The sequence below is a fragment of the Lissotriton helveticus genome, chromosome 11 (assembly GCF_964261635.1).
Source record: "Lissotriton helveticus chromosome 11, aLisHel1.1, whole genome shotgun sequence".
In the NCBI taxonomy this organism is placed as follows: Eukaryota; Metazoa; Chordata; class Amphibia; order Caudata; family Salamandridae; genus Lissotriton; species Lissotriton helveticus.
The window spans coordinates 1,084,186,667-1,084,475,024 of NC_136072.1; the positions used below are offsets into that span (position 1 = coordinate 1,084,186,667).

General features: G+C 45.5%; 1 protein-coding gene across 10 annotated transcripts; it reads right to left on the reverse strand.

Annotated features, from left to right (window-relative positions):
• Positions 1–13,130: 13,130 nt before the first annotated feature.
• On the reverse strand, positions 13,131–187,264 carry MSI1 (musashi RNA binding protein 1). 10 transcript variants are annotated; one of them, XM_078667678.1, is made up of 16 exons: positions 187,088–187,156; positions 182,585–182,655; positions 172,266–172,306; positions 170,826–170,907; positions 170,631–170,715; positions 118,415–118,456; positions 84,446–84,538; positions 57,652–57,700; positions 56,112–56,194; positions 54,166–54,283; positions 25,459–25,539; positions 24,958–25,014; positions 21,469–21,570; positions 21,121–21,272; positions 19,666–19,730; positions 13,131–16,433 (listed from the first exon to the last, which is right to left on the reverse strand). In XM_078667678.1, the coding sequence occupies exons 3-15, from the start codon at positions 172,300–172,302 to the stop codon at positions 19,689–19,691; spliced, it is 1,023 nt and encodes a 340-aa protein (XP_078523804.1). In that variant the 5' UTR covers positions 172,303–172,306; positions 182,585–182,655; positions 187,088–187,156; the 3' UTR covers positions 13,131–16,433; positions 19,666–19,688. The 10 variants fall into 10 exon arrangements, with proteins under 10 accessions (XP_078523804.1, XP_078523801.1, XP_078523800.1 ...); XM_078667675.1 differs by lacking the exon at positions 182,585–182,655 and having other exon boundaries at positions 21,514–21,570; positions 187,088–187,238; XM_078667674.1 differs by lacking the exon at positions 182,585–182,655 and having other exon boundaries at positions 187,088–187,238.
• Positions 187,265–288,358: the final 101,094 nt, after the last annotated feature.

A 288,358-nucleotide genomic window follows, 5' to 3' on the forward strand; every position in this document is an offset into this window, starting at 1 on the left:
GTGTGCGCTTGCAATAGTGTGTGTGTGAGTGCAATGATGTGTGTGTGTGTGTTGGACAATAGTGTGTGTGTGTGTCCCGTGAGAGTGCGTGTGTACATGTGAGGAATCATGCATGTGTAAAACAGCGCTAAAGGCTGCGTGAAATTATTGTATGTATGTGATGGAGCGCTCATGTGTGTGCTGGAGGCGTTGTGTGTCTTTAGCCGCTTTAGCGGCAGGAAACTGCCGCTAAAGCGGCGATAATGGGCTTGATAATATGCCCTTGTGAATTCCCATAGCAACCCAGGTTAACACCAGAACCAAGCACTTGCGCACAAAGCGGTCATTTCACTGTTTAAACAACTTTTAAAGACATCTTGCAGAGACGCACTAGCACTTTGTGCAGAGTTTGTGATTTGATGTAAGCAGTTCTATTTGCCTGCGTGAAATTTGTATGTGTGCATGAAATGGTGTGTGTGCGTGAAATGGTGTGTGTGTGTGTGTGTGTGTGTGTGTGCGTGCAATAGCATGTGGTGCGTCCAATGGTGTGTGTGTGCATGAAATGGTGTGTGTGTTGGACTCGGTGTGTCAGGTGAGGGTGCTTGTGTTCATGTGATGAATCATGCACATGTAAAAGAGCGCTCAAGGCTGCGTGAAATCATTGTATGTGATGGAGCGCTCGTGTGCGTGTGTGTGTGCTGGAGGCGTTGTGTGTCTGCCCCCGCCCCATGGAGCATGTGGTCAGGCTACTGTCTGAGGATCCGCGTCACATGCTTTAAACAAGCATTTGCAATGCAATAGGTCTTGCATTTATGCAAGTTTGAGCTGTTTACATTGCAAATAACAATGCCTTATATTTTTGTTTGTAAAACATAAATAGAAGGCATTGTCATTTACAATGTCAATAGCTTGAACTTGCGTAAATGCGAGACCTATTGCATTGCAAATGCTTGTTTATATATGGCCTGGGGATGCATTGACTGACATAAGGATCACGCCTTGGCTTGTGTGTCCAACCCAAACACCACAGACATTTCCTATGCAGATCCATCAACGGCATCAGTTAGAGACAGGTCGAGCAGGTCTTCAAGACCAATCATTTTGGAGGGGACACTCTGAGTAAAGCACTGACAACAAATGTACGTTTCATGTCCCATACAACGCCTCTTCTCAAAGCCGAAGAGGACATCACTGGGCACAACCCAACACTGGTGACGAACAACAGCTTCAAAATGTCTGGATCCAATCTGATGCCTAGTACTGCAGTTCACCTAAGAAATATGTAGGAATGAATATCCATTAGAAGAATGTTTTGGGGCTGAGTTTACTCATGAAGTTCTTAAACAAATCTGAGCATTACAATAGTAAAAATGGCTGTGTGCAAGGTGTTTCAAGAAAGGGTGAATACGTAGTACCTCACATGCATAGTCCTTATGAAAACTCCATGAAAGGCAAGAGATGTACTATCAATTCCCCCAACACAGACCCGATCACAGTCAAATAAAGAGGTAAAAGCTACTAAAAGCAGTGGCGTCACTAGGGGGGTGCGGGGGGTGCGGACCGCACCGGGTGTCACCAATAAATGGGGTGACACCAATCTGTGCTCTGCAGCTCTGCAGCCTCGCCTCTGCTCTGCTTTACAATCAGAGGAAAGGAACCCCGAGGCACGAGGAGGCGATACAAACAGTTACATCCAGGAGCACAGTCAGACAGGTGAACAATGGAAGGGAACTGGAGCACGTGATTGCACGCCCCTTCTCGAGCCGGGAGCTTTAGCAGGGCCTCACAGAGAAGTTATACAGCCTAGCGCTCAAAAGTGAACTCTGCTAGAGCTATGATGGACGGCGTTGACAACTCAGATATGCCAGTGATGTTTCAGGTATTACGGAATTACACTTGTTGGCACATAGAATAAGAAATTATACCTTGTACCATTAGGCACCCTTTGCCAAGGTGTATGCAAAGAGCAAATCGAATCTGTTTTGCATGCGTTCTGATAATAGTCAAGGTGCACAAGTTATTTTGTACCGGTGCCTGTTTTTGCAAAAAATGAAAACGGAGGAAACAGAGTATGAAATTAATGCACATCAAGTGCATTACTTGTGTGAAGTTCGTAGAGCTACCTGGTTCATATTTTTTGGCAATTTCAAGAAATTAAACAAAATGATGTTGCAAAAACGTAGGTCTGTCTTTCAGATTTGAAGACTGGAAAGTTTAAGTGCTTCCTTTCTGGTTAAACACTGCCAAAATCATGCTCCATTAGCTTGCTCAATTTAACTATTCGAGGATTTCTTTAGTTCTGGGCAGAGTTTGTATGATTCCCTAGCATGGAGAAGACAATGAAAATAGTGCAAAATGCATTTGTTCCAACTCTGAAGAGTCCTCTTCTGAGCAGTGTGTGCAGGGGCGCTGACTGTCATGCCTTCCTTGGAGAGGACATTGGGACAGAAAGGATGCTTAGAGCCTTCGCCCATCCTAGGCAGCGGCGTAGCTGGGGGGGAGGGGAGGGGGGGACAGTGGGGGCGGTCACCGTCATCCCCACTATTTTGGGGGAGGCGGCGGCACAGTGCACACATTACGTGCAATTATTAGTGCACTGTGCAAACGCACCTGCTGTTTGTGTTCTGCCCGCAGGAAGGGCAGTGCTTTGAAACTCAGGACTTTTTTGCAATGGCTATTTACCGGTTTTTTTTTTTTCGTTTTCCGTGGGGCACTATGGGCCCTAGTGCAAGCGGGAGGAAATGTGAACACCACCTCCGTGTGCGAGAGCAAAAAATAGTGACAATTGACTTGAGATTGGGCACTTTACACCCCAGAGCCCTGGAGCCACTGCACCTGCTGTACTAAGAACAGCTACGTACCTATTTGCTTTGTCAGTCTTGAGGTACTGTATTAGGAGCTTTCTCAACATTTTAACGTGGCAGTTCGTTTCGCCCAGAGTGTGCCGTGTTGTCAAGCCAGACAGTGTAATCATATTGTCAAGTGTGTTGCTGCCGAGTTGTTCAGTGCAGTGTTTTACAGTCTAGTCTCATGCCTGCCTGTGCAGTGTGGTGCTGTTTTTCTTGACTAGTGCCACATAACATGTGGAGAAGTGTGGCTCAATGGTTAGAGCGGCAGACCCTAATGCAGAGGTCTAGCCCAGGACCAGGGTTCAATTCCCCGCCTCGGCGGGTCTTGGGCTCAAAAATTCCACGGACCTGATAATTCTTGCCTCGGTGCCTATTCCAATCATGGAGTCCCACTCTGCAACTCTGGGCAATGGCTTGCTTAATCTCCACAACAGCCCCCACAACGCTAAGGATGCCTAGCCTCCACCTTGGGGGTGCCCAGGAGTGGACACCTCACAGGGAAAGCCAGGATGGGTTCCACAGTGGTATTCGTACAAGCGCCTTGAGACCCTTGCGGGTGAGTAGTGCGCTATACAAGTATCAATTACATTAACATGGGGTGCAGTGTAGGTTATGGTTTAGTGAGGGTTCTTGAGGCCTACTGTGGGTCCTTATTACTTAGTATTTGACCACACTGTTTAGTCTGGTGCCATATTGACCAGTGTTGACCCATCGGGGTATCCAGAGTGGTGCCATTTTGTCTAGTGTGGTGTCATGTTGCTAAGCTGGTGACATATCATCCATTGCTGGGTCATTGCGGTTTGTGTGGTGACGTTTTGTCTATTGTGGTGTCCTTCTCTCTAGTATGATGCTGTGCTGTTCATTGTGATGCCATGTTAAACAAAGTTGTGCCATGTTGTTTAATATGGTGCCATCACGTTTTCCACTGTGGCTTCATACTTTCTAGAGTAATGTCAATGTTGTGTTGTGCATTGTGGCTCCATGTTTTAAGTTATCCAAAGCAATGCTATAATGTGAATCTCTGGTATTGACCTTGGTGGTATGCTGCCATGTTGTCTAGTGTTGTGTTGTGTTGTCCTGTAGTCCCGTTATTTGCCAACTGTGTCCACTGGCGGACTCAGAGCGGAGGAGGTCCATGCGGTAAGTCGTGAGGGGGTGACACCATGTGTTACCCGCACCGGGTGCCACCAACCCTAGTGACGCCACTGACTAAAAGTATATTACAAATTAAGCACGGTAGGGGGAAATCCTACCAAGTGTATAAGTATTTGGAAAAGGAGTACATCAGAGCTACAGAGTTCACAGAGTTAATTAACTGGGTTAATTAAGGTACCGGAACAGAAATTACCAAGGAAGGGTACTGTGAGTCAAAGGAGGAGCCATGTTTCTTTCTCTGGTATATTTTTCTTGTGGGGGAAAAACGGAAAGATTTGAATCCACTAATTCACTTACGCAGCTTTATTGGCTGGAAACTGAAAGACATTTTTAAAATAAAGAGTTGAACATCAGAACCATCACCAGGGAAAGGAATTTAGTAATGAAACTGGATTTGCAGTTAGTATACCTGATAGTAGCAAAATGTAGTCAGGTTCAGAATTTTCTGAAAATCATGGTGAAAGACATCAAATGACGTCCAGTCTGCTTGTCAGCACCAAAGCACTTCACAAAGATGATGAAAGCCACGGTGACTTGGTTGCTTACAAGGGAGTCGGGATATTTGTTTTCTTAGACGCTGTTAACTATGAACTGGAATTGTTGATTGAGTAGACACTTTTTACTAGTCAACTGCAAGGGTTTCTAAATTTGTTTTGAAGGTGGGGTGGAGTATGGTTGGGTGTGTTTGTATGCGTGTGTGTTTTTTTCTCATTGACTGTTCAGTCCTTCTGAGTTATCTATCAGATCAGATCTGTCCTACCCAGGTACCCTCTCTGACCCTTCTCACTCTCCATTTCTATGGGAAGAAAAGGAGGACTGGTAGGTGGTTGCTGAGTGGAGTGAACCCTTAGTTCAGCCCTCTCAACTCCCTCTTCTGCATCATTCTAAACCATTTTCTTTGTTGGAGGTTATCAAGCCCTCGCTTCTTCTAACCCTCTCATTCCAGTCCAATCTTCTGATCCTCGGTATGTCTTACCAATTGCACAGTAAGCAACCCCAATTACAGTAGTGGAAGAGATCACATTTCAGCTGTGGAAATCAACTCGACTCTTCCCTGCTTGTTCATCTTGCTATTTACTCCAGAGCCCAAATGTAATAAAAGTACACACAAATGTACCATCTGTTATTTTATTTTTTTTAAATCCCAACCACAGTAAAAGCACCCCAAAGACACATTACAGAGGTTTTCAAGTATGGCCACTTAAAACATTAATTTATGAATCATCATAAAAGGATGAAACATCTGGGTGGAGAAAGGTCTTCGTTACTCTGGTAATATTGACCGTCGTTGACGGTGGCGTTAACGGTGTTGTCGTCGCTGGTGTTACCGTCGACGAGGTCGGCGATGGTGTCATTGGTTGGCTCGTTGACGACAGGGTAGCCGATGGAATGCTTGTCGACAGCACTAGTCGACTGCACCTTCTTTATCGACAAAGTCTTAGTCAACGATGATATTCTCGTCGACAGTATGGGTCCTGAAACAGCCGTTGTAATTTCTACCGTCGAAGGTGCTGACGACGTGACTGTGGTACCGGTCGTCATCGACGGTCCAGGAGTTGTCAACGTCAACGAAGATTTCTGTCTTTTTTGCTTGTAGAGTCTGTGGATGAGGCTCTAAGACGTACCTTCTCCTTTGTCACAGTAGAGGTGGGAATGGATGTTGTAGGCTCTGAGGAGACTTTATGATGCTTCTCCTTTCTATGGCCTTTGTTCTGAGAGGGTTTGAGGTTTTTTCTGCCCTTGCCAGCAGTATCATCTTGAGACCTGGATCTTTCGTGCAGTCTGGAAGATCCATCACTGTCCTCTTCAGAATGCTTTGTTTGCTTGGTGAATTGGAGCTACAAAAGCAGCCTCCCCTCCTTATCCCTCAGAGGTTTAGAAGAAAAGGTCCAACAGATCTTGCATTGCCTTACCTCATGAGAAGGGTGGAGGCAGTAAATACACTCTTTATGTGGATCATCCACATGGTCTCTCTTCCAGCTACAGGTCTTACATGGGCAGAAGAGCCCTTTTTTATCTGACATGTTGAAAATATCAATCTTAATGGAAAATTCCAGAAAGAGACTCAGTAGAACTCAGAGTCTCCCTTCACACATGAAGTGCAGTGAAAATCTGAGGGAAATTGCCTCTGCTAGGAGAGTTCTTGAGGGTGCTAGCAGCTGATTGGATGCATTCAACATGTAGTCCTTTTTAGGTCTCGCGACCTATCGATGCGCGCATGCGCATCGAGCGGAGCGAGAATTCAAGTAGCGAAAATCATCATGAAACCACCAGCTTTTTGCTGGCGTTTTCATGAAGTTCACGTGAACCACGTGTTCAAACATGAACGCGCATCAGCCTCCCTCCATTTGCCGCACAGCACATCAAAGGGCTTCGCCCAGCGTGCGCTCTGCGGCTTCTCCTCCCCTAATTACGCCGCACACAGCCTTCCTTGCATTTCTCCTCCCCCTCCCCAGCCAGCTTCCCCCAGGCCGTGTTCCCTCATCCCTCGCACCCCCTCCTCCTTCAGCTTTTTATCAAACAGGTTTTCTCAAGCTTTGGAAAAATAAACAGCATGCCGGTATGGTAAAGAGATCAGCCCCCTTTATATACAACATCTTTAACATTTGCTCTGCTTTCTGTGCGTGTGATTAAATGTAGCATTCTGAAAGGCCCGAGTTCTGAGAGCGACATAAATCCTTGTCTCGCAGCTGCTGCTGGACTCGGGAAACATGTGCATTTTCTTTTCAAGCAGCGGCCATCAGACCCTCCCAGCGGGCCGGCGCTGGAGAGCACCTGCATCTCTTCATTTACTACCAATAACAGTCTCAGCCGCGCAGTCACAAAAATAGCAGCTCCCTTCAGCTGGACGGACATTTTGCCTGTATGGTAAAGAGATCAGCCCCCTGCCCAAACTGCTCAGTCTCGCAATCGCAATCGCTCTCTAGCGCCACCCTCACCGTCAGTCAGAAAAACATTCGGGATTTACAGGTACTCTACCCACTAGTATATGTAGTACTTTATACTTACTACCATTCCTATGTGATTTTATAGTTTACCCGTTTGTATCTCTTCCTTGAGTTACTCTACAACTAGTACATTTGCACACAAAAATTCTGTTTGTATCTCTTTCTTAAGTGACTTTACAACTTGGACATTTGCAGTTTTTTGTTTACATCTCTTCTTGAGTGACTTTACAACTTGTACATTTGACATTTTTTCTGTTTGTATCTTTTATTGTAACTGATGTAATCCAAAGTCCTTATAACGCAACTGGTTCTTTTGTAAAGCGTTCTGACACCTTCGGGCAATGTTCGCGCTATATAAAATATCATTAAATAAAAACAAGCATTGGCATTGCCAATAGGTCTCGCTTGTGGGACCTTATAAGTATTTAGTTTTGCAGCACAATATCCTTGTTGCATAATCGGATATTGTGCTGCAAAACTAAATACTTATAAGGTCCCACAAGCGAGACCTATTGGCAATGCCAATGCTTGTTTAAAAAGGACATAGATAGGCTACGTTAGACATGGCTCAGACCATTATAGCCTATGGCATTATTTAAATACAGCTTGATTATGTTGCCGTTGGAACGTACATCTCGACGACGGGGAATAATTCAGGCATGTGAACTATGAAAGTTACCCCAATACTGGATAATGTGTTGTAGTATTGTTTCTTTTAGAAACACAGCCTAATGCTAGTGTTTTGTTGTTTTGCTCTAGTAATTGCTGAAAGTGATTGTGGCCTCTGAAGCAAGCAATATTTTTCGGTCGCCCGAGGAGCGTGTTTAGTGACGAGGGGCGAGCGTGTCGTGCTCCGTCCTAGCCTCAGCTTCTCCTCTGAGAGAAGTGGCTGTATTGTATTTCTTGACCTTTGTAGTTCCACTGATCTGGCGTGGTTAGCGTATGCCACAGGCAATACAATTAGTGAAAGAAATCTGCAGGCCCGCACATGCACCTGCTTTACGTGGAGGGGCTGCGCCTGGTGCAGCAATCTAATCACCTCAGACAGAGATTGTTTCCTAACGTTATTTCGGATAAATAAACTGCAACAATTGTTCCAGAGAAATTACCAGGTGAAACACGCACGCGCAAAAAACATGCAAGGGGTGCCAAAGTAAACAGTAGACATTGAGGCTTGCCTAGGCCAACTTTACCCATGTCAAGATGTCAGTCATAGAGGTAGAGTTAAACATGAGCAATAAATAGAACACGCATTTGCAATGCAATAGGTCTCGCATTACTGAAAGTTTGAGCAATTGGCGTTGCATTATTGTTTGATAAGCCAATAGGTCAAACTTTCAGTAATGTGAGACCTATTGCATTACAAATGCTTGTTAAGTCTGGTGTTAGTCAAGACTTTGGACTTTACATTTGCAATATGGTTTATTTCAGTCAGCCTTCTTCTTCTATGTGGCTGTTATTGTGTCATTGACATTTTTTTTTCACCCACTACAGCACACAGCATTGGGCATGGATCCGCCCACTTAATGCTTTTTTGTAGATTGATGAGGGCCTGGTAAATTACCAACAATACAGCTCTGCAAAAACCATAATAACATAAAGCACAAGTTACTTACCTTCGGTAATGATATATCTGTAAGAAACATTAGTTAGTGTTAGATTCCTCATCTTAGAATATCCCCAGGTGTCAGACTGGATCCGGAAAGTTCTCGTCAGCAGTACCCCTGCACGCCGGAAGGCGTCATCTGCGGCTCCGCGTCCGTCGTCGTGATCGCCAGGATGACATCATCGGAGTACTTAGACGCCACCCTTGCGCGCTGACATCAGTTCTGCACATAGCTTTCCGTGCCAGGAACGCAGAGCCATGCAAGAAACCGGCACTGGTGCCATGAAACTAGGGCCCTCAAAGGGAGATAACTTAACCCTAGATATCGGTTCGCAGAACGGGGAGGATGGGTGGAAGTTGCAAGTGATCCCCTGACATGCAGTGGTACTGCGGTGGCATGGCTGGAGGGGTCGCCTTGAAGGGAAGGGAGTAGCCCCTTCGGACGATTTGCAGGACCCACCTGTCCGAAGTGATGGTGGAGTAGGTGATGGCGAACCCTGCCTCCCACTGGCGTTGAATAGGCCTGAAACCTCGGACTAGGAGGGCTTTGAGGCAGATGCTGCAGGAGCAGATGTGGACTGACCCGGCCTCTGTCCCTCTGCGACGCCACGGCGGCCACCACATCCGCGACCGCGTTGAGGTTGGTTCTGCGACCTGTGACTGGACAAAAATGTTTGGGGTCGCCCCTTCCTTGGCCACGAAAGGGACGAAAAGCAGAAGTCTGCTGGTGCTGGTCCGACAGGCCCAAGCACTTGGCCGTAGCCCTGGAGTCCTTGAAACGCTCAAGCGCACTGTCCGCTTTGTCGGCAAACAGCCGACGGCCATCAAAGGGCATGCCCATGAGTGTGTTCTAGACATCCCCCGAAAAATTGGCGGACCTCAGCAAGGCGTGACGAGGGATCGCCACCATCGTGGAAATCGCTCTGCCTAGTGAGTCCGTGGTATCAAGTCCACATCGGATGGAATACTGTGCTGCGTCCCGCCCCTCAGCAAGAGCCTGGGCGAGCCGTGTCTGAGCCTCCTCCGGAAACTGGGGCAGCACGTCCGCCACCGTATCCCACAGAGAGTGGGTGTAACGGCCCAAAAGGCATGCTGTATTAATGGACTGCAATCCTAAGCTGACCGAGGAGAGCAGTTTCTTCCCAAACTGATCAAGCCTTTTGGATTCCCGATCTGGGGGAGAGGTCTGGAACGCGGTCTGGGACAGACTCTCGGGGTGGGGTGGGTGGACAGAAAGCAGGGGTCGCCCAGAGCCGGGCGGTGGCATCGGGCCACGTTCCTATCCACAGTGGGCACTGTGGAGGGCTTGGACCAAATGCCCATCAGAACATCAGTGAGGGCCTCATTGAACGGAAGCATAGGCTTCGAAGAGCTTACTGGTGGTTGAAGCACCTCAGTGAGGAGGTTAGTCCTCACGGCCGCCGCAGGGAGCTCAAGTGACAAGGCCTTGGCCACCCTGCGCAACAACACAGCATAAGTAGCCCCCTCCTCCGTAGCCACGGAAGGAAGAGAGAGAAAACCAGTGTCAGGTGATGTGTCAAGACCGCTGGCATCCCCCAGCTCATATGCCCAGTCCTGAGTTATCTGGCACTGTTGTGCCAGAGGGTCCTCAGACCCCTACCAGTCCTCCCCTTCATCCGTGTCCTGATAAACAGGCAGAAATGACAGAGCCGGGCCATAGGCGAAGTGCTCACCCATCGACGCCGGAGACGACGCCGGACCCGGACTAAAACCAGGGACGGGGTCGTCTGAGGACGGCACCAGGGGTGGCACCTTGGGGGTCGGCACCAGCGGAGGAGTCGTAAGGTCAACTGGCGTCGACTGGGATCCAGGCCTGGATCCCAGGGGGTCCTACGGCGCCGGGGCAGAAGGCACGCTAAGACCCCCAATCGGGCCCAAAGGCGCACCGGCGGGCCTCAGCGGGGGAAAGAGTCATCATGGCCACGAGGAAGTCTCGAATCTCGCCCAGAGTCACATTAAGTCCTGGGACCGGAGGGTGTGGAGCTGGATGAGACTCCTGCGGCTCCGGCGGAGCCACGCAGGTGGTGCCACCCGAACCCTCGGCCGAGTCGCGTGACCGGCGAGGGGAGTCAGAAGAGTGATGTCACTTCTTCGACTTCTTTTTGCCATGCCTCGACTTACCTGACTGCGAGGACTTGGAACCCGACGAGCGGTGATGTCTGCGGCTCCGCGACCGGTCCCCCGTCTTCCTCCTCGACCGGGACCTCGAGAGGCGCGAAGCCAACTGCCGGAGCACGAGAAGCTTACGGGACCGCTCCTGCCTACCTTTCGAAGTTAAGGCCCGACAGTCGGGGCACGACTTGTCGTTGTGGTCTGCCCCTAAAGAACAAGTTACTTACCTTCGGTAACGCTTTTTCTGGTGGATACAGTATCTGCCTGTTGATTCCTCACCTTGTGAATATCCCCCTGCGTCAGCAACATTCGGAAATTCTTTTTGTAGCTTCGCGCCCACGTGGACGACGTCACAGAAGCACGGCATCGCACGCGGCTCCACTGACGTCACCGACTCCATAATTTGCCCATGTCGGCGTGATGACATCAGTTCCCTTTTTTCCGCATCATCGACGCGAACGGTTTTCGAGGGATCCTCTGTAGCTTTAAAGTAACTTTGTTACTGTTTGCTGGTTTCAGTGTCTTCTTCTTTCGTTGTCTCCTGTCAAGATGTCCTCGAAGAAGACCGGATTCAACCCGTGTGGTGAATGCGGGAAAATTATGTCGATCACGGACCCGCATGAAGATTGTGTATGGTGCCTGAGCTCGGACCATGATGTCCAAGGGTGTCCGTCCTGTAAAAAGATGAATCCCAAGGCCTTTCGTGAAAGAGAGGCGAAGCTCTTGGTTGCTAAAATGAAAGGTAAAAAGGACAGGAAGAGCTCGAGGTCACGGTCGAGGTCTCGTTCGAGGTCGCTTTCGAAGTCGTCATCGGGGCATGCTTCCAGATCGGCAAGAAAGAAGCACAAGAAGAGGAAGCATGGATCTCGACATCATTCTGGAAAAGATTCGGATTCGAAGCCGTAGTCACCGAGTAGAAGGCATCGTAAAGATGATATATCTCCTTCACCAGAGGCTCTGAATCCGGAAGATGAGGCTTCGCCCATGGAGTCGCCGGAGCATTCACTGGCGCCGGTGTTGAATCCCTCCCCGGCGCCGTCTCGAACACCAACTCGAGAGGAGGAAGAGGCTCCCTTGCCTGAGGGTTCGACGACTCCGGCACACCAACCCCAGGAAGAGGTTGACAAAACTCCGGTGCCTCCTCGAGAGCAGCCTGTGGGTCTGACGCAGGAGGATATTCACAAGGTGAGGAATCCACTGGCAGATGTATCCATCAGAACAGTAGAGACACCGGCGGTGGGGGTCGGTAACCGACATCAGTCGGTGACAGGCGTCACACAGGTTGAAACCGTGCATCCCTACTGGCACCAGGAGTCGAAGTCGACTCGAAAAACGATAGTCAAAATACCAAAAAGTTAGTAAAAAAATGACTAGGGTATGTACTCTTCCCGGATCTTCGCTTGCTGGCGCAGAAAAAAGAAGAATTGACGTCAGCGTGCGAGGGCGGTATCTAAGTACTCTGACGATGTCATCCCGGCGATCACGACTCTGACGACAGATGCAGAGCCGCAGACGACGCCTACCAACACGCAGGAGTACTACTGACGAGAACTTTCCGGATACTGTCTGATGCCTGGGGATATTCTAAGGTGAGGAATCTAACACTAACGTGTTTCTTTCTGATACAAACATTGACATAGTCAAAGAGCTGACAGCCCATTCTACACGTACCGGTTTCATCAATGCTTGTCTTTTTCTTAATGTCAACCTCCCTAGAGTATTTTGAACCTGCATCCTTCGAAGGTGTCTACTTATCCTTCAAGATGGTAGACTTCAATGGCTCGAGTCCTGCTTTGTGGTTTGGATTATCCTTTAATGTTGATTGCCACTTGCTTCCCTTTCGATTCAGAGTATCTCCTGACGTTTAGGTGTTCCCTATTAGTGTCTTTATCCTTTGACCTGGCAGACAGGAGTTTATCAGCTCAATTGGCAATTTGTTCACCTCAAGGATTTTTGTGTTTACACTATTTTCTTTATTGGTTGAGGGTGTCAACTTCAAAAGCTTTATAGTGGTCTTGGATGATTTTTCCATTGGTCCAGTAAATTTGTAGTCCTTTGCCTTTGGCTGAGAATCAGAAACTACTTCTGGACCTCTACTGAAAAGAAGAATATTTTTTGGAAGTTGGAATAAAATAGCAGTTTCACTGAGCCTCATTTAAGTCCAGAATATGCTCCTCCACTGAATGGAGACCCATTTCTTGCATGGTCTGAGAATGCATGGTCTATTGTCTACTCAATCGTGTTTCTACCGAGCTTGCCTTCTTTTCCCAATACGCTATGAGTAATTATCCCTGTATATTAAAGTTTTATGCTTAAAAAGACAACATGCAAAACATTCCTTTGCATGAGAAAAATCTCCATCCATACAACATTCATTAACATCTGATGCCAAGATTTGCAGCTACAGCTCAGAGACAGATACCACATAGCGATGATTTAAAAGTTAGACTGAAGACAAACACGTTTTTAAATAATTTATTAGGAATTCAAAACTGAAATCTTGAAAAAGGGGTTACAGGTCTATAGAGGAGAAACGGTGCTTCGTAATAACTTACTGGCTTAAAAACAGATCTTGTGTTTTTTAAAAACAACCAGTCCCTCCCGCACCCCCATTAAAACTGCAGCAAAAGCTTGCAGGTGGCAGCCTGAAGGAAGACACCCAGTAACCTGGGATCAGGCCCACAACATGGACCTAGGCAAGGGCAAGACAGTCTTCCTAGCCAGCCTGGAAGTATAAAAAATACAATAAAATTCAGCGTTTTTAATAGGAAAATATTTTTTAAAAAACACAGATTCGTGCCTCAGTAAAAAGGATTATTGCTTTGCAATTCTGTAACTCTGTCCCAGAATTTACTCTCCAAAAGTGTTCACGGGTAACATCTGCCAATGTAACGGCCAGTGCGCTGGTTACACGGTAACATACAAAATCAAAGCTTTGAGGGCTTCCTTCCGGGACCTGCTTCTAAAGGACATTCTTTTGCAGCCAAGGAAAGGATGTGGAAAAATGGGTTAGTGTAATAACAGTACCTTGGTTCTTTGTGTAAGAAAAACAGCCTCTTTCATACGGATGCTGAAAGTTCCTAGTTTGCTCTTTGGTTCAATTAAAAACCAATTTCAGACCCCAGATGTCCCAGTCACACACAGACCAGGGGAATGAGGGTCCCCAGAAACATTCCAGGTGGCACAGGAAGCAGGGGCCAGAAAGACAGGAGGCAGAGAATGGCAAACTTAGGGACTGGATGCAGCAACCTTAAATCACACAAACAGGGAGCAGGTGCCCTTCAACCACACACAAACAGGCAGTAAATATCATACACAGAAGAAGTAAGAACCCGTCCAAGACCTACAGTGACAGAGCTGGAATGCGGCATAGATACAAAGATCTGTCAGGAGAGCCCAGCATCTGCCCAACCAAGAAAATATGAGAGCAGCTGGAAAGTTGTAATGATCACACCCACAACTTTCCTAAAGGAGATACAGCACACTTAGGTTCAGAACAAAGGAGCAGTACTGCCTAACCGATTAAAGTCGGGGACCTCTGCCTAGTGATTCCAGTAGGATCACAAGTTTAAGACTTCCAAAGTGTGTACCATTAATGCCTCTACAGGCAAATCACTTTGACATTTTGATAGCATGGAAGACTTTCCATTCTTGAGAATTTGATCCAACTCAAGTCCTGGGAAGGCAAAGACTTGAGAGGAATTATATGATCACAGTGAGAACAAAAAATGCAGCATAGGGGAGCTTATAGGTAAGAGTGCTTTCTACATGTTGTTCTCCCCTCCGCAAGACAAAGAAAACATTAATGTAACCTTTGCAGTAAAATATCCAATCAACAGTAGAAAGATATATACATTACACTGTGAGGATGCTGAGAAAAGTGTTTGTCAAAACAAGCTGGGGTGTTTCCAGATTCCAAATGCTCTTTCTTCACCCTCTCACACATCCAGCTATCATTTTGGCGACAATCGCCAACCATACACAGCTATTCTGAAGGATATATATGAACAAAGGGCGAGAGTTTCCTCAACAGTAGCCCATGAAATGTAGTGGATGAGATGAAAAATAAACTGTAGCACAGCGAAGACAACATTTTAAACACAACCTGACACTGCGAAATATCGGACAACTGGACACCCTATATGTGTTGGAGGTTATAAATTGGACAAAAACACAAGTCAGACCTGTCAGGGGCCACAGTAACATCGTTCCAACAAGAAAGGTATAAAGTCATACTGGCCAAAGCCTTTCTATAAGAGTCAGACACTTCTATGAGCTAATCCATTTCAAGGAGTGTCAAGAGGATTGAAATAAAAGACATACTAGTATTGAAAGCCCAATGAGAGCTTGACAACAGCCCCTTATAAACACATTTAAAGGCCATCTTGTAATAAGAAGATTGCAATTCAAAGCTGCAAAGGGAACTTCACAGGGAATCCTTCATAAAACCGCAAGTCCCCCTTTGAAGAAGAAGGAAATCATATAGCTTTACATGGTTTAACAATCATAACAATTATACAATTACTACATTGTTTTAGAGATTTGCTAGATTTTAAAATATTCATAATTTTTCTTAGTTAAATAATTGCAAACTACACTATTTCTTTACTGTTTCCAAGTGACACATCCATTTGCAGTGAATTGTATATGCCACCTTCCCAAGATGGCCACTATTAACGTGCATCTGAGGAAGTAAAGAGCTGTAACATTCTAGTCTTTCTTCTACCTCTACTGTCACTGACATCTGTTCAGACCATAGCCTGTCTGGGAGAATTATGGGAATCTATATAGGCCGCAGCCAGTCTGGGAATATCACAGACAACTTTTCAAGCAGCAGCCTCTGTGGAATGATAGCTGACATCTTGACAGACCAATGCATGCCAGGAAGTGTCACAGACATCTTTTTGCAGCCAGCAGTAACAGTTCAGAATTCAATATTTACATATTATACACAGAAAAAAACACAAAACAAATAAAAAAAATATTTGTGACCCAATACGTGTCTCATATAGCAAAATATACATTTTTGTTCCGTGGGTCTGTCCATTCCTTCTGTCTCTTGACGTTTCACAGATTTAAAAGGTGACATTTGCATGAGGCAGCCAGAGAAAATGTCCACACATTTATCGCAGCATTGCCACGTCCTCAGGTCTCCTCTGCCAGTAGTGCCAAGCAGACAATGCAGTCCAAACAATTAAAAACAAATGCAATATCAAATAAAAACATCCCTTAGTAAACTAGCTAAATCACAATCACAAAATGAATTCCCAAATGTTCCTACTGCACTCTGCAAAGAGCACCACATAATATGGGAGTAACAAAAAAATGTAAAAAAAAAAATGAACTACTTGCTATTAAAATAAATACACCAAGGATTTCTGAAGTGTAAACTTCTGTGGTTAGTAAAAGCGAGATGATGTGCTTCATGGAAAGGAAGGGGCGATGGGTGGTGGGGATTAAAGAAATGTGTAATGACAGATGATCTCCATGGGATTGAAAAGGACAGTTTGGATGTAAGCCAATTAGCTTTGTGCAGGACAAGAGGACGAAGAGGAGATGGAAAAACAGGAGAGGTAAGGCGCAGATCCGCTCTGGGCTAGGGGAATGGATACGGACAGGTCAGGAGTGAGTTGTTGCTCTCCTGAGGAAGAGAGGGGTCCAGCTGGAGCTTGGCGGCCGGCAGTGTATTCAGAATGCCAAAATCTGAGCAGGTTCCCGGCTTCTCTTGAATGCTCCTGCTACATTTCCTCCATCACTGGGACTCTAGAGTGTAAGAGCAAGACAAAAGCATTGATATTTTACTGTTTCTACAAGTCCACTTGGGCTCTTGTTCCATTACACAAATTTCATGAATGGATTCTCCATACCCTCCCATTCACATCTTCCGAAACTACACGCTCCATCCATTCTTAAACCAGCCCACACACACTAATTTCTACTGAACCTTTATCTTCTACATTAAGTTCCAATCAGTTTGTCTTTATCTAACAAAATCATTGTGCTTATTTGAAGCCTTGCTTCATGCTCTGGTCTCCAATAAGAAAATGTTACTACCTGTAATCCTAGTTCATGGGCATTCTTTCTGACTCCATAAAAATAGAACATCTATGCACATGTGTGATCACTGATACACGTTTACAAAATATTTTAAATGTTAAAATGAATTAAAATAAAAAGCCTAGTAAGAGGCAACATTTCCTCTTTTTCTTTTCTATTAAGCCTGTAATCCAAATCAACCAAAGAATGTTTTGCTGAAAATACCAGCATTTGCATTTTTTTTTTGAACAGAGAAAATGGAGACTCTAAGGGCCAGATGCATCAAGCTAAAAACCGGTCGCAAAGGGGCAGATTCTCAGAATCTGCCCCTTTGCGACCGGTATTATCGCATTTGGGATGCATCATCCCAAATGTAAAAATCGCAAATAGAGAATTCGCTTAATTGCGATTGTTTGCATTTAAGGAATCTCAAATTGAGATTCCTTAAATGCAATGCATTAAAGTGTCAAAAATAGCGAATTCGCTAATAGGGCACGCAAATTACCATGAAGTACAACTTCATGGTAATTTGCAAAAACTTTGAAAAATGCACTTTTGGGCATATTTCAAAGTTTCATGTTGCGCACACACATGCCCTAAGGGCATGTGTGTGCGCAACATATGTGCACCGATCTAAATCAGGGGTGCAACAGGGTGTCCTTTGGACACCCCTGCACCCTTGAACTCGCAATCTCAATTTGCGAATCGCTAATTGCGAATCGCAAATTGAGATTGTCTTCCCATTCATTCCTATGGGCCTCTAGGCCCATAGGAATAAATGGAGAGGTATTCATTAATTGCGACTCGTAATTTGCGAGTCGCAATTAAGGAATTCTAAGGAATCGCTATTTTTGTAGTGATTGCTTGATGCATTCCATTTTGCTATTCCTTATTAGCGATTCCTTATTTTTCGCTAATAAGGAATCGCAAAATGGATGCTTGATGCATCTGGCCCTAAATATACTGTAAAACCTTTGCCTGTGTTACAGATAACTAAATGAGAGGGTTGACAAGTATAAAATGTTACTGGCTTATAGTAGGAAAGGAATGTTGATGATGCACAGTTGAGTGGCACTGGTAACTATAGTAAGACTAGCATCTATGCCGGGACCTCTGTCACTGCACTGTGCTTTTGTTGGCTTTTCATTGGCTTTTGATATTAACACACTCTCTTGACTCTGTAAGTAAATTTACAGGCAGGGATGTGTTGTCGTCCTAATAATGTTTGTTGAATTGAACAGCGAGCCGCATTCTAAAGACAAAGAAAAACTCCATATTGAAGGGGTAGATTACATACAAAATGCCTTGATTCTGAGTGTCTTAACTTTAAATGTCTTAACAATGAACAGAACAGAAATACCAAACATTGGAGGGAAGTTCAGGGTTCAGGCCTGGTCACATGCAGAGCAGACGAGGAAGAGGCTTGCCCCCTCATTCTCCTAGAGCTAGTGGATACAGAATGGCACTTTTCCTACTTCATTTTGGTTGGTCTTAAAAGGAAAACTCCACCAATGTCCCCTATCTTCCTATATGGCATCTCCAGACAAAACCCACACATCTTTTGAGTGAGAATCCATAAAGGAAATGACACATGTCCAGCTTGTCCTTAAACAAGAAGGGCAACTGTTAAACAATATTGGCATGGCAAATTAGGAATCTAGCTGAAGGGAAGTAACCCATTAAAGAAAAAAGGCAACTGTTCCACAAACAAATAGATCTGTAGCAAGCAGTTAGTAAATAACTAAGGACAAACATTTCTGTGAACTAAGGACAAAAATTTCTGTAAATTATTTTTCATTCAAAAACAATCTTTGGAAAAGTGCTGTGTTCAGGAACCTTTAATACAGACTTACAATTACTATATCCAGCAACAAGAAGCATCGTAACTGTCTGCCTTTCAGACAGTCTCTTCCCGCCAAGAACCTGCACTCCCTGCCTTCTGCTAGTAAAAAGGTGTTACCCTGTATTCAGTCTCTTTAATAGAGTAACTAGTCTTCTGTTAGCTCTACCCTCTACTTCTTTCTACTCACTCCACTCCATTAACTCTACCATCTCTCCATTTATCCATGCACATTAGGGGATTTCTGTGGTTGACAAAAGTCTGCCCCCAGTATTATCTTGTGTACTTCACTGACTTTAACCGATCCTCAGTCTTCCAATAACACTCTATTTTATCACGTTATGGGCTAGATGTAGGTAATTGTAAATTACCGATTCGAAAATACCGAATTTTACAGATTCGGTATTTTCGAATTGGTAATTGCTATGTAGATAAAAAAATCGGTAACGGTAATTACCAAATCGGTATTTACCGACTCGGTAATTGCCATTCATTCCTATGGGTTTGGAGGCCCATAGGAATGAATGTCAATTACAGATTCGGTAAAATAAGGAAAGAGTCAAGGGTGGCAGGGTGTCACTTTGACACCCTGTTGCACCCCTGATTAGTGCTTTTGTGCACATGTGGCACAAATACATGCCCTAAGGGCATGTATGTCTGCCACATGGCACAGTTGAAAATGCATTGATTTACCTTTTCTAAGGTATTCCTTATTTACCACCAACTAATAGTTGGTGGTAAATAACGAATCCTTAAAGCACATGAGCACTGTTTAAAGTGCTTCCTACATGTCATTTACCGATTCGGTAAATACCGAAATTGGTAAATGATGCTTCAGTAAATACCGATTCGGTATTTACCGATTCGGTATTTACCGAATCTTTAAATTGGCCCCCTACATAACAAAAGCCTATTACCGGTCGGTAACGGCCGATTTCGGCCGTTACCGACCGGTAATGGCCTTCCTACATTTGGCCCCAAATCTTTAACTCTCTAAACCACCCTTTGTTTATTAACTTTTTATCTTACCTCCTACACTCGTAAACCAAAAAATTGTAACTACCCATCATGGCAACTCCTTTCAACCTTCACTTCCATTGAAGATAGACTAGTCCTTACCTTCTACCTCTATGACTCCAGCTTCAGTGGTAACCATTAGTGAAAGCTGTTGCAATGAGCGGAGCCTGTAACAGGAATTGAAAATATCTCATTTAGCAGTCACCCAAGAGATGTGTACAGAGCTAGCGAAGTTGAAACATTGTTTTGCAATGGATAGACAGAGGTTAAGATTCTCTTTATATGCTTCTTAAGAAACAAGCACAGCGTTGACAAAAGAAGGAAGAGAAAGAAAGACATCACAAGGCTTCTGAGTAGGTGATGGCCACAACATTAACTACAGCTAAAATAATAGGGAGGACAGGAGGTCACAGTGCAACGAAGATAATGCAGCACCTTTTAATTTGGAAGGGAATTAACTTTGTTACTGTTGCAAGGGAATTGATGTGCTGTGTCCCAACGTGCTTGAGTTTTATACAAGACAGGAGATAGCTGCAAAGACCATTTCTACCTATTGTACTGAACTAAATCCATGCATTTTCCCAAGTCCATCCAACCTTGAATACTTTCCTGTCCTTCCATCCATGGCTCCCCTTATATCCAATATTCCCTTTAAATGGCCTTTCAACTCACACAGTGCCACTGTGTGTCACATATATCGGCTCACTTCCAGGGGCGTAGCTTGGTCAGAAAGATTGGGCGGGAGGGCGGGCGGGGGGGGGGGGGGGTGTAGGCATCAGATTTTTCGACCATCACGCTGACATATAATGTTAAAATACATTGTATGACAAGCAGGGTGCATGAGTGGGGCATCAGAGGCAGTGGAAAGGGAAAGGAATATGGATTAATAGGAGCATTAAATGAGAGCATCACAATATTTTGTAAAATAAACATTTTTAGGACTTTCAAAACAGAGATGAGTGAGTGTTTGTGTGTGCTTTTGTCAGTGAATGCATGCAAAAATCCCAGGTGAAATCCGACAGACACCTCACCATATGCGACTGAAGGCACCTGTACCCAACTATTCACCTGAAAATACATTTATTAGGGGAAGTATAACGCCCCAAACACTCCGCCTGATGCTACGCCCTTGCTCCCTTCACACGGTCATCCGGTGAGGAGCCGAAATTATATGGTGACAGGGAATACAAGTCTGAAACCACTACAAAGAATGGATTTCCAGCACTTTCGAGGACTGAACTGCACTGTTCAATAAGGGGTCCAGGACATTAGCACTAGCCTCAGCAAGCTCAAAAGTGCCTCTTAGATATTTGTCGGCACAAAGATGTGCCCCCTACAAAGGCTACCACCTCACACAGTAAATTAGAAATTTGAGTTGCCAGGTTTACTTTAATTAATAAAGAAACATTCTCCCTTCTACTTATTGCACATATTCATTCGTCCAGGGTCACCCAGTCCTCTCAGTCCTATCAATGGCTTCTCTCTTCTTTAATTCGGTCTGTCAACATGACTCCGCCCAAAGACTAAAGCAGTGCATAAAGGTGACCAGAAACTCACCCCTAGACTGTGGCCAAACCCAGCATTCGGGGCAGGGCTGGCAGCACTGATATAACTGCTTATAGCGGACTCTTGACTGGCTCCATAAAGTTCTGCCATTGACCCTGGGCTGCTTGTCCCGAGGAATCCACCAGCACGCGTTGGACCAGTGCCTAAGCAAGAAAGCAAAAAAAAGACGCTTAGCCACAGCAGACAGAGCTTCAAATAAAAGAGATGACAGAGACCATGAAGAAATATGCTACAAAAAGCAGAGAACAAATATGCTACAAACCATCCCACCTGCATCAAGACACACAAATATAAAAAAAAAATGAGCAAGGGGTTAAAGGGGCCCTCAAACAAACTCACGCTGCCACTGCTGCTCAGTCTGTCCTGTAAGGAACGAGCCATTACCTCTGACAACTGCTGCCGCTGCAGCGGCCATGGGTCCATAGGCCGTTAGCGGAATTGCTGAAATAGAAGACAGACAAGATTTGGTCATCAACAGAAATGTATGCCTCCAATTAATAAGTTTTAACTTTTGGTTCTCAGATACACACTGACTTTCTGTAACAACACTTATCTCTGATCAAACATTTTCAGTGAGGAGCCATTTAATGACATGCCCTCCATCTGCCTACTATGGCTGTTACAGGTATATGAACTGCAACTGGGAGGAAAGTTCACGCAAAACAGATCACAGTTCGATTCAGAATGCATTCAAAGAGAGGTTGTACATTTGTGTAAGAACATGGCATTGTTCTGGATAAACACATAAAACATCTGCAATCACCTGAGCCCACAAAGCATGTGCTCAAATAAGAAGGCTCTGTTTTCATCAGTTAAGCCTCTTTAAATCAATCGGGATACAGTATCAGACTAGGTTTAACACCACACAATTGGTTCCTACGCCACTGTTCAACCTTTTAAACAAGATCTTGTGCAAGCTGGGATGAAATATTCAGCCAGTTTTGTAAGGTGGACAGGAGGGTTACCACAGTAAAGAAATATTGGGGGATGAGGGTTATAATGGTAGATCACAACACAGGCCTGTAGGCAGTGGAATGAGGGACACTAGCATCCACAATAGGAGTACGAACCTGGGAGGGAGTGAAATTCGAGTTCAGGGCACTGAAAACTATGAGCGGTGCAGACAGTGAAGGAAGCGGCATGGTGGCTGGGTTCATAAGGTGCAAGAACTGAGTTCAACTCAACGATTCACTGCGGCCAGCAGAGGCCAGCAGTCCAGCTTGTTTAACAGACAGAGCCGTAAAGGCTTCCTGCAGACCACCACAAGGACGGGGAGTATAGGTCGTCTGGCAACCTCAGCAATAGAACTGGACATCATACGCATTTTCACTCTCATTATTATCCAACTTTCCTCATTAACTCATTCAGCGCTGAGAATGTCATTGAATATACAGGAATCTGCATTGCTTTCATTTTAACCAGACAAGTCTTCAACCAGAATCTATTGTGCTTCCTCTTTGAGGTTTTGCCTCACTGTTTGTTCACTTGCATGAGTTTGCGAAGCCTGGAATGGTTGCCATGATACTTTCATCAAGTAATGGGTATTCTTCTCGAAAGCTGGAGAACTGATTTTATGTTGTCTTCCTCGTATATTTGATGCCACATATATGCATACGCTAGTTATCTTAAAATGTAGTCTTTTAAAGACTTGTTAATGGAGAGTTATATTGGAGAAGATGAACTAATATTAAGTTTTAAATGTCATTGTTGAGGAAAATGACAACGTGAGAAATGAAACAGAGTGTGTGTCTTATAATTTGTGTCTTAATCAGTGTACTTATATAGAAATGTCATGAATATTCCGGTCAGTGTATAACTAGGTTTTCCCTTTGTGGTATTGCTTTGTGGGTGTCCTAAATCCTTGTGCAGTCTTTGCAATTTTTAAGATGGACTCAATATTGGCCCTATCGCCCTATCGCCCTTTCCCCCTATGATATAAATACGGTCACCAGGATGTCAAAAGAGAAGTTCACTAGTGAGACGGTAACAGATACAATACACCTGCACCATTGGGCAGACCTTCCAGAATATTGCAGCATACTATTGCAAATTATGCTACTTTTTCACAGCCCCCTTTCTCACTGTCCTGCTATAGGTATGCAGACTTTTAGGTTGTGATTTAAGTTTAACATATTAACCATTTGCCAGCAAACACCTTTTGAGCAGGAGATTGTTGCATCTGTATGTGAATACAAACATTCCTTAGCAGTGTTTGAATTATCAGAAGGCTATCCCTACATTTTAAATGACTACAAATGATTCAATGTGACTGATCAATATACAATACTCTAAATTGACCACAGTTTTATCAACTCTCACACGATACATGGGCTAATCAGCCTTTGCCTTGCAAAAGCAAGTGACATAGCTATGTTAACCAGTTAAATGGACCGGTGAATGTAACAAGCCAAATGGAACTGTGAACGCAACCTTTCAGCGAATCTACTACAAGGAAAATCACAGGGCATAGGACTGCCATGGGCACTGAGCTTATGCGAGATTTATTAGTGGACCACACTACAATATTTTTAGTAAACCTTTTGTCTTTTTTGGAATGACAACTTTAATGGTGGTTGATTTGCAGTGCGCCTCACTGACCGAATTTTATAGTGTGGACATTCACCACCATGTTCACCACATAGTACATGCAGTGGCGGCTCCTCCGCTAAGGCAGAGAAGCGTCGCTCAACTGCTCACAGAGCAGTGGTTAAAAAAACTAAAATGATAATAACTGATGTTATTATAATTTTAGTTTTCCTTTCCTGATGCACGGTCGGACGGGACTGCAGAGCAGGGAAGGAGTGGTTTGCCCACTCCAAAGTGCGCAGTGACGTTTTTGACAGCCCCTCTCGGACCGCCTAAACTGCCATGCGCACTTTTACAGCCTGGGTGCAGAACATGCCTCAGGCTCCCAGTCCCTACCTCAGAGTTGATCCACGGCGCTCAGACCAATCATAGCGCTGCATTACAACGCTGTAATTGACTAGAGAAGTCAGGAAGCTGGGTGCTACCTGATTCTGCTTACACGAGGGAGAGGCGGCGGTGAGCGGACCGAGAGGCGGCTGCCAGCCGGCCTGAAGGTAAGTGTTTTTCTTTTTAGGGGGGGGTTCCATTTATTACCCCCCATCCCTTAGTAAATAGCGTCCGTCACTGCATACATGGTGTTCAATGTGGCTGAAACTCTTTAATTCATCTAAATCCCGTTTTAATTGATATATTTAGCTAGCTACTTAGTTAGCTAAATACATTGTTTAATAAGAAAGCATTTTGAATACATTAAATACTTTTAGCCACACTAAGGGCCGTGTGTGGTGTGATGGACATTGAGGTGAATGCACATCCTATAAAACTCGCTCTGCTTGCAAGGACAGGGACTGAATGTCACTAGGAATTCTGAGAACCTTTACTAGCAGGATGAATTTTAGCAGGGAGGTGAGTGCATACTACTGTGAAACTAAGTGACGCTGCAAAGTATGATCAGCCAGCTTGAATCGGGGGCCACTGAATGGAAGGTGCTCTGCCACAGGAAGCCTAGTCTACATGACTGGATTGGCTGTGAGTGATCCAAACTGTCTGCATGCATGGAATCTGTAGGTGAAGGAGCAGTCATGGGTTCATGTGAAAGACTAGACAGAACGAGAACATTTCATGCAGCCAAGTTTAACAGCCCCCTTGCTTCTGCCCAGAGTGGCTGCTAGACAAGAATGGAGGCAGAATAGCAGGGAGGGTTAGACTCTGAGGACCTGGGCCCAGGTACCCTGAAAGTAAATACCCCCCTGCCAGTCTCTCCTTCCTACGCGCAAGTGTTAGGAAATCAACCAGACTGACCTGTAAGCTCGGGGAGGATGGGCCCGCTGGTGAGTGGGCCCCGTTCTACGCGGAATTCTAAAATGAAATGTAAAACAACTTAGGAACTTTTCATAAATACTCTTGGGGAGTCTGTGGCAGCAAGGGCCGCAGCAGTTACATGAATGGTGCCACCTACACTGGACCCCGTTCCATCCCATTTCCCCTCGCCCACCGAAGCCCCACTGCGCATCAATGACATCCAGCATCCCCTACCCACATGCACGTACATGAATGGATTTCCTGTTGTGCATGTGATGTACAATTGGTGCAACATGGAATACGTCTTCCCACTTCCTGCTCTTCAACCCACCCACAGTACACATCCTACATATTGCCCATTGCATCATGCAGGTTCTTTTCCCAGAACCATAGACCCCAATGTTAATCCCACGTAAATGCAGGTATGACAATGCGTAAGCAAAACGTTTTGTTTTTGTGATAGGGGCATGACTGGTAAAGAGAGATTCAAATGTCCCTTACCTGGAAACTGATAGGTGTAGCCTGGGGCTAGGCCAGCATAGCTGCGACTGGCGTATGTGGCAGCCTGAAATCCTGGGTAACCTGTCAAAAGGAAGAAAAAAACATTTGAAAATAATGCATCTTAACGCATACAAACTAGCACAGAGGAGCAGCCTATTACCTTTGAACCTACGCTGAATGTGTCAGTGCTAATTTGGCTAACTCATTCCATGGCGCTGCAGACACTTTTCCCATTCCTAGGCTTTCATTTGACACTGTGCATTCTGGGAACTTCGAATCATAATTTGTTACCATTGAACTAATTATTATAACTCACGGATAGTTAAAAACCCAGCACTGGATTAAGTGTCCACGATGACATGGAATGAGGTGGCGATTACAGCCAGGGCTGTCAGCCTGCAAGCAAAGAGCAACTCTTCCTTTCTCCATTCTACTCGGATACAGACAAAGCTCCATCTTTTGATGCAACATGAACATTCCTACATCAGTGTAACTTTGGAGATTCTTCAAGGTACCTATTTACTTGAGTTAGACAATATTCAGATAATATGCTGTGTGCTAAAGGCACCCGGACTAGAATGTCCTTCGTGGTAAGTGCAAACAGAAGGGCCGAGGGGAAACGCACAGATGTGTTTCTTCACAGCTATGCAGACACAGCTATAATGCTATAATGCAGGTCTACTGCAATACGAATGTACAAAGAGTTTAATGAAGCTGCACAAATCTAGATCTTGTACTGGTCTAAAGACACATTTAAAAAATGTAAAAATATTGATACCACAACAAGAAAGTGTGCTTTAAAAGAACGCGATGTGCCATACTTGAACATAACGAAAATGAAGTGTCGAACCATACGACACTTGTCCTTGTTGGCACTCCAGTGGGAGACAATGTCTCGTAAGTAGTCAACTAGTGCATTATTTCAGAATAAGCAACAACAAAGATTCAACTGGAAATTTATTTGATTCGTCTCAAATTTTAAGTTGTTGGAGCATAATCCATTCAAGAAGTACTTCCATTAATATAGATTTCAGTTCATCCGATTGCAATAAATGTGTCCCTAAGCATTTCGGGACTTGTGCCCTTCATCAGGGAGCTTTGTAGCAATCGGAGAGTCACAACGTAACGAGGTGCTTGTAGCCGCAACCAGGCTCAGGTTGATTGAACATACCTTAGGAAGACCCAATGAATACGTTACTTACCTTCGGTAACGATATATCTGTAAGAAACATTAGCTATTTATCGATTCATTACCTTAGAATTACCCCCAGGTGTCAGACTGGATTCGGAAAGTTTTTACGTCAGCATTACCTCTGCACATCAGAAGGTGGCATCAGTCGGCTCCGCGTTCGTCGTTGGCGTCGTGTCGCCGGGATGATGTCGCTGCAGCTACTTAGACCCCGCCCTCACGCGCGGATGTCAGTTTTATACACAACTTTCCGCGCCAGAAATACAGAGCCATGCAAGACACTGACCACTGATGCACAAAACTAGGGCCCTGAAAGGATTACCTTAACCCTAGAAATCAGTTCGCAGAACGGGGAGGATGGGTGGGGTGGTAAGGAATCTATAACTAACTAATGTTTTTTACAGATATATCGTTACCGAAGGTAAGTAACTTGTTCATCTGAAAGAAACACGTTCGTTATAGATTCCTTACCTTAGAATAGATACCCCAGCAATACCAACCCCGGAGATGAGTCTGCGAACCAAGTTCACACCAGAAAGTCCTGGAGAACAGAAAGGCCAACGAAGCCTTCTCTCCGTACTGGACTGTCCAGGCAGAAGTGCTTGGTGAATGTGTGCAGCGATGCCCACGTAGCCGTCTGACAGAAGTCATTTAGAGGAACGCCTCGTCCCAGACCAGTAGTGGCTGCCATCGCCCTGGTGGAATGGGAGCGCAGCCCCACTGGAGGATCCTTCTTTGCAAGAGAATAGCGTGTTTTGATACACAAGACGATCCATCGAGAGATAGTCTGTTTGTGTATGGCCCGACCTTTCTTGGCGTCCCACGTACCCAACAAAGAGCTGGTCATCCACACAGAACTGTTTGGTGCGATCCAGATAAAAGGGAACCGCCCGTTTTGGACCCAGATGGTGGAGCTTCTCTTCCTCTTTCGAGGGATGCAGAGGCGGAAAGAGGGTGGGCAAAGTGATGGTCTGCCCGATGTGAAAGGCAGTGACAACCTTGGGCAAGAAGGATGGATGAGTCCTGAGGACAACTTTGTCCAGATGCTCAGAAGAAAGCGCCTTGAGCTCACTCACACGTCTGGCAGAGGCGATGGCCACCAGGAATGCAGTTTTAAGAGTTAAATGTCTCAAAGGAAAGTTGTGAAGCGGCTCAAAGGGAGCTCACATCAGATAAGTTAAAACCAGATTCAAGTCCCACTGTGGCATAACGAAGGGAATAGGAGGAAAGAGATGAGTTATGCCTTTCAAGAAACGATTAATAACTGGGGACTTGAAAAGGGAAGGCTGATCTGGAAGTCGAGGGAAGGCAGAGAGATAGCCCTTGATAGTGCCCAGACCAGAGCCCTGCTGGGCCAAAGAAAGAAAGAACAAGAGAACCTCATAAAGAGGGGCAGAGAGAGATCCACAGCCTTTGCTGTGCACCATGTCACAAATTTGTGCCACCGACAGGTGTATACCGTCTTAGTGGAGGGACGCCTGGCTGCCAGAATTACCTCACAGACGTCGGGAGGCAAGTCAAATGACGTCAACTGCCGCCGCTCAATCTCCACGCAAGGAGGTGGAGGCCGGACAGGTTTAGGTGGAGGACCATCCCCTATTGCTGCGACAGAAGATCCTCCTGCAGAGGCAGACGGGTCGGAGGATCGACAGCCATGTTGAGCAGCTCGGGATACCAGACTCTTCGTGCCCAATCCGGAGCCACTTGAGGACTTGGGCCCGGTCGTGCCTGATCTTCTTCAGCACTCTGGGCAGATGTGATATAGGCAGAAAGGCATACAACAGACCACAACTCCACTCGTGACGAAAAGCGTCGCCTAGCGAGTCCCACCTTGAAAATTCCAACGCGCAGAATTGCTGACATTGCGTGTTCTCTTCGGTGGCAAATAGATCTAACCAAGGCTCTCCCCACTGTCGAAAGAGACCTTGGGCCATCTCCGAGTGAAGACGCCATTCGTGATCCATCATGCACCTGAGGCTGAGTTCGTCGGCCCTGGCGTTCAGTGAACCTGCCAGGTGTTGAACCACCAGCGATATGCCCTGATGTTCTAGCCATATCCAGAGGAGGATGGTATCTTGACATAGGGTCCATGACCCCACCCCACCCTGTTTGTTGCAGTACCACATGGCGGTGGTGTTGTCTGTGAACACCTGCACTACTCTTCCCCGGACAGAGGGAAGGAATGCCGTGAGTGCAAGATGGATCGCCCAGAGCTCCAGAAGGTTGATGTGCAGCTCGGACTCTGCCGGAGACCAGAGGCCTCTGATCTCCGCCTCTCCCATGTGGCCGTCCCATCCTAGAAAGGATGCATCCGTCACCAATGTGTGGTCTGGTTGGGAAGGGAGAGGGATCTGCCGTTGACCCAATCCTGGTTAATGAGCCACCACTGCAATTGTCGAGCAGTGCCCTCCGAGATCTGAACGCAGTCGGACAGAATCTCCTGATGCTGCGCCCACTGGAACTTCAGGTCCCACTGCGGAGCCCGCATATGCCATCTGGCATGATCTACCATCAGAATTCAGAAGGGCATGAGGCCCAGCAGCCTCAGGGTCATTCTGACCGAAACCAGAGGCTGAAAGATCAGAATCATAGCCCGAATATCCCGGACTCGCTGTTCGGGAGGATAGACCCGAAACCGTTTTATTTTATTTCTTAGAGTTTTATATAGCGCGAACTTGACCCAAATCGGGTATCAGAGCGCTTTACATAGAACCAGTTGCATTACATGAAGACACATTCATTTTTGTTAGGCACAGGGAGATTAAGTGATTTGCCCAGAATCACAGGATGTTCAGCGTAATTGCCGAGACTCAAACCCAGTTCCCCAGATTCGAGGTTGACCGCCCTAGCCATTAGGCCACCTCCTCTCCCCACGTTGTGTCCAGACTGCTCCGATGAAGAGGAGCTTCTGAGAGAGAGTCAGGTGCAACTTCGGCACATTGATTGAGAACCCCAGCGAATGCAGGAGGTCTGCCCTAGTCTGGAGGTGAGAGACGACTGCTTGAGGCAAGCCCACCTTCAACAACCAGTCTTCAAGATAGGGGAAGACTGAAACCCCTGATCTGCGCAGATGAGCTGCGACCACCGCCATCACTTTCGTGAATACTCAAGGGGCGCTGGTAAGGCCAAAGGGTGAGCACGGTAAACTGAAAATGCTCATGCCTACCGTGAACCGCAGGTAATGCCGGTGGAAATAAGCTTACTGCAAGTCCAACACCACCATCCAGTCTTGCGGGTCAAGGGCAGACAAGACCTGAGCAAGCGTCAACATCTTGAACTTCTCCTACCGGAGGAAGCGGTTGACGTTGTTGAGATCCAAGATAGGAAGCAGGCCCTAGTCCTTCTTGGGAACCAGAAAGTAGTTGGAATAACAACTACAACCTACTTCTGGGACAGGAGAGCGTTTGATGGCTCTCTTGGCCAAGAGAGCGGTACCTTCCTGCTGGAGAAGGGCCAGGTGATCCTCCGACATGCGGTTGTATTGCGGTGGCATGGCCGGAGAGGGTAGCCTTGAAGGGGAAGGAGTAGCCCCGTCGGACTATCTGCAAAACCCACCTGTCCTACGTGATGGTGCACCAGTGGGAGAGGTGATGGCGAATCCTGCCACCCACTGGCGTTTGATGGGCCTGAAATGTTGGACTAGGAAGGCTTAGAGGCTGCTGCAGAGGGGTGGTTGGTGGACTGGCCCGCCCGCTGCCCCACAGAACCATGACAGTTGTTCCCACGTCCCCGGCCGCACGAAGGTTGGGTAACTTGCTGCAGCTAGTGGCTCTGGGCGGGATGTAGCAGGGTACTCCTTCCGTAGCCACGAAAGGGGTAAAAAGCAGACTGCGCGGGCAGCTGGAGAGGCCCAAGGACTTGGCCGTAGCTCGTGAGTTTGAAACGCTCTAAAGCGCTGTCTGCTTTGTCGCCGAAATGGCGACAGCCATCAAAGGACATGTCCATGAGGGTATTCTGGACATCCCCAGAAAAGCCAGTGGATCTCATCCAGGCGTAGCATCTAAGAGCTACCGTGGCTACGGAGGAGGGAGCTTCGTACGCAGTGGTGTTGCGTAGGGCAGCCGAGGCTCTCAACCTCGAACTCCCTACCTTGGCAGTCAGGACTAACTTCCTGACAGAGGTGCTTCAGCCGGCGGCGAGCTCTTCAGAACCTCTGCTTCCATTCAACGAGGCCCTTACGGACGTCCTTTTGGGCACCTGATCCATGCCCAACACGGGGTCTCCCGTGGATTGGATGATTGCCCGACGCCACCTCCCTGCAACTCCACTTTCCTTTCCCAACACCCCACCCCTGAGCGCTTGGTGGTCCAAGCCTCTACTTCCAAAAGCGCATTGCCTACTGCTCCACTGGAAAGGGAATCCAGGGCGCTGGATCATCTTGGACAGAAGATTTTCTCTTCCGCCAACTTGGGACTGCAGTCGTTAAACACTGCATGTCTGTTGGGCATCTATCCCCACTCTGTGTGGGGCTCGGTTGTGCAGGTGCTGCCTCAGTGTCCGGAAGCGGCCCGGACAGTGCTCTCCCAGGCTGTTGCCGCCGGGAGGGATGCGGGCAAGTTTGCCATCCATTGTGGACTGGATACTGCCGACCTTCTGGGTAGAACGAGTTCTATGTCAGTAGTAGGAGGAGACAACATGCCAAGATCAGAGGAGGTGTCCACACCAATGGCATCCACCAGTTCCTCTCGCCAGTCCTGCTCAGATTCCATCTGATCAGTTAAAGGGTCTCCTGACCCCTCCCAGTCTTCCTCCTCATCCTCTGGGTGCCAATCTGGCGGAAAAGGGACCCCAGGAGTGAACAGGGGCACAAAAACCCTTCTCGGCGCTGGATCCGGCGTCGGGCGACGCCAGTCCGGCTCTGGGTCCACATCGGGATGGAGTCCGGGGTCAACGCCAGCCAGGGGGCCGACCGGCGTGTAATACAGTAATGGTGCCGGAGGATGCGTCGCTGGTGGAGGTGTAATGAGGTCAACCGGCGCTGATCCGGATCCAGTCCTGGATCCAAGAGCGGCATGGGCGCTGGAGCCATCTGCAGAGAAGGCCTAAGCCCCCCAACCGGTTCCGCGGGGCCCAAAGGCGCGCATGCAGGTCCGAGCCGCCCAAAGATAGCATGCATCGCCTCGTAGAACATACAAAGCTGACCAGGAGAAGCTCTGGGTCCCAGGAAGGGAGGGAAACGTGAAGTCGACTCTTCGGGCTCCGCACGCGGAGCCGCTGGAGGGGCACCACCAGCATCCCTACTCGGGTCGCCCAACCGACGAGGAGAAGTCAAAGAGCGATGATGCTTCTTCGACTTCTTATGCTTCGACTTATCTGACCTCAAGTGCGAAGACTTCGATAACTTGGACGAATGGTGGTGGTGGCTCCGTGACAGGTCCCTCGACCTCCCTCGCGACCGTGACCTCAAACGGCGCAGAGCCGACTGTCGGTGCTAAAGCAGCGTTCGAGACAGCTCCTGCAAAGTCTTCGGCGCCATCGACCAGCAGTCGGAGCACACCTTGGGGTCGTGGTTGCGCTCCAGGCAAAAAGGCACACGCGGTGCGGATCCGTCACCGACATCAGTAGTTTACAGGAACCATATTCCTTGAAGCCGGGCATCCCTCGCGCACCAGGAGTCGATGGACTCAAAAAAGAAGTCAACAAATTTCGAGAAAAAGTCAGTCAAAAAGTGACTGGAGGTACCCCTCTTCCCGGATCTGCGCTGGCTGGCGTCGAAAAAGACAGAACTGACATCATCACGCGAGGGTGGCGTCTAAGTAGCTGCCGCGACGTCATCCAGACGACACGACGCCAACGACGAACGCGGAGCCGACCGACGCAACATTCCGACGCGCAGAGGTACTGCTGACGAAAAAACTTGTTGGATCCAGTTGGACGCCTGGGGGTAATTCTAACGAAAGAAATCTATAACTAACGTGATTCTTTCAGATAGTAGGTACACCATCAGGTATATAATTCTCTTTTACAACCAGCTTTATATAAACTAGCTGAACTGTTTAAATGAATCACTGACGGTGAGATAGGTGGAAATATCTCAATAGCAGCAAAAGACAACAAGTCTTGGACCTGTCATTAAAAAACAAAAGGTTTCCACTTTTATTTCAGCATGATTATATAAAACGTGTTACCTGTGTTGGTGCCCAGGAACTCACAGGGTACTACAGCCTCACTCTATGTTTGTTATGTTATGTTATGTTAATTGAATTTTTTGAGCGCACAGCTGCCCCAGCAAAGGGGCGTCCCGGCGCTATATCTGAAAGAGGTAACATAACCAACAACGCAGAAGGGTAGGGGGTAATTAATAAGATAAAGGAAAAAGGAAAGTCTTAACGGCTTTCCTGAATGAAAAAAGGTCTTCTAAAGAGCGGATGTATAGGGGGAGTGCGTTCCACAATTTGGAGGCCAAAACCGCAAACGATCGGCCACCCAGTCTACATTTTTGGAACCGAGGAACAGATGCCAGATTTTGGCCGGCAGAACGGAGGCTGTGCAAAGGGGTGTATGGGGTCAAGAGGTGCTGGAGAATGGTGGGAGTGTCAGTTTTAAGAATTTTAAACGCAAAACAGAGGGTTTTAAACTCTATGCGTCTAATTACAGGCAGCCAATGCAGTTTGAATATAGCACTACGGGCTGAGCAAAAGCGCGGCAAGCCCACTAGGGCCCTAGCTGCCGCATTCTGAACCCGTTGGAGTCGTAGGACTTCCGCCTGGTTGGCACCCACAAACAGTGAGCTCGCGTAATCGAGCCTCGATAATACGCTAGCTTGTATCACCATCTGGCGGGTGGAGGCATCGAAAAATTTGAGGACAGGCCTCAAACCGCGCAGAATGCCAAAGCACGTGGATGCCACCTTCTTAGTATGGAACAAGAAGGTCAATTTAGAATCCAACCAGACGCCGAGATTTTTTAGTTCTGAAACAGGTGTTGGAGGAGGTCCCAACTCAGTAGGCCACCAGCTAGCACCCCACAGATCAGGATGTTTCCCCAAAACCATCACCTCAGTTTTGAGGGCATTAAGTTGTAAACAGTTGGCGGTAAGCCAGCTAGCAACAGCCCTCAAACCATCCGCGAAGTTCGATGCCCGTTGGTCAGAGCCCCCATTAAGAGCCACCGCCAACTGGGTATCATCGGCGTATGATACCATAGTGAGACCCCAGCTCTTCGCCACCTCCGCCAAAGGTTGAACGTAGAGGTTGAAGAGCATGGGGCTCAACGCCGAACCCTGCGGGACTCCTTGGGCGATGGCATGAGGTTTAGATCTGAATGGTGGCACTACAACCTGAAAGGATCGTTCCGAAAGGAACGACTGAAGCCAATCCAGCGCCCTGCCAGAAATACCTGCCTCACCAAGCCTACGTATGAGAATGGCATGAGAAACAGTGTCAAAGGCGGCACTGAGGTCCAAAAGGACCAGTGCCGCCGTTTGACCTGCATCTAGCACAGAGCGGAGGTGTTCAACCATATACAGGAGTGCCGTCTCTGTGCTATGTCCAGATCTAAAACCATTCTGTGTAGGATCAAGTAGGTGTGCAGAGGCCAGATGTTTTGTTAAGATGTTATTCACATGGGCCTCTGTGATCTTTGCCACCCAAGGGAGGAGGGAGATAGGTCGATAGCTCTCCGGCTTCAATGGATCCAGTCCAGGTTTTTTTATAATGGGCATAACACAGGCCGCCTTCCAGCTAGGTGGAACTGAACCGGTGGTAAGGGATAGCTCCATCAGATGGCGAATAGGAGGAAGGCAGAAGGGCGCTGAATCCAAAAACTGATCCGGTCTCAAAGGGTCGTCTGGTGAGCCAGACTTGACCTTGGCCGCTAGGAGATTAAACTCCTGTTCCGATGGTATGGGAAAAGAGGCCAAGCACTGGGAAGTACGCAGTGACAAGATCGTACTATCGGGGTCAGCTTTGGGAAAAGAACGGTATATAGCATTTATTTTTTCCACAAAGAAGCTGGCTAACGACTCACAGTGGGCAAGGGAACAGATCTCCGTAGTCGGAAGTCTGTTCGCTGTGAGCTCCTTCAAGACTTTAAAAATCAGTTTGGATGGATTGGAACTTGCCTGAAACTCCTGTGCATAGTAATCAGCACGGGCCCGGCAAACAGCTCTATGGTATGCCTTTACCTTAGCTAAGTAGCATACTTTCAAATCTTTACCATAGTTCTTTCTCCATGCTCTTTCGGCTTGGCGACAGGTGGCTTTAATACACCCGAGTGCCTCCGAGTACCAGGGATTGGGCTGAGAGCATCGGTTCCTACTCCATCTGGCTGGGATTAATACATCGAGGGCTTGGACAATCCAAGCACAGAAGATGTTATATCCAGTTGCAATGTCATCCGAATGGGCCAGAGGTGTAGTGATCAGGAGACAATGGAAATCCTCCAATTTGAGCTTTTTCCAGGGTCGCCTAAAAGATGATTTATCGGGCTTCCCAATGGAACATGTCATCGTTGTTATAACAAGCTCAATAAGATAATGATCACTCCATCCCATGGGTCGAGGGGGTGAGACCACTGCCAGTTGAAGGTTAGTAAAGACCGGGTCAAAAGTGTGACCACCCTCATGAGTCGGATGACGGACCAGTTGGGGTAGCTGTACTGCTTCAAGATCGTCCAGCAGACCTCTAATCGCTGGTATGTCCATGGCATCAAAGTGTATATTGAGATCGCCAATGATGGTAATGTTGGAGGAGAACAGAGAGAGAGAACTTACCAGCTCAGGAAGAGCTTTCCTGAAGGCACTGTCATCCCCCGGAGGGCGGTATATCAGAAGACCTGACAGTGTTTGGTGCTGGCTGATACTGATAGAAAAATAAGCACACTCTGCACCGGTCAGGTCCATGGGTTTCCAGGTACAGGTGAAGCAAGATTTGAAAGCCACAGCAATGCCTCCACCTCTCCCCTTACGGTTTAATGTATGGATTACGTAACCCGAGGGGAGGGCCAGATTAATAATAGCCGAGTCCTCATCGTCAAGCCAGGTCTCCGTCATGAAAAAGACATCAGGGCCTTCTAAAGAGATAAGTTCGTAAATATCTCGATGATGTTTCGACAGAGATCTGACATTATGGTGCCAGAGTTTAATGGCATTGGGAGGAGGAGATTCCTTCTTACGACATAACAATATCTGGCTAGGAGCTCTCGTTGGTGTCGGTAGTTCCCACCAGCCGCAAGGGCAAGTATGGGGCCCGCATAAGGGATGCTGAGCCGAGTGCGGACAAGAGGGCAAAGTACTTCTAATCGAGCGAAGAGCCTGACTAGAGTACTGATGGACCATACTTACACCACGATGATGTCCTGCCACGCCCTGCGCGTCCTTGGCGCGGACGGGTGCAGACGGGCAGGACTCTGGCAAGACTCCGGCAAGCGACGGCGTCCAGCTGTGCGTTCCCGCTGCGCGGGAAAGAGCGACTTTAAATAGGCGGAGAAATGGAGGGTGGAGCGCAGGGACGCTCCAAGATGGCGCCCGCCGAAAAAACCAGCGTCCCAATCCAAGATGGCGCCGAATATCGATCCCCAGAGCCACCCACAGAACCCGGATCCACCAAAACGGTGGTGTGCTTTCCAATTTTAAATGCAGGTAAGAGGGGGGGGGAGAAGCCCTACCAGTACACTATTAAAACTGAGCAAAATGAGAACAAGCATTTACAATGCAATGGTCTCGGCATTATTAAAGGTAGAGATATTGGCATTGCTCATGACTTTTTTTTTTTAATCCTAAATAAATGGCATTGTCATTTACAATGCCAATAGCTTAATCGCTTGCAAATGCATAACCTAGGGAAAGGAGATTGAAGAGAAAAGAGGGAAGGCCAGGAAAGAGTGGAAAGACCGAGGAGGGAGAAAGAGCGAGAGAGACAGACAGAAAAAGAAAGAAAGCGTCAGCCATACGGATTCAACATGACTTAAGGTTTTGTCAGCATCTTGCCCACTGGAAAGCAGCCTCACTTCAGCCTTCTTTAAAACTGCAAAAAGCTAGAAGTGGTTTTCAGAGGCTGGAATGTCGGGGACTCTCTTTTTCAATGGAGTGACACACACTAGATGAAGTCTCACCCCGGGCCCGATCCTGCCCATGTGAGGGCCAGGGTACAACGTGCAGGCTGTCATGAAACATCTACTTTTACTACAAGTTGGCAGTTAAAGTTCGTATAAACTCAACAGGGACACTTGACACCTCGATCTATTCTCTCAAGGCACAGGATCCATTACAATGTGACCTCAAGCCCCCTAACCAGGAAGACAGGCCGCCTGGAAGGCGACTGGTAAGATAGCTAAGTGGGATAATGCATGTACAGCGGATAGCTGTCTGTAACCTTAATGTCAGGTTTTCGAATTCTGGTGGGGCCACGCAGACTTTCATGCATATAAGGTCGATTAAATTACTATGTCCAATACAGCCATCTTAACCAAGTGCCTACATACAATTCGGTTTATATAATGTGCTATGTATTGTAATTAATGTGCTATGTATTGTAATTACCTTAGAACTAGGCACAAGCACTTCACTCCATTATAGGTTTTTGTTTGCAAGTGGCTTACAGTTTAGGACTACAAGTTCCAGAATTCAATGGAGGTGGACGAGATACTGACACCTGAGACAGCAGACATCAACAATGCTATGTCTATGTATAGGTACACAAATATATGGCTAGCGTGGTAGAGAAAATAATATGAGACTTTTTCCTGAATGAATGTGTTACTGTGGATACTTCCTGCACTGAAGGCCTTGCTCCTCCATGTATGGTTTACTTTCACTGACCCCACTCCGATCCCTTATCTCACGCGCTATCGAGTCCGGTGAGATCCACGCAGCCCGTCCGGAGGGATGAGGCGATCAGGGGATGGAAGGTGAGCTGCAGGCGGCTGGCGAAACAACAGGGGGAGAAGAGACGAGGGGGAGAAGAGGGAGGAGACGGTGGAAGGAGAGGCGCAGGGAGGTAGAGACAGAGGAACAGAGACGAGGACGCCGAAACAGAGATGTAACTAGGCACAAGCACTTCACTCCCTCCCAGGATCCAGAGGCTGCAGTCACAATATATGGACGGCTTTCAAAACAAAATTAATATCCCAAAGACGTGAGGCTGTCTCCAACGAAAAACAAAAGCCGATACTCAGAGCCCAAAAACTGGGAATGCGAACCAAACAGACCTTGATCCAGCAGAAGAGAGAATAATAACAAGAAAAACAGAAGACGGAAAGAATCCACGGACGGAATACACGGAGGCCGCCCCGGAAGTCAGGCACGGTCGCCTGTGACGGGGGCGGGGCCACGTCCAGACCGGAAGAGGAGGCAGGCGGAGTCGATGCGTCTCGCGGCCCGGGGCTCCTGTGAGCGGTGTGGAGACCCGGGGCCGCGCTAGCAGGAGGTTGGGCGCCGCGTGCTGAGAGAAGAGTCCCCGACATTGCCCAGGTAAGTTTCAAAAGGCTGGGGGGGCTTGGTGCACTTGTGTGTGTGTGTGTGCGTGTATGCTCGTGTGTGTATGCGACGGCGACGGTGACGGCGGGGGAGGGGGGGCCTCGGTGCACTTGTGTGTGTGCGCGCGTATGTGTCAGGGGGGGTGTGTCTCTGTATGTATGTATGTATGTATGTGCGTGCGTGCATGAGTGCTTGTGTGTGTATGCGCATGCGTGTGTGGTGCTTGCGCTTCCCAGGAGACAGCGCCTGGCCACAGCGCGCGTTCCCGTTTCAAATCGGCTCCAGGGATGCGCGCGCCCCAAACTGTCTCCTGGGGAGCACACTCCCTAACATAAGATCTCGGCGGAGACGCGCTTCCGCGCGTCTTTTAGCCGAGACCTAAAAAACGAGCCTGTGATAAAATCACTGAGGAAATTAAAATAGTAGCTTACAAACCGCAGCGCGCCTAATTACACACAGGAGATGGGAGATGTGGAGTGGGAAGTTTTTGCTCAGCTTGGCATGTTTACTTTATAAGCTATAGGTAAGCTTCATGAGTAAGAATGAGGGGAGTTTGAATATCTCTAGCTAGTAAAGTGTGGACGACAGCCTCTGAAAAGAAAGTGCACGTTGTTACTTGGATGCAGTTGGGGTTCTATACTGTGGGGCAGATACTAGTCAAAGTGCATTAAAAAACAAATAGGACCTGTTTTCTTTTACTACGGCATAGACATTGCCAGGACAGGGTGAGAGGCAGACCTCGTGCTTCAATACATCCACTGAACACACTGAAGCTAGGGCTCAAGTATCCAGACTGAGCAATGGGACTTATGAACGATGATTCCCAATAAGAGCAGATTTGTGCAGAAGGGCTGGTTCACCGTGCAACAATTTCCATGCAACTTCATGCAATAGTGAGGGTTGGGAAAAAACAGTCGGTGGGGCTATGGCAGATTGGCCTGCCTAAGGTGTAGGTCCTGCGTTTATGTCTTGAGATGCCTAATGGACCGGGAACTAGGACACCACAAGCCCCATGGAATCATGGTTTGCCATCAATATGCCATTGTACGATACAAGGTTTTTATGCATCTATATACGAGTATGTTTGCAGCCCTAGCACTCGATGTTGGCAGCTTTCCCCTTTTGTGCCATGTAATGCAGCAACAAACTATGGCAGCAATCATTATATAAGAGCTCTGATATAGCCTCTCCGATTATGCGAGGCTCATGATAAAACCGTCCAGAACCTTACTTCTGGTGAAGGTGTCTGAGTGGATGGATCTGTCCTTTCTTAAACTGAATGGTGCCAAGACAGAAATTATGGCACTTGGCCACACTGCCCCCTTGAATTTAGATCTCATGTGGCCTAGCTGTCTTGGCCCTCCTCCTGCACCTAAGAAACAAATTAAGAGTTTGGGTATTTGGTTTGACGCAAACCTTAATTTTACAGTTCAAGCACGTAAAGTTGCCGCTAACTGTAATGGTTTGCTTAGATCAATAAGGAAGATTCTGCCTCTTCTGCCGTTTGAAGTTGGCGCCTGCTGGTCCAAGCCCTTATTCTATCGCGGCTGGACTATGCGAATGCAGTCTACTTGGGTGTGCCACAAGGAACGACTAAGATCTTACAGACTGTTCAGAATTGCGCGGCACGTCTTGAAATGAATGTTCCTAAACGTAACTCAGCTAAGTTAGCGATTCGCCAGTTGCATTGGCTTCCTGTTCAGGAAAGAATCTGTTTTATGGCTATGTGCATTGTCCATAAGTCCATTACTGGTAATGGCCCCCTTCTGATTCAGCCCATGGGCAATTATATTGCACCACTCGGGCACTTAGATCTAACAACAAACAACTTTTGCTAGTCCCTAGGATTAAACGGTCGCGGATGGGACGTCGACGGTTCGCTTACAACGCGGCAAAATCTTGGAACCAGCTTCCGGACCATATTCGTGTGGAACATAACTACCTCCGGTTCAGGATGTTTCAATGAACAGTGGTGAATGTTAAGGTGTCACAGGAAGCGCTGGGATGCCCTTGGGTAGCCATGCGCTATATAAGTGCGTATTCATTAATTCATACCATAGTAGGATTTGAATACTAGCCATTCCCTTATGTTGCCACGTTTTCACAAATCTACATACTGGGGCTGAAGGTAGTGGTAAGCAATAGTTCCAGGGTTGGAATACCCTTTGGAGTCTGTGCAAACCTAATAACTTGCATGTTTTAAGGATTTTCACCAACTCTTCTCCAATCCTTCCCCATACTGAGAAAGGTTGGAACTTTACTCCTGACAATGGCATATGTGACATTTCTTCCAGGGTTGGGAAAAGTTTTTGGAGAGAAAGGGAATTGCAAACACTCAGATTTTTGCATGAGCAAATTTCTACACGTACATGTTTGCTCATGCTAAAATGCAGTTCACAAAAACTTCTTGGCCTACTTATGTACATATTTGTGAATTCACTAAATTGGTTTGTCTGCACTTAATGCAAGGACATATACTGTAGGTGCACTTTTGAGACTTTCTTTAATAATTGGGCTCCTAATAAGGTCTGGAGTTAATCATGACCTTTTGTGTTTATTAAAATTCTATTGGATGGCTTCACTGCTCTTTCACAAGGAGCGTATCGGCACACAAAGTAGTTTTGTTCAGTGCCAGGAATTACTGCAGCATGTGTGCTTTTTGAGGCCAAAAACATTTTTAGCTTTTGCCAATGTTTGTTATAATGGTGAGGGCCCAGTAGCACCCACACCAATAAGGTTTTACAAAAACCATTCCAAAACAAGTCACACATTGACAAAAACCAAAACGCTGACCATCAATTTCAAACCTACTGGCTTTGCCAATGCTTGTTTATTTTTATGTTGCCCACAATCTTATTGAAACTGGTTACACTGATTTTCCCTTATGAATATCTTTGGGAAATGCTGCCATACATCTACATATTTTACTAAATGATGTGGCAAAGAAATGGTACATAAAACTTTACAGTATTAGCCAATGTTTTTTTCCTAACATTTTTTGTGAACATTTTATTTTGAAAGCAAAGACTCCTCAAGCTTGCTTTCAGGCTTCTCAAAATATTTGCATCTAATCAGAGAGCATTCTGGGAGCATTATACATAGCCTCATATTGCTAAACTTTGATAAAGTGTGAACACATTTTTATACTGGAACCACTGTCAGTAGTGCAGTCCAAGCTTACAACATTTACTTAGAGCGCTAACCCTAATAATAAAGGCTTTGCATTAATGAAATATAAATACAAGTTTTTACAGCATTGACACAAATATTACCTTAACTGAAGACAATGCTCTTTGCTGATCCATAATGTGTTACTGTAAACTGCCAGCCAAAGAGTAAGTGCTCTAGGGGGTTGGGCCTACTTGTCCCAAGGACAAAATACAGATTAAAACTTGTTGCCCTTGACCCCAAACAATATGTCCTGGACCTCGGGCTATAGGAATTCCACATCCATGCCAGTTTTGGTCCTTCCATCTTTCTCACCGCAGGTAAATGTATCAATAAGTGAGAGGTAGCAAGCAGGATGGCCTGCATTCACTGCTATCTTCTGAAAAAACACCAACACTGAGACAGGTAATAGACTCATACCAGCTAGTAACTGGAGCAATATTTCAAACACTCAGTGGGCACAGACAGCGGAGCGAACTGCTGCTCAGCTGACCAATCCTCAAGCATAGAATAAACCAGACCAATCCCACACTTGTGAAGCTGCACAGCTGGGCCTTATGTGCCACCAACAACACAGCAAAGTAATAAGCATCACAGGTGGATGACCCCTCACCTTGTGCAGACACTAGAGCAATCCTCCACGTGTCAGGCAACTGAGTTATTCCTCACTTTCCAGGGCACAGAGCCATATTCTGATCAGCTGAATATTCTCTTCAATAGTACAGACCGCAGAGCTACCTCTTTTGTCACAGACTACTGAGGTAACCACCAGTTGAATCAACGGAGCTATCCTTCACTTGTCAACGGCACTGAGCCATACTTTGATCAGCTGGATATGTTCTTCCCTAGTGCAGGCAGCAGAGCTATCCCTCGCTTGTCAGACAGCAGGGTCGACCGTCACCTGCCTATGTGAGCAGAGCTTGACAAGGTTGCATACCTGTTTCTCTATGTCATCTATCTGTAGATCCATCATTTGCATCCACCCATTTACACGAGGGGCATCTCTTACTAAGAGTCTCGAGAGAGGAGAATTTCGAGACTGGAAGCTTTTGGGGAAAGGAAACCTAAGTGGGGAACACGTTGGTGGCCTAGGAAAACAAGAGAACAGAGAAACACAGGTACAGGGGACAAGTGGATAGAAGCTAACACGGTGACCTTGGTTAATGAAATAACAAACAACAAAGAACAAAAGGGGCCTGGGACTGAGAGAGGATGAGACCCTTAAAATAAGAGATAATATTGATATCATTAACACAGCTTTGGTGGAGGACTGCAAAGCACCCACTACATAGCCTGCCTTAGGGACAACTCATGGTATAATTCACAAAACGGGTTACACCCACCAGAATTTAAACACTTTCCCTCCAAACCACATAACCCGCTCTTCCACAGGGCTTGGGAAGGCTGAATGTCCCATCGGGTCACAAGGAGACTTTCCAATTGGGTTAACCCTGAGATGGACACATTAGACCCCTCACAAAACACTAATGTAATATCCTGGCAATCAGAGAGGAGAAACATACTAGGTTAAAGCTTCACCTCAGAAAGCAATTATTAACTGTTTAACAAGAGTTTGGGGCATGAAGACAGAGCTTCACAAGCGTAGCACACTTGCGCTGTCTAATGATAGGCAGGAAAAGTGCCTCTTATTTAATGTAAAATGTTTTTATTACCAGCGACATCCTATGATACAGGCCTGCGCTTCACCACGCCCCACAGCCTGAGCTCCATAAACACCATCACCATCTCAGAAACGCACCCCGACAATGGCTACTTGTACTAAAAAGATCGGCAAACCACCCTAAAAAATCCCTATGTCTATTGTGGGCACTGCTCTACAACTTACCCTGTCACTCCCTTTTTCTCTAATTTAACCGCATCGTCAAGCTCTTATCATTTCCAGATAGACCCGCAACACTACCCCTTACTCCTTCATCTTCTTCACAGCTATTAATGGATTCAAAATGGCCACAGCCATTCCAAACCAGCTATGTGTACCTCCACCTCTATTCCTCCCTTTGCTCCTTCATAAGAGATATTACCTCTGCTGCTACTCTCCTGCCTTCCACATCGTGTGCATTTCATAACATTTACATGCTACTTGAGTTGCTTTAAAACCCAATAAAAATTATTAAACTAAAAAAGGCAAAACTGTTTGGAGACAAATCTCCTAGATTAAGTCTAAAGGCCAAGTTTGTCGGACATGTACTCCATCATAAACATCACGGATCTCCAGTATTCTTATTGTATGTGCCATAGGATATAATGCACTCGTGTAACCCATCAGTTAAACTCTAAATTAGGCACTAAAATCTGTCACGGTGTTTAGTTTAAAAATATAGATCAGTGGTTCTTAACTTTATGACTTCTGTGGACCTCCACTTAATGGTTAAGTAAATTTGGGGACCCCCACTGAATCATTAATGGAACCTGGGGACCCCCACTGAGTCATTAAAGGAAGCCTGAGCTTAAACAATTTCAATGATTTGAACTTTTAACAATACACAAAATACAGGAAAAAGCATTCATGAGAAAAAAGGGCATGTGATGAAATATTTCATTTAATTACCAAATATTAAAAAAATCTAAAATTAATTTTTAATGGGAAGGTTGGGGCTTTTCTAAATGAACACAAGCCACTTATCATCCATTCTATATTTTGTTTGATGTGTTTGCACTGATCACACAAATCAATCGAGGACACCAACTTAATTTCTAGCCTAATTTCAAATTCCTTCTAATTTACTGAACATTTTAAAATGCTCGATTTTATGTATTGCTTCTTTATTTATATACACTTTATTAATGTGTTAATTATATTTTTTATTTACTAAGCAGTTGTGGACCTCTTGATTAGACGTAGCAGACTGCAGGGGTCCCAGAACTACAGGTAAAGAACCACTGGTGTAGATTATTCCCTAAAACAACTTGATTTCTCATACAGTGGTCGCAAGGTTTTCTGGGTGGATACAGTGTGTGGCTCAGTAACTTCCTGTGCTTATGTTACTGCAACTCAGGCTATAGGTCAGAAGAAGTTCAAAAGGGTGTAGAGGGCAGCGCGTCACCCCTCATCCTCGTCCCAATACTTATAAATGAAATGTTATCCCATGAGCACAGCCATTAACAAGCAGATAAAATGAACAATAGGCAGAACCTCACCACACGAGAAGCCTTGTATGAGGCCTGCCACCTTTTCAACGTGCTGTTTTCCTTTTGATTTCCTCTGGAATCTTACTCTAGTTTTGGGACCAGGTTGAACGTTCCGTTTGGACCTTCAGGAAACATAGCTGTGGAATGGTGTAACACCTTTCAAGTAACATCAGCCAGGTGACAGAGGGAGGTTGGGGCTCTTGAGATTCCTCTCCGAGGGGCACTGAAGTCCTGCTCTGCTTAACATAAGTGAGTGGATGAGTTCTGCTTGTGAGAGTTCAGAGGTACCTTTTCCCTTTGCTGCTTGGAGCCTGTGGACAGCAGGTAAAGAGGAGCACATGACAGGTTTATGGAAGGCTGCTATCTGGGCCTCCCCTTGTGCCTGTGCTACACACAGCTGGATGTGCCTTCTGCTTCCTTTGGGGTGCTGTTCTTGGCATGGTTTATTCTGCTGATGATTAAGCACGTCTGGTGTTGGTGGTCTGTACTGAATTTTGTTTACTGAACAGTTTTAAACGCTGTTTGCAATACACTGTCAGTGTTTGACGCCTAAGTGGGGACCTAGGCACCTACTCTCTACCTGCTACACTCGCCATTCTTGAAGACGGTGGCGAGAAGAGTGGAGTATTGGAGATACCTGGATTACTCAATCTTGTTACTATGTCTAAGCATACGAGGTAAAGCCCCATCTCTGAAGATGGGGATGGGTAAGAGTTGGACTCTTGATTGTTAGCAGGAGTTACCTATGGCAAAGTAAGACACAAAAATGTCGCTATATTTTTCATGTCTGTCACTATTTAAAAGGTCTCTGGATTAGCATCTTGTTAGTCAGAAGAAATTTACGGAAAATGCACAAAATCAACCTCCTTATCTGGGTCATGAGCCAACAAGGTTACAATAGATTAGGAATCTCTGCTGTGGCATACATTTGACACGTGGGGAAGGTTCCATCATTTTTGCTATGCTGCCCTCTCGTGGCCAAGTTCTGAAGAACAAGGATTCTGAACTTCAATTAGGATGCTCGTTTTCGTGAAACATAAACTAGATTATTTTTTTGTCTCTTTACTGTGCTCTAAGGCATTGTAAACTGAAGCGGCGCCATCAGTCTGTAGTTCCCACGGCCAATGACGTAAATGGAGTAGTGGTACTCAGTGGCACATGGCCTTGCAGGAGAAAGCAATGCAGGAGTCAGAGCACCTGCTGGGGTGGTCAATGCCTGTTGTACAGAAAAAACAGAAGGTGCCTCTATGGCAGTGATTCTAGCAGCATGGGTGCAGGAGATTCTGGAAGTCATAAACAGGAGGTCTCGTGTAATTCTAAAACAAAACTGCCCTCTCTTTCTAGAGCTAGGAGCCTAGTCTCTAGGTCTAGTCTTTTGGTCACCCTAACTAAAAGGAGATCCTCCTCAGTGAGGTTGCCCTCACTGTTGGATATTGAGTTGGCTCTACCTCTGTAGGGGCTAGCCCCTCTTGGGTGTGGAGAGTAGGACACAAAGTTCCCTTCCTCCCTACATAGTTGAGAAGGTTGGTCTAAGACTTAATCATCCTCACTACTTTCCCCATTTCCCTGAAGGTCTTCACTTTTTTCTGTGTGTTGGTCCCGCCAGGAACTCCTGGAGTTGTACCCTGGTAGAGTTGGACACAGTTCTTATTTGTTTAGCTTTACAGAGAAGCCTGAACTCTCTAACCTGAAGGTTGGGTTCAGCGGTGAGGTTGAGCTCCTCAGCCATATTCCCTAGATTGCTCATTATTTTTTCGAAAGTGGGGTTCTTTTTAGAAGACCTACACTAACAATTCTAGATGCTTCCCCCTAACTTCAGTTTTTTTTTAATGCTTCAGGAACTTAACACAAGGACCTAACCAAACTTTTAGAAATTTGGAAAAAATAGTAAATTCAAAAAATGTGTTGTACTAAAGATAATTTTTGGATTCTTGTCATGTAATCAGAGGTTGATTAAATTAGTCCAATAAATGCAAGGCTAAACATCCCACTGTTGTACTAACAGCCCTCTTTGTGGTAGTGTGGGTGAGCAGTTAGCTTATCCAGGGAGTGTGTTAAGTATTTATTGTATTGACTCAATGAGGTTGACGGCACACACTCAGAGACAGAATCCAGACCAATTAGGTAAGTATAAAAAAGGTATACTTATATTTTATTTTTAGAACCAAGCAGGACTTGGCACCAGTAAGTAAAATAAACTTTCAAATGCAAGACTGTTCGAGGAAATGCCTTTGCTTTGAAATTGCAATTATTACAGGTTTGCACATGCTTTAGAAACAGTTTAAATTACACAGTAATTACTTTTCATTGCTCTTGGATTACTGTGAGTACTGGCGGTAGTATGCCTAGATACCTTTTATTAAGGCATTCTAAGGTGTGGTAAGTACGTCTTTTTATATTTTGCAACTGAGTTCTCTTTTCTTCATACATCAACAGTTCAACAGCTTAGACATTTTTAGGCCCAAAGGGCCAGATGTATCAAGAATTGCTATTGCGATTCTATAATAGAGATTTTTACCGATTCGTGATTATGGAATTGCAAAATGCAATGTATGTAGGTTTTGCAATAATAATTGCGATTCCTACATATTCCTTAATTGTGAATTGGCAATTGCGATTCGCAATTAAGGAATACCTTCCCATTCATTCCTATGGGTCTAGTGGCCCATAGGAATGAATCGGAAGACATTCGCAATTTGAGAGTACCAAATAGGTGATGGGGGGCCAAAAGGCCACCCTGTTGCACCCCCTAAAACAAGTGTGCACATTTATTTATTCAAAGTTTTATATAGCGCGAACAAGATCTTTACAGATATCAGAGTGCTTCACAGAGACAGGGGTAGGGGCAACAGAACTGAACAGAAATAATGGGAGCAGTATAATAGTCACTAACATAATAGGATAACAGTAATGTACAGAAAACATATCGATATACAATCAGGTAACAAGTAATATAAGACGGCGCAAGTCATTGATCCCGCTACAGTAGAGTTCAGGTAAACTTTGGATGTATGGATGGCTTATACCAATTTCTTAGGATAGAGAGAACACGGGGTGGGGGCATCGGGAGGGTGATTCAACAAACTAAAGTGTATCATATATTGGTCGGTAGTAGGAGAGTAGCATAGTAGTGTCACAATCAAGTAAGAATATAGTGCCAAGAGACAATCAGGTGATCAATAATACAAAGCGATGCAGAGTCTCTGATCCAACACCTATAAAGTTCAGGAGATCTTGGCCAGAAGGATGGTTTTCACCTCTTTCTTGAAGAATGCAGTGGAGGAGATAAGCCTGGTTTCAGGAGGGAGTGCATTCCAGATCCTGGGTGCCTTTCCTGAGAAGGAGCACTTGTAAGTTTTTTCCTTCCGGCATCTACGAGGTTTCAGGAGTAGATTTTCTGTACTTCTATTGTATCTCGAACCTCCTGATATAGACAACTTTTGAGCGAGGTAGTTGGGTGCCTTGTGGTGCACGGCCGAGTGTGTCATAACGGCAATTTTTAGCTGTATTCTGGCTTCAAAAGGCAGCCATTTTAGAGACTTTAAGTCTGGGGATATATGCGAATGTTTTCTTGAGCCAGTAATGAGTCTTGCGGCAGCGTTCAGGGAGGCTCTTAGGGGTGCTGTTGTGGATAGCGGGAGTCCGCTGAGGGCCACAATTCCGTAGTCTATGCGAGGGATGACTAAAGCTTGTACAGCAGTTTGGAAGTCTTTGGCAGGGAGGAAGGGTTTAAGTTTCCTCAGTGTGTTGATTTGGAAATTAGCTCCTTTTGTGGCTTTGCTAACGTGCTGTTGCATGTTGAGCTTGGCGTCGAGTGTGATGCCTAGGGATTTCGCAGAATCCACGATGGCAGGTTGGACATTGAGTGCTGTTAGGTTATTGAGCCAGGTTTGGGTGGTGGTAATTTTCGCCGGAGGTGAGATGAGTAGGAACTCAGTTTTCAGAGCATTTAGTTTGAGGTGATTATCGGCCAACCAAGATTGAGTGTTACTAAGTGTGGAATTCAGAAGTTTGATATCTTCCGGGGATCGTAGCTTTAGGTAAAGTTGTGTGTCATCGGCGTACATATGGAATTGAACATTGGATGCTTGGAGCAAGGTGGCGAGCGGTTCCATGACGAGGTTGAACAGTGTCGGGGAGAAGGAAGATCCTTGTGGAACACCTAGATCTGCTGGCACAGGTGTAGATAGCACATTGTCGATCTTGAACTTCTGAGACCGGTTATGAAGGAAGGAAGTAAACCATTTGAGAACAGTTCCCGATAGACCCATTCTAGTGCTTAGCAGCTCCAGTAAGTTCTCATGTTTGACCGTGTCAAATGCTGAAGAGAGGTCAAGAAGGATGAGGAGGCAGGACTCATTGCGATCGAGGATTTGGAGGGCGTCATCAATTATGTGCGTCATAGCTGTTTCCGTGCTATGTTTCGCTCGGAAGCCTGATTGATGAGGGTTGAGGAGGTCAAATTGGTCAATGTGTTTTGTTAGTTGGAGTTGGACACATTTTTCCAGCAGTTTGGCCAGGGTGGGGATATTGGTGATAGGGCGGTAATTGTTCAGGTCAGACGGGTCAGCTGTAGGTTTCTTGAGTATAGGCGTGACTTGCCCCACCTTGAGGGAGTCTGGGATGAGACCTTGTTGAAGGGAGCCGTTGATGATTTTGGTCCAAAGTGGGAGGAGCAGGGGGATGAAGTCTTTTACAGCATTAGCAGGTAGGGGGTCTATGAGGTGATTAGAGGGCTTCAAGGTGCAGAGCAGTTTGTGTATTGCTTCTTCCGAGTAGGTGTCGAAGTACAGCCATGATGCATTATTTTTAGGTTGAGTGTTAGACATTCTGGTGTGGCTGGGGAATCGGCTTACATCCATGATGAGGTCATTTCTTATGTTGTCGGTCTTTAGCTTAAAGAAAGCAGAGAAGGCTTCACAGTGTGGGGTGTCGCTTGTTGTGCTGTTTGATTGTAAGGGTTGTGTCTTTGTTTGAGTTTTGATTAGTTCGAACAGCTTTTTTGGCCTGTTTTTTGCTTGGTCCAGCTGGCGGCTAAAGAAGTCAGACTTTGCGCGCTTCATTTTCCTAAAGTAGGCATTTCTCTTGTTCTTAAGCGTTTTGAGATGCAGTGATGAGGGGTCAGATCTCCAGGTGCGCTCTGCCATTCGCATAGCACGCCTGTCATCATTGAGTCTGCCGTCATACCAAGGGTTAGAGATCTTGGTGGAGACTCTCTTCAGTTGCAATGGGGCGACTTCGCTGAAGTTTTTTTCATTTTTCAAGGTGCCATGTGGTGCACATACATGCCCTAAGGGCATGTAGGTAGGTACGCCACATGGCACCTTGAAAAATGCAAAAAACTTCAGTTTTCATGGAAATAGCATAATACCACCAACTTGAAGTTGGTGGTAATTCTTTCATTTTAGTGGCCCCTGACGAAGGGATGTAGAAGCCCAAAATGCAGTGGGTGAAAATATATGAGGCCAACCATGATGAATTGTTAATCCCTACGTGCCACCGATAACGCCTGGATGGGCATGCCAGTGGCTTTTGAAAAAAATGTGGAATAATGCTGCCTTTCAAGTGAATGGATAAAATATGGATGATGTTGAAAATATAAATAAAGACATAGATTACATTAAGATTATTGGATGAACATTGGTTTATTATAAAGAAAAAGATTTTGCTATAAGGCTGTGCGTCTGATTATTGGTGTGTGAGGACGTGCCATACACACAGGGATGTGTGCCATGTTGACTCTTCACTTTTCTTTGCACCTCAACATGCAGTCTGCAGTGGCAGTGTGTGTGTTTTAAGAAGCAGGGGCTCTAAGAGTGGCACAATAGGGCCTTCCCTGGTCACAGTGTCCTTGGTACCCATGATACCTTTTACAAGGGGCTTACCTGTGGCCAGGGATGTGCCAATTGTGGATACAAAGGTACAGTCTTTGGGGAAAAAACAGGCCCTGGTAACCTGATTGGCAGGGACCCAGGTCACATCAAGTCAGGTTGCATCAGATGTCTGGCAAAAAGTGGGGGGTAACCATGCAAAAAAGGGGCACTTTCCTACCCTATGTTTGGGCATTAATCTAGAATTAATTCACTGAAACCTTTGCGTGTTAACAAGTGAACAGGCGACAAAATAATGAAGTGACGTGGCCAAAATATCATTCTGCATAATTTATGTTTTGTTGCCACATAACTTACTTAACCCTGCTTCAAAATTTGGTCCACCACCTGCTGTAAAATTCTGATGGAAAAGATCATAGTTTTTAGCAACTGTGGGAACTGAGCGATAATGTCCCACCTCTATTGCTCAGACTGGGTTTACCAACACAAAATGTGACCGCAAACAACTGTCATGGTAACGCCCACTTGGAAAACTAGCATCCAGCCATAGTAGAAAGGGAATAATCAGTGCCCAAAACAACACCTAAATGAATCAATCAGTGTTTTACTTCAAACGATTCAAAGCAAATATGCATCACGAAAAGGTTAACGGTTTTTAGATGACAAAGCCATGCTTATAAATGCACCGTCAGGTGGTGTCACCATTTTGAGCATTTGCTCCGAGATACAGGCTAGATAGCAGGCATCCCTGGGTGAAAATCAGTATGCCTTAGACTCCTTTGTGTGCCTTGATCAAGGGAAAGACCAGTTAATACAAATCACTAAGGGTCTCCAAGCAGTGGAGATGCTCATTACTAATTTCTATCTAGTACTGTGTTTTACCATATGATTTTAAAAAAAATATTATTATCGGTCCATTAAAAAAAAATGGTGTTCTTGTCTTTGTAACAGCTAGACGTGCAGTACTCTAGGAAGACGGCAGATGGGGCCGAGTGACCGCTTTTGAATCGCTGTTTCCACATGAAAGCCCACGCACAGCACTATCTTTTAGTTCACATGGAGTTCCATAACCACGTGTTTTTCCGCCCCAGGCTCCCTCTCCGTTGCTGCATGATTGCGCGTATTGTACTCCACAGAGAGAGCAAAATGCAGTCGGTCCAGTGGTTGCGCACCTCGACAACACCGGAGGCGCCCTCGGCACCAGGACCTAAGCCCTTGACATCTACTCTGCACGTGTTGACGAGAGGACACAAAGCACACGCCCATACTAACGCACGGGGTCACGATTACCTTTACGTCTAACCCTAGAATAGGCCCCGAAGGTAGCCGCATCTAAAGAGAGAGGAGTAATCCGAGGAGACCGTGATGCATGCCCCTGGCGGCCATCTTGGGTTGACGACAGAGTGTCTCTTATGCTGAACTAACTACTGAAGCGACCGTACCAAACAACACCAGAAACTACAGGTCTGTGGAGAAGGCGTTTCAGACTATATATATTTATTTTCGATATTTGAAACCGCGGGACCTAGCTCTGAGAAGCAACATATCACATAAAACGTTTTCTACAGAAATGGAGCTTCTAAAAAAGGAGGAAATGCACGCAGAAAAGTGTAGTGTTTGTGTGTGGGGAGGGGGGGGGGGGGGGGTGTCCGAACTGAGCCCAGACTGCAATCAATGAGGATAGGAAGGGTAGGAGAAGTGACGGCATCTAATTCGGACAATACTTGACTGCATTGTGGTAAACCGATTTTTTAAAATCATTTTTACATCACACATATTTGTAATTAACTAAAAGGGAGAAAACGTGATTTGCCCAAATGTACATGTCAAGCGGCAGGCATGCCACAAGGAAACCCGTTTCCAGGTTTACACTCATCGTAGCCACCAACATAGGAATACATTTAAAATAGATCAAAGTAGTTATGGATTTAGAAGTAGTATTACAAGTGTAGTCAGGAGCCCGACTCACAAAAAAACGGAATCTACACATCGCAGAGTTAGTTAGCGCTCCAAAATGCAAAATACAGTGCATATTTATGGATTCAGAAACACCCTCGTGAATATGCATAGACATCTAGAGAAATTGTCCATTTCCATACATGCTACTTCTGCACATCTTTGTGGATGTGTGCCCGCATATGGCACATTCGGTGTGCCTGTGAAGTGAAATTCAGATGCACAAGAAGTCTCATGAACGGAGCCGAAAATATGTTAGTTTCACATTTCTAGGTTCTATGATGATCTTTTCTGCCCTTACCTTTTCAATTAGAAAATTAAAAGCAACTTTCTTAATATATGCATATTTTGGGTAAAAAGCTCTTGTTTCAACACAGACCCCATATTAATCAAACCCTCCCTGTGGAGTGATTATTTTGTGATTTACAGCATCATTATTCCATGACTAACTGACTTAATACCAGTTTTCCAATATCCATTCTATCCACCACTATGCAGTACTAAGCCTGAACGAGGCAACACTGGTTGCTTACAATAATGCCATTAGAAGAACATTAGCTTTAAAAAAATGAAATGCCATTGAATACTTTTATTAGTTCTCTTTAAGTCACTTTGTGTAGTACTAAAATTCACAAGTTTTTGCTTTATTTTGTCTTGTTTTTCATCATAATCCAGGCAAGTAAAAAGTGAAATCATTAACCCCTTCCATGCTGATGACGAGCTCAGCTCGTCATCAGCCTTACCTGCCCTGTGCGGATGACAAGGTGAACTCGTCACTCAACATGTTGTTTTCGAAATTCCAGCGCACAGCGGGAAAACCGCTAGCGTGGAAGTGGTTAATAGTGTCCAAAGATAGCACCAGCCCTATGCACCGATTTCTGCCTTTCCATGGCACTCTGAGATTACTAAGATGAGGGGGTGCAGCTACCCTTACTATAGTATACACAGAGGTGAAAATGCCCAGGGATGCATTCTTTGTGCACCCCTCTGCTCGAAGCCTCCCATATATAGGATTTAATTTCCCCCTAATAAAGAGTGGGGTGACGTCAATGTAATAGGAATTTGGCTGTTAGGATCTGGATAGGCGCACCCCACACACTGGCTCCACATGTTGACCCTGAAGGCTCCCATAAGTGTAGGTGTGGTCACACCTATCCAGGGATGGCAGATTTATGTGGTGTGCCCGTTTCCAACGCATATACTAAACTGGACATGCTAGAGATAGCAATTTTGCTTATAATGGGGCACATGGACCCCGCCCAAGTACATTAGGGCACAACCAAGGCTATACAACATGCTGCCAAAATCGAGAGTAATACCAAGATCACCCACATTGCATCAAACTTACAACAGGACAGTTGTGAGACCCAGCTGTTTTCAGCCACGTTTGCTATTCCTCTGGATGTTACAAACAGCAGAGATATGTTTCTTAAAGCTCACATAGTCACAGGATTCTACACATGAACTGTGCAGAGCAGTGAATCAAACTCTGAAACACCTGTTCCTTAAAGCGAAAGCACACTCTCATAAGATGTCAGGCAGATCCACAATCCCTCACCCAACCTATGTCCCCATGGTAGGCTCTGCAAACCGTTTCCATCATCTCTGAATGCCTACAACCACAAGGGTGAGCTAATTAAATAACATTATGATTTGGTATCAAAGCGCCCAGGCCATTTTTTGCTACTAAATTGCAAGTGGATGGAATCACAGTTTACCAACAGGAATTTCAGTAAATCACAACGCCTCTTGGTGATCGCAATTTGGCAAACAATGCTCTTCCTGAAGGCATATTGGCAACAGTGAGGTTATTTTCCATATTTTCTTATCCTGCTTCTTCTTGCCCTGCAGGAATAATATGGCAACTTAAAAAGACCTTGTACTTTCACTGACCTATAAATCTGAGAGCCCAGTTTATATTTCCGAAAGGCCTTTATGAAAGGCACAAAGAATCAACACATCTAAAATATCCTCATTTTAATAGATTAAGCACTTACCCAGCATGCCAATGCCCAGCATGAAGGCATCCATCCCATAAGGCATCACTCGGGATCGGCCCCGGGCAGAGCTTGTAGGGGACATGACCTCCTTTGGCTGAGCTTTCTTACATTCCACCTGCAATAAGTAAAGGGGTCAGTAGGAGAATGTTTACGATCCTCCCCATCTCTCAGAACCATAAAATGTCCACCAATCTCTTCCACCTACCTCTACCCAAGTCATATGGACCAGCACTTCCTGGTAGGGGACGGGGACCTTTTTTCCAATGAACACCGCTCTACACTCTGGTTGAGATTCCTACCAGTATCAAATTTCTCAACAATTCTGGTTTTGTCTCAAGGATATCTCCAACCATTCTCGAATCCACTCATGAAAACATTTACCCAAAACCTCTTTGTGCTCTCCTTACCAAAACCACTCTTCCACAATAATTTTTTGCACCTCGTTCCAAAATCTTTAACCCACACTATACCATCAAATCCAAAAATTCCCTATTTCACCCTCTTCTAAAATCTGTCCACAAACTGCAGCATCATTCATTTTTAAACCCTCCCAAATAACTAAACATTACATCTGCAAAAAGCACAATTGATGGACAGAATGCAGAATAATCATACATTCACCCCAGTACACAGATCTGGGCTTAAATCCATAGTTCTTTTGCCCCCGTGCCATTCCAGTTTGGACCCAGCCATATGCAAATCAGTCTTGACCCTGCACCCAATTAGAACAGTCCAGCCCGAACTGCCAGGCCAGGTCCACCCTGGACTGAAAAAAGTATCATAGGACCGGATTTGGGGTTTGACCCCTCATCATCCAGAATGTTTTGATTTGTTCTGCATTCCGTTCATCAATTGTGTGTTTTATGCTTCCTCGCCCTAAGTGCGCTGGGTATGCCCAGAGGTGGGTACTGGGCTCACTGTGCCACTTAAGCTACCCTGGCTTATGAGGGGTGAAACCCCGAAACCGGTCCTAGGATCCTTGTTTCCATTCCTGGGAGGACCTCTCTTGGCAGTTCGGGCTGGACTGTTCCCATGAGGCACAGGATCAATACTGATTTGCATATGGCCAGGTCTAAACTGGGGCGGCATGGTGAGCAAAAGAATAATGGATTTAACCCAGATCTCTTGACTGGGGGTGAATGTTTTGATTTGTTCTGCATTCTGTCCATCAATTGTGTGTCTTTTGCTAAACATTACATCTGCCCTTCATTCCACTTTACAATCCCAAAACCCTTCAAATTTGTTGTCATCTCAAGATGGCTCATTTCCTCTATGTTTTGTGTCACATTTCATAAAAACCTTATAACTGCAAGCCGCTTCATTACTCAATATTCCATTCCGCGTACCTCCTGAAACACTCCATTTATCAATATTCTCTATTGCACTAAACAGCACACCTCCGAATTATCCCTGTGCAACTTACACTCACGAAAAGGTCCTTTTTCCAATACCCACTTGCAAAACTATCCAGATCCCAACACTCCCGTTTCATCTGTGCTTGTTTTAACTGTTCTAGTAAAACAAAATTCCATAATCACAAGTAGCGCAATATCCTCTAGGCAATACTCTCCAGGGCATTTGCGATCCCCAACTGTATGGCCTGCAGGCTCTCTGGGTCTATACCGCAGTTTATTTTATTGAGGGGCAGCAAGCTTTCACTGACTACTTTGAACATCACGTCACAAAATCACCATTTTTGTGCACTGGATTACTTTCCAGGGTCCTCACAGCATACTTTATCAGTCTCCCCAGCATCACACGGGCCCCTCCTATACCACTACCTAGGGCTCTTGGTTATCGTTGAGCCCCTGAGCTACTTGAATTCCAACTTTCTGTTTTCCACAGACACTCTGGATTTTTCCAACAGGACCCATCCTAGGGTGACCTTCTTATCAACATAACCTCTACCCTAGAATTGTTGAAACCCAAAGTGCCATGCTTACCATCTTGTTGTTTATTTCATGGAAATGGATCTCGCACACCTTCTCGACAACGTCTTCAACTTCAAAAGTTACAAAACCGAACCCTGTGAAAGATGAGAGGGACATAAGAATGCATACTGGAGACCTAATACGAACCACACAATACGCCCTTTCACAAAAACAAAAGGAAAGAAATGCAAAAAAAGGGTATGGGAGTTTTTTTGGGGGTATAATAATTTTAAACATCAATAGAACAAGTGGATTGCCCTTCCTCTCTTCATGCGCTTTATTTATTCTTCCTCAACTACATGCTCAGATGCAGAAGATTAATTTCATAGTAATAACATACTAGCAGGTGTCAGTGCACCCGACTACGCTATTCCCCTTGCTATGAAAGGACATCCGAGAAAGGTTGAGTTACCATTAGAAAACAACTCTGATGAAGAGCGGCCCCTCCTAAACTAGTCTGCCTGTGTCTTAAAGACATAGGGCTTTATTTACAGGTTCGAGGAAGCTATACTCAGTCAAACTGTGATGAATATCCAGTACTCCGTATTAATGCACTAGTAATACAGTGGGCAGGGCACCTGCCACGTTTATGACAGAGTATCCCGTCTGCCAAACTCTAAAAAGGCTAAAGTCTCACAAGACTGATTAGTGGCAACCTAGAAATACGCAACCAAAATGGAAAATTGTATTACGCATATCTATGTCATTATTAGAGTGAACAATTAAAAACCCTATGCTGGAGGAAGGGGGCGATACAAGATGAATGGTTTCCTAATGGAGGAAATCTACGTGCGCATATTATATATTCTCTCATGAGACAATGCCATTCTCAAAACTTCTCTTGGAATAGGCCAGTAGGCTATGACTTTCCATTGCTTTCAGTCATACGCCTGAAAACTGCCTTGAATTACAGAAATGCATAAATCTACACCCATATAAAGTCATAGAAGTGCAGCTGCAGATTTACAACTTCCTTTTAGTATGGGGCCCATTGTACGTAAAAGTACGTCAAGTGGAAGCCTTGAGAATTTGGTTTGATTCCAGTTGTCGTGGACCAATTCTGTACAATACTGCTCTAGACCACTGAGGCTCCCAGATCCTTTTACTTCATTCAGATCCCCTCCCCGATCCACGGTTCAATAAAAGATGCATCTGCTAACATCCTTTCTCCCTGCAGTCTATGAGATGTGGTGTGGAAGCGCATCTACCCCAACCACTGAAAGGTTCCCGTATTTCACCCCACACACTCTTTCTGAAACAGTATGGCGTTTAACTTACTTTCTACTGACAAAGGTACTACAAAATGTTATCTTCCATCCAAGCAGGCAATCTGTTTAATTAGCCTCCATGACATTACAGTCTATCCTCCCAAATGGTGACTGTGCTGAAGAGATATTGTAGGTCCTTATATGCTTTCATGAGGACCGCCTGACGTTTTTTACTTTGTTATATAGCCTAACCAAGGCTAAAAAGGGCAACTACCAATGATAACTAGTTATTGCCACACCAAACAAGTAACCCCCGCCTTCTCTGGCACATCTGCTTTACTTACCTCGGTGTCGGTTGGTGGTTTTGTCAAACATGAGCATTGCATCGTCCACCTGTCAGAGAAACAAAAACATTGAAAGAATCAGAACCTGTCTACAAATGAAAGTCCACTTCATATCTTAGCTATGTAATACAAGGGACCCCCATTCAGCTTTATGCACCACTGTCATTGCCCTGCCTCACAGGCTTATGCCACACTCCTCTTCTATTAAAGATCTTGACTGCTCCTGTAGCAACTGAGAGGGCAAAAATAGCTTTCAGGCTTACCCTGTATAAAAAGGTGATAGCCAGAGAATTCTTTGGCAGAGAGCATAGTAACTGATTACATTGTGCTAGGGTCTCTTGAGTTCTGTTCTCTATAGAAAGGTAGGGGCTTCGAGCCAATCTCCATCCGTTTGCGTGCGGACTATGAAAGCCAATCTCCATCCGTTTGCGTGCGGACTATGAAAGGTGCATCTGCACCTCTGTATGAATAAAAAGCAACTAACTGAATGAACAAACATCCTAAACGCAGCACAGGCCCAATCAAGGTAATACACACACACAGTCTTGGTCATTCAACCCCATGCTTAGCTCAGCCAGAATCTATTCTATCCATCAAATGTGCATACCATGGACCCAACATTCAACATCACCCACCCATGCTCTGCATTTTTTAACGAATATTTCTACCCTCTGTTTAATTTACCATAGATTTGATTTGTCTCCCCTTAAACCTACCCCCTCAGATCTTACTACACCACTCTGAATCTGATTATTCTTTTCTGTTTCATGCACCTTAGGTCTGAATATCCTACCCTCTGTTTCACCCACCCTGGGTGTGATTATTCTATTCTCGGTAACACCCAACCTAGATCTGATTACATTACACTGTGTTTCACTCAACCTAAATCTGAATGTTCTACCCTTTGTTCGACCCACCCTATATCGGATTATTCCATTCTGTGCTTTACCAATTGTACATTTCATTATTCTACCCGTTTCACCTACCCTAGATTTGATTATTCTACCCTGTTTCACCCACTCTAGACCAGATTATTCTACCCTCTGTTTCATTCCCTGAATACCTGATTATTCTATTGTCTGCTTCACCAACCCTACTTCTGATTATTATACCTGTTTCACACAGCGTCTATTAAACCTCACCGCTGCACATTCCCAAGCCACCATCTACCAGGCGTGCGACATAAGCATCCCAACCTTCCAGATTAACCCACTACACACTTATAATTCTATCCTTTTTGCGCTATCAACCCTAGACTGTTATTTTCACCGACACCCACCCACTGCAACTTTACTTTTCGTTGTACTCGCGCTAAACACTGCAAGCCCACCCTTATAGGGCTTCATTTTTACCATTAGACCTCAACGCTTATCAAGAAATCCACATGCCTCATAACTGCCTGACCTCACTTACAGCCAGTAGTTGTACCACAGCAGTCCCACGCCAGTGTACGACACTGCCCAAGTCCTATCCCATAATCTGTCCACCACTGATATTGCCCCTTCTATCTGGGGTGGTCACATGAGACACAATAAACTCGCCTCCCAATCGCAATATTTTTTTAAAAGACACATGAACATTCACTCATGAAGTAATCTCCATCTCCTATAACTTTGGTTGCATTGTAACTGCTTGGCTGTTCTACCCGTTTGAACCAGTGTGTGTTTTGGGTACATCAGTATGGAACCCTATGTGATCAACTGCATAAACCTGCCCTTTTAAAATCACTGATATGTATTTTGGCTGTATTCAAGGTTCTGTATGAACGCCCATGTGTGTATCCTTGTGTATGCTATTGTCCCTTTGTATGGACATCTGTTATTCAGCGCCAAGATACCTTTCTGGGTGAACGTGCACTTTACAAATAACCGTTGTGTGTAATGTTTGCCAAGCATTAGTAGGTATCTTACAGTATCTTTTGCAGTATGTATCTAGAATTCTGCTATATCGCTTGTTTTTCCTATCGCTATGCACAATTTGTTACTCGTGGTGCTAAATGCTTTGGCTCTCTTTAGTTGTGTCTAGGTAGCACCGATTAATAACTGTTAAATAAAATCCATTGGGAAAAACAGTCTCCCCCCCACCCCCGAAGGAGCAACAGTTACAGCTACTGGCAGGAACAGATCAATCTTCAGACATTGCACCAACGACGGACCGAAGCAAAACTTGGACAGGCGCCTTCCTTCAAAAGTTGCTAATTTACTCCGAGAAAAATATTCTACCTTTTTTTCTACCACCTTCCAACCCCTAGAGCTCCCCCACCCCCGGGTAAACTTGCTCTTCACAACTCCTCCTCCATCTCCCCAACCCCCTCTTCACTTAATAAAGCTTGAATGTTGCTATGGCACCCTTTCTCCGAGTCTCTTCCCTCCCTCTGGGAGAGAGCAAAGCAGTTACAAAAACTTTTGTTAGGTCCTGAAGAGATGTGTCGGTGGGAGGTGGTGTTGGGGGATGTGGCAGAGAGGCGGGAGATTGGAGGCGCGGGGACAGATTTGTATGTGCAGGGCTCTATCCCTTTGTGTGTGCATACATCTGTATTTGTAAATCCGTGTGTGTGCGGAATTTAAAACCTACCCTTTGATGCCAAGTAAGGGGCGCCAAGCCTATCCTGTACATTCCCAGATGGGGCAGTCCTGATTTTCAACCTTAGAACTGACCACTTTCTCGCTTTGGTTTGCTTTTTCTCTCCTAAAAGACAACTCTCCGCCGTGCATTTCAATAAGGAACCCAATGGTGCATATTTGAGTGGCCAGAAACCCTCCATTCTCAGCGTTCTAAGCTTTGGAGCAATGCACATGTCTCAGTCTACCAGGCGCATAGATTGTAGCCTGGTTTTCGACGTCACCCTCCCTTTCTCACTACGGTTCGTTAATCGATACTACTGCTTCGTTTGATTTCTGTAATGAAAGGTCCAACATCCCAAGGATGCTAGACCACACATAAGCACACGGCACTGTATGATGAAAGAGTCCTAAAATGGTATTAAATATGCTAGTAGGAAAGTTCATTTTACCTATTTATGGCGGCAATCATTTGGTTATATTTAGTTTTATATTACTATACAGTTTGAATTTGAACTTACTTGTGTATACGCAAATGCAACTTTAAGTTTTGTTATATATTTAAAAAGCAATGACGTTTAACTTGGAACTATTGTTTTACTGTTTAAAAATAAGAACTTTTTTAATAGACTTTTTTGCCTCTGTTGCGACCATTTCTAAGTGCTGTACATATATGATATTAATACAGCCTAATTGTACTGGATTTTCCGACTTTATTAGTATGAACTGCTGAGTTGGGCTTGACAGATGTGAACACGTGACAAGCAGGTCACAAAAGATGTCACTGGTGAAAGATTATTCTCTGACCCATCCTGACAGCATTCAAGATAAGTTTAAAATAAACACACACGTCTGTATTATGGACTCCAACTCAACTAAAACTCTTCCATTCAAACAGCGCTCGCTTCTAAATGTGCATTCCCCCCCCCATCATTCTTCTTGTGTACATATATGAACATTTTTAGCTTCCACTGAGAGAGCTATACAATTTAAATTATTCACTATTTTTGTACATCTCGCAGTTGCCTTCACCAATTTCCTATCCTTTTGGAGAGGTTACCTACAGGCCTTGACTATAGAGGCCTTACTCGTGTCATGCATAGTTTTTACTTTATGTATTTTTCTTGAGCGGTTTGATAAAGTTAATATCCTGTAAATGTCATTGCCGATATCAGGTGAGGAAGAAGGTAGTAATGTTCAAGCCAAGTGAGAGAATCAAAATATTATGCATGTACACAGGTTATCAGTAAAAATAGGTCAATGGCTTGAGACAAGAGGTAGACTTTATTAATGAGCTCAAGCCATGGGAAGTTATCTTGCATTGGTAGATTTGTTGGAAAATACTTTTAAATTATAGTCCAGTTAGAAATAAAGGTGTGTCTTAGTTGAAGAATTTATTAAGAGTGAAAATAGAGTTAAAATGAGAAGGCTTGATGGAATGCTGAGGAGGTCATATTATGACACGAGGACCGCCATAAAATGGTGATACACCTGCCTCGCTAAACCCGAGTTTCCCCTGCCTCTTAGAGAGACTCGCTGATTAACTACAGTTGGAGTCTCTGCGGGTCATCAACCAAAGGCAGTGGCCCATCCACCAAAGGATAGCAGTTTTACATCATTTAGAGATTTTGGAAAAAAGGGGTGGTGATGGACAGAGTTTCTGAATGATGCAGAATACTCTTACCAAGTCAAGAGATCATGGTTTTACATCATTTAGAGCACATCTTCGAATCCCTTAACTAACATGGCTGATGCTTTTTCTTTTTCAGAAACAAGCCCTCACTTTGAGGACTTGTTCCCAAAAGAATGTCATGCAAGCCAAAAAAACATGGCGATCTGCACAGAATTTATCTTACACACTGCCTGTTGCATTTTCAGCAACAGCCTGCCACAAAGCCAGGAACAATACAGCAGACTCAATTCCGCCAATCAGGGTCTAACTAGTGTCTAGATCAGATCTGACAGGATGTGGGATGAGCTGAAAAGATAAAGGTTTCAGAATTGTCTGAACCTTATTAACTTTTCTCTTCATATCTTAAGAAAATGGGTTGAGTTCCTTCTGTCAAGATTTCACACTAATATTGCAATAAAAGCAGTAGTAATAACAATGCAAATGCTCACAGTGGAACATATACTCATGAATTTCAAGAACACCAAGCAGCTCAGAATAATGTTGTACATACAAGGAGTGTGACTAGACACCAAGTACATGCCTTCCTCAAAGATGTTGAATCAGGTGAATTTGACCACACTTCAGGATTTTCAATATGATGCAGATTACATTCTTTAAGAATAACTGCTGCAATGTTGACCAATACCACACATCTATTTGATAGTAAGTCTTGCTTCATTGTTAACTATCCTGTGCCCCTTTAGCAAAAAAGGGCTGCTAGTTCATTAATGGACAGATAACCTCCCAGTTTCTGCTGCTTTATATCTCTCTCTAAGCACCCAACTGTTTTCTCCTGTCCTCATGATACAGCCATGTCCTTCACCTACTTATCCCTTTATGTCCTACCAAAAGCTGTCTCTACTTTGATGAGCTGTAATGGGGAACACTTATTCAAAAAAATGTATTCATCCCACATGCACAGCCTTATCAGGACCCTTAACCCTTAGAGGCACTACTGAGGTATCAGAAGTTGGAAGATTGAAAACAAATTAGAAAAAAAAACTACAAAGTGATCTCGGAGGCAGACAGCCCTTCACGTGGGGTCTAACATAAGGGAGGTCCTCAAATCTTCTCCATTGCTCATGTCGTTCAGAAGCACACATTAAATAAACGCTTGTCAGTAAAGATGACAGCAATACCCAGCTTGAGGGAACCTGGCCACCGGAAGGCTAAGATAATCAAGAAACTTAAAGGACCATTTTTACCTCCCCAGTGACCTGTGACATTGTACACACAGGTTCAGGGAAAGGACATGCAAGTGGGGTGACATCATTTTATAGTGAGTTCTCCCGTTTAAGACCTTACCTCCTACCCTGTGTTTCTGTGCCAAATAATATGTTATTGCTGGGTTGAACCGAGGACGCCACAAACTAGATAAAGACCACTTTTCCAACTATTATAAAATACAGCCTGTTTCTTCCAGCCCCACTGATTTAGCAAACCTTCTCTGCCATGTATTTTATCGATGCACTGAGCACGTAATCTAATACAGATCCATTTGAAATTTCTTTTTCTCAGTCACTATCAGGAATATTGCATAGATTATCAACAAAGCCAAATATGTCACCCCCTGTTTTGGGGTCACTGTGATATGATTGAGAGGCATCAGGTCCACTCCTCCAGAGCCGGGTACTGACTTCATTTACAAGATACCCAAGATAAATATTCAGGAGATAAACTTATAAAGAATGTGTCTAAATAGAATTCACCCTTATATAGCAGGTGGTGGCTACCCAGTAACACTGAGCTGTTCGCGCCCCATGAGAGTAGAAGTTCGACAACTCACTATTTTAATGTTATGTGGAGTCCAAAAAGTAAAACAAGAATAAGCCACAAAACTAAAAAGGAAAAAAAGACAATAGGCCAACACCTAAGCATCGCTGCTATATGCATGCAATAAAAAAATTGACTGTTTTACTAATGTTTTTTTCTTTTCTTTTGTTCTCTAATAAGATGCCTTCCAGCTGTTAAGGCATTTTTTAAATTACCATTTATTTAGTTATTATTATTGTTTGTAACTGAGACCAGTAAAAATCACAACCTAATCAAGCACTCAAATCTCAAGCAGCTACAATGTTACATGACCACTTTATAACAGCAATTTAAAAAAGACAACAGAAAATAAATTCCTATCTAAATGGGAAGCCAAAGAACAGGGCAAAAGAAATAATTGATAGTTAATGATAAAATAAAAAATAAATGAAAAAGCGCGCTTTGTCACTAAAGAGAAAGGAACTATTTTTAGGCACACATGAACAATGTGCAAAGGCATTGTGCAGTCATACAAAGTGAACAGAGTGAAGGGAGACAATGGATAAAGTGGGCCTACCATTTGCCGCAGGCTGTAGGCTGTGGTGGGTGGTAGCAAAATGTGAATGACAGTTTAACCGATCAATGGCTGAAGCCTGCTGACCAAAAGCTCCCTGTATGTATGTATGTATATTATGAATTAATTTGTTGAAAAAACAAATGTCAAAAAATGAAAAAACGAAAGCAGCATAAACGGCCAGACCTAAAAAGGTGAAACGCCATCTATTCACTGTCCGTACAGTGCCACATATCTGTAATAGCTTGATTTACATTCTGTACATAGTACGGGCTCAGTATGGCTTGACTCTAAAAAGTTGCAAACCAACACCATAAAGCAGGTGTTTCTTATCTGTACCACACAACAGTAGAATTAAATCGTTTCTATAACCAAAATAACTGAGGGAAGAAAGGATGAAGGCAGAGATACATCTCCTACTTTCTCTGAAAGGAGTTTTCTTGCCCAAGAAAATGAGATGAAGGCACAGTGCAGGAACAATAGAAACAAGATAAGAACAAGATTTAAATGTTTGTTTTGCAGAAAGTGAGTCAGTGGAAGAACACAGTAAATAAGTGTTAGGCAATGAGAGGGACGAACTCAAGCTGGACAGGCTAAAGTAAATAAAGCCATCAAATAGAACGCCAGAAAATGTGAGTTACAACCACATAGCCTATGGTAAGCAATGGACGGAATACATTACTAGGTCAACTTTCTGAATGTCCCCAAGATGACTTTAGCAAACCGGATAGCTGGGCTGTCTGGTAGGCTTGCCATGTTATTTTATTGTTCTTAGCGAGCGTGCAGCTTTTTGCAATATTAGAAACCGATAACATGGCATAACCTGGCGGCATTCCAAATGCCTCGACTATAAGGATATTCTCCACAACACTATGCTAAGAGTATGAACACTTTGAAAAAATGTCTAATATTGGGTCATATTTAATCACTCTCACTCAGTGGGAGTGGACCTGAACAAAGAATGTTCTACATCAATTCATGGGCTGCAGAACAAAGTCATCTGGTCAGAAAATAATTATTAACTTTTCTGTGACGAGAGACTAGGCCTTTTCTCTCTTTGCTCTGGGAACAATGTATGGTACCCTAGACAGAATCTTTTACCGAACAGACCACAAGTGAAGAGTCCTCAGCAGCAGGGACTCATGGGCCGTCTAGTCCCAGAATAACAGTGAGCGGATTGCTGCATTCTGTAATCTGCAGGCAATTTAACAGATATCCAGGACTCTATAGATATATTTCATCTGAGTTTCCAATCTGGAGCATACCATGGGTATCATTGCTTGAATTTTGCATTAGAAACTAAGAAGAGGAAGATCTTGTTCTTAGTTTGAAGAATCCAGGTGTGACAATACTTGGTGGGACACTGCAGCTTCCATTTTGGAGGTAAGGATCTTTACCTCTTTCTCTGTATCAGGACACAAGCCCAGAGCATGTGAATACATTTCTGGACATTCATGTTTCTGCTTCTCCTTCCTTGGCCTCGAGTGTCTTCATCATAAGACAGTTTTATCCCAAGAATGTTCTTTCTGGTTGGCTATACATTATCTTTATAGGATGACGTGCAAACATTCTCAAGCCATTGAAGTAGTCAAATGGTATATGTATTAAAAAAAGAGAGGAATAGAGCTAATCTCTGACACATATCACTTTTTGACATCTTGAAAGTGAAAAGAAAAGAAATGCTGCACGCGCAATTGTTTTGGTTCTGCACTGCAAGAATGATTGACTCCAGTTAGGCATACTTCCTCTACACCCCCTTCAACTAAACTGTGGTGATGATTCCAAGGTCAACATTGTCAAATACAGTTTATAGCCCTAATTAAATCAGGGTTCCAATACTGCCTCCATCGGCCTCCAAATCAAACTCATCCAAAATAAACATATTTATAGACCCTGTGGTATGAAAAAGTCTAAAACCTAACGTCTCATCCACTAAAAGGTTGTTCAGAAAAAGAAAAAAAAATGTTATAAGGATGAAGGTGGTCCAAAACAACTTGTACCAACAAATTGCAGGTAGAGGGCAAGTTAGAAACATGTTGAAAGCTGGCCAATTATGTGGGTCAACCTAAGGTGGAGAAGTGTGGCTCAATGGTTAGATCGGCAGACCCTGATGCAGAGGTCTAGCCCGGGACCAGGGTTCAATTCCCCGCCTCGGTGGGTCTTGGGCTAAAAAATTCCACGGACCTGATAATTCTCGCCTCGGTGCCTATTCCAATCATGGAGTCCCACTCTGCAACTCTGGGCAATAGCTTGCTTAATCTCCACAACGGCCCCCACAACGCTAAGGATGCCTGGCCTCCACCTTGGGGGTGCCCAGGAGTGGACACCTCACAGGGAAAGCCAGGATGGGTTCCACAGCGGTATTCGTACAAGCGCCTTGAGACCCTTGCGGGTGAGTAGTGCGCTATACAAGTATCAATTTACAATTTACAAGCATTCTTTAACAGGTGACAAACCAAGGTCTCCTCAGACTTTACTGACACTACCTCCTCCTAACAGATATGCAATAATTGTTTCTCTCAGTAGCTCAATGATGATGAACTAGCTAGATAAATGAATACTGTTTGGGAAAGATACTATGGTGGGAGGATGAGGGCTTGCTCTTTTGCCTATATTTAAAATTGTGGTACAAAAGGGGGTGGTGATGGACGGAGCATCTGAACCAATCAAACACTCACACCCAGTCAACAGATCTGGGTTTAATCCATCACCGTTCTTTAGGCCACTCTGCCACCCCAGTTCAAACATGGCCATATGCAAATCAGTCTGACCCTGTGCCTCATAGGAACAGTCCAGCCCGAACTGCCAAGCCATGCCTTCCCTGGACCGGAAACAAGCTTCCGAGGACCGGTTTCTGGCATTTCAGCCGTCTTCAGCCCGGCTTGCTTGAATCCAGTGGCAAAGTGAGCAAGGGACTTACGTCTGAGCATACCGTGCTAACTTATGGCGAACAAAGTGGTACAAAAGGGGGCGGTGATGGACGGAGCATCTGAACCAATCAAACACTCACACCCAGTCAACAGATCTGGGTTTAATCCATCACCATTCTTTAGCCCACTCTGCCACCCCAGTTCAGACATGGCCATATGCAAATCAGTCTGACCCTGTGCCTCATGGGAACAGTCCAGCCCGAACTGCCAAGCCATGCCTTCCCTGGACCGGAAACAAGCTTCCGAGGACCGGTTTCTGGCATTTCAGCCGTCTTCAGCCCGGCTTGCTTGAATCCAGTGGCAAAGTGAGCAAGGGACTCACGTCTGAGCATACCCTGCCAACTTATGGTGAACAAAGTGGTACAAAAGGGGGTGGTGATGGACGGAGCACCACCCCCTTTTGTACCGGGCTGAAGACGGCTGAAATGCCAGAAACCGGTCCTCGGAAGCTTGTTGCCGGTCCAGGGAATACATGGCTTGGCAGTTCGGGCTGGACTGTTCCCATGAGGCACAGGGTCAGAATGATTTGCATATGGCCATGTCTGAACTGAGGTGGCAGAGTGGGCTAAAGAACGGTGATGGATTAAACCCAGATCTGTTGACTGGGTGCGAGTGTTTGATTGGTTCAGATGCTCCGTCCATCACCACCCCCTTTTGTACCACTTTGTTCGCCATAAGTTGGCAGGGTATGCTCAGATGTGAGCCCCTTGCTCACATTGCCACTGGATTCAAGCAAGCCGGGCTGAAGACGGCTGAAATGCCAGAAACCGGTCCTCGGAAGCTTGTTTCCGGTCCAGGGAAGGCATGGCTTGGCAGTTCGGGCTGAATTGTTCCCATGAGGCACAGGGTCAGACTGATTTGCATATGGCCATGTCTGAACTGGGGTGGCAGAGTGGGCTAAAGAACGGTGATGGATTAAACCCAGATCTGTTGACTGGGTGTGAGTGTTTGATTGGTTCAGATGTTCCGTCCATCACCACCCCCTTTTGTACCACTTTGTTGCCATAAGTTGGCAGGGTATGCTCAGACGCGAGTCCTTTGCTCACTTTGCCACTGGATTCAAGCAAGCCGGGCTGAAGACGGCTGAAATGCCAGAAACCGATCCTCGGAGGTTTGTTTCCGGTCCAGGGAAGGCATGGCTTGGCAGTTCGGGTTGGACTGTTCCCATGAGGCACAGGGTCAGACTGATTTGCATATGGCCATGTCTGAACTGGGGTGGCAGAGTGGGCTAAAGAACGGTGATGGATAAAACCCAGATCTGTTGACTGGGTGTGAGTGTTTGATTGGTTCAGATGCTCCGTCCATCACCACCCCCTTTTGTACCACTATATTTAAAATTGGTCTCTTGTTATAAAATGGAAAGAGGTTAATGTCATAAATTGAGCTATCTTACATTCTTTTATCTAGAGGACGTTAGTTCCTTCAAAGGCTATATTGAGTTATTTTTCCTCATAATTTTCACATAGATTTTATCAATCTTAGAATGTTGCAGCTGTATCACAAAGCACTTTGAAAAAGGGACCTAAGTGGATAAACATCTGTTTGTGCAACTGCTGCAGATATTTCATAATTCCTCCAGACTGTGATATTTCTGTTTTAAAGAGAGCATGTTTTCCTCTCTTCACCTATCATTTACAGGGACAAAGAAATTTCAAGACAGCAAGTCTACTTTCCTAATCGTATTTCTGACATAATTGAAAAAAACATGTTTTGATCATTTAGGTATTGCTTATTGGAAATTAAAACATGGCTACCCTCAAGTATAGGGAAAGTGGTTTATATCTGGTGCATTGAGCACAAGAAAATGTTGGATACACTTGTAATTCTCTCCCAGTTGGTGTATGTTTTTGCTCTGTGATCTCCTACTTGATTTGTCTCGCTCTAGCTCTTTCTTCCATGATCACTTTAAGGAGCCATCTAGTGTTTCCACCTTTGCTGTAGTAAGCACCTGTGATTCTTTCAGATCACTCTTTCTTAACAACTACTTCCTTCTCCCTGAGTCATCCAGTTTAGCAATCTCTGCTCTCATGGCTTTTTTTGACCAGGTATTGGCTTCTGGTCCTTTGAGTTTAGCTGCATCTGCTGTTGTGGTTATTTTTGGCCAGGGATTCGTGTGTGTACTGTCTCAGTTAGCTTCTCTGCCCTGCGTGACAGAATCTAATAGTGTGGCCAAAGTCACCCCACTGTGTGTAGGGATATTGACATATCTGATCAATGACTGGCTATATGCAATGTATTAATTTGTTATTTTAGGCATTGGGGTAGATCTATGAATTCTGCTGATGCCCGTGAACGTGAGTGATAGACAACACACATTTTCACTGTTAAATGAGAGAATAAGAAAAAATGCACACCTCATACAGACCCTTTTCTGTCTCTCTACACACAATTGATAAGTGCTTATCTCTTATTACAAGGCAGTGCTAGTTATTCTATCCTAACCCACCACTCACCTCCTACATCTAGCCTCGACATCCCCCACAGCTCACTCCACTTCCCACCCACTAATCCTGTCCAAGGCAGGTCAAGCAGGTGGTGAAGACAAATCCAGCTCTCCGTAAGCCAGAGGGTAAGCCGGGTCTGCTGACCCTGCCCTGCTAATGAGCTGGGACCTAATCTTATTATAACAAGGCATCTGTGTTATTAAACAATCAGCGTAACAGAGGTAATGTGCAAGTGTGAGCAGAAATGGGCACTGACAGTGGAGCTGATGCTGCGCCGAAGAGAAAAGATATTCACTGCTCCAATGTGAACAGGTTCCTGTTGGTCCAAAGTGGAAAGGTTCTGCTGGTCCAAGATTTAAGAGTCCATGCCAAATTAAAATGTATGGTTGGGACTGGTAAAAAAGACGGCCCTTTGTCGGTCCAAAGAGGAAACACCCTCACCAGACCTAGTTAGTCAGGTAGCCAGTGGTTCAAGGCAAACAGGTCGTCACTGGTCCAAGCCGGAGGGGTACTCCAATGTCCACGGTAGACAGGCTGTCATCGGTACAAGATGAATGAGCGTCACAGATCCAAGGTGGAAGGGCCTTTGCCTGTCCAAGATGAAAGAGACCTAACCAGCTACGGGTGAATGGACCCTTGAAAGCCCACAATGGATGGGCCCAAGGTGACAGAAAGTTACTAATTCAAGGTGTAAAAAACAAAGGGATCCAGCCTTATGGGAAAGTATAGAAGTGTTCCTCCAATGGTGGAAAGCAAACAGCTTTGTTTAAATACCCCTCACCCACCAAAAGGACCCTTGTTGGCATGCTTCATCATCGGGGTCTTCCTGCCCCACTGCGGGATGGGGCGTGCTGCGACCTACGACTACGTGGGAGCGCTGGTTATGAAAAACAATACTATGTGTGGTGTAGGAGTGTGAGTGGAAGGGTCAGAAGCGAGTGAATGGTGAAAAATTAAAAAATACCTGCCTCCGTGGAAAAAATAAATGTTAATGTTCGTTTGAGCTGGTATCGTTAAAAGTGGGGATGGAGATACTATGCTTTAATGAGCAGTGTTTCCTGTGTCGACATGTTTCGAAGCCCTCCCCTGGCTTCTCATCAGGACCTAGAAGAGATCCCTTCTACACTCAAATCAAAATAACTGTGTATTTACATATAATCCTAACTAAGTGGTGATCATAAATTTAACATGCACAGTATACGATACCCCAGTAGGTATATTGCTGAATGGGTTTCTTGTATCGCTCAGATATTGTCCCATGAGCCTTCAAATCAGGAGGGAAGGGGTACCTATAGTCACACAAATATCAAGGTTACCTCCTCACCAGGACACTGCCTCGCTGCGGCTCCGTAACAAGGTGGACAGTAATCTCTGGTTATAGGTGGGTGATCATTACTTGTACGAAGCAGATGGGCAGTTCTTCGCCTATATGTGTTTATGGGTGGCGGATGGAAAGGCAGATCTTACTGTCCTGGGTACAGAGGTGCTGGCTATTACATGATGAAAGGAAGGATCCACGGTACAACATGCGGACAAGAAGAGGGTATCAAATAAAACAAGTTCTGACAAAGCCATTAGGTCGCACACCTATGCGATGGCTTTATCAATGTTTTAAGACATGCTGCACATCAGAACGAGCTGCTGAGCAAAATGGCTTAAAGTTTTTTTTAAAATAGTAGTGCTGTGGTGTGGCCAGCACTGACCATGTCTTAGTGTTTGGTTTTTTATAAGTAACAATGACGGGGACGACGATGGGGAAAGCAACAATAAAAAGACAGGGGAATGGGGTGGATGTATGTGCAAGCAGGGATGGCGTGGAGGGGTGGCAGGACGGAGCGGCAACAACTCGGAGAGGTGGTGGGGTGGGAGGGGAACGAAGCAACACAGGCAAAAAAAGTACCTCCATCAGCGCAAGCAGTGGAGATATACTAATTAAGAAGAATAAACCTGTCCTCAGTCCCTGCGCCAGAGAATACACAGGAAGTGATGCCTTTCTAATTAGGAGGCAGCAAAGGAGAAGTGACACTGAAGCCAATGAATGTTAAACAATGTGCAGAAAAAATATCAAAGGAAAAATATTATGTGAATAAAATATCATGTCAAGAATATCAAGGACAAAAAATACTGACACAGTAAGTTTCAATAAGTAAGCAAAGTTTTACTATATATAACTTGCATATATGTAACGTGGCAATATATATATATCTTCAAGGTAGATAGATGTGGAGTTAGGAATAGTAAATCTATACTTACCTACTTGCACTAACCTTCTTGATATTGTGGTTCTCGATATTTTTTGACAAGATATTCTGTCCACAAGACTTATGTTTTGATATTCTGTCAGTGATCCCCCTCTTGTAAACAATAGTGCCTCGCAAGAGAGAGCACATGCGCTAGGCAAGGCTCACACAGGCTTGTTCCTAAAAAATGTTGAGGTATGTTGTGAGGGATGAATGTCAGAAACAGAAATTGCACAGGTGTCATGGAGCCTGACTGTGTGCACCATATCACAGACTCTGAGTTGTGCTCCTGGGATTAGAAGCTTTGGGGATGGTTGACTGGTGAGTATACATTAGAAATAAAATGGGGTAAATACAAAGGAGATCATGGCAGACAAGTGTTGCCAGCCCACCTCATCCGCAAAGTCCCCTTCAGCTTCCCAACTTTCCTAGCAGGTAGAAGAAAATAATGCAGGAGTGAAAGAGCTCTCCAACCCCAACGCCAGCAACAACGACATCATGCCTTCTCAAGACCTCTGCAACTCTCTGGCCACCTTTTTTCACCGTAAGATCGTCGACATACACGACAGCTTTGGCGCTCAGAACTCGTACCCCACCACCGAACCTACACCCCCCCACCACCACCCTGTGCGCCTGGACTCAGGTCAGCACGTAAGATACCACCCACACGATGAACACCATCCACTCGGGCTCCCCAGCCGATCCCTGCCCACACCACATCTTCAACAAAGCCGACTCCATCATCGCACCCAAACTTCGGGACATCATCAACAACTCCTTCATATCCGCCACCTTCCCGGAGAGCTGGAAGCACGCAGAGGTCAGGGCCCTCCTGAAGAAACCCACCGCAGACCCCTCAGACCTCAAGAACTTCCGCCCCATCTCGCTCCTCCCCTTCCCTGCAAAAGTCATCGAGAAAACCGTCAACAAACAGCTGACAGCCTTCCTGGAGACGAACGGCTCTCTCGACCCATCGCGGTCCGAATTCCGAGCTAACCACAGCACCGAGACCGCCCTCATCGCGGCCACCGACGACATCCGGACCCTGCTGGACAACGGAGAAACCGCCGCCCTCATCCTGCTCGACCTTTCGGCTGCGTTCGACCCGGTCTGCCACCGCACCCTGACAACCCGCCTCCGCCACGCCGGGATCCAAGGAAAGGCCCTGGAATGGATCACCTCCTTCCTCTCCGACAGAACCCAAAGAGTCCGTCTCCCGTCCTTCCTCGCAGAAGCCACCAAGATCATCTGCGGCGTACCTCAAGGCTCCTCACTCAGCCCCACCCTCTTCAACGTCTACATGAGCCCCCTCGCAGCCATCGCACGCAAGCACAACCTTGACATCATCTCCTACGCCGACGATACCCAACTGATCCTCTCCCTCACCAACGACCCCACCTCCGCCAGAGCCAGCTTCCAGGACGGAATGAAAGACATCGCAGACTGGATGAAGCTCAGCCGCCTGAAACTGAACTCAGACAAGACGGAAGTCCTCATCCTCGGCCCATCCATCTCCGCCTGGGACGACTCCTGGTGGCCCCCTGCTCTGGGCCCCCCACCCAAGCCCACGGACCACGCACGCAACCTGGGCTTCATCCTTGACTCCTCCCTCACGATGGCCAGGCAAGTTAACGCCGTTACCTCCTCCTGCTTCAACACACTCCGTGTGCTCCGTAAGATCTTCCGCTGGATCCCCACTGGAACCAGGAAAACAGTCACCCAGGCCCTCGTCACCAGCCGTCTGGACTACGGGAACGCCCTCTACGCTGGGACCACCGCCAAACTACAGAAAAGACTCCAGCGCATCCAGAACGCCTCAGCACGACCCGTCTTGGACATCCCCCGACACAGCCACATCTCTGCCCACCTGAGGGACCTGCACTGGCTCCCCGTCAGCAAGAGGATCACGTTCAGACTCCTCACCCACGCCCAAAGGATCTCCACGACTTGGGCCCCGAATACCTCAACAACTGCCTCACGTTCTACACGCCAACCCGACAGCTCCGCTCCGCCAGCCTCGCCCTCGCCACCGTCCCACGGATCCGCAGAACCACCACCGGAGGAAGATCCTTCACCTACCTGGCGGTCAAGACCTGGAACACACTCCCCACCCACCTACGACTCACCCAGGACCATCTCTCCTTCAGGAAGCAACTCAAGACCTGGCTTTTCGAGCAGTAGCAGCCCCCCCTCCCCGAGCGCCTTGAGACCCTAGCGGGTGAGTAGCGCGCTTTACAAATACTCTTGATTGATTGATTGAAGGAAAGGGCAAGGAGTGACCGAGTAAGGGCAACTCAGAAAACCCTTTTTTCTCCCGATTTACACCACACCATAGATGAGACGGGGAAGGGTAGCATTATAAAGGAGAAGTGCAGGGAGGGAAATAGCGTATAGAGCATTCTGCAGAGAGATAGATCCCTCCATCGCCGCCGCTGCTTGTCACAGCTAGATTAAGTAGTTTTTCTTCTGCGTTACATCACTTCTGCGCATTAAGAGGAGGCTATGGTTGGCAGATTTGTATAAAAAAAGACTCTTAAAAATTAATCATTAATATGCCTACACGTGTGCCTTCTTGCTCTTTGGTTCGTGGAAACTAAATCTACTCCATGGTTTGTTGTCAGCTTTGCCCTCTTCCCACTGCCTTCCTCCGAACAGGGCTGAAGGCACCTCACATGGTGTGAACTCTCGAGGGAAGGGTGGTGCACTCTGGTAGGAACATGCTTGTGCTTTGGGGAGTCGAGTATATTCGTATGTATAGTATGCAGGTATCCACCGCTGGGAGTTCCACAGAGCAGTCAGGTGATAATTGCTGCGCTTTCGTCTGCACAAAGATATTCCGGTTTTATGAAGCTAAAAAGTGGCCAAAAAGGGCGGGCTTTTACTTCCTGAAGAATGGTCCTGGACTTGTATTTCTTTAGCAACCACTCCATTTTGTTACTGATCGAATGGCATTGTGTGATGCAGATCTAACTTATAGCAGATTTAGATTTAAAATGCGCTAGATATACAAAATTTGGTATAAGCTAGAGCTATGTTCGATACAAATTGTGACTTTTTTTCTTGAAAGTACCAAATAAAGGGTATAGTAGAGATCTATTGTCCTAAACTAGGCTAATATGCAAACTATCCAAAATGGAAATACCATTAATCTGTTAAGTGGCATTCTAGACCATATGTTGCGTGAACTAGAGATTTCAGCACCAGAAAAGTCTCTCACATCTATGAAGTACACATTGAGGCGAGCACTGCCAATAAGTGTTTTCCCAATCAAGGCTTCTCTATTTAGAATGCATTATATTTGTTGTAATTGCGTTTATATAGCGCTTCCTACCCTTGACGAGGCGTTGAAGCGCTTTTCCGGCGAGTAGCCCGCTACTCCAGAACCCAAAAGGGATTAGTGGTGAATTAGTATAGGAATATATTAAATCAATTTGAGCAGTGGGCATGTAAGGTTGCTATTTGGACAGGTAATAACTGTTCTTCACAAAGGAAAAAATGATATTTGTAACATAGTGATGAGTACTTGACCAACTATTATTATGCATAGAATCTATTAATCATGCATTGTTTTGAATGTAACAAATATGCCAGATTGTGCATTTAATTACACAGCTGTATCCACAGTGGCACTTATTTATGAAGCCACGGTACAATGTATTCACCCATGTACCCTTCCCTGTCTTAGGCTAGATTCAAAAGTATCTACAGGTGCTTAAGAGCAACAACTTTGTGTACTTAGCTTCGAGTGGTGCCATTTTTAGGTCTTGTAGGTGTGTGTGTATATATATATATATATATATATATATATATATATATATATATATATATATATACACACACACACACACACAGATCTTTGGGTCAGACCTTTTCAACCACTGGTCTGAAAAACTTTCATTCACATTTGGCTTCCGACCACCACGCATGCAACAATGGATCTGCTCACTTCAGCGATTGGCTCTCTCGCACTATGAGTACTGGCATTTTAGCAGTTCACATGTCCATATTCAGCTTAAAAGCAGTACACTTCAGTGCCAGTGTGTGGGCCAAGCTCTCCTTTCATTTCCCATTTTTTATTCATTATTTTACTTTTAACTTCAATTTCATATGTAACAAAAAGAATAAAGAAAAATCTTAAGCACTTGTCAAATACACAACTACTGGCTTTGCCAATGCTTCTTTTTCTTATGTGTTCTGTGTTTACTTTTTACCCTCTACCTTTTTTCAAAACGTAAAGTCCTATTACAGTGCCATCAATGTCTTACAGGACCATACAACATAGAAAACGACCCCAAATCTTTCCCCGTGACTCATTATGCAGACAGTGGGCCATGTATTCTACTGTCCACTCCTGTCTCACACACCATGACTGAACCACACCGGAGGTTAAACGATGTGGTATTTCTGGACAACTCATTGAACTCAGTCTGAGGGGGAGAAATAGCTGAGTGGGACGATAAGCTGTAGTCTGCAGGTAACCCTGAGTAGGGTGACCAGGCGTCCCTGTTTTGCCAGGACAGTCCCTGTTTTTAACCAGCTGTCCCAGCACATTTCAAGAAATTTAGCTCATGTCCCCGTTTTTGGAGAGGGTCGACTGAAAACGGTGGGAGGTGTTTTTTATGTTTTACAAAGCAGGGATAGTTAGTAGTTGTTTCAAGAAAGCAATTTAATTAACAGTTAAGCTACTGGGCTTAAAAATTGCATTTTATGTATGTTCCGACTGCCTGTTCTGTAATTCTCTGCAGAGGAGCGCTCTCCTCGCTTGAAGTAAAATTGTAGTTCTTCTTCTATTTTTATGAAATGTCCCTGTTTTTTGCTTTAAAATTCTGGTCACCCTACCCGGAGGCCTATCAGTGAAAATTTACTTTCCATTTTCCACACAGGCCAGTGCCTTGCAGAGGGTAGTATAAGTGGAAAAAAGACATGTCAGGCATTTGATTGACTTTTCCCCACCCATACCAGATGGGACAAACAGTATTAGGAAATAGGCCACGTGCCTATTCGTGCAGCAAGGGCTTAACCCGCTGTGCAATGTCCTGTGGTTTGTTTGTACAGCGCGGAGGCCACAGCAGCGTGCTGTAAAAGGGGTGGTCAGTAAAAGATGGGTACACGTGAGGGACTGAGAGTGACAGACGAGACTGAGGAAACATGTAACATCATGCTAATCGCTCGTTTAGTAATTACTAACTTTCATACGGGTGGCGCACACAGTGATTGCGGAACCTACCTGGTCAAAATTTGTTACAAGAGGATATCTAATAAAGTGGTGTCTGAAGGGCCCGAAGGCCTGGGGTAGAGTCAGCCACGTGAGACGTACCACGAGGTTTACACTGTCCCGGTCCTGCCGGTAAACCTACTGGCCTGTCGGATATTCTCAGTAACTGTGCAGGCAAGGCGGCGTCCACGCTTAGCCGCGCACCTATGCATGCACGTGAAGAAATATCTTAAATGCAACGCCGGGGCCTGACAGGAGCTGAGGGAATGGCGGCGCGGCGCGCAGGCCGCGGCCAGGCCTAAGTCTGACTGGCAGCCTGTCCGGGCCGCGCGACTCTGACCTCCTTTGAGGGGGCTCCTTGGGAAGCGCCCCCCGCCAGGCGAGGCCGTTGCTCCTGCTCCCCGTCCCCCCTGCCCTATTCTTCGGCTCCTTTCTTCCCCGGGCCCCGGTTTGGCATGCCAACGCCGATTTAGGCCCGAACAAAAGCGCCTGCCGGTGACGGCTTCTCTTGGGGCCGGTTGTCATGGCAGCCCCGGCCCCAGGGGCCGCCGGCCTCCAATCACAGCTGCTCGCGCGGATTAGCATGAGCTCTAATGCTCTGCGCTGAACTACTCGGGGCACAGACAAAGGCACCCTGCTGGAACACGTCTCCGCTTCCCAAGGCTGGCTCCCGCCGGGGCCTGGGCGGCCGGTGCAGGGGACCCTGCCCGCCCGCCGCCCGCGCCCGCTCCCTGGCGCTGCCCGGCGCCCTCCACACGCACTCCGGGGCTTCACAGAAAGTTTAGAGTCCGTGGCTCAAAGGCCCCGTGGCCTTCTCATACTCTCGCGCGTCCCTCCCTCCTGACCCCAGTCCTTCGCGTCACTGCTTTCTGTGAACTTTTCAGCTCACTACTCGAAGTGTGTGGAAAGTAGGGATGGCTACCATTCCCCTCTGCCCGCAGTCCTGCCCCTTCCCTCCAACCTCTCTCTCTATATCTACATCTCTATATATTCACCATTGAAGGCTACCTCACTGCTCCCTGTTTACAGCTCATGACAAAAGGAGAACCTGCCCAGCTCCCCCTCTGCTCCACTCTGCCCGCCACACACAGTCCCGTCTCCCCGCCAGTGTTTTATAGTTTCAAACCCTTCACACAAAGGGCGCCGTGCCCCCCCCCCCCCGCTCTCTTCTGACCTTCATCTGGTCACCGCTGTTTCCTATAAAGGTTTCAGTCCGTGACTCAGCATGTGGAAATATCATGCCCTCTGCGGTCGCTCGTCAGTCCCTTCCCCTACCACCCTCTCCATCCGATGTACTGGCCAGACCCTTCCATAGGCACACCCCGATATTCGAAACCTCTCTAGCTCCCTGACGCCAACATGCCATCTTCTCTTCCCGCCACCGCCGTCCCTGTCTTGTTTGTTCACCATTCCGTGTGACTTCAGTGCTTCCTAAAGTTTTTGGGAGGTGACGAACTCCGCCTCCAGTCCTCCCTCCCTACCCTGGCACCTCACCGCCTTCTCAAGTTTTCAATATGTGACTTCAAGTGCCCGGAGAGAGGAATTTACCTCCTTCTCCACTCCACTCCACTCTAACCACTCTCCTGCTAAGCTTCCACGTGACGTCACTACTTCCTAAAGTTTCAAGCACATTACACATTTCAGGGAAAAGATAACCTTCCTCATCCCTTCTCCTCTCCGGTACCCTTTCCACCTTCCAGTATCCCTTCCACACTGCCTCACTGCTCCTTAAAGCTTTCGGCACCTGACAAAATGCAGAGAAATTGAACTTTTCAACACATCGCCCCTTCTCCTCAGTTTTACCCTCCCCGCCCTCTTATTACCTCCCCAGGCTACTCCCTCCCCAGGCTACTCCCTCCAGCTACCTACCTCACTGCTCCCTAAAACTGTCAGTACATACATACATACAGTACTGAGGAGGGACAATTGTGCTTTTCTAACTTCTCCCAAATCCTGTTTCCCCATAGCTTTTCAACAAACCGTGCCTACCTTCAACCACTCTTTTTTTTGTGTGCAGTTTTATATAGCGCGAACTCGACCGAAGGAATCAGAGCGCTTTACATGAGCACCAGTTGCATTACAGACGGACACATTAATTTTTTAGACACGGGGAGATTAAGTGACTTGCCCAGAATCACCGGATGCTTGTTGGACTGTGCATCTTCCTTTACTACAATGCTCAAGCCTCCCGCCACACTCGAGCCTGGTTTCCCATCCCCAGCTTCAAAGACGGCCGCTACAGCCGCTAAGCCACATCCTCTCTTACTAGCTCGTCTCAGCCCCAGCATCACTGCTTGGTAAAGGTGGAGGGTCGTGGCTCTAAAGTAAAGGATATGGAGACCTGCTTTCTTCGCGTGCCCTTATAATTTATTTCCATATATTGTTGGGTGCTGCATAGCACCTTGGCTAACATTTATATATAGTGCTATAGGATTTAACATGTTCGGCGCCTTGCCGTCGACGGACTAGCTGCCCGTCTCTCACCCCTGGTCAAACACACGGAGGACAACTTACATATGTATGCAAAGTCTAAGGATACATAAGGATGAGAGCTGCAACACAAGGCAGGCTGCAGAAGCCAAAGAGGGCTTCGTTTCCGGGTCGCGACCCCATTTACCGTGACGCTCCTCTTCTATCTAATTGAAGAGTTCCGGGCGAAAGTTAGCACAAAAACATAGACAGGGAGGGTGGGGAGTTAAGACACGGGGGGCATGGGAAACACCGAGTGGGGTGACCCCTAGTAAAACATAAATACATAACAAAAAACCTTTGGCAAGGATTTCACTGCAGGTAAGTCGGCGACTTACAAGCATATACAGACGTTTACACGTGACTGTTTTAAAATGAAATACATACTTGACATTTTTTAGCTTACTTGATTGCATTGTTTCTTTGTAGTTGAATATTTCTGCTTATTTTTTTTGTCCTTGCAGTTTTCCGATACTTTCCGTCTAGGGCACATTTATGAATCTGGCCTCAATACACGAGAACAAGTGCCCTGCCTGTATCCCTTACCTGGTAACCTGAATTGTGCGGAGAGTGACATATCCTTCCCTCCTTTCTCCGCCCCATTCCTTTCAAACAAAACCCTTTTAAGTGGCAGCCAGGAAGTCAGCAGGCAGCTGGATCTCAAACACTCATCTCTGCTCAGGTTTCTGTAACATAAACCCTAAACCACCACTGCTCAAAGTGCCATAAAACAATCAAAGGCTGAGAGGAAACACCTTGTAGGCCACTGATGTGTGCACACCCCTTCATCCCCCAAGGGTATTCACCAGGTGGGCGCACACACATCCCCCTCATCAAAACCCCAAAAATAATTTACAGGTTTACACAATATTTAACAAAGGCAGCGGTATAATAACCACCTAGATCAATCCCAGCAGAGCAAAAACAATCTTAAGAGCTATATCTCTATACCAATCTCTGCAAGGAGGAAATTCAGCCAAACGTCTATTAATGGCAATACTCACTGCCTGTAAACTCAGACAAACACACAGTAAAGCCAAAAATCCCTGACGGGAAATCTAGTATACCTTATCCGTTTCAAAGCAATACAGGCAGTAAACCCAGACAAACATCTATTTATGCTAATCATTATAGGTTGAACTCAGTCACTCATCTATCCATGGCATAATTACTAACAGGAAATTCAGTCAAATAACTATTCATACCACTCACATTAGGTAGGATCCTCAGCCAAATACCTATCCATAGTAAGCATTTGCACACATGCTCATACACAAATACACACACTCAGTCACTCGCCCACTAACTTTTGATGATGCCCCCGTCAGACTTTCCTGCTTTATTCACTAGCCATCTTTTCTGGGTAGGCCCCCCTATCATGCTTCCCTTCTATTTCTTTGCATAATTCCTGTTAGTGCCATGTTCTCCTTGAATGCCCCTGGCACTCAGGCCAGCGCCCCTGCAGACTTTCCCTTTCTCCTGTCACCAGCCATGTTTTCATATTTCGTCTTCCTGTGGACCTTCTCTACCACGCCATTAAAGGCCTCCGGGAAAGTGGCAGCAACTAGTAGGGTCATCTAACTGTGGGCCCCAACCAACACTCTACGATGACTGGCTGGGCCTGATAAGGTTGGCAAGCCCATTACCTAAAAGTTCTGCAGTCAAGAGCATCTGAGATGAAGGGTGACTGCGTGCAGTGTTTCCAGTCTTTGGGCCTGGAAGGCCAGAAGACAACGACTTCAACTTTCCTCATCTGCCCCTTCCTCATGTGAAAGAGCTGCTAACATACTGAATCACCTTACAGTGATCTGTCATGTGCCAATGAATATAGCCTACAATATGGCTACATTAATATAACAACAAACTAAAACCAGTTTTGCCGTACAGATATTTTTCGGATAACTTTGTATTTTTTTAGGTTCTATTATTTCCCTTGGGTGTTCACCTTGCATGTTCTTCCTACCATAAAGTTCAATTCATCCACACCTACTTTCTGAAATGCTCACATCTCACACTATACATTTTCTACTGGCTCTTTTTTCTTCATACAAGAGATAAATTCTGAGCACATCTGAGTTAACTTATTGCATACCAGTGATACTACAAATATGCAAGAAGAACCAGATAACTCTTTACCATGCTGCACTTATATCCTCAACACACACGCAACACAGGGGAGAGAGGTACCACCCTTCCCTTCCTCCTCCCTACTTTAACATTAATTCACACCAAAGAAAGGAAGTGGTATTCCAAAATGAACTATTGTCTCATAGGCAGCAGCTCAATATTCTACAACAGGAAATGCCTTTGAGTTCAAATACAGCTCTCACACACTAGATAGTGTCATGCTTCATCTTAGGGTGCGCATCAACATCCTGACGCAGACCAATGTACAGAATCCTGACATACCCTGTGTTCCAGGTAACAACATCAGGGGAGACCCTATGGGAATCTGCTTGCAACCTGAATGCGAGTTGAACCCATCTTGCAATGTGTTTTCACTTCTTCAGGCTAAGTTGGGAAAGTATAGTTCCCTATGCCAAGCATCTCTCTTACTTTAGTTGGCATCACTGTAATACAGACTCTGCTATGGTTGCAATTGATTGTGTAGTGCTCTCTAGTGGCAGACTCACTGTCCAAAACCAGCCCATGAAGATATTCTACAAGAACCCGACTTGAAGGAGAAAATAATCCTGATACCAGTGAGTATTCCTGCTTACTGAAATGGCACATAATCTATATTGTAGTATGAAAGGGCTTAGGGCACACTAGGGATTCCTTTACATTGCAACACATCACTTAAACAGATTTTCCTTCTGACTAGCTCTAGCCATGTTTCCATATATCCCCAATCCTGAATCCCCTTGACCACTCCTACAGAGGTTGCCAGGAGACTCGCTCCAAGGGTACTGTAACTGAGACCTCTGATCATCCTTCTGCATTGATATTTAGGGTCTACTCTATGACCCTTTCCCCTTCATTCTAGGGTCTCCAGTTCACCTGGGTGTACTCTGGTTAAGGGAGACTTAACTAAATGGATACTTCCTAGAGGGAATCCCCTGCTTGGAGATGGTGGGCATCGACAGCCATGGGACAGACTGCTATTACCAATCTGTCTTTACTAAACAATTACATAATGTACTGTTAGTGTCGTCTAAAGTATAAACCAAGGCCCTTATGTGTTTCAACCCATTCCCCTGTAGACAAAGAATGGGTAAAACTCTTTGATACATCAGACTCCAAGTGTCAAGCATTGCATCCAACGTTCCGGGTCACATTTTCTTTCGAAGCAGTGGCGAGGTCTACTCCTTAACATTCCCACTTGATATAGCGTTCGTTATTTCACATTATTTGCTCTTTCTTGCAGAGCTATACATCATCCAAAACAATACATTAGATTAGGGATACTTCAAGTACGCCCCGGGGGTCCCACAGACACCAAACGGCTCGCATGTAACTGCATTACTTGCCAACGACAAACGCCACTTATAAATATTTAGTTCAAATAAGGAGACAAAATACTACACAGATAGCGAGATGCAAAGCATCTCAATGCTTTGGCAGCTATCACTTTTCTCCCAAAAGTACTTGCCAACAAAATACTGCACAGGGAAACATACAACAGAACACATGCAAAGGTATAGTTCACAAAGATCCAACACAGCTGAGCTATGCCAACAGCACCAATCATCAAGAAACCTCAGACAAAATACAATACAGAACAGCTCAAACATAGCTCAGATACTCCATAGTCACCTACTACAAACAGTTGAGTCACGTCATGTATAGTACAATTATCTAAAGCTATAGCTGTCCCTATTCATAAAATAAAAGGCACATTACAGCCCTAAACGATGCACAATCAATCAGTAAAGGTTTCCAGACTAATTTCTCTGACATCGATATCATACATTCATAGCCTCATTCAAAATACCCAGTTAGCAGTATCACTGTTTTTTTGGGTTATTTAGTAATCCAGCAATCAACCTCCTAATATGCAGGGCATACCACACACGTTTAAATCCATACTAACACCTTTATAAACGAATAGCCACAAAGATCAACACTTTTGAAACACGGTACATAACTGTTTCAGAAAACTACACAACAATCAAGCAGAATCCCAAACTAAGATCAAATCATTTAAGTAAGCCTCTGGAAGCATATCTAATCAATGCCCTCTAGATAAGGGTCGCCTACAAATAAGACAACTGCACACACAAACGGGGTATATCTCATCCTACATTTGTCACTAACAACAATCACATCAGACTGCCCCATTACAAAATAATTATTGACACGTTTAGTGCATAAAAAAACACCTTTAAAGTTCATATATGACACACTCAATTAAATAGCAAGCAAGTTCTTACTGCATACGTTGTTGACCATACAGTGTATACAGATGAATACATTACCCAAACTAACTCACTCTGGATGATCAGAGGTTGGGAAATCCAATCATAATAAGGATACAAGTTTAGGGAGGCTATCACAGAACTCATAACCGACACTCACTAAAGAGAATTAAGACCATGTTAGAACTTTTTTCCCTAAAAGAACCCTTTTCCAACAGTGCATCTTTTTAATTGCATGCCATCTGTATATTAAGGATTCACAAATTTTTGATTGTTCTCATCACATCTTATTGTTGTGATAAATAGTGGTGTGACGCATTAACCAAATCTTCAATTTTTCAATAATACTACATTTATCTGGCCCCACCAAGCAGCATATCACTCCCTTTTGCAGTCAGGCAAGTTTGAGAAAACATCTGTGGACAAAAAACAATCATAGTTTATTCTGACCTTCCCCCTAGATACGAAAACTCTTTTCAAATAATATCCACACTCCTAGAGGTTACAGACTGAAGGAGAAGCAGGCCTCATTTCACAGGAAGCAGTCTCTAGCTTCGAGCTAAACGTAATCATACATACCTTGCCAAACTGTTCAAAGTATTGCTTTACATCCTCCACCGTGGTATTCACTGACAAACCACCAACAAAAATCTTTTTCGTCCGCGTTACCATCTGAAAAATAGACAAAAAACACGTTAGGCATGGATAAAAGGAGCCCTTCCCAAAGTCTGGCTCCAGTCACCAGCGGTTGCGTTAAAGCGAGTATTTAGAAGGGCATTCGTCTGGCAGGTTCTACAGCCTATGTAAATAGTATTTTCAGATGATGAAGAAGGGGCTGCATTACAGCCATTTTGGCACAATCATAGTGGCAGTGGAAATGAGATCACCGGCTCTATGACACCGACATAGTTTCATAGGAAATGGTATCACATGGCCCCTGACCTGCTATCTCACAAGAGGCATTATGCAAACTTTAACTCTCATGACATCAAAAGAAGTTAATAAAGATTATGTGATACATCAAACCAATAAATAATGCTCAAATATTAGCTAGAGTGTAAAAGCAGGCAAAGGGCTGACAAAGGGAGTCTGTGGATTTGTGGTGACACAAATAGCACAATTGCCACCAGTTACTGTGCCACAGAAAGAGTGCTCATTAGCTCCCTGGTGGTTGCTCCAGGTGGTGGTAGAGAACAAAACACGTCTATCCCCACACGATGGCAGGCAGAAATACTTCAGCAGGCTAAAGAAATGATTTTCCGTGTCAACAATACACCTTTGGGAGCCAGAGCTGGTCAGCGCTCTGCTGAATGGTTAGTGAGACAAGCAGGACTACATACCAAGCAAGCAAGCATCAGAGTCTGGCACTTGTACCCCAAGGCACTGGGTGTGTTTATTAAGAGGTAGAATATTAGTTGGGAGCGGTTTAATGACAAGAGGAATGCACAGAGCATGAGATAATGAGGACATACAGAAGAACATTTAGGCAACATTTTCACGTTGAACACTTTTCATTGGTTCGCCTCATTCAAGTGGTTATGATAAAGCTGAGGGCATGAGTAAGAAATAATGTTTGTGACCACAAAAGAAAAAAAGCTCGGATCTAGGCATACTTGCTCATCATCATATGATCCAGCATGGGCTTGCCTAGCTTTTAGCCGTAAAATCAATAAAAGCCAAACGAGCAGGATCTCAGAAAGCGCAACAGCAGACCTGAATAGTGTAAAATTGTCTTAAACAGGCAATTTTTAACTGGATTGAACTCTAGGAATATTTTTTGACATTCTTACGCCTGGGTCACATAAAAATAAGAGGTATTCGTAAACATAGTTTGTGTGCTATGCATTGACTGCAAACGGATCGTGTAGAAGATCATAAAAAGGGGATCAGATGTAAATTTCACACTTTAAGAAAAAGGGCTTGTCCATTCTTCAGTGTCCAACAACCTTAAGGTTACCATCTTTCTTCCATTGAGAAGTAAATCGGTTAACGTTGCCTGTCAGAATTCAAACCAATCCCTCATTGACAGCATGTGTTTGAGCTAAGACCTACCTTGCTTTTATTTAGTTACTTATTCACAAATTTCTATTTTAGATTTTTGGCATGTTTTTGGTATTGTTTTTATTTAATGAGTTTAAGCTTTTCTACCATATACACTACATAGAGTAACATTGAATACAAAAAAACAAAGTTAGCATCGGAAGGTATATTTACAAAACTGAACTTGTTATAAAGTCCAAACCAGTAGTATGTGGCATTAACCTGCGGTATAATAGGATCAGGTAGGGAGGGACATAGTGTATATGGGGTTGTGTGATCTAGAGGCACATCATGTCTAAGATGATCAAATATCAGAAATCAACAAGAACTGGAGTACAAATGAATTGAGGCTTTGCACAAGAATCTAAACTAGAAGCATCACACACAAATGTTTGTCCGGGATCGCTTCCTCATGAGATTCACTGCGGATCATGTTTTTTTTGCTGAAGACCCTGGCTGTCGTTAGCAGAGTCAGTCCCCAATACCAGAGTCTCAAGGGGCTCCAGAGAAGCAGCTCTTCATTTCCAGGTGGGAAGGCTATTAAGTGTCTGGGGTCGTTGCAACCTGAAGACAAAGGTGGGGTCTTCAGTCCTGTGATTCCAAACAATTAGTTTGCTGCGGTGGGTTATAGAGAGGAAATATGTGGTGTCACAGCCTGCAGGATTCTGGGACTACTTAGTCTCACATAGCCATATCTTTGTTTTTTTGTCCGCTTATACCTGAATTGTCTGATAAGTGGGAAGCATGGTTTGTAACCATGTCAGAGTGATGGCATTACTGATGAGGTCAGGTGCGAAGCAAGAGAGGACCAAGCAGACACCTGTCCATCTAATGTTCACCTATCAAACAGCCCTTCTTGCAATCAATGCAGCGTCTATAAGGGTATCTGACCCCTCTGCAGATTAAATATGCATGCCTCTGCTGTCATTAAGGGTATATATAGTCGATATAAACATACATCTGTATAGAACAGGAAGTTACGCTGGACACTGCGTACACCCAGAGCTTACTTATCAAAAATAAATAATAATGCTTAGCTGTGCAGCTTAGTGACACACAGCCCAGAGCAGAAGAGCAGATGGCTCGGTGACAAGCAGAGTGGACTGCAAAATCCCGTGCACATCCGTCCCTTTTCATTTAGTAATCCTTGCTTGAGAGATAGAGCCATGCCTGGCACACGGCGGATCCTGGCAACAAACACAGGGGAGGGCTTTTAGTGCTTATATTCAGGCATTTGATTGACCCATTGAGTGTGGCAGTCGCTTTATTGAATTAGCCATGGTCAGAGGGAAGAGAAGTTGGCACAACCCTACTGGGGTAAGAACTTTAACACAGTTACACAACTTGATTTAACCAATCAAGGTATCTAAGAAACTTACGTCGGAACCCTTTGAAAGGCAACCTGTGGAATTCCAAACGTGCTGGGAAGCCTTACTGACAGCTGACTGTATGCTATGTAAGTGGCATATAACAAAACCAATACTGCCTGCAGTATAGCTGACCAGAGTGGCCAACATGAAGTACCACTAGCACCCGCAGAGCATCGCTGTAACAAAACACATCCCACCAAGAACCCATCTTTAGAGCTCATCAAAATCATTACTAAATCTACGTAAAGCACAACCCCTGTGGGAAAGTCCGTGAGGAACTCCAAGCTGCAACATGTTTAACATGTCTGACCATGGCCTGGGAATGGGATGCTCTATTTTTGTTCCGGAATATGCTGCGGCTCTATTGGCTATCTAGATTGAGGGAACCCTCCAGGCCTTGCGAGGTGGGGTACTTTAAATGGAGGCCGAGTAGTGACTGGCGTGCCCCTGTAAATCTGACTGCTCGTTTTTTACATATCAGCTTGTGTGTTGTATCTCGTTTGCAATTTAAGTAGCTGATTGACAAAGTTCTTTTTCTGTCGCAAGTAGGCCAGGGACCCCATAACAAAGCCTAACAGGCAGAAAATGCAAAAGTCACAAAATCAAAAGATGCATAAATGCCATGCTGTGTTCATAACTTCTTTTATCCTCCGGGAGCATAGCATACATACACACTGAAAGCAGGTGACAAAAAAACAGGAGGGCGGGGAAAGGACTGAAACTGCAAAATATCCCCATTTGAATATGCAAAATCAGGGTTCAGATATCCTGCCCAAGGACAGGAAATAAAAATGTGTTTTACATCTACAAATGTGTAGATGTAAGGGAGGCCCTAGCACAAAAACAATCCTTTTATTGTTGCTCAGCACATCAAGGTGGAGCAAGAACTTTGCGTGAGACTCACGAGAAGTGGCAGTGAGTAAAAATGCACCCATTTTGTAGGAGTATTTAACCCCATGGACTATTTAGGCATGATGCAGGTGACAAGCTTGTGTATCACCAAAACAGAAGCATTTTACCACCAGAGCAAGTGCATTTTACTCGGTATGTTTACGCTTCAAAGTTGACACATATGTGAGTCAGCCCACAGCTGATTAAACCTTAAAAATTGCATACTAGTAGATTTGTTTCTGTTGCAGGTGGGTGTGATGGAAGAAACCACTGGCCAAGTGACAACCACACTGCTCGACTGTCTACCGCCCCCTTACAGGCCAGCAGATTAAAACACTGTTGTACAGGGCTGGCTAATGCTTCAGAGCCAAGTGGGATCTGTAATTATGCTACAGAGCTCAACTCAGAAAAATAACTAGATCTGGACCAAAAATATCATTAAGGGCGCAGATTTGAAGCAGCTCGGGGGAGGAAGGGTGGTGAAGAATGAAAATAAGTAATCTCTCCCTCTCTCAAAATCAGCAACATAATTATTATGATACTATATTTATAATTTATGACGCTCTGCAAATTATAATCCGATGTGATCCGTTCCTTCTCTATTTCTGTAAATCTTTCTCCCTGCTTCTAAAACATGTTTAAGGTGACACAAAAAGGCCAGCTTTCTGTAAAGTGCACTACTATCTTGCAGGAGTTATGCCATGCTAAAGAAATTAGACAAGTTTTTATTTTTACTTGGGGGGTTATATTAGCTAAATATCATATGAAATCATGTCTTGAGTCAATAAAATGATAAAAACGAAATAATAAAAAAAGGCAAAGCTTACGAATACACTGCTGCCAAGCAGTGAGGATGTACTGCAGTTAGGCAAAGAATTCCCTATTAAAATACTCAAGTCCACTTCCAATCCGTGCGCAGAACACACTGTGGGTTAAGTCAATCTCAGAAGAGTTGCCTCTGAGGTGCTTGGTGTAAAACAATCATTGTATTCATTCACATCTACCTCCTTCTTTGTATAACATAAAGTTAGACTCCGGAACTAAATGCAATACGTATGCAAAGCTGCATTTTTGATTGGTGACACATAAATATGCTTTTAACAAACAATAATAGCAAATTTAATTTCAAATCTCAAGAAAATTAGGAGGAGCTGAAGACGGAAAGCAAGAGTCACAATATGCACAAGGTTGGGTTTCTAGAAATGGTCAAGAACAGTATCTTGGAAACAGGTAAAAGAGCTGAGCATAAATGGATGACCAGGGACTCTGATGTGTAACGTATTGTGGATTTGTTAACTCAATCCTGCCCAAAAAATCTGCCTCCCTGAAAACGAATTGTATGCCCCAGAACCTTTACAAACTAGTTGCACTATCTGCAAATACATTTAATGCTGTGGGCAGACAAATCAATGTGAAATGTATTACTCAATGACTTCAAGCAAAGAACTTGCTATTCAAATACAACAGAGAACAAAATATCTTAGTCAGACAGGCTTTTATATGATAAAGAATATACATCATTTTTCAAACCAAAATGGTTGTACCAACTATGTTATCCTTTTACTATAGTACATGTTCACCTACGATTACAGATTACCTGCTGGCTAAAAATCCTAATGAATGTAAGATTGCATAGATCACAAATGCAAAGTTTTCCAAAGTTAGGTTGAAACCTAAATAAGGGCGTCCGGCCTTGGCCATGGACAGCTAGATAAATTGTAAGTCAGACTTTTAGGATAGCCAGATAAAATATATTAACATCTGCTAAATCAGTACAATCTGGCTCTGTTGTCCTACTTTGGAGGCAAATAGCCTAATGTGGGCCTTTTTTCATTAATGGAAAAACAAGTTTGGGTTGAGAAGATCAAATGATCGCTTGATGAAACCCTGCTCACATCTTTCATAAGATGAGTTAATAGGTAATTATTGATAGTGTCTGTTAGTGATTCTACAAGAAGAGAGATGATGGTGCACCTGTCAGGCAATGTAAAGTTTGTAACTACCACTCTCTACATGGTCTACAAACAGTAAGTATGAAATGGCGATAATGTTTTCTTAATAAACAGACGAGACACTTTAATAATGGAATGTTAAAGGCTTAAATAAATTAGAAACTGATAAGCAGTCTTCAGACACCTAGCACACATAAGATTAATCTCGCAATGTTGTGCGAGTTGCACTTCCTCTTGAAATAGTAAGATGGGACAAAAAGATAGGACTAGTCTGGTCTATGGCTAAGGGAAATAGTTTGAAATGGGCTGTAAATATTAGTTATGTAAGATTTAAATTGTCAAAACTGAATAAACACAGACATTGAGAGGTATATCATTTATTAAAGGGTCACAGCTGGTGGAAAGTATTTGCATGGCAACAAACGTACCAAAAGTCTCAAGAAACATTTCTAAAAGCTTATAATAAAAAACATTTTGCTATTTGACAAGGTTGTTAATATATATTTTGATGGCTTCCAGCAGAGGATTTCACTTTATATTTGAACTCTGAGGCAGTGAGTACATACACAGAGATGGCATAAGAACTAGCCCAGTAAGAAAATGATGTACCACATCGTAGGGCTGACCAAGAGAAATGCCAGAGAGGATCGGCACTCAGACTCTAATATATGGTCTATAAGACAAATAATGAGTAGTTAGTCTTCAATATGACAACATCATCTGGCCAGACCTGTGACACATAGGGCCTGATTTAGATTTCGGAGGATGGCTTGCTCCATCACAACGGTGATGGGTATCCCGTCAGCCAAAATAAATTCCATAGTATCCTATGGGATTTATATTTCAGCAGACGGGATAGCTGTCACTGTTATGGCGGTGTAACCCGTCGACCGAAATCTAAATCAGGCCCATAGTTTGTAGGTTATAAAGGATATTCCTGCACAATTTTAAAATCAGAATTCTATCTGGGACACAGGTGCTATACACCTCCAACTCACCACAGAAGTGAGCTATGCTGTGGAAATTTACAATATAAAGATTTAAAATCAAAGTGGCTTTGGGCCATTTCTTATGGTCAAATCTTCTGGGCAAAACTGCATGACTGGCAACTTAATTGAAAAAATATTAGCCACTAATAAAATAGTTGGTAACAAAGTTGTTAGTATTATGTGTCAGATTTCGTGTTATGTTGAAAATCAGTCAAAAAAAGGTTGCTTGAGCAACTATTACCGTCTTCACAACATCCACTTCTGATAATAAATGTGTATTATAAATCACTAACCAACGTTTTATCTACTGCATTTAGCCTAGCCATTCTGCCCTTGATTTTCTGAATCAGTAGGGTCTTGTGTCGGCTCAATTCTCAAGTGTTATCTCAGTCCTCACCTCCCAATATTCCCATGTTCCCCATCACCTCTGGCCACACCTCTTAAAAACCAAAATACACACCAAGAGTTCAATAAATAAGGGATTGTCACCCATCCTAGAGATTGGCCCACACCATAATATCATTACCACACAACTACTAAGGGCCTTCCACAAAGCTTGGCAGAGGGGATACTATGTCAAAACGTGACAGAAATCTCATCCGCTATATTACGAGTTCCATTGGCTATAATGTACACTTGTGTTAAGGCTAATGGGACATCGGCCACATTTATCCCAGTGTATCCTGTCCCCCAAACTCAAAATAAGGCCGTAAGACTACTGTCTCAGATGAAAAGTTTGGAAACGTGAGGAAGGCAACTGGATGACCAACAATGCTACAAATCAATAGCAGACTGTGACTGGGCACTATTAAAAAAAAAAATACTAAAACAACTTCACATTCCCTTGCTGTAATCATTGAACTGTACGTTATGGTTGTTGAAACAAACAACAAAGCGAGGGAAGGAATGTTTGAATTATTCTTAGTCATTCACGCAATGTGCTACTCTAGACAGAGATTAGTCATATGAAAATAAGCTACAGTTCTGCTCCTATACTACCATTCCAGCCCAAACTGCCCGGCCAGATTCCCTGCAGATGGGAAACAAGCAACCTCAGACCAGTTTTGTACTGCTTAGGCCTCATCAAAGCATTGAACCTACGTCTGGACAAACCTTGTGCACCTATTTATTTATTTGCGGGTTTATAACGCACTTGAATCCACTCCCGGAGGAGTATCTCTGCGCACAGTAAAACACCAGTAGCAATAGGGGTGAAGAACAAGTTACTTACCTTCGGTAACGCTTTTTCTGGTAGATACAATATCTGCCTGTGGATTCCTCACCTTGTGAATATCCCCCTGCATCAGCAACGTTCGGAAATTTTCTTCGTAGCACGCCGACGTGGACGACGTCACAGGAGTACGACCTCGCGCGTGACTCCGCCTGACGTCACCGACTCCTTATCAGGCCCACGCCGGCATGATGACGTCAGTTCCGCCCTTTTTTCCGTGCCTTCGAGGCACACGGACGGACCAACGACAGCAAATATGCAAATATACAATGTACACAGTACATACAAATCCAAAACGCACACAAAGTGTGCAGCAGAAATAGCACAATAGCAGAAAACATATATACATAAAGACCAGGTATAACAGAGTGGACAACGGGGAGGCGGGTGGGCATGTGAGGAATCCACAGGCAGATATTGTATCTACCAGAAAAAGCGTTACCGAAGGTAAGTAACTTGTTCTTCTGATAGATACATCTGCCGTGTGGATTCCTCACCTTGTGAATAGAGTCCCACAGCAGTCCCACTCCCGGAGGAGGGTGTCCACTCTGCTATACCAGGAAATCTTGGAGGACAGAACGCGCGAAGTGGCCGTCCCTCCTCACCTCGGTATCCAAGCAGTAATGCTTCGCAAAAGTGTGGAGGGAGGCCCAAGTCGCCGCTCTGCAAATGTCCTCAACTGGAACACCTCTAGACAAAGCAGATGTTGCAGACTTTGCTCTAGTTGAATGTGCTCTAATACCCTCAGGAGGGTCCTTACCCGCCAAGGAGTAGCAAATCTTGATGCACAGGATTATCCACCTGGAAAGTGTGCGCTTGTGCACCGCTCTGCCCTTCCGACAGCCAGCAAAACCAAGAAACAGCTGGTCGTCCATCCGGAAGTCTTTAGTCCTGTTCAGATAGAAAGACACCGCCCTCTTAGGGTCCAGGCGATGCAGTCTCTCTTCCTCCTTAGAAGGGTGAGGGGGAGGATAGAAGGTAGGAAGGGTAATGGATTGTCCAAGATGGAAAGGAGTTACCACCTTCGGCAGAAAAGCAGCCCTGGTCCTAAGAACCATCCTTTCAGCATCAATGGACAGGAATGGGGGCTTGGAACCAAGAGCCTGAAGCTCACTTACCCTCCTTGCCGAGGTGATTGCAACGAGGAAAACCGTTTTAAAAGAAAGAAGTCTCATGGGACACTTGTGCAACGGTTCGAAGGGAGAACCCATCAAAAAGGTCAGCACAAGATTCAAATCCCAATGAGGAACCACAAAAGGAGTAGGAGGGAACTTATTAGTGAGTCCCTTCAAAAATCTTAAAACCACTGGAGACTTAAAAAGAGAGGGCTGATCCGGCAAACAGAGAAATGCCGATAAGGCTGAAAGATACCCCTTGACCGTGGCAACAGCAAATCCTTGCTGCGCCAAAGAAAGAGCAAACTGCAAAATGTCAGACAAATGAGCCTTTAAAGGGTCAACATCTCTCTCCCTACACCAAGAGACAAATTTAGACCACCTATACGAATAAATGGACTTAGTGGAGTCACGCCTGGCAGAAAGAATGACATCCACCACATCGTGTGGGAGAGAAAAAGAATTCAAGTTGCCCCTTTCAATCTCCAGGCATGAAGGTGTAATGTCTGGAGGTGGGGGTGTAGAACCTGCCCCTCCATCTGAGAGAGGAGGTCTGCCCTGTGAGGAAGACAGAGCGGCGGGTGAGAGGAGAGGTGGAGAAGGTCCGTGTACCACACCCTTCTTGGCCAATCCGGGGCGACCAATACGACTTGGGCCCTGTCCTGGCGAATCTTCCTCAGAACCCGAGGAATCAAGGGTATGGGAGGAAACGCGTAAAGGAGTTGACCTTTCCAACTCAACTGAAACGCGTCCCCCAAAGCTCCTTGCATCGGAAACTGGAGACTGCAGAATGACAGGCAGTGAGCATTCTCGCGAGTGGCGAACAGGTCCACCTGAGGAGTCCCCCACATCTGAAAGATGTCGTGAACAACCTCCGGGTGAAGCCTCCACTCGTGGTCGGCAGAGAACTGCCGACTGAGACTGTCTGCACGAACGTTCAGAACCCCGGCCAGATGATTTGCCATCAGACAAATCTGATGATCCTGAACCCAGGACCAGAGACGCAGAGCCTCTCTGCAGAGACACTGCGACCCCACTGCCCCCTGTTTGTTGATGTACCACATCGCGGTCGTGTTGTCCGTCAGGACCTGGATCGAACGACCGCGAAGGGAAGGGAGGAAGGCCTTGAGCGCCAAACGTATCGCCCGCAATTCTAGAAGGTTGATGTGAAGCAACTTTTCCTCTGGAGACCAAAGACCCTTGACCTCCAGATCCACCAGATGAGCACCCCACCCGAGAGTGGATGCATCCGTTATCACTGTGGCCACTGATGGAGGAAGTTAAAAAGGCTTTCCTTGAGACAGATTGCCTTCCACGCTCCACCAAGTCAGATCCGCTGCAGTTTCTCTGGAGATCCTCACTGACTCCCTGAGATCTCCGTTGTGCTGATACCACTGCCTGCGGAGGCACCACTGGAGTGCCCTCATGTGCCAGCGTGCATGATTGACCAACAGAATGCAAGAAGCCATCAGACCGAGCAGACGAAGGACCTTCAAGACTGGAACAACCGCTCCATTGTAAAATAAAGGAATCATTTCCTGTATGTCGTGAATCCTTTGAGGTGGAGGGAATGCACGACATACAGTAGTGTCCAGTACCGCACCTATGAACAGGTTGCGCTGGGAGGGCACCAGGTGAGACTTGGGTACATTTATCGAAAAACCCAACCTGTGCAACAACTGAGTTGTCTCTTGCAGATGATGAAGCACATTCTCCGGCGACTCCGCTTTGATCAGCCAATCGTCCAGATAGGGGAACACAGGAATCCCCGATCTTCTGAGATGCGCAGCCACCACTGCCATCAACCGCAAACTGGTAGTGTTGCGATCCCACCGTAAAACGGAGATACTTCCTGTGCGACTTCAGGATTGGGATGTGAAAATATGCATCCTGCAAGTCGATCGACACCATCCAGTCTTCTTCCATCAGCGCTTGAAGAACCTGTGCAAGTGTGAGCATTTTGAACTTCTCCTGTTTGAGATAGAGGTTCGAAATCCTGAGGTCCAGGATTGGCCGAAGTCTGCCATCCTTCTTGGGTATCAGGAAATACCGGGAGTAGCACCCCTGACCCCTTTCCTGCTCTGGAACCACCTCTATAGCACCCTTTCTGAATAGTGCCAGGACTTCTTCCTGCAGGAGAAGAAGATGGTCCTCTGAACAATAACCTTGGCAAGGAGGGTAATTGGGAGGGAATTCCTGAAAAGGAAGTGCATACCCATTTTCTACGAGATTGAGAATCCAAAGATCTGATGTAACCGATTCCCAATCTCGTAGAAAATGAGTAAGCCGACCCCCTACCGGCCCCACATGATCCAGAATGGTGGATCTAGGGCTGCTAGCTGATGCGGGTGGGGGTTGGGCATTATTGGAGGAAGTGGAGGAGGAAGAGACTTGACCTTGACACGACCCTTCTGTCTACCTCTATAGGACTTGTACAGAGGGTTCTGCTGTTGTTGCTGTTGCTGTTGGCCTTGCCTGAAGGGACGAAAAGAAGATCTACCGAAGCCTCTAAACTTCCTAGTTGTCGATCCTCTCATCTGGAGACCCAAAGATCTTGCAGTAGCCCGGCTATCTTTAAATCTTTCCAGGGCGACATCCGCCTTTTTCCCAAAAAGACTAGACCCATCAAAAGGTAGGTCCAGCAACGTGGATTGCACATCTGCAGAAAAATCAGAGGATTTCAGCCATGCGGCTCTCCTGGTTGCAACAGTAGAGCCCATAATCCTGGCAACAGAATCAACTGTGTCCATGCCACTCTGAATACCACTTCATTAAAGTTCTTTCTATCCTCCTCTGGAAGCTTAGATGATAATTGCTTCACAGAATCCATCAATACATGGACATATCTACCCAAAAGGCAAGTAGCATTAGTGGATTTTAGGGCCATGCTGCCCGAAGAGAAAATCTTTGCAGACTGATCCAATTTTTTTGAGTCTTTGTCTGCTGGTACCTGAGGAAAAGAACCTGCAGATCTGTTAGAACATGCAGCCTGCACTACTAGACTCTCCGGAGAAGGATGCGAAGAGAGAAATTCAGGGTCACCAGGAGCCACTCTGTAGCGTCTTGCAACAGACCTAGAAACAGCAGGAGCAGTCAATGGTTTCTTCCAGACCTCCTTTATCGGATCAGTTAAGGCATCAGTGAACGGCAGTGTAGGTTCAATAATAGAAGAAGGAGAGTGCAAAACCTCTGTAAGGATGTTGGGCTTGTACTCAACAGTAGGCAAGGTTAAGTTGAGAAGATCTGCAGCCTTCCTAATAACAACATGGTAGGGTGCCACGTCCTTAGATGGAGCATCAGAAACTGAAGGCAAACCCCACTCAGGAGAGAGCTCCAGACCACTAGCATTCTGTAGGTCTTCAAAATAATCATCATGACCAAGAAGCTCACCCTCTTCCATATCAGAATCTTCACCCCTTTTTTCTTCCAAGAGACGCTGAGCCCTGCGCCTCGACCACTCCACACGAACCGAAGTCGACGGATCCGGTAACGACTCCGACGGAGCCGGTTCCAACGTCGAGCGAGGAGCCGGGGCAGCTGGAAGACGAGACTCACGGACTGGCGTGGCACTTCGATCCAAACTACGAGGTCGATCCGGAGTCGGCGAAGCCGCATGCGGAGTCGAAGACCTCGGCGGAGCCGTACCGAGCCAAGGTGTAAGTGGCGCCGGCATAAACGGCATAAATGGAGCTGGGGCGTAAGACTGAGGAATGCCCAAGTTGTAAGCTAATGGACCCATGGAACCAACAGGTTCTCCAGTGGGGTACATTGCTCTGGAGTAAACTCCAAACATCGCATTAAGGAAATGCGAGGGGTCCTGTCCAGGACCAGGAAAAGGAGGGTACGAACCTACCGGATGTTCTGAAGGAGGTCGTTCCGACATAGGCTCATTCTGACCTTCCTGATCCACTGGAGTTTCCATCGGAGTTGGAGTTTGAGGAACTACCTCTTCCCCTTCTTCATGCTCCGAAGAATGTTGAGACATCGGATCCGGTTCTTGTTCCGGAGTCGGGGAACATCTGAGAGACTGAGCAGGAGAAGGAGAAACGAAGTCCTTATTATGCTTACGAGACTTCTTCTTCGAATCCGAGGACTCCTTTCCCGAATGATGTCTAGAGCTGTGCTTCCTCCTCTTGTGCTTCCTCTTCAAAGAGCTCGAAGCGTGACCCGAAGCCGATTTGGATCCAGATCTCGATCTCTCCCTGGACCTCGACCTCGCTCTGGACCTCGATCTCGACGCCGACCTCGACTTCGAACGAGATTTTTGCCTCGACTTCGAGCGTCTCGACGTCGACCTCGAAGATCTCCCAGTCTCTCTTCCTTTTATCTTCGCAAGAAGAAGTTTTGCCTCACGCTCAAGTAGTGCCTTAGGGTTCATCTTGAAACAGGATCGACAGTTCTTAACGTCGTGGTCTGATCCAAGACACCACAAGTAATCGCCATGCAGATCGGTGATCGACATCATACGAGCGCAAGACCCACATTGCTTGAAGCCTGTCTTCCTCGACGACATCTTCGATGAAGAAAGAAGAATTAAAGGAAAAACAGCAACACTGTAATAGTAGAAGAATACAAAGTATCGCAGAAGATCCCAAAAACCGTTAGCGTCGAAGACGCGGAAAAAAGGGAACTGACGTCATCACGCCGGCGTGGGCCTGATAAGGAGTCGGTGACGTCAGGCGGAGTCACGCGCGAGGTCGTACTCCTGTGACGTCGTCCACGTCGGCGTGCTACGAAGAAAATTTCCGAACGTTGCTGGCGCAGGGGGATATTCACAAGGTGAGGAATCCACACGGCAGATGTATCTATCAGAAACTGCCAATCTAATAAGGAAATCCTAACCAGAAGAATTCGGAGCAGGTCTAAGCCCGAAATAAAAAAGTTTTCAGCCTTTTTCTAAAGGTTAAATGATATGTACACTGCCTTAGCGGAAGAGGGAGTTTATTCAATAGTGTAGGGCCAACCACTGATAGGGCCTTACCACCCTGCCTGACTCGTCTAATCTTAGGCATATGAAGGAGCAGCTGGTTGCTCGACCTGAGGGTACGAGTAGGGACATACGGGACCAATTTATCTGCCAGATAGGAGGGTCCAAATCCATGTAGACCCTTATGGGCCACACAACAGATCTTAAACTTCACTCTTTGGCGGACAGACAACCAGTGGAGTTTGTCCAAAAGAGGTTTGGAAGGGGATCTGGACGGTGCATTAGGGACCAGTCTAGCAGCGGTGTTCTGCACCACTTGAAGTCTATCCAACACTTCTTCATTGGCAGACGCCAAAAGTCCATTGCAATAGTCAAGTCGACTAAGCACTAAGGTCTGTACCAGTGTTTTTCTGGTGGAGTAAGGGAGTAATAGGAATACTTTACGGAGGAGCCCTATCACATGGAAACAGGATCCTACTATAGCATTTCCCTGCTGTTTTAAAGATAATTCCTGATCTAGGCATACCCCAAGATTCTTCACCACTTGTTTTGGTTCGGGAACCGGGCCTAAATCTAACGGCCACCAGTCTGGCGCCCATAACATCTTCGCCTCACCAAAAAGCATGACCTCTGTCTTCCCAACATTACATTGAAGAAAGTTAGAGGACATCCACTGGGAGACTGCCTTCATACCATCGGAGAAAGATTGTTTAACCTCCGAAGTGAGGGATTTAAATGGAAACAGAAGCTGAGTATCGTCAGCATATGACACCGGGCTGAAACCGAAAGCTCTCATGATCTTGGCCAAGGGGGCCACATAGATGTTGAAAAGAGTAGGGCTCAAACATGAGCCCTGTGGTACCCCCTTGGTGATCTTAACCTCTGCTGATTGATACGCACCCATGTTTACACATTGTGTGTGTTCAGAAAGGAAGCTCCTCAGCCATGCCAGTGCCATCTCTTTCAGCCAAATCTCTTCTAGGCCTCCAATTAAGATGTTAAGTGATATAGTATCGAATGCTGCCGATAAATCCAATAGTACCAGGACTACAGAAACACCCTTGTCCTGGTACATGCGGAGATCATCCGTTACCGACAGCAAAGCCGATTCGGTACTATAATTTGGTCTAAAACCGGACTGAGAGTAGTCCAAGCTCCCAGAATGTTCAAGGAAATTAGAAAGATGTCTATTCACATGTTTTTCAGTGAGTTTGCTCAGAAAAGGGAGCAAGGAAATGGGTCTAAGATTGGACATATCTGTCCACGGAACGGAGGTATTTTTCCGGATTGGTTTTCACCAGAGCCTTTTTCCATTCACGTAGAACACGGCCTTTTACCAGCGAGAGGTTGACAAGGCCCTGGATCTTAGGACCGAGCACCTTGCCAACCACCGGCATGATTCTAGCTGGAATCTGGTTCGACGGACATCCACTTTTAATTTGGCTAACTAAAACCTCCACCTCCTTCAAAGAAATGTCAGGGAACTTGACAAGCTTGCCAATATTTACTTCTTCCATTGCCTGGGAGGGTGCTGTAGACACCCCTATAGGCAAATTGGAAGTCATAATCTTTTCATAAATCTTATCAATTTTCTCATTAAAAAAACATGAGATATCGTCGCATAGTTGTTGGGGCGATATGTCCGTGCTCTCACAGGCAACTGGTTTTATAAAAGTTTGTAGAATCTGATATAATACTTTCGGAGCATCGCCTGCAATCGAAAGTTGTGCGGCGATATGATTTTTGCGGGCTGCTCTAATAGCTTTGTGATAGAAACTCAATGCGGTCTGGTAGCGGGTTCTATCCGTCTCCATATGCGACAATCTCCAGGCCTTGTCAAATTTCCTAGCCCCTCGTTTAAGAAGTTGCAGATCTTCTGAGAACCAAACTTCCTGTTTTTTAGATGGCCGAGATTTGAACGATTTAACGGGGGCAATGTGTTCCACAGCTATGTGGATGGCCCGTTCATATTCAGATAGCGCCACCTCAACATTTTCGATGAGCGAAAGATTGGGTGTAACAAAAGTCTCCTTAAAGATCTCCTGAGATATTTTGTGCCATTGTCTCCGCTTCACTGGTAACAGTACTGGTTGACTAGAGGGTTTGTCCGGATTAGGCATGGTAAATTCCAAGATAAAGTGATCCGTCCAATTGACCTGTTTCGGTGGAAGACACACAATTGCAGGTGAATTAGAGAGAACTATGTCTATGGCTCGCCGGAGAGCTCGACGCCCCTCCCGCCCTCCCAGGGTATTTAATAGATTATAATTCGGCTCCGCGAGGTATAAACTTGCTGACTCCCTCTGAGGCGGAAGCCGGAGGCTCTTGTGCTCTCTTGCACCTTTTTGAATTGTAAAACGAGTGATTTCGCTATTCGTTTTTAAAACTTTGTAAATATCTTAATTGGAGCGTTTTTAACCTCCCTCACATCCCACAGCGAGATCAAGTCGCTGGGCACACCCTTTTCCTAAGCGTCGATCTATTCAGGCGCTGGGAACATTGCAAGACTACTTTGGCAGCCATCTTTGATTGGGCAGGCTCGCCGGAGAGCTCGACGCCCCTCCCACCCTCCTCCCGCCCCGCCCGAAGTATGTATAATAATAACAGTATTACCCGTCCGCGCAGCGGGCGGGCGCAGCGGGCGCGCCGGCGGCGCGCCAGAGGCAAGCCCGTCTGCGCCCGTCCGCGCCGGGACCGGGCCGAGGGCCACGACCCCTGGTCCGAACCTGATAGGTGCAAGATTGGTCTACACTAAGGAGACTCTCCTTAACCTTAGCACTCCAAGGAACCATGACTGTGTCACATTCAACTTATGCAAAATGCAAACAGAAACCCAACTTTGCTGTTCTCACTGTCCTTTTATAACCCTGCCGCAAGGGGTAAAGAATCCTTTAAGACTAGTAGCAACGTCATCCAAAGCATCCTTAGCCCTTATTAATGCACGGTGCCTATGCAAACACAGCCAAGAAATTGCAGATTTAATCACAGATTCTAAGCTTGATATACTTTTTATCACTGAGACATGGACAGATGAATCATCTGGGCCGGACATGGTATCTGCTACTCCTATAGGCTATAAAGCACATAGACAAGATAGATTACAACAGAACGATAAACCTAGACAGAGAGGCGGAGGGATCGCCATTATAGCTAGAGAAAACATGGAGGTATCAGCGACTCAAATACAAGACCCCTCGTGTGAGGCCATGATGTTTTCGATTAAACTTAGCCAACAATACAACTTTAAAGGGCTCCTTATTTACAGGCCCCCAGGAGCTAGAACGGACTTTTTAACAAGCATTAGTACTCAGTTGGAATCTCTAGCCTTAGAAAAATCTATCACAGTTTTAGGTGACTTGAATTTCCACCTAGACGACAACAATAACAAAGATACCCAAGCTCTCATTGCAGATATGGAAGTCCTGGGGTTACATCAACTGGTTAACTCCCCCACTCACCAAGCGGGACATATTTTGGATGCCGTCTTCACAAATGCCCAAGGGCTTCAAGTAAATGACATTCGCCCATTACCGTGGACAGACCACTATGCAGTTTTTTGCACATTAGCTATGGACAAAAAATCCATAACTGACATCTCCCCTCGACAGCCTATTACCTTTAAAGCCTGGCATAATGTCAATCAGCAGGATCTAACTACCTTATTGGACGAATCCCGCCCATCAATCTCAGCTAATCCCAACCTGGCTACACAACAACTTAATGACTGGTTGGGGCAGGCTATGAATTCATTAGCCCCTACAAAGAAAATATCCACAAATAGGACTAGCCCCACCGCACCATGGTACTCGGATGAATTAAAAACACAAAAATTACAGAATAGATATTGGGAAAGACAGTGGAGAAAATCTTACGATCCTACAAGTAAAATTAAATATAAGGAGGCTCTGACAATTTATAAAGCCATGATTACTAAGGCAAAAAAAGAGTACTTTATGCTTCAAATTGAACAGGCGAAGAATTCGAGCAAAAAACTGTACGAGGTAACTAAAGTGCTCTCGGGTAATACCCCAGACTTGTCCCCACCTCAAACCCAAGTCATGTGTGACGCCATAGCCGACTTCTTTTTTAAGAAGGTGGACGATATTTACCAACCATTTCTGGCAAAAATCACGCACTTGAACGAAACCACTACTAGTCAGGAAAACTTATCACCCACAGGGACATCATCTTTTACTGAGTTTCAACCACTGACAGAAGATCAAGTACTACAAATTGTAGCGACAATCAAAGCTGGATCCAAGCTAGACCCATGCCCAATATCGGCACTCTTACCGGTGATGGAGTCAATTATACCAGTCGTGACTCAAGTTTGTAACTCCATTTTACTCTCTGGGATATATCCCACCAGTCTAAAAACAACACTGCTCAAACCTCTGCTGAAAAAACCAGGAGCAGATAAGGCAGAACTAAAAAATTACCGACCCATTGCGAGTCTTCCGTTCATGGCCAAAGTGGTGGAAAAGGCCATGAACCAACAATTAACTGAGTATATAGAAACCCACAAGAAGCTAGACGATACTCAGTATGGATTTAGGAAATACCATGGGACTGAAACTGCCCTTATTAAGGCAACTGAAGACATCCGAACAATAAGAGACCAAGGCGGCACAGCGGTGCTGGTATTGTTGGATCTCTCAGCAGCTTTCGACACGGTCGACCATGGTACTCTGGTCGGCCGTGTCGGAAAAATGGGCATCTCCTCCATGGCAAGAGATCTCCTTGCCTCCTTTCTCTCGGAGAGAACGCAGGCTGTCTCTTTGGGCCCTTATCAATCTGCCAAATTGTCGCAACCGTGTGGGGTTCCTCAAGGCTCATCCCTGAGTCCGACACTCTTTAATATATATGTGTCGGACCTGGCCAATATCATCAAGTCACACGGGATGAGCCTTACCTCCTACGCGGATGACACACAATTGGTGTTGGCTATAAGGGGAGACGGTGAGGAGGTAGCTAAAACATTCCAGAGAGGACTGACAGAACTGGGGGATTGGATGACAGCAAATTGCCTAAAACTAAACTCGGAAAAAACCGAAGTTATGATTTTCGGGCAACTCTCACCAGAATGGCCTAACTCGTGGTGGCCACAAACTTTTGGCATTCCCCCTAATCCAGTGACCAAAGTAAGGAATTTAGGGATAATTTTTGACAATCATCTTAATTTTATGGACCATGCCAGCAAAGTGGCATCAATTGCACACCATAAACTGCGCATGATCCGAAAGATAAGTCCCTATCTTCCAACTACCGCCATCAAAACTCTGGTCAGCTCACTAGTCCTGACATCTTTAGACTATTGCAATGGGCTATTTATCAATGCCCAAGCAAGAGTCCTAAAAAAACTGCAGACTATACAAAATGCAGCAGCACGTCTCATTCTGGGAATTCCAAAATTTGCTCCTTTATCTAATGCCATTCCTAAACTACACTGGTTGACGATTCAGAACAGAGCCAGATTCAAATCCCAGTGTATTGTATATAAAGTCCTAAACAAACAGGGCCCACAGTTCCTTAAAGACCATCTACGACCATACCAACCCACACGCCAACTGCGCTCTACTAACAGCAACCAACTGACGGTACCTAGAACCAAAACTGTGATGTGGGGAGACCGACGATTTGTAGTGGCGGCTTCCAAGCTTTGGAATACCCTACCCCAAGATATCAGGGCTTGTCCCACGCTACTTCAATTTCGCAAGAAATTGAAGACTTGGCTGTTTAATAAATAAACTGCTAAGAGACTCCAGGTTTAGAAGTATCATTAGAGCAAGGCAGTTTCACCAAGCCGGCAAGATTATTCAGCGCCAAGACACCTGAGGGTATATGCTGCGCTTTACAAGTACCAATAAATAAATAAATAAATAAATAAAGTATGTCCCGCCAGGTGGGTGGGCCCGATGTTGTGCTGTGTTAGACCTAACAGTGAAAGATCTGTCAATAGGGACTGAGTATCCGTATTGTCCTTCTGCTCACTGTGAATGTTAAAGTCCCCTAACAATAGAACGTTTTTACCCATGTCGACATGTGGGGCCAGCGCTTCTACCAAAGAGCTCGAGAATTTTACACAAGGGCCAGGGGGACGATACACTAGAGTCCCTTTCCAGCTCTTCCTGGCTGAATTTCCAATTTTAAAGATCATCAACTCTAGATCTGTAGTGCAGCACTGGTCAATAATAGAGATAGCTATGCTACTTTTGTAAACTATAGCTATACCACCTCCCACCTTAATGGGGCGGTCTAATCTGACTATTTTGTAACCCTCCGGAATCCCAAGGGTGATAGCGGGAACCGAATGAGGTTTAAACCAGGTCTCTGTAAGAAAACAGAGATCAGGTTGGTAAGTCGAGATAAGGTCCCAAACCTCGATATAATGTTTGGGCAGTGATCTAATATTGCACAACACATTTCTCCAACCCATTTGCACCTTACAAGTTGCCCTAGATAGTTTTTTCTTGATGAGAGGCTGGATTATAATTGTAAGCATCATACTGTGCCTGGAATCGGCAGTGCCGACATGAGAACGGCCCCTCTGGGGGAGATCCCCCTTCTCTCACACATCCATCTGGAGGCATTCACCGTAAGTCTAAAAGAGTCCAGGAGGATTAGCTCACCCTGTCTGTGACGTAGCGGCCTCTAAAAGAAGGTGTTAAAGCCATGGCCCCTGGTCCCGTCCAGTCGCGGACGGGCGCAGACGGGCTTCTCTTTGGTTTGTCTTAGGCGCGTCCTTAGGCGCTCCCTGCGCACGACCGCTGCGCACTCAGAGCGACGAGAGGGCTAAATAGCCCTTCCTGTCGGAGAGCTAGAGCGCTAACTGCTCGTATGGTGTAGAAGTCCCTGGCTCTTCCTGTCCCGCCCTCCGCTCAACGGTACTGGTTACCGAGTCGAACGGGGGCTGGCAGGCTGTGAAATCGAGCACAGGCTTCCTCAGGTGAATATGAACCCTCGATTTCCACAATAACACCCACTGTTAGATGCCCAAGATTTTACCAGGATTTGCACAAAGTTAAAATAAATGCGGCGATTTTAAAATCAGAAACTTGGTATTGTTAAAATTTCATCAGGACTCAAATTATTCCAAGAAGCATCAATTCAATTATTAGATAGCGCACACACAATTGCTTGCTGGACTCAAAGCGGGACGGGGAGACTCTGCCACCGTCCTCCCTACTTAGGAAGTCTACGGTAAAAAACGATAAAATGGTGGAAAGAATATCTAAGTTAATCTCAGCCACTGGTGATCACTCAGACCCACCTTCCACACCATTGTTATTTGCTAATTATGCGACCCTAAAAAAAGACCAAGACTATATGACACAAAAATAGATTTGAATTATTATTATAGTTAAATTAGCTTCTGTGCAGATGTCATTTTAACTCTATAAGCCCAGTTTCTGCAACTCCTGTTTTTTCAAATGATAAGATTTCTTTGATGGCAGTAACTGATCTTTAAATAACATCCAGTTTTTTCAAGATATAAATTGAAACTACGAAGGTCGATTATTCAGAAACTAAGATCTTAAAGACATCCAGGATTGTTTCCAATCAATCCCATTTATTTGCAGCTTATAGTAGAACTTCTAATGTTTGAAAAAAAGACAAAAATTCATATTTAAACTTATGCTCTTAAAAGATAATGGACAACACATTTGGCCAATTACTATAAATTACCACTGAACAATGGCATGAAGAACAATGTAAGAAGGCAATATTATGCCACTCGTTTTCGTTTGCAAAGTTTGTTTGACAACTCTATGTCAATTCAAAACTCAAATAAAATATAATCCCCCAAAAATATTATGCCACCTTACTTACATGTAATATAGAGGATCATGCCTCCTATCACCTAATAAACTCAAAAAATGTCAAACTCTTTATTAAAAATACTTACAAAAAGAAGACAAGGGTAATAGAAATGAAAGATTTTCTTATTATGCTCTACCTGGTAGGGTCGTCAGACTAGTACTGTATGCCCCTGCTAGCAATTTGAGAGGTTTTTGTTATGGTTACTTAACAATAACAATATACCTCTTGAAGTCACCAGGAATTTATCTTTTACTGCCCGGTTTATGTGAATGGAAAGCGTGCTAGATAACTATCGTTTACAAGTTGTGAGCAAAGTGTGTATGAAGATGACACCATACGCAGATTTATAGTCACACATAACAATTTGGTATAATAGATATTAAATTCTCAGTATAATAGATCATGTGTATAAGAAGTGAACCTCTTAAAACTTGTGATGAGTGAATTTGTCTTCCAAGAAAGTACATTCCTATCATTTAGAGCATTTGGAGACAGAGAGACAGCTTATAAATACCTGCAATTACTTTTTATATTTCTGAAAGTGATACTAATATTCAGGACGTATTGTGCGAGGGAATACTTTTTTTTCAGATAAACAGGATGATTAGATATTCATTCGATCGCTTTTACATTTTCGAATGATTTTATTTTTTGAAAAATGTACGCTAATTATGGACACAACTGTTAAGACCTCTGACTAGTATGCTACGATGTTCTTGTTTAGATATATTAAAGAAATTATCTCAGTGCACCAGTGAGGTGAAGAGCACACAGCAGTGAAAATAATGTTTATACTAGTATTTTCAAATAAATTCATATATTTTCACAGTTAGTCCATCAAACAGAAGACAAAGTGGCCATAAAGTGCAGCATTTGAAAAACAATATAAAGTATATGTTTACTTAAATGTTCCCCTAAGTGTCAATTCTAAATATTGTGTCTTAAGTGCGAGAATAATGAAGATGGTCTGATTCACGTGTGCGAGTGTCCTAGAAGTACTCTTTCCTACTAAGAAATTAATGAAAAGACAGGGTGACAAGAGATAAAACAGCTTTTGTATTCTCGACAAACTTGTTAGTATATTCTCGCTGGATATTTCAAAGAATCCTACAAGGATTTTCTTTCAATAGTATAATATCTTAATGATAATACAATGAATACACACCGACTGACGTACAGTTAAACACAGCATATGAAAGATAACAACCTAGGCAATTACAACTGGCATTTGTCATATAGATTTGGGCAGAGAGGAACAAACAAATTATATTTCACATTCAATTATTTATTAGTATATTCAATTTAAAACATAAAATGCATGTAAAGAATTATATTTTTCAAATATCAACATATCAATACAATTCAACAATAGAGTATCATCACGAATTTACATGGACACAAAATGATTAAAAAACAGGAGTTTAAAAAGGTGGCACAATTCACGACGCACGTTTCGGCGACCAGCACCTTCTTCAGGAGTAGCCACGTACTACAAAATCGCTATATGTTATCAGCTTAACAGGATATGGAGCCAATAGTCTTTTCATTCACGGATAATTAAAATAGGTAATATCTTAATTTTTGATGTTGATAGTTCCTCCACGAGACTTCAGATATATCGATTTTTCATGATCAAAGACATTTCTGTTTTATTCCTCGTGACTAGCGTTCTTATATAGGCGATGTTATAATATCTTCTGTCAAATTTATGGATAAGTTCACGATTGAATTTAGATTTGCTGTGTTTTTCCAACCATCGAGAAACCTGACAGTTTTCAAAGTTATGATGTACCTCCGGAATAGATAGTTGATAAAAGGGGATGACCACCTTTTAAACGAAGAAGCAAGCAGTTCCCGCCTCCGGTACCTTCGAACCGTATCTCTAACTGGCGGTTAAATACTGGAAATTACCCTCATATCAGGAGGTTGTTCCCCTTCTATTTTGCTACGGCGCAGAGCGCCTCTTTTATCAACTTTCTATTCCGGAGGTACATCATAACTTTGAAAACTGTCAGGTTTCTCGATGGTTGGAAAAACACCGCAAATCTAAATTCAATCGTGAACTTATCCATAAATTTGACAGAAGATATTATAACATCGCCTATATAAGAACGCTAGTCACGAGGAATAAAAACAGAAATGTCTGTGATCATGAAAAATCGATATATCTGAAGTCTCGTGGAGGAACTATCAACATCAAAAATTAAGATATTACCTATTTTAATTATCCGTGAATGAAAAGACTATTGGCTCCATATCCTGTTGAGCTGATAACATATTGCGATTTTGTAGTACGTGGCTACTCCTGAAAAAGGCGCTGGTCGCCGAAACGCGCGTCGTGAATTGTGCCACCTTTTTAAACTCCTGTTTTTTAATCATTTTGTGTCCATGTAAATTCGTGATGATACTCTATTGTTGAATTGTATTGATATGTTGATATTGGAAAAATATAATTCTTTACATGCATTTTATGTTTTAAATTGAATATACTAATAAATAATTGAATGTGAAATATAATTTGTTTGTTCCTCTCTGCCCAAATCTATATGACAAATGCCAGTTGTAATTGCCTAGGTTGTTATCTTTCATATGCTGTTTTTCCCTGACCTAGGAGTTATTAGAATCGATTATTCAGGGGGTCGTTGTTACATATGTACAGTTAAACACAGTCAGGACTATTGGCTTTTTCAATGGTTGTTAGTCGTTTAGGGTAAATGAGTAATAGCAATGATTTTGCACTGAATAAGTTATATTGGAAATGTTTCAATTCTGAAATTGTGAGACTGTGAATTAAACATTACTCAGGCCCGGGGTAGTGGTCTTCAAAATGTCTCAATTACTCCTTTTATGTTCATTGTATGTTAGACATGTACCCACTTTTTCTCTTCACACCTCCTTCAGCTGCATATCTTACACCTCCTCTTTTTCCTCTTCAGCACCTTCATTCAACCTTTCCTGAATGCACTTCCTCTCATCTTCTTCACGACATCATCCTCCAAATGCACCCTCTGACCTGTAAGCACTGTGGGGCAGATTTACAAGCACCTTGCGCCTCTTTTGCGCCGCCGTTGCGTCACTTTTGTGAATTGGCGGCGGCGCAAAAGATGCGCCATGGTGCGGGGTATTAACAACGTGACGCATCTGGGAATGCGTCACGTTGTAAAGCCCTGCGCCATAAGGAGGCATTCCTGCGCAGGGGGGGGGGGCATTCCTGCGCAGGAACGCCTCCTAAAAGTGGCTGAGTGAAATCTACAAGATTTCACTCAGTCACTTTTAGGCCAATGCTGCGTCAAAACCCTGCGCCTGCTTGAAGCAGGCGTAAGGATTGCCGCAGCATTAACAAGATACGGCCCCCCAGAGCATTGCTGGAGCTGCATCGCGCTTGCGATGAAACTCTAGCAATGCGTCACTTTTACGGCACAGATGCGTGACGCATCTGTGCCGTTCTTGCCCCATGGTGCGCCGCATTGTAAATGCGGCGCATCCATGGTGGCGGAGGCATGGCGCACAATAAGTGGCGCATCCCTGTTGACATGCAGGGATGTGCCACTTATTGTAAATATGCCCCTGTGTTTTCTTTTACTTTCATCGTGACAATATTTTGGCACCTGTGTACGTCTTTTACACACATTTCCCCAGCATTACATTTGCAAATGGAGCACATGACCATTGCTCTGTGTGCTCTGCAGAGAGGCCAAGGATTGGATGACAATGTATTCTGAACACCTTTCTTACTCACTGACAGACACAGTGAGAAACGTGCACTGCCATCAGCCTCCACTCCAGAACTCTAAATAAAGGTCCGTTATAAATACCTGGAGTTGACTCAGTTCAAAGTGTGCACTCTTCAAGAGTAATATGCTTACTGGAAAATACAAAAACAAAACATCCTTGAACCAGCCAACAGCCTTAGGAAATACAAGATTAAATAAAACATGTAAAATATAAACAGGAACTAAATCGCCAACATGGGTTACCTCAATGTATGTTACATCAACTGTTCAGAAATCGATGAGTGTTTTTACCAGTAAAGCTAAGGACATGAATACAGGGCCTGATAGGGACCCTTTTCAATGTCCGTTTTAAATTACTACCGGGTCTGAGACCCAGAGGTAGCCGGCCCACTTACAGCTCCGCCATTCTGTACGTTGGTTTACTTGAAAGAATGTCATTGATAACTCAAATGGTAGTGTACACACGAGGCACTAACTGTTTTAGGGTAGCTCTAAGCATATGGGTGAATTTCTAGGTATTGACTTATTACTACGAACATCCATGAAGCAGGAACAGCCAAGAAGCAAACTGTACATTAAAGTGCGTTTTATGTACATTTCTAAGTCTGGCCTTTGAGACAGCTTTAGAGATGTCTTGCTGACTATTGGTTTTCCCAATACATGCATTATATGCCTATACAGAGGTGCTTTTTGTCAGCAGGATTTTTTTCCTATTAGCTGCCTTCACTTTTTTGACTGCGTACAGTCTGTGCACATTGATGGCACCCATTTAAAAAGTAGTTCCTTTCTCTTTAGTGACCCAGCTGGCTCAAAGTGTGTGTTTTTTTTACTAACTTTAAGTGCTGGCTATTTTTGTTTTTGCCGGAACGTCAGATTTATTTGTTAGACAGTGATTCATTTTCAGTCTCCATTTTAAAGCTGCTGTTATAAAGATAGTCACACTGTAGCTACCATGCCTGGTGAAGTGGTGCTTTTCTCAAGCTTCCTTCACAAATAACAAAACTAAAATGCATGGTGTAACTAAACGGCTTGTTATTTTAAAAAATAAATCACTATTAAAATGGCCACATCAGAGAATTTTTTTTAATGTATACATTTGAATCGCATGCATGGCAACCACTCTTATATGGCTGCATGTTTTCTTTTTTTTCTTTTATTATGTGCATACACTTTTTTTAATCTTTACACAGGCTTGCGAAGAAGGCTAGATCTATTGGCCTTGCCAATGCTGGTTTACATATACAGTTATGCGTACATGCTAACACTTTCACATACTTCGAAAAGGCCATGACAGAGTAGAAGCAAGTCTCCAAAAAATGGCAGCAGATACAAAACACCCAGCATTGTTGTAACATACAGGGAATTGGACAGAAGACACAATTAGCGTCCTCATCTGCTGTTTATATGCATTTCTATACATAACAACACCGACCCTTGGAACAGGTCACCCATCATGCCTCATCCTAATTCCATCTCCAATGGAAAGCACATGGATGTGCAATACAAATAGTCCTAAGGACAGGACCCTTCGGAGGACACACAGCGAACCAAACTAGTTCTGTAAAACACATATCTGTTACGAGACCAATTTAGACTATACCATCGGGCCAAAGTAATCATAGCATGTCTTTGTACCATAACTAATGCGGGTGAAATACTGGCCCATACCTGAATTCTTAATGCACTATTAAGATAGCAATCCTAGGCCCCGATTATGAGTCTGGCAGTCCACAAACCGCCAGACTTGCGGGGCACAGCATTGGCATTCTCCCGACTGCCATATTGTGAGTTGGGCAGTTGAACCGCCATGGCCCCGCCGCAGCCTCCGTTCCCTGGTGTTGTTGCTGCGGTCATGAAGCAGTAAAATGCTTGGTACGACCGCCACGGTCACGCCAAGCAGATTACAAGTTTCCTCTCCACCTGGGTTTTCATGGCAGTTCCACCACCATGAAAACCGCGGCAGAGAGGAAGTGGATGCAACTAAGAGGGCGCAACATGTGTCCCCTGTGTGCATGCACACCAGTTCCTGCACGGCGTTCCCATTGTGGTTACCATTTTTAAGGCATCGCCGTGAGAAAGTTAAAAAAAAAGCCAGCTAGATAGAAGGAAAATCCTAATCTGGGTAGCTGGCGGTCCGACCACGGTTTTGGCGATGCAGCGGCAGGGCAGACACGGCGTTGCACCACCTAAGACATAATCAGACCCTTATTCAAATATTCCTTCATCTTAAATAATCCTCATCCTCCTGACAGTTGCCCAAGTTCCTCCTCATTCACCCTTTCTGAATCACATTTAGATGCCATTCAATCCATATCTTTTGCCCATACCATTTACTGAGTAGTCTATCCATCGTTTGCTACCCTAACTTTGTTATTGTAACTCTACCCATGGCCTCTTTTTACGCGGTTAGGTGTAAAGTCATAATTTGTGTATCCGCCACGCTTTCCAAACTTTGATCATTCTCCCAATCCTATCTGTCCATCTTTCTGCACTTTCAACTTTCCATTTCAACCATAGAGTCCTCTTCTTCACACACTAATTCATCCACCTGCCTTTGCTAGCATCTGTATTTTACATTTCCCAATCTTGATCTACCGTCATGTGCTAACAAGCCAACAATCAGGCCTGACCAAGGCATCATATTTTTCTGTCATTATGAAAAGGCCATTAACAAAAATCCGATTGAGGTTTGTGGACTGGGAGAGATCTCTGCCACATGTTACTCAAAACTTCATCGTCAGCTTCCGATATCAACAGAGGAGACTACGGAAATAGCTCTAAGAGGTGGCTTCTCAGTCAATCACAAAATGCTTCATTCTTCAAAGTGAGTCGGTCGACTGTGGCCAAGCAAATGTACGAGGATGAAAATACAGTATGGAAATTCCAACTCATCGGATTTAGAGCCTGGGACGACACAGAGGTAACATTGAATGTTCATTTGATAAATTATGCATAAGTTCATTATCCTGGCTCACATTTGATTGACATGACAGAAAGTAGCAACAGCTATGATCCCGTGAGAGTCTCACACATCAGCACTACAACAAACGAGGCTATACTTGCTCTGGGCACTCGCTGGGATTCATCTCTTAAAAGGTAACCCATATACGTACCCTTAAGCAGTACTGAATCGGCCTACAAACAATAAGCAAGGTGGAACGCCAGAAAGCTACTTTTCTTTTTGAGATCTACTGATACTTGCGTTGCAAAAACAAGATAATGTGACATTACCCACCACGTCTCGATCATACACAGCAATATTCAGATCTCTGTTTCTAGTGTTGATTTGGATTATGAAGCATGTACTTATGTGTCATATTGTCCATCTTTAGACCCTTCACAATATCCAGTCTTTTGGCTCAGTAGCCCATCCCATACACCTGGGCCACCAGAGTCACAATACTTTGAAGGAATAAACTGAACTTCTTGCCAATCAACAGTTACCAATTTGGCCAATTCTTCCTACGTCTTAGCTGCAAAGCTGCTAGCTGCATCACTGTCGAGCACATCTCTGACCCTCATACAAAGTACCTATTTACACCACGCAGTCACACCCAATCCCCTTTTCTGTAATGCCCCACACACAGATCCAGCATATACCCTTTCTAAAATACTAACCATCTACCCCGTTCACATGTTGTCCTAGGATCGAAGCACATCTCTGGTCTTTTTGCATGTCCCCTACATACATGCACAGGCCACATGCTAAATCCTGCACTCACAAGCTATTAGCCTCCTCACCACGTCTTCTCTACTATGCTCCTTACGCCAAGGGAGCATCTTCTCTACATGATGTCCTTCACAAGCATCCACACGTTCCTGCTACACTTTTCAGCTTTACAGCTGGAGCACTTCTCCAGTCACTAAACAAACACCATCCAGTCTAGGTACAAGCCACACCAACAAACGCATTTTTCTCCCACACTTGCATGCACCAACCAGTATGCCTCTGAGGGCAAGGTAACAACAACTCGGGCCACCCTGGTAGAAAGTAGCAATGACAAATTCTGGTGCAGAAAAGTCAGATATAGCTATCTCTTAGCACCACGTGTCAGCATCTGCTGGAATAAAAAGAAATGTAATAAGGCAAGAGGCTTAAATTATGACCTTCAGCACATTTAGGACCCCCAACTAAACACCAGGAACCCGTAGTCCACAGGAAAGAGCTGGCAAGGATGAGGAACAGCAAAAGAATTATCACTGAAAACCAAAATCATTATAAAGTCAACAACAAAACAGGACAGAAGACTAAGTCCAGAGAGCTGAAACTACACACCTTGTATTTTTCAGCAAGCAATTCAAGGAAATATCAGTGTTTAGACTATAACCTACTAAAGCAAAATATGAAAGCAGGTAAGAACCCCCGATCATGTAATCTATCCACTGATTTGCCACTGCTTGAAAACATCCCTCAAAGCGTTGCGGCTGGTACCTTGCTTCCACGGAACTGATCTGGCAGGACTGTCACTGCTTTATATAAATGCAACAGAATTAGGATATGAAGACAGTATCTGTACAGGAACAGTCTTCCTGAAGTCAATTATGTAGGGAAGAGGACAAGCCAAATTCTTTAGCAGAATTGACATCTATGAACTAAGCGATAGCATATAAGAAATAGATCACTATCAAATCTTTCTTTAAACCCAACTCGCAAGCTGTTCCGGAAGCAGAAACAGATCTAGCAGAGGGACCAGAAATGTAATATGTAGCCGACCAAAGGTAAATCAAACTCCGCTCCTCATTTACTTTGACCCACCAATCCATTACACTTGCATAATGTACTCCATCCCCGATCTGCTCGTCCATGCCTCCCACAGACTGAGCTAGTACAATTATTCAGTTCTGGATACACTGTCAATCCCCCTTGACTAAGGCAGTCCAATTTTCAGATACCACCAGCAGTCACTCACGCTGGGGCAACTTGAAGCAGATCCAAGGGCTCTCTCTGTTCTTTCTTCAAGAGGCTGAAAACCTATAGTCAGAATATCACTTATGGCCCCTAAAGTACAAAGCATAATATTCTAGCCATCAGCCAATCAGCTCCTGGAAAAGAAGTAACTGTGCTGCTACGACCTGTAAGCAAGCTGTGCAAAAGACAACACAATAAGACATGGAGCTCCCTGTAAAAGCACAGGAAAGCTCTAACCACCAGTCACACAATGGGTAAGCTGCAGCAAACTACAGAGCCCAACAACACACTGCCAGGGCTTGCATTGGAGAGGGACACATGGCACTAATTAACCTAAGAAGTAAAGAGCTAATCTGGGGTTTGCACAACAGCCTGCTCCTTCACTAAAGCACCTTCTGTTACCAGACTACTTAATGGAATTAACCCCATTCCGCTTGGCCGCCCAACTCCAATCTCCAGGGCTACCTGCTGCATAGCTTCCCCCTCCCAAGAGTTTATCCGCTCCAGCCTGATCCAAGCTCCTGGGGTCCTTAAATATTCGCTCCCCCCACACCTATGCCTCAGTGCACATTTCTCTTCACCGCCCGATACAAAAGGGGGTTGGGTGGCATGTATGTGTCTGTGTGTGCGTGTGCGTGTGTGTGTGTGTCAGTGTGTGTGTGAGAGAGAGAGATAGGCCGAGTGAAAGAGACGGCGGGAGGGAAAGGGCGAAAGATAGAGAAAGAGAGACAGAGAAAGAAGAAAAATTACTTCAGCAGGGGGAAAATACATTAAAAAAACAATATAAAATCCCCGCATGAATTTAAGACTATTATAGTGCACTATGAGACATCTACAACTAACTGTAGATGAAGTAACCAGACATCAAAGAACACAAAAATGTGGAGACGAAATAAAGATCAATGCAATGTGGCTAAGATGTGAAGACCAAACCCAAGATGCGGGTCCTAAATTAAATCAAATCGAAGGAAACATGAATAAACAAACTGGTTGGTCTGGGCACAAAAGTATACTCTGCACAGGGCTGAGTCAAGATTATCAATTAGTGACAGACGAGAAGGCCATGCAGCCCACACTAGCAGCGATGGAGAACAAAATGTCCAATCAGTAAAAAAAATAGATAGGGCATACCAAGATGCACCCAACACACTTCCAATAAGCCATAATCCACTAACATTTGACATTTACCAGCATCTTCGACCCAACAGTACTCCCTACACACTCGTTACCTTTTCAGTTACAGCTTTAATTTGTTTTTATCGAACAAAACACACTAGACAGGCTCCCCATACAACACAGCACCAAAAGTCACATAATCGGCAAAGCACTGCCAATTCAATGGCACGTTCGCCACACAACACACATTCTAGATCTATTTAGATAGTTATTTTAAACGTACTACCCCTTCACTTGAACAACACTACATCAAAGCCATTTAGTGGAGTGGTGATGCTGCCTGGGAAATATTCTGCATAGGGTACACTGTAGACAACGGCAAAGAAAAATTGTGAAATCCTTTAGCACCCCCATGCATGCAAATAACACGCTACAGTAATCATTCAGTCTTTCAGGAATACCAGCACATGGGCAATGACAGCCAGCATTGCCGAGTTGCTGTGCACTGATTTGGAGGATGTGTGTGCTCTCATTTATGGATGCTCAAGCACACCACTAGAATGCTGAGCAGACCTAGCATAACCTCGAAGGTACAGTCTGGTAATTCTGTGACACTCACTCTCACCACTCATATCCTCCACAGCCTCTATGCAGGCGGCCATCGTGTTTGATGAAGCTGCGCGTCAAACTTTTACAACATTGACAGGAACCACTGTGACAGCGGTTCCTGCGGATGTTTAGAGTTGTCCATGGTTCCGACGGACAACTCAAGATTTGACAGTCAGAGCCGTCTCAGTATGGCACGGGTAAAGTTCTCCGCCATACTGCAAACTTACCTCTGCCAGACAAACTCTAAATTACGCCCAAAACGGAAGACAGGCTGCAGGTGTCCACGCTAAAGTAATTCAGTCAAGACGAGATCAAGTACAATACAGATAAAAGCAACATAGGTCCCTTCTTTTAGGCAAAAATAGATGTTGAAGTAATCGAGCAATAATGTGAAAATGCACACATCAGCCTACCACCATATCGACGCAGAACCAAGGGGAACCCCACCATCAGCTGTCTGACCTTGCATATGCTACGCCTGAAGTCAGAAGAACACATTAACTCGCTCCTAGAATAAGGCAAGCTGTGTTTTTCCAGGGATTTCAAAAAAGTTAAAATATTATATTTTGCTACCTATTAGGCGAAAATGCGGATTGACTCAAACAGGTTATTGTAGACGCCCACAGAACAAACCTCTTGGTTGTTCACATTATGATCTAAAACTGGATAGAAGTGTCAAAAGATTGTTTTTTCAAAAACGTGTAAAATTAGGAGGTCTTCTAAATACTATCTATCAAGGAGCTAAGGCCAACACATTTCACAAATTATCCATGCAACTGCAAAAAAGTGTTGGCGGGAGAACAAATGTGTTCAAACTTCCTGACAAGACATACACTTTCAACATGAATTTTTAAAAATAGGGTATTGTGACTAGTAGATGGCATAAGAGCTCAAGTTAAAAACAGTGGAAAACTCACACCGGTAAATTGAATTATTTTTGCAAAGTTTTATTTTTATCAAAAAATGAGAACTGAAGAATTCAAATTTATGGGGCAGACATAAGATTTTAGTGCATTGATGCATGCTAATTTACCATGAATTTCTATCCTTCAGACATTATTATTATTTAGCTTATAAAGCGCCTGGTTACTCCGACCGGAGTGTCCCCGCGCTAGAACACCACCAGTCCCTGACCCCAACCAAGCCAGCAACATTAACAATGCCCCAGACTGCCACTCAGCCTGAGGCACTACTTCCGACCTCCAAACGAGCGCTGAAACAGCCAGGTTTTTAATTTTTTCGTGAGAGTTTCAGATGAACACATCCGTAGATCCAAAAGCAGGTCATTCCATGCCTTAGCCGCCTGCAGGCGAAAATACCTCCCTCCAGCTCGGGCCTCACGTACCCTGGACCCCATCACTTTGGCTGTGCCCAATGATCTCAGGTTACGAGCAGGTTGATATACCGTCATAAGCGGGAGCAAAAACGTAGGCTCCTTTTGATGGAAAATCCGGTATCCAAAGCATAGGGCCTTAAAAGTCACTCTAGCTTGTATGGGGAGCCAATGGAGTTTCTTCAAGGCTTCCCACACTGAAGCTCGCCTAGGAATGTTCAGAATCAGCCTTGCTGCTGCATTCTGAACCTTCTGCATCAGATTCAGGTTCTTGACGGTCACCCCTGGACGGTTTTATGGGGATAGTTTGCTACACACAGTAAATTAAATGCCATAAATGTTTGCCCTTCTTGTATTTTAACTAGTGCTCTCCAGGCGTCCTAAAATCGAGCTGAAGCAAACCTTTGGTACTGCCCACAAGTACATATAACTGCATTAACTCAATTACGAGTAGCTGAGGGATGGCGCCTTGCTACACATTAAACTGGTTAGAGACGCAATCATCACTTACCTTGGGCTGCGCTCGACGAGGAAATGCCACCTTGGGATCGATCTAAAAGACAGCCAAAGAGGAAAATGTTACAAATGGCAGCAACAGAGAGTAAAATTCAAAACGAACTATACAGTTTTAAGCAAATATAGTAAATGGAGCTTTCTGTCTCTTGACAGACAGGTGAAGTAGGAAGTACACAAAGCCTAGCATCATAAAAGACAGTAGTTGGGAGCGACAAAATTGTGTTTAAAGGAACCTGACAGCCATTTTATATATGACACACAGGTCTAGCAAAGCATAACAATGTTTGCAGATGACTCAAGCACTAAGGCCATGTACAACACAAGCAACATACAATACTTGGTTAACAGGTGTGGGTTGGAGTAAGGATACTTAAAGATGGCTGACAGGAACACAGCTAGAGAGAAATGGTAGCCTACTAGCGTCTGGCAAAGAACATTACATTCGGAAAGAACTGCAACAAACATTAGACCAGAGATCTCCAAACCTTTGCTGTAGTAAGAGCTATTCAATGAAAACCATCATGAGCTACTAATAGTGATAGAGTTGTTTTAGTGACCGAATCAGGCAAGATTACATTAGTAGCCACCATATGCAAGAATGCCAGCAGTAATCGCCTTAGTGTTTGAGATGTGATGACCAACAGTAACGTAAATTTGTCAATATTTCGCCTCTAGAAGGGTAACTCATAAAAGCCAGAGCTGTAATGCCCCTGGCACCAATTTAGTGTTAATAAAAAGTTTTCCCAACAAGGAATTATCTATTACTCAAATATCAGCTTTAAACATAATTTGGCTATTCAACCGTTTTTCTCCAAACATCAGTTTATTGATTCTTAAAATACACACATTCTCGTTTTGAATATACAAATTTCCATTTAGGTATACATATATTCATTCAACCGAGCAAAAGAGTTTAATTTAGTAAGCTGGGCTGCACACTAGAGAGCCACTTAAGAGGTAGGTGGATATCTACCAGTAGTTCACGAGTTACTCGCCGGAGAAGTCTGCATGGAACTATTTGCAGGAGGCCCTCCTCAAGGCACACTATTTAGAAGTGATCACCACAGAAACCCAGGGTAGACAGTTAAGCTAAATCCTGAGCCAGAGTACAGTAACAAGAAGATTGTTTACAAGTAACCCTTTTCAAACACAACACCTACAAATGGCAATCGCAGGCACTGGAATGTTTGTATTTACGTAGAGCAGACATAAAAGGGGTGCCCTTTTCAAGCACAGTTCTTAGCCACATCGCTGCTGATGATATTCTTCTACTGTGCTGGACAGCAATAAAAACGGGTGTGGTCATGACGAGCACCTGAGAGGTATATGCCATGACGAGCTGAGCTCGTCATGAGCACCGAAGGGGTTAAAAGGAGGCAGTTATTGCAATCAGAATGTTTACAAACACCACAGGCAGACAGCAGGGCATTTGCATTTATAGAACATATCAGTAACTGAAAATATTTACAGCTGGCTCGTCTTAAGCATAAAATTTGCAAATGATAGCCCACACCTGAATCAGGACGGGACACGTACAGGTTATGTCACACAGGATTAGAGTACAATGTTTACAGTTGCTGAGAACTACATTTAGGGGTCTGATTCACATGGGTAAATGTACACTTTTGTGTAAGTTTATGATTATTCGCTATTCACAAAGGTATGTTACTAGTAGTATCTGTACGACGGGCTAGTCTCCACGCATTAAAGGATATGGTTTACCTTAATAAATGAGGCCCTTTAAAGGTAGCTGACAAGGGCAGACCTCAGGCAATCCCTGTCGCTGACCCAATTCAGCAAGGATCTCAAGACCTAGCTTTTCGACTGAACTCCAGTGCTTAGACGGATTAGTAGCCACCCACCCCGGCCCCACAACCCCCTACCTTAGTGCCTCGAGACCCTTATGGGTGAGTAGCCACGCTATATAAACCTCTGAATGATTGATTGAGTACAGTTTGAGCAGATTAGTCCTAGCTGCGGTCACAGACAGCACATCTTTTAGAGTCAACTAACTGCAAGAAGGTAGAGCATTCACAGATGAAGGCGGAGAACCAAAACAGACAGCAGACTGTTTACAAATGGTGCGCACCAAGCATGATGTTTACAGGTGCTGTCAAAAGCACCAGACATTAAAGAAAACCGAAACAAGGCACCAGAGACAAAGGGCAGGGAGCAGAGTATTTGCAGGTGCCATCAAAGGGAGAATAATGTTTACACAATGTATTAATCCCTGAAACCAGAGTATTTACACAGCAGTAACAGTAAGTAGTGTTTACAGATGGTAGTTTTTACAGGAAGACACAACATTTTTAAATGTTCTGTTGTCTATTCTGAGGACAGAGTAAATAGTGATCACAGAAAAGCAGCATTCAGACAAAACACTAATAAGACATTTAGACGAAACATTAGTAAGACATGTGACAGAAAGTTACTAAATGTTTGCCATTAACAATTTTGAGAGAGATTCAATGTTTACAGGTAACTGTCACAAAGAGCAGTACTTACAGGCAGTTACTGCAAATAGTGTGTGATAAGCGCAGAGAGCAGAATTTATAAATGTGGGTGGCCGAAAGTGCAATGTATTACATGGAGCTGTCAAGACAGCAGTGTCAACACAGGCAGATTTCACAGACAGGAGGCTGCTTCTAGACAACTATATCAGAGAACGGTTATTTTTAGTAAACTGTCACAGCCAGCGGCGGGCAGATAGCAGACACAACCAGGGCATTTAGACTCTCCAAGTACTGAAAAAAAGGAACAAAAGTGCTAGAGATCTTTTGGAACTGAATGCAAATTGACAGGCAGCAGTCATCCAAAGCAGTGTTCACACCCAGCTGTTTGTAAAGGGCTAGCACCTGTGAAACATGTCTGTAAACGCTCTATTTTATGAAGATTTTCTGTAAACCCTATTGTCTGTGGCAGCCGTCTATAACACTCTTCTCTCTGATAGCTGCCTGCAAATATCCAGCCGCAAGGGACATGTGTCACAGTCCGCAGTGCTTACAAATAGCTGCAACATACAACTGTGCTTACATATACCTGTCACGCTCCGCAGAGTTTACAGATAGCTGCAACATACTACTGTGTTTACAGACAGCTGTCACGGACCGCAGTGCTTACAGACAGCTGTCACGGACCGCAGTGTTTACAGATATCTGCCACGGAACACATTGCTTACAGATAGCTACAACATACAACTGTGTTTACAGACAGCTGTCATGGACTGCCGTGTTTACAGATAGCTACAACATACAACTGTGTTTACAGACAGCTGTCATGGACTGCTGTGTTTACAGATAGCTACAACATACATCTGTGTTTACAGGTAGCTGTCGTGGACTGCCAGGTTTACAGATAGCTACAACATACAACTGTGTTTACAGATAGCTACAACATACAACTGTGTTTACAGACAGCTGTCATGGACTGTCGTGTTTACAGATATCTGCCACGGAACACAGTGCTTACAGATAGGTACAACATACAACTGTGTTTACAGACAGCTGTCATGGACTGCCGTGTTTACAGATAGCTACAACATACAACTGTGTTTACAGACAGCTGTCATGGACTGCCGTGTTTACAGATAGCTACAACATACAACTGTGTTTACAGCTAGCTACAACATACAACTGTGCTTACAGACAGCTTTCACGGACCAGTTTTCACAGATAGCTGCAACACACAACTGTGTTTATAGATAGCTGCAACACACAACACAACTGTGTTTACAGATAGCTGTCACAGACTGTAGTGTTTACAGGTAGCTACAACATTCAACTGTGTTTACAAACAGCTGTCATGGACTGCCGTGTTTACAGATAGCTACAACATACAACTGTGTTTACAGACACCTGTCATGGACTGCCGTGTTTACAGATAGCTACAACATTCAACTGTGTTTACAGACAGCTGTCATGGACTGCCGTGTTTACAGATAGCTACAACATACAACTGTGTTTACAGACAGCTGTCACAGATCGCAGGGTTTACAGAAAGCTCAGTGATTAAAGTCAATGCCAGTGAACAGGTAGTTTACGTACAGCTGCCACAAATATTTACAGATTGAAGTGTTTACATACCGGTGCCACATAGAGCATGGCAGGAGTAGGCAGGAGTCACTATCTTATGTTTTCCCAAAGGATTTCGGCATCCATACAGTTATAGTACCTGAGCCAGGGACAGTTCAGAGGGGAATATGAGATAGAAACTGAAAACTGTTATTACCAATAAATGTAGGGTTGGGCCACCTGTTCCCACCATGCCTTGAAGATGCAAGGCCCGCTACATGTATTCTACTCTGTTCTTGTCCCGTTCACCCTGTCTCTCTGAAGAGAGCCACCCATAGGCATCATAGGATGAATGAAGCGCTTTGTCTAGGGCCAATTACTGGTATTGATTTTTCAGCTCAATCTTACTTCAGGCAGCTGCTCCACTATCTATTAATATGATGTATGACGTGCAATGTGCAATCCGAGATGTGCAGTGAGCGGGAAGGACACAGCACTGTGGAGAGGAAAACAGAATACGATGGCAATCTATCCCACAGTCCTGCAGTCACAAGCAAACACAAAGGTGTGTCTCACTACAAAGGAGCTCACAGGGTGTCACAGCGATTCACTGCAGGACTGTGGCTGCAACTCTACATCAACTGCACCAACTCAATGATAAAGGCTGTTGCAGGAGCAAAGAAGACTAATGTAGTGCAAAGCCTTACACTGCAGCTACAAAGGGTGGCAGGGCCATGTCAACACTGCCCCATTGTAGCCAAAGAGGAATAGATACAGACAAATAAAGAAAAATACAAATTCCTCACAGTCAAAAGAAGCGTATGACAGTATTTATACATAGAAGTAAGATTATAAAGACAGAGCATTACCTAGCCAAGTACTGCAGTCATAGCAAACATGACCTTCCCTCACAAAAATACATGGCCAAATGGATACAGCAAACCAGGAGTTTAAAGGACAGATGATTTTTCAAAGCAAACATGCTACAAAGAGACACCAAGCAACACACTAAATCGCTCCACCAGCTCAACACTGAGAACACTTGAGAAAGAGACATCTAATTAATCCAACACAGCACGTAAATAAGACAGAATGGCTTATCATATCCTTACTTATTGCACAAACAACTGGAACTCAACAGGCAAACAGAACAAAACACGTTAGGCCACACACACATATGCAACACATCTCCAACTGGTTAAAGAGCAAGCAACACCATCACGAACCATCAAGTAATAAGCATATTACTGTCCTAAGAGATACATAAGAAATCAGTAAAGCCATTCAAGGACACAATCACCAACAACAAATGATAAAACCACAACACAAAGAGTAAGATATTGCAACCATACCATTGAACTTGACTACAGATAATCACTTTTCATTCGGATCTAAGGCTTTCATTAAGAGTGGCCCGTACAAGGTGCAACATTTATTACGCCCCAAAAAATATCAATTTCGTGTGGGACATACTTTATGCATGTTAAACAGCAACTATTAAATGAGGTATACCATGGATTTTGGTGATCCCCACACAAAAATCCATCTGACTAAAATTCCAGATAAATATTGTCAGCTTTCACCAGTCGAAATTAATCGGGGTTTTGATTTCTGCTAATCACGCTGAGCTACAACACAAATAGTTAACACAAACAAAAAACTCCAGTCCAAATCCACATCACGGCTCTGTAGTTTGAAGTAGACGATACAGCACTAGAATTGAATTTATAAGAGAACTGCAGTATGCAGCTTCAAGTCATCACAGTGTAACACTACAATCACACCAGTAGCAGTGAGTGTACAACAAGTAAAGATAAGGCACTACAGCTGCAACAAAAATACTTCACGTTTCAATTTATCTGTAGCCTAATGCACACTGTAAAAATGTTAATAAAAGGCCAACAAACTCTGAATACCATCTACGTGGCACTCACTTTAATAAGCGTGACGGACAAACCAAGTCTGAGCATCTGAGGACATCAGCACCAAAATCCACATCACGGCTCTCTAGTTTGAAGCACCAAAGAAGTTTGTTGTGAACCTTCTGTGTCTAGACTTAAAAAAAAAAAACTATTGTTTAATTAATATAGCTGGAAATTTGAAAAAATGGTTGAAGAGTAAGCTCCGCGTACTGGGCACCTCGACATTCACCCTCTTGTGGATATCAAAAGGATGTTTAACCTGTACATGGTCATCACAAAACAAGTTGTTGAGATGGAAGGTGAGAATCATACAAACTTGTAGAATTTTATTATCAATGACCTCTTTACGTGTCCTTGATCTAAAAAAAGGTCTTATAAGTTAGACACTGGTCCAAATTTCATTGAGAGGTGCCTTCAACAATTGAAAGTTCTAATTCAAAGGCCTTTCAATCAACATGTGACATGGGAATTTAGTACTACATTCAATGTCCTTATAGTTAAAGCCAGTTCTTGCTTCGAACATGGCATGTTTTCCACCAAATAATTCTTACTGTCTTTTGATTAAAGGTCATGTTCTTTCCAATGATCATATTTTTTAAAGAAAAAAGTTAATTTCAGGAATCATTCATACACATGGATTACCGTTTACAAAAATGTTTCAATAATTACAGTTTCAAATATACCAATTCATCAGGCCACTTAACTGTCTGTTCATTGTGTTTAGTTGAAAAATTAAACAAAGAACAGCCGACACATGTCTCACTCTGAGACAAACATGCTCTTGAGTTTTATCACGGCTATAAGGTAAAAGCAAAAATTAAAAGTAACCACACAACTTTGCAGTTCTGCAACCAAGGGAACTCAAGAACAGGCTAAAAAGCCTGCAACAAGTGTGTAGGTTAGGAGAAGGGCGACTACGAATCGCACAGCAATATGCAACCGATGAAATTAGCTGACAGAGCAGATGACAACCTCACAACATGGCGCTAGGGGAACATACAAACAAACAAGGAAAGTCAGCAAGAAATTTTTTTTTTGCCATAATAACTTCGAGGTCAAAGCGTACTACACATAATCACACTTTTCTTCATGCTTACATCTCGCAGTCACCAACAGTAGACTGAAATGCACACAAAAATAGGAATGTCTCACCATCCTATTTTATCACTCTTCTTCCAGTAAAAAAAAAAAAAACTTGGCAAAGCCATAAGGTCTGGCATTCCAGCCTTTTGGTATTTGCCGATGCTTGTTTTACTTTGTCATGGTTTTTACAAAGCCTTTGGATAGAGAAACTGCCAGGCAATGGTGGCTAAAAACAAAAAAGAATGTTGGTCTCAAAAACACACATTTGCATATAATTCTGTGACACTGAATGGAATTCCTTGGTGTGTGGTTTTACTCCTCATGAAAGAATGGAATGCGTGACTCACAGTGAAGTTAGTCAATAGCTGAAGGGGGCGAAAGATACACGTGAATCATACGATAACAGACCAATCGATGAAGGGGTCTGGCTGAAAACACCTGTAGGTACATTATACATATAATTGTAGTAAACTTAGCTAACACCTGACCCAAAAAGTATGCCATGTGTAGTTTCACAAAGGTCAAGGGATGAAGAGGAGCAGACAAGCAGAAAGGTTATGTGTGATCATGGTAACAAAATATATATAAATCAAAGAAGTGCCTTGCTCAGTTCCTTGCTTGAATTGTCCAGGCATCCATGGAGATAGCATAACTAGAGTGGCTGCTCATCTGCCGTGCCAGGGTGAAACCCTCTGGCATATTTCATGGAGGGTTTTATAGTGGCCACTCCATGAGTTACTCCTCATCCCCCATGGGTTGGACCCTTAGGGCATATATCATGGTGGGTTGAATAATGCCCACTGCTCAGTTGCTCCTTTGCCACCTGCAAGTTGCCTCCTCTGGTATATCCTATGACTGTTTGTAATGGCTGCTCTTTGTCGCTCCCGTCTTAATACAAGACTGCACCTCTTAAGGGCGGGTGGTAATCTTCAAATCTGGGCCCTTTTCATGCTCCATCGTCCGTGTGGTTTAAACTGAATGGGGCAGACCACTTCAAAGACGAAATGTAGTCACAAGTGCACTCAGATCCATTCTCACACTTTTCTCCTACACAGTCATACGCACTGTAGGAAGGTAACTCTCTATGTAGTGTACCGAAATGAGGTGCACTGTGCACGGAGCAGGCATTGTTTCTGGCTTCAGAAAGTGCTGGCCCTCACTTGCAGGAGCTCAGAAACGTGACTGTACTGGCAGGCTGGTCGAGACCACTAGGCCAAGAAAGCAAAAGACACACAGTTGATGGACATTCATCACTGTCCCGTGCTCTCCATGTCACTGGAGTCACACAATCCTGGCCGATGAGGGGTGAAACCCCGAAACCGGTCCTAGGATCCTTGTTTCCAGTCCAGGGAGGACCTGGCCTGGCTGTTCTGGCTGGACTGTTCCCATTGGGCGCAGGGTCAAGACTGGTTTGCATATGGCTTGGTTCAAACTGGAATGGCATGGGGAGCAAAAAAAACGATGGATTTAGGCCCAGATCTATGTACTTGGGTAAATGTATGACTTTGTTCTGCATTCTGTCCATCAATTGTTCTTTCTGCAGAGACCACTGGGCCAGCACACTAGATAGTGGTAGGTTTTTCAGGGGCCACCTCTAAGGTGCCCTCTGGGTGCATGTCATAATAAATCTTGTACTTACAACAGTACACATATATTCAGACAAGATGTTTGATACCAAACACCAAAGGTTTCAGTAAAGCCATCATGTAGCTGGGAAACTCGTAATGACCCATACCCAGTATATATACTTAAGATGGCTTCCCTGGTTACTTATGCCATCTAGTAATTAAACAATACAGCACAGGGGCATATCTGCTCATGCATATACGCCGTGATATGTAATATAATGCACCCTGCCTTAGGGCTACAAGGCCTGCTGTAGGGGTGATTTGCAGATATTCATTGCAGCTACTTTAGAATAGCACCCAGTAAGAGTGCCATGTTGTGTTTTCACTCATGGTTTGCACCATGGCACACAGTCTGCAATGGCAACCTGCATGAAATTTGTTTTGGGGTCCTTTAGGTTGGCATAATACAGGCTGCAGCCCTGAGGGACCATCTTTGGTACCCATGCCCTAGATGCCAGGAGTACCACTTACTAGGGACTTACAGGGGTACCAACATGTGCGCCAGTTGTATTACAATGAGACCATTTTACCTTGTTTTAGGAAAAGAGCACTGGCGCTTGGTTAGCGGGACCCAGTGCACATCAGTCAGGCAAACAAGGCAGGGAAAATCCTAGCGTCATATCTCAAACATAAACAAAGACAACACTGCATCTCAACAATCACAGACGCAAACAACATTGCACACACCCGACATAAGGATAGTCTACACACGTTCATGGAATTCTACCAAGAGCTCTACAAAAGAGACGACAATCTGGACCAGGAGTGCTGTATGGCCTACCAAGACAGACTTAACCTACCCAAGATAACAAAAGAGGAGGCAAAAGCACTAGGACAAGACATAAAAACCAACAAGATCACTACAGCTATTAGGTCCCTAAAGGACAACAAAGCCCCAGGGCCAGATGGATACACAGCCCCCTTCTATAAAACCTTCCAAGACCAGCTACTTCCGGTCTTGATCAAAGTCTTTAACCACTGCGAAAGGGATGGAGGGGTAACAGAATCTATGTCACAAGCCAACATAATAGTCATACCGAAGGAAGGCAAAGACACACAGTGGCCCAAAAACTACCGCCCCATCTCACTAATCAACATAGACTGAAAGATATATGCCAAAATCCTTGCCACAAGATTAAACAAGGTGCTCCCACAGCTGATTGGAAATACACAGGTAGGTTACCTAAAGACACGCATGTCTCATGACAACACAAGACTCCTTTGCCAGGTCATAGAGCACTCCTCCAATTCATACAACTCGGTGGTAGCAATTACGCTAGACGCAGAAAAGGCCTTTGACAGAGTATCCTGGCAATTCCTAGAAAAGAGCATGCAAGCGCACAACATGGGAGAAAGATTCACGAAGAAAGTCATGGCACTTTACAAAAGCCCGAAAGCACAGATAGCTATTAATGGAACAACATCAAGCCAATTTAGCCTCCAGCGGGGTACGAGACAAGGCTGCCCGCTATCCCCGGTGCTGTTCCTACTAGCACTCAAACCCCTGATTAAGGACATCCTAACAAACAGAAATATAGCGGGAGTAACCATCAACAATACAACAGCCAAACTCGCAGCCTATGCGGACGACTTACTCATACTAACGGAGGATCTCGAGCACTCCATACAATCACTCATGCACACCATAGAGACGTACGCTAGACACTCAGGATACAAGCTCAACAGAGATAAATCAGAATGCATACCCCTCAACATACACACAACCAGAGAGGTAATAGGAGATTCAGGGCTAGCCTGGCAACCAGGGTTTGTCAAATATCTAGGGATCCAATTTGGGAAAAGCCTAAGAATCACTCTAGAACAGAATGAGAAAATCACCCTAGAAAAGATCAAAGTGCTCCTGGAAACCTGGTCGCCCAAGTTCATCACCTGGTGGGGGAGAATAGACACCGTAAAGATGATGATCACTCCCATAGTAAACTACCTAGCAGGAATGCTCCCCCTGGCTCTCAAAGACAAATTCCACAGAAAGATAGACCAAATGATAAACAAATTCATATGGCGAGACAAAAAACCTAGAATAGGCTTCCCAAAACTAAGACTAGAGAAGAAGCTAGGTGGACTAAACGTGGCAGTCCTCAGGACTTTCCAGACTGCCTTCATAGGGAGACAAGGAATGCACTGGATACTACCGAACCAGCAATACACTTCAACATGGCTCTCAGTCGAGAAGCCCATTCTAAACAACACAGATCCCTTGACTCTCCTCACCGCCAACAAGCAAGCACAAAAGAATAACCGATATTTTAAATCACTACGCAGGCACTCCTCAGGGTAGAACAGAAGCTCGAACGTAGCATCAAAAACTCGCACTGGGAAACACTCTGGGCAAACCCCAAGATTAAATACAGAGGGAAGCCCCTGGACATAGAGCCATGGAGAAAGCTAGGATTCTCTTATTCAGCACAGTTGGAGGACGAGGGGCAGCCTCACACCTTTAACAGCCTGAAGACACGACACGACCTCCCAGACATAGAACTATACAACTTCCTAGCAATCAAAACAGCCCTAACAAAATCGAAACTAACCAAGCATATACCCTCAATCTTTCAGTATATGGAAAACATAAACAAAGCAGGACACCAGGTTTCGCACTTGTACAAACTCCTCCGCCCTGCCTCCTCCAAACTTAATGTCAAGAACACCGGCTATTGGGAAACGCAACTAGGCTCCAAACTCACCGAACAAGAGCTACACACCTTCTGGGCGGCCCCATCAAAAAACATGATATCCCCAGTGCTAGCACAGACGAAATTCTGGTTATTACACCAAACATTCTGGACACCAGCGCGCCTAGCTTGGATAGGTCTGAGAGATAACGACTGCTGCTGAAACTGCGGCTCAGAAAAGTGAGACCTTACACACCTCACCTTTCCCTGTAGTAAGGTCAGTAAATTCTGGGGGAAGGTGTTCAGCTTCATTAACAAAGCTCTAGGCTGTACTGTAAAATAAGAATTTGCCACAATTATCACAGCACACATCACAGCAAACATAGCCACACAACAAGACAGAAACCTCCTGGAGTTCCTCCTGACGACAGCAGTCAAAACAGTGTTAGCCAAATGGAAGGACACCTCCACAGCCACATTCAAGGGGTGGCCGAACTGGGTGACATATCTCAGGGGGGCGGACAACACTGCACTAAGACAGACACCATGGAAAAATCCCAACAGAGGGATGTGGTCAACAATAAACAAATTCCTGAACCCATACAAACCCCCATAAACATCGAAAATGCACTACACCAGCAAAACGCACTCCCAAGAGGGTCCGGCCTAACAGAAGGGTGTGAGGGTAGCAGGCGTGGAGAGGTTACAAGGGTCTCAAACCACCTAGCGAAACCGGCGGTCTGTCACTAAATAACCGCCAAACACTTTTTTAGGTCTCGTGACCTACAATGCGTGCAAGCGCATTGAGGGATCGAGAATTCAAGTGCTCGAAATCCTCGTCAAACCAAGGGCTTCGTTCCTTGCAGTTTTCTTGAAGTTCACGTGGCCACAGGCACGCGCTTTTGGGCCATAAACTCTGTTCCCCACAGCCTTACATTCATTTCTCCTCCCCCTCCCCAGCCAGCTTCCCCCAGGCCGTAGCAGCACTCCTCCCACACTCCCATACTTCAACGGCTTATCACTTCACACGGCCGCAGGCTGTTCAAGGCTTATCACTTCACACGGCCGCAGGCCGTGCAACCAGAGCACTTCAGTTGGTGCGCAGCCCCCCTCCCAGCACTGCCTTGTTACTCTCGGCAGCCAACTTTCGTTTCATGGTGGAACAAACCTCACTGATAACTATCGTCTATTGTAGCGAACAACACCAGGTTCAACTTGTGACTTTAGGCGCTACACGCATCTTTGCAGGGTGTGTGCACAACCTAACGCCATTTTTTGTAGCTACCTTTACCAGTATCATTGGGTATTACGACCCTGTCTACGTGCCTTGAAGTAGCATCCTGATGGCTTAAGGCGCTTGCTCACAAGTCCGCACTCGATGCACTCTCTTATCTTCTCCTTCCTGCTACCCAGGCTCCACATTTCAACCATTGAAATAACTTTAGAGCAGCATAAAAGGGTATACAAACAAAGTAATGTAACTAAACAGAACATATATTCTTAACTAAATGTGGCATATACATGGATAATATATGGAGCGTATGTAAGCATAACATACCATATGTAGAGTGCAGAGTGCAGATTCAGAGTGCAGTGTGCAGAGTGCAGATTGTGAGTGCAGATTGTGAGTGCAGATTGTGAGTGCAGATTGTGAGTGCAGATTCAGAGTGCAGATTCAGAGTGCAGATTCAGAGTGCAGATTCAGAGTGCAGATTCAGAGTGCAGATTCAGAGTGCAGATTCAAAGTTCAGAGTGCAGATTCAGAGTGCAGATTCAGAGTGCAGATTCAGAGTGCAGATTCAGAGTGCAGATTCAGAGTGCAGATTCAGAGTGCAGAGTCAGAGTGCAGATTCAGAGTGCAGAGTCAGAGTGCAGAGTCAGAGTGCAGAGTCAGAGTGCAGATTCAGAGTGCAGAGTCAGAGTGCAGAGTCAGAGTGCAGAGTCAGAGTGCAGAGTCAGAGTGCAGAGTCAGAGTGCAGAGTCAGAGTGCAGATTCAGAGTGCAGATTCAGAGTGCAGAGTGCAGATTCAGAGTTCAGAGTGCAGATTCAGAGTGCAGAGTTCAGAGTGCAGAGTTCAGAGTGAAGAGTCAGAGTGCAGATTCAGAGTTCAGAGTGCAGATTCAGAGTGCAGAGTGCAGATTCAGAGTGCAGATTCAGAGTGCAGATTCAGAGTGCAGATTCAGAGTGCAGATTCAGAGTGCAGAATGCAGAGTGCAGATTCAGAGTGCAGATTCAGAGTGCAGATTCAGAGTGCAGATTCAGAGTGCAGAGTGCAGATTCAGAGTGCAGATTCAGAGTGCAGAGTGCAGATTCAGAGTGCAGATTCAGAGTGCAGATTCAGAGTGCAGATTCAGAGTGCAGATTCAGAGTGCAGAGTGCAGATTCAGAGTGCAGATTCAGAGTGCAGAGTGCAGATTCAGAGTGCAGATTCAGAGTGCAGAGTGCAGATTCAGAGTGCAGAGTGCAGAGTGCAGATTCAGAGTGCAGATTCAGAGTGCAGAGTGCAGATTCAGAGTGCAGAGTGCAGATTCAGAGTGCAGATTCAGAGTGCAGATTCAGAGTGCAGATGCAGAGTGCAGATTCAGAGTGCAGATTCAGAGTGCAGATTCAGAGTGCAGATTCAGAGTGCAGATTCAGAGTGCAGATTCAAATTGCAGATTCAAATTGCAGATTCAGAGTGCAGATTCAGAGTGCAGATTCAGAGTGCAGATTCAGAGTGCAGATTCAGAGTGCAGATTCAGAGTGCAGATTCAGAGTGCAGATTCAGAGTGCAGAGTGCAGATTCAGAGTGCAGATTCAGAGTGCAGATTCAGAGTGCAGAGTGCAGATTCAGAGTGCAGATTCAGAGTGCAGATTCAGAGTGCAGAGTGCAGATTCAGAGTGCAGATTCAGAGTGCAGAGTGCAGATTCAGAGTGCAGAGTGCAGATTCAGAGTGCAGATTCAGAGTGCAGAGTGCAGATTCAGAGTGCAGAGTGCAGATTCAGAGTGCAGATTCAGAGTGCAGATTCAGAGTGCAGATGCAGAGTGCAGATTCAGAGTGCAGATTCAGAGTGCAGATTCAGAGTGCAGATTCAGAGTGCAGATTCAGAGTGCAGATTCAGAGTGCAGAGTGCAGATTCAGAGTGCAGAGTGCAGATTCAGAGTGCAGAGTGCAGATTCAGAGTGCAGATTCAGAGTGCAGTTTCAGAGTGCAGATTCAGAGTGCAGATTCAGAGTGCAGATTCAGATTGCAGATTCAGATTGCAGAGTGCAGATTCAGAGTGCAGGTGCAGAGTGCAGATTCAGAGTGCAGATTCAGAGTGCAGAGTGCAGATTCAGAGTGCAGATTCAGAGTGCAGATTCAAATTACAGATTCAGATTGCAGATTCAGAGTGCAGATTCAGAGTGCAGAGTGCAGATTCAGAGTGCAGATTCAGAGTGCAGAGTGCAGATTCAGAGTGCAGATTCAGAGTGCAGAGTGCAGATTCAGAGTGCAGATTCAGAGTGCAGAGTGCAGATTCAGAGTGCAGATTCAGAGTGCAGAGTGCAGATTCAGAGTGCAGATTCAGAGTGCAGATTCAGAGTGCAGAGTGCAGATTCAGAGTGAAGATTCAGAGTGCAGAGTGCAGATTCAGAGTGCAGAGTGCAGATTCAGAGTGCAGATTCAGCGTGCAGATTCAGAGTGCAGATTCAGAGTGCAGATTCAGAGTGCAGATTCAGAGTGCAGATTCAAATTGCAGATTCAGATTGCAGATTCAGAGTGCAGAGTGCAGATTCAGAGTGCAGATTCAGAGTGCAGAGTGCAGTGTTCAGAGTGCAGAGTTCAGAGTGCAGAGTTCAGAGTGCAGAGTTCAGAGTGCAGATTCAGAGTTCAGAGTGCAGATTCAGAGTGCAGATTCAGAGTGCAGATTCAGAGTGCAGATTCAGAGTGCAGAGTGCAGATTCAGAGTGCAGATTCAGAGTGCAGATTCAGAGTGCAGATTCAGAGTGCAGAATGCAGAGTGCAGATTCAGAGTGCAGAATGCAGAGTGCAGATTCAGAGTGCAGAGTGCAGATTCAGAGTGCAGAGTGCAGAGTGCAGATTCAGAGTGCAGATTCAGAGTGCAGATTCAGAGTGCAGAGTGCAGATTCGGAGTGCAGATTCAGAGTGCAGATTCAGAGTGCAGATTCAGAGTGCAGATTCAGAGTGCAGATTCAGAGTGCAGATTCAGAGTGCAGAGTGCAGATTCAGAGTGCAGAGTGCAGATTCAGAGTGCAGAGTGCAGATTCAGAGTGCAGAGTGCAGATTCAGAGTGCAGATTCAGAGTGCAGAGTGCAGATTCAGAGTGCAGAGTGCAGATTCAGAGTGCAGATTCAGAGTGCAGAGTGCAGATTCAGAGTGCAGATTCAGAGTGCAGATTCAGAGTGCAGAGTGCAGATTCAGAGTGAAGATTCAGAGTGCAGAGTGCAGATTCAGAGTGCAGATTCAGAGTGCAGATTCAGAGTGCAGATTCAGAGTGCAGATTCAGAGTGCAGATTCAGAGTGCAGATTCAAATTGCAGATTCAGATTGCAGATTCAGAGTGCAGAGTGCAGATTCAGAGTGCAGATTCAGAGTGCAGAGTGCAGAGTGCAGTGTTCAGAGTGCAGAGTTCAGAGTGCAGAGTGCAGAGTTCAGAGTGCAGATTCAGAGTTCAGAGTGCAGATTCAGAGTGCAGATTCAGAGTGCAGATTCAGAGTGCAGATTCAGAGTGCAGATTCAGAGTGCAGATTCAGAGTGCAGATTCAGAGTGCAGAATGCAGAGTGCAGATTCAGAGTGCAGAGTGCAGATTCAGAGTGCAGAGTGCAGAGTGCAGATTCAGAGTGCAGATTCAGAGTGCAGATTCAGAGTGCAGAGTGCAGATTCGGAGTGCAGATTCAGAGTGCAGAGTGCAGATTCGGAGTGCAGAGTGCAGATTCAGAGTGCAGATTCAGAGTGCAGATTCAGAGTGCAGAGTGCAGATTCAGAGTGCAGATTCAGAGTGCAGATTCAGAGTGCAGATTCAGAGTGCAGAGTGCAGATTCAGAGTGCAGATTCAGAGTGCAGATTCAGAGTGCAGAGTGCAGATTCAGAGTGCAGATTCAGAGTGCAGAGTGCAGATTCAGAGTGCAGATTCAGAGTGCAGATTCAGAGTGCAGATTCAGAGTGCAGATTCAGAGTGCAGATTCAGAGTGCAGATTCAGAATGCAGAGTGCAGATTCAGAATGCAGAGTGCAGATTCAGAGTGCAGAGTGCAGATTCAGAGTGCAGAGTGCAGATTCAGAGTGCAGATTCGGAGTGCAGATTCAGAGTGCAGATTCAGAGTGCAGATTCAGAGTGCAGATTCGAAGTGCAGAGTGCAGATTCAGAGTTCAGAGTGCAGATTCAGAGTGCAGATTCAGAGTGCAGATTCAGAGTGCAGATTCAGAGTGCAGATTCAGAGTGCAGAGTGCAGATTCAGAGTGCAGATTCAGAGTGCAGAGTGCAGAGTGCAGAGTGCAGAGTGCAGATTCAGAGTGCAGAGTCAGAGTGCAGAGTCAGAGTGCAGAGTCAGAGTGCAGAGTCAGAGTGCAGATTCAGAGTGCAGATTCAGAGTGCAGATTCAGAGTTCAGAGTGCAGATTCAGAGTGCAGAGTTCAGAGTGAAGAGTCAGAGTGCAGATTCTGAGTTCAGAGTGCAGATTCAGAGTGCAGAGTGCAGATTCAGAGTGCAGAGTGCAGATTCAGAGTGCAGATTCAGAATGCAGAGTGCAGATTCAGAGTGCAGATTCAGAGTGCAGATTCAGAGTGCAGATTCAGAGTGCAGAGTGCAGATTCAGAGTGCAGAGTGCAGATTCAGAGTGCAGATTCAGAGTGCAGAGTGCAGATTCAGAGTGCAGATTCAGAGTGCAGAGTGCAGATTCAGAGTGCAGATTCAGAGTGCAGAGTGCAGATTCAGAGTGCAGATTCAGAGTGCAGAGTGCAGATTCAGAGTGCAGATTCAGAGTGCAGAGTGCAGATTCAGAGTGCAGAGTGCAGAGTGCAGATTCAGAGTGCAGATTCAGAGTGCAGAGTGCAGATTCAGAGTGCAGAGTGCAGATTCAGAGTGCAGATTCAGAGTGCAGATGCAGAGTGCAGATGCAGAGTGCAGATTCAGAGTGCAGATTCAGAGTGCAGATTCAGAGTGCAGATTCAGAGTGCAGATTCAGAGTGCAGAGTGCAGATTCAGATTCAGAGTGCAGAGTGCAGATTCAGAGTGCAGAGTGCAGAGTGCAGATTCAGAGTGCAGAGTGCAGATTCAGAGTGCAGATTCAGAGTGCAGTTTCAGAGTGCAGATTCAGAGTGCAGATTCAGAGTGCAGATTCAGATTGCAGATTCAGATTGCAGAGTGCAGATTCAGAGTGCAGGTGCAGAGTGCAGATTCAGAGTGCAGAGTGCAGATTCAGAGTGCAGATTCAGAGTGCAGATTCAAATTACAGATTCAGATTGCAGATTCAGAGTGCAGATTCAGAGTGCAGAGTGCAGATTCAGAGTGCAGATTCAGAGTGCAGATTCAGAGTGCAGAGTGCAGATTCAGAGTGCAGATTCAGAGTGCAGAGTGCAGATTCAGAGTGCAGAGTGCAGATTCAGAGTGCAGATTCAGAGTGCAGAGTGCAGATTCAGAGTGCAGATTCAGAGTGCAGATTCAGAGTGCAGAGTGCAGATTCAGAGTGAAGATTCAGAGTGCAGAGTGCAGATTCAGAGTGCAGATTCAGAGTGCAGATTCAGAGTGCAGATTCAGAGTGCAGATTCAGAGTGCAGATTCAGAGTGCAGATTCAGATTGCAGAGTGCAGTGTTCAGAGTGCAGAGTTCAGAGTGCAGAGTGCAGAGTTCAGAGTGCAGATTCAGAGTTCAGAGTGCAGATTCAGAGTGCAGATTCAGAGTGCAGAGTGCAGATTCAGAGTGCAGATTCAGAGTGCAGATTCAGAGTGCAGATTCAGAGTGCAGATTCAGAGTGCAGAATGCAGAGTGCAGATTCAGAGTGCAGAGTGCAGATTCAGAGTGCAGAGTGCAGATTCAGAGTGCAGATTCAGAGTGCAGATTCAGAGTGTAGAGTGCAGATTCGGAGTGCAGATTCAGAGTGCAGAGTGCAGATTCGGAGTGCAGAGTGCAGATTCAGAGTGCAGATTCAGAGTGCAGATTCAGAGTGCAGAGTGCAGATTCAGAGTGCAGATTCAGAGTGCAGATTCAGAGTGCAGATTCAGAGTGCAGATTCAGAGTGCAGATTCAGAGTGCAGAGTGCAGATTCAGAGTGCAGATTCAGAGTGCAGATTCAGAGTGCAGATTCAGAGTGCAGATTCAGAGTGCAGATTCAGAGTGCAGATTCAGAATGCAGAGTGCAGATTCAGAATGCAGAGTGCAGATTCAGAGTGCAGAGTGCAGATTCAGAGTGCAGAGTGCAGATTCAGAGTGCAGATTCGGAGTGCAGATTCAGAGTGCAGATTCAGAGTGCAGATTCAGAGTGCAGATTCGAAGTGCAGAGTGCAGATTCAGAGTTCAGAGTGCAGATTCAGAGTGCAGATTCAGAGTGCAGATTCAGAGTGCAGATTCAGAGTGCAGAGTGCAGATTCAGAGTGCAGATTCAGAGTGCAGAGTGCAGAGTGCAGATTCAGAGTGCAGAGTCAGAGTCAGAGTGCAGAGTCAGAGTGCAGAGTCAGAGTGCAGAGTCAGAGTGCAGAGTCAGAGTGCAGATTCAGAGTGCAGATTCAGAGTGCAGAGTGCAGATTCAGAGTTCAGAGTGCAGATTCAGAGTGCAGAGTTCAGAGTGAAGAGTCAGAGTGCAGATTCAGAGTTCAGAGTGCAGATTCAGAGTGCAGAGTGCAGATTCAGAGTGCAGATTCAGAGTGCAGATTCAGAGTGCAGATTCAGAGTGCAGATTCAGAGTGCAGAATGCAGAGTGCAGAGTGCAGATTCAGAGTGCAGATTCAGAGTGCAGATTCAGAGTGCAGATTCAGAGTGCAGAGTGCAGATTCAGAGTGCAGAGTGCAGATTCAGAGTGCAGATTCAGAGTGCAGAGTGCAGATTCAGAGTGCAGATTCAGAGTGCAGAGTGCAGATTCAGAGTGCAGATTCAGAGTGCAGAGTGCAGATTCAGAGTGCAGATTCAGAGTGCAGAGTGCAGAGTGCAGAGTGCAGATTCAGAGTGCAGATTCAGAGTGCAGAGTGCAGATTCAGAGTGCAGAGTGCAGATTCAGAGTGCAGATTCAGAGTGCAGATGCAGAGTGCAGATGCAGAGTGCAGATTCAGAGTGCAGATTCAGAGTGCAGATTCAGAGTGCAGAGTGCAGATTCAGATTCAGAGTGCAGAGTGCAGATTCAGAGTGCAGAGTGCAGATTCAGAGTGCAGAGTGCAGAGTGCAGATTCAGAGTGCAGAGTGCAGATTCAGAGTGCAGAGTGCAGATTCAGAGTGCAGTTTCAGAGTGCAGATTCAGAGTGCAGATTCAGAGTGCAGATTCAGATTGCAGATTCAGATTGCAGAGTGCAGATTCAGAGTGCAGGTGCAGAGTGCAGATTCAGAGTGCAGAGTGCAGATTCAGAGTGCAGATTCAGAGTGCAGATTCAAATTACAGATTCAGATTGCAGATTCAGAGTGCAGATTCAGAGTGCAGAGTGCAGAGTGCAGATTCAGAGTGCAGATTCAGAGTGCAGATTCAGAGTGCAGAGTGCAGATTCAGAGTGCAGATTCAGAGTGCAGAGTGCAGATTCAGAGTGCAGAGTGCAGATTCAGAGTGCAGATTCAGAGTGCAGAGTGCAGATTCAGAGTGCAGATTCAGAGTGCAGATTCAGAGTGCAGATTCAGAGTGAAGATTCAGAGTGCAGAGTGCAGATTCAGAGTGCAGATTCAGAGTGCAGAGTGCAGATTCAGAGTGAAGATTCAGAGTGCAGATTCAGAGTGCAGATTCAGATTGCAGAGTGCAGTGTTCAGAGTGCAGAGTTCAGAGTTCAGAGTGCAGAGTTCAGAGTGCAGAGTTCAGAGTGCAGATTCAGAGTTCAGAGTGCAGATTCAGAGTGCAGATTCAGAGTGCAGATTCAGAGTGCAGATTCAGAGTGCAGATTCAGAGTGCAGATTCAGAGTGCAGAGTGCAGATTCAGAGTGCAGATTCAGAGTGCAGATTCAGAGTGCAGATTCAGAGTGCAGATTCAGAGTGCAGATTCAGAGTGCAGAATGCAGAGTGCAGATTCAGAGTGCAGAATGCAGAGTGCAGATTCAGAGTGCAGAGTGCAGATTCAGAGTGCAGAGTGCAGAGTGCAGATTCAGAGTGCAGATTCAGAGTGCAGATTCAGAGTGCAGAGTGCAGATTCGGAGTGCAGATTCAGAGTGCAGAGTGCAGATTCAGAGTGCAGAGTGCAGATTCAGAGTGCAGATTCAGAGTGCAGATTCAGAGTGCAGAGTGCAGATTCAGAGTGCAGATTCAGAGTGCAGATTCAGAGTGCAGATTCAGAGTGCAGAGTGCAGATTCAGAGTGCAGAGTGCAGATTCAGAGTGCAGATTCAGAGTGCAGATTCAGAGTGCAGATTCAGAGTGCAGAGTGCAGATTCAGAGTGCAGATTCAGAGTGCAGATTCAGAGTGCAGATTCAGAGTGCAGAGTGCAGATTCAGAGTGCAGAGTGCAGATTCAGAGTGCAGAGTGCAGATTCAGAGTGCAGAGTGCAGATTCAGAGTGCAGAGTGCAGATTCAGAGTGCAGAGTGCAGATTCAGAGTGCAGATTCAGAGTGCAGATTCAGAGTGCAGATTCAGAGTGCAGATTCAGAATGCAGATTCAGAATGCAGAGTGCAGATTCAGAATGCAGAGTGCAGATTCAGAGTGCAGAGTGCAGATTCAGAGTGCAGAGTGCAGATTCAGAGTGCAGATTCGGAGTGCAGATTCAGAGTGCAGATTCAGAGTGCAGATTCAGAGTGCAGATTCGAAGTGCAGAGTGCAGATTCAGAGTTCAGAGTGCAGATTCAGAGTGCAGATTCAGAGTGCAGATTCAGAGTGCAGAGTGCAGATTCAGAGTGCAGATTCAGAGTGCAGAGTGCAGAGTGCAGATTCAGAGTGCAGATTCAGAGTGCAGAGTGCAGATTCAGAGTGCAGAGTGCAGATTCAGAGTGCAGATTCAGATAGCAGATTCAGAGTGCAGATTCAGAGTGCAGATTCAGAGTGCAGATTCAGAGTGCAGATTCAGAGTGCAGATTCAGAGTGCAGATTCAGAGTGCAGATTCAGAGTGCAGATTCAGAGTGCAGAGTGCAGATTCAGAGTGCAGATTCAGAGTGCAGAGTGCAGAGTTCAGAGTGCAGATTCAGAGTGCAGATTCAGAGTGCAGAGTGCAGATTCAGAGTGCAGAGTGCAGAGTGCAGATTCAGAGTGCATATTCAGAGTGCAGATTCAGAGTGCAGATTCAGAGTGCAGATTCAGAGTGCAGATTCAGATTGCAGATTCAGATTGCAGAGTGCAGATTCAGAGTGCAGATTCAGATTGCAGATTCAGATTGCAGATTCAGAGTGCAGATTCAGAGTGCAGATTCAGAGTGCAGAGTGCAGATTCAGAGTGCAGATTCAGAGTGCAGATTCAGAGTGCAGATTCAAATTACAGATTCAGATTGCAGATTCAGAGTGCAGATTCAGAGTGCAGATTCAGAGTGCAGATTCAGAGTGCAGATTCAGAGTGCAGATTCAGAGTGCAGATTCAGAGTGCAGATTCAGAGTGCAGAGTGCAGATTCAGAGTGCAGAGTGCAGATTCAGAGTGCAGATTCAGAGTGCAGATTCAGAGTGCAGATTCAGAGTGCAGATTCAGAGTGCAGATTCAGAGTGCAGATTCAGAGTGCAGATTCAGAGTGCAGAGTGCAGATTCAAATTGCAGATTCAGAGTGCAGAGTGCAGATTCAGAGTGCAGATTCAGAGTGCAGATTCAGAGTGCAGATTCACAGTGCAGATTCACAGTGCAGAGTGCAGATTCAGAGTGCAGATTCAGAGTGCAGATTCAGAGTGCAGAGTGCAGATTCAAATTACAGATTCAGATTGCAGATTCAGAGTGCAGAGTGCAGATTCAGAGTGCAGAGTGCAGATTCAGAGTGCAGATTCAGAGTGCAGAGTGCAGATTCAGAGTGCAGATTCAGAGTGCAGAGTGCAGATTCAGAGTGCAGAGTGCAGATTCAGAGTGCAGAGTGCAGATTCAAATTACAGATTCAGAGTGCAGATTCAGAGTGCAGATTCAGAGTGCAGAGTGCAGATTCAGAGTGCATATTCAGAGTGCAGAGTGCAGATTCAGAGTGCAGATTCAGAGTGCAGATTCAGACTGCAGATTCAGACTGCAGATTCAGACTTCAGATTCAGAGTGCAGATTCAGAGTGCAGATTCAGAGTGCAGATTCAGAGTGCAGATTCAGAGTGCAGAGTGCAGATTCAAATTGCAGATTCAGAGTGCAGAGTGCAGATTCAGAGTGCAGAGTGCAGATTCAGAGTGCAGATTCAGAGTGCAGATTCAGAGTGCAGATTCAGAGTGCAGATTCAGAGTGCAGATTCAGAGTGCAGATTCAGAGTGCAGAGTGCAGATTCAAATTGCAGATTCAGAGTGCAGAGTGCAGATTCAGAGTGCAGAGTGCAGATTCAGAGTGCAGATTCAGAGTGCAGATTCAGAGTGCAGATTCAGAGTGCAGATTCAGAGTGCAGAGTGCAGATTCAGAGTGCAGATTCAGAGTGCAGATAGAGTGCAGATTCAGAGTGCAGATTCAGAGTGCAGATTCAGAGTGCAGAGTGCAGATTCAGAGTGCAGATTCAGAGTGCAGAGTGAAGATTCAGAGTGCAGATTCAGAGTGCAGATTCAGAGTGCAGATTCAGAGTGCAGATTCAGAGTGCAGATTCAGAGTGCAGATTCAGAGTGCAGAGTGCAGATTCAGAGTGCAGATTCAGAGTGCAGATTCAGAGTGCAGTTGCAGAGAGAACTCAGCAGCACCACCACAGCATCACTCAGCAGCACCACAGCATCACTCAGCAGCACCACAGCATCACTCAGCAGCACCACAGCATCACTCAGCAGCACCACAGCATCACTCAGCACCACCACAGCACCACTCAGCGCAATCCCAGCATCACTCAGCACCACCACAGCATCACTCAGCACCACCACAGCATCAATCTGTGCAACCATTCAACAACTGGTTCAATTATGTTCTCTCAATGTTTCAAGCTTTATTACAAATGTCACAAAAAGATGTTATTTCACTTCTGTTCTTGGATTTTCATCACAATAAAATACACTGAACATAATCTTCACAAACGTTATTTACAAAAGTTTAAGCTATTGCCAATATAAATTACAATCACTTTTATTTAAGTATTAATTGTTTAAAAAAATTAAAAGCCGTTGCTATTTGCAATATCAATACATCAAGTCACGTAAATACAAAACATGTTGCATTACAAATGCTATAGTCGTCACATGTGCGAAAGTTATAACTATTGGCATTGAAAATGACAAAGCTATTAATTTAGCTATTTTCAAAATCAACACATAAATAAAAAAATTGTCATTTACAAGACCAATAGCTCAAACTTTCATAATGCGAGACCTATTGCATTGCAAATGCTTGTTGTTTTGTGTAATAGTATATGTACCGACTAGATACGCGACCAATCGCAATTACCCATATGTTCAATGTTATATGTGCGCAAGCCTGTAGGGCAGACAAGCGCGGACAGAAAAACCAATCGCTCACCCACAATCGATCACAGTCAGTAGCACAAGCCATATGCCCTTATGTAACTGTCCGCGAAAGTTGATATTTGTTATATGTCGTATTGTATTTTGTAATGTGTAAATAACAATAAAAATAAAGTAAAAAAAAAAAACATCAGCACAAGTGACAAAAAATGGGGGTGACCATGACAAAAAAAAAGGGCACTTTCCTACCAGCGCTGCTACACGCTTGCTGTAACATGGTTTGAGCACTCTCTTCCATGCATGCAAAACACACCGATATGATCACACTGCATTCACACTCTTTCTAGCAATACATACACTAACATTTAATGCTTAGGCTTCCTATCTCCCATTCCTTGTCATGTTGCAATAACAAAAACCAAGAAGAGCACATCTCTGGCCCTCATACACCAAATCAGAACACTACCTATACAGGTCACATGAGAGAGACATATTTTACTGCGAAGGCACTCCCAGAGTACAAGAATCAACAAGCATTGGAAATGCAATAGGTCTCGCATTAGGAAAGTTTGAGCTATTGGTCTTATAAATGACATTTTTTTATTTATGTGTTTTTTAAAATAGCTAAATTAATAGCTTTGTCATTTACAATGCCAATAGTTATAACTTTCGCAAATGTGACACCTATAGCATTTGTAATGCAACATTTTTTGTATTTACGTGACTTAGATGTATTGATATTACAAATAACAATGGCTTTTAATTTTTTAAAATAATTAATACTTAAATGATTTATTTAATTTGTAATGTCAATAGCTTAAACTTTTGTAAATAACTTTTGTGAAGATTATGTTCAGTGTTTTTTATTGTGACGAAAATCCAAGAACAGAAGTGAAATATTAACATCTTTTTGTGATTTGTAATAAAGCTTGAAAGCTTGACAACAGCTTGAAACATTGAAAGAACATATTTGAACCAGTGATGCTGTGGTGGTGCTGAGTGATGCTGTGGTTGCGCTGAGTGATGCTGTGGTTGCGCTGAGTGATGCTGTGGTTGCGCTGAGTGATGCTGTGGTTGCGCTGAGTGATGCTGTGGTTGCGCTGAGTGATGCTGTGGTTGCGCTGAGTGATGCTGTGGTTGCGCTGAGTGATGCTGTGGTTGCGCCGAGTGATGCTGTGGTTGCGCCGAGTGATGCTGTGGTTGCGCCGAGTGATGCTGTGGTTGCGCTGAGTGATGCAGTGGTGGTGCTGAGTGATGCTGTGGTGGTGCTGAGTGATGCTGTGGTGGTGCTAAGTGATGCTGGGGTGGCACTGAGTGATGCTGGGGTGGCGCTGAGTGATAATGTGGTGGTGCTGAGTGATAATGTGGTGGTGCTGAGTTATGCTGGGGTAGCGCGGAGTGATGATGTGGTGATGCTGAGTGGTGCTGTGGTGGTGCGGGGTGATGCTGAGTGATGATGTGATGATGGTGAGTGGTGCTGAGTGATGCTGGGGTGGTGCTGAGTGATGCTGTGGTGTTGCTGAGTGATGCTGTGGTGGTGCTAAGTGGTGCTGTGGTGGTGCAGAGTGGTGCTGTGGTGGTTCTGTGGTGGTTCTGTGGTGGCGCTGAGTGGTGCTGAGTGGTGCTGCTGAATGATGCTGTGGTGGTGCTGAGTGATGCTGTGGTGGTGCTGAGTGATGCTGTGGTGGTGCTGAGTGATGCTGTGGTGATGCTGTGGTGGTGCTGTGGTGGTGCTGAGTGGGAGATGGGGAGAGGGAAAAAAGGAGAGAGGGGGAGAGAGGAGGGGGAGAGAGGAGAGAGAGACGGAGACGGAGACGGCGAGAGAGGAGAGGGAAGAGAGGGAAAGGGAGAGAGGGAAAGGGAGAGAGGGTAGAGGAAGAGAGGGGGAGGACGAGAGCAAAGGACGGAGGGGAGAGAGAGGGGAGGGAGAGAGGGAGGGGGAGAGGAGAGCAGGCAGAGGGGGAGATGGGGAGAGGGAGAAAAAGGGGAGCAGGGGAAGGTAAATAGAGGGAGAGAGGAGAGAGAGTGGGAGAGAGGAGAGAGGGAGAGGGTGAGAGAGGAGAGAGGGAAGTGATGGAAAGGGAGAGAGGTAGACGGAGAGAGAGAGAGTGAAAGAGTGAGGGGAGGGAGAGAGAGAGAGAGAGGGAGGACGAGTGGGAAGGAGGGAGAGGAGAGGGAGTGGAGTGAGAGAGGGAGAGAGGTAAAGAAAAATAGAAAACTGGGAAGCCTTGCTTCAAAAAGAGGCATACCTTATCCTCCAATTTAATAGCGTCATGACAGGATTGAACAACATGACCGAACTGTCAAAAGCGTAAAAAACACATTTCCCATAATGCACCATATAGGGTCACCGATAACCAAATGCTGTTGTCAACCATTATTGGCTGAGATGCCTAAAATACATTTCGCATACACTTGAAAGCGGTGACACATATATGCGACTCCAAGAGAAAATGCTTTTTGCCCGCTCGTGAACAACCGAGGAAAGCAGATACAATAGACGATTAAACAAAGTTATGAAGATATAAGGTAAGCCCAGCCAAGGGACACAAACGTGACTGAATGCATAGTAAGAAAATCATGGGCCAACAGCTAAACCGGCTCTGATATTTTCTTTCAGAAACGCGAGCTAATCACCCATCGGAGATTGCACTCTGAAACAAAAGGAAAACGGCCGGGGCGGGAGTCTGTCGCGCTGAGGTACGCATTAAAAAATAGAAAGTATTATTCAAACGTACTTGTGCAATATGATACTAAATTGATCAAATCCGTCTTTTGTAGCACCTAGCACTGAATATCGGACAAACCAAAAATCGAAAGCGGCTGCTCTGAGAAAATACATAGCATTCAGGTATGCCTAGACTTTCATTCACTAAATAAAACAGTAGCAGGCTACACGTACAACTGAGTGAAATGAATAATATGAGTACATCTTCCACAGAATCCTGTATAAACATTTTCCGGCACAAACAGTGATGGAAAACGCGCGGATTCTCACTGCCGCCAAAAAAGGTAGGAGAGAATAAATTACTGAAAATCCTAAACCAAATCCATTGAGGACGTAATTACTGACGATCTGTGGTAGACTGTTTAAGAGCAAAAAAACGAAACAAGTTAAAAGAAACAAAAAGCTACCTAGATCGTGAAAAAGTGGGATCCCTGGTCACCGTAGCATGTAATCGACCTCAGCAGCATGAAATCTTGAAGTGCACGTTTGTGAATGTTCGGCCAAATGGTGGGGCCCACGAAGGACTGCTGTCCCTTGATAGAAGCCCTTTGAAATGCACGCATAGGTGATCTGCTGGTTGTGTCCCCGGGGCGCTTGGAAGGCAGAGTCGGGTCATCCAAAGCCAATACCAGCGTGCTCCGGGAGAGAAGGTGGATGGGTGAGAACATGAAATGGGGAGGGGTTGCGAGAAGGGCTAAGGAATGAGCAGATGGTCCTGTTTATGACCAGCGCCGTGCTTCAAGAGCCTGGGGGAGGGGGGGGGGAGGAGAGCGAGTGGGAGGGAAAGCTTATGGGGTGTGAGTGAGGCCAAGCGCGCGCCTGGTTTTCAATACTATTTACTGTTCTGGCCGCCTTCGGTAACACTTATTTTCAATGTGCTTTGAAGCTGTTTCTACGTTGCAAAAGCGCTATACAATTTAATCTCCAATTACGTTTAAGTGTAATAGATGTTTTACATACAGGCAGCAGTACACAACATTAAAACATTGTAAAATACGCCATTGCAAGTAAAAACAATGGTAAAGAAAAATAGAAAAATGGGAAGCCTTGCTTCAAAAAGAGGCATACCTTATCCTCAAATTTAATAGCGTCATGACAAGATTGAACAACATGACCGAACTGTCAAAAGCGTAAAAACCACATTTCCCATAATGCACCATATAGGGTCACCGATAACCAAATGCTGTTGCCAACCATTATTGGCTGAGATGCCTAAACTACATTTCCCATACACTTGAAAGCGGTGACACATATATGCGACTCCAAGAGAAAATGCTTTTTGCCCGCTCGTGAACAACCGAGGAAAGCAGATACAATAGACGATTAAACAAAGTTAGGAAGATATAAGGTAAGCCCAGCCAAGGGACACAAACGTGACTGAATGCATAGTAAGAAAATCACGGGCCAACAGCTAAACCGGCTCTGATATTTTCTTTCAGAAACGTGAGCTAATCACCCATCGGAGATTGCACTCTGAAACAAAAGGAAAACGGCCGGGGCGGGAGTCCGTCGCGCTGAGGTACGCATTCAAAAATAGAAAGTATTATTCAAACGTACTTGTGCAATATGATACTAAATTGATCAAATCCGTCTTTTGTAGCACCTAGCACTGAATATCGGACAAACCAACAAGCTCTCGGCATTGCGTGGCGGGAGGGGGCGGGGGGAACGTCGAGGGCAGGCAGGATGACTCAGGGGAGGGGGCGGAGCGGGGCAGAGCGGCATGTGGGTGTGAAGAAGCCGGGCCTTTGAAGTGAAGCTAAGCTTCACTTCAAAGGTGTCGGAGGAATGCGGGCGGCTGTGCACGCGCTTTTAAGCTCAATGCACATGCGCATTGAGCTTAAAAGTCACGGGCACTGCAAGGAATCGCCACGATTCCTTGCAAGTTAGATAAAGAGTCGATGAGCCCCTATAGTCTCGCTTGCTCGATGCGCATGCGCATCGACAGGCGAGACCTAAAAAGGGCCTTGACTCCTTACTCAGAAAGGCTAAGTCCAACCAGACTAAATAAACAACACAAAAGCCAAATTCTGGAATATCAATTCAACAACCAAAAAATTGCAAAAAGAGCTGCTTTGATTGAAACAAAAACAACCTGTTTGTCATTAACACCATGAAGGTTTATTCCTATTTATAACATGATCATTTTTCTTTTTAGCACACTATTTGTCGTGCTTGGAAAATACAACATACAAAATGCAAAACTTTTTTATATACAACCATATAAATATACAATTTCAAACATGCTTAACCATTCATTCATACACAATCCTTACAAGACAGTGAAAACAATAATAAGAAATAATAATACGAAAACAGTGCGTCCAAACATCGGTTAGTAGATCAGTCCTAAATATTTCTTTTCATATTTTAGCGATTTGTTGCAGTTTGTAATTGTCACAAGAACTCTCGTGAAACCAAATAAATGCAAAACAAGATTAGGGGTAACCAGACGTTGGACAAAATTGTGTGCCCATGCCCTCTAGTCTACATTGGAAAAACAACACAGGAAATCAGAAGTAGGATTACGCAACATAAATCGCGTATCCGCAGGGGAGTGGAAAATGCCCCATTGGTCAATCATTGGGCCAAGTGTAATCACGCAAATACTGACCTCCGCTGGACCGTGCTGTCCAAAATTGAAAAAAATCCGAGGGGCGGTGATGTAGATGCCCAACTGTCTCAACGTGAGGCAAGGCTTATAATGAGGTTTAACACCGCCATGCGGGGGTTAAACGAAATTTCGGAAATCTACAAGCCTACTGTCTAAGGCCACATTGACTATGATGACGCCTAATCCAGGCCTGGTTTTGTTCCACCCACTTGTCAGACCGGTCTTGGAACTACAAATCCCAGAAACCCCTGAGATCTGTGAACATCCAGGAAGTACTGAGGCCACACTTCCACTCGAGGGCTCTAGCGGTGTCTATCAGTCAAACCGTCTAAGGAGAAGGATTGATGCCTTCTGCTCACACTGGTATGTCACCCCGCTTTGCGGTTTATCACCACAGTGGCGTTTGAAGCGCCAGACAGCTAACGCGCATTTCGCTCCATTTTTCAGGAAAGGAGCAGACGCCTAAGAAACTAATCTGAGAGCAACCAGCTGTGCAACAGCGGGTAAGTACTACTGCTCCCCACACCTTCCCGCGTTTGTACATGAACAGAACGAAAGAATGGGTCAAGTGTGACACACCAGTAAATGTTGTCGCGTTTTCTCTGCACAGCTGCTGAAATCACGTCTGTTGGGAAATACTATTCCTGTGTGAAATCTTACTGCCTGTTATCGATTGCGCTGTGATTCTTGGAATAAGGTAGGAGGCTCCAGTGGCACACAGGGAGTTGATCCCTTCTTGTAGTTAGTCGTCTATGTTCTAGACACACGCGCTAAATTCAGTCATCTTTATTGTTTCAGAACCAATCCGGTCCTGAGGAGAACCCCACCCTAATGATAGGGGTTTGAAACGCGTCGACCACCTTTTTGTCCAACGTCTGGTTACCCCTAATCTTGTTTTGCATTTATTTGGTTTCACGAGAGTTCTTGTGACAATTACAAACTGCAACAAATCGCTAAAATATGAAAAGAAATATTTAGGACTGATCTACTAACCGATGTTTGGACGCACTGTTTTCGTATTATTATTTCTTATTATTGTTTTCACTGTCTTGTAAGGATTGTGTATGAATGAATGGTTAAGCATGTTTGAAATTGTATATTTATATGGTTGTATATATTGTATATAAAAAAGTTTTGCATTTTGTATGTTGTATTTTCCAAGCACGACAAATAATGAGCTAAAAAGAAAAATGATCATGTTATAAATAGGAATAAACCTTCATGGTGTTAATGACAAACAGGTTGTTTTTGTTTCAATCAAAGCAGCTCTTTTTGCAATTTTTTGGTTGTTGAATTGATATTCCAGAATTTGGCTTCTGTGTTGTTTATTTAGGCACTCCCAGAGTAGCATGCTACATAAACTATACATGCAGCTCAGCACCTGGTCAGGTATGTGAATGCTGTGCCCCCTGAATATCAAAACCACAATATTGAATAAAAACTATTGAAAATAAAATATTCACAGGTCAGTTGAGATTTTCTATACCTAACTCCACATACATGTACCTATGATGTACATATATCTTCAAGGTACGTAGATGTGGAGTTAGGAATAGTAAATCTAGGATTCCTTATATGCATTTACCTTTCGATTTTTTGACCCTCGATATTCTACTCTGGATATTCTTGTACCACAATATTATTGGCGTTGACAGTCAGGAGTACAAGCATATGAACTGCAACCACAATGCTCTCAAAGCACTTAGAGGAGGAGTGACACAACCATTTTATAGATGAACACATCGTTGAGCTTACCCAGGGCAATGACTAGCATCCAACATCATGGATGCAACATTCCCTGGGACATAGGTTTGGAAATGATTACCTAATGAGAAGTAATAAAAGGCTGCACATGACCGAACAGACAACACACAGTAATCACCTTCTAATCGCACAGCAGTGCAATAACCAACATTTTCGAAAAAGTTGACGTTCTAAGGAGTTCAGAAAAGTGGGTGACTCGAACTTCTCAATTTATGTGACTCCAGCGGCTCTAAATCAGACCAATACACGCCAAAAATCAATGCACCATGAGGTGTTCTCTACACGGCTTCAAAAAAGAAGAAACATTCACTGCCCACTGATGCCACATACAGGTTACCTAGTGGTAACATAGCACTGAACAGAATGGGTTAAATCTGAGCAGTGAGATACAGTCACGCTGCACAAATGTGGCTGTGGGAACTTTCAAACCGATCCAGACTCTATGACATCAAGTAACTGAGGAGTAAAGTAAGACAACAAACTTGCAGACACAACTACACAACTGGAAACAGAAATGGCTTTGATGGTGTTCAGTCGGAGTCCTACATAAGGTAGATGCTTACCACAAGTCTAAAACTGTGATAGCCTCGGCGAGAACTTTGACTTAGTCGCTTAACCACGTCCACCTGCAGCAACAACCATTACTGCTCACGACCACATCTTGAAAATCATCAAAGCATTTACATCACAACAGGATGCACAGGACCAGCACAGTATAGAAGTAACAAACAAAACAAAGAGTCAAGGCACACGGAATACCTAGGAACAGTGAAGCCCTCAGGTTGCAACTGCATTCAGAGGACCATGAGCGTGCTGAAGGGACAACGGGATATAGACGACCATTCCAGAAGTATAGTCATAACTGCCTATATGTCAGTCAGTTTATTTTGACCTTAGTCTTTAAATATCACACAAATCATTCTAATTAAAAATCATCCTATTACATATAAAAAAACAATTCGAATCACATTACACAAACTAAGCATAAAAGTTAAACATTCCATAAAATCATTTTTTAAACCCTTGAAAATCAGATAAGATAATTTTACCAGCAACCACAAATCTTTCTAGAGTGCTTGTCGCATCCAAAAAACGCATTTCGGTTAAGTGTGCTACTGATTGCCTCCGTTCATAAATACCATATTGGAGAAAGAGTAGCTTTAAAATGACCTTCCAAGGTGTCTGCAACTTTAAGCAATGTGCGGGCTCTCACACTTTACCTGTAACCCACAGGTGCATATTTCGTGCTCATCCATCATTGCTGACTTTACTTTACTATTCATGTGGCACGGGTTGAGACCAATTCTTAGTTAAAAAATCGCTGTTCCTAGACTGGGAATAGGTAGAGCATCAATTTAGGGAAACCACTCTTCGTTCTGTCAGGACGTTGACATACATGTATTTATTTATTTATGCGTTTTTATATAGCGCGGACTTTACCCGAAGGTGTCAGAGCACTTCACAATAGGAACAGTACTGATACATGAGGAGAAAATTACAAGTGAACAAATTACAAAAGCAAAAGTTAAGTTACATGAGGCAATAGTTCTCTGGGTTTATTTTTTACCAAAGCGCGGAGTGTGCCCTTTGTGATCCCTATTTGGAGACTTTAATCTGTTAAAGTTAGACCCAGCATCCTACATATTTCAGCTAGGTTTATTTTGGCACTCCCGCCCACTTCAACTTCCTGGACAAGATCTCATTTTTGTGCAGCAACGAAATCTTTTACCCTTCTTCCCTGCCTATACATAGGCCCATCAAAGCACTGGAGTCACAAAGAGCTAGAGAAGCCCACAGCAACCCTAAAACCAGAACAAGATAAAGAGGCCCGTCACAGTCCCCAAGTCACCAGGTACTAAAAGCCATCAAAGCACTGGAGTCAAAAAGAGCTAGAGAAGCCCACAGCAACCCTAAAACCAGAAGAAGATAAAGAGGCCCGTCACAGTCCCCAAGTCACCAGGTACTAAAAGCCATCAAAGCACTGGAGTCACAAATGAATACAGATGATCACCACCACAGTACTGAGGTCACGAAGAAAAGAATGAAAGGGCCATTGCAGCACTAAAGTCCCAACTTGATGCAAAGCACAATCATAGCACTGAAGTCATGGGACTGCATACAAATACTGTGGACATCAGTGAATATAGAGGGGGGAAAAACAAGACTGCACAACAGCATGCAGCCTTATCGGCCGATCACAACACTGAACGAAAACACTGCAGACATGCTGGTACACAGAGAAACATGACTGCAACACACAACCATGGGTGAATAGAAAGTATAATCACAGCAGTTCAAACAACGCCTACAGACGTCTATGAATACAAAACACCATTAATGAACAGTAGAACTTTGCAGTAGACGTACTGAATACAGATAACCTCTGTGTGTATGTCTGTGGTATTAGTACAGCGAGAACCAAGCCAAAGGGAAGCTCAGTACAGGGTCAGAGGCAAGCATACAGCCAATGAGCGACTGGAGGGGAAGCTGGGTTCTGAGAGTGGAGGTGAGCTGCTACTTCGTTATGATATAGCAGCCTTTGAACAGCTGTGTCTTCAGCTCTTTCCTAAATTGGAGCAGGGTTGGGTGGTTCTAATGGAAACTGCGATGCTGTTCGAGATCTTGGGCTGTTGCCTTGTCTTTATGCTAGTAAAGTTATACAAAGTTTCCAGGGTTCACCCTTTGCACTCTTTCCCATTTGAAAAGTCGCTTTTAAGTTTTACTGTGCATTATTATTAGCCAACATTCACTGCAATATGAGATCATTTTCACCTCACTGCAATAACATTTTCACTCTTATCAGACGTAGCCAACATGGAAAATGTATGCAGACTTAATCTATTCGTTTTTTCTTATTTGCAGAGCGTTTCTAAGCAAGATAGTTTAGCTTGTGCATTCAAATGTCACTAAAGTCAAGAATTGTGTGCAAATGTGTAAAATCGCCAAACTGCTCCACTTCGTGATGTTGCAAACTGTTCATAAAACTTCGCTGAGGTAGAGAAAAGATAAACCTCGCACACCACAGGAAGAATCATAAAAATGCTCAGGGTGTGCACCGAAGGTGACCTTCAGAGTACAGCAGTAAACCGCAGTGAGACACAGCCATTCAGGTGTCCTCGACAGACAGTCATTATTTCACACTACTGGTTGTGCCCGGTCAGGATTACAGCCATCAGTCTGATCTCCCAAACGCCATCTGCCATTCACTAATCTATTAGCAAGGTCTGCAGCACAATGCTGCGTTTACTTCTTGTGCTAGATGCACAGATGGAAGAGGCCTGCTGCCTTGAGGTTTTGTTACACTTGTCCTGATAGTTTCCCTTCTGCGGGTGTGAGCCACCGGGGGTCATATAGTAGGGGGACCAGTCGTGATAGCTTGAGCATCACAGCACTGTCAGAAGCCTCCACAGACCATGTCATACGTTTGTAACTTATGTAGATGTCCCCCTCCTTACACTATATCCAGGATCCCCATGCACACGCCCAGTAAATGTGTGATTGTCACAGACTCCCTGTTATATGCACATAGTCCACAACAATGCCAGCGTGAAACGTCCTCAAGCACAATCTATATGTGTAGCCTTAAGTTAAATCCTCTTTTTTCCTTAAATAGAACACAATTTACATGGTAAGAGTTATTTTTCTCAGACCCACTTAAAATTAGGTGTGAGCTTTGTTCCTGCCCCACTTGTGATAGGAGTGAACTGAGTACTGCGCGAGAGAGTGGCAAAGACATTGCACATATTGGTGAATACCAGCAAAAGAGCAGCTGGTGGGTGTTTCTCATATGTTGACGGGCTGGTACCCTGGGAACCTGGCACTTCTAGTGCACTCAGTGCCACTACGGACAGCATTTCAAACAGGTAGGTAATACTGTGCAGCCGCAGAGCACATCTCTGAACCGAAATCTTTGCAAATTCTGACTTTGTGACTAGAGATCCTGAGAGCATATTTTGCAATGTTCATACGAGCGTCCCAGATTTATGTGTGGAAAAGGTTTAAAGGAACAGACTATGATTTTTGCCAAGTTTCTGATGAAAAATGCAACAACACGTATAGGACACACGCAGAGCAAAAGCAACAGTTCACGTCGTCACACAAACAGAAGCACAAGAATGCACACACACCCAGAAACTGGCACACACAGAAACAAGGAAGCAAGCAGGGGAGTAGTGGAACGTATAAATGAGCACACACAACGACAGACACACATGAACGGACACAAGAACACAACAACACATGTAGACACAAACGGGGAACGAACACAGGAAAATAAACTTACATTCATAAACAGGGACACATCCACACACAATCAGGAACAAAGTCATAGATGTAAACGCACAAACACAAACAAGCAAGGACACTTACACTGGGGCAAACACTGCAGAGACGCTCGTAAGCACAAACGAATGAGACAATAATAGGGACAGCAGTACACACACAAACACACGGCAGGCAAATAGGGATGACAAAAAAGAAACAGCCACACACAGGATGGACACGGACAAATACGGGTACCAGCCAACAGGAAATCAGACAATGGCACATACCTACAGACACAGACAGGTACATCGAAGGAGACACGCAATGAATGCACACAGAGACAAGAACACTCACAATAAGAGCGACAAAGAGGAATGCACACATGTACACACAGGGACAGGCTCGTGCACAGAATAAAGAAAATACATAAGGATCAATATACAGTGAAGTGCACGCACGGACATGCAAACAGGAAAAACTGCACAAGAGAGACAAGAGCACACACAGTGACAGTCGCACAGAGTGACGTACACATGGTCACCAAGGGACAGATGCACACAGAGTAAAGAAAATACAAAATGACCAGTGCATAGAGGAATGTGCACAGAGACACGCAAACACGAACACATTCACACAGAGACAATAACCCGCACAATAACAGTCGCACGCAGCGTGGAAGAACACAGAAGGACAGAGGGTTACAAGTACACAGCACGCACAAAAAGTGCACACGAAGACAGTACCCACGATACAGTCCCACACAGCAATGTACACATGGACACACAGAAACAGACGCACGCAGAAAGGAATACACATAAGAACAGATGCACGAAGGGATGCATACACAGATACACAAACAGGAACTGCAGAGAGGGAGAACACAGCCAACAATCACAAAGATGGAGGTATACATGGACAAAACCTGGGATAACTGCACAATGAGAAAACACACAACACGAGGAATGCACACACAGCAACTGGGATGTGCACGCGGACACCCACACAGCAAAGAACACACACGAGGACAGATACACCAGACCACTGAAGCTCTCAAATGAAACACTCGCCCTGACAGGGCCAGTCCCAGGACCTGCCCACTGAGGGCAGGCCCAGGAAAGGGATCCTCTTGTGCGGATGAAAGGGGGCAGCGGGACAGAGAGGGAAGGTCGATGGCAGATAATGAGCACAAACTATCCTTTGTCATTCTCTTCTCAGCCAGTGTCATTCAAGCGAAGCCAAGATGATACTGTGAGGCCGCCGCGGCTCAGCCCCCGCCTGACATCCCCACCAGAGCCCGGTGCGCAGGCCAGGGACAGGCCGCCGTCGCAGGCATTCCTCGGCACAAACAGCCATTGTTGGAGGTGAGCGAAGGCCTGGGTGGGGCAGGCAGAGATGCGCATTAAAGCGAGAGTTCAGCGGGACAGCAGAGGGCAGAGCATGGACTTGTGAGAGGCCACCAGTGGGAGAGAGAGACTTCATGGAGCAGCGAGAGCAGTAGGGGGCAGTGAGAGTGGAACAAGGGGCAGTGAGAGAGCAGAGGGCAGAGCATGGACTTGTGAGAGGCCACCAGTGGGAGACAGAGACTTCATGGAGCAGTGAGAGAGCAGCAGGGGGCAGTGAGAGTGGAACAAGGGGCAGTGAGAGTGGAACAAGGGGCAGTGGGACAGCAGAGGGCAGAGCATGGACTTGTGAGACACCACCAGTGGGAGAGAGAGACTTCATGGAGCAGCGAGAGCAGTAGGGGGCAGTGAGAGTGGAACAAGGGGCAGTGAGAGTGGAACAAGGGGCAGTGAGAGAGCAGAGGGCAGAGCATGGACTTGTGAGACACCACCAGTGGGAGACTTCATGGAGCAGCGAGAGCAGTAGGGGGCAGTGAGAGTGGAACAAGGGGCAGTGGGACAGCAGAGGGCAGAGCATGGACTTGTGAGAGGCCACCAGTGGGAAACTTCATGGAGCAGTGAGAGCAGCAGGGGGCAGTGAGAGTGGAACAAGGGGCAGTGAGAGTGGAACAAGGGGCAGTGGGACAGCAGAGGGCAGAGCATGGACTTGTGAGAGACCAGCAGTGAGAGAGAGACTTCATGGAGCAGTAAGAGAGCAGCAGGGGGCAGTGAGAGTGGAACAAGGGGCAGTGAGAGTGGAACAAGGGGCAGTGAGAGTGGAACAAGGGGCAGTGAGAGTGGAACAAGGGGCAGTGAGAGTGGAACAAGGGGCAGTGGGACAGCAGAGGGCAGAGCATGGACTTGTGAGAGACCAGCAGTGAGAGAGAGACTTCATGGAGCAGTAAGAGAGCAGCAGGGGGCAGTAAGAGCGGAACAAGGGGCAGTGAGAGTGGAACAAGGGGCAGTGAGAGTGGAACAAGGGGCAGTGAGAGTGGAACAAGGGGAAGTGAGAGTGGAACAAGGGGCAGTGAGACAGCAGAGGGCAGATAATGGAAGTCTGAGAGACCACCAGTGAGAGAGAGACTTCATGGAGCAGTGAAAGAGCAGCAGGGGGCAGTAAGAGCGGAACAAGGGGCAGTGAGAGTGGAACAAGGGGCAGTGAGTGGAACAAGGGGCAGTGAGAGTGGAACAAGGGGCAGTGAGAGTGGAACAAGGGACAGTGAGAGTGGAACAAGGGGCAGTGAGAGCGGAACAAGGGGCAGTGAGAGCGGAACAAGGGGCAGTGATAGTGGAACAAGGGGCAGTGAGAGTGGAACAAGGGGCAGTAAGAGCGGAACAAGGGGCAGTGAGAGTGGAACAAGGGGCAGTGAGAGTGGAACAAGGGGCAGTGAGAGCGGAAGAAGGGGCAGTGAGAGTGGAACAAGGGGCAGTGAGAGTGGAACAAGGGGCAGTGAGAGTGGAACAAGGGGCAGTAAGAGCGGAACAAGGGGCAGTGAGAGTGGAACAAGGGGCAGTGAGAGTGGAACAAGGGGCAGTGAGAGCGGAACAAGGGGCAGTGAGAGTGGAACAAGGGGCAGTAAGAGCGGAACAAGGGGCAGTGAGAGTGGAACAAGGGGCAGTGAGAGCGGAACAAGGGGCAGTGAGAGCGGAACAAGGGGCAGTGAGAGCGGAACAAGGGGCAGTGAGAGTGGAACATGGGGCAGTAAGAGCGGAACAAGGGGCAGTGAGAGTGGAACAAGGGGCAGTAAGAGCGGAACAAGGGGCAGTGAGAGTGGAACAAGGGGCAGTAAGAGCGGAACAAGGGGCAGTGAGAGTGGAACAAGGGGCAGTGAGACAGCAGAGGGCAGAGCATGGACTTGTGAGAGGCCACCAGTGAGAGAGAGACTTCATGGAGCAGTGAGGGAGCAGCAGGGGGCAGTAAGAGCGGAACAAGGGGCAGTGAGACAGCAGAGGGCAGAGCATGGACTTGTGAGAGACCACCAGTGGGAGACAGAGACTTCATGAAGCAGTGAGAGAGCGGTAGGGGGCAGTGAGAGTGGAACAAGGGGCAGTGAGCGTGGAACAAGGGGCAGTGAGAGTGGAACAAGGGGCAGTGAGAGTGGAACAAGGGGCAGTGAGAGTGGAACAAGGAGCAGTGAGAGCGGAACAAGGGGCAGTGAGAGCGGAACAAGGGGCAGTGAGAGTGGAACAAGGGGCAGTGAGAGTGGAACAAGGGGCAGTGAGAGTGGAACAAGGGGCAGTGAGAGTGGAACAAGGGGCAGTGAGAGTGGAACAAGGGGCAGTGAGAGTGGAACAAGGGGCAGTGAGCGTGGAACAAGGGGCAGTAAGAGTGGAACAAGGGGCAGTGAGCGTGGAACAAGGGGCAGTGAGAGTGGAACAAGGGGCAGTGAGAGTGGAACAAGGGGCAGTGAGCCCGTAGAGGGTAGATCATGGATTTGGGGGGAGAGCATCGGAGGGGAGAGATGTCATGGAGCAGTGAGACAGGAGCAGGGGGCAGTCAGAGAGCAGGCGAGAAAGACTGCCTGGGGCAGTGAGAGACTAGCAACGGTCAGGGAGAGGGGACACATTGGGCTGAGTGAGACATGAGAGACTCGATGAAGCACTGAGATACCAGTAGGGCAGGAAGCGAGACTACATATGACAGTGAGAGAGCAGCAGGGAAAGATACCTCATGGAGCATTGTGACACTGAGGAGAGACTCTGGATGGGCGGTGTGAAGGCGACGAGACTTCTCAAAACAGGGTAACAGTGAGTAGAGAGACTCCATGGGGCAGTAAGAGAATCATAAAGGAGTGCACAGAGCAGTGTTACAGCGATGATAGACTGCACTAGGTAGTATGAGAGTAAAAGAGACTGTAAGGGGCAGTGAGAGAGCACCAGCGAGAACGTCTACATGGGACAGTGAGAGAGCAGCAAGGAAATAGACTACATCGAGTAGTGATAAAACATCAGGAAGAGAGCATTTAAGGGGTAGTGTGGGTCTCATGAGAGAGACTGCATCGGACAATGTAAAGGTGAAGAGAGAGACTGCTGGGGGGACTGAGTGATAAGAGAGAAAACAGAGTAGTAAGAGTGTATAGTGAAAGTGCACGAAGGAGAGCTTGTTATGAGCAGACTGCATAAAGTGGTGTAAGAGGAAGGAGACACTGCGTGGGACAGTGTGAGAGTCAGGACATACAGTGCAGTGAGCAGTACGTGTGAGAGCAATGAAAGAAAACCAAAAGACAACATATGAAATGGAGACTGTGAAGAAAAAGAAAATGAAGAGTGTAAAACATGGGGAGGGTGATGGGAGATATAAAAAAGAAGAAAGTGAGAATGAAAAGTGAACGAGTGCAGGAGCGTCAAAGTGAGGAGGGAGAAAAAGTGTGAGAGGAGAGAAAGTGCAGTAGTAAGATAGCGAGGATGAGAAAAAGTGTAATAGTGTCACAGAGACAAACACTGTATACTGGTTTAAGGGAAGGGAAAAGTGTAGGATTGTGAGAGGAAAAGGATAGAGTGGGAGAGTGTGCAAAAAATATAAAAGGCGGCATGTAAAAAGGAAAGCTTGACGAAAAAGAGTGCTGTGAAGAGTGACTTCACAAAGCAGAGAAAAATTTAGGGTAGAGACAAAGTAGGTAAATCGGAGTAAGAAACAAAGCAAAGGTCCCAATGTGATAGGGAGGGGAGAAAGACGAAATTTAAACTTGTAAGCGGGATGGAGGATGCAAAGTGTAGGAGTGTGAGAGCGAAAAAAGTCTAAAATGTAGAAGCATGATGCGGTGGAAAGAGACAAAGTAGGAATATCGGAGCGAGGAAACCATTTCATAGGAGTGCATGAAAGACAGAAAGCATATCAAAGTGTGTGACCCAATCAAGTGAAATATACTGGAAATATTGACGCTATGAAGTAAGAGTATGGGTGATGGATGAAAGATAGAGGAGGCAAGGTTTGTGAAAGTTAAAAGACAGAGCATGGGAGTATATGAGAGCAAGAGTGAGTGGGGACAGCAAGCTGGGGAGAATACGTTTAAGAGATGGCATGAGAGTGTGTGAGAGTAAAAAGAGGATACAACACAGTCCTCGAACAGGGCAGTTAAGAGAGTTTGCATGTGTAACACAGAGAAAACAAGACATGGTTGTATGTAAGGTACGTTATAAGATCAAGCAACAAGGACCAGCCACCGTGCTCATGTGGCTGAGCACACCCTGGACTAGACATCTTAAAGGAAAAGGAGGTAAAAAGAGGCGAAGCTGCGGCTGTAGCGAAGTAACAAGGCCCAAACCAAAAACAACTAGTGGGCCATAAAAAGAGATGCAACCTGGGCAAGACACCTCAGGTACAAGGAGGTGGAGCCATAGCACGAGCCAAGTAACAAGGCCCCAACCAAAGAGAGTAAGCAACCATGCAAGGAGATGTAACCCGGACAAGAGACCTCATGTACAAGGATGTGAAACTGTAGCAGGTGCAAGGAGGTGAAGCCCTATCTGGAGCCAATTAACAAGGACCTAACCAAAGAGACTAAGCAACCGTGCAAGGAGATGTAACCTTGACAAAAGACCTCATGTACAAGGAGGTGAAGACACCACAGGTGAAAGGAAGTGAAGCTGTAGCAGGAGACACGTAACACTGACCTAACCAAAGAGAGCGTGCAACCATGCAGGGAGATATAACCTGTATAAGACACCTCAGAAACAAAGAGGTAAGGTGTAGAAGGATGCGACTAACAAGGTCCTAACCATAGAGATGGAGAGGACCAGGAAGGTATAACCTGGACAAAACACCTCAGGTCCAAGGAGGTGACACTGTAGCAGGAGTCAGGTAGCAATGACCTAATCAAAGAGATAGAGCAACCATGCAAGGAGGCGTAACCTGCACAAGACACCTCTGGAACAACAAGGTGAAGTCAACGTAGTTACAAGAAGGTAAAGCTGTAGCAGGAGGCGAGATACACTAACCAAAGAGAGCGAAAAAACATGTAGGGTGGTATTACTAGGACACAATACCCCAGATACAAAGAGGTGAGGTGTAGCAGGAGTCAGGTAGCAATGACCTAATCAAAGAGATAGAGCAACCATGCAAGGAGGCGTAACCTGCACAAGACACCTCTGGAACAACAAGATGGAGTCAACACAGTTACAAGTAGATAAAGCTATAGCAGGAGGTTAGAAACACTAACCAAAGAGAGCGAGAAACCATGTAGGGTGGTATTACCAGAACAAGATACCTCCGATACAAAGAGGTGAGGTGTAGCAGGAGTCAAGTAGCAGCGTGAGCAACCATGCAGGGAGGTGTAACCTGAACAAGATACCTCAGGTACAACAAGGTGAAGTAAACACAAGTACAAGGAGGTGAAGCTGTAGCAGGAGGCGAGCAACACTGACCCAACCAAAGAGAGCGAGCAACCATGCAGGGAGGTAAAACCTGTGCAAGACACCTCAGGAACAAGGAGGTGAAGGTGAATCAGGGGGAGGGTAACAACTATGCAAAAAGAGCAAGCAACCATGCAGGTACAAGGAGACGAACCTGCAACAGGAGCCAAGAAACAATGAACTAATCACAACAAGGGCATAAGCCAAAAGAGCAATCGCCAATGCATGGATAGCAGCCGTGGCCCATGCAGGTAAAAGTGGTGGGGTTTGGTGGCGGGGGTCCGACAGATGACGACGAGTGGAAATTCGTTATTTAATTTTCCCTCGTCATCATCCGTCGGAACCCCCCAGTGGCCCACCGCTCTTACCTGCACGGGCCTTGCAGATGGATAGGTAACCTGGACAAGACAATTCAGGTACAAGGAGGGAAGCTGTAGCAGGAAGCTATTAGCAAGGGTGTAACCAAAGAGAGCAGGCTACCATGCAGGGCGTTGTAACCTGAACAAGACACCTCAGATACAGGGAGATGAAGCTGTAGTAGGAGTCGGGTAACAAGGACCTAATCAAAGAGAGCAAGCAACCATGCAGGGAGGTATATAACACAGGAGTTACTCCAAACTCTATTACGTGCTCTTGGACTAGGCCTCTACTTTTTGGTACCCTCCTTGCCTTGCTATTTAATAATCTTGTATCCATTCTCTATCTATTGGTGCCCGGCACTTGCCCTTACCCTCATCCGTCCAGCCTCTACCTGGCAACGCATTATCTTACTTTCAATCTCTGCCAATTCAACAAGTCTCTGCTTTGTACTGCACGCTGTCATGCCTGGTTTCAAGAGGCCCTTACCACACATGCCTGGCACTGCATGCTCTCATACCAGGCCTCCAATAACACTCTTTCAAGCGTGACTCTGCAAAACAACAATCTTTAGCTCAGACTCTTGCCTGCACCTGTTGCCAAGAAAGAAGCTGTCAGTGCTCCCCGTGGCACTCATGGGAAAGTCCTGCGAGACAAAGTGGAAAATGTGCTGAGATGTTTGCAAAGGTGGGCGAGGCGACCCCCTGGTTTGTGCACAAGAGCACACAACCTGCTGCAGTAACACTTCCGAACTCCAGTGGAAGGCATCCCGTTGTAAAGACACTTCATAACTCCAGAGTGCAAAATATTCAGTTGCAGTGACACTTCCAAGCTCCACACTGGGAGACACCCAGCCGCAGTGACACTTCTAAACTCCACATAGGGAGACATCCAGCTGCAGTGCGAAGGTACAATGACACTTCCAAAATCTAGTATTCGACACCCAGCTACAGTGGTATTTCCAAACTCCACATGGAGAGACACCCACTTACAGTGACACTTCCAAACTCCACAGTGGGAGACTTGTTGTTGCAGTGACACTTCTAAACTATACACTGTGAGACACACAGCTACCATAACATTTCCAAACGCCACGGCGAGAGATACACAGTTGCACTGTCACTTTCAAACTTAAAAGAGTGAGATATCCAGCTGCTGTGATACTTTAAACTCCACAAGGTACCCTGGTGCTGAGACACCCAGCTGCAATGACACTTTCCAACTCTTCAGTGAGATAACCACCTGAAGACATTGCAGAACATATACATTTCAAATGCACTCAACTAAGGCCCCTTAACGCCTTTTGTTGGCTATCTTTCTGCTGGAAAAGTTACCTACCTGCAGATTCCTCACCTCTATAATCTCCTCCGTGCAACAGAATGGGTTTGAAAATTAAAACAGCTCTCCTGTTTTGATAGGTGACACCTTGGCTCCGGGGACCATCCTGGATATGACATCAAGGAGAAATATAAAGTGCCTCTCCAGTATCCTGACATTTGCACTCCATCCATTTTCCATGCCTTCAGAGGTGAAGACGAGGCTGAAGAGATTGACAGAAATTGGAGTCAAAATGATCTTGGAACCTTATTAATAAATCGCATACACACTCCTCATAACAGAGCAGGGAGGTGAGCGGGATCGGTGAAAATCTGCAGGTCAATAAGTTATCTACCAAAAAGGTCATAACTTGTTATTCTGATGCACACTTTTACCCGCAGATTCCTCACCTCTTGAATTAATGTCCAAGAAGTATCTCCAGGGTGGAGGGTCCTAAAGAGATTATCAAAGCAGAAAGTCCTACAACACAGATCTCGCAAAACAGCCACTCCTGCGAACTTCAGATTGAAGGCGACAATGCCTGGTTTTGTGGACTGAACCCCATGTTGCAGATGACCAAGGCAAGAACAGCCCAGAAAATGCTGATTAAACGACCTTCGTCCTGGTCAAATGGGCCAGACACTGCCAGGAGGTATAGCATATTTTGATGCACAGCACAATCCAGCAGGGAATTGTACACTTTTGGATGGCCTTGCCTTTCTTGAAACCAGCCAAAGAAAAACTGATCATCGGTCCGGGACTCGCGGTTCCTGTCAATGTAGCAACAGAGCGCCCTGTGAGGATCCAGGCAGTGCTGTCTTTCCTCCTCTTTGGTAGGAATCTGAGACGATTAGAATTTTGGAAGAGTGATGCACTGACCCATGTGAAATGGGGTAAATACCGTCAACAAGATGCCTTAGTCTGAAGGTACAGTGTGTCTGCAGAAAAGAGGAACTATAGACAAAGGCTGCAGTTCGCTATCAAGCCGAGATGAGGTAATGGCCATCAACAACACGGCCTACGAGGTAAGCTGTTGCAAAGGATAACTGTACATGGGTTCAAATAGCAAACCCTCCAGGAGTGCGAGCACCAGGGTAAAGTGCCTCTGAAGCATCACCAATGGAAATGGGGAAACAAATTGGTCAATACCTTTAGGAAATGCCTAACAATAGAAGACTTGAACAGCTGCAGCTGATCTGGCAAACAAAGAAATCCAAAAGGGCTAATAAATAACCCATAACAAAGCCACAGTAAAGTCTTACAGGGCCAAGGAAATCACAAAGCACAACATAGCAGCAAAAATGTGCCTTGAGGGAATCAACACTCCAAGACACAGCATGGGACCAAAGACCAGAAGAAACAGATTTGGTAGAGGGGTGATTTATCTGACAAGATAACATCCACCACCTCTGCAGGCAGGTCATAAGAATTCAGAATTCACTGCTCAATCTCCAGGCATGAAGATGGAGGTTCAGGTGGATAACCTGCCCCTCCGATTGCGACAGGCAGTCCGCCCGGATCAGAAGCTGAAGAGGAGGGTACAGGAAAAGGTGCAGATCTGAATACCACACCCTACACTGCGAGTCTGGCATGATTAAAAACACGTGCACACAGTCCTGGTGCAATTTCCTCAGAACCAAAGCAATTGAAGAGTTGTGAGGAAAAGCAAAGTAGATATGAAAGTCCCACCTTAAGCGGAACGCATCACCCAAAACTCCCTGCAGAAGAAACTCTAGGGTGCAGAATCGCAGGTAGTCTGTATTCGCGTGAGTAGCAGAGAGGTCCCGCAGAGGATAGACATAGAGAACGTAGATGGACTGAACCATCTCCAAGTAAAGATGCCACTCGTGATCAGCAAGATGCTGCCTACTGAGATCGTCACCCATTCAGGGAGATGGTTCACAACTAGCCAGGCATTGCAGCTCAGCAGATGGTTCACAACCAACTATACATTGTAAGCCTGAACACAAGAACACAGCCTCAATGCCTTTAGGGGCAAATGGAACATGCCCACTCCACCCTGCTGCTGACATATCACATTGCATTTGTGTTGTCCGTCAGGACTTGAACTGACCAATCGCAGACAGAAAACATGAACGCCTTACATGCCAGGCAGATCCCATTAAACTCATACCTTTGATGTGTGATTTCTGCTCAGTGGGAAACTGCTCAGTGTTAGACACAGGCCTATGAACTCTAATGCAATAAGATGACTGCCTAAATTGAGTAAGAAGGAATAGGAAACTATTGTTGCTGTTGCAAGTTGAGGAGAGGCAGAAAAGCTTCCCATGTGTAAGGTGGTCTGTCACTTGCCTTCATACGTCTCAAGCTGTTTCTGGGTAAATCTGAATGCTGTTCAGCAGGACTGCCCAGTGTTGGACCAAAAGTAAACTGAGACGCCACTGGAGTGCAAGCATGTGAAATAAAGAGTGGGGAATCAACAAGAAGCAAGAAGAAAGCAGGCCCAAAAGGCAGAAGACTCTTAGGGCCACAAGACCTCTCTCTCGAAAAATCAGGAATATAGTATGAACGTCTAAACTCGCTGGGGAGGTGAGAAGGCTTCAAGTGAAACAGTGGTCAGTTCTGCCTCAATGAAGAAAAGACACAGGGAGGGCTGGAGGTGAGACTTGGGGAGAATGCTTGAAAACCCTAAGTCAAAGAGCAGAGAGTTTGTGGTCTGCAAGTGGTCTGACACCAGAACCAGCGAACTAGCCTTCAGCATCGTCATAATGATACATGCATCCTGCAATTCGAGGAACACTACCTAATCTGCCAGCTCCAGAATCAAAAAGACCTGCATCTTGAACTCTTCCATGTGGGGGAAGTCATTCAGAATACCAAGCTCTAGAATGGGACAGAGACCACTTTGTTGGGGCCGAGAAAATTACAGATGTGGCATTCCTGCCTTTTACTGTACTATGGAACCAAATCCACAGCCCCTTTGCTCAACAGATCGAGAACCTCCTGCTGCATAACGTGGGCTTGATCTTCTGGAGAGACACAGAGAACAGGAGAAATGGGAGGAGGCAAGTCCTGAAAGGGAAGGGTAGAACAGTCCTTGGTGATAGACTGACAGCGTGTTAAATGAAAGGACACCCTACAGCCCGAGAGGCCGCACATGCTCCTTCCAGTGCGAATTAAAGTGGTTTTTCAGAAGGAGCCAGGGAAGAGGAGAAAGAGGACTGTGCTGCAGCTCTTAATGGCCCTTGGCTGTGCCACACCCCTCGTTAGCTGTAAAATAATTTGGGCAGCTACACATGCTGCGATGGCAGGCGCCGCCCATAAGACAGGCCCCTGGAATATCCGCTTTACCTACTGTACTCCTGGTGAAACTGGCTAGCAGAAAAAAACTATCCCCAAGACCGAGCCAAAGACAAACCGTGTTTGTAGCTGTCCGTTGCTGAGTTAGCCTTAACTTCAAAGAGGCAAACTCTATCAAAAGTCATGTCCATGGGGTTGGCCTGGAGATCACCCAAAAAGCCAGTGGAATGTATGTATGGCAGCAGTTGGTGGCAGAAGAGCCCATGGATCACGCCACACAATCCTCTGTATCCAGACATAGTGGAGGGTACGTTTGGCTGGGTCTTGTCCATCATGCACAACTGCATAATAGTCACACAAGTGGACGGAGAGGTTTTAAGTAAGCCTTTGCGCCAATTCCCACAACGCATGGGAATAAGAGATCAAAATACAGGTTGTGTTTGTGGTACAGAGGGAAAGGGTCTTCAAAGAGAAGACCTTATTTCCCACAGCCTCAATCCTTTGCAACTCCCTCTCTCTAGTAGGGAAACCAAATCCAGCGAGAGGGAGTCGGCTCGAACCTTTCACTGGACCAAATTAAAAAACAGAGTTAGATGTTTGAACCTATCACTGCACAAAATCCACATACCAGTGTCCAAGACTCACAATGCAAAAACTCGTGCACCAACGTTTCAATGCATTAAACCCAGCCACACAGGCCAAGGTATATGCCCTTGAATTCACAAACTCCATTAATCGGACCAGGTCCGAGCCTTTCACTGCACCGTATTGCGGCATAGAGACCAGGGTATAAAGAAGGCGACACTGGCAGAGCATCTCCCCACATCAAATCTAGTGACGAGGGTCATGGTCCAGATACATCAGAGCTTTTTAATGCACCAAACCCAGCCTCTCACTACACCAACAAAGCCAGGTAGGTGTGCAAGCATCCAACTGCACCAAAGAGCCCAAAGTACCACAATAAATATAGCCAAACACATTAATGGTTAAGCCTGTAAGTGCACTCAACTTAGGTGCTTAGACATTTTGATTATAGTAAATATAACAATATTATCAACAATTAGTACTCTTGTGTAAGACAGTTTACGCACTGTCTTCTTCTTAAGCGCTACTTATGTAAGTTGTTGGGACTCATTTTATCAACCTCGGAAGAATGAGTGGCTGGGTGAACCCCGTCCTGACTTGAACCTCAGTCTGCCCAGTTCATACAAAGATCTCAACCATGGGTGCATAAGTGCACTGAGCTACCTTACCGGCTTTATGAGCCTTTCTACCTACACCAAATCCGGCAACACAGACGTCAGCATGCAAAGTTACACTGTTGTTCAAGGAAAAACTAAATTTAACTTCAGAGGGAAAACAAAGTCTATTTTAAACCCCGAGCACAATTTCATTTTATCCTGGCAGGCCATCAGCACAGACTCCTGCAGCTCAGTACACACTTCCGCTGCGCCCTCCGTCACACCTGCACCGCCCACCCTCTGACCCCCCTCGGTGAATCACTTCCCCTGGGGGCCTCGAACAACTTCCGGCCAGCTCCACTCAGCGCACCTTCTACCCCCACGGTAGCCTCACGACAGACTGGCGGCCTCTGGGGACTCGGGCCCTCTCCCGCCCTGCCAGTGCCCCTGGTACCCACACGGGGCTCGGGACCGAGGGAATGTGACACTCCGAGGGGAGGGAGATCAGGGCAGACCTGTTCTTGAGGGAAGAGGGGTCCACAGACTTCAAAGCAGATGCGTCATAACGAGCTAACCAGGAACAGGCCCAGGGAGCGGGGCGCGCGCTGTAAACATGGCGAAATGGCACGTGCAGCCTCTCTGACCAACCGCCCCCCCTCCGACGTAATTTTTACTCTCCAAGCTTCGTCGTCCCTTGTTTGTAAACCCTCCTGCCCCCGGCTAGAAGGGACCGCTACTGAGGCAATTATAACTTTGGTTACAAGTTACCAGATTTTACTGATTTTTTCATGTAAATACCGATTGAAAACCAAACCTGTAATTAAGAGAACGTATTTTTTAAATCGCAAAATAGAGATAGGAGGCCCTTTTCAGGGTTTTTCAAATCTTCATGACCGCCACTCTGACAGCACCGCAGGAAAAAATAATTTTAGGTTATTTACCTAATTTTTTATTTCTAAGTGCCGCTTATATTGTAATTGTATTTATATAGCGGTTACTACCCCTGACGAGGCGTCAAAGCGCTTTATCGGCGAGTAGCACGCTACTCCAAAACCCATAAAGGAGTAGTGGTGAATTAGTATAGTGAAATAGGAAAGTAATTTGAGTGGTGGATATTAGTCAGTTATTTGTATTGAGAAGGATAGCGGAGGGAGAGAAGAGGGGGGAAAAAGGTTTGCATTAATATGGCGCTTGTTACCCCTTATGGGGTGTTGAAGCACTTTCTTGGTGAGTAGCACGCTTCTCCGGAACCCATAAGGATTAGTGTTGAATTAGTATAGTGAAATAAGAAAGTAATTTGAGTGGTGGATATTAGTCAGTTATTTGGATTGAGAAGGATAGCAGAGGTTTGCATTTACATAGCTCTTGTTACCCCTGTTGGTTTGTTGAAGTGCTTTTTTGGCAAGTAGCACCCTACTCCGGAACCCATTAAAGGATTAGTGTTGAATTAGTATAGTGAAATGTGAAAGTAATTTGAGTGGTGAAGGATATGTTAGTTGGTTATTTGGATTGTGAAGGGTAGCAAAGGGGTAGAAGAGGGACAGAGGTATATATATATATATATATATATATACAATCAGGATACTGGATCTATGCACAGGAATTAATCAAAAAGGTCTGTAATGCCTTTCAGAAACCGACATGATTTTGCGTGAGCCCAGCGTGAAAGGTAAGAGTGGTCCATGCCCTGGGGGCTACGAGCAAAATCACCCGCATGTTCTGTACATGTGAATAAGAGGGATTCATAAATGCGAGAAGTAGAAGACCTCTGGTTTCTAGCTGGACACTGGGGCAGTGCTACACCTCTGTTGTTTGCAGGTGAGTGTATTGTTTTATTCCATGTGGCCACTTAGCACAGTAAAACCCTTGGATATGATGAGTGTACATTTATCAGTTAATTAACAATTGCTGTGGTCTGAGGTCACCAGAAGTGCTGGGAACCGGCAGTAGAAGTTGCTGCAGTCAGTGACAATTACCACTTGAAGTTCAGTGGTCAGTGTAAACTACCAGTGGCAGTTGCTGTAGTCAGTTAAAATTCCCAGTGAAAGTTGCTGCAGTCTGTGAAAATTACCAGTGAAATTTGCTGCAGTCTGTTAAAATTACCCGTGAAAATTGCTGCAATCTGTTAAAATTACCAGTGAAAATTGCTGCACTCTGCGAAAATTACCACTAGAAATTCAATGATCAGTGATAACTACTAGTGAAAGTTGCTGCAGTTAATGAAAATTACTAGTGAAAGTTGTTGCTGTCAGTGACGATTATCGGTGGAAGTTATTGCGGTCAGTGAGAATTACCAATGGAAGTTGCACTGGTCTGTAATAAATAGAAGTGGAAGGTGTCCATGGTCAGGGTAACTAACTAGCAGTGGATTGTCCTGTTCCCTCAGAAACAGTGATAGAAAATGGCCCGGACAGTAATAACTAGTGGTGTTTGTTACCTTGGTGAGTGAAAAGCAGCAGTGAAAGTTGGGTTTGCCAGTGGTAGTAAGTGGTGTATGTTTTACCATTTAGGGACAACCAGCAGTGAAAGCTTTCTGCCAGTGTTAGCAGTAGAAGTTGCCCAGCCATAAACACAGCTCATCAGTGATAACCCGTGTTGCTACACAGTAATAAGTGTGGCTCAATGGTTAGAGCGGCAGACCCTGATGCAGTAGTCTGGCCGGGACCAGGGTTCAATTCCCGCCTTGGCGGGTCTCGGGCTCAATTTCCTCGGACCTGATAATTCTCGCTTCGGTGCCTGTTCTAATCATGAGTCCCACTCTGCACCTCTGGGCAATAGCTTGCTTAATCTCTACAACGGCCCCAACAACGCTGAGGATGCCTGACTTCACCTTGGGGGTGCCCAGGAGTGGGCTCCTCACAGGGAAAGGCCAGGAAGGGTTCCTTGGTGGTATTCGTACAAGTGCCGAGATGCCTACGGGTAGTCGTGCGCTATACAAGTGCGTAATCATTTCATTTCATTTCATAATAGCCGCCTGTGTCATTAAGCACCAGAGGTCGAAGATGCCCAGTCAGTGACATCAACACTGTATGCTCACCTCGTTTGCAACACATAACATATTCCCCCACAAAAACCCATTCATCGAGTCAATTGGATTAGTTAGGATTTTGTATTTAGATAAGTGTTTAGTGTTGTATACAGGGTCTCTGTAGAGGCTAATTCAAAACCCAGGAGACAGAAGAAAGAAAGCACGGGAGTATGAAACAGAGGCTGGTTTAGATACACAGGGAAGGAGAAAAGAGAAAATGTTGTACACCTGGAGTCAGTGGAGTGTGGTGGTGGTAGAGGGAAAGAAAAGGAGAGTGTGAGAGAATTGAACGGGGAATAGGATAGGGTTAAAAATAGAGAACCAGGAGAAATAGGTCGGAGGGTCCAAAGTACAGTAAAAGGAGAGAGAGTGGGTAGAAAAAAAGAAAGAGAGAGAGAGACAAAGAGGTCGAAAAGGAGAGAGAGTTACACAGGAAAGGACTCTTCCTTAGTTGTCTTATCAAGGAAGCGCCATTGGGAGCCAAATCATTTTTTTTGTAAATAATAATTATGGCTCCCAGTTATCTGCTTTTACAAATATTTACACTTAAGGACTGACAACACAATGTAGTTTCCGTCTGTATTTCCTTTTAAAAGTGGAAATGTACAGCAAGTAGGTTTTGTTCAGAGTGACCCTCTACTCTTCCAGTTGACACACTTAGGCTAATATTGGTACATATTGGCACCAAAAGGGAGCTTAAGAAAAGCGGGATGAGAATCCTTACATAGTTGTATTTGTGCACCAATGCTTGCAATACAATGCAAAAGTTTTAAAGTGAGTGTATCGTTGTACAGTGAAGCTTAGTATTCTAAAGCCTTACATGTACCAAAAAAAGTGTGTATTATTATTGGTTAAATAATAAAATTAGCGTGGAAACATACCAGTTAAAACTTTTATTTTACTGAACGCAAAATACTGATAAATGGCGACAAGGTGAACAGAAAATCAATATGGATACATACACCTGGAGTTGTTAAAAAATAGACACAGTAAAACCGTAAACCCTAATCATAATTCACTTGACATCAAAACACCCTCAAGCAAAAGGTTCTCACCGTTTTGGAGTCCAGCTCGTGTCTTGATTGGGCGAGAACCTTGTCCACTCCGGCCTGGTCCATGAACGTAACAAAGCCAAAACCCCTGTGTCCGTCACAATATGTGCCAAAGAAGTGAGAGAAAAAAGGAGAATGTTAGGTAATTGATGGGCACAATACATACAACAATGATCTGGGATACATCTTCAGGCTCACCTGGATCTCTTTGTAAGGGGATCTCGCATTACAAGACACTCCTTCACTTCACCGTACTGCCCAAAGTACTCCCGCAGGCCTTCTGTAACCAAAAGACAGACATCAGACCCACTATAATAGACAATCATGGCTGAACCAAACAACTCTCTTCTTAACCAGAAGCTCAGTAGGTGAGTCCTTTAAGAGTTCTGACTGGTCGTACATGAAAGATCAGACAGCAGTTCTTTACAGTACAGGTAGTTAGGGAGGGTGAAAAAGCTTTTGTGTGATAGTGAAAACAATTTTACACAAGAGAAGGCAAGGCAGGGAAATATGGAAAAGGCAGTTACATGCAGGAGACTACCTGAAGGAAACAAAAATTAAGTGAACATTTGCTTTTCAAAGAAGAGGAGAATTAAACAAGACCTTAACACTGGAACACACAACATATATATAAAAGAGAGAATGGCTATATGGCTTTGCAAAACAAATACACATTGCTAAGCTTGGTTAGCAAGAAGAAAGTGGTTTGTAAACACAGTCAAGAACTCAAAACAGAGGGCCAGATTTAGAGGTTTGGCAGGTGGAGTACAATCAGTTAGTGCGAAGGAGGACATTACCTACTCCAGCCTGACGGAATATTGCCTGCCATTTTTAGAGATGACCACTGGCCTAGCAATCATCTCTGTAAAACGAAGGGAAGCACCATCACATCGGTATGGTGGATAACTCTCGCCAGTTTTGACGCCATGCAAGCATTTAGCGTTATTTTGTTTTTAAAAAACAAAAAGCTAATGACCACCACCACACCCTGGGAGTTTTCTCCCAGGGAGTGGAGTTATTATTGTTCTTTTTCTGAAACTCACTGCCAGATTTTCCTGTAGGTGACGGACACAAAAACAAAAAGACATTACATTGTCCACCTAAATAGAGTGGGAGGAGCAATTTCCTCCTTTCAGTGGCCCCGTCAGAAGTATTCTGTTGATGAAGCCAACAATGGGCTCAGTCGATGGAATACTTAAGGTCCAACCGTCTCTAAATGGCACAGGTGGATCGAGGGTGTGGTGGGCCTGGTACCCCGCCGCCTTTGCCTTGGAGTACCGTGTCCGCCAATCAGTTAATCATGCCCATAGTATTTTGGTGACATGGCGAGATATGATTACCAAATTATAGTGTACTTCAAAGTTGGGAAGGAGAAAGAACACTGAGAGCTCTAAGGATATTTTCTGTATGGGTGGAGAAGAAAACCTCTGAAATGGGGATGGAATGTCAGTACCACAAAAGTGTGGAGTGAGTAAAGATTGGGTTAAGGAAATAAAAATCGAGCTGACCGTGGAGAAAGAAAACCCGTCAAGAATTGGAACGAGGACGAGAGCTAGGTCTTTAGGTTTAAGGAAAGAATGAGAAAAAGAAAAGTACACAAATGGGTTCCTGGTCCACCTTTCTCCTCCAGTAACTCACCTTGCGTGGTCTGCCAGCTCAAGCCACCGATAAACATCTTACTGTTGGAGAAACAAGAAGAAACCAACTAATCAAGAAGAAGCAATAAATAGAAAAATGCTGAAATCTACAGACATTGCCACAACACGCAATGAGATCATCACCACCATATACTTTTTAAAAATACATTTACAAATAAACTGAATTGCTACTGAATGACAATGATCATTAAAAAAATAAACCACATTGTTATGAATCAACAAAACGTCTTACACTACCCAACCACTGATTAAAGTAGTTCTACAGAACACTTGAAACAACTGTCCGCAAAATTCTCAAGGTAACACTAATTATCTGCTGCATCATTCCTAATAAAGGATGGTCACAACAACTGAAAGATTGCAACTACCAAGATGCACTTGCAGGCACCTACAAAATGAAATCCTTCAGCCACAAAGAGATATTCATTTTAGAAAAAGACAACTGCATGCCACCAGACCATATGCTAGCAAAATGCAATTCCAATAGAAAAAAATCATCCGCCTTCCAGGAGACATGTAAAGATAACCATTCACTAAAAATGCTGCACCCAAACCCAGCAAGTTACCAAAGCTATCCACTTGAATAGGGACTATTAGCATGAATGTGCATTATAGATCTGAATATGTGTGCATGATGATGGAGAAGGGGTTTCAACGTTACTGGTGTCATGGGGCAGCCCACCAAATAAGCAATGTTTTGTCCTGTTCTACTCCCTATGATAAGACAAATACACTCAACAGAAAGAAGCAGAGAACCGGAAACAAAGAACTCTTCCGAAAAATTTCACTCACTACCAAAGGTACACCACGAAATTCTTAGTGGCGTGCAACGTGAAGGTCCTATGCTATTTTGCTTCCTGATCTGAAGCGGGGATGTAATGTGAAAATACATCTTTTCATTTAGGCACAGGAAAGTGTGAGGCACAGAATATATATACCTACAATTTTAAATATATTTTTTTATTTTCCACCCAATTAAAAATACTCTTATCAGGAATTAACATTTTTTACTCCATAAGAAATCATTATACACATACATTTCTAAATTAGGGCGTAGACCACTCCAAATGCAAAACCTGAACCATAGCGTTGCAAGGGGATCACGTCTGTCTCAGAAGCTTCTTACAAGTTCTGTAGACCTTCAACTACATTAACAGACAACATAACCCAATCTCTGGGGACAGTTTGGTTTTCCTGATATCACAGGTCTTCCCCTCCTGAGAGCTGTTTGCTCCCCCGTTGTAACTGAGACTAGCATCAGACCATCAGTGCTTATGTAGATTCTCCATGAAATTTACAAGAAATGTTTTCTTCCAGCAAGGCAGCTGACCCTTTGTGGGATACAGTACGTCAGCCAAATCCTTGTGGTGCTGCACATGGCCATCTAGTGCTTGGTCATTCTGTTGGCTTCAAACCCTCATTTATCAGAGTACCAAGCCTTTTCTTCCCTCGCAACAGCAACTCCAAGAGATCACGGCTGACTGGTGGTGAGGTGAGGTAGAACAAAGATGAGAGGAGTTATTCGGGCTTATTTGCTCTTTTTCAAATAGTAAAACAATTCACGCTAGTGCACAAGAAGGCTACAAATTGTAACGTGGTCGACTCCTTTTACTCCTCATCATTTTGACAGAATGGATCCCACTTGTTTGGTAAATAATTACATCATTATTCAAGAGAGTGATCAATTAGTGGCGAAAAAGAACCCTTTCTTAATTAGAGCTGTGAAGTATCTTTAGAGTGACATAATCCTTCCTCACACCTCCACATGAGTTATTTCTTTCCAGGTCTTCATTTTCTCCCTTGCTCCCCAACTTCGGACCTCTTTCTCTCTCCACCACCTTGACTCAGAGATCTTATATGCTTTTCAAGAAGCCTTCAACCAACCTAAAGCGGTACATGAAAATCCAAAATGACACAAACAGTGTAATGTACCAATAGGCATATATGCCACCAATGAGACTATACACTAAAAGACATCAACTCCTAACACAATTCTATCTTTCTATGCATGCCTGTATGCATCAGTATTTATATAGTGCAAAGAAGAGCTGACCATGTGTAGAAGTCAAAATATATGATTCAGTATCATTTACAATGAGGAGCTCTATTCAAGGGTGACGATTCCTATCATTTATTTAGAGGTTTAATGTTTTCTACTGATACACTAAATGGCTTTGGGCATACATTTACGAAAACACACCCTACTGAAGGGCATTCCACACAAATGAATGGGACCCTTAGACTTTGCCACTTGAGGCCTTTCAGTAGTTACTTGGGAGTGTTCCAGGGGTCACCTTTGCGAGATCATCCCCTTCCATTTCCCACTCTGCTCACTGCCACTCTCAGGATACCTTTTTGTTTCAGCATTTGGGCATGGCTTCCTTATTGTGTTTCTGAAGCTGTCTTAAGGCAGCTTGGTAATAACCACCACATCAAGTGCCACGCAACGAGAAAGAGAAACAGCTGCAACCAGAATGTGAATCAACCAACACAAACATCAACACCACAACTTAATAGTTTCCTACCACCAATAACCATATCCTTCAGCCAATAATAATACTATCTAAAAAAAATAGCAACACCAAACACAAAGACAATCCATGACAAAATAACCATAAACACCAAAAGAGACATCTACCAATGAAATATCTCTGTGAGATTAAAGAGATGATTAGCCTCTCAAAAACCACAAATGAGAATGTCCTCCAAGAAAACATTGTGGTGTGGTATCGTAAGATATTGCACATCAACCTAAAAGACAAGTTTACCAAAATATGCCCCTTTCATTCCAGCCAAAAAGTCTATCACCTACAAAATATTACTTTTTACACTAATGACATACTCAGCTATTAAATGCAAACGCATCACTCACAGACTGCTGTATTAAAAGACATATCTCCAAACAAAAACCGAAATCAGCCTCCAGACAGTTATTTATGTTTACCAAAATGTACCACTACCTGAAAACTACAGAAGTCAAATTCACCAAACATGAAGGACACTTTACCCCAAGAGACTTCATATCCATCCCCCTGAACAAAAGTAGTTTGTTTGTATCAAGAGACGCTTCACCTAGGAATTCCTTCAGACTACTTTGCAGAGCAAACACTTTTTTCGTTTTCTGGTGGCCTGCAAAGAATTGGCCACTTAAGACTCAGTGTTGACCGTGGTCATGGTTGTATTTTACGGCTTCAGTGTTTTCTATAAGCATCCAACATTATCATTAGGATCCGCTACAGATCCCACTCAGGTTCAGGTGCTGCTTAGGCTTTAGTAACTTTACGGACGAAAATCCATAGTCAGCTGACAGAAAGGCTACTAGGAGGGAAGGGAGATCGCTGTGAAAATAATCCTTAACAATGTATAAATAATCAAGGAGTCAGTCGCTGGATTCAGTAAAAGTAGTCAGGATGCCTGCATTATAGTACTTGGTGATCGTAGCCACTATTTGGAAACTCTGAATGTCAACTCGGATCTGAAAAGGTCCCAATGTTCACAGTCTAGGGACAGTGCAGGCTCAGGGTAGTTACACAAAGTGCTTACCCTGGCCTTTCTCGGAATTTCCTGATTTTCAGTCGTGTCAGCTGGTCATTCAGCAGAGAACATGCATATTAGGCTTTCTCTACTGCTTCTTGATCCAGTAAATCAAAGTGTTTTTATCAGAAAGCTAGTCAACACAGGTGGATCCAGGACGTTAAACATTCAAGAACCCCCCCCCCCTGACTCCAAAGCGAAAGTAAATAGGATATGTCATGAACAAACTGATTTTTTTGCCGGCTGAAGGTTGGCTAATCTGTGGCGCAAAGACCCACTGATCAATCCAAGGCTTCCGGCCTGCTCTTTTAGAGGAATGCCCTTAATTAAGTTGTAATCTATCTATGCTCAGGTAGGATTCACCTTGGTATTCTGGTTTTAATGTCCTGTGTATTTGGCGATTAGGACATTTAACTAGGGATCCTTTGACCTGAAGAATGCCCCAGACCGGTATAGGCTAAACATTAGGGCAGAAACATATTGGCTTAGGAAGACGGTTTGAGCCTGTGTCCTCAAATACCATCTCATTCTTATTTTTTAGATATACCGGAGGTCCCCATTATTAAAGGTGATATACTGGGGAACCACAAGGTATTTTTTGTTTATCTGGATCCCGCAATTTGTCCAGTAGATCTTTATCTAAGAACTCCTTCCTTCAATCAAGTCCACCAGATGGTTCAGTCTACCCTGGTGGCATTGTCCTACCAGGGTGGGGAGAGGTTACTGATGATAAAGCATGACACAAATTGTGTGGAACGCTTCCTCATCCTAAAGAATGTTCTTCCCACTACAGTCCCCTAACAGTATTCCTGTGACGTCCAAATTGGCCTGGACTTGTATTCCCAAATATAGAAACAGTCTGTCTTTTTACTGTTTGAGCTACCGTACTCTATTGTGATGCAGGAGTAAAAATCTTAGTTCCCTTACAAACTTCAATTTATCTTATTGGTAAATTCTACTCGACGTTTTGAACCAGTCATAGCAACAGGAGTCAAACTTGCTGAGATACCATGAAACTCTACCAGGCTGTTTTCTTGGACTTGTCCGGAACATAAAGGGACAGTGTATCCATTAACTTACTTCTCTTACGGTTGTAACCCAGAACACTAGAGTCCCTTTCAAAAAGCGCATTAAGTGAATTCCATGGAATTCTGAGCCGAGTTTTGGCCACGTAGATTAACATTGATTGGTGTTTGTTGTCACATCTCAGTAACTGCAAGAGTGTGACTCTTCTAGGTTTTCGGTATCGTACTCTTTGTTACCCTATGAGTACATGAAAATGAATACTTTTTGTAAAGGAATATTTCCAAGTGGATAGTGATCTTTACAATGAATGACAGCTTTTGTGTAATGTTGAATCAGAAACCTAACCCCACTGTAATGCAGATGAGTAAGCTGTGACTGCTTGTCCACAGCGAGCACTGGATAGTCAAGGAACTTAATAGAGTGTTGGCTAACCTTTGAAAGCTACTGGACAAGGTGCCTTCAGAAGAGAATTACAGTGATAGCGATGCTGTCCAGCACTCTACATCTGCTTCAGAGCCATGGGAAAACCCGACAGTAACAGAGCTATTTATAACAATCTGTTTAATACCCAGTCAAAAACTCCAATTAGCTAAACACTCATATAAACTAAACAAATTACTACCTACAGCAATATAGAGTATTAGCCATTTAAAGATTATCGCTATTACCTAAATAGGATGTCTTACCACCATATGGAATCCCTATGCAGAATGAGGTTGGTCAATATCTGCCAAAAATCATACCAACCCGGACATCCTTCAGGATCCAAATAGGATCCTATCTACCAAAGATATTTACCCTACTGCACCCCCACATAGATTGTCACAAACTATAAGGCATGCTCTTTTTGTCAAGACTACAGCAATGTCCTTAAGCCACGCATCACCTAAACACTTTGAAACACCAATGAAGAAGTATTCCACATGTAAACCAACCACTATTCATAAACCTAGGCGGTCAGCCATCTTTTCTAATTTGAACAACCCAACAACTTAAGAATATCAGCATCACGAAAGTTGAAAAAAAGGCCCTGAATCCCTATCTACAAAAGCAAAACGTTTTCTACAGTTCCATGCCCAAACCAACAAATAGAAAATCCTTTGCCACCTAAAATTCTATCACAGACAAAGAGATAGAGAATTATCAAATGGTGGCTACAAACACAGAACGAAAGGAGTTACTACTCAAAAGATATCAGTTTGATATCCAATTGGCCACTATAGGTCAATTGACTTTGCAGTCAGCAATATAAATTATTCTTCTACGACTCAAATGAAACAACATTTCTCCTAAAACATATATTATATATATATATATATATATATATATATATATATATATATATATATATGTTTGTAAAGATTCTACAATGAAAGTTACATTTATAAATTAAAAAAGGTTCCAACTTAAACTTTACTTCCAACCACTTAAAAACCTAATGAAAAGCTATTTGCACACCTCTTCTCTCTAGCACAAAAAAAAGATATTCTATGAAAACCAAAATGACTCCTAGCAACAGTGGTGCCATTGCACAACTTAGTCACCAGCCAGTGAGGCACCACACGCTAAAGACAGTAAGTTATGACCTAAACTGCACCAAAAAAGGTCTAGGGTACACTGACCAAACAACACAATTAGAAAATATTTACCTAGTCTTTAAAACAAGAAATAGAAATATAATTGAGAACCACATTCAGTATGCTGAATTGCTCACCCACTCAATTCATCTTGCAGTTCATGCGGTGGCGGCAACAGAGCGGAACCATCAAAAAGCAATCTCTGCTGTGGTTAGAATATTTTAAGCACTGTTGTCGGTCTCACAACAGGAGCCAAGAAAAAACATGAAAATCAGTGGCATGGCTGATGAGGCACAAATATAGTTTCATAGAAGTTGATGGCCGGTAGCTTTTGGTTCCAAACATTATCCTAGCTAATTCTGCTATGTATACAAAATTATACCCAGTTTGAAAACACGTATCCTAGTGAAATGTGCTACCTATAAAGCATCCTCACATCTCTCAATAGGCAGCGGCAAAACAGAAAGGCAAAACCTAAAATCCAGTAATCTAAAAGGAATTAGAATAGCACTCAAAGTAAAAAGTACAAAAAAGACGTACACCGCGCTCCAAAACCCAGTGATAAATGAAAGGGAGCCTACACACCAAAAGAACAGACTGTCACAAATTAAGAGATTTACCACTTTGCGCAAATTCTTTAAAGAAAAATTAATTCGCAAACCACCAAAAAGTCTGATGATGAATTAAAGAGAACGAGCACAGTAATTAAAAATACAGTCACAATCTAAACTACATCCAGATATCACTAAACGGGAAACCACAAAATAAAACGGTATTCACAAAACACCCTGAGCGGAAGTAACAAACTATGGCAAACTAGCCTAGCTCTGTGTCGAAAAGATTAAGGGCCATTTGTGCAAAACTTGTTCAAAACTTATACTGAGACTGCAAACGGCCCAATTCGTGAAACTGGGCAGTTTGCTACCACAAAAAATGTTTTGGGAAGTACAAAAGGCGCATTGCAATTCGGTACAGAATCGCAATTTGGATTTGCAATTCAGTATTTGTAAGAGGGACGTGTTTAAGGCGTACCTTAATAATACAGAATCACAGTGGTATCTATGAATGTTTTCTGACCAAATTACGGTCGCAAAACATTTATCTTTTACAGACACCTCAAGGGTAGTGGTAACCATTCGCAAATGGGAAGAGGCCCCAATGGCACCACTTCCCCGTCATGAATGTTGAAACAAATTATTTTTAAGGGCAGGCAGTTCCAAACTTTACAAAGTTTTTTTTTTTTTGTACGCTTCCAGTTTGTGTTTAAAGAAAACAGGCTGCATTTTTTAAATTGTTTTATTAAAAAGCAATCACAGACATGGTGGTCGGCTGACCTCAGCAGGGCACCATCCCTGTGATGGCAGCAATTACTAATGGGTTGCAAATTGCGATCTACCTCATTAATATTCATGAGGTAGGTCAATTGCGGCCCCATTAGGAATCACTAAATACAAATAAAAGAGTTTCATACATTTGGGATAGCGATTTTCTAACTCTGATTCGGAGTGAATCGCAATTAGGAAATCGCTATCCCTAAAATATGTACATATGGCCCATAGGCTCTTAAGTATCAGCGTATTTATATAGACATATATGTCAGGCCCATAGTCATTATACTTCAATAAATCAGTGTCCAGCTAAAACAATCAAAGACTAAAAGGCATCCACACATCTGTTATCCAGACAAACACCGCAAAAAACAAAGACCTTCCTACATCTCCCAAAGATAGCCAGACACTGAATAGGATCTGCACACCACTAACAAATGAAAGGCCATCTACTGGAAACGATACTGTCAAACCAACCACCCAAACAGTGCTAAATCAAAGGCATTTCTTACTCCACAAAGAGGCAATCACATCACCTAAAGAGGCAAGAATATAAATTCTGACTATTCAAAACTAAAGATAGTTAGCCCCAGCAGAGTAAACTCTATGCTAAGCAGCAAGACAACCCTCAAACAATGTGGAGCACACAATTACTAAATTAAAATAAAAACAGGTCCCAACTACAACTTTGCTGCCCACCCAAGTAGTCTGTATGAAACCTGAAAATATGCCTTACCCACCCCTTCAGAAAATCCTCCAACAGCCAGAACTAGTCAAGCCCATCTGAAAGGGATTCTCAGAATGAGCTCTGCATGCATGCACAAAATACCTGGATGGCCAAAGGACACAATCACTGACTAAGATATGTTCATGCAAAAACTAAAGAGAAACCATAACGCATAACTCACCATGCCACACATAAGACACCTGAATCGTTCACCAAGCAAAAGATACACCTATACCGACGATGAACCAATACACCAAACAGAATGTTGTTACCACTTACACCATCAGTGAAACAAGACACCACACATAACATAACTCCAAGACCTGCAGACCAACTTAAGAGTTCAAAAAACGTAACTAGCATTCGGATTAGAAGTTATATGCAGGATGCAGCACCAAAGGGATGCTAATCAAAATAAAACTTCTCCCTTCCAGCTACCAAGTACAGAGATGGCTGACACACGAATGCCACAACCTAGTGTCTTAGGCTCACTGCAGTCAATACGTTCAGTGCAAGATTTCGGAAACAAACCACTTCCATGACAAACTCAGGATCACCAGTGACAAGACCCTGCTACCTCAATGTTCTACCTAAATCAGTTTGTTATACCTGAGGATCGAAGTTGCATTGCCAGGCAGCCCCATTACAGCCATCGACTGCCTTTTTGTCCCATGAGTTTGGGAACGACAAAGTATTGCACTGGTTCATTGGTGTCATATGTGTTGACTTTCTTTGTTGTGTTAATTGCCAAACCAATTAATTTTATTATTCAATAACATCCCTCGAATTAGGAGCCAAATGTATTCTCACCACAAAGACCGTTCTTCCGATGTAGCCAGAAAAATGATATCTCAACCTGCATATTTTAATGTGGCGTAAAAAATAAGGGGTGGCTGGGTTCTATTTGCAAACACTAAGCTAGTTATTTACTGTTTTATGGCCACAAGCCATTAGATTTGTGCTCAAAAAGGGAAGATCAGCCACCCAGTGGCCCTCAGTAAAACAAAGTCCAAGACTTAAGAGATTTCCTTTGAGCACTCAAATATTTTTTTCACAGAGCAACATTCACACTGTCTTGTTTTTGATTCTTCTGCATTTTCTTCGTGCCACGACTTTCCATACGTACACTAGCCAACCAACAAGTTTCGCCTGTGGATTTGTAGCTATTGACTTCTTCAGGATATTTCGAATTATCATGTAGTATGAATACTTGGTTTGTCAGGATATAACCAAATACAGAATATCAATCAATAGTAGAAGCACAATTTGGGGTCACTGTAAACTATTGGGGAAATAGTGTCCTGGTTGTTGAACGGACTGTGCTCCGTACACAATGTTTATTCGTGTGCGGCATCTACCCTAAAGATGTTGATGGTTACAAATCCATAGATGAAACACATGGCTAATGTACTTACGGTGAATCGTGGCACAAATTAAATATATAACAATCGGAATAAAGGCTTTTTGAATGTTGTTCTGTGAAGAAATTATTTGAGTGCTTAAAGGAAATCTTTCATATGTTAATGGGACATTGGCAAAATATATCTGTGCATTCTTCCTCCCTTAACATATTCAGATAATTTGGACGTGATATTCTTTCCACATACATTTGCTCTCGGACCTTCACTTGCTCACTGTTCATTTGACTGTGCTGTATTTTCTAGTTTTTCACAGAGCTCATCGCTAGCAATCGAAATACCCCCTCCCGCCTATAAATGGCAAACAAATAATGACCCACAATCATCAAAAGTTCCATCAAAATAATCCTGAATCTTAAAAAAATATTAACTTCCCACACAAACCATTGAGACAGACACCAACTAAAAGACAAAGCCTGTAGAGCTAACAGAGAAGAAAGTACATCTAACGGACTAAACAGCTCCTACAGTCACCATTCAAAGTATATTTGGAAACAACCCAGAAAGACAGAAACTAACTAAAAGATATACTATCAGAAATGACAGCCACTAACTAATGGATACATGCAAACTACCTAGACACCCCGATAATATGCTATCCCAATATGTGGATGAGCCCAACATTAGAAGAGGGCGGTATTTTTTCTAATGTAGGAAACTAAACCTACTTTTTGAGATCAAAAACTTACTTTAGCACCAGGCATGGGTCTACTTCAAAAGGGAGTGCGGCTGCACCCTATGCAGGTTTCTAGGCCGATCACTGCAATGCAACCCAAAGAGACAACACTTAAACAAAAACAAAAAAACTTAGCTGCTCTAGTACTAAATACAGCTACCATCTAAATAACATCCACACTTTACCCAGTTAGAAAGTAGAGTCCCCACAGCATGAAAGAAGGATCAGCGCGCTGAAATCCAACAAAAGAGATCTACATGTAACCTACAGGTTTGAACCCCAGAAGGATCCACTGAGCCCTTTTCCTCTGAATATCAATAAAAGAACAGTGGACATTTTGTTCGGCGGTGTTAAAAGGCAACACAGTATTACTAAATCAGGTGGTTAGATATTGAAAATGTGCCACTCCAACCAAGGACACTGTCACGAACAGGACCACATCAACTTGAGATAACAGGGCAAAATATATATTTACAACACCTGCAGAACAAGTAATCAACCATGCCAATATATCAACCCCCAAACCTACCTTCATCTAGCTCCACCAATCAACACGTAAAAAAAAATTGAGAACGACCAAAACTCACAACCATCTAAAAATGTAAGAAACTTTCACAATGGCATCCTTGGATCACCCAAAGAAAAAACAACCAGATGTAAAATACAGCACATACAATGTGAAGTCAGTCCAAAAGACACCTAGATTTCACCTGAAATGCCCACCAACTAAAAATGTCCGCATTCCCTGCAATACGACAGACCTCTGCCAAATAAGCAACAGTGCAGAAAGAAATTAAAAAGTATACCAGGTAAGCACAAGTTTTACTGTTAATTTATGGCACTGACTTGTTGAAAGTAGACCTAAGATAATTCTCGCCCATTCTAGTCCCAATGTACAAACTAAGCCGTCCCTACAACTCCAACAAAAATAAAGGGATTGCCCTAATAAAGTTGCAAGCCCTTTTAACGAGGGCACAGTAAACGTTAAATTCAACTTTATTTTGTGGTTCTCTGACAAAAGAAGATCATCTTTACGTGGAGTAAATTGTGAACTCATTTATTGTAATAGGATTAACCTCTATGATTTTAATTATTTAAATGCATAATTCCTAAAAGAATTTTTACATTGCGACAGTACAATAAAAAAATATATAGTTCCAGCCTAAAAAAAGAACAACCACCAAATAAACTCCATACACATAACAACCAATTAAGGATATCGCTGTAGCAAAAGAGAGGAACAATTATGGGCAAACCTCCCCAAGGCCCTTTCAAAAAGTAAACTACTACGAAAGAAGCGGCGTTAATTGGCTTACAAAAATGTATGCACTCGATGGACACGAAAGAAATCACTATTGTGCACTTCTCCTAAAATAAGGACTTCACTCACACCCCACAGTTTTAAGAAGGGTCAAACAGAATCCACATGCAAATAAAGTGAATTATGCCATAATATGGTAATGACCGTCACTCGTAAAACCTAGAGTCTCATCACTCAAAGACAATCACTGACGAAAGCAGAATACATCACCACCGAGGAGTGATTAACGAGGCCACCACTAAACTCAATCACCACATTCGAAACAGCACAGGAACACGTGCCAAAAATGCACTGCATCACACGAGGGGCTAAAATACAAGCACTTCTTCATCTACCCTATCTACACCTCTGGGTTCCCAGCCCAAGAAAGCAGGCCTTTGCCATCAGGCAAGACTCTAATCATCTCAAATCTGGGACATCTGTCTCAATATAACCCACTAATCACCCACTCTACAGGATCAACAAGCGCTGGCTCGCCTCGCCACACTACAGTAACCAAGAGAGAATCCACTAGCGACTTTACAGGCCAACCCCAGGAGGCTCTGCTGACATCTCTAGAACACCAAAAAAACCTGCAGTGGAAGTAGGACCACTCAACACCCTAACACACAACACTTGAACTCAGCACTATTTACACCAAACTATGGAAGCCACATTCCCATCCTTTAAACCCACCACAGTGGATTGTAATCCTACAGTTCCTGACTGGGACTCGGCCACCACACTACAAACACCATTGAAAAGGAACATTCTCCGCTGTGTACTCCAAAGCAGGGAAAAAACTACAGCAGAAAGGCACTGCCCAACACTTATCTGGGTTCAGGAACATTATGTCCACCATCTCACAATGCAAGCTATTTAGACTGCATTCACAGCCCAATACAAGGCAGCACAGGTCATTATTAATTGTCAAACCAACATTCAGTCAACTCACTGATTCAAAATGGAACCCAATCCGGCATTAGTGCGTTGTTTTTAGGAGCAATACTTCTTTCTCTGGTGCTCTGACCACATCCACAACTTCAAACTTTAGTAAGACTCTACCCACCAGCCTGCCAAACAACTGAAGTGTAAACATATACATTAATCTGCCAATGAGACGCCTTTGCGCCTCCCTTTACTACTCTACAATTCATTCTAGTAAGGCTACACTCACCGCGTGACCACCCAACCTAGTGCAGGGCGCTTCAACCCATCAACCAACCGAGTACAGCACCCACCAACCAAAACAACGATCCCCGCTTACTACTCTACAACCCATCCCAGTGCGCCACTGCCACTGTCCCAAAATTGAAGCCACCGTGAGCCCACTCACAACTCCAAAAATTCAACTTAGCAAGCTCAGCTGTACAATCCAAAACCGAGGCCCACACTCACTAAAGAATAACCCAATCTCTACTTCACAGCCCACCCCAGTGGGACCTCAACTGCAGCTCTGCACTGCAACCAAAGGAGGCTCCACTCACACATTACAATCAACCCAGCTAAGAACCAGCCACCCACCCTATCCCAAGAAGGTCATACTCAATACAACAAGAGCTGTGAGACCCTGCTCACCATCGTAGGGCTACCATCGCTACTTTACAGCAGGGTACCACCACTGACCAGTGCACTCTGAAGTGCAGAACAACAAACCCAGACTCACCCCTTCGGCAACAAAAACATGCACTCATCCTTTTCTCTTCTGCAGCACCTGACTTGGTTACTACCATTAGCAACAAAAAACACTGCACTGCTTAGACTACTGTGGTGGGATCCAAGTGTACAGTGACCCTGGACCTCAAAAATGGGATCCAAGTGCACGGTGACCCTGGACCCCAAAGATGGGATCCAAGTTGCACGGTGACCCTGGACCTCAAAGATGGGATCCAAGTGCACGGTGACCCTGGACCTCAAAGATGGGATCCAAGTGCAGGGTGACCCTGGTCCCCAAAGATGGGATCCAAGTGCACGGTGACCCTGGACCCCAAAGATGGGATCCAAGTGCACGGTGACCCTGGTCCCCAAAGATGGGATCCAAGTGCACGGTGACCCTGGACCTCAAAGATGGGATCCAAGTGCACGGTGACCCTGGACCCCAAAGATGGGATCCAAGTGCACGGTGACCCTGGACCCCAAAGATGGGATCCAAGTGCACGGTGACCCTGGACCCCAAAGATGGGATCCAAGTGCACGGTGACCCTGGTCCCCAAAGATGGGATCCAAGTGCACGGTGACCCTGGACCTCAAAGATGGGATCCAAGTGCAGGGTGACCCTGGTCCCCAAAGATGGGATCCAAGTGCACGGTGACCCTGGACCCCAAAGATGTAGGATCTTGAAGGAGCGGTCCATGGATCGCAGCCTCTTTGATTTTGGGTGACTGACTCCCGACCGCTAGCATCCTCCACCGAAGTGGGCACGCGCTTGACACTCAAGGATGCTGGGATCCCGGAGTCCCGATCTCCGGCGGATTCGTGCTGGAGTGCGCCTATGGACAGGGATCACCGATCTACAGATCCCGGAGCTCGAAACGAAGACCATGAAGGTCAGAATCCGCCCTTGGATGCTACAGCTAAAAGTAACTGGATCCGGAGCTCGGAGTGGCGGAGTTCGAAGTCTTTGGATCACGGAGCTCGTGGTCCCCGGATCCTGGATGGAGTTCAGCGCCTCGGGATCCCGGAGCTCGGATGCTCGGGATCCTGGAGCTCAGAGTCCTTGGGATCCTGGAGGTCAGGCTCGGAATTCTGATGCTCCGTCCTGTGTGCATCCCGGAGCCGCGAGCCCCGGGCACCTTGAGAGAGGGGAACCTGCAGGCTGGACAGGTCCGAGGACCCGGATTCTGGAGCTCGGGGTCTAGGGACAACAGGGCGACCAGTCGCCAATCCCGGAGCTCTAAATCACCCTGGAGAATCCTGGATCTCAGAATACCGAAAGCTGCAGCTCAGAGTCCGGGGATCGAGTGGCTCTAATCCCCTGGAGCGATGCGACCCGCGACCCCCGAGCGGAGATGCTCCAGATCGGGATCACGTAACCCTGATTCAGTGGATCCCGGGTCTGGAGTCCCGGAATCCTGGATTCGTGAGTCCACGGATCCGGGAGCTCTGACTGCCGGGATCCTGGAACGATGGGTTCCCGGAGTTGCGAGTGCCCGCACCCCGGCGCTCCGGGGAGTTCTCCCGGGCTCCCTTCCCCGCGGCACGGGCCGCCCCTCTCACCAGGGATCGTGCGCGGAGTCCGGGGGCGAGAGGCCGGACTGGCTGCCGTCTGTCTCCATTCGGGTCTCTGGTGCGTCCCTGCGGGCAGCGAGCGGCGGCTCACACGGGGCAGAGCAGAGGAGCAGGCAGAGAGGCGGGCTGCCGAGCATCAGTCCTCCCACCGCCCTCCTCCCGCCGCCGGCTGCCCTCCGGCCCCTCCTCGTCCTATCCCCGGCCCTGCCCCCGAGAGCCCGCCCGGCCGCCTCCTCCTCCCGGCCGTCCCAGGCCTGGCCATCTCCGCCCACCCTGCCCGCCCCCTTCCCTTTCAGGGCGGCTGCCTGGGTCCGCCCAGGGCGCCCGCCCCTCTATGGCTCCGCCCGGGCTGTATATACTGACTCGGAGCCGGAGTAACCCGACGAAGAAGAGGGGGTCCAGGACACCGACTCCCGGGGGGCCACAGGGATGCGCACGGAAAAAGAGCGGGAAAAGCATCACGAAAGAGAAGGGAGAAAAGAGGGACGGGAACCTTAACAACCTGCGGGGACAACAGAGAGGAAAGGGAGACATACTGAGAGAAAAGGGAACGCACTGCCACAGAAACAGAGTTTCATGTGAGGGAAAGAGACTGTGTTGTGCGCAAAGACAAGCACACGATGAGGAGCGAAGGTATATAAACTATAAGAGAGACAGAATTGAACAGCGAGGAACAGTCATTTAACTGCGACTGAACTTGGGCTAAATTAAGTAACCTGTCAGGAAACAGATTTGTGAGATAAACCAATATGCCGCGAGGCAGAAAGGGAATACACTAGAAGAGATGGAGAATTTAGTAATATGAGGCAAAAAAGGACAAACTAGGACAAAGAGATATGTGACTACTGATGGAAACAAAATATAATATACAATGAGAAGTAGGGGATAATCTGGGGAAAGCAGAGTAGGCAGTGAGAGAAACAAGATATACAGGTAGGGAAAAGAGAATACACTGAGGACAATACAAGGAGGGAGAAAAGTATGAGACCAAATACATGTGAGGAAAATGAACATTATAAAATAAAAGGTGAAGAAACTGTGAAGAAAACAGAATGCACATTTGAATAACCAGTGAGGAGAGTAAAATATATTATGCAGTAAATTATTAAAATGTGCAAGGAAAAGGTCTGCCCATGAGAAAAATACATTATACAGTGTGGAAAAGGAAAAATGGAGGAAATGTGAATGTGTCATGAAGCATTAGAATATACTAAGAAGGGAAAGAGAATATTGTGCGAGCACAAGTGATTAACAAGAAAATCAACATACATGTGAGGAAAACAAACTGCTGCAAAGAAGGCATAGAATCAACTGGAGTAAAAAGTCTATATCTTGAAGAAGTAAATAAAGATACTATGATGCTAAAGATATACTATGAATTAAAATGGAATATATTCTGACCAAAAAAGGAATACAATGTGAGCCATCAAGGACTATACATTTGGTAAAGTGAATATAATGTCAGGAAAATGTTCTATACAGAAAAAAGACAGCTAAACAAAATGCGAAGAAACCAGGATGTTAAAATAATATATATTGTTAGGAGAAAATCAGTACTGTTATAAAAGCATGCTTGCGCTTTGATGAGAAGAGAATGCACTGTCCAGAAATAAAGGAATCTACTGTTCATTTTAAATACAAAGAATTATGTGGAGCAATAGGTGAACTGTGAGGGAATAAGGAAGATGGTATACGTCGATGAAGTAATGAGTATTGCATTGTAATTTATGCATTTATATAGCGCTAACTACCCCTGACAAGGCGGCAAAGCACTTTTTCGGAGAGAAGCACGCTACTCCAGAACCCATAAAGGATTAGTGTTGAATTAGTATAGTGAAATATGAAAGTCATTTGAGTGGTGGTTACTGAAATGGAAACAGGAATATACTATGAGGAAAAAGTAGGATACTTCAACGAAATATTAAGTTTAATGTGAGGAGAAGCAAATATAGGGGCCGATTATGATGGCGGACGGACCTGAGTCCGTCCGCCACCATAGAGAAGGAGGGACCGTCCGCAGGGGCAGCGGCGGTCCCTCCGTGCAAATTAGGATGTGACCGCCACCCTGGCGGTTACATCCTGTATTTTTATCATTGCGGCGGGTGCTGCTTGAAGCAATGATAAAAAAGTAAGTTGTGCCTGCCGCTTTGTACAGGCAAATGCAGGGGGGTACCATAGGTACCCCCCATGTGCACCCCCCACCCCCCCTTCACCCCTGGGGGCCCGCAACGGGCCCCCAAACACAAATCCGTATGCCTTTACACGGCGTAAATGCAGCCGTGTAAAGGCATCTTTCCGCAGACATCCTAATATGGCTGGCGGTGTCTGATAGACACCGCCAGCCATGTTAATGCTTTTTCGGCGCGGGCGGAATCCGCCCGCGGCGGAAAAGCGGCGGACAGATAGTAAGACCCACCAGCCATCCTAATATGGCGGTGGGTCTTTCAAGGCTCCCCGGCGGATTTCCCGCATCCTCCGGGCCGGCGGTGGCTTCCGCCGGCCCGGTGGATGCGGGAAATCCGCAATCGTAATAGGCCCCATAATGTGAAGAAAACAGCCATACTATCAGTAAAATTGAATACACTGTGAAGGTAAAAAGAGAATCTACTATGGAGTAAAATAAGTGTACAGGTGAAGGACAAGCCTCTAATCCATAACATTCATTCTTTCATGTATCTCCAAAGTGTTGAACCTGAATTACATTCTAATGCCCCTCATACGACGCTCCAAGGCCACTCATCGAGTAATCGGGCTTCTGCACCTTCAGTCAAAGTTCCCAAATGTAAATAATGCCCATTACAAATCCATACCTACCTCCATGATCCCCTTCTAGCCTCTTGGCCCTCACCTGGTGCTCATTAGCCCATCTTACTTAAATCCATTCAACCAGATGGTGCTTAAGGCCTCCTCCTGTCAAAGAGCATCAACTGGCCCACAAAATCCTACATGTTTATCTTAGATCTCCTCTCTTCTTACTCCTGTCCTTATGCAGAACTTATATCGGATCCTGCATCAGTCTCATCTGAGTCCACTAATGGTCTCTTTATCATCAGCCCACCTCAGATAAGTGTCCCTTATTGCTCGTAAGGGCCAGGAAAGAAGCATGAAGTGTTAGACAAATGTTAGAGTACAATACACAGAGTTTATTTATTTTTACAAGCTCCTTATTGATGATCATACCTATATTCTCACGAAAGATTTCTTAGGTTGTGCAGTTTACTAAAGGTACTGATGTACATTTAGTTTGCTGTTATATATATATATACACACACATATTTAAATATTTCAATTGCGAGAACTCAACTGCGAGAACTACAGTGACCAGCATGCCCACCAGAGGGGCAACCCACTAAATGAATTATAAAAGTCAAATGGCTATCGCTGTAGGAACGCGTTGATGACAGAGCGAGGCACACCTTTGAAAAAGTTGAGTGATCAACGAAACGCGTCAGGACTGCCTAACCTGCACAAATAATAAAGAATTTTACGTGAGCCCAGTGAAGTGCGACTCCATTTTCTTCAAGCAGAGGAAGAAGGGTGTTTGAATTTATTACGGCGTGGTTCAGCCGTGGGAGCACCGCACAGTCAGTGAGAGCGCCAACAATTTCCCTGAAAGGAACCAAACTTGGATATCTTGCAGAAGCGGATAAAAGGGAAAGTGGCTGCCTCTGGAGACCGGCTCCAGCATGACTCCTGGTTTTTCCTGAAGAGAGGCAGAAGCGGGGCACTATGGCTTAACAAAAAAAAACACCAGAGGGATTTAAATATTTCAATTGCGAGAACTCAACTGCGAGAACTACAGTGACCAGCATGCCCACCAGAGGGACAACCCACTAAATGAATTATAAAAGTCAAATGGCTATCGCTGTAGGAACGCGTTGATGACAGAGCGAGGCACACCTTTGAAAAAGTTGAGTGATCAACGAAACGCGTCAGGACAGCCTAACCTGCAACTGCAATAATAAAGAATTTTACGTGAGCCCAGTGAAGTGCGACTCCATTTTCTTCAAGCAGAGGAAGAAGGGTGTTGGAATACACACACATATATATATATACACATATGCTTTCCTTTCTTTGAAGACATCGGAGTGCTCATCGCTCTGTCACACTAAAACACTTATAGATGCCTTCTAAAGTAATGGAAAAGTCCACATTCTGTAGTAGGAATCGGCTAAATTCAGATAAAACTACATCAAATTAAATGAAGCCTTTCAACGTACCCACTCCAGTTTCTTGTTTCCCCTCCATCTGTGCAGATGTGAGGACAAGAAACTAGTAGAGGGCTGGCTGAGAAGCAACATTCAAAATACTGTTTATCATAGTCAGTATAGTACATACAACAACCTCCCAGCAAACATGAAGTATGCACAAACTAGACAGACATGAAATAAAGGCAAAGGGAAGCAACAGTGCTCAGAAACCAGGAGATTGCTGGAGAACACCATGAGAAGGTGAATCAAGAGAAGGCAGGACAATGGGGAGAATGGATGAATTTGGCAGCCCTTGTTGCCTTTGTTTTTTTCATTCGTGCATAACTGAATTGAAATGTGCAGGAGTGTCCAGCTTAGATCCAGGAGGGCTAGTGCAATGCTAAATTCTCAGGACTGTCACATAAAATATATGTGCATACAACAAATCTGACTGGAAATGTTTACGGCTTAAAAGAATACTACAATGCGCAGCAGTAAATAATGTACCTCCTCTCCCAGACCCCAGCAACCCCCTGCCCCGAATTCCTGTATGACTATATCTCGGCCTTGGACCTTGTACAGTGCTCTGCTGCCTTTCGTTTAGGCTTGGCCTATACAAATTCAACATCTGTGCGTACATTACAATAGTCAAAGATTATCTGAAAAACGGGCCCAAATCTGGTCCCTCTCACCTAAGTTCGACTACCATGTACTTAGAGTATCTTGTCGCAAATGTAGTGATTCGATGTTATATTTGACACTATACGGCTTTTTGCAGTCTTGTCATATACCAACCCTTCTAGCACTTAATGTCCACTGCAGTTTATCACAATATCCTGCAATGTAACACTCTGCCCTGGTATAAATCCCAGTTGCCCACTTACCAGTGGTTTCACCTGGATCTACTGACAGCATATGGGTTATTGGACACTGGGCCATATAAGTCAATAAAAAACACAAAAGTGGTTAAACAGGAGTGCTCACTGAAACCAAAAGACCAGGAAAAGCACCACTAACCAGGTCAAAGGTGCAACTAATCCGTGTACACAAATCTATGTCGCCATAACATCAGTCAGCAATTGCATTCCAATAGAAACTATATGAAAGTGGTTTACTTGAATCTCCACTCTCCACCCACAGCCCTTCATTCTGCATCTCAGAGCGCGCACTTGTCACAGGGCCTTCCAGTAAACTAACTCCCTCTCTCTCTCGCTCTCTCTCTTTCTCTTTCTCATACATGTTGTTTGTCTACTTCTGGAGCAGTTCTAATGTACTTTGCAGTTCGGATTCGGGCTTTGCTACAGTGCCTGGATGAAGAGCATTCAGGGAGGGGCGAGGAAGCTGGAAAGGCTGAAGTGGAAGTGATTGCATGAGGACCAAGAGGGACGTGAATAGAGGCTTTTATTCTGTCCAGCCTCCGTCCAGGGGGAGCCTTTGTTAGCGCTGCTCATGTGGAGCACAAAAGAATTCACTTGAATTCACCGAGATTTAATTGGTTCACAGGTGGGGGGGTAGGGGAGGCAGGATTTAGGAATTCTTAAAGAGACAATGCACTGTTAAAACTCAAGCGGCGTGACCCGGGGCCTGCCCTCGCGCACACTTGTGAAACATGGAGGAGAAAGAGATGGCAAGAAACTAAGTGTAGAAAGTATGTGGCGAGCACGGGGGAGAAAATGAGGGAGAAGAAGAGACCCCCCGAAGGAAAAGAAAAACGCCGCGGCCGTGGAGCCACCGAGTGGAAATTCTTGTCCCTGTGCACGAGGAGCTTCGTGCAGGCGCTTAAAGTCGAAACGTAAGGTATTCGTTTGGAAGTGGCGTCATGGGACCTAGTGGGAGTAATTGAAAACTGTCTGAGTTTTCAGCACACAATTCAGACCTGGACCACTTCACTGAGAGTGCCGACAAGAACAGTGCCTTCTGTCACTTACAATTTAGTCTCTGGGAACTGGACTGAGACTGCAGACCCCTTTCATAATGACCCGACGAGCCATCACTGTCTGATTGTTAATTGGTTATAACAAGGGTTGGCACTTTTCGCGCCCAGTATTGTCCTGCCAGGCCGCCATTTTTATACTGAGGCTGGTAAAACGTTCGTAGAGAAAGTCTGCAAACTTTTGCATTAGGCCATCTTCCCAACACACTGAACATCTATGGAGAGTCACCCAGGATGGGGAGGCCCACGTCACACCTGTTCCACTCCTTTATAGCAGGACCAAGCTAAGAGAGAGTATGAAAGAAGCTGGGAGGTGTGCAAGTCGCTGTACAAGAAACTTCATAAGGTTTTGGGTTACCGTAAGAGTCACGGGGTGGGGCACACAACTTCTCCTGTGCTGGGCTTTCTTTTTACAAATCATTGATTTCAGGTGTGATAGCAAATTCAATTGAACTCACCTGGCTGTTTTATGGGTCAACTTGAATGAAACCAAGATTACAAAACTCAGAATTTACTTATGTGATGGACAAGAGACTAGGATTAGGAATGCATTGCCCTCAATACTTATATGGTAGCCCCTACCTTAAAAAAAGGAAGAAGGTGAGAGAGAGATGTGTTTGTGTGTTTGTGTGATAATGCTTTACATAACACGTACCGCTCAAAACAGTGACTGTTCTTGTGTTACACCATCCCCTTTCTGCGGGACTGTGTGTCTCTTTGTGTGTGTTTCTGACAACATGTACATGGAAGTCAATTAATCAATCAGGGGTTTATAGAGCGCGCTACCACCCGTGTGGGTCTCAAGGCGCAGGGGGGGAGTGGGGGTGCAGTTCCGGATCAGTCGAAAAGCCAGATCTGGAGGCTCTTCCTGAAGGTGTGCAGTGTGGGGGAGTGTAGGATGTTGACTGGGAGCTCGTTCCAGGTCTTTGCTGTGACGTAGGAGACGGCTCTTCCACCTGCTCTGGTTCTGCGGATGCGTGGGGACTCTGCCAGGGCGAAGTCGGCGGAGCGGAGGTTCCTTTTGGGTCACTGGAAGGACACACTTTCGTTGAGGTATTTGGGTCCGATGTTGTTACAGGGACTTGTAGGCGTGGGTGAGTAGCTTGAAGGTTACTCTCTTCTCGATGGGGCATCCAGTGGAGGTCTTTTAGGTGCTGGGTCATGCGCTCGTGTCTTGGGGTTCCGAGGACGACTCTGGCTGCGGTGTTCTGGATGGTTTGAAGCTTGTGTATCAGGGTCTTGTTGATTCCGGCGTAGAGGGCTTTACCATAGTCATGTCTGCTGGTTATGAGTGCGTGGGTGATGGTCTTTCTGAATTTGGGGGGATCCACTTGAAGTGTAGGCAGAGGGGGAAACATCACTTACAATGCAACTTTTACCACGCAATGCTTTTACATCGCAGCTTTTACAACGCAAACCATTACAACGCATTGCGCTGGGGGGCGCTCTAGGATAGGGAATATATTTAATTTACTATCTAACACCTTCCCTACTATCCACGGGGACTGGAGTTGGAATAGTAAATTAAATAATTCACTATCCAGCGCCCCAAAGCACTATGCGTTGTAATGGTATGCGTTGTAAAACTCGCGTTGTAAAAGCATGCGATGTAAAAGCATGCGTTGTAATGTCGTACATCCAGGCAGAGGACATATAGTTGAGCTTAAATATGGCTCTGTGTTACTAGAGACATGCCTCAAACATGGGCTTCCCTTTAACAAACTAAAGCATTCTTTGAGTTGTGGGCGTGGTTCTTATCAGCTGATCCAATTAAACTAAAATAATGGATTCCAAGAGCTTGTCAATGGGATGGGACCCAAACATGGAATTCATGTGCTATGCTGCCATCTAGTAGCCTTAGCACCAAAGAAGATGTTCTAGTGTGTAGCATGTAATTCCATAGGATGTACACTGCAGCACACAGAGAGAAGTGAAACTGGCAGGGCCTGGGCCACTGGCACTCACAAAACTCAACCCTACCTTAAAATAAGCCCAGTCCTCACAAAGCCAACCCAAAGCCACTTGTTAGTGGCGTAACAAAAGTTGAGGGGGCCACCCTGCAAGATACATGGAGGGGCCCCCGCTTCAGATTTAATCCGGACCTCCCATGCCTGAGCACTGTGCTGAGGGGCCTGTGTTACGCCACTGCCACTTGTGCACTGACAGGACACCGGGTGAAGGCATTTGCACTCAGAAAGCTCTAATATCAAAGTTCATATTTTGTTTGAGTATGTTGTGAGTCCCAAGCAACACATCCTTATACAGAACAAGTGTCATCTTAAGGATTTTGAGGCTCCTGTAGAGAACACATTTGAATTCTATTATCAATTTAATCTAATTCAAACCTGTATGATGCCATACAGTGCTAAATTATATGTTACATTTTAACAGAAACACAGAAAAATAGTTGAAATAGTTCTTGCCCAAGACCTAAAAAATCCTCAGATGACACTAGGTATGGAGACAAAAGTAAAATATAAAGAAAGTTCTGGGGAGTGGTTTCTGTCGAGCCAAAATGGCTGCATAAATCGGGAGCTCCGGCGTACAGGGCCTCTGATCTCCCATTATTTTTTGCATGGGGTCCTCAACCTTGGCTGAAACCTCAGCCAATGAGACCGGTGTGTGTCGCCCTCAACGACCTAGGTGGAAGAACTGAGCTGCATCGTGAACTCTCGTAGCGGGCAGCAGCCATGCCCGAAACCCACCTGAGACGCAAAATGGTGGTTGTGGTGCAAGCGAGCTCCATTTCCTGCCTCTGAGACAGTGGCCATCTGAGCTCAAGAAGGGAACCGCGTTGTGTGGGGTGCCTACAGGCATCGAGATCTAGAGCAACTAATTGGGGACGAGTGTGCCCCTAGCTGGTGGTCCTGGAAGCCCTGTATCGGCCACGCAACGGAGTGGCAGATACCGAGAGAGGTGAGCGGCGTGACCACGAGTTGGGGGCCCGGAGGAGTACCACCTGGGCTGCACGCGAAGAGAGGCTGAGTGAGTACTAGGTGCCTAATTTCAATGAATGGAGAGCAGGTGATGGGTCATCCTGGCTGGATGGCTGCGACTGGCTGCCTGGAGGGAAAGAACCCAAGTGTTTGGCATGAGAGTTGGGAGGATGGTGTGCCCCCTGGAAGTCAGGCCTGAAATTTACAGGCCCTGTGGGAGCAATTAGGTGCCATAGCATTTCGCAGGAAAGCAACCGAAGCACCTTAGACAGCAACATCAGTAAACATACTGACCCCAGGCAGCTGAAGCTCCCAATTGAGAGACGTAAATCATCTAAACACGCTGATAATGAAGAAGCACCCTCCACATGGAAGCATGCTCTCAAAAACAGACTGACACTCTGGAGGTTAGGCAACTCCTACACAATCTTCAATCCAGCCTCACCTCAATAGATAAAAAAGTGGACTCTAAGTACAAGAATGGACACTATTGCCACTAAGTTAAATAAATATGAAGTTGCATCACAGAAGCGGAACACTGCATATCAGCAGTGGAAGACCAAGAGGAAACAGAAAAGGAGCAACTGCTACACATGAATCAAGTCCTGAAACTAATTAAAGCTAAAAATGAAGACCTAGAAGCCAGGTCAAGGTTCAGTAACTTGCGCATATTAGGAGTGGCTGAGTCAACTGATATTGGCAAGATGGAAACCTTTGTCGAGTCACTACTGACAAAACTCTTTTGTGAGAAATACTCTCCAAGATGTTCCTTGTGAAGAGGGCGCACAGGACGCTAGTTCCCCTACCTCCCCTGGGTGTGCTGACTCACCCCATTGTAGCCAAACTGCTGAATTACTGTGATAGGGATACTGTGCTTCACCTGGCAAGAGAGAAAAAATGGACTGCAGTATCGAGGCAACAGTATTTCATTATTTCCTAACTCCACACTGGCAGTTCCGGGAGCGCGCCGCATGTTTCTGCCAGCAAAAAAAGAGGCTAAGGGAGCTTAACATACAGGATACCATGTTATACCCTGCCCGATTGTAAATTTCTCATTAAGGTACAGCTAAAATCTTCACGGAGCCCCAACAGGCGCCTACTTACTTAAAAAAGCTTTGGTCATCAACTGCCCAAAAGCAAAGAGAGGGAGCTGATCAATCCTGTCCGGATTCTGACACTGAACCCATGACCTCGGCCCCATGAGGATACTGATGCCTGCTCCCTGCCAAGGGCAGTAGCGGGCCACTAGGCACTAAAAGATGCTAGAACCTCCAGAAGCCTGCATGGACCTCAACTGGTGGACAACCTGCCGGACGCTGATTGATAACATATTGATGTAACAGATATATTAAACACTACATATAGAGGCCCACAGCCGGGGCACCAGGATATGGCCACCACCCTTTGGTAAACTTGAGGGGTAAACGTTTTCCTTGTTTCTTTCACACTGGCCCTTGGGAAGCCAAACTATGCTCCTTATGGTCCAAGTAGTTCTTGATTTTGTGACATGCAGGTGCTACATTTAGCCAACAAAGTGTAGGGAATGGAGGGAGAGAAAAGTTGTGGGCAATGAGTGGTATTGCTTCCATACCAACGCACCAGTGTAGCACCAGATGGGAAATTCATGTTACCTATGTGACTCCAATACATGAACCAATACATCATATGCTCCCCATGGTCAATGGTGCCCCCCACAAGCAATTGTGATCAAAGGCAGTCTTACTCTTTGCTCACTTGGAATGTCCGTGGGTTAAATAACCCTGCCAACATAACAGCGATATAGTGTTTCTGCAAGAAACGCACTTGATGCCCAGAAATGATAAACAAGTATTAAATAAATGGGCTAACCCTGCTTACACTGCTTCCCACTGGGGAACATCCTTTACAACACGGATGTTACCCCGCAGTACCGTTACAACTCGTCTTTTACAACGCAAGTCGTAACCACGACTTGCGCTGGAGGGCGCTCAAGGATAAGGAATAGTAGATTTACTATTCCAACACCTTCCCTACTGTACGTAGGCTGGTGTTGGAATAGTAAATTTAACTATTCCTAAGTCCGCACCCCTACAGCGCAAGTCGTGGTAACGACTTGCGTTGTAAAAGACGCGTAAAAGACGCGTTGTAATGGTACGCGTGGTAATACCACGCGTTGTACCGTCATACATCCCTTCCCACTCATCTTATGCAAGGGATGTAGCCATCCTCTTCATACGTGGAACACCGTTCTGCCCTATGCACATGCTAGCTGATCCTAAGGGGTGATACAGAATTCTGCAGGGCTGCTGGGACTACAGACCTTGACATTGGTGAACGCATACAACCCCAATACGGAGAATCCTGACTTGTACCATACACTCTGGGGACATATCCAAACGGACTATACTGGTCCAGTAATATGGGGTGGTGATTTAAACACAACTGGGAGCCCACAACTACATAGATTGCACTCTTTAGCTAGAGAATATATATCAGCTCGACCATGGCTATCAACAACATTTTAATGGATGGTCAGCTGAATGATATCTGGCATCACACAAAGTTGGGCCTCCAACAAGGTACGCCAGGAAAGATGCGTGACGCAAGTTTACCCTTGCACAACCACAGATGCGCCGCATTTACAATGTGGCGCATCATGGCGCAAGGATAAACAGATGTGTGTCGCATCTGCCGGCGTAAGGTTGGCGCAGTGCTGGAGTTGTGTCGCGGGCGCGACGCAATTCCAGCACTGTTCCAAACTGGCCTATCCTCAACGTGATGCGTCACGCCTTACACCTGGTTCAAGCAGGTGCAAGGTTGTGACGCAGCAGCGTCGGAAATGTGACTGAGTGAAATTTTGTAGATTTCACTCAGGCACTTTTCCGGGTGGTCCTGCTGATTTTATTTGAGGCATGGTTGTTTAATTAAATTGACGAATCATTTGTTCTTTTGTATTAATTCAGTACCAATTTTGTTGTATTCGGTTCCATGTGATTTATTGCTATTTTTTCTTTACCTTCACCATCCCAACACTACCCTTCCCTTTCCAACCTTCATGGGCTTTATATTTTGTGTATCTTCTTATGAATGAATTTATGATACACGTTGTGATTAAAAACAATGTTGTTATGAACATTTGTGTATGTAAATTTTTGATGTTATAGTTGAGTTAAGTGTGTATTCAGCTGGGACCATTTTGTCTGTATCAACCTCAGTTTAAAGGAGCCATGGAGAAGGGTGAACCACCTGACTCAATGCGTCGAGCCATAATTATAACCCTGCTTAAACTTCATAAACCTGATACTGACTGCAACTCATAGATGGCTGTCGAACCTGGGGGTATATTAGCAACAAAAAGCGATAATTATCGCTAAATGCGCTCAGCGCATTTTTTTTTATCGCTGCCTATCGCCGGATATTATCGCAGAGATAACGTGCTATTAGCAACGTTTAGCTCTAAAGCGATAAAATATCCGGCAATAGCGACTCAATGCGTGAATATCACTGGAAATCCAGCGATATTCAGGCATTAACGCTAATGGGGGCTTAACCTGAATATTCACCTCCCATTGGATATACAGGTTAAGTCCTGGTCTGAGCAGGTGTTAGATTCTGGCGATATTCGCGCTTAGTGCAATTTTTTTTATCGCTTCGCCTGCCTTGCTAATAGGCGATAGCTGTGTTAGCGACTGCTTTCAGTCTTCTAACAGGTTGGGTACGCCCACTTTGCAAGTCATTAACGATAAATATCGCTGACATGCAAAGCAGGCCCCAAACCTGTAGCTATTGCCTATAAGCTGTCGCTAACTGCTGTTAGCGACAACTTGCTAATAGGGCGATAAAAATATCGCTGCTTTAGCGGGAAAAACTCCAGCTAAAACGGCGATATCGCCCTTGCTAATATGCTCCCTGGTTATTCCAGACCAGTCAGGGTTCCTGCACAACACTCTTTGCCCTACTTCATCAAATAGCTTTGGAAATGGAGGGTGCTGCTTTTTTCCTGAAGGCTACTAAGGCATTTAGAGGCATATTATCAAGCAGGGCGATAGGCAATTATCGCCGCTTTAGCGGCCGTTTTCGGCCGCTAAGCGGCGATAATTCTATCGCCCTATTAGCAAGCTGTCGCTAACTGATGTTAGTGACAGCTTTTAGGCGATAGCGAGCGGTTTGGGGCCCGCTTTGCATGTCAGCAATGTTTATCGCTAATGACATGCAAAGTGGGCGTACCCAACCAGTTAGCGACTGAAAGCAGTCGCTAACGTCGCTATCGCCTATTAGCAAGGCAGGCGTAGTGATGGAAATATTCGCGCTAAGCGCGAATATCTCCAAATACTAACACCTGCCCAGACCAGTTCTTAGCCATGTTATCCAATGGGAGGTGGATAACATGGCTAAGAGCATTTTGTCGCTAATGCATGAATATAGCTGTATTCTCAGCGATATTCACGCATTTCGCCGCTATCGCTGGATATTTTAGCACAATGGAGAAAAACGTTGCTAATAGGATGTTTTCTCCGCTAACATATCCAGCGATAGGCAGCGATAAAAAAAATCGTCGCTAAGCCTATTTAGCGATAATTATCGCTACTTGTTGGTAATATGCCCCAAAATTACCTTGAATGGGAATTCCTTCTGACAACCCTTCAACATATGGGACTCCCCCACTCCTTCTTGCAACTGACTAAATTACTTTATATTAAACCAGTAGCGAGTCTGTACTTGAAAGGACAGGTCTCGGCACCTTTTAAGATTAACAAGGGATCTCAACTGGGCTGTCCATTGTCACCTGCACTTTTTGCTCTAGCGCTGGAACCCCTTGCGGCTACGCAGCGCAAAAAATATAGCCAGTACTATCTGAGATTCTGTAGCAGACCCCCTATTAACCTCGCTATATGCGGATGATATCACTTTGTATGTAAGGATCCCATTAAAAGGACTCCATCTGCTTTTAAGAGAATTCAACCACTTTGGAGAATGGTCGGGTCTTTCCATAAATTGGGAAAAGTCAAGCTTATTTCCCCTATATCTTGCATGGGTAAATTTGAGTTGGAGTATCCAATGACTTGTGCATACTCTCCCGTTAAATATCTAGACGTATCAATTAGTTTAGACACTGAGCAAAGCCTAGCACTAAATTACGACAGAGCCATCTGTAGACTGCTTTACATATTGCAGAATGAATCAATAAAGTGATTTAAATAGCAAAATTTGCAAGGAGGAAAAAGCTGAAACACACAGAGAAACAATGGTATATGCAAAGTCATAATTTTTTTACTCTTTTTCAAGGAGTCCACCCAACACCTTAATAAATTAGGCGCTTGATTAAAGCCACGCTGAGCCATACTCCCTGGTCCATTGATAAACGACCAGCTTCACTGCTTTTCCTGTCCTGAGGAAGACCAGCCATGACGCTTCAGTAGATGCCCTTAATTCAGGGTCAAAAAGTCGATGATCAATATGGGGCCAGTTCCTTTGGGTCTCTAGGTTGAACCTGTGAAAGACACTCATACCCATAAAGAGACACTGATTTGCCAACCCAATGGCCCTATTAATGAAATACTTCTCTTGTAAATGTTGTATATATAACTTTGTCTTTTCTTCACCCATGTGTACATAGCACTTATTCACCCATGTCACTGGAGCACTTATGTCACCTGAACATATCGCCATTTTAATATTTTTGGGGATTCTAAACAGCCATATGAAATTTTCAAAAATTCTTTTGAAAAAGAGTAACAAAAATTATGACTTTGTGTATACCATTGTCTCTCTGTGTGTTTCAGCTTTTTCCGCCTTGCAAATTTTGCTATTTAAATCACTTTATTGATTAACTCTGCAATATGTACAGCAATTATTCATACCCGACAGAACCATTGTAGCTTTTTTGGGAAGATGGTTGAGGCTGGTTTTTTTGCTAGTCATTCGCAGATATCAATGAAGTGGGTTGGACTATACACTGTAATTCTACTGCCTCTCTCTATTGTGCTACACTTTATTGACAATGTTGCATTCTGTAGTATACTTAAGTAAACAAAAACTCTAATTAAAAAAAAGGTAAAAAGTGTCCAGCATGTAGTTAGCTATAATTAGGACCTAGTTCCCATAGGAAAAGCATTTTTTGACTTGCCTATAACTTTGGCGTCGCTTGACCAATCTTCATGAAATTTTCCCCAAAACGTGTCAAAGTAGGTTCTGTGTGTCATGGAAAGTTTGGGGGTGATACGTGCAGTGAGGACCTCGAAATAGGGGCTTGAACAAAGGGTGCATTTGGAATATTAATTCCATAGGAACGTGCAGCCCGAAGAACTGGACGGAATTACACCAGATTTGGCATAAAGGTAGATGCTGTTAAGCTGATTGTGCTTTTAGTTATTTGGTGCAAATCCTTCCAGGACTTTTTGAGAAATGTAAGCAGAAAATTATAGACATATCTCTGGCCGCAGATATTTCACGGTGCTTTCGTGATTAATCGCGAATGCGCGCCAACAGGATTGCTCTGATTGGCTGGGCGCAACATAAACAGAAAGTTGCGGCCAACATTTTATCATCCAGGAATGGTTCCTGGGGCTGAAAATTTGTGTGAAAGCTAAAGTAAGGGGTCAGGGTGGAGATACTCTGACCCCATGATTGAGAAATGTGTGTATTAGTGACACAAGGTATGTACCAAAATAAAAATGTTTTATCTTGCGCGATATTCACAACTAGGCCATGACCGCCAGCGCGGCCCCCGTGTACCATCGAGGGGACATCGGAAATATCGCGACGTCATCACGTACATTAGTGAAAATATAAAAAAATATATATTTGTACACACTTGCCGGTCACTGTCACACACTCATGTGCACACTCACAAACTCACTCAGACACTTATACACCCATTCACATATCCACTCACGCACACATCCAGTCACATACCCCCTTAGATACACATGCACTCACTTACACACCCATTGAGGTACTTATGCACCCACTTACAGTCTTACTCCTAGATTGACGCACCAATGTACAGACCCACTCAGAGACTTACCCACCCACTTACAGACCCACTCACGTATGTTCCCACAGACCCACTGAAACACTCAGACATCTACTCCCAGATCCACTGAGACCCTCATACAACCACTCACGCACCCATACAGTCCCTCCCACACTCAATCAGAGAATTAGGGACTCAGGCAGTCACTCATACACTCAGAAACTCTCATACCTACTCAAAAACTCACTCAGATATACACCCACCCACTCGCTCTCCTAGTCAAGGCTCATGCATCCACTCACAGACCCCCAGACACTCGCCCTCTAAGTCACAGACCCACTCAGGCACTCATGCTGCACCCATTCACTCATCCTCTCAGACACTTTTCCTCTCACTCACAGACCCATTGAGACACTCATACACACTCACAGATCCACTCAGACAGGCATACTTCTACTCATGGACCCACTCAGACACTCACACACCCATAGTCACTCACACAGCCACGCATAGACCCACTCGGAGACTTATGCACCAAGTTAGTTATACTCATAGACTCATGTACCCACGCACACTCACACTTACAGACCCACACACCCACTGACAGAACCACTCAGATACTCATGCTGCCAGTCATACACCCACTTAGAGACTCTTGCACTCTCTCACAGATCCACTCAGCCACTCATGCACCCACTCAGACACCCATGTAGACACTTGTGTATCCACTCACAGATCCAGTCAGTCATATACTTACTTACAAATGGACAAAGGCACTCATGCATCTACTGACAATGTTGTGCTGTCTCAAAAATGTATAAAAATAAAACCAGTTATTAATGTACTTTTTGATAAACATATAGCACATCCAAAAGTGACTGGTATATAGTAAAAATATAATATAGAATATCCAATTATAGTAAGAAAATACAAAAATCTAAAAGGCCCACTTAAAAAAAATGGACGTTACAATGAAGAAATAGAATTTTTTTTAAATCTTAGAACTTCACTGGAAGAAAACAAAGGTTACAGGGACGTTATAGTTGGGAAATCAAAATTTAAAAAACCTTGGATATTCACTGAAAAAAACAAAGGTTTCAGGGACGTTATAGTAAGGCTGACATTTTTCTCATACAAAACTAGAGAAATTCAGAATTCAGAAGTTATAGATAGCTGAACTAACTATAACACGCGCCTCTACAATGCACTGCTTATGACCTCACATATTACATCACTCTTGACATGGTCAGTGACATCACTGATGACATCTCAAATGACATCAATGATGACATCATCCACAGAATATCTGCCGCACCCACTCACACCCCAAAATGACCTTTCATACACCCACTCCAACTTCCACACTACTGTTAGACCTGGTACCATTGGCGTGAGTCTCCCTTCCATTTTTTACAGATTGCCTCCTCTGTTTTTGATATGTTTTTGATGGTTAGATGCTTTGGGCACTGTGCCACTGCTATTCAGTGCCACAGTGCAAGTGCTCCCTATGTTAAACTGATGTATTGATTAGTGACTCCATGATTGGCTTATTTGATTTACTTGTCAGACCTTAGTGTAGTGCACCATGTGTGCCCAGGGCCTGTAAATTAAATGCTGCTGATGGGCTTGCAGCACTGATTGTGCCACCCACAGAAGCAGCCTGAAAGTGTGTCTCAGGTCTGCCATTGCAGAGCCTGTGTGCAGTCTAGTACTGCCATGTCGATTTGGCAAGTGCACCCACTTGCCAGTCCCTAAACCTTCCCTTTTCTACATATCAGACACCCCTAAGGTGGGCCCAAGGGCAGGGTGCATTGCATGTAAGAGGTAGGACATTCCCTGATGTGTGTGGCCTGTCCTAAATAGTGAATTACAGCCATTTTTGTTTTTCACTATTGCAAGGCTACCTGTCCCCATATGCCATAATGGGCAGTTTGATTATAACATCTTATAATCCTAACTGACCCAGCGAAAATGGTACAACTTTGAGTTTAGTATGCCTGAACTCAGAATGATAACATACATATTTTAGTAAAGTTGGTTTTAACATTCTGTGTTTGAAAATACAATTTTTAGAAAGTAGGTATTTTCTTGCCTAACCATCCAGCCTGCCTCTGCTTGCTTGTGTATTGTATGTCTGTTTTTGTGAGTTACAGGGGGCTGGGAGGCTCCAGGAGACAAGGCGAGTCAGCACAAGGCTGAATAGACCTATCTGCATGTAGAGTGGTGGGGGGAGTAGCACTTGGGCCTGAATAGGGATGTGCCTGCCTTCCGCAATGATGGGTCCACCTCCTGTGGTGTTTCTGAGGACCCCTGGCCCAATCTGCCAAAGGAAAGAAGGAGTCCTGTAAACAAAGTTCTCCAAGACGTCACAGACCTGGTTTGGACTAGGTACAGGCCCCTCTGCCTTCAGAGGACAAAGGATTTTGCAGTATAAATATGGGAACCCAGACCCCAAGACTTTAGATCACTTCTGGAACAACAATACAAACCTTTGCCAAGGAGAAGAACCAAGGAAGCTGCAGGAGTTTGGATTGCCCCCTTGCCAGTGTGCTGTGTTGCTGGGTTGGCCTGCAGTGGTGTCTTCGTTGCCAAGGAAAGGAGAAGGAACTTTTAAAGAAATTTCATCATCTTGCAGAATATTTCTCCAAGGGCTTGACCTTGTACTTGCCTCCTGCTGAAGTCTCAGGGACAGAAGACTTCATCACCAGCTCCCCTCTGGATTTCCTTGCTGGTAATTCTGTCTGCAGAAGCCTGCATGTTGCTGGGAGCTGGAAGCGCAACTCAACGAGAAGAAGCGTGTCGTAGTCGCAGCTGTTGCCGTCGCATCGCCGGAGAAGGGTATCGCCGCCGCAGAGGTCGCCACCGCATAACCAGAGAGGCCTGACTTCGTCACAGCTATTTACCGACGCATCACCGGAGAGGCGTGTCGCCACCCGAGGGTCACTGCCGCATCACCGGAGAAGCGTGTCGCAGGGCTAGGGCTGTCGCGGCTTCAAAATTACAGAGTTCGCCGAACGGCCGCTGGGCGTGCCCGCATCGTTTTCACATCATCGCATCAAGGGTACCATCTTATCGCATCGCACCCGATTGTCGCATCACATCAAGGTGCCATCTTGCCGCATGGTAACTGGACCGCAGTACGAGAATCAACGCATCACCTCCTCTCCGGTAAGGAACAAGACGCATCCCCCACTCTGCGCAAGCATTGAGGAGCGACGCATCGCCTCCCCCGAAGCAAGGAACCAACGCATCACCCTCCCTGTTAACCTTTTGTTTGTTTTGCATTACGCATCCAGGTACTTTTGTGAGAAACGTGTTGTATTTATCATCAAGTTGAACTAAGCTAATTCTACCATCTTTAAGTCTATATTGAGTACAGTATTGTGTTTTTTTGTCGTTTGTGGTCTTGTGTTAAGTCTATATAAAGAATACTTATTTTTATAAAACCTGTGTGGTGTCCATCTGTAGTGGTTTCACTGTATTACAGTATGTGTTCACCAATGCTTAACACACTGCCTCTGCTACCACGGGGTGAGCAGGGGTTATCCAGGTGTGTAATCCCCTTTCCCTGACTTAGAAGCAAGGGCTTGGCAGTTCGGGCTGGACTGTTCCCATGAGGCACAGGGTCAGACTGATTTGCATATGGCCATGTCTGAACTGGGGTGGCAGAGTGGGCTAAAGAACGGTGATGGATTAAACTCAGATCTGTTGACTGGGTGTGAGTGTTTGATTGGTTCAGATGCTCCGTCCATCACCACCCCCTTTTGTACCGCTTTGTTCGCCATAACTTGGTAGGGTATGCTCAGACGTGAGTCCCTTGCTCACTTTGCCACTGGATTCAAGCAAGTTGGCTGAAGACAGCTGAAATGCCAGAAACCGGTGCTAGGAAGCTTGTTTCCGGTCCAGGGAAGGCATGACTTGGCAGTTCGGGCTGGACTGTTCCCATGAGGCACAGGGTCAGACTGATTTGCATATGGCCATGTCTGAACTGGGGTGGCAGAGTGGGCTAAAGAACGGTGATGGATTAAACCCAGATCTGTTGACTTGGTGTGAGTGTTTGATTGTTTCAGATGCTCCGTCCATCACCACCCTCTTTTGTACCGAGTCTCTTCCAAAGACCTGTCCCCCAGGGAGATGGAAGACAGGGAAAGATATAGGGTGCACAGAATGGAGATGGCCAAGCTCAAGATGGAGGGTCAGAGGGACCTAGAGAATAGAAGATTGTCCTTGGAAAGAGAGAGAATGAGATTGAAACATGAGAGAATGTTGAGGGAGTTAGAGCTCAAAGCAAAGAGCTTAGAAATCAATCTCTCTGGCGGCAGTGCACCATCTCTGCCTTCAGAAGGCAGGTTATATATCCCCAAGGCTGTCATCAAAGATTTCAATGAGCATGAAGATATTGGGCAGTGGTTTGCAGCCTATGAGATAGCAATGTTGGCCCACCGGGTCCCTGAGAAGGATTGGGGAGCGGAGTTGTGGGGCCACTTTGTGAGTGAAGGGATGGATACATTGTTAGACCTACCCAGTGAGAATAGGATGTCTTATGCCCACATGAAAGAAGCCCTGAAGACAAGGTATGGTTTGACCTCAGAACTCTATAGACAGCGATTCAGGAATTGTAAGAAGCTGGAGGCAACCACTTGGGTAGAATATGTATCTTTCTTTTGCAGAGCTATGGATGGTTGGGTGAAGGGTAGCAAAGTGGATACTTTTGAAGCACTCTATGTTTTGTTTGCATGGGAGCACTTGTCTGCTAATTGATTTCCAGAGCTACGCCAGCACCTTATTGATAGCAAGTTAGCTAACCATAGGAAGCTTGCTGAGGAGGCGGACCGCTGGGTCAGCACCCGGGTCCACAAGGGTCACGTGGGAAACTTCGCAAAGGTGGGCAGGGTCCCCAGCAGAAGAGTGGGGGGGACAAGGGTAAACAGAGGGAGTTCCAGAAAGGGCCACAAAGTAATTCCCAAGGAAACCAAGGGAAGGGTTCCCAGCCTCCCCCTGAGAAAAAGTCAGAGCCCGCGACAGGTAAACCTGTTCTTAGGGACCAGTTACATGCTTTCAGTGTAAGCAAGTGGGACATCGTTGGTATGATCCCCAGTGTCCGCAAAAGGGTCAGTATGTGCCACTCCGCGCACCACCCCGTCAGATGGCAAGTGTATCCCAGGGGGGAGATGGGTGCCCAAGGTGGATGGGGTCCTGCATAAATGTCCCTTGTCTCTTTAGGAGACTTTGAGATGGTCCCTAAGACCTAGCTGCCTGATGACACTTAGAAATACAGGCAGTGGGTGACCATCAATGGCCATAGGGTGGAAGCTCTAAGAGACACCGGGGCTAGTGTGACAGCTGTCAATTGCCAGTTGGTGTCCAAAGAGCAGGTTATCCCCCATGGATTCTTCCCTGTAGTTGCCGCAGACAACTCGCAGAGCCAGTGTGAGGTGGCTCAAGTTCCCTTTGAGTGGGTGGGGGGGGTCTCAGGTACTCTCCAAGTAGCTGTGAGGCCAGCTATGCCTGTTTATTGTCTGTTAGACAATGATTTAGAAAGCTCCCCTTGGGCTAAGGTGGAGAAGAAGGTTCATTTGGAGATGTTGAGTCTGCCTGAGTGGGCGTGTGTAACCACTCGGTCTATGGCAGCCAAAAGGGGTGTTCAAGAGATCCTGGAGCCTGAAAATATGTCCCAGGTACTTGCCTTGAAGAAAAGAGGCAGAGGGTGCGGGAAACCAGCCCCCATGTTTCCCACAGTCCAGGAGGAGGCAGACCTTGAGGGGGATGCCCTGGAACCTACAGGGGGGAAAAGTTGCTGAACTGAGGGACCTACCTGAGCTGACCCATTGGCAGCAAGATGGAGGACCCTCCAGGGAGGAATTTTGAGCAGAGTAGAAGAAGTTCCCTTCTCTTGTGGGTTTGCAGCAACCGGTCACAAACCAGGCGGCAGGTGATCAGTCTGGATCACATTTGATCTACTGGGAGAACGACCTCCTGTATAGCGAGCCTAAGGTTGCTGAGCCTGGGTCAGCCGGTGTGCTGGTGGTACCCCAGTGCTTCAGAACCTTCCTACAGGCTTTGGCTCATGATGTGCCTTTAGCTGGACATCTGGGGCAGGACAAGACCTTTGAAAGGCTTGTCACCCACTTTTATTGTCCCCAGATGCGGAAGAGTTCAGACACTCATTGTATGACTTGTCAAACTTGCCAGGCAAGTGGGAAAAGTGGAAGGAAGCAAAAGGCTCCTCTCCAACCTTTCTCTGTAGTCAGTACCCCCTTTGAACGGGTGGGCATTGACATTGTGGGGCCACTGGTCCCCAAGACAGCCATGGGCAACAGGCTTATCCTGGTCTTGGTGGACCATGCTACCCGGAACCCGTAAGCCATCCCTCTCAGCACAGTGACGGCCCCCGTGGTGGGACGGGCACTGATGGGGATTTTCTCCCGTGTGGGGTTTCCCAGAGAGATGGTGTCAGACCGTGAAACAAACTTCATATCTGATTATATGAAGTCCCTGTGGCAGGAGTACGGTGTTACATACAAGTTCACCACTCCTTACCACCCCCAAAGTAATCTGCTGTTTGAGAGATCCAAACGGACCCTTAAAGGCATGAATATGGGTCTTGGGGAACCTATAAGGCGTAAGTGGGACTCCTCTTGCCATGCCTTCTTTTTGCTTACTGTGAGGTGCCACAGAAGTCCTTAGGGTTCAGATCCTTTGAACTGCTGTATGGTGACCTGGTAAGAGGGCCTTTGAGTCTGGTCAAGGAAGGCTGGGAGCATTCTCCCAGGAAACCTCCCCAGGATGTATACAGTTACATACTGGCCTTCAGGAACCAGACTCAGCGATTCAGACAGCTCGCTCAGGCGAACCTGGAAGCCAGCCAGGAAGAGATGAAGTGGGGGTACGAACAGAATGCCACTCTGATTGAGCTTCAGCCTGGTCAGAAAGTTTGGATCATGGCCTCTGTAGAGCCCTGTGCTCTCCAGGACATGTGGTTTGGTAAAGGTCTATAGTCAAGTAGGAATACACATTTATACACAACAAATTGTTGTAATCACCATAAGAACCCAGTAAACAGACTGATTACCCACAAGTGCAATTCTATTGAATTGTATACTTTTATTTAATCAAGTGAAACTCTTTTTTCTATTATTTCAAAATTATACTTTATATACATATATCTCTGTTTTTCATTATCTAATTGAGTTCGTTTTGACACTGATTTATAGTTCATAGATTTTGTACATTAAAACTGTTTACAAACAAGCATAACACATAAAACCAGATGAGTGATGTATGCAATACGGCAAGGTTATCCACAACGCGCGTTTCGGCCGGTTAGCCTTCCTCAGGTGGTCATGTATTGCACTACAAATATTAAAAAACAGTGTGGGTAAGAGTGAGACAGTGATACATACTATCTACATGTGAATATAAATCAAACAGACTTTGTGTACAAATTATACAGACATATTCCCCATTTTCCCCAGTCGCTGATTTGTTTACATATCATATCGAGAGAGACACATATGCGAGACAATTGCCTATGTACATAACAAATGTAACTTTGTATCCATTTGTTCAGTTGAGAGCTATTCTTTCGTTATGATTTCCATCCTACTACTTCAAAAGCACGAAATGATTCCTTGTATATAAATTCCATAACCTCCTTAAGCATTTTAGTGTATACCAATGCGATTTTATATAGTCAGAGGACATCATCAGTCATTTATTATGAAAAGTAATAGTGATGCCAATTATAGCCCATATAATATAGAGAGCCAGATATGCATAATTACCCAAGCGTTTGTTTACGTCCCGACATGTAGTGGCTATGGAAAACGGACTACAGATATGACGACGGTGCACCGATTTTGTCATCAGGAAAAGGGGCTTCAGTCGGGACGCTGGTTACTTTGGGAATATCATAACAATAATTAAACATACCCTTGCTCTACTATATATTCCCTTAGAACATAGAGAAAAAACAAAGTTCCGGGAAATCTATATCTCGGCGCTTACATCTTTGAACGCTTGGGTAATTATGCATATCTGGCTCTCTATATTATATGGGCTATAATTGGCATCACTATTACTTTTCATAATAAATGACTGATGATGTCCTCTGACTATCCCCACAGAAACACATCCTACCAACTGCTACATAGCAGCTCCTTAAACATATGATCACTGCAACTTTAAGGTAAATAACAGAATGCTTTATTTAGCTTAATTTATTAAAAGTGATCCTGACCATTATAGGGGACGAATGACCTGTCAGCTTGTACGCTATAAGACTAGAAAGTAACTTCCGTCATTCCTACAAGCCCGTTATATCTACGTTGCAAATATCACTATACAGCCAATTGGAAAGTAATGGTATCTGCACAGGAGAAATGAGCAGCCCTTCTTAGAAGTAATCATGAATATCCTGTAGACATTGTTATATTTTACTTTATTATGCATACACAGGCTGTTGTTAAATAATATTGCTCCCTTTTATAGCAACATGCAACTTTAATCATACACAAATAATATAAGTGGTAAACTATACACCGTGGTTATTCCCTTTCATAGCTATCTATCTGTCCGCAAGTAATGAATGGTGACACCCACTAGAAAATTCTGCCAGCAGATTGGGGTATACATCGCTTGTAAGTATATATATATATATATATATATATATATACACCATTTGATATGGTGGATGTTACATTGAGAATATTGAATCATTCAGAATCCAAGTGGATAATAGGGTACATTCCTAATATAAAATCGCATTGGTATACACTAAAATGCTTAAGGAGGTTATGGAATTTATATACAAGGAATCGTTTCGTGCTTTTGAAGTAGTAGGATGGAAATCATAACGAAAGAATAGCTCTCAACTGAACAAATGGATACAAAGTTACATTTGTTATGTACATAGGCAATTGTCTCGCATATGTGTCTCTCTCGATATGATATGTAAACAAATCAGCGACTGGGGAAAATGGGGAATATGTCTGTATAATTTGTACACAAAGTCTGTTTGATTTATATTCACATGTATATAGTATGTATCACTGTCTCACTCTTACCCACACTGTTTTTTAATATTTGTAGTGCAATACATGACCACCTGAGGAAGGCTAACCGGCCGAAACGCGCGTTGTGGATAACCTTGCCGTATTGCATACATCACTCGTCTGGTTTTATGTGTTATGCTTGTTTGTAAATAGCTTTAATGTACAAAATCTATGAACTATAAATCAGTGTCAAAACGAACTCAATTAGATAATGAAAAACAGAGATATATGTATATAAAGTATAATTTTGAAATAATAGAAAAAAGAATTTCACTTGATTAAATAAAAGTATACAATTCAATAGAATTGCACTTGTGGGTAATCAGTCTGTTTACTGGGTTCTTATGGGGATTACAACAATTTGTTGTGTATAAATGTGTATTCCTACTTGACTATAGACCTTTACCAAACTGTTTTCGTTTCCCTATGTATAGCTAGTATACCATTTTTGATATATAGGGGTCCCCTTCTTTCCAAAGTCTCCAGGACATGTGGACCAGACCATTTGAGGTGGTGGAGCTCAAGAGTGATGTCACCTACCTAGTGAAATTACAGTCTCCTAGGAACCCTTTGCGGGTCCTGCATGTTAAGCAGCTGAAGCCCCACATAGAAAGGTCCGAAGTGGGCATGCTCCTAGCGACAGATGATGGAATGGAGGAGGAGACCGAGCCCCTTCCTGACCTCCTCTCTGTAACAGAGCAAGATAGGTCAGTGGATGGTGTCAGCCTCTCTGCCACACTGACCCCTGAGAAGCAGAAAGATTGTCACCAACTGCTGGGACAATTCTCTGATTTGTTCTCCCTGGTTCCTGGTGTCACTGAGTGGTGCGTCCATGATGTGGACACCGGGGACAGTCCTCCTGTGAAGCACATGGTTTACAGAGTGACTGACAGGGTCAGAGCTTACCTCAAGGAGGAGGTCATCCACTCATTCACCCATACAGTCACTCATACATGCAGTCACGCATCAATACAACACTATCATATGCACTCATTCACTTATACAGACACTCACACACCGCCACTCATCCATAGTTACTCACACACCTAGTCTGTCATGCAAAGAATAAATCTTCCATTTACTCACCTATGTAGTTATACACACACCCACTTAATCATACAGATACTAACACATACTCACTCACCTATACAGTCAGTGACACAAGCACACACTCACCCATACAGTCACTCTCATAATCACTCACTCACAGATATAGCCACTCATATTCTCCAACACTCACCTATACTGCCTTTCACATATGCAGTTACTCACCCATATACCACTGACACATCCATTCACTCACCGACACAGCCTTACACACACTCAGTCACCCATACAGCCGCTCACAGACGCACTCACATACCCATACAGCCACTGACTCACCCACTCACTCATCCATGCAGGCAGTCACACAACCCCTCACCCACCCTCACAGACATATATAGACCCATACTCAGACAACCAATCAATTACCCATACAGCCCCTCATGTACCCACTCATCAACCCAAACAGCCACTTATACACCAACTGACAGATTGATACAGACATTCACACAACCAAGTCACCCACCCATCAGGGCCGGACTGGCTGTAGAGGGCACCGGGCGTTTCCCCGGTGGGCCGCTGGGGTGGGGGGTGGCATTGGCCCTCGGGGGGGTGGGTGTTTTTTTTACCGGGAGCCTGCAATATCCGCCCCCTGTAACAAAATCGGCGAAACTGGCTCAAGCAAACAGCTCCACCCCCAGGGTGCCCAGCCGAGCACTTTGCCAGGGCTGGTTTAGGTGCCCAATCCTGCCCTGCCACCCATACATTAACTGAGACACCTAATCACTGAGTTATAGTCAGTCATGCACCCACTGAATCATCCATACAGGCACACATACACCCACTGAGTCAATAATTAACTTGGTAGATATATATTTAACACTAATAAACTTTTTTAAACACTCACAGTTCCTAGAGGATGTCATCAGTGATGTCATTCGAGATGTCATCAGTGATGTCATAATTGATGTCACTGACCACGTCATGAGTGACGTGAGGTCATAAGTAATGCATTACGGGGTGTGAGTTATAGTTAGAGGGGCTAACTATAACTGCTGAATTTCTCTGGTTTTGTATGAGTGAAATGTCATTCTAACTATAATGTCCCTGTAATCTTTGAGGTTTTTTTCAGTGAATATATATAGTTCACTTTCCCAAGGGGCCCCTTTGAAGATGGGGGGCTCTGGGCAATTGCCCACTTTGCCCATGCCTTAAGACGTCTGGCATAGACCCCGGCCGTCCACAGAACCTGTTAGCAGGGGGTGGATTGCAGAATTTCTGTGATCACTAAGGGGGCTTCAGTGGTCACCAGAGAGCGCGTATAAACTCCCACCCAGTACCTTTAAATGCACGGTGCTATGATGTTCACTGTGACTGTCTGGATATGGGTTTGTTTGCTCTTTATATGTGCTTTAAGTGTAGTTAGAAGAGGCTGCACGTGAGCATGTTATGCTGTATTAAGGCACAGGATGTTACTAGCATTTATATAGAACAGTTCTAACTTTTTTATTGTCGCGTGGAACTCTCAGAGTCTGAGTATCATCAGAGTCTGGGTACCTTTTGTCCAATGAATTGTTTAGTAATGTTTTGTTCTGTTTGATGGTTCGAATAAGATGAGTGTACTTATGCCAGAAAACTTTACAGTGTACTGTTTACTTCTGACCCCATTACTCTGTTGTGCTCAGTTGCCCATTGCTTGCTATAAGGAGACTGTTCTGTTGATGGACAGCATTTTAGCGAGTGTGGTCCTTTTCTGTTAGCTTTTTTTAATGCTATTGTTTGCCTTTTGCTTTGTCCACCTAAACATCCCACCTCATGCACAGCTTGTCTTCTGGATCAAAGTGACTTTTGACCTGTCCCACATTGTGAGCTGTCTGTGTTTCCTTGCGATTATGTGCCAGAGGCAATTTGGCCTTCAGGGACATTGTGATGGCAACTGAAAGCCTGTCACATGCGCTCACATTCCAGTCTGGCTCTGTTAGCTGCAGCGGTCCAACGCCTACAAGGTAAAGCTAGATACACCGGATGCAGGGAAAAGGAAGTTTCCCAACATCCATTTAAAGGTATGATCGGGCCCAATAAATACTGAAGAGAAACAGGAATAAACGCTAAATCCCCCAAAAAGTTATATCTTTTGTTTTAATAGCAAGTCAAGAAAATCTCCATCCGTATCAGTCAAGCCTGTGTATCTGTGTGTTGCTGCATCCTGACTGCGCAGAGCGCACATATGTGTATGTGTGTGCCCACTTGTGCGTGATGCTTCATATGTTCATGGATGAGTGCCAACTGTAATATTTGGCACTGTGCACCCATGTGCCCCTCTGCCTTGGCCTCAGTAGGTGTACATGCGTGTTGTTGCATATGTTTCTGGAGGAGTATCCGCCTGTGTTCTTTTGCGTGACTATGTGCACACGTGCAGCTCACCTCATTCTGCGTGTGGTTCTCTATATGTGCCTCGAAAAGTGTCAGCTAGTGTGTGCATCTGTGCGCTTGCCTTTGACCCTGCCATACCATGGCTGCGTATGTTTGTTGCTGAAGATGTTCCTTGAGGTGCGAGGGTGTTCTGACTGAGTTGTGTGTGAGAGAGAGGTGTGCACTTGTGCCATTCTGCCCTGTTTTCATGCGTGTTTGCTGCTGTAGATGTTCCGGAAGGTGTGAATGTGTTCTGACAACAGTATGTGTGCATTGCTGTGTGTGTGTTGCTGCATATGTTTTCAGAGAGAAGCCTCGGCTTGTGTTGGCCATGCAGCTGTGTGCATGTGCGACACCCTGCCGTGGCCGTGTGTGCGTGTTTAGGCCGTGTGGTTGTGTGCATGTGCGCCACACTGTTGTGGCCGTATGTGCATGCATGTTTAGGCCATGCGGCTGTGTACATGTGCGCCACCCTGCCGTGGCTGTGTGCTTGCGTGTTTTGGCCGTGCGACTTTGCGCCAGCCTGCCATGACTGTGTGGGGTTGCGTGTTTAGGCCGTGCGTCTGTGTGCATGTGCGCCACCCTGTCGTGGCCGTGTGTGCTTGCGTGTTTTGGCCGTGCAGCTGTGTGCATGTGCGCCACCATGCTGTGGCTGTGTGTGCATGTACGCCACCCTGCCGTGGCTGTGTGTGCTTGCGTGTTTAGGCCGTGCGGCTGTGTGCATGTGCGCCACCATGCCGTGGCTGTGTGTGTGCATGTGCGCCACCCTGCCGTGGCCGTGTGTGGCTGCATGTTTTGGCCGTGCGGCTGTGTGCATGTGCAACACCCTGCCGTGGCTGTGTGTGCTCATGTGTTTTGGCTGTGCGGCTGTGCGCCACCCTGCAGTGGCCGTGTGTGCTCGCGTGTTTTGGCCGTGCAGTTGTATGCATGTGCACCACCCTGCCGTGACTATGTGTGCTTGCGTGTTTAGGACGTGCGCTGTGTGCATATGCGCCACCCGGCCGTGGCCGTGTGTGCTTGATTGTTTACGCTGTGTGCATGTGCTCCACCCTGCTGTGGCCGTGTGTGCTCGCGTTTTTTGGCCGTGCAGTTGTATGCATGTGCGCCACCCTGCCGTGACTGTGTGTGCTTGCGTGTTTAGGCCGTGCGGCCAAGCGCCACCCTGCCGTGGCTATGTGTTTGCGTGTGCCGTTTGAGGCTGAGGGAAATCACTGACTGCGGAGTATTAAGGACTCACCAACGGGAGTGTGCTGAACGGGCATCCAGGGGTGCGGAAAGAGGCAGAGTCACCAGCTACAGCGGCGCAGCGGGACTGCGAGTCCCAGGTTTCCAAGCGGCTGCTGAGACGCCGCACCTGGAGACTCTTCCCAGCTGGCCGCGCCTCCTCCTCTGGGCGTCTCCTTGCCTTGCCTGGGCTGCTAAAACCGCGCCTCGCAGCCCCCGCTCCGCGGGTGCTGCTCGAGGCTGAGGGAAATCACTGACTGCGGAGTATTAAGGACTCACCAACGGGAGTGTGCTGAACGGGCTTCCAGGGGTGCGGAAAGAGGCAGAGTCACCAGCTACAGCGGCGCAGCGGGACTGCGAGTCCCAGGTTTCCAAGCGGCTGCTGAGACGCCGCACCTGGAGACTCTTCCCAGCTGGCCGCGCCTCCTCCTCTGGGCGTCTCCTTGCCTTGCCTGGGCTGCTAAAACCGCACCTCGCGGCCCCCGCTCCGCGGGAGCCGCTCGAGGCTGAGGGAAATCACTGACTGCGGAGTATTAAGGACTCACCAACGGGAGTGTGCTGAACGGGCTTCCAGGGGTGCGGAAAGAGGCAGAGTCACCAGCTACAGCGGCGCAGCGGGACTGCGAGTCCCAGGTTTCCAAGCGGCTGCTGAGACGCCGCACCTGGAGACTCTTCCCAGCTGGCCGCGCCTCCTCCTCTGGGCGTCTCCTTGCCTTGCCTGGGCTGCTAAAACCGCGCCTCGCGGCCCCCGCTCCGCGGGTGCCGCTCGAGGCTGAGGGAAATCACTGACTGCGGAGTATTAAGGACTCACCAACGGGAGTGTGCTGAACGGGCTTCCAGGGGTGCGGAAAGAGGCAGAGTCACCAGCTACAGCGGCGCAGCGGGACTGCGAGTCCCAGGTTTCCAAGCGGCTGCTGAGACGCCGCACCTGGAGACTCTTCCCAGCTGGCCGCGCCTCCTCCTCTGGGCGTCTCCTTGCCTTGCCTGGGCTGCTAAAACCGCGCCTCGCGGCCCCCGCTCCGCGGGAGCCGCTCGAGGCTGAGGGAAATCACTGACTGCGGAGTATTAAGGACTCACCAACGGGAGTGTGCTGAACGAGCTTCCAGGGGTGCGGAAAGAGGCAGAGTCACCAGCTACAGCGGCGCAGCGGGACTGCGAGTCCCAGGTTTTCAAGCGGCTGCTGAGACGCCGCACCTGGAGACTCTTCCCAGCTGGCCACGCCTCCAGGGCCTGACTAGCTATATCTTAACCTCCCCAGCCGCGCATCGCGGGACGCGCGCGGGCGGGCGCCGGGCTAAGCCCGGGCAAAGGGCGGGCCGTTCTAGGCCGTTAGAGGCCGGAAGAGACCGGACCGGGCCATCCCTCTGACTCCTGGCCTCTTCTGATATTTGCCCTTGCTTTGCTAAGTCTGCCCTTCCTGTTTGAATCATCTTCATGGCTTCCAGAGGATCCCGGAGTAAGTCTGCCCAACAGCATGCTAACACTCTTGAAAACTTCTTCCCCAAGGCTAGCGCTGCGGCCAGGAAAAATTCCATAGTGACAGAGACACTGCTTGAGGCGAATACCGAAAATCTGTCTCAGGAAATTCTGGTTTCTTCGTCAAATGAAGCCAGTACTCCAATAATTCTTCATAACACTCATATGTCACTCCTGGATAGCATTGATGAGACAATTGAGTCAGTGCTCCAACAACTTAGGACCCCTACAACTCTACCAAGGGACAGTCAGTCCTTGTGTCCTTCCGGGGTAGTGGAAACCACTCCGTATGTGAATTGTGTGGAATCAATCGAGTCAATGGAGGAGGGCCAGGCCCTACTGGTAACAGACTCTGTAGGTCGTGGAAGGTCCCATCCACCGAAAAGGAAAAGGTCAAGAGAGATAACAGGCTCAAAAAGGGCTAAAGTGGATACGACTACTCTAACACTGGATGCCAGCACGGACATGTCGGCATCTTCTGATAGTATTGGTTTGGGCTTTGAGTCTGATCATCCAGATTCACCTTATGTTGCAGCGGAACCAGGGTTGGGGCCATTCATATTTGGGGGGCCCCCACTCAACCCTGCAGAGGCTCTAATTAGTTCACTCACGGTCATTTTTAAGAATTTGTTGGAACCGCTATCTATAAAATTAGACTCTATAGACGCTAGACTCACAGCTATAGAAAATGCGCATATGCGAAACACTTCTGGTGGAGGGTTGGATACAAGCGCACAGCTGGTTCCTCGAGAACCTGGGGGGAATGGTCATCCTACTGTTGAAACATCTACACAGGCCCAGACGAGGGTACCAAATAGCACTACAATTAACCATGCCCCCCCACTCCCTCCTTCACAAACCCGTAGGCCCCCTATTCCCGCACCAAGAAGATCCAAGCCACCAGTAGCACCTGAGTCAAGGAGTGTGGGGCGCGACACTAATGCACCTTCTAGTCACATTTCCAGTCCTAATACCAGGCGTAGGGTGGTTAATCTGCCCCCGGAGGCAGTGCCCTATACGGCAATAATGGTGGGAGTTCCTGAGCTCACTGGTGGTACCAGAGAGCCACAGGACTCACTTCGCAATAAGGTAATTAGTTGGCTCAATATCAACAGACCCCTCCCCCCCAACATCAAAGGAGATGTCCTAATGGTTAGAAGGATTCCATGGATTGGAGTCACTCCCAAGAATAGGGCTGGGGACTGTGTCATAATTAGCTTTAAAAGCCCACTAGTTGCTCCCTACATCTGCAACTGGCTGGTAAGGCCGGATAAGTCTAATATAGAACTAGTGCCCCTCTCAGATTTCTATCCACATGTGACCAACCTACCCACGGGGAGGGAGCAGAGCTGGACTAGAGTGGGCTTTGCAATTGATGGTTCACGGTACAGACCCAAGTATAACCCAATCCCCGCTCTTGGTAACTTTGTTCACCAGAACAGATTCTCTTGCCTGGACCATGTTGATTGACCACAATGGGGAGTCATACCAAAACACTCTGTAAAATCTCCCCATGCGACCTCAGTTAGAGGGGCGGACCTTCTCCATCCAGTAGCTGAGGTAAAGATCCAGGCTCTTCCCAATGAGGGGGGGATCTCTGAGGGATGTACCCAAGTGCAAGTGCAGGAACCACTCTACTCAGGTTCTGTCCCCATATCGCAACAGGAGGAGCGTGCTGTATCATCCATCTTGCAGCCTACTACACCTGGGCCGGGCGCTTTGGCAATGCACACATGCGATATTGTGCCCGCACCAAGCGAAGTCGCCCCCCAACCCCAAGGCTCAGCACTAAGTGACGTTTCCCCGCAATCCCGAGGCTCAGGGCTGGTTATTCTGTCATGGAACGTGGCGGGTATTATGAATAAGGTGGGTACTCCGGAGTGGGAGACCCTGGTCGATGGGAGTGACATTCTTCTCCTACAGGAGACGTGGGCAAGGGAACCGCATTATATGAGGGGGTATGATATTTATGAAATCCCGGCAAAATGGAATGGTAGGGGGAGACCTTCGGGCGGGTTGGCAATTTGGGTGGCGAGCCACATTGGGTGTCAGGTGGAAAGTATGGATACTCTCTCCCAGGACATCCAGTGTGTTCGCCTCAACTGGCCTGGTAAAGGGTCCTGGGCAATTGTAAATGTCTACTCTCGACCAGTCGCTGTGGGCAATGAATCTTCCACCTTAGTCGAACTCTCATCCTTTCTAGGTCAACTACCAGCTGACCTGAAATTAGTGATGGGAGGGGACTTCAATTGCCACTTTGAACCACTCGAGGGTCTAATGGAGGGACCATTTACAGCTGAGGATGATTATTGGGGAGTTCCCCCCTCCTCCTCGCCTCACCCTAAAGCATGGTCCCCGCTGGCAATACAACTCACTTCCCTTACCTTGAACTTTGCACTGAGGGCGTGCAATGGGCGCACTCCCTCCGATACTCCATCGGTGTGCTCATTTAATAGAAAGGGGCACGAGTCCAGGCTGGATTATATATTTATTGATATATCCTTATGGCCTAAAGTGCAAGATTTCAAAGTGGCATCAAGAACAGATAGCGATCACAATTCTCTCCTCTTGGAAATTCAGCACCCAACCTCCGCTGTAGGGCTAGCAACCACTGACGCCGGAAGTGATCAGGGGGACATACTCCTCACCACAAGTAGACGACGGGTGAAATGGGGGAAGCTGGTCAATAATGAAAATGCCATGAATAAGTTATATGGTATAGCACTCCCCATGTTTCAGGAGGTGGATGCTCTCATTAGTCAACCCAGACTCTCTGACTATAATGAGAGACTTTCCGGTATCCATCAGACTTTGGTCAGGGACCTTGCAGATGTTTTTAACCCGGTGGTGCCCTCAAGAAGGAAAGTTACCCGTACTGCGACTTGGTACACTCCTACCTGTAGGAAAATCAAATCCGATCTACTTTCAGCCATCAAAGAAGGTAGTGATAGGGAGAGGGTTGCAACCCTGAGGAGGGAGTACAAATTAGCAGTGGCCAGCGCTAGGGCTGAGTGGGATTGGAACCACTGGCAGGAACTGTTTGAAGCCCTGAAGTGCAGAGACTCTAGGAAGTTCTGGGCTCTGGTTAATAACGGTACTGGGGTGCTCACGCCTGCTGTAGAGCCTAATATTGCCCCCTCTGTTTGGGAGGCTCACTTCGGAGCATTATACCATGCAACCACACTATGGCCCGATGGGTTGGCGCTGGATTTTCCCTGTCCCTCAGATATGTCCCTGGAATTTTCTCTAGGTGAGGTGAAGACCGCACTGGAATGTCTGGCCTTGGGGAAGGCACCGGGGTTGGACAAGCTACCCGGTGATCTGTTTAGGTACCATCCCGATATCTGGGCTCCGTACCTTCTAATTTTATTTAACGCTATACTAGGAGGTATGGTGGTTCCTTCCTCTTGGTTAGGGGCCGAAATTGTGCCAATCCACAAGAAAGGCTCCCCTCTGAACCCAACTAACTATAGGCCAATCAGCCTTATAGACGTCCCCCAAAAGCTCTTTGCGCGTCTTATTCTGAACCATCTATTAGACTGGGTAGAGGACAATGACATCCTGAGTCCTCTGCAGGCTGGCTTCAGGAAGAACACGTCGACCATGGACCAGATCTTCCGCCTTGTCCTCCTTTACTGGAAGACCGTGATCATCGAGGGGGGAAGACTGTACATGGTCTTCGTGGACCTGAGGTCAGCCTTTGACATAGTCCCGCGCAGGAAGCTGTGGGAGGTGCTGGAAAAGCTAGGAGTTCCCCCCCAGCTACTTAACATCTTAGTCAGGCTGCATGAGAACAACTATGCGCAGGTCAGGTGCGGGAAAGATGGCAAATTGTCTTCTAGGTTCCCCGTTTCTCAAGGGGTTAGGCAGGGTTGTGTCCTGGCACCAACCCTGTTTTGTTTGTACATCAACCATGTCATCTCCCACCTGGAAAATGTCAATAACAACGACGCCCCTTGCCTGGCAGGAAGGAGGGTACCGGCAATTATGTTTGCCGACGATACCCTCCTTCTTTCCAAATCCCCCATGGGGATTCAGAGGATCCTGGATGGATTTGGACTTTTTTGTGCTCAGCACGGGTTGGAGATAAACACAGAAAAGACAAAGTACATGATTTTTAATCCACCCACTAAAACAAGACCTAATCCCACCCTGGGGACGTCCAGCCTCGAGAGGGTGTCCACCTTCATATATCTGGGGGTAACATTACAGGAACACTTATCTTGGGACCACCAGATAGCACGCTCAAGGGTAAAACTGTCTCAACTGTCCGGTGCAATCCTGAAGGTGGCCAATTCTTCGTCCTTTAAGCCTGTGAGCCCGGCCCTTGAAACCTATAGGTCCCAGGCCAAGGCAGCGGCCACTTATGGATGTGAACTTTGGGGGCATAAAGCGGCGAAGGACTTGTCTACAGTTGAAAATAGTTTTTTAAGGCGCTTATTGACTCTTCCGCGTGCAACGCCACTATTGCCATTGAGAATGGACTTGGGGCTCCCCCCTATTGCAGAGGAGCTTGTGTCCAAACCAGTGAAGTTCTGGCACAGGCTCTGGTCCACGAATGAACTGCACCATTATAGGGAGGACCTAACCCACGTCTTGAGCCTTAATTGTGGTGGAAAAATTCCGTGGCTTGTCTCTGTGAAAAATGAACTCATTACAATGAATCTCCGTGACCTTTGGGAGGACCCAGCGCGAGGCTGCCAAGCAATCTCGCGCAAAGCCCTGTCAAAAATTTTTAAGGACAGGTCTCTTGCACTCTTGGTAAATGCGCAACACAGTGGCACCCTTACTTTGCGATTTTTAGAATCCAAAAATTCATATATTTTTGAATCTTTTATGGATTTTATTTTTCCCATCCTGGCGAGAAAACTTTTTGTCCAATGGAGGCTTGGCACACTGCCTACTAAAACTTTCACATCCAAGTGGTCTAACACGGCCGATAAATCTTGCCCATGCTGTAAAACCCACTTGGAAGATGACCTTCACATCTTGTTTGTGTACCTCGCCTACCAAAGGCCTAGGAAACGCTGGATAGCACCACTTTGTAAAAATCTAGGGTTCAGAGAGTATGCACAGGCATACAGGATTTTGAAAACCAGTACCTTGGGTCACATTGTGTTTGCTGTCTCGAAATTTCTTATGGCTATATGGTTGATCAGGAAAAAAAATATCTGCTGAACCCTCTTGAACTTTAAGTCTCTTAATTATTCCCACGCCGGGATGGAGTATTTTATAATATGTATTTCTCTTAAATATAATGTGTATTTTATTCTATGTGCTGTTTTTTACTGTCTCTTTTATGGTCTATATGACCGAAATAAAGAATTTTTGGATTGGATTGGTTTGCGTGTTTTGGTCATGCGACTATGCGCCAGCCTGCCATGACTGTGTGGGATTGCGTGTTTAGGCCGTGCAGTTGTATGCATGTGCGCCACCCTGCCGTGACTGTGTGTGCTTCCGTGTTTTGGACGTGCAGCTGTGCGTCACCCTGCCGTGGCTGTGTGTGCTTGCGTGTTTTAGCCATGCGGCTGTACGCCACCCTGCTGTGGCTGTGTGTGCTTGCGTGTTTTGGCCGTGCGGTTGTGTGCATGTGCGCCACCCTGTTGTGGCCGTGTGTGCTTGTGTGTTTTGGCCGTGCGCCACCCTGCCGTGGCTGTGTGTACTTGCGTGTTTTGGCCGTGCAGCTGTGTGCATGTGCGCCACCCTGTCGTGGCCGTGTGTGCTTGCGTGTTTTAGCCATGCGGCTGTATGCCACCCTGCTGTGGCTGTGTGTGCTTGCGTGTTTTGGCCGTGCGGTTGTGTGCATGTGTGCCACCCTGTCGTGGCCGTGTGTGCTTGCGTGTTTTGAATGTGCGCCACCCTGCCGTGGCTGTGTGTGCTTGCGTGTTTTGGCCATGCAGCTGTGTGCATGTGCTCCACCCTGCTGTGGCTGTGTGTGCTCGCGTTTTTTGGCCGTGCAGTTGTATGCATGTGCGCCACCCTGCCGTGACTGTGTGTGCTTGCGTGTTTAGGCCGTGCGGCCAAGCGCCACCCTGCCGTGGCTGTGTGCTTGCGTGTTTTGGTCATGCGACTATGCGCCAGCCTGCCATGACAGTGTGGGCTTGCGTGTTTAGGCCGTGCAGTTGTATGCATGTGCGCCACCCTGCCGTGACTGTGTGTGCTTCCGTGTTTTGGACGTGCAGCTGTGCGTCACCCTGCCGTGGCTGTGTGTGCTTGCGTGTTTTAGCCATGCGGCTGTACGCCACCCTGCTGTGGCTGTGTGTGCTTGCGTGTTTTGGCCGTGCGGTTGTGTGCATGTGCGCCACCCTGTCGTGGCCGTGTGTGCTTGTGTGTTTTGGCCGTGCGCCACCCTGCCGTGGCTGTGTGTACTTGCGCATTTTGGCCGTGCAGCTGTGTGAATGTGCAGCTGTGTGAATGTGCGCCACCCTGTCGTGGCCGTGTGTGCTTGCGTGTTTTAGCCATGCGGCTGTACGCCACCCTGCTGTGACTGTGTGTGCTTGCGTGTTTTGGCCGTGCGGTTGTGTGCATGTGCGCCACCCTGTCGTGGCCGTGTGTGCTTGCGTGTTTTGAATGTGCGCCACCCTGCCGTGGCTGTGTGTGCTTGCGTGTTTTGGCCATGCAGCTGTGTGCATGTGCGCCACCATGCCGTGGCTGTGTGTGCATTTGCGCCACCCTGCCGAGGCCGTGTGTGCTTGCGTGTTTAGGCCGTGCAGCTGTGTGCATGTGCGCCACCATGCCGGGGCTGTGTGCGCATGTGCGCCACCCTGCCGTGGCTGTGTGTGCTTGCGTGTTTAGGCCGTGCAGCTGTGTGCATGTGCGCCACCCTGCCGTGGCCGTGTGTGGCTGCGTGTTTTGGCCGTGCGGCTGTACGCCACCCTGCTGTGGCTGTGTGTACTCGCTTGTTTTGGCTGTATGTGTGTGCGCCACCTCTGTTTGCTTGGGTGTTTTGGCCGTGCGGCTGTGCGCCACCATGCCGTGGCCGTGTGTGCTCGCGTGTTTTGGCCGTGCAGTTGTATGCATGTGCGCCACCCTGCCCCAACTGTGTGTGCTTGCGTGTTTAGGCTGTGCGGCCGAGCGCCACCCTGCCGTGGCTGTGTGTGCTTGCGTGCTTATGCCGTGCCGCTGTGTGCATGTGTGCCACCCTGCCATGGCCGTGTGTGCTTGCGTGTTTAGGCCGTGCGGCTGTGTGCATGTGCGCCACCCTGCCGTGGCCGTGTGTGCTTGCGTGTTTTGGCCGTGCAGTTGTATGTATGTGTGCCACCCTGCCGTGACTGTGTGTGCTTGCGTGTTTAGGCCGTGCAGCTGTGTGCATGTGCGCCACCCTGTCGTGGCCGTGTAATGCTTGCGTGTTTAGGCCGGGCGGCTGTGTGCATGTGCGCCACCCTGCCGTGGCCGTGTGTGCTTGCATGTTTTGGCCGTGCAGTTGTATGTATGTGCATACATGCCAACATTTTAGGACAGGGACGTGGGAGAGTTACAATATAAAATCGGGAGAATGAAAATTCCCCATTGACTTCTATTATAGATAATGCAATTTCAGGCGGGAGACATTTCAAATAAAGCCATTTTTGCCTTGAAAAATCGGTAGACTCCCGCCTGAATCGGGTCTATTGGCATGTATGTGTATGTGTGCCACCCTGCCGTGACTGTGTGTGCTTGCGTGTTTAGGATGTGCGGCTGTGTGCATGTGCGCCACCCTGCCGTGGCCGTGTGTGCTTGCATGTTTTGGCCGTGCAGTTGTATGTATGTGTGCCACCCTGCCGTGGCCGTGTGTGCTTGCGTGTTTTGGCCGTGTAGTTGTATGTATGTGTGCCACCCTGCCGTGACTGTGTGTGCTTGCGTGTAAAGGCCGTGCAGCTGTGTGCATGTGCGCCACCCTGTCGTGGCCGTGTCATGCTTGCGTGTTTAGGCCGGGCAGCTGTGTGCATGTGCGCCACCCTGCCGTGGCCGTGTGTGCTTGCATGTTTTGGCCGTGCAGTTGTATGCATGTGTGCCACCCTGCCTTGACTGTGTGTGCTTGCGTGTTTAGGCCGTGCAGCTGTGTGCATGTGCGCCACCCTGTCGTGGCCGTGTCATGCTTGCGTGTTTAGGCCGGGCGGGTGTGTGCATGTGTGCCACCCTGCCGTGGCTGTGTGTGCTTGCGTGTTTAGGCCGTATGGCTGTGTGCGTGTGCACCACCCTGACGTGGATGTGTGTGCTTTTGCGTGTTTTGGCCGATCGGCTGTGTGCATGTGCGCCACCCTGCCGTGGCCGTGTGTACTCGCGTGTTTAGGCCGTGCGGCTGTGTGCATGTGCGTCACCCTGCCGAGACCGTGTGAGCTTGCGTGTTTAGGCCGTATGGCTGTGTGCGCCACCCTGCCGTGGATGTGTGTACTCGCGTGTTTAAGCCGTGCGGCTGTGTGCATGTGCGTCACCCTGTCGAGGCCGTGTGTGCTTGCGTGTTTAGGCCGTGCGGCTGTGTGCATGTTCGTCACCATGCCGAGGCCGTGTGTGCTTGCGTGTTTTGGCCGTATGGCTGTGTGCATGTGCGTCACCCTGCCGAGGCCGTGTGTGCTTGCGTGTTTTGGCCGTGCGGCTGTGTGCATGTGCGTCAGCCTGCCGCGGCCGTGTGTGCTTGCGTGTTTAGGCCGTGCGGCTGGGCGCCCCCCTGCCGTGGCCGTGTGTGCTTGCGTGTTTAGGCCGTGCGGCTGTGCGCCACCCGTGTGTGCTCCCGTGTTTTCACAGCTGCCCGGCCGGTGCCTGCAGCCCTGTGTGCGCGCGGAGGGCAGGGACGGGGCCGCTGCTCTCCCCTCCCTCGTCCCTGCTTCCCACTTGTTGTAAGTGTCTCTGGCTCGGGCCTTTTGCCGTGACCTATTTTCGCGCTCCCTGTGGTTGGCCGGGAAGTTCGTTGCGGCCTCCCTTTAAGAAGGTCACTTCCCCTCCTCCCCCCTGATGAATCAGCTAAAGGAGGGGGCTGGAAATTGGATTGAATAAGCCGGGTGTTAGCAGAGGATCCCGGGGATTGTTATGCTAATCAGATGAGATCAGCGGCCTCGGTGCCCTTCAGGCTGGCAGGTAAGACGAAAGCAGACCCCGATCTGCCAGACAAAGGGGGTAATAGATTCCTTGAAGCCCCCCCCCCCCCCCCCCCAACCCCCCGGGCCTGCAAGTTAGTCAGGTCTGCTAGAGTAGCTCTGCCCTGAGTCCCTGCATACCGTGGGCTTAGTGCCTTGAGGCTGGCCGGCACACCGGAAGCAGATCCGGAATCCAGCGAGTCTTAGATGCATAATAGTCCGACCCCAGCGGGACCCAGGATTTATATGCCCGCAGCTCTGGGGTTTACACGGCTGTATCCGGGTGCAAGGGGCTTTATAGCTTTCAACATCTCCAGGGCCCTGTATGTCTGTCCACAGCTTATGCCTTTTATACCTCCAAGTCGAGCAGGGCTTTATGTCCACAACTTTAGGATACACAGGACTCACAGCTCCTACCATACCCCGGGCTGTATGTCTGTCCACTCCCCCGGGACACACAGGGCTATATTGTCCACAACTTCAGGATAAACAGGGCCCACACCTCCTAGCATATCCAGGGCTGTATGTCTGTCCACTCCCCCGGGACACACAGGGTTATATGTCCACAACTTCTGGATACACAGGGCTCAATTAAAGCTTCTAGCGTACCTCAGGCTGAATGTCCGCCTACCTCTCCAGGACACACAGGGCTATATGTCCACAGCTTCAGGATAGACAGGGCTCACAACTCCTAGCATACCCCTGGCTGTATGTCCGTCCATACCTTCGGAATGCACAGGGCTATATGTCCACAACTTCAAGACACAGGGCACAAAGCTTCTCGCATACTCCGGGCTGCATGCCCCTTCACACCTCTGGAACACACCAGGCTATATGTCCACAACTTCAGGATGGGGCTCACAGCTCCTAGCATATCCCTGGCTGACAGTCTGTCCACACCTCCAGGACGCACAGGGCAGGAGCAGTGCAATTTTGACTCCATCCTTACACGTATAACTGGGTCTAAACTGGTGGGGGGGGCTAGGTGAGCAAAAGAATGATGGATTTAACCGAGATCTCTTGACTGCGGGGTGAATATTTCATTTTTTCCACATTCCGTCGATCAGACTATTTTGCAACAAATGCAAGATCCGTCCCATCTGTCTCCGCGCTGTGGGAAGCGTTCAAAGTAGTTATTTGAGGAATCTGCATCGCAAAACCGACTGGTGTCCTTAAGGTGATCCGAGCAAAGCTCGCTAAGCTGGAAGGAGACATTAAGGCTCTTGAATTGGAGTACTTTGCTATGAAAAGTATCTCCTCCATGGCGAGCATCTGGGCAAAAATTTCTGAATACCATGAGGCGGCCTACGGGAAACTGGATATCTGCATGGCGTGCGGATACGGGGAAGGGACCACCCCAGTAAGACTTTAGCGCTTCTCCTTTGCAGGCCTCAAGCCTCTATATTTATTTATGAGCTATTAGATGAGAGACAGGAGCGCCAAACTTTGCCTGATGGCTTGCTCCGAACTATGATGTTTTTTTCACCCGCCTTTACACCGCTACTCGGGTGCGGGGCGGTGAGGAATTGGCAGCCTCTTTTGATACCATACAATTGCTCTGGCTCGACCGGACTCACTGGCTCTATCTAGACTCTCCTTTCACAGAAGCAAAAGTGCGTCAAGTTACACAGAGCTTACCCAATGATAAAGCGCCTTGACTGCATGTGCTTACCACCACCTTTTATAAGGAGTATGCAGGCCTTTTGATCCAACACCTCCTAGCGTTGTTTAACGATCCTTTGAAATTGGGAGTGCTGTCCCATCTCTCAGTGTGGCAGTCATCATATAAATACTTAAGTCAGACAAACCTTTGAACCGGTGCAACTCGTTATCAATGATTAATGTGGACAAAAAAACATTAGCAAAACTACTGGGGAATCGCCTACTTCTTCTGCTGCAAGTAATAGTTCACCCAGATCAGTCAGGATTCGTGCCTGGACGCTCCACGGCACACAACCGGTGCCCAATGTTTGAACTCTGTGGAAGCCCAGCTCGCTGCAGCCGCAGTCATGCTAGGTGCTATACATGCATTTGACTCGCTAGAGTGGCCCCTCCTATTCCCCCATCTCAAGCGCCTCAGCCTTAGCCCTCACTTTGTGTGCTCAATCTGCCTATTGTACACACTCCCGATGGCTAGGCTATGAATGAACGGTAGGATCTCCGACCCGTTCCCGGTTACCCGTGGCACTCGACAGTGGTGCTCGCTCTCCAATGTGCTATTTGCGAATCGCTAAGGAGCCCTTAGCTGCTCGGCTAAAAAAAACATCATGCCGAACAAAGTCTTGCCTTTAACACTTGCTGGATCCTAATCTCCATGTGTGTGGATGACATCACATTATATATTCGCAAACCCCAAACCAACATAGATCCGGTCATCCGTGAGTTCATCCGGTTCGGGGGTAGTTTGGGTATTCAGATCAACTGGAGCAAGTCCACTTTCTTTCCACTTACTGAAAACACACAGCTGCTCGAATCAGAATACCCTATGTAGTGGGCCATAGAGCCAGTATGCTACTTGGGCATCTGGCTTAGCTGCAACATTGATGAGATAAGGTGAGCTAACTTTGACAAAGGCATGATATGACTGAAAGAAAAGATCCTGGTCTGGAATAGGGTGCCCCTGTCCCTGACAGGGCGAATCGCTATAGTGAATATGGTTGTGCTACCTCAATTTCTAAACTTATTCTTAAATATTCCACTTCCTCTCACTTCACAATTATTTAAGCTCCTGTGTTCTAACGTGGTGTCCCCAGTATGGGCTGGGAAACAGCCTAGAATTAACTGAGAGAGGCTTCACTCCCATTCCAGCAGGGAGGCTTTAACGCACCGGACATGACACTATATGTTTTTTGCGCTCCAGCCCAGTATCGCCACTTTTGACTCTATCCCTTGTGCTTTCAGCTTAACACGGCTGTGGAAGCAGGTTTAGCAACTCCATGGCTGCTACCCACTGCACTCTCTCAGCCCTACAGGCCCACACACACAGAAATCAACATGGTTGGGTGTGTCCGCTGGACCAGGGCAGCCTATGTCGTTTGGCTGGACTTCATGCCTTTAGGCTCCTTCAATCTCTCTCATGAGTAATCCTCAACTACAGGCACTGCAGGACGAGGGTGCGGGAACACAGGCGCACAGCCATAAGCTCTACACATTTGCTATCATATATCCAGACAAACACTTCATGCCTCATGTTGTGCATCCAGTGTGGTGTACCGATGTTCAGGAGACTGATCGCTGTGTTGGTTGGAAGTGCTATTGGGTAAGCGCATTGGCCTTTCGATACAAAGTTTTCTTTTAATGCCCTGTGTCTAATTTTGGCATTGCGCATAGCGCTGTGAGGCACCAAAGTCCTGACACAATTTAAGTTTGAGGTGAAGACGCACACCATACCTTATCTAGCACCTGGCTGCACACTGTCAGGGCAGTTGTCCACACATTTTGTACAGCTTCTTGGTTTTATTTTTGATCAGGCTTTTTACTGCATCTTCCTTGTGATGTATACTGTACAAGTATGCAAGCTGTAACACCTCCACCCCTATTTTTGGAAACACCTGGTGATCCTCCCATCAAATGGAAACAGTGGTTTGATGGGTTTGAGACAAATTGAGGTGCAATTGGGGCTAACCGCTTCAGGTCTGAGCGAAGAAAATACCTTTTACTTCATTCCTTAGGTTTTGAAGGCAGAGCGATTTTGAAACATTTGCCTCCACCAGTCATTCAAGGAGAAGACATTCTTGATGATTATCAAGACACTGTGAAAAGACTTCAAACCAGGTTTGATGTCCAACCTAGTTTAATTGTGTTGCTACACAAGTTTTTTCTACGTGTTCAGAATACTGGAGAGGATGTTGACTCTTATATAACCGCTCTGAAAAGGTTAATTTCTGAGTGTCAATTTGAAAATTTTACAGACCTGTTGGTGAGAGACCAATTTATTTGGCACTGTACAAACAAGATGATCAAACAGAAGCTTCTTTCAATGGGCAATCCAACGTTGGAGGATACTATTAAAATGGTCAAGAGCATTGAAACGTCTCAGTTGTCGGCTAAGGAACTGGAGACCAAAAACAGTGAGGTAGTTTCTGCTGTCAAAGTTAAGGATTCTAAGGAGACTAAGGACAGCAAAGCTTCTGACAGGTCGCATTTTGGTTATGGTGTAAAACAAAATTCATTCTTTTCACAGCAAAATATTTGTTTAGTTGTGGGTAAAAGACACACGTGAAAGGTAGCAAGTGCCAGGCTAAGTTTGTGACCTGCAGACTTTGTAATAGGCCTAGCCACTATGGGAAGGTTTGTCAAGCTGGAAGAGGCAAACAATCTTACTCTGTCAAATGTGTTATGGATGCAAACGTCTTGTGACAGTGATGAGTCCATCACTAAAGATCTTAGGTACATGGTTGTGGTGGTACAGAATGAGGAAGTCAAAGTGGGCAATCCAGAGCTATGTGTGGATCCCTATGTTGAGGCTCAGGTTGGGGATAAGGTTGTGAGACTTCAGGTAGACTGGTGCTCGCATCTCCTCGATCCTGCAAGAACTTTTTGACAAAACTTGGCCTTCTAGACCACTTTTGCCCCTGATCGTAAAGCAGTTTCCTATGAAGGGGAAGAAATCAATTTGTCTGGGTACATTAAAGATATCATGGAGTTTAGAGGAAGAAAAATTGCCGGGAAAGTGTATGTTACCCATAAAGGTTTACGTATTTTGGGTTGGTTTTGGGTTATTCGGTATGGTACTCAGGCCTGTGACCAGAGAGCAAGTTCTCTTTGTAAAGGACAATTTGGATCCCAAGGGCATCATTAACAAATTTTCTCACATATTTTCTGGTGCTCTTGGGAAGGTCAAGGACTTCCAGCATAAAGTCATTGTGCAAGATGGTGCAAGTCCCATCAAGCACAAGCTTAGGAACGTTCCTTTTAGCATAAGGCACGATTTGGAGAAAGAGTTTAATTCCCTGTGCACGAAGGGAATAATAGAACCTGTTGATTCCTCCCTGTGGTTTTCCCCCTTGGTAGTTGCCCGTAACAGAATGGGGAGCTGAGAGTCTGTGTTGATCTCCGCTGCTTACACAAAGAGATTTGGTTGGATTCCCATCCCCTCCCCAACATCAACACATTTTTAGCAGGGTTGAAGGACGCCAAGGTATTTTCAGTTAGACTTAGCCTCTGCTTACCACCCGGTAGAGTTAGCTCCTGAGTCTAGACATCTTACTACCTTTGTCTTCCCTTTTGGTACTTACCAGTATGTCCGTATGCCGTTTGGCCTTGCGTCAGCAGCATCCGTCTTCCACGGTTTGATGAACAACATGCTTAAGGGGATCGAAGGATTGTCTGTTTTTCAGGATGAAGTTTTGGTATTTGCTCCCAATAGAGCTGCCCATGATGCCACACTTTAAGAGGTGCTTTCTAGGTTTCAATCTAATGGTGTGGTACTGCGTAGGGACAAGTGTGTCTTTCTGACAAAGGAGGGGGAGTACTTGGGTCATTTAGTCACTGGCCAAGATATTCTTCCTAAGTCAGGTCTTGTGGATTCCATTACCAAGTCTAAGGCCCCTTCAGATAAGGCTAGTCTCAAGTCCTTTTTAGGGCTTTGTGAATTTTATTCACGCTTTGTTCAAGATTTTGCCACCAAGTTGAGGCCCCTATCATGAATGCTCATGAAGGGGGTTGCGTTTGAGTGGAGTGTTTAGTGTCAAGATGTGTTTGATTGGGTCAAGCAACTGCTGATTTCGCCCAAAGTGTTAAAGCATTATGATCCTGAACTTCTATGCACCTTGACTGTTGATGCAAGTAATGTAGGTGTGGGGGCTGTGCTGAGCCAAACCAAAGATGGGGAGGTCAGGACCATTGGCTTTGCCTCAAGAGTGCTGTCTCTCACAGAGAAGAAGTATTCCGTCATCGAGAAGGAGTTGTTGGCTTGTTGGTGGGCCGTGATAAAATGTCGTAATTTAATTTAGGGCAGGAGATTTTGTTTCCGAATTGATCACAAGCCTTTAGTATTCATTTTGAGTGGGAAAAATGCAAGACGTTTTACCCCTTGTATTGCTCGCTTGTCCTCGAAATTGTTGCAGTTTGATATCTTGCCTGAGTACATTCCTGGGAGTAAGAATGGTTGTGGTGATTACCTTTCACGTTCTTCTGACATTGTGGAGGAGGAGTCTGTTATGGGTGAGGAGGACAAGAAGAGTTCATTGTGGCGACTGTTGACCATGTGTGCGATTTCTGAGTGTGAATGGCGTCAAGTCCTCAGTAATGACGTCTCTATGTTGACAGTCATGAAATATGTGGAAATGGGTTGGCCAAGGGAGAGGAACCTTAGTTTTGAATTTAAAACGTATGTTCAAGTGGCGAAAGATTTGGCCGTTGAGGACGGTTTGTTGATGAGAGCTGACAAGTTGGTTCCTCCTGTGTGTTTGAGAGCTTGTATCATTTTGCGTGCTCATGAGGGGCATTTGGGAGCAACAATGACAAAAAAAAGGGAAAGACTATCCTTCTGCTGGCCTTTCATGGAAAGGGAGGTTGATGAAATGGTGAAGGCATGTGTTATTTGCTCTAGCTGTGATGAGACTGTAAAATTGCGCATGCCTCCCCTTTCTCCTATTGAGTTGCCGTCTGCACCTTGGGTAAAGTTGGGGCTTGATATTCTTGGTCCCTTTTACGTGCTTGATGCTTCCTCAAGGTTTGCGTTGGTCATGATGGACTATTACTCTAAATGGCCTGAGGTCAGGTTTGTGAGAGAGGAGATCTCAAAGACTGTTGTTGAATTTTTGAAAGATGTATTTTTGCAGGAGGGTTTCTCAGAAACTCTTTCAACTGACAATGGTACTCATTTTGTCGCCAGTGAGGTTGAAAAGTTTCTTCAGACCAGTGGAATTAAGCATCTCAAGAGTTCAAACCAATGGTTTAGTAGAACAGACAAACAGGGTGTTGGGGAAATGCATACAGTGGGCTCTTGCTAATAATTGTGTGGTTGCTAACTCAGTCAAGAGCATGCTTTGGTTCTGTCGTACTAACCCTCATTCGACCACTGGGTTTTCACCCTTTGAGCTGTTATGAGGTCGTAGGGCTACTACCAGCTTCTGTCCCAGATGGATGAGTAAATGGTTCAAAGGTGGGCAGTGGTCTCATGTCAGGTTGAGGAGTCATGTGAGTTTGACCCAAGAGAAATAGAAGAAGTACTTTGATTCCAGGAAGAATGTCAAGGAGATTTAGTTGGGTGTGGGTGATTCTGTTCATGTGAAAAAACCTGTACATGTGAGGAAGGGTTGTTCCAAGTTTTGGACATCCACGAGGTTGTGGAGATTAGGGGTGATTCCGTGAAGCCTGTGAATGACCAGTGGTGGAACAAGTGCTGGGTGGTTAAGTCTGATGTTTTTGATGAAGGTTTGGGTGGTTGTAGTGTTGATGGTGAAAGAGTTTTTCATGGTTGAGTCAGTCTGGTTCGAGACGCAGGTCTAGGGTTAGGAATCTTCCTTCCTGTTACAGGGACTGATCTGTTACACCTTAATGTTCTATTTATTTCATCGGTACTGTTGTGTTTACTTTGTAACTTGGATTTTTACTGTGGTATGTTCCACTTTAATTCTCTTTTGCTTCACAGGTACTGTTGTGCTTACCTTGTAATTTGCCATTTTACTATGGTATTTTTCTTGTTGTACTTATTTGCTTGTTTTTATATTCACTTTTTATGCTCCCTCTCTTTTAGGTTTTTCTTCTCTTGTTTTTGTGTTTTAAGGAAAGACCCATGTAGTAGTTTATGCTTATGCTAGTTAGAATGTTCCTCGGTTCAGAATCTCACTGCGTGAGGGTTCCCTACCGAGCGTTGGTGGCAGATTCAGTTGGTGGTGGTTGACACCTCTGCTCTGCCTGTGATGGTCCAGTGTTACATTAAGCTACGGAGTCCAACTTACCTGTCTCCCGTGTCTGCGTTACCACAAAAACTATCAGGGAAGAGCTAGAAAGGCAGTGCGTATTTATACAGATGCTAGGTGGGATACAGAGCAAAAGAAATGGAGAACAGACTTGATAGTTTGAGCCAGACTGTATCCTGCATTGACAAGTTAAGAGACAGAGAAAGGAAAGCAAGAGAATAGAAGAAAAAAGGGGACAAGACAGAAAATGTAAAGAATGAGTGTAGGAAAGTGGGTTTCTTGGCAGTACACCCCGCTTTATGCCTGGCTTTTGATGCAACTTTGACTGTAGAGTACTGGGTCCCTGCTAACCAGGTTCCCAGTACCAGTATTCCTTCCCTAAAACTGCCCCACAATTTGCATAACTTCAGACCCTCCTGTAGGTCCCTAGTAAATGGTACACCTGGTACCTAGGGCATTGGCACTGTAGAGGATCCCCTAGGGACCCCCAACAAAGGCCATGGTAATTGCCACTGCAGCCTGTATGCCTTGGTGCAGACAAAAACGACAAAGTCGACATGGAAAGTTACCTGTGTGCCAAGTCAAAGCAGCACAGCCTAAGATATGGGTAAGTCACCTTTCTAGCAAGCCTTACAAGCCCTAAAGCAGGGTGCACCATATCTCAGGTTTGGGCATATCTGCATGAGCAGATATGCCCCTTCAATATTTTAGTCTATTCTTAATATTTTAAGTGCCAGGGAAGCCATAGAGAGCACATGAGCTAGAAGCGTGGCAAGTGGAGTTCACCAGCACCATGATGGCTTCACTGAACCCACGAGTATTTGGTACCAAACAACTCCTCTTAATAAACCCACACTAATGCCAGTGTTGGATTTATTAAAACATGTACCCAGAGAGCACCTCAGAGGAGCCCCCTGTAAACCTACCTACCCTGGTGTGGTCTCTAACTGTCTTAAGGCAGCCTGCCACCACCAGACATGTTTCTGGACCCCTGGACAAGAGCCCTTGCTCGCTTGAGACCAGAAACAAAACCCATCTGGTGGAGTTGTCACACCTCCTCCCCCAAGCAGGCACTGTGCTCAAAAGGGAAGCTCCAAAGGCCTTGCCACCTTTGTAATGTGACCCCAGCCTCTACTGCTAGCAGCAGATGGCAGCTCTCGGTTCAAACTCCCACTTTTGCCGAGAGAACCTGCAGGAAAACTAAGCTATAATAAAAGGCGTGCCCACCTTCGCTAACGCCACCCCTCAGGTGCTGGAGGCGAAGTGAAGCACATTTTTCAGTGCCCTCCATCTTGAAGATGGTGGGATGTATCTAATCAGGGCTAGGACTATCCCCCCTCCCACAGGAGGGTGGCATAATAGAGGGTGTAGACACCCCCGGTAATGAACCCATTGGTCCCTACCTGTCACTCCCCTGTAACACCCCTAAATGTAGTATTTAGGTGGCAACCCTAGCCGCTGAAATAAGATTCCTGAAGACCCACGTAGCCTGGATGCCGAAGAGCCCCCCTCCAGCAAGAAAGAAGAAGGACCAGTGACTCTCTTGCCGCCAGACTAATAGACTGCTTGCTCTGCCAGCATACACCAATCCACATCCCGTTTCCATTCTACAATCGTTGGTAGATCTGGAACTCCCCATTTGCGGGCAATATTACACTTCGCAAGTGTAAAACCGTTGGATGCCGACAATTGATCCGTACAGTTGTAGTCAGTGGCCTCCCAGATGTTGAGGAGATATGTCCTAGGGGACAGTGTGTGGGCAATTCCACTCACCTCACTCACTACTTGGTTAACTGCCTCCCAGTAACTCTGCATCAAGGGACATTCCCAGAGTATGTGGTAGAACATACCCGCCTCCCCACATCCCCTTCTACAGTCTGTTGAACTACTACGGTCCATCTTGACCAATGTCGTGCAGGCAATGTACGAGCGGTGTAAAACTTTCAATTGTACCAGTCTTAGCCTTGACAGTATGGCTACCTCGCGCAGGGAGGACAGCGCATCACACCAGTCCTCTTCCTCTAAGTCTCCTACGTCAGTCTGCCAGCGTGTGTATAGGGGGGTCATCGGGTCTGGTGAGTTATTGATTATTTTCCGGTACGTGAGGGAGATTGCTTTACTCTACATGATATCTGCCAGTAGTCTGTCTTCCAGGGGGGTGGCATCCGGCATCCCATCTAACTCTTTAGTTGCTTTTAGTAAGGCATGGCGTATTTGTAAGTATTGGAAGTTTTTGTCTACGTATAGTTTGTACACTATTTGCACTTCTGCAAAGGTCAATATTTTACCTTTCTTTATTAAGTCGCTAACTTGTGATAGTCAAATGATGTCCCATTTATCGAACCCTTTACACCTTCTTAAATTGCCCAGTATGTCAGCATGCCATAGGGGTGTCATTGGCATCAATTTATTTCTCCAGCTAAGTCTTGTAGTGGTAGTGTGCCATATGGCGACCGTTAGAGCAGTGGGCCCCAGTAAGCTGTTGACGGCCTAATTTTGTGTATAGTGCCTCTCTGTACCCTCCGTGGCCCATCAGCCATGTATCCATCCAACATGCTGGGTCCTGTTGTGATCCAAAAACCCATTTGTTTATGATTAATAGGTGGGCGGCCCAGTAATAACGTCGGATGTCCGGTAGGGCAATTCCCCCATCATACCACCCACGGACCAGTTTCGGCCCAGAGATGCGTGGAGGCTTCCCGTCCCTAAGTGGATTCCTGATTTCCCCTTCAATCGATGTAAAGTATGCAATATGGGGTATTTTGCAATGTATATAGGAGCCAAGGGAGAGCCATAATTTTGTAGAGAGCAGCGCGTCCCAGTAGCGAGACCGGCAGCATACGCCAGTGGCGCACATCGCTTTGTAGTCACGAACACACCTAGGTATTTAAACCCATTCTCTACCACCATGGCTTCACAGGTGGCCGGGAGGGCTGGTGCAGGCCCATGTAGTAAATATATCACAGACTTAGACCAGTTTATGGTGTATCGAGAGGACTCTGCTGATTGAGGCACCTTGGGATTCGACGTAGAGCAGGATGTCATCCACATAAAGCGATATTCTGTCCACCCACTCATTTGCCCTCTTCAGCCCCCGTATCAATGGGTTCCGGCGTATCCAACATGCAAGGGGTTCCAGGACGAGAGCGAATATAAGAGAAGATAAAGGGCAGCCCTGTCTCGTTCCACGGTGCAGGGTGAATGTAGTGGACACATGGCCATTCACCACCACCTGAGCCAGCGGTTCAGCATGTACGAGTTTGACCCACTCGAGATATTCCCTGCCAAGGCCCATATGCTCAAGGATGGTGAACATATACGGCCACTCTACCGTATTGAAGGCCATACGTGTGTCCAAGGAAAGTATTGCCACACCCTCTCTAACGGTGTTTTTCCGGCTAGTATACCATTGAGGCGGCGTAGATTCATAGCGGTGTTACGACCAGGCATAAACCCAATTGGTCCGGATGGACCAACTTTGTGATGACGGGGAGCAATCTATTGGCTAACACTTTTGCGAGAATATTAGCTTCAACATTCAATAAAGATATCAGTCGGTATGAGGCCAAATCTTCAGCCACTTTACCTGCCTTGTGTATTACAACTATAAACGCCAGCCTCCGGTCTCTGAGGCGCATGCCGATCGATTTGCTCTCAAAGTACATTCCAAGGAGGTGTGGGGCCTCCTTGGACACTGTTACTTTGAGGAGTTCTATTGGGAGACCATTGGGACCCCCAGCGTTCCCTGAATGCATTTTGAGTATGGCGGCTGTGACCTCCTCAACAGTGATATCACCTTCCAGGAGTTGCTGGTCGTCTGAGGTTAGAATAGGGAGTTGTATATCGGTTATTTTCTCCTATACTTCTTCTATAGTAACTGCTGCAACCGGCGAGTAAAGTTGCGTATAATATTCTGCAAACCCTTCTGCTATATGTTGTGGGTCACGTAGACATGTCCCATTCTGATCGTGTATTACTCTAATCCAGCGGTCCACCCTTTCCTTCCTATTTAGCCATGCTAGGAGTTTACTGGCTCCGTCTCCCTGCTCGTATATTTTGAACAGTGTGGCACGGTGTCTGAGCTTGGCAAGGCCTCTGTACTCTTTACATTTAAGGTACAGAATATGATTCTCGGCTGTCCCCTAACGCGTGTTCCCCTGCCAGGATGCCCTGCTCCAGTTCGATAAGTTGTCGGTCCCTCTCTTTACTGTGTCCTACTGTGAATGACAGGGCTTGGCCCTTAATTACTGCCTTATAGGCGTCCCACAGAATCTGCACAGACTGAACCGTCCCCACATTTTCGGCGAAGTAGAATTCAATGTCTTTGATCAATGCTTCTTTGATATGGAGGATCTGAAGGCATCGCGGGTTAATGGTAAGTGTCCTGCGGGCAGGGGTAGCATTTACTGCATATCATGCCTTTACGGGAGCGTGGTCGGAGATGCCCGTCGCCAAATGTTGGACCTCAGTGAAGTGGTGTGCAGTGTCAGCCAAAGTTAGCATGTGATCAATACAGGAGTGACTTTTGTGAGCAGCCAAGTATGCACACTGCCGTGACTGCGGGTGAGCCGTCCACCATATATCTGTCAGACCCAGTGCTGTCGCGAATTCAGCCAGTGTGTTTTGTGTTCATGCAGCCCCCCTCGGGGGGTATCTCTCAGCTTGGTCACAAAGCGTCATATTGAGGTCACCACTCAACACCACCTCACCTTCTGGGAAGGATAGAATCATCCTACTCAGTTCCAGCAAAGCTAACTTGTGTAAAGCAGGAAGATGTACACTGAGAGGATGTTCATAGTTATACCCTCTATCACAAAGAGGAGCTCAGAGGGAAAAGAAAGAACAGGGTTGCCATGTTAACAGTTCTATCCCCCAGCTGCCAGTGAGTGCGCCACAACTGGGCCCGTCCCGTTATTTTTTCGGAGTCTTCCACGTTGGTGGCACTGCAAGGGGTGTAATCACGTAGGGCCCTTCAGTCTCATGCTGCTAGTTATGCACAGAGACAAAGGAGATTCTCTGTGCGGCTGGGCTCCATCAAGTGGATGTAGATGGCCGTCTTTAGCACGTCGATTGGGCTATGCAGCCATGTCTCCCAGCATGCTGTCTTGAAATGCGTGATTATTGTAGGCCCCTATTATTTGACTGGATCCTGTGCACTTGTGTGTTATTTCTTTTTCCAGTGGTCTGCGAGGATGCCTCTATTTTATACTATTATATACTTGAAAGTATCCAGTAGCTACTATTTAAAGTTTAATCAAGAAAAGAGCCAATGGAATAAATTCATAGGCTATTGTGATTTATTTCACAATTATTCTAGGTTATTCCGTAAATGCAACAACATTCAATTCATGTCAAACATTAAGGACAACACAAACTGGTGACATTTTTCAACATAGAAAATACAAAAACATTAACAAATATGAAACAGTATTTGCAAATGTGTATAATACATTGATAAGTTGTGTGTAATCGAAGGACAATTACAAAAACACAAAAAGGGTACCTAAAGCACCAGTCCATAAATCAGTAACAGCATCAAGGCGGAGTAGCAAGTCACAGATTACTACCACTATTCATACTCCTGCCTATATGCACAGCTAATGGAGGGAATTAATTAAGCCTTCTTCTAAACCAATAGGGTTTGCATCTCCCAGACGCTGTTGTCAACGCAATTCCAACCTTGTCAGCAGTCAGGGGTTTTCGTCAGGACCTGTACGTGGTTTGTTCTTATGTTGTGGAAAGGAAGATGTTCCTACTAATTCGAACATTTCTGCCACTGGAGGTGATGATAGGTCCTGCTTAAATGGCTATTTTCACTTGTGCAGGTTGGTGCATCAATTCAGTTGAAACTCTATTTTCACGGGCGTCTTTGTGTGTTTGTAATTAACAGGAACAGAGCCTGTCTGCTGCTGCTGCAGTGCTGCTAATGTTTGGGCCCACCCGTAGCTCTTCCATGTCGAAGACTTCACTCCGGCCGTCTCGCACTCCCGCAGCACCTCTCTCTGTGGCTGGGCCACACAGCACACCCAAGTGTACGCGCCGGCTGCCACTTGCCGTTTTAATGGTGTGTCCTCCACTGCAATGTGCCCACACGGCTCAGTGTACTGCGGTGCGCTTCGTGTTCAGCTCCGGCTGGGGCACCTACTTTCACTTTCAAGATGGTCACAACTCCCGGCTGTGTGATTATGCAAGGCAGGGCTGCACGGCGCCGAGCAGGCTGCAAATCGTAGCAGGATACCAGCGCCTGTCTGGTCCCTCTCGAACGCCGGATTTCGATCTCTGACCCTCGCGCCCTCGATTCCGACGGAGACGTGTCTGCAGTGACGGATAGGTGTGCGGATATTCAGGTGTTTAGGGGGATCAGGGCCGGAGACACGCTACAGTGCGGCCATCAGCTCTGATGGTTGGCCACGCCCTGGCTGGTGGTGCAGTCTTGGTACTAATTTGAACCTTTTCTGGTGTTGACCTGAAACCCCGAAGACTGGACCTGTAAGTCATGTACTTACCTGCCAAACTGCATTCTTGTTTCCTCTCATAGGTTAATATTGCTGAACTGAAAAATTGCTCTTTGTCCACTATTTAAAGTAAAAAGTATTTTTTTGACAAAGGTACTTAGCTTTTAACGTACATCTAGGTCTTAAAATAAATCTTGAAAGAAGTTTCTTTTTTATAAACTTTGTGTGGATCTACTTTTTGAGTTGTGTGTCATTTATTAGTCACTGTGTGTATAATAAATGTTTACACTCCTATCTGTTAGGCCTAAGGCTGCCCAACCACACTAACACATATAGAGCACTTTGGGTTTACATTGAGCCCTGTACATTTCTGGGGAATCACTGGTACCTTTAGTGGTATACCCAGGGCTTTGAGTGGGCCGGGTCCTGCTGGTGCTGAGCACTGGCAGTTCTTAAAAGCAGGTGCAAAGATGGGTCCCTATCAGGCTCTCCATTTTCGTCCTCAGTCTCAGAATGGAAAACAATCTTAACTCTGCAGCAGTTCACTGATTTTGATGTAAGTTTAATTTTTTTACAGTTCTATATTGCAAAACTCAAAGTGCTTTACACGAGCGCCAACAAGGATATATTCATTTATTTTTTGGTACGCACAGGCGATCAAGTGATTTGCCCAGAAACATAGGATGTTGAGTCGACGCTGAGACTCAAACCTGCTTCCTGAGCTTCACAGTTGGCAGCTCTAGCCATTACGCCACAACCTCTTGTGCAAGAACTAAAGCATTTTCAATATTATATACAACAAAGCCATAGTTGTATGTATGCATGTTGTATATTTATCTTATCCAACTAACAACCTTTTGACAAAGCCAATAGCCTTGGCTTGTTGTAGGTGTAATGTTACTTGCTGTATTATATATGTGAAGGCAATATCAGAAACAGCAACATACAGCTCCGTCGGCACATTATGCAGAGCAGATATTTTTAGCATAAATGTTTTAAGCCACACCCTTAATTATATCGGCCACACCCCTTTGAGAGACCCCCCCCCCGCCCCAGTTTTGTTATCCCATTTTAAGCTCTGGGTATATCACATAAAGAGCCAGCTTCCTACAGTGAGGTTGAAACCAGTGATAGTGATTCCAGTGATGATTACCTGATTACCTGGATGTGTTGTTGTCAGCACATTCCCCTCTGTACAATTAAGCCCTTTTGGAGGGAATGAGAAATGTAGGAGCTAGTGGAAGCTCGAGAGTAGCTACCACATGGTTGAACGCAAATTTTAACCTGATGGGCGAGAATACAAGGATTAATACCCTTATTAACCCCAGTCTTTTGAACGCCCCAGATGCACTCACTGTTCCTGTTACTATTCGCCCAGTAGTTCCTTTGTATAAACCTGGAACGACAGGAAATACAACACATACTTTGGCAGTTCCTACTGAAATGGACACCTCAGGTAGCACCACTATAGGCCCTACAATGGGAGGATTCGCTCATGCTCCTTCAGTTCACAATCAGATAAATACAACTTGTGCTGTAAGTGCAAATCCAACCATGAACCAGAGAGGATCTCCCCAAACAGGAGGGTTTGCCCAAAGATTGGCAAATTCTGACATTTCTATTTGGAATTCACTTCCTAGTATTAACCATTGTACTCACAGATAAGGGACAGTGTCTAATGCCCCTGTAATTCAGACGGGCCTTTGTTCTAAAGAATTTGATGATTGGCTTATAGGTCTAGTGGAAACCTAGAGTGACGGTGCAGGATCAGGATCGGGAAAGCAGTGATTTTGTTAAGAGAGAATGCAGAGGATGTGGCAAATTTAGTTAGAATTGGATGAGATAATACTAGGAAACCTTGGACTTTCTCGATTAGATACTGAACAAGTTCATGAAAGATTTCCGAATTAGCTCAGCGGTATGAGACTGATCTGAATAGGGTCAAGTCACTACTGAAAAGTTACAGTGTATGTTTTGATGAAAATGACATAACTAGCATGAGGACATCAGGAATAAAATTACAGATTTAACTCTTAATCTGTAACAGCTGAACATGGTGCAAGCTAGATAAGTGGGAAGGCAGATGTGCAAAGAAGACAGAACAAAAGAAACCTAGAGGAGAACCGCCCCTGTACACAGTGGAGGGAGTGGGTACCAGAACCTTTCCATTAAGGGAAGTGTCTTGTGGAGGTTATGTCCATGTGCTTTGGAGTAGAAGTGATCTTGCGTCATTTGCAAACAATTTTACCAAATTGAGAGAGAAACCAGAGGAATGTTATACACAGGTTGAGTGGTTTGTGAAGGTTTCGAAGGTTTTGTGGGTGGACCTGAATACTTTGTTTGACATTGGGGTCCCAAGCATTTGTGGGCAGAATGCAAAATAGCTATGCAGAGAAGGAACCTTCAAGAAATCCAGTGTCAAATGCCCCGTCACCACTAGTGAAAAAAAAGTTTCATCAGTGGATGACATTTTTGAAAGCGAAGGTATGTATCGCCTAAAGACATTGATTGGGTCAAGATTAACAGACGACCCAAGAACTAAAAGAGATGATGTATGCCTATTATGAGAGTTTGCTGCAAGTGTTTTAACATTACAGTGGAATGGAGACTCTTGAGCCCAAAGTCATGGGACATTTTGTGTCTAGGTTTGTGACAGGATTGAGATCCGAAGTTAGCATGATGATTCTTCAGCAGTTGATTTGTTGGCAGAACAAGTCGATTGATGAGATTTTGAGATATGCTTAATATTGTAGTGATGAATTGGAGATGAAGCAGAAGAGGCTGAAAGAGAAATTGATGGTGGTGCAGATGAGAGCTAAACAAAGAGGAAATCCACGTCAACCTTTTGTAGGGAACGTTCAGTCCATGCAAGCTATCAACAAGCAGCTCTGTGATGAAAGATGGGAATGGGATCCTGCAACAGGGTAGAGGCCATGGTGTGCTGATTGACCCGAGTACTGGGATTGATGTGGCAACTTTGAAGACAACAAATTCTTGTCATTAATGCAATAATTTGGGGAATTGGAAGCAGGAATGTCATACTAATCCTAGCAACCAGGCTCAGAATTCAGAGTTTGCACCCAGAGCAATAACCCACTACAGTCACAGATTGTACATAGACCAAAAATGCAGAATTTTAATGTACCCCAAGTTCCAGTGATGCAGATCCCACAAGCCCGATGCCACAGCAAAATTCAAATGGTCCTAGATTTCATTCAAATAAAGCCCCAAACGTAACTCAGAATTCTTTCTAGAACCAGGGTGTGTTTCAACAGTTTCCTATGTTTGAAGCATTTGAGGATTACGGATCTGACCAGTCATTATGATGGTGCCTGAGGGGGAGGAAGATTGTTTTCTTGGCGCAGTCTTAGAGGTAGGCCAGAGTGGTCCATTTGTAGAAAGTGAGGTGAATGGCCACCCTGTATCATTTTTGATTGACACTGGTGCTACCCCCTTTACAGTGGAAGTTCCAAACCTACCCCTCTCGGGAAAAATAATTCAAGTTGTAAGAGTTGCAAACAAGCAAATGACAAACCAAGTGACAGAGGATGTTCCTGTTAAATTAGGGTCTATTGAGGGGAATCACCGATTTGTGGTGTGTGATTGGAGCCCTATGAATCTATTAGGCTATGACCTGTTGTGCAAATTGAACTGGACTATTTACTTTTCCCCAGATGGTATAGAATACGAGACATGTGATGAAGATATTGCCTGCAAATTGGCAATGCATGGTCCGGACATTAGATTATATCCCTTGATGACAATTGATGAAGTACCACCCGATCCTAAAGATACCATGAAACTAGACGTCTCAGACTTTTCAGGCAGGACACAGATCTCATCAAAGTATAGTTGAGCCGGTCAGCATAAAAATAAAACCCAACATTGAGTACCCGAGAGCCCCACAATATCATTTTACTCCGGAAACAATTGCTGGGATTACCCCAGTGATTGACTCAAGGTATCTTGAAAGAAATAATGGGAAGTCCTTATAATTCACCCATTATAGGTTTGCAGAAGCCTAGCAGTAAGTACTGCTTAGTCTAAGACCCGAGAAAGATAAACTCTATAGTTGTTCCTTGTTGTCCTGTGGTACGAAATCCAGCTGTGATTTTATTTCAAATTCCATGTTAGGCTGAGTGGTTTACTGTCATTGATTTGTGTCAAGCCTTCTTTTCCATACTGTTGCATGAGGACAGCCTGTTCCTCTTTGCATTTTGGCTCCAGAACCATGTCTTGTCATGGTGCCAAATCCCACATGGGTATACCGAGAGCCCATCAATCTTTAAGGAGATCCCCAAAAAGAAACTTGAGTCCTTAATCATGCCCTGTAACTCAGTTTTGGTGCAATACATCAATGACCTGTTGATCGCGTCGAACACACTGTTGATCGCGTCGAACACACAGGAGGCTTGCAAACAGGACACTATTGACCTGTTGAACCACTTGGCTAAGAATGGACATAAAGTGTCCCAGAGTAAGTTGCAGTATTGTCAAAAAGAAGCCCTATATCTCTGACATCACATTGAGAATGGAACCAGGAAGGTGTCCTAAATAAAAATCTCAGTGATTTTGAAAATGAATCTACCAACTATTCAGAAGGAAGTCAGGATGTTCTTGTCAATGGTGGACTACCCATTAGTGGATTCCCAACTTTTCCCTTACAAGGATGTGTCTGATCCTATACCCTGGGATAACAGCTTTTAGGTTGCCTTCCTACAGTTGCGAGGAAGTCTCTGTTGTGCCCTAGCATTAAGAATGCCTGATTATAACAAATTGCTTGCTGTCTTCTGCAGTGAGAGGGAGGGCTGCGCTCTCTCAATGCTTACACAGCTTCATGGAAACACCCAAAGGCGAGTGGCCTATTTCTCCGTTACCCTTGACCCCATAGCTGCTACGCTGCCTGGATGCCTTCAAGCTGTGGCAGGTGTCAGCATAGAGTGGTGTGAAAGTATAGTGATGGGTCAGCCACTTACTGTGTTCGTACCCCACTCTGTTGAAATATTGTTGACTTTTACCCAACAGCTAACAAACAGCTGTCTGACCACTTATGAGCAAATCATACTGGCAACGGGCAATGTTACTTTGAAAAAGTGTGCTACCTTGAACCCTGCTACATTGTTACCCCTTCCTAAAACGGAGGATGACGATGTAGTAGTAGAGCATGACTGTCTCGATGTCACTGAACTGTGCACCAAGCCAAGGCCAGATATTCAAGATGAGTCACCGCCTGAGTCTAATTTTATACTGTTTGTTGATGGATCTTGCCTAAGAGACAACAGAGGTAACTTGAGAGCTGCATACACAGTATGCACAGTATTAGGCATAATTAAAGCCTCCTGGCTTCAAGGAGTGTTTTCTGCACAAGTGGCCAAATTGATTGCTCTTTTTAGGACGTGCTGTTTCTGAACAGATGAAAGTGACAAATTTCACTCATAGTATGATTTTGGTGTTGTACATGATTTCAGACAGTTATGATCACAAAGGGGTTTTATGACCTTTTCAAGTACCCCTATAAGGAATGGTGAGGATGTAAGAAGGCTGCTGTGGCATTACAGTTGCCTGGCCAGATTGCCATTGTGAAATTATCTGCACACTGCAGTGGAGATGATTATGGGACAGTCTGCAACAGATATACTGACAAAGTTGCACAATACTTTGTCCATGGAGACTCTACATTGAACGGTGAATACAGTAATGAAGGGGAAGATGAGACCAATCATAACCTTTTGTTAATGACAGCTGACACATGGGAGGAGGTCAATAGGTTACTGGACGAAGTGTCACAGGCAGAACAAAAAAAGTTGGGTCAGAGCAGGATGTGTCAAAAGAGATGATGAGATTTGGTTTTCAGGAGATGGAAGACCTGTGTTGGCAGATAGGCTGTTACCTCCCATGGCAAGACTTTACCATGGCCCAGCCCTCAATTGGTAGGGATTTTATGGATTGACAGTTTCTGCAAATGTGCTTTACCCCAGATTCAGATTGATATCTGAAGGGTTGTGTCAGAGATGGGTTGTGTGCCAACAACTGCAAGTAGGGAAAAGAACCATAGTGACACTGAGTTACATAGAAAGATCAGGTGGTCCCTTCTACAGGATGCAGTTGGACTTTATCGAAATGCCTGGTTGCAGCAAATTGAATTACATCCTAGTAATTGTGTGCATCTTCTTGTGTTGGGTTGAAGTCTATCTGACCAGAAGAAAGGGCAGTCTTACAGAAGTTAAATTATTGTTGCGGGCGTTCATACCAAGGTTCAGTTTCCCGACCTCTCTGGAGTCAGACAGAGGGACTCAGTTTAATGAGGTCCTAAAGTTGTGTGCAGCATTACAAGTAGAGCAGACACTACATTGCAGTTGTAATGTGCGCAGCATTACAAGTGGAGCAGAGACTACATTGCTGTTATCGACCTGAGGCTTCAGGGATCGTGGAACAAGTGAGAATGGAACTCTAAAGTGTGTGCTTCCACGTCTTTGAAGTGGCCTGATGCTTTGCCTCTTGTGCTGATGAGTCTCCACAGTGTTCTCGATGGGAGGACATGATTGTCTCCTCTTGAGATAATCATGGGCAGAGCAATGAGATTGCCAGATGTGCCTGCAAATGCATATGTGAACATTGCAGATGATATGATTCTTGATTACTACAAAGTACTGCCTGACGTGGTGCCTTCTGTGTCTCACCAGGTTGGAGCAGTCCCAGCACCTCCTCATAAGGAGCAGTGCTATGACCTTGGTGCCGGCGACTGAGTCCTGGTGAATAAGCATATTCGGAAAACGTGCTTGTTAACTCAGCGTTGCCCTTACCAACAACTGTTGTGAAATGCGGAGGTCTCCCAAACTGGGTGCATGCTGCCCATACTTGCAGAGCCGAGTGTCCCCATGATGATGTAACAGCACCTGTTCCAGAAGTGCCAGTGGTGACAGAAAGAAATATGGAACAGGTTAGACAAGCTGTGGGGGACTAACGAGTGCCTGAAACAGCACATGTTTGGTCTGAGGAGGGTCTTGATGAGTCAACAGCTGTAGTTGAGACAAGAGAGTCTCATCCTGTGGCGTTGCCTGAACCAGATTTAGACTTTAACAAAGGGCTTAGTGCTGTAGTAATGCGAGTGGAAGCTGAAGAACGTTGGCCACAAAGACAAGAGAGAGAGAGATCAAGTTTGCGGGAGGAACGTGTGCTACCACCATTCCAGAGGATACTGAGGATTCTGGCCTGAGTGATAGTGAAGGAAAAAGGATTGCACTCAGAACATCGTAAAGAGCTAGAGTGCCCTGTTAAAGGTACTCTTCACCTGAATTGACATACTTTGCTGCCAATGACAGAGAGGGGGAGTTTAGGAACATTTGGGATTCTGAGAATAACTGCAAATACAACTGAGCTTCCTTGAACTGAACATTGTGGCTGAACTGTGTTTTGAATTTACCTTGTCATTGAATAGATTGACCCGATTTATCATTGATGTGATCCATCATTGGATTAGAACTGTACTTTTACTTGAGACAATTAAATAGACTTTGTTGAATGTCCTAAGAAGATTACTCAGGCCCAAGGCTGCTGAAGGAGCTCAAGGGTGTTGTTTAGAAGGATACAGAGTAAGGCTAAGGAAGAATCACAGAGACTTTGTAAATAGTTTCATGTCACATAGTTGAACTTTATTTTGCCATTTGCACAGATGGAAACTGACAGAGAAGACTCTTCTACTGCTACTTTCCACCCAACGGTCTGATTTTAGAGAAGTTATGGAAACTAACAACCATAGTAGGCGTAGGTACATATTAGCAGGTGTGTCAGAAGCTGTAGTTGCAGTATTCATTTTTTTGCTTGTAGGATTGTATTTGTCCACATCTTCTAGTTTAGTGAAGATTAAGCCTACAATAAGTATTAAAACACCACCTCCTACTGCTGGTAGTTTGCATTCCCTGAATGTTAAAGAAATGCACGTGGATTCATCAAGAAGAGTTTTTTATTCTAATGCTTATTTTAAATTGCTTTAGGAGTACATTCACACACTGGATGTTAAGAACTGCAATTACCTGCATTAGCGGCAGGAGGTATCACTTACCATTATATCGCGTTAACGTTTGGTGTCACTTGTAGCCTTTTGATGAGCCTTTTATATGTACAAGGTCATTTTCACTATTATTATTCTTTCAATTTGATTTAGTTCGCTCAGACGTTCCCATGTTTAAGCTTTTAAATCGTCACTATAATGCAAAGGAAATGGAGACAGCAGACTGCTTCATTAAACCTACACAAACACTAGACACTGCTTATGCTCACAGGAACAACTTGACTTGTGTTTTGACAGATAGTGAGAAGAAACTTTAAAATCTAGTTGAAGATAGAAGGAGAGATACGGAAGCTAAATCCAAATTAGACACTGACTTCAAAGATAAACATCAGTTGGCCGAAGAAGAGATAGAGCATCAAGATGCGGGAAATAACCAGCATTGACCTTAGATTGGAAATAAAAAGGAAAATGATGTATACTTAGAAGTAAATTCATGATACACACTAAATGTATGGGACATAGTAAATGTGACCACACCATTGAATATGGAGGAAATTAGCCATTGTCATTGGGAGGTGAGGATGCTGTGATTCCTAGAGTTTATTATATTTGTGGAGAACATACATATTTCAGTTTACCCCGAGTATGGTATGCTGTATGCTATTTAGGTGTAGTTTTCCCTAAATTTACATGTGGATCATTTTTATGTTCCCGTGTGGGAAGCAAATTCTAGGACTAAATGAAGTAGTAATGCTACTGAAAGAGTGGGAGATATTTTTGGTGCAATGATCCTATCTGAAGGGGTGATTTTTTACGACACCAAGATTCGAAAGTTGTCCACTATGGTGGATAAAATGTGCAACAGTACAGCAGGAGCTTTATTAGTAGTAGATACTGACATGGTAGCTAGAAGATCCATGGTTTTGCAAAATAGACTTGCCTTAGACATCCTCGTCACAAAAGAGGGCAGAATCTGTCAAATGTTAACAGTTCATCAATGCTGTAGTTACTTCCCTGACCAGGAGTAAAGATTTGAGAAAATATATCAAGAATATTACTTGTCTGAAGGGAGATTTGAAGGAGTTAGAAGCGACAGGTGCTTGGGAAGCAATTGGAAATGGATTTGCTGCAGTTGGCAAATGGTTTGGAAACCTGAGAAGTGGAATTGTACCATTTTGAAGCCCCTTCTGATAATTGCTCTTTGTACAATATTTTTAGTTGTGATCTTCAAGGGGTATAAGAGTATGCAATCAAGGAGGAGAGTGAAAAGAAAGTGAGTAGATGTAGAATTTGAAGCGAGTCAGTGTAGATACTATGATGACATTATGCGTTTGGAGGAGTCCAAACGAAAATGTATAAACCCCCCGAGGTTTTAATTGGTCCATCTGATAAGATCTATGGTAATATGTATCAAGCTCCCCTTTTGCGATTCTCAATATACGATTTTTAGCGAATCGCAATTTCAGAATCGCAAAACGGTATGTATGTAAAAAATTGCAAAAAAATTGCGATTCTGTCAAAATCGCTATTTTCATTGCGACACCCCAAATAGCGATTCCTTAACGGAAAAAAACGCAAATTTGCGAATTTTGCAAATCTGAGAATCTGAAACTCAGGTGCAGATTGATGACATCACAACCAGGAAGTGTGACTACTCATGCTGCACCTGAGTTTCTGAAGCACAGTCAGAGAGAAGGAGTGGTAGAGAGGGAACTCTGCAATGGTGAAAACAATGGAAGACACTGGAGACATGGCCAGCCAGGACACACAGCAGCAGCAGCAGGGGGAAACCCAGAGAAAAAGGAAACAAAAGTTTTCTGAAGCTGAGTTGGAGGTGCTCATACAAGAAATGGTGACAAGCCATGAGCACCTATTTGGGAAGAAATCACTCCGGGTGCCTAAGACACGCAAGCGGCGTATATGGTCAGAAATCCAGCAGAAAGTGAATACTGTTGGTGTCACACACAGGAGTGTGGAAGACTCAAGAAAGCGCTGGTACGATATGCGCCAGCGCTCCAAGGAGAAGGTGGCTGCCAGGTTGGAGCAGGCCAGGAAGATTGGTGGAGGGACCTCCACTGCCACTGACTCCACACATCTAGAGGAACTGGTGGAGGGGATCCTGCTTCCGGAAAGTGTAATGAGCATGGCAGACCTCGACAGCTCCGACCCCCCGGTACCAGGACAAGGTAAGAAGCATGCCATCACACCCCTGATAACCCCCAACTACCCCCACACACCCAGCAGCGACCCAGGGGCAGGATAAAACTAGAAGTCCAGTGCAGATACACAAGCACACACTGCAATGCATTATGGGAGATATAGTCACATGCACATTACAGTGGTGCATTTACACCCAGCCAGTCCCCAATAGCATGTGCACATCTGGAAAGGCAAATACAAGACACATGTAATCCCAAACAGTGATATTTAATAATTGACAAGTGCAAGTCAGAACAGTAAATAAATGTGTGCTTTTGCGTCCACAGCAACATCTGGAACACAGGCAACAGGCAGTGGAAGACAGGGCGATTCCCCTAACAGACAAGCAGCAGGGCAAGAGGAGGAAACAGAGGAGGAGGACAGCCCAGTAAACCCTCCAAAGCGCCGCAGGAGAAATGTAGTGCCACCACTACCCCCATTGGAGGATGAGGGCCAGGACACCGATGGCGATGTCCAACCTGACCCAACACAGCCAGAGCCACAACACCGTGCACGTGCTGATCCGATCCCAACAGTCCCAACCAGGCGCAGGTCTCGTGCATCCAGCAGTGCTGCAGACCCAGGGAATTACACAGTGTTCGGCGGATTGGAGATGCACATGTTGCAAGTACAGCGCCTGCAGGGCAAAATATAAAATCATTACAGAGGGAAGTCAGGGCAGACTTCAGGGGCATGACGGGTGCCCTAGAGGTACTCTGTGCGGAACTCAAGGCCCACCGTGCTGCTAAGCGCAGGGAGATGCAGCGCCTAGACCTGTACACACGGGCGATGAACCGCCTGTCCTCTGCTATCAATGTACTATCAAGGCGCATCATCTGCATGCAGCGCGAGATGGCACACAACAGCCAGGACGTTGCATGGGCCCTGGTCCAAATAACATCCTCTGTAGATGAGCTGCGGGCAGTTCGCACTACTGGGCCAGGAGTCCTAACTCCCACAGATGAGGACGCACAATCAGGAAGGAGCAGCATCACCCCCTCCCCGCCCTCCATGGATAGGCGCCGTAGTGGCCGTACCAGTAGGCCTAGGGGGCCAAGTGAGGAGGGCACTGTGCAATTCCAAACAGGGGCTTCCTCTCGACAGCACCACATTTGAGGTGCACTAAATGGGACCACTGGATGGGTGTAGCTACCCACTTTCCATGGACACTTGCTCCTGATGAAAGACTTGCACTGTGACAGTAACATGTACTGGACATTGGGAGAGACATTGTGTGTCACTCAGGCTGTGTGACGTAATTCATCCTGAAGTTAAGGAATAAAACACAGTCTCACAAATGATATCTAGCATTGTGTCATATTTTCTTACCTAGAAATAGTTGCGTGTAATCTCATCTCGCCTCTGGCGCCCAGCAGCTGCCCCAACCACACCGGCTGGCATGCGTCCTGGAGCTGGCCCCTCCACATCTGATGAATCCGATGCACTGAGCTCCACGGTGTGCCTTTCCCGGTGGCGATGTTGTGCAGCATGGCATATGCTACCACTATCTTGCAACAGGTCTGGGGGCTGTATTGTAGTACCCCTCCACTCTTATGTAGGTATCTGAATCTGCTCTTGAGTATCCCGAATGTCCGCTCAATGGTGCCTCTGGTTGCTATGTAGGCGCTGTTGTACCGCCGCTCCCAAGGGTTGGCTGGATTCAGGTAGGGCGTCAGTATGAACTCACGGACCGCATACGCACTGTCACCTGTGGGGTGGGAGGAATATGGTTAAACGCTGTCCTGCAAATGCTATCCTTAACAAGTGTGGCCTATGTTCAAATGCATTTACCTAGTAGATATCCCTCACCAAACTCCCCACTTGTGAGTCGACGGTGTATCCCACTGTGAAAGCGTTTTGCGTGCTACCTGGGTATTTAGCAACAATGTCCGTGGTGATGTGTTGGCATCACACACCACCTGTATGTTCAGGGAATGGTAGGATTTGCGATTCCTGAACACGTACTCATTCTGGGAGGGGGGGATATTGCAACATGTGTCCCATCTATGCATCCAATGACGTGGAGAAATTGGGCTATTTGATAGAAGTCCTGCTTGGTCTGGTCTAGTGCATGTGGGGTGCTTGGAAAGTGAATGTGGTGATGCAGCCTCTGTACCATGGCATCAAGGAACGCGTGGAAAAAGCGCGAAAGTGCACTCTGTGACACCCCTCCTGCTGAGGCAATCACCCCCTGGAAGCTACCTGATGCCAAGCGGTGCAGTGAGCACAGGACCTGGATGTGGGTGGGGATGGAGTGTGACCTGAGTGTGGGGTGTTCAAGTAAGGGTTTGAGTTCCTCAATTAAATCAAAGATGCTCTCTTCATCCAGTCTGTAGTGTGTATAGATGTCGTCCACACTCCGCTGGAACATGGTAATGCGTGCACAGAATATCCTCTCCTGGCGTCGGCTTCTCTGTGCAGCAGCTCTGAGTCGCAGCCTCCTGGCTATCACGTACAGCTCAGCCATTGTGGAAAAAGTCTGTTGCATTGTGGAACTCCTTAAATTGTTTGCACCTGGTTACCACCTGCTCCTACTTGGTGTTAATTGCGATTCTCTAAATTGCGAATTTCATGAATTCGCTAATTGCGATTTTTTCATACATTCCATAGCGATTTCTTATTTTGCGATTTCCTGTTTGCGAATTTCGCTAACTGAGGAAATCGCAAAATAAGGAATCGCTAGGGAATTCGCAGAATTCTGGGTCTCGCAACGTAAGGATTCGCCATTTTAGCGATTTCTCATTTTGCGATGCGATTGTGCATCATACATTGGAAATAGCGAATTTTTAATCGCAAACGCTGTGATTTGCAATTGCAGCATTTGCGACTAAAAATTAGCTTGATACATATGGCCCTATATCTTGATAGTGATGGCTAGATTTGTCATCAGAGGGGGAATTGGAGCTGTGCAATTTAGGCTCGATCCTTACACGCCACAAGCGGGGCAATATTTAAGTACACTTAGCAATATATACTCTGTGTGCCTTCCCCTTATTAACGTGGAATGAAGCATTTAAATGTACTCCTGAATCGAATTCACTGTAGAAAGTAGAGAATCATGAATGTGTGCATACTAATGTTTAGTTTAATCTTGAAAACATATAGTATGCACCTATATTTACACTAATGTTCCAGTTGTATTGCATACTTTGAAAGTGTATATATAACCATGAACACTTATTCTTGTTGCATTTATTTTAAAATCATTCGGGCACATATAATCATGTATTTAACATACACATTGCAAATGTTTAACTAACATTAGCATGACTTGGCAACAATTTTGAAATGTATCTTGTTGCTTTGCGTGTTCTCTCCTCTGCAGTTGCATTCTCAAGGCTTCATAGATCGGGAAGAGAGTAGTATTGTATTAGTGATAGAGAGGCCTGAGAAGAGAAATATTGGGAAGAATGGGGTAATTTAATGAGCAGAAGAAACCTCCTATTCATTGCATATCAGGAACGAAGGGAAATTCAAGGTTGCCGAGGCTATCCAAGGTCTGTCGGATGGGAAAGTCCGGAGATGTTGCCACTGTACCTGCAGAGTGGAAATCCATTGGTTCTTGGAGGGGTGGTTCGAGAAATGGCCTTCCTGCGTTTAAAATCTTCCTGAGTCCTTTTATTCCAGTCTATGCTAATTTGAGAATTGGAGATAGATTAGTTGACATTAGCATCTATTCATGTTTAGGAAGGAGAAGCGGAGTTTCTTGAAGGAACTCTTGTTCCAAATTCTTGGCATCTGATTTGTTTTGACTGTTATTATTTTATGTTCTATACTTACTCAGAACTGGCTTTGACGCCTAAATTCTTTTGTTGTACTACTGTACGCTTGGGAAACATTGTTTACATCGCATGCGATACATTGCATGTCATTACAACGCTGTCGTTACAACAACCTTTTAGTTACATCGCAAATCATTACAACGCAAGTCGTTACAACAACTTGCTGTACGGGACAGAAGGTGTTGGATTTAAAATCTAACACCTTCCCTACTGTTGCACAGACTGGAGTTGGAATAGTAAATTATACAATTCCAACATCAAGTGCCCCCTACAGCAAGTCATTGTAACGACTTGCGCTGTAATGGTATGTAATGTAACCACACGGTCGTTGTAACAACCGCATTTTAATGGCATGCGATGTATCGCATGCATTGTAACGTGGTCTATTCTCTACGCTTATACCTTGTTCTTGATTTTAGTGTTTACTGGAATGATTATTAGCTTGTCATCAACCTATTTTACTGTATCAATTCCTGGTCCTTATAGTGTGACCAAATGGTTTATACAAACTGTACATTTTTTATTGTAATGTCTACACCCTTTTTGCCTTTTTGTCAACCAAAAAGATCTAACATGTGAGAATTTGTAACCGCTTCCTGCGTGCTCCAAAGGATATATGTCCACAACTTCAGGATGCACAGGGCACACAGCTTCTAGACTATACCGGGTTGCGTGTCTGTCAACACTTCGGGATGCAGAACACTTTAGGCCTCATTTATGAAAAGTGACGCATCGCTGCGTGAAAACAGCGATGCGTCACTTTTCACTGCGCTCTCCTTGCGAGACCAATGATGCGTCATATTTACACTATGACGCATCATGGCGCAAGGAGTTACAGATACTTCAGTATTTCTGACGTATCTGTAAGCGCAAAAGTCACGCATTGCTGGAATGTGTCACAAAAGTGATACAACTCCAGCAATGCGTCCTTTCACATGGGGAAAGCCCCATGTGAAAGGGCTTGCGTCAGTCTTACGCCTGCTGTGAGGCAGGCGCAAGATTTTGACGCAACAGTGTCCTAGGGGTTTACAAATTTTATATAATTTTTGCAAAAACTGGTCAAAGATTCAACTTTCACGTGAAAATGAGAATACTTTGTATATGAGTGGTATCAATCAATCAATCAATCAATCGTGGCTGGTAAATCGCGGCTACTCACCCGTGAGGGTCTGAAGGCACTGGAGGAGGGAGCTGGTGTTCGGACTGGGTGGAGGATCAGTCGAAGAGCCAGGTCTGGAGGTCCTTCCTGAATTGGGTCAGTGACACAGATTGCCTGAGGTGCAGGGGCATGGTGTTCCAGGTCTTTGCGGCGAGGTAAGAGAATGATCTTCTTCTGGATCTGGTCTTGTAGATCCTGGGGATGGAGATGAGGGCTGGTTGGGAGGATCAGATCTGTCTGGTGGGCACTTTGAATGTGAGGCAGTGGTTCAGGTACGCTGGACCTTCGTCGTGTAGGACTTTGTAGGCGTGAGTGAGGAGCTTGAAGGAGACTCTCTGGATGTATGACGTTATAACGCATACTTTTACTCCGCAGACCATTACAACGCGACTTTTACTCCGCATACCGTTACAACGCATAGCGCCTTGGGGCGCTGGATAGTGGTAAGTATAATTTACTATTCTAACTCCAGTCCCCGTGGACCCTAGGGAAGGTGTTGGATAGTAAATTATACTTATTCCCTATCCTAGAGCGCCCCCCAGCGCAATGCGTTGTAATGGTATGCGGAGTAATGGTCGCGTTGTAATGGGTCTGCGGAGTAAAAGATCCGTTGTAACGGGTGTATACCAGACTCTCTAGTTGACTGGAAGCCAATGGAGTTGTCGGAGGTGTTGCATGATGTGGCTGCAACGGGGAATGTTGACGACCAGTCTGGCGGTGGCATTTTGAAGGTTCTGTAGTTTCTTGAGCTGTTACTGGGTTTTGCAGGCATAGAGCACATTGCCGTAGTCGAGTCTGCTGGTGATGTGTACATGGGTGTCGTCCTTCTGGAATCTGTGGGGATCCATCTGAAAATGTTTCAGGGCAGGTGGAGCTTGTGGAAGCAGGCTGAGGAGACTGTGTTGATTTGGCGGTTCATTGTGAGCGAGGAGTCCAGTATAATGCTATGGTTGCATGCGTGGTCTGTCGGGATGGGTGGAGCACCCAGAGCGGCTGGTTACCAGGAGTCGTCCCAGGCTGATGGGGTGAGTCCCAGGATGAGGACTTCGGTCTTGTCCGAGTTGAGCTTCAGGCAGCTGTCTTTCATCCATGTAGCGACAGCCTTCCTTCCACTGTGGAAGGTGGTTCTTGCAGTTGAGGGTTGGTTAGTGAGGGAGAGGATCAGTTGGCTGTCGTCAGTGTAGGAGGCGATGTTGAGTCGGTGGCCTCTGACGATAGCTGTGAGGGGTGGCATATAGACGTTGAAGAGGGTGGGGCTCAGCTGATCTCCGTGGGATCTGAGAGGAATGGAGGTAGTCAGACTCGCTGGGTCCTGCTGGTGAGGAAGGAGTGGATCCAGTCCAGGGCCTTGTCTCGGATGCCAGCGTCGTGGAGTCTGGTGTAGGGTGCGGCGGGAGACGGTGTCAAAGGCGGCCGGAAGGCTAGTAGGATGAGGGCTGCGTTTTTGCTCCAGTCGAGGAGGGAGCGGATGTCATCTGTGGCGGCGAGGAGTTCAGTCTCTGTGGTTTCTTCAGTAGCCGGATTGGAGGTGTCCAGGACATGGTTCGCTTCGATGAACTGGGAGAGCTGAGAGTTGATGGTCATCTCCCAGACCTTGACTGGGAAGGGAAGGAGGGAGACCTGTCTGAAGTTCTTGAGGTCTGTCGGCTCTGAGAAAGACTTGGGGGGTTGATCTCAGTGTGTTACCAGTCATCTGGGAAGGTGGCAGTTTCAATAGAGCAGTTGAAGGTGCGGCGGAGCTGGGGGGCAATGCCGGCAGCTGCTTTCTGGAAGATGTGATGCGGGCATGGGTCCATCGGGGCTCCTGAGTAGAGGCTTTTCATGGTCTTGAGCGTGTCCTCTGTAGTGAGCGCGGTCCAGCAGAGCACAGTCTGTTGAGGGGCGGCTTGGTTGTGTGTGATCGTGCGGGTGCGGCGGCCGGGTCTAGGGTTTCAAAGCTGTCATAGATCTTCCTGATCTTGTGGTGGAAGAAGGTGCAGAGTTTGTTGCAGAGGTCTTGGGAGCAGGGAACAGCTGTGGTCTCGCTGTTGGGCCTGGTGAACTCCTTGACAATGGCGAAGAGATCTTTGCTGTTGTGGGCATTAGCGTTGATTCTGTCTTGGAGGGCCTTTTTCTTAGGGGTTTTCAGGAGGAGGTGGTGTGCGTCGACGGTGGATTTGAAGGTTACATGAGTTTCTGGGGTTTTCTTGCTCCTCCATATCTTCTCAAGACGTCTGCAGGTGTGTCAGGGCTCATGGAGGGTGGGGGCTGTCGAGTGGAGTTGCCAGGGCTGGTTTCTATTCCCAGTCCAGCCATGGTTGTTTAGGTGGAAGTTGAAGTCTCAGAATAGGATGCAGTCGGTGGATGCGAGAGCCTGGGTTGCGATGAGATCTATGATGGCGTCGGTGAAGGAGGGGTCGAGCTCGGCAGGCTGTAAATGAGGGTGCCGTGGGGGTTGGTCCAAATCTGGAAGTGGAGGTGATCCATGGTCGTCGTTGGGTCATTAGAGTGGGTGCTTATTGTTTATTGTTTTTAGTTAATAAAAACCATCACAATACAAAATACAATTTAAATACATTTTTCTTTAAAAGGATGTCACTCCATCTCATTAAAACGTTATATATATTAATACATCAAATAACAGTTATATTCCAATTTTATAAAATATCATCCGAGCGAGGTTATAAGTACTTTACAGTATTTCAACAAGTTTGTATGGGGGGTACATAGGAGATATGACAAGCATGATTCTGTTGTTCATGATGGCATCATTACCATAACTTTAGCTACCTTAACAATAACATACAGTTAGAGCCGGCTTTATGGATGCTTCCTACTTTCTCTTTTACTGCTTTGTTGTGGATTTCCAAATATTTCAGCAAGTTACAATTTAGGCGAGGATCAGTAGAGTCCAAGCTTCTCATGATTGCTATCCTACATGTACGGATACCTCGCTCATTAAATAAAAACTTAAAAAATAATCGGCGTGCATTCATCATTTCGGGGCATATACAAACCAAATGCATAAAATCTTCTTCCACAGCATCACATAATCTACATGTTTTTGGTCCATTATATCGCCAAGAAGGTTTTTCTGATAAAGACGGCAAGTCCCCTAGGCGCATAGCCATTAATTGCTTTTTAAAGCGCACTGGATAAGTTAATTGGAAATAAATTGCAGGTTGCAATGTGACATATGTTTGAATTGTCATCCATGCATGAGCTAGTCGTGAAAAGAGACTTTTATCCTCTATCAGTGAGTGATTTTAGCTGCTTTATTCATAGCCTCAATACAGTAAAGATGCCTACAAGGGAATTTGTTCAAAATTATATCACAGGCAATTGATCGCATAAACGTATGTATTTCTGATCAACTAAATTAAATTAATACCTGCTGTTATTATATTTTGTCTCATTAGTTTGGACACAGTAATCAAAATACTCAAGAAGAAGAAAAGCTACACGGGTATTATCTTTGTTAAACAATATCTCTTTATAAAAATTTGTATTAAAAGGGTACTGTTACAATAAGAAAATTCATCAAAAACAAATGGATTAGAAATAAATGAATTATTCGTGAGATCCACTTGCGCTGTAGTCCACTCTTAATGAGTAAATAACAATGAATCTTGCACAACCTAAAACAATGATTCAATTGTCTGAATTATTTCAACTTAAAAGATGTGGACAAAAAAAAGTCGACGTTTCGGCCTTGTAGTTGTTAAATCCTTAAGGCCATCCTCAGTACAATTCAATCTTTAGAGAGTAGAGACCCCCTGTGAAAGATACAACAATACTTATGTTACCTTTCTTATGTAAAATTCAAAAACTTATATAAACCGTGTGCCAATAGAGCTGTTAGGCTCTTTCTTATACATTATTTTAGTAATTACATCAAATCTATACATTGATACATGAATTGATTAACTCAGGTGTTGCTAATGCTCAGCTTGTCGTTTAAGAACATTTTGCATTCCTAAAGATATTTACATGATACATTGAGTATTTATGAACTTGACCATGAACCTGCTATTGGTGTCACTGGCTTGCCTTACTACTTTGACCACCATAAAGTTTTGCTGTTGATTGCTCATGCTTCAATTATTATTTACATCACCTCAAATGCCTTGCCTTGTGATGAAATGGATTTACACTTTTCTACACCATCAAACTAACTTGTTTGGGGGAATCATATACAGTTTTTAACTTACGTAGGTTATCTAGAGCAGACAACCTCTTTATGAAGATTTGTCTCCATGTATTTAGATATCTGGTGCCTGCATGTTGTCTAAATACACCCAATTGCGGGCGGTAGATTTACAGTTTCAGACACATCAGTACAAATTGCACCTGAAAGTCTGTTGACATTGTACTCATTAGACTATTGAAATTAAAGAGTTACCTTTTCTTAATTGACATACGAGCTAGAAAAAATGATGGAATCCGCGTTTGCGATATCAAAGATTTTGCGATTTCCAAGAGTCCTGCCAGAAAAAACAGGTTCCAATTACATATAGTGGTCTGATGGCAGAAAACCCTGCATTGCACTCGTCGATATATCAAAGTCAAAAAGAATTACCTTCTCTTGTAATAATTTGAGCAAGAAAAGATGATGGGACGAGCCTTTTGAGTCAGCGTCTCCACAGCGGAACTAAAGAAATGGATTCTTTCGGTTATAACATATTTATGCTGGCTGGATAAATCACTATGCTATTTACAGAAAACATTACTATCGAGAGTGTTTATATGTATTAATACACTTGTTCAAGTGTTCACCGTTGCTTTAACTTAAAAGAGGATAAAGTATTTTGTGTTTACGCTATATTTTTACAATCATATCACTATATCGGGTATTTATCCTTCTCTGGTTACCACTACATTTAAGTTCGTACTCAGGGACTGATTTTGATACAAAGATGTATAAACATCTATATGTAGTCATTGGAATACTTAAATCGTGATATCGATGTCCCTGAATTTTAGCAAAGAACACACGGCATTGACGTGACTTAGCTCGCGTCATATCGTTTGGTATCATGAGTCTGGGATAACCCTTGCCGAAATTCAGATCTCTAGTTTACAGATTATTAGAGAACAGAAATTGAGAATATTAAAATGGGGGACAGAGCTGGTACACTTACTTGTTCCAAATTGTGATTCTTCGAAACAGTCTCAATCGTGGCGTAGTCTCGAGAGAGAATAACTCAACTGTGACACGCCTTGCATCTATTTAAATACCTGCTATCGCCCGCCTTTTTGATGGTATCTGGATTTGTCTACCTCTTATGGCAGCCATCTTTCAGTGGAGTCCACAATACAGAGACAACTCTGTGAATTATTTGCATATCCGCATCGAGACTTCCACAGTATTTAAACAGTGGTATATGTAATTTAAGTCGCGTCACTTGTCGATTAAATCTTAATCCTCAATAAAGTCGATATTTTTGCTGAAGTTTTCTTTTGTTATTCCGTATTTTTAAGCCCAATTATAACTATCTGTAGTGACTTCTGTCTTCCACATTCAATAGATCCTGAGTACACTATTACCAAACCAAGCATTGTGGCTCTTTCCGCTGTCGCTCTAATATGCGCTCACTATGTAAAGGAATGTTTAAGATATTGTGAAACATTCTTCCATTTAACAGAGATAACATGTAAATTCTATAATCACAATATTTCTAGCATTCAGAGCAACAACGTAATTATTGTTGGAAGTAGATATCATATGGTACCTGGCGTTGACATAAGCGAGTATAGCGAGTACATACAGAAATCGTTATAAACCAATTAGTATTTTACTGTTGTCATTGTCAATATTGACACAATTCCTTTAGTTACATAAATTACCTGTACTATCAGCCCAAATGCTGCGTACAATCTGATTGATGTTTTGTAATCTATTCTTCATTGATACATAGATTCATTAAAGAAATTGTGTGAACTAAAGGATGTGCCGAGTATCATCTAAGACATGCCAATGTCATTGATACATAGATACATTAGGGAAATTGTGTGAACTGAAGGATGTACCGAGTATCATCTGAGACATGCCAATGTATGCCACTCAGTAGCTGAATTTAGACCTTGTTTGATACTGTTAACTGCCTCTATCCAGCGATTTTCTTTCATGGTTAGATTCTGATCTACATTTTTCTGCCTAATGGTGGGTTTCACCACTTCGATGATCCACCAGTCCATTTCTTTCTCGCTGTGCTTGAGAGTTCTATAATGCTCAACCAATGGGGCATTCTCAACATTACAGCGTATCCGTGATTGGTGCTGCAATATTCTTTGTTTGGCCATTTGTGTAGTTTTCCCTATGTATGGTAAACCACAGGGACATCTCACACAATATACCACGTTTGTGGTTCTACAATTGGAGAATTGTTTGAGTTCTGTCAACTTGCCATTTAATGTAAAAGTCTTCATATTCTTTGTGGTTGCACATGCCATACATTGATTGCATTTGTAATGGCCTTTAATGGGTGCCAGTTGCTTCATATTATCCACGATGTTTGTGTTGCTCTGGTGGTCACAGGCACGAACCAATTTGTCCCTGAGATTCTGGCCACGTTTGAATGCAAACATTGGTTTAGCTTGTAACTCTGGAAGGCCGCTTAGGAGGGACCAGTTTTTAGTCACTAGTTTTTTCAACTGTTGTGTCATTGTCCCAAAAGTGGTAACACAAACTAATGCTTTTGTTTCTGTTTGCTATTTTATTTCAAGAAGGCTTCCCGATTATTATACCATGCCCTTTTTAAGGAGGTTTTCAGAAGCTTGTTTGGATAGCCTCTTGTTGCTAGTTTGACTTTAAGCTTTTTTGCTTCATAGAAATAATCAGAGCGTTTTGTGCAATTACGTCTTAGTCTGAGGAATTGCCCAAAGGGCAACCCATCTCTAAGCGCCTTGGGATGATGACTTGTGTATTTTAAAAGTGTATTCCTCGCTGTAGGTTTTGTGTAGAGGGTGGTATAAAGTGTATTGTCTTCTCCTGATTTGATGGTTATGTCTAGAAAATTAATCTCTTTTGTGTCTTTTTCCATTGTAAATTTGAGATGAGGATTTCTTTTGTTGAGCCATTGATGGAAGTGAGCTAAGAGCTCCACAGTGCCTCTCCAAATTAAAAATATATCATCTATATATCTAAGCCAACATGAAATGTTGGCTAGATATGGGTTGAGTGCACTCTTGACATATTGTTCTTCAAAGTTGGCGACAAAGTTGGTTTCGCTGGCACAAGAGAGCAACAGGCAAACTCCGGAAGGCCTGCTGAAATGTTTAGAGGACGTCAAGGAGTGGATGACTACCTCCTCCCTCAAACTAAACGGAGATAAAACGGAGCTCATGCTCCTGGGACCAGCCTCACCAGTGCCTTTCACCTCCTTATGGCCCCCCTGTCTGGGTACCCCTCCCACCCCTAAGGAAAGTGTAAAGAGTCTAGGAGTATGGCTGGACAAAAGTCTTTCTTTCTCCACCCAGGCCACCAAGTTGTCGGCCACATGTTTTGGCATACTAAGAACACTGAGGAAGGTTCTCCCGCTTCTACCATTGGAAGCCAAACAGGTGGCAGTACAAGGCCTGATCCAGTCCCGTCTAGACTCGAACAACGCCCTATCTGTGGGGGCCCCTGAGATGACTCTTCGGAAGTTGCAGGTGGTACAGAACTGTGCAGCCCGTACCCTGCTACAGATCCCACGCACCCAGTCAGCCAGACCCGGACTAAAAAGTCTACATTGGTTACCAGTAAGGCAGAGAGTGACATTTAAGGCACTATGTATTGCCCATCGGGCCTTCTGGAAGACAGGCCCAGCAATCAACGACAATCTAGTCATTCCTTACCACCCAAATAGAAACCTTCGCTCCACGGAGGCTTTCCTGGCAGTGGTACCCAGAGTAAGGAGAGCTAGGGCCGGAGGCAGGATGTTCTACCTGAACACCTCGAAGTTGTGGAACGCACTTCCTCTACAACTCCGGTCCAACTCGAACCTGCTCTCATTCCGCAAACAGCTGAAAACCTTACTGTTTGCTAAATCCACCGAGTTCTAATCTCTTCTGCACTGCCCATCTCCGCCTACTTACTCAGCGCTTGGACGCCCTTGGGCAGCAATCGCGCTTAATAAATCCATATACAATACAATACAATACAATAAATATTTGCTATATTGGGGGCATATACAGCCCCCATAGCTACCCCTTTGAGCTGTTTGTAAAAAGTTTTTTCGAACAGAAAAAAATTCTCACAAAGGGATATCTTAATGCAGTCAATCACAAAATTTGTTGGTACATTATGAGGAATAGGACGCGTGTTCAATAGTTGTTCAAGTAGACTCAAGGCTTCTGATTGTGGGATATTAGAATATAAACTTTCTATATCCATCGTGACCATTATCTCCTTTGTTGGATCAAAAAAATGATGTTGTAGTTTATTGATCACAGCAGTGGTGTCTCTAATGTAACTGCTTGCACCCACTGCAAATGGTCTGATGAAAAAATCTGAATACTCAGCTAACGGTTTCAGAAAAGAGTTACAACCGAAACTATGGGCCTACCTGGTGGTTTTTCTGCATCTTTGTGTATTTTAGGGAGAATGTAAATTGCTGGAATGGTGGGTGCCTGATTGATCAAAAAAGAGGCTTCCTTCTCGCTCAGCCAACCACCATCCAGACACCTTTTGCTTAATGCAGCTATCTCTTTTTCTAGCCTTCTTGAGGGATCTGATGTTAACCGTTGGTAATTGGTCTCTATATTAAGTTGTTTCAGCATTTCTGTTCTGTATAACTCTTGATCCCAGAGGACGATCCCTCCGCCCTTGTCCGCTGGTTTAATTAAGGTGTTTTCAAGTGATTGTAAGTTCTTAAGGGCTAGAAATTCTTCCTTGTTGAGATTGTTTTTACAGAAAGGTGGCTTTTGAAAGAGATTCTCAGTCTGGATCATGACTGCATTTTCGAATGTCAAAATTTCTTTCGCCACCAAGTTATTTGGGGGAAAGAAGGTCGATGGATGGTGTAGACCTGTAATATCTTTGTCTGGGTTAGCTGGCTTATTTGCAAAAAAAATTTTGAGCCTTATGGTCCTGAAAAATCTGTATAGTTCTAGTTTAGTTTGAAATTGGTTATTTCTGTTAGTAGGCACAAAGGAGAGCCTGGCAAAACGTGTGATGAGACAGTTTTAGGGTCCACAAATCACCCACATTTATTAAACGTAAAGAGGAATATAAGTATTTACTATAGGTTGACTTAGTATCATGGATTATGGTTTCCCATAGTACTTTCACTAAAACACTTGATTCATTATTTCGTATTTTATGCATGGTTTTATTAAAGTGATACCTTCTTGCTATACTTTGCTGCAATAAGCCAAATTCTAAACGGATTTGGGCTGGGGAGGCATTCGATGGAAGATGGAAAACCTGTTTATATGTTTTCGTTTGTAAGCTGTCTAATAATTTAGCATCCCTACCATACATCACCACACTTGCATAAGTTAGCGAAGGAAGGAACTTTGCTTTAATTACTGCAAGCAGGGGTTGATAGGAGGGTCCATCTAATTTTCTTGCCAACAAGCTAAATGCATGTATCAGAGCTTTGCTTTTCCCAGCCATGTAATTATGTTGTGCTTGGAAATTAACATTTTTATCGAAATGAAACCCCAGGTACTTATAGGTAGTAACTTCTTCTATGATTTGATCTTCCAGCTTAATCTTTAGAGATGCACCAATGTTCCTCCCTATACGCATAACTTTTGTTTTAGAGATATTTATTTCCAAATTATTATGTTTTGTATAGGTCGCTGTTTTTTGAAGTAGTCTTTGAAGACCAATTTCTGTGTGACTCAACAGTACAATATCGTCAGCATAAGCTAAATGGGATATCGTCAATGATCCTAGTCTTGGTGCGTGTGCGTTTACAGAATCCAATTGGAGAGACAAATCCGCCATTAGAGTGGGTGCTTAGTCGGAGCGTGAGTTTGTGGACAATGGCGATTCCTCCTCCTGGGCGGTCGGGTGGTCGTTGCGTCTGATCTTGTAGCTGTCGGGGATGGCAATGGCGATGTCATGTGGAGTAAATTACTTTTTGCTGATCAACAAACATTTTAATTTGTGCCTCATTTAAACATGTGTAACTTACATTTTGTAAATAACAGAAAATGTCTGGCATTCTTAAAGGTAACTTTACACCTATTTCAGTATCCTGACCATGCACAACGTTTGTATTTGGTTGTATTTGCGTTTATGTAGTACTTCAAACTCGTATATAGGTGCGGAAGCTCTTTAGCAAATGGGCAGCATGCTACACCCTAGGTAGTATTTGGAACGAAGAATGTTGAGTTGTAGTGATGCCCATGGAGGGAGTGTTTTGGCATCATGCGTGACATTCAGAGTAGTTCTTTCATCATGATATTGGTGGCTTACGTTTGTATGGAGTAAGTAAGAGTGAGTACAATGCATACTTTGTATTCTTTTATTATTGTGTCTGATTGGAGGAAGTGGGCAATGAATGTGGCCTATGTGGGAAATGTGTTGGTGGTGTGCATGATGAGTAAAGGAATTCCTTTTGTATGCCACTTAGAATATGTAACTATGCTTATGCTTTGAGTGGAATAAAGTAGATTGACATATGCTTGTGAACATGAGTATTCCATTCTTGACTGTAAATAAGTTCAGTTTATTTGACTCAACTGATGTCTGTATTTTTCTGGTGAGCTGTAGAATTTTTTTGTTAGCCATATGTTGTAGAGACCAATTGTTTGGGAAGAGCCAGGTCTTTTTTACCTTCCTTCCGCAATTCCAAGTGATATTCAATATTTCTATTCTTTGGGAAGGAAATCCGAGTTTGTGCAACTTGCAAAAACGGGTGTTCCACTGAAGAGTTTCGTCATGTAGGGTTTGGGGTGCTCATGTTAGGTACTAGTGTAGAAAGAGTGTTCTGTTCATTGAATAGCCTTGTAACGTATTCCGGGTGAACAATGGAGTCTGACTATAAATGATCCTGTACAGAAGCAGAGTGACTTTAAGGCAGAGCACCTGGCTATACCAAACCTGTGAAGCACTTGGAACAGTGGTGTGATGTATTCCCATGTACAAAAGTGTAGGATTTGTTTTGTTGGTGCTTTTAGGATCCTCTGCAATTTTTGAATTAGGAAGAGTGGATTTCTATGTAAAGACAACTTTTGTTGTCTGGGCGAAAAATGACAACAATGAGAATGGACTGCAGCTGCTGAGGGTAGTCTAGATGAAGGAAGAGTTTGCATGGCGTAGACTGTGCTTTTTATTATACGGTTCACTTGAAAGGTAAGGGAAAGGTTGGAGTCCATGATTACTCCCAGATTTCATACTTTAATTTATCCGGTGGGATGTTGAGTTTTTGGTACAAGATAGTGTTCGTTGATGAGTCTAGGGGGCATATTATCAAGGGGGTTTATCTCCGCTTTTTTGGCTTTAAAACCCAAGAAAGCGGAGATAAAATTATCTCCCTATTACCTAGCTGTCACGAACACCAGTTAGCGACAGCTAGTAGGAGATAGCGACCATCTTGGGCCCCACTTTGCATGTCAGAGAAATTTATCACTAATGACATGCAAAGTGGGCGTGCCAAGATGTTAGCGACTGGAAACAGTCGCTAACATCGTTATCTCCTATTACCAAGTCAAGTCAAAAAGGCTTTATTTCGACATAAAAATATCTTAAAAAGCCTACTTTTGGAAATAATCGCGCTAAAAGCTAACACCTGCCCTGAGCAGTTCTTAGCCATGTTATCCAATGGGAGGTGGATAACATGGCTAAGAGCATTAACTCGTTAATGCCTGAATATCGCTGACTTTTCAGCGATATTCATGCATTGCGGCCGATTTTTATCGCATTTGCAATAAACCTTGGTAATACCAAGGTTTATCTGCGATAAAAATCGCCACAGCTCGGCGATACATTTTTGTCTCTAACCAAGCAATAGCGATAATTATCGCTATTGCTTGGTAATATGCCCCTAGATCCTTTGGGTTTTCCAGTGTTAAGATGAACTGTGTGTTGTCAGTGTAGATGTTGCAGGTTAAGTTGAAGAAGCTGATTAGATCTGGTAGTGGAATCAGGTAGAGGCTGAACATCAGTGAGAAGATCGAACCAGGAGGTAAGTCGGAGTTATTAGTAAAAGAACTGACATGAATGGTGACAGCAAGGTAATGTTGATGCTGCCTTGAAGAGAGGAAAATATCAAGCCTAGGATGCTTGCTCAATGCCACACTTTTGTAGTTTCAGTAGTAGGGGTGGTCGGTGGAAAGTGTCACAGGTGGTGCATAGATAAGCAATAGTAGTGCAACCACTATTGATATCAAGAAAATGTCCATTCCTCTGAGAAACCTGTTTGGTGGTCAAAGAGTATGTTGTTTCCGTTCTGTGAAAGTGGAGATGTGTGTGAGTGAAGCTATTTGAATGAGTTTACCAATACATTTCCCCATTAGAGATAAGCCCGAAGTTTTTTGGGGCTCAATATGCTTTTTATCACTGAGTACTCTAATTTAGGTGATGTAGGTGGTCTTGAGCTTAGAAGGAATTCTCCGACGTCCAGTGCGGACCGTTGGAGACCATAAGTCTACCATGCACGTCCCAAGCCTTTGTTTTTAGTTACTGCCTGGAGCCCACCAATAAAGTAACCTTTGGGACTCCAAGGACAGTATTTTAAAACCCCACACAGCGCACACGCACAGCACACTCACAAACTCAACAAAACCCGCTCCGCAGTAATCTGGCGTCGCAGCACACCTAAGGCACACTCGGTGCCTTAGGTGGGGCCCGATGATGAAGCATGCCACCAGCCAGGTTGGTGGGTGAGGGCCTTCATAAAAACCAAATGGGTTTCCCACACAGACACACAGCAAACACCAAACAGAACTAGTTCCTGTTGATTGATCATATACTGCTTATGACATCATATTTTACATCAACCATGCCATGTTAAATGACATCATTTATGATATCACTGATGACATCAGTCGATGATGTCATATACAGCATAGAAATAATGAGTGTACACGTGTGGGTCATCTCCCCCCTGCCTAGACATGCTGGTTCCACCGGGATTCTCCCTCATCTCCAAAGACAGGATAGAACAACGAGGAGGTGGAGTTGCTATCATCCACAAGGACAGCTGGAACATCACAGAAACATCCCCCTTTGAATACAACTCATTTGAATGTCTATCCGTTTCCATCAAAACCAAAGACAATGATTCTCTATTTTGCCATCTACTCTATCACCCCCCAGGCAGAAACAACGAGTTTGGAGACCAACTATCCAACCTGATCGCTCAAGACGCTCTCAACGATTCCAAAAACCTAATTCTTGGTGACCTAAATCTCAGATGGAATGAAACCCACAACCCTCTAATTAGATCGCTATCCAACCTCCTCGCAGATAACAACCTCACTCAACATTGCACCGAGGAGACACACTACAAAGGAGCCACACTGGACGCCATCATTGCACAAAAGAATTCAATCACGATCAACCACATACTCCCCGTTGACTGGTCTGATCATCATATGATCCTATTTCACATTAATCACCCCATCATCCCGTTTAAACCTCCCCAAGACCCACCCAAATGGTCAAGAAACCTCTCCCAAGTCCCCCTAGACATTCTAGAAGGGCAGCTAAGCTCACTTCTCCCAGACAACTCTCCACACCTTTCGACCAACGATCTCATCGACCAGTACAACTCTGAGCTAGTCTCCATTCTCGATAATCTAGCTCCTCCAAAGCTCAAAAGAAGCCGTGCCACCCCGTCTAGAACCTGGTTCAATTCGGACCTCAACGCAGAAAGAAGAACATTGAGAGCCAAAGAAAGAAAGTGGAGAAACAACCCAACAACCATCCTTCGCCTACAACTAAAAACAGCCCGAAAGAAGTATAACAACCATATCAAAAACAAGAAATCCAACTTCTTCCGAGAGGCACTTGCCAACGCCAAAAACAGACCTAAGGAACTCTACAACATAATCAGACATCAAACATCCAAGCCTCGGCCCTCACCCCTGCAGGCGTCCAAAGAACTCTGCGACAACTTCGCCAGCTTCTTCAACGACAAGGTCCTAAAAATCGAACTATCTCTAGATATCAGCAACACGACCATCCCTCAGGCCCTCCCTTCCGGCCCCCCTCCCCTCCCTTGGCTAAGCTTTCGCCACGTGCATGAAACTGAGATAATCTCGCTAATCTCGACCTCCAAACCATCAGCTCACATCTCAGACCCCATTCCCCCCTCACTTGTCAAAAATATGAAGCTCACCTTAGCACCTATCTGGGGCAAAATTATAAACAGCTCCCTACAAAGCGGAGTGGTCCCTGACTGTCTAAAAATGGGACAAGTCACCCCTTTGCTGAAAAAACCCGGCCTCGACTCTACTGACTTGAACAATTTCAGACCGATATCTAACCTCCCTCTACTAGCCAAAACACTGGAACGCTGCGTTCTCCTCCAACTAACTCATCACCTGGATAACATCAATCTCCTGGACCCCCTCCAATCTGGCTTCAGACAAGGTCGTAGCACAGAAACCGCAATGCTGAACATCATAGACGACATTCACGGTTCTCTTGACGCTGACAAGTGCTGCCTCCTCATACTCCTTGATCTCTCCGCAGCGTTCGACACGGTGGACCACAAGCTCCTCATTAAAACTCTGCAAACAAGAGCTGGCCTCGGCGAGGTAGTTCTTGACTGGTTTTCTTCCTTTCTCCATAACCGCTCGCAAATAATAAAACTGAAGAACTACACTTCTGAAACACAGCAAGTCAACAAGGGTGTCCCCCAAGGATCAGTACTTTCTCCTCAGCTCTTCAACATCTATATGGAACCGCTCGCCAAACTACTCAGGAATGCCAACATCCTCTTCCACCTCTACGCGGATGACACGCAGATCTACCTGGAAACCTCTTCACCTAACGACATCCATAGACTAAATGCTGTCTTAAAAGATGTTCAAGATTGGCTGACAAAAAACCACCTGAAACTCAATCCCGACAAGACCGAAACCCTTCTCATCTCTAACAAAGAAGACAACCCTCAAGTCACCGAGTGGCTGAAGTCGATCGATGCTCTTAAAGGCTCACTCACGCCAACTGACTCCGTCAAATCTCTGGGTTTCACCCTAGACCCTAAACTAACCTTGACAAACCACATAAAGAACTCGGCAAAAAGTGCTTTCTTCAACCTCAGACTGCTGAACAAAATCAAACCTTTCATTCCAAACAAGGATCTTAAACTTGCCACACAATCTCTAGTTCTATCTAGACTGGACTATGGGAATTCAATCCTTACAGGTATCCCCAAATCACACTTGGCGCCACTAAAAACAACACTACATGCGGCAGCAAGAATGATCACAGGATGCAAAAAATTCGACCACATCTCCCCAGCACTTAAAGAACTCGAATGGCTCCCGGTGGAAATGCGTAGCACCTTCAGAACGGCCTGCCTAACCCACAAGGCCCTCCACACCGGTAAACCAGAATACCTGGCAACCAAGCTCAAAAAAGCAGGCCAAAGCAGATATCTGAGAAGCTCCAACTCCCTGCTGCTCATCCTTCCAAAAACCAGAAAGAAGAAAACTGCGGACTGCTCCTTCACTGGAAATGCCCCCAAAATATGGAACTCTATCCCTCCGCATATCAGAACTCTACCGTCCTATGCGGAATTCAAGAACCAACTCAAATCCTTGTTCCTCATCCGCTCCCTAGGTCCCAGATAACTAAGATCTCCTACTGAACTATGTGTTATCTATGTATCCTTATACCAAAAGTCCCACTTTACGAACTTTCCCTCCCCCAATATTGCCTTTCGAGGACTGCCTCTACCTGTTACATGTATTTTTGTTCACCCTGTCACGCCTGTTACTGTAAAGCGCTCTGCTACCTTCGGGTCTTGTTAGCGCTATAGAAAACTTCTAAATAAAATAAATAAATAAAATAGCATGGATATAGCATGATCCCTAGTGACATTTTCTCAGACTATAACATACCTTTAACCTTTTGTTTTTTTCATTGACTTTTTCAGGTTTTATTAAATGCAAAGTACGATATTAGTACCGTACCTAACTATAAGATCATTTTAACATTGTTTTTATCCTTATAATGTATGACAGGGAGTACTTGATCACATATAACTATATATATATATATATATATATGGGATAAAGTACCCCCTTCCATACATTAAATGGATATTGTAAGCCACCAAAGAGTGCCATAACTATATAGAGGAAGAAGGCTAAAGGCCGAGTTTCTTTATAAGTTATGGAACTCCGAGGTGACTTGCAATATCCTTATCACGTAAACCAGGGGGAATGTTATCCCATATTAAGCATCGCCACACCATCACCTTTCCCACAAACCACTTAGAACCTTGGTGTATAGCTCTTTCATGTGAGACAGCATATTTGCAAACATGAAGAATAAAAATAAAACCTCTAGTGCAGGGCAGAGAAAAGTGTCTCTTTAAATATTTCTGGATTAGAACAGTTAAGAGCAGCTAATTCTAAGACCTGGTTGTTATGCTATGCTGTACTAATAGCAAGAATGCAGACAATGAAGGCTTGTCTTGGTGCTGCCATTCCTTACTTCAATATGGGGAAACAAGAGTCACTGAGAATTATGAAATGTGAAAATAACATGTCAGTATACATTACAGAAGCAACAGAAGTATGTAGAACTGAGTTTCTGCATTTTTTAACATCTTATTAAACAGCTATTGATAAATTGTAGTTTTAATGAAGTTATATATAAATTTCTTTATTCGGTTTTTGTCATTATAAAACCATAAAAGCAACAGTATAAAATTTACAGTATTAAGGTTGTATCACACAGAATTTTTTTTTTTTTAGAGATTCCTTCGGTGCCTGATGATACATTTTAAAAAGTTCAATATATAGTAACAGGAACGCTCCGAATCTAGCATCTGTAAGGAAATCATGGCCGGACGACATTGTCTAAAACCCCAGGCTTTTAGTAATGGATATAGCCAAATTTTTCTGTGAGGGTGATGATATTTACAAAACAGTATCGTATGCAAGCATGTTTGTGCGGAAGACTCATCACAAGGGCACAAAGTCAATTTTGATTCCCAAGTGTTCATTTGCGGAAAAGCTACTAGTCTGTGGAACAGATTAAGCCTAAGCCTAGTCAGAAGCATTCTTTCGTATGAGTTAATTTCCAATGCAAGATAGGGCTGAATGTGTGGCGTTATCTGTACCATGTTCGCGTGTTGTACAGATTGTTTGTTTGAAAGCGAGATAATTCTGAGCGACTCTAGGTGGCTCATTGCTTTCTGTTTCAGCTCTTTCTTGCTCATCTCAATCAGAGAGTGTGGACTAGAATAGAATCTTTCTAGACCCATGTCCTTAAAGAATCGTTTGACATAGGTAAGCCATGCTATCCTGTGCGCGTTATCCAGGGCCATTGAATCCTCTAGAATGGCCTTGGTCAGCGTGTTCTTGTCAGATAACCATATGCGCCTCCAGAGTAGCAATGGCTGGACTTTTATTAGGTCCTCGATGTAGGGAGTTCCTAATTCCATGTGGCATGCATATGTCAATGAGCACTTGGGGGCAGATAAAAGGAATCTTAAAAAAGAGTTCTCAGCTATTTGAAGAGATCCAGCGTCAGCATGTCCCCAAACGCCAGCCCCATATAGGGCAATGGCTAAGCTTTTTGCAGAGTAGATTTGTAGCATCTCCACTGGCGATCTCCTTCCAAGTCTTTGTGAGAAACTAATCAGGGCCGTATTTGCTCTCCTAAAAAGGTGTCTCCTCGACTCGATAGCTGCTTTCCAATTTAGTTTCTCGTCGATCATTATGCCCAAATAAGGATACTGTGGAGTTCTCTCAATGTTTTGTTTATTTAAAATAATGTTCTTAGTTCGTTTTCTCCCTCCGCCAGCCACCATTACAAACGTTTTTTTCACATTGATGTGCAGGTCTAATGTGCACATGAAGTCAGCGTATTTATTTAGGGATTTCTGAAGTTCTATAGGGGTGCGCGCCAGAATCACTGCGTCATCCGCGTAGAGCAGTGCCGGGATCATGCGTTGTTTTAGTCTTGGGAGGTCCTGCCCCCCTCTCAGCATTTTCTCTTCCAGCCCGTTTGTATATAGGGAGAAAAGGAAGAGGGCTAGGACGCACCCCTGCCTGACTCCTCGCTCTACCTTGAATGACGCAGTAAGCTCTCCCTTTGTCCCGTAGCGCACTCGCGCAGAAGCGTTGGTGTATAGTTCCCTTAAGAAGTCCAATAGTGGGGGATCTACCCCCATGTTTCGCAGAAGAGTCCATAACTTTGAGTGGGAAACGCAATCGAAAGCAGAGGACAAGTCCACATATACCATGTACATAGTCCCCTGCTTTGCGTGTATATACTTGGACACAATTAGGCTTAAATTAAGGGCCTGTTCTACGGTTCCAAACCCTTCTCTGAAGCCGAATTGAAGGTCCGACAAAATCTTATTGTCATCAGCCCATTGTTGTAGTTGTTCCAGAATTACTCTGCCAACTACTTTTCCTGTGGAATCTAAAAGGGAGATCGGTCGGTAACATTTAGCGTCTTGGCGATCCCCCTTTTTAAAAATGGGTACCATAATGGAGTTAGACCAAGACTCCATTAGGCCCAGTCTCGCTGTTGCAGTGCATACTCTGGTGAGTATAGGGGCCCAAAGATCCAAATGCTGTTTAAAAAGATCGACAGGGACCCCGTCTGGCCCTGGGGCCTTGCCCCCCTTACTTAGATTCAGAGCTTTTAGAACCTCGGAGATATCAAATTGCAAGTTTATTGGAAAATTGACAGGAAGATGAGGATAAGTTGTTTCTTCATTTGGTGATGTTAATTTAAATATGTGGGAGAAATGATTTACCCAGGTTTCCTCATCTATCACTACATCAATCTGAGGTCTGTTAGAGTCAGAGAGAAAAGGGGTTTTCACAATCCGCCAGAAAGACTCACTGTTTTTTGTGAGTGTGCTTTTATGTAAATCGTTCCATAGTGATTGTTTCAACTCCTGTTTTCTTTGTTTCCTGACCTTTTTGTACTGCAGTCTTAGATGTTTAATCAGTTGCTTATCTCTTGGTGGTTGTCTGAGGGCCTCTTTTAGTTTATTTAGTGAAGTGGTGCAATCGTGGTTAAACCAGCCTGGGTTTATTGAATTAATTGGTTTGTTTTTCCTGGTCAGCAATTGTTTGATTTTATCCAAAATAATCCTGAAGTTTACGAGAACGATGTTATCATCAGAATCCAAATCTAGGCATTTTATTATATGAGGATATAGAGTCTTGATAATATTGCTGCTTAGTTGAATTGGGTCTATTTTACCCCATTTCACCGTGAAGCCATTTACTTTACCCACCTCTAGTTGATTTTGGGAAAGGGTATGTGCAATTATGGTTGTCTTTGTTGGGTGGTTTAAGAGGTTCAGATCCACTCTGAGGGCTGAGTGGTCGCTTAGGTTATTTGTCATTAGAGTGAAGTCTGCGGTAAGCTGTCTCAGTCCATCCGTTGAGAGAACATAGTCGACTGTGGTCTCATGTCCCCTCCCTAGATAAGTGGGGCAGAAAGTGTTATCATCCGAGTTTTGCTTGTTTATTATTGATAGTTCCAGGTCTGTAAGGAGATTGTTCATCGCCTCCCCTTTTCCATCATGGGTGAAATGAGCAAGGGGGTTGTCCTGTTCATCCACCATCCCACAATTGTGGTTGTTCAAATGTGGGCAGGGATGTATGTTGAAGTCTCCTCCCCATAGTAGGTGGACGGTGGCTTTTTTACTATGTAGTTCAATAGATCTAGTGATTTTTTCCTGGATTGTCACAAGAATTTTGATAAACTTGTCCTCTTCTAGGTTATTATAGAGGTTTACTAGGATGACAATGGTTTCTTTGCCAACTGAAATAGAGAGTAGTTGGTAGTTTGATGAGTTCTCACTTTTAAGTAGTTTCAAGTTAGGGATTGTATTCGCTAGGTGGTCAAGCCCCCCTTGGGTCTACCCGCACTACTGGGGAGGGCTGGGGAAAAAAGAGTTTTATAACCTGCTATATGTAGCTCTTTTGTAGCCCATGTTTCCTGGAGGCATATTATTTTGCCATTCTCTAACATTTTGGCTGCCGAACCGTCTTCTATTTTTGGGCGGAGTCCCGCTATGTTCCAGAAAATGACCGACAATAAACTAGAGCTGTTATCTTGTCCTTTAGTCATTTTCCTTTCCGAGACCCGAGATGATATAGTTAGATTATCATTGGTGGAAACTGGTGATGGTCAATCGACCATCTCCAGACTGCTATATCGATTCGTTGTTGGGATGCCCTGCCAGTTTTCCCAGTATGGTGTATCTCCATATCTGGGTCTGTATTGCCGCTGTGGTGGAGCACCCCATTGTTCCCAATCTCTTCACCTATTACGGGGTCCCATTACCTGCCATGGGCCGTCCTGTTGATGATAATTTTGATCGGCCGACCACCAGGAGGGCTCAAGGCCGTTCTGCTGTGGGGGGGATTTTGAAGCCAGCATTAGTAAAATCCCAGGGCTGTGGGACTGCTTTACGCCAAAAGTTATTTTGTTCGTTGAAATGACTATTAAAATGTTTTTTAGGATAGAAAAAGGAAAGACTCTTTGTGTCTATACCCCCAGTTGGGTTATGTTGATCCCAAGAGCATATATATTCAGCAACTTTGGGATCCTCAAATGTAATAACGATACAATCACCCTGTATTACTTTTTTTGTATGTCCCACCCATGGGGTCCTACTAACTGTAGCTATCCTATTTATACGATTAGGAGGAGAGGGGCGATTTATATTCAGCCAATGCTGGACTTTGTTCTTTAATGACCAATTTGGTTCTGCTGTCTCCCCAACTAGTTCTGGTACCCCCGTCATTACGACCACAAATGGCGATGCTTCGGGTGGTAGATGCATGTAGGATCTAGATTCAGGGACTCCTCGCGTGATACCTTTATTTACCGTGGACTGTGGTTTATTCTGAGGGATATTTGTAACAACTGGCGTTTTGGGTGCTGGCGTGGCTACATTTATTGTTTTTGTGACAGGAGCTTTTGAAAGTATATTGGGATTTGAGGTTGAAGTTTTTGTTACCGGAAGCAGTTTTTCTACTACAGGATTTTTTGCGACCGGTTGTGGATTTGTTACGGGGCAGGTTTGGATAGCTTTTTTGCTTTGCAGAGAGGGTACAGGTTGGTTATGTGTTCCCTTTTTTTTAATTTTGGATGTTACGTTAGATTGCAAAGAATTGATAATTATTAACATTTGAGTCTCGATATTTATTAGTCTTCTTTCAAGAGGTTGAAGTAAGGATTTTAATACCGAGGTAATGTTGTTTACCAGGTCAGGAATATCTGGTTCGTTGCTATGGGGAATTATAACAGGTGAACCTATAGCAGTGGTATTTATGTTATTATTAGGTGAAGAATGATGTACTAAAACCTGATGATTAGTAGTATCCGCCACTCTTGGGAGTGAGCGCGCCAGGTTTGAGGGCGTAATAAGGTCAGTTGTCTCGGATGTTTCAATTCCGTTGGCTACGTCTACTTTTCCCTGATCCTTCCTTTTTTTTACAGCCCCCTCCCTCCTCCCTCTTGCTTGTCTTACATCTTCTGGTGTGTGCTCACGTAAGAGTTCAGGTGTTTTTTCTAGGTCGGAATTGGTAGATGAAAGGGAAAGTTGAGAGGCTGAGAGATCTACATTATTCGGGAGACTGAGCCTTTTAATTCCTTCGGTTGGTTCAGCAAGGGCTTTCTCCACCTCTGGGGTTCTTGCTGTGGCCAATGGGCCCATGGAGGAACGTCTTGCGTTCGCTAGGTCTGTAGATACTCTTCGCTCTATTAGACTAATACTGTGATCAATAAAAGTATTAGCCCTGGTGAGAAAATCGTCCATTGGGCCTAAAAGTTGTTCTCCTATGCCTCCCTTTTTCAGTTTCTTCAGTTTGTGACTCCTGGTGTTCATTTCCTGTGCGGTCGATTGGGAGATGTTACGATCGGTGGTATGCAGTTGGGTAACGTGGAAATGGAAGCTTGGAGGGAGGGCCCGGCCCGGTCTCCTCACGTTCTCGAACGGCCTCAAACGGCCCGCTCTTTGCCCGGTCTTCGCCCCGGGCTACGACCCGCGCGCGTCCCGCTGCGCGGGAGGAGTGGTGAAAGTTAAATGCTTATGGGCTGTGGGCGTGTCCGTAGGCGTCTCCGCCGGGGGAAGAGGAACCAGCTGTGCAACGTGGAGGTTGCTGGTCCTCGCAGTCCCCCGGCTTACTGGTGGTGTTTTTGGTTGCCTAGCCTCGACCCAGGGGACTCAAGCTGGGAGCGCTGTGCTCGCCCTGCCGATTGCAGGGCTCGCTCACACCAGCGAGTACTCGTAGAGGGGAGGCGGCACGCAGAGGGAACAGAAATCAAAAGCAGACGGAGCTCTGCTCTCTACCAGAACGATGCAGGCAGCACGCTTCAGGAGTTGGCTGAGTGAGTGGCACCCGCGGAGCGGGTGTCACGAAAGGTAATAGGCTGGTGGGCGTGTCCGTAGGCATCTCCGCCGGGGGAAGAGGAACCAGCTGTGCAACGTGGAGGTTGCTGGTCCTCGCAGTCCCCCGGCTTACTGGTGGTGTTTTTGGTTGCCTAGCCTCGACCCAGGGGACTCAAGCTGGGAGCGCTGTGCTCGCCCTGCCGATTGCAGGGCTCGCTCACACCAGCGAGTCCTCGTAGAGGGGAGGCGGCACGCAGAGGGAACAGAAATCAAAAGCAGACGGAGCTCTGCTCTCTACCAGGACGATGCAGGCAGCACGCTTCAGGAGTTGGCTGAGTGAGTGGCTTTTTTAATGAAGTTTCTTACCTTCTGGTTTTCAACTTTGAATTCCCTGATATTACCACATACATTGCATGCAGTCACGCACACCTTGCAAAATACCCATACAGCGTGTCATTACAAGTTCAAAACTGACCTATTTTGCAAATCTGGGCCACTTTTTAGCTGTCTGGTTCCCTAATAAGCCACCTTTATTTTAGCGCCCTGGGACTTTTTTTGTCCCAGTTTGACCCTGCCTGTGGATGGTCTCAAACCAGAAAATCCTGCAGGACTGATCGGGCAAAATGCCCCTTGTCGGATTGTATGATGTGGTCTAGTGGTTGGGGTGGAGTGAAGAGGGAGGAGCAGGAACGGGAGGAGCCAGAGACAGGAACCAAGTCAGTCAGAGTAGGGACAGGGAAGGCAATGGAAGCAGGCAATAAAGCTCCAGTAGAATCATAATCCGAGTCTGTGTTTTCTATGTAGCACGATGCTACAGCTGGCGACGAGGGTGGGATCGAGCACACGGTGTGACCTGTGCTGATCCGGTGACGCTGCCCGACACTGCGACCCTGTCCCCCGGCAGCGTAAAGGAAAAGCCGACCCTGGACATCCATGACCGCGTGGAGCGGTAAATGAGCGTGGGAGCGCCGTCGCGCGTAGGAGGGTCGGAGCTCGCCCGTGTGTGGGGCTGGAGCACAAGAACAGAAGCGCCCACCGGGAGCTTACCCCGGCGGCACTAGCCTGAAGCTCGCCCTGCGTGTGGGGCTGGAGCGTGGAGCCAAGAGCGCCTACCGAATGCCCACCTCGGCGGCAGAAGCGCAAGTGACAGCGCCCACCGAGTGCCTACCTCGGCGGCGAACAGAGCGGAGCTCGCCCCGTGCCTGGAGGCCTGAGCGTGCCCACCGGAGCCCACCTGGCGGCAGTAGCAGCGAAGATCACCCCACGTGTGAGGAGTGGAACCAAAAGCCAACCGGGAGCCCACTCCGGCGGCAAGAGAAGAAGGAAAGAAATCTCACCTGCAGCAGTGACTCTGGCGGTGGATCGCGGCTGAAAACGGCGAGTGGTGAGTGGGAAGCTGCAGCCCCGAGTGAATGTGTGGCTCCGGTCGAAGGAACGAGCAGAAACGACCAAAATCTCGTCGAAAACGAGATTCCCGGCGGCCATCTTGAAGTCAGGCAGCATTGGCCAATCCCCTGCGAGGGATCCTCGGCGGCCATCTTGAAGTCAGGCGGAGAGCCTGAAACCTCAATGAAGCACTAGAAGACACACTAAAAACAGCAAACAACCTTTGGCAAGTGCAAAGGCAAACAAGCACAGGCTGAAGCAAGAGGCAAAACACATAGACAAGCACAAGGACATGCACGAGCCGTTGGCTCTCCCCAGGTCCCAACGAGGAGTGTCCAGTCCCTGGGCGTCGTGCGAGGAGATTCGCAGTTACAACACTCGAGCCCCAAAAGGGATCAATAAGCACTGGTAAGTGCAAAGTAAATGAGAAGAGGTAAGAAGCAAGCATAAACGCACGCAAGAGATAGATGGAAGCAACACGTGGACACCAATAAACACGAGCAAAGACAAGTTCCAAAGTCAACCTCAGCACCACGGGTAGACAAATAGTTGCAGGAGTGGGAGAAGTCAAGAAAACAAATGATCCAGAAGCGGGAGCAGACAAGTATAAAAGAAGTCGTCTCTCATCGACTGAGTGACCGGCCAATCTGCATTAGCTTGGAACGAAATGCAAGCAAACACATGTTTCGAATATAAACAAGCCCAAGCAACTGCAAGCCTTGACGCTAACAAGCTCAGGATCACACAAACCTTGCACAAGACTGACACCAGCAAACACGGATCCTGCACGTACACAAACACGAGCAAAGGCAAATACCGAAGCACACCTCCGGCGCCACGCAACGATAAAGGCTCAACCTACCCGATTCCAAAGGAGATAACCAAACAGAGACTAGAGACCGGGGAGGGTCAGCGAAAGAAGACAAGAAGAAGAGTAAGGGGACAGTACTGCGATATTGTCAAGCCAGTGCAGTCCACCATCATGTCGGTGAGAGAAAACACACATACTGCGAGCCCCTGCATCGGAGTGCCACCCCCGGTGACACAGACTAACAACCAGAGCCTGGGGCCAAAATGGAACCGGTGGCTGGATTCACTGGACGACTTTCTTGAGGCCATTGGTGAGCGAAGAGACAGTAAATGTCTGATGCTACTCCTCCAACTGGTCGGTCATGAGGGCCGATGTTTGATCAGAACATTTCCCAAAAGGGACACAGAGAGCTATGAAAGACTCCAAGTGAAGTTACGCGCCCAGTTCCATGCACCGGTGGAAGTGGATCATGCTCGCATCGCTTTCAATACAGCACGGCAGGAACCAGGAGAACCACTGCCGAAATTCATCACCCGGTTGCTAAGTCTGGCACCCGGCTGCTATTTCAATACATTTACAGATGAAGAAGCAGTTCGGCTCCGGATAATCGAAGGCTGTTCAAGCACAGACACAAAGCGCAAGATTCTTCAGGAACAGTGGTCGCTAAAGAGAATCATCAGAGGGGCCGAGGCTGGAGCGCGGATGAACGCGAAAGACTTGTCGGAAAACATGCACTCGAATGCAAGACACATGGATGTCTGGAGAAAGACATCCCTCATGCCTGGGGCAAGGCCCAGGGAACAAACAGAACTGGAAAGAAGGCGGGTGAATCAGAGCCAAGACGAAACAAGAAACACAGCGTCATGGAACACCCCAAGTCACCATCACAACAAACCAGGATGAATCAGGACTGCGAAAGCGACGCTGATACAACCTCGCAGAGTTATTCAACCTCAAGGAGTCAGTCAACAGATGACTATACCGATACAACCTCACGGAGTTACTCAACCTCAAGGAGTCAGTCAACCGAGGATGAAAATGTTATGAAACGGATGAAGTGTCAAGCAGGTCAGATCACACCCATGGACATGATGGCAGATTGCTCAACAAAGGGGCAAGCAAGACAAACTACAGAAGACAGGACCAGTCCCGTCAACGCCGGACATCGACACACGAACATCCCCGGGCATCCTCCCGCTATGCACCGAAGTCTATGGATAAGAACGAGGAAGCATCAATCAGCGAGACATATCACCCCAATGGCATGGACGTCAGCACGTCTAGTGAACAAGAAGAAGAAACCAACCACATGAGGAGTGGTAAGTCACTCAGACACCGAAAAGGGAGGGGCACGTGCCCCCAAGACAGTTGCGTCAATGAGAACATGGAGAAGGGACAAGTGACGTCCCGTGTAAAGGGTAAAGACCAAATGCGCCGAGATCAAACTAGAGAAGTAAATGTGTGGTTAGCAAACAATCTCTCCATCACAACAACACAAAAGACACATAAAGAGACGTGCCCAAAAGAATGCTCCGTAGATAGCTCCGACTGCAGGAGCATGTCATCCCAAACCACCGGCTCAATTAACTTATCGGTCACGATGCCCTCAAAGGAGCGTTCTCAAAAGGAATCCACGAACGACTCCTCCGAGTCGGAAAATATGTCTGTCCAATCATTCAGGTCAACAAACTCATGGTCCCGACCACGTCCATGGCATCAGTCACCCGACCGCACAACAGAACCAAAGGACACCATGTCACATCAGTCATCGCCATTTCAAGACAAGAGTAATATGCCGTCACCCCTGATGGGGTCAGCGAGGCTAACTAACAGAACTGACGGAAGAAAAACAAAGAGAAGGAACAGTATCTACCAAGTAGAAAAGGATCATCCTGTCACCCCGAGAGGAGGACCAAAAGTAGTGCCAGAGATCGACTGTCACCGAATGAGAGAGAAACAGGTACCTGACCGGATGGTCAGGGGTTTTGCCGGTCTCAAACACGAGTGGGAGAGAGAGAGACAAACAGAGGCAGCAAACGAGTTCAAGAATCAAGACAGGACACCCATTTCAGATAGTACAGACATGCCCGAGGGTGAACAGCAGAACCTGATAAAACAAAGAGAAATAACCTTACAGAGGGGAGCTCGGAAGAAGACCGGAACATTGTCCACTCCCGAAGGAGATCAACCGTCAACAGAACAAGAGCCACCAAGGAAAGCAAACCGCCACTGCCGAGCTGAGCCAGTAACAGTCACACAACATGAAAGAACCATGATAACTGCGGAACCGGATAATAACCAGCCCACACATAATGGGTTGCATTCTCAAAAGTGCACTCCCGTAGTCAAGGATGTCTTGGTTAAGGCACCGAAAGGATTGGTCAATGTCAGGACCAACACGGATTCGACACTACTGATGCTTGAAGAACAAGCCGTCCGCCAACCCGTGTGGTGGATTGAAGAACTGCGAACACTGTGGAAATTAAGTTCAGTTTGTTAAGAAAGGGGGAGATGTCGGATTGTATGATGTGGTCTAGTGGTTGGGGTGGAGTGAAGAGGGAGGAGCAGGAACGGGAGGAGCCAGAGACAGGAACCAAGTCAGTCAGAGTAGGGACAGGGAAGGCAATGGAAGCAGGCAATAAAGCTCCAGTAGAATCATAATCCGATCTGTGTTTTCTATGTAGCACGATGCTACACCCCTGTCGGTGAACCTTACTATCCAGAAAATAGAGCTTCATGAACGTATGGAAGAACACCCATATAGCTGCCTGGAAAATGTCTAGACCAGGGAATCTGCAAACTAACATGATAGTAGCAGTTTTGGCCCTCGTTGAATGAGCATCCAGTCAGTCCAAAGGCTGCTTTATAGCCAATGCGTAGCAGATCTTAATGCTGAGCACGTTCCAGCAGGAGATGGTTCTCTGCTGCACAGCGTTGCCTTTCATGGCTCCACAGACTTCCACAAAGAGCTGATCATCCACCAACGTCGAATGGCATCACAACTATCGTCAAAAAGGACACACCTCTCTGCAAAACCAACTCAACTAGGAAGAAAGTGATGTATGGCAGGTTGACACAAAGAGCTTAAACCCACTAAAATGCTGCACCAATGGTATGGTGACGAAAAACACTGTCCTGCCGTTGAGAAGCCGCAAGGAACAACCTTGAAGGTCCTGCGAGGTCATGCAGTCCTGGCCCACAAGGATGACTTGAGTCTGGTTGTACCTGATCTTCTTGAGAGCACAAGGCAGTAGTGGTATCAGCAGAAAGGCATAAAGGAGTCTCAAGGTCCACTCAAGGCAGCACACGTCTGAGAGAGAGACACCTTGAAAATTCCAGCATGCAGAAGTGCTGACAATGCGCGTTCTCTGCAGAGGTGAACTGATGGGCGCCAATGTTCTCACAATGCGCGGAATCGACCTACCACCTCCAGGTGTAACTGCCATTCGCGATCCACTAGGCGCCAATGGCTGAGCTGGTCTGTCATGACGTTCAATTATACTTCCAAGTGATTCTCCACCAGTAAGATTCCTTGGTGGTTCAGCCACTTCCAGAGGCGCAAGGCCTCCTGGTACATGATCCGTGACCCACATGCAGTCCCACAAGCCTCCCCTTGATGGATGGAAGGAAGGCTTTCAACACCAAGCGGGTGGCCCTCAACTACGAAAAGAGCCGGGACTCTGCCGGAGACCAAAGACCTCTGATCTTCACTTCTCCCAGATGCTACCCCAACTCAGAAGGGATACATTGGTCAACACTGTGAGATCTAGGTGAAGAAGGAAGAAGGGTCTGCTGCTGAAACAATCGTGGTCCAGTAACCACCACTGCAGATCTTTCACAGTTGCCTCCAGAATGTGAACATGGTTGGAGCAGCCCCCTTGATGTTTGGCCCACTGAGTCTTTAGATCCCACTGCAAAGCCTGCATAGGCCATCTGTTGTGCTCAACCAGGAGCATGCAGAAGGCCATCACTCCCAGCATCCTCAGACTAGACCTCACTGAAATCCATGATTTAGGATTAAAGATCAGGATCATTGCCCGAATATCCTGGACTCGCTTTCCCAGGGGAAAGGCACGGGAGCATCTGAGAATTAGTCAAGCATGACTTCAGCACATCGATACTGAACTCCAAAGATGACAAGAGGCTCCGCTCTAGTCTGGAGGTCGTTGAAGGCTGCCTGAGGCAAGCCTGTCTCCAACAGTCAGTTGTCGAGGTAGGGGAAAACTGGCACCCCTGACCTCCGGAGGTGTCCTACCATCTCTGCCATCACTTTCGGGAACACCCAAGAGGCCCTGGTGAGACCAAAGGGGAGCACAGCAAACTGTAAATGTCCTGTCCCACCACAAACTGCAGATAGCATTGATGGGCCTGCAGGCGTCCTGAAGGTCCAACACCACCATCCAGTCTCCCGGGTCGAGGGCAGACATGACGGGCCAGTTTTTGGGCATTTTGTTTTTTTTCTCCCAGAGAAAGGCATTGAAAGGGTGCAGGTCTAAAATCGGTTGAAGGCCTCCATCCTTCTTTAGCATCAGAAAGTAGCATGAATAAAAACTATGTCATATTTCTGGTACAGGCATCCTCTTGATAGCCCCTTTGTCCATAAGGGCTTGTATTTCCTATCGCAAAACGGAAAGATGGTCCTCCGTCAGTCACTGGAGGGATGATGGAAGATGCTGCGGAGCAGAAAGCAAAGGTAGAGCGTAGCCCTTCTGCACAATTTGCAGGAATGACCAGTCCATTGGTATGGCCTGTCGTCCTGGCAAGAGTCATCTGATCCTGCCTCCTACTGGGTGGGTCAGCTCCACCAAGGGCACACTAAACGGGCTTGGCAAGTGGAGCTGCAGATGGGGCAGTGTACTGGGGAGGCCACTTACCTTGACTGTGGGGTGTTGGGCAGTAGTGCTGCAGCCGCAAAACATGCTGGGTTTGAATTGGCTTACCGTATAGGGTTCCTCTGACGAATCCACAAGAGGAACAGTAGGGCTGATGCGGCTAAGAGGTGGAGAAGATGAGCCGTTATCTTGCTCTCCTTGAACCGCTTTAGAGCAGAGCCTGCGTTGTCCCCAAACAGGTGAGTCCAGTCAAACGGCAGGTGCATGTGAGACAACCGGACATCACCTGAAGAACTGATGGACTGCAGCGTGGCATCAAATGGCAACACTGATGCAACCGGCCCGCTCGGTGAAATCGGGGGTGTCCAAGCCACAATGAATTAAGAACTTGGCTGTATCGCGACCGTCCTGTATGGCCTGGGTGAGGACCAACGGAGATCATCAGGGACACCTGCAAAGACTTGAGTCACTGAGTTCCAAAGGGTGTGAAAGTAGTTCCCCAGCAGCCAGCTGGCATTTACAGACCTAAGCAGCAAACCCTCTTCCTGACCGTCTCCACCAGTTTCGACTCCCTATCAGGGGAGTAATTTGGAATGTATTGGGTCAGTCTTGCTTGCAGATGCCTGAACCAGTATGCTTTCAGGTGAGGGGTGCTGGTGGTGGACTGGGAGGACCAAAGTCAGGCTTGGCCTATGCCCCCAACAAAGTATCCGTAAGGGCCTCGTTAAATAATAGGAGGGGCACAGGAGATGTCTGCCCCAGCTGAAGAGTCTCCATAAGTACATTGGTCTTGACCTCCAAGGTGTGGAGCTGGGAGTTAGGGACTAAGGCCACCCTATGCATAACCATGGCATAGTAACCACCTTCCTCCATGGCAGGGCCAGGGGGTGAAAGGAAACCATACTCGGGAGATTATCAAGGCCACTAGCCTCCTGCTGGCCATCATACCAATTCTCCTCATGATAAGGTTGGCCAACCTCATCACCCGCATCATAATTGTTATCCAAATACCTCCGAATAGGGAATGCATGGGGTGCTGTTGTATTTGTGGAGGCAGATCAAATGGAGGAAATAGAGCATCAACGGTGGCCAGATGTGACTTTGATCGAGGTTGAAACAGCGACGACTCAATGCCAGAGAGGATAATGGGGGCCTAGTTTTACGGCATTGAAGGAGTCAGCATCAGCGTTGAAGTGCTGGGAACGTGCTTGGACTTTGGCGCCGGAGGTGGAGTTGAGTGGAGCCGGAGTAGGTCCCATGGTGGGCTTAGATGGTCCAGGTGGTGCCGAGGGTGAACCCACCGGTGGTAGCCCGGGTAGAGAACCTCTCAGCTCCGCGGGACCCATTGCCGTTCGAGCGGGCGTTGGCAAGGATCCGAACAGTAGGAGCATGACCTCGCAGAACTCTTTGCTCTGCTTAGGAGTGACAGACAGTCCTGGAAACCCAGGTTGTGCCAGAATAAGTTCTGGGATTGGATCTGGTATTGGCTCTGAAGTCGAACAACTTTGGGAGTAAGATCGAGCTGTATGGCGCCATCTACGCTCCTTCCTTCTCAGGACGATGTAAGTGGCTGGTAGGGGCCAAGTCCCACTAAGATTTATTTTGCTTTTTCTTCGACCTATTCAAAGATTTGGCCTATATAGGCTCGCACATCATTTCCAGAGCGGAATGGCATCTGTGCGGAGCCGCATGGCGCCACCTTCAGGCAGGGCCGGTTCTAGGATTTGCGGGCCCTGGGCCAAAAGGTAATGTGCGAGGCCCCTCTAATTTACATAAGTGACCCCTTGCACGGAGACCATTCAGAAACACTGCGGGAGACCCCTTGTCCAGCATTCGCTCCGGGATGCCCCCGGGTAAGCTGAGCGCGTAATAAGTTTCATATAATAATAATAATAATAATAATTTTAGCGCCCCCACAGTTTTAACTTTCAGCCCACAAGCAATTCTCACAACTTCAGTCCGATAGGTGTGAGAATTGCTTGTGGGATAAAAGTTAAAACTGTGGGTCGCT

Bases quoted from the DNA above. Each gene is read 5' to 3' on its own strand.
- MSI1 (XM_078667674.1), bottom strand. From the start codon at position 187,236: ATGCTCGGCAGCCCGCCTCTCTGCCTGCTCCTCTGCTCTGCCCCGTGT. The intron at 170,716-170,825 runs GTGAGCCTGAAG...TGACGGACACAG, and splicing joins CCCCTTACAAAGAGATCCAG to GGGTTTTGGCTTTGTTACGT. The intron at 56,195-57,651 runs GTAAGTAAAGCA...CATCTTTCACAG, and splicing joins AACCACCAACCGACACCGAG to GGTTCGGTTTTGTAACTTTT.